Genomic DNA, 288,358 nt, shown 5'->3' on the forward strand with positions numbered 1-288,358 from the left:
AATAGCTGACTGTCGGTGGCTCATGCCTGTAATCCTAGCTACTCAGGAGACTCAGATCTGAGGATACTGGTTCAAAAGACAATCCAGGCAGGAAAGTCCTTGGGTCTCTAATCTCGAATTAAGCATACAATTAAGCACCACAAAAACTGAAAGTGGAGCTGTGGCTCAAATGGTAGTTCAAGTGAGTTCAAGTGCCAAGACCAGCACACGCACACACATACACACACACACACACCCCCACACACACACCAGAAAAAAAAATAAAATAAAAAAGAATTGCTAGTGGTCTGTATTTTTCCAGAGCCTAAAGAATGATTTCAAATTTGATCACAGAATAGAATCTATTTCCTATCTTTGCATGGAGCTGTAAAAAGGTAAGCTTCTGGGTCAACAAAGTGAAGACTAATGTCATCAGATCCAGGAAGCAGTTCAACACCTGGCCAGAAAGAGGAGACAAAGGCCAGATGCTACTAGCCAGTGAATCTGATTGAAGAGCCAGAGTGAAGCAAGCCTGGAGAGCATGGGGAACTATTCAGAAACAGGTTTGGAATTCCTTCCACTTATTTATTGGCTAGCAGCTGACAGCTCTTGGTTCAGAGTAGTTTGAAAACTCAAGACCTGTCATTGACGTATGCCTCTATTCCTAGTTACTCAGGAGGCTGAGATTGGAGGGTCTCAGTTCCAAGCCAGCCAAGGCAGGAGAGTCTGTGAGACTTAGCTCCACTTCTATTTTTTTTTTTTTTTTTTTTGCTGGTTAATTAAAGATCTTACAGATTTTTCCTGCCTAGGCTTTGAACTGCCTCAGTAGCTAGGATTACTGGTATGAACAACTAACACCTTGTCCTTTCATATATTTTTATAATTTCTACTTTCTACTTTTGTGTGGAAATGATTGATTTTTGGCCTATCTATTTCAGTAAGCTCCAAGCTTCCGTATGGAAACCCTCCCCAAATTCAAGATGAGGTTGAATTCCCCTATTATGTGGCCACACTTCCCTATACTTAAAAAAAAATGTTTATGTGTTTGATTAGTTTTGTAATAGAGTTAGCAATCACCACTCTCCAGTTCTACATAGCCCTTAGGGCTGAGGCTTTCTTTATACACCACTAAAAGTAATGTTTGAAAAAAAAAAACTATAATGTTGGTGGCTCTTCTAGCAAAAGCAATAGGTTATATTTGTTTTTATTTTATTTTATTTTTTTTTTATTTTTTATCTGTCGTGGGGCTTGAACTCTGGGCTTGGGCGCTGTCCCTCAGCTCTTCAGCTCAAGGCGAGCACTCTACCGCTTGAGCCACAGTGCCACCTCTAATAGGTTATATTTGTATAGAGTGCTAAAAGTAAAATAATTCTATACAACTTATATGAAAAAAGCAGTAGAGTTCCTCTTTTTCTATACCCAGCCCCACTACACAAAGACAATGCATTAGCTGTTTCTGCTGATCACTTGCCTCTGTTCCTAAAGAGCCTTCTTGTTTTGATGCTATTTGGAATTGTTCCATTTTTTATCTTTGACTTTGAATATTAAATTCTCTTTTCTGCCTGGGTTGGCTTTGAACGGCAGTCCTCAGATCTCAGCTTCCTGAATAGCTATGATACACATTCACATATATATTCTCTCTATTCCCTGTCTCTCCTTATATGTTTATCTTATCCCACAAGTCTTGATTAACTCAACAAAATGTGCAATGATTATTTTTTTTTTTTTTTTTTGGTCTGTTGTGGGGCCTGAACTCTGGGCCTGGGCACTCCCTCAGCTCTTCAGCTCAAGGCTAGCACTGTACCATTTGAGCTTTAGCGCCACTTCTGGCTTTTTCCGCTTATGTCATGTTGAGGAATCGAACCCAGGGCCTCATGCATGCAAGGCAAGCACTCTAACACTGAGCCACCTTCTCAGCTCTACATTTTCTTTCTTGTATAATGTTTAGTGTTTTTCTAGAATTAATAATTATCTCTATTATTTGCTTAAGTTGTCAAGGTACCTAAAACTAATTAATTCCCCAAATATTCCTCCAGAATTACTCATTTCTTTTCATAATATTCAAATACATCAGATTGTATATATGCTTATGTGTATATGCGCATGCAGATATATATACATGTACACATGTAAACACATACATATATTCTGTATTCATTCAAGAATGGAATGAAAGCATTTGTTCTATATTTGTGTGTATTCCAATCCTGGGGTTTGAACTCAGGGCCTGGGCACTATCCTTGAGTTCTTTTGCTCAAGGCTAGTGCTTTACCACTTGAGCCATAGCTACTCTTCCAACTTCTTTTTCTCTTTTTTTCCTTTTTTTTTTTTTGTCAGTTGTGGGGCTTGAGCTCAGGGCTTGGGTACTATCCCTGATCCGCTTTGTGTCAAAGCGCCACTTCCAGTTTTTGAGTAGTTTATAGGAGATAAGAGTCTCAAGGGGACTTTTCTGCCTGGGTTGGCTTTGAACTGCAGTCCTCAGATCTCAGCCTCCTGAGTAGCTAGGATTACATGCATGAGCCACCAACGCCTGGCCACTTCCTTATTTTGGGGGTTGGTGGTGGAAATCATTTATTGGAGAGAAGAGTCTCATGGACTTTCCTGTCCAGGCTGGCTTTGAACCATGATCCTCAGATCTCAGCCTCTTGAGTAGCTAGGATTACAGGCACAAGCCATTGGCTCCTGGCTTGCATATATTATTTCCTTCCTTCCTTCCTTCCTTCCTTCCTTCCTTCCTTCCTTCCTTCCTTCTTTCCTTCCTTTCTTTTCCTTTCCTTTTTCCCCCCGCTTCCCCTCTCTTTCTTGCCAGCCCTGCAGCTTGAACTCAGGGTCTGGGCACTGTCCCTGTGCTTCTTTTGCTCAAGGCTAGCACTCTACCACTTGAGCTCCCGCGCCACTTCCTGCTTTTTCTGTTTATGTGGTACTGAGGAATTGAACTCAGGGCTTCATGCATGGTAGGCAAGCACTCTACCACTAAGCCACATTCCCAGTCCTTGAATATATTCTTTAAAAATAAAATGGTGACATTGCATTTGTTAGCCGGTACTTACCATTAGAGTCACTTCTCCAAATTTTTTTAGTTATTGTTCACATAGGATCTCACTTTCTTCCCAGACAACCTAGACAATAACTCTCCTGTTTAGAATTTCTTCGTGGCTGAGATTTTAGTCATGTATCACCATGCCCTGCTTATTGGTTAAGATGAGATCTTGCTAACTTTTTACCTGATCTGGCCTGAAAACATCATACTTCTCATCTCTACTTCCAACTAGCTGGGATTCATGCCTGTCCAGATGTTTGTGTTCTTAAAACTGTACTGAACATATGCTTTCTCAGTAATGTGCTCCAGAAAGTAAGGGAACAAAATAAGACACAATGAATCAGGATCTAGAAAATAGAGGAACCAACCAGGGAGAAGAGGAAATCTGAATATAGATTTTTCTGAATACAGAATTCTAGGTTGAAACAATTGTCTTTGAAATTCTGAAGATAGTATTCTCTTGTTTTCTTTATGGAACATTTGTGCTACAGAATTAGCTCATTTTTCATTTTAGCTCTTAGTTGTGGCCTTGTTTTCTCTCTCTCTCTCTCTCTCTCTCTCTCTCCCTCTCTCTCTAGAAATGTGCACTCCTTTTTGTCACTAATAAAATTTCTCATGAGGTGTCTTAATGTGAGTCTCTGCAAATCTATTGAGTTAGGGGTCATGTGCATTCTCTCTAGGAAGTCATGCCCTTCACTTGTATAAAGTGTTCATAAATGTGATAATCACCCCTTCTCCTTTTCCTCCATTTGTTTTGTTCTAAAACTATTATTACTTAAATGCTGATCTAAGTCTTTAATTTTATATTATTTTCTTCAGTTATCCCTCTCCCTCTCCTTCTCCTGAGGCTTGAACTCAGGGTCCATGCTCTGTCCCTGAGCTTTGTTGCTTAGGGCTGGTACTCTACCTCTGGAGCCACGGCTCCACCTCCTAGTTATTTATTTCTTTCACTTTCATTTTAGGTTGCAGTTCTACTTTATAGACATCTCCTCCAGTTTTTTGTTTGTTTGTTTTTAATTATTTATTTTTTTGGGGTTCTGGTTGTAGAGCCTGAACTCTGGGCCTGGGCGCTGTCCCTCAGCTCTTCAGCTCAAGGCTAGCACTCTACCATTTGAGTCACAGCACCACTTCCGGCTTTTTTCTTTTTGCTTATGTGGTGCTGAGGAATCGAACCCAGGGCCTCAGACATGCAAGGCAAGTGCTCTACCACTGAGCCACCTTTCCAGCCCCATTTCCTTCAGTTTTATCTTCCTCCAGTCTCTGAGTTTTTTTTTTTTTTTTTTTTTTTTTGTCGGTCGTGGGGCTTGAACTCTGGGCCTGGGTGCTGTCCCTCAGCTCTTCAGCTCAAGGCGAGCGCTCTACCACTTGAGCTACAGCGCCACTTCCATCCCTGAGTTTTTTTTTAGGGGCAGGAAGGGATGCAGAATGAAGGATTTCACAATACAAATTAGCTTGTGATTTCCTTCTCTCTCTGAAATTTCAGATTTGAACATTCAACTTTGCAATATTTGTTCTCACTTACTCATCTGCTCTTATATTTCAAATCTTGTCATATTGTTTCCTTCCCCACTCCTTTGGTTTTTCTTAGTTTGTGTCTTTTGGGATTACTTTTCTTCTAAGATTTCAGGAAGAATGTGTAATGAATGCACATATTTAATCTGTATATAATCAGGACCTTTGTTTCTTGTCTTAGTATGTGTGTGTGTGTGTGTGTGTGTGTGTGTGTGAGAGAGAGAGAGAGAGAGAGAGAGAGAGAGAGAGAGAGGAGAGGGAGGGGATGTGGGGGAAGAATAGAAGAAAATCAGGACTTGAACTCAGAATTTCAAGCTCACAGTCACCTTTCTTATTCATGGCTGATGCTCTACCAGTTCATGCCTTTAGCTTGGCTTTTTGCTGGTTAGTTGAAGCTGGAGCTTCACAAACTTTTCTGCCTTGGCTGGCTTTGAATATAAAGCTTTCAGGTCTCAGCCACCTGAATAGCTAGGAAGAATTATATGTGTGAGCCATTTTCCCATGGCTCTGCCATACTTGCATTTACACAGCTTGGATACTTTTGGCTTACTGCAGAAGATCACAAATACAGAAAGAAAAAAAGCACAAATAATAATATTTTAAAATATTATTTTAAAACATTTCCAACAGTACTAGACCTAGGCCATACTGACTCAGAAGAATAGATTTTTTTAAAAAGGAATTTCATGAACCAGTTGTTAAAATGTATTAAAAATTAAAATTTTACAAAGTCCATTACATTTTATACGAAATAAATTACAATAAGATGATGTTAAACAACATGAACCCCAAGACAGGGACACAGTGGTTTTTTCTTTCTTGATATTGTTTTTAACGTATTAATAATGTACTATGTGATTTTTTTTTGTTTCTTTTGTATGTTCTTCCCCCACGTATAACCCCTGTTTTCACTGTATTTGATTCTGGTGCCTTGCATCTTGTATATACATTTTTCTAATTTGGGGAGGAGAAGGGAAATAACAAAATGCTTAAATAAGGATACAGGTTGACCCATTGTAACAATGAGATGTACAAGACACTATGTTGAAAGCAAACTTTACAACTTGGGTGGGGAGGAGTTGGGAAGGTGGAGAGAAAACGGATGGTAGGGGAAAAAAAGGAGGAGGTAACAATGCTGGATAGGAAATGTACTCATTACCTTACTCATGTAAATGTAACCCCTCTGTACAGTATTTTTACAACAAAAAACAAAAAATAAAATAAATTACATTAAACAAAGGTAATAAGTACTCAAAAGGTACTAAATAACACTTCCTAATTTAATTATTTTAGTGAGTTAACTATTATCTTTTTAATATTATTTATATCTATTGTCACTTTATATATATATATATATATATATATATATATGTTGTTTTTTAGTGCCAGATCTAGGGCTTTTTTGTTGTTGTTGTTGTTTTGTTGTTTTGTTGGTCGTGGGGCTTGAACTCGGCCTGAGCGCTGTCCCTGCGCTCTTCAGCTCAAGGCAAGCCCTCTACCGCTTGAGCCACAGTGCCACTTCCGGTTTTCTACTGGTTTATTGGAGATAAGAGTCTCTCGGGGTTACCTGCCCGTGCTGGCTTTGAACCGCGATCCTCAGATCTCAGCCTCTTGAGTAGCTAGGACTACAAGTGTGAGCCACCGGGACCCGGCTAGATCTAGGGCTTTAACTCAGGTCCTGGGCACTGTCCTTGAGCTTCTTTTTCCTTAAGGCTAGCGCTCTACGGCTTGAGCCTCAGTTCAACTTCTGGCTTTTTTTTTTGAGTTTCCTGCCCATGCTAGCTTCAAACCGAGATACTCAGATCACACCCTTCTGAGTAGTTAGGATTACAGGCATGAGCCACTGGCACCTAGCTAGATACAAATATTATACAATGGAGTGCCATAGATTTCCTCCAACTCTGTGTTGAGTGAAGTCAGATTAATAGCTTAAAAGTGGCAATAGCTCTGGGTGCTCACACCTGTAATCTTAGCTACTCAAGAGGCTGAGATCTGAGGATCATGGTTCAAAGCTAGCTTGGGTAGAAAAGTCCCCATGAGACTCTTATCTCCAATAAACTACTCCAAAAAACGATTCTACTTCTGTGGCTCAAATGGTAGAGCATTAGCCTTGAGCACAAAGAGGCTCAGAGACAGTGTCTAAGCCCTGAGTTCAAGTGCCAGGACCAGCAAAAACAAAGTAGCAATAGCTGGTGATTGGCAGCTGACTTCTAATCCTAGCTATTTAGGAGGTAGAGATCAGTAGGATCATGGTTTGAGGCCAGCTTGGACAAAAAAGTTTGCTAGATCCCCCCCAGCTCATAAAAAAGAAAAAGAAAAGCTGGTATATCCAGCTCGTTCACAAAGCATAAGTAGGGGATCTCAATCCAGGCTATTCTTAGAGGGCAGTGGGGGGAGAACATTTCTCAAAAATAACTACAGCAAAAAATGCTGGAGACATACCTGAAGTAATAAAGCACCTACCTTGTAAGTGCAAAGCCCCGAGGCTGAGCTCCAGTATTTCCAAAAGAAAGAAAAAGTGCTAATAGTCCTGTGCATGGTGGTTCATGTCTATAATGCCAGCTATGGAAGCTGAAGCAAGAAGGATCCAAATTTGAGGCCAGCATGAACAGCTTACCATATCTCAAAATAAAATTTTAAAACAAGTAAGGCTGAGGATGTGTCACTGTCATTCTGGATTCATTCCTAGTCCAACCATAAAACAAATAAAAACAAAAGTGAGAATGTTTATACCATAAAAACCAGAAAATCCTGAAACCAAGGTATTTCACTGTCTAGATTTAAAAGTAATGAAGAAAGTGTTAATAATGCAAATTGAAAGTGTGTATCTGTAGTTATTAGATGGCGAGTTTGCACAACAAACATACTAAGGAAATATTTTTCCTTTATTTAAAACCTATTATAGTGTTCAGTGAAGAAATTTCAGAGCATTGACAATCATGGGAAATTCTGCCAGTCTTGTTTCTTTCATTTTGCTCTTTAACTTAAATAAAAACATCAACCAACATTCAGATGAGAAGACCACTCATGTGTCAATTGTCACATATGTTGGCCATAGATGTGTGAGTTAAGTAAAAAAAAAAAAAAAAAAAAAAGCAATGAAATGTTCTATGGAATCAACTGGCTATCATCATTTTACAATAAATATAATATATAATACACAAATACACCTATGCATTTGTTTCTCATTTTTTATCTTTGAGAATTGATTGTTAAATAATGATTAAGCAACACTATCTTTAATCATCTCCCTACTACAAATAATAGTAATAACTTTGTTTGATTCCCCAAAATTCAGATCCTATTAGTAGGTCCTTCATAAATATTTATTGAATGACTGAATGATCATTCAGAAAATTTGCCTTCTTCATATTTATATTACATAGATATTTGTACCAGTAGGTACAAATTAAGTCCTGAAAAAAGTAGTGACCTGAGCTGAACTTGAATCATAACCTCCTAATTCCAGAAACACTCCCTTAACAATCAAATATGAATCAAGAAAGAGTGCAATGGTTTGGTTTGCCTTTTTTCTTCTTTTCTTTTTTTTCATAAGATAGTCACATGATTGTTTTTGTGTTTGCTTTGTAAATTAAGACTTGTTGCCCTGAGTTGAAGGAGAGAAAGACAGTTCTACTTCTAAAACAGAATCTTACTCATTAGATTTTTGGTCTCCCAGGCCCTAACATTTTCTGATGTTAGTGCTAGACAGAAAAGCTGGTTACTTACTTTATGACTACAAGAGTTTTATTTAAGTAAACAATGATAAATGATGTCAGGAAGAATCAGAGAATAATTAGACAGTGTCTGTCTTTTGATGAACATACACTATGCTCATTATATAACTCAGATTTTAATCTAGTAGTTTAGTTTCTCTCAACAACTCCATAAGGTAGGAGTTAACCTTAATTGCAAATGAAGATTCTGGAACTTAGGGGGGGCTTGTAGATCTGTCTAAAGAACACAATTCTAAGTGGTTAGCTTGAATTCAAATAGTTTTGTCTTAAGACAAATTTCAGGGGGTTTTATTTATTTGTTTTTTAGTACCAGTCTCAGAGCTTAAACTCAGGGCCTGGGCCCTGTAATTCTGAGCTTTTTTACTCAAGATTAGTGCTTTGCCACTTGACATTCCTGCATATCTGGCTTTTTGGTGGTCAGAGGTTAAGAGTTTCACAGACTTTCCTTCCTAGGATGGCTTAGAATTGTGATCCTCAGATATCAGCCTCCTGGCAAATTTCATTATGTTTTAATTGGACAATGTTTCAAAAAAAATTAGCTGTCTGAGGACCATTGTTTCAGGATTTCAGCATATCTGCATGTTAGTCATCACTTACTTCCTATCTTCCTTAGACCTTTTAAAATTATTATTTAGCCTAATCTTAAGCAATAGCATCCACAAATGTTGACATGCTATTATATTGTCCTAATCCATAACTATAAAATAAAAGTTTTGTTGCTTACCACCTAACATTGAATACTATTAGAGATACATGTATTTCCTAAGCTAAACACAGCAGCTTGTGATACTGTATATCTCGCCTGCATTAGAGTAGAGGCAAGCGTAATGATCGTATTTGTGGGCTTTCCTTTGGTTTAGAGGAAATAAAACAACCTGTTTTTCCTCTTAGAGCTAGAGAGGGAGCCTGACTCATGCTTCCTGAGCAAATTCCCTTTGTACCAAACAAGGAGGTTTACAAACTCTTCCTCCACAGATACTGAATTCTTCCAAGCAACTGAACTGGAATTAAATTTGGCAGACCACTAAATACCTCTAGCATTAGACAACTGAAGAGTTCTGCAGCAAGAACAGAATTCAAGAAAAATAAAGTCCAATTGTTGGAAAGTGCATGCCCTGAGAGGAAGGCAGGATTCAGAAAGCTAAGAAAAGCTGCTTGGCATTTGTGTTGCCCCAGCTAGAGCTGATAGAATTGTTTCTATTCTTTCCTGTAAGTATGTTGGGGAGGAAGTAGTTGGGGTATCTTTCTGTGCTTTTGAGAGGGAGGACTAGTACAGCATTATCAGAAGGAAAAAAGAAAAACAGGGCGGGAAAATTGTTGGAACTGCAATAAAAATAATTTCATATTTCTGTGAAAGAAATTGGGTTTAGTTTAGTAATTTGGAATGTCATTTGAGGCCATTTAAAAAGGGAGGGGGGAAGACCTCATGGCTAAGGCCATAGTGGTAAGCTGGATAAGTTATTTTTAAAAGCTTGTGAAGGAGAAATACCTACATTGAGCTTGGGGGTGTAGCTAGCTCAGTGGCAGACTATTTGCCTAACATGCCTAACATGCAAAAAATGAAATAAAAAATTTAAATGTCTACATTTGATTCTATTTTAATACATCTCCTTTCTGGTGTGTTCAAGCCACTGCACAAAACAGTTTCCAAAACATATCTAATTCTCTCTTTCCTTTAAACGTATTTGGGGTACTATACCCTGTACCCTAACTACCCAGACTCAGAGACACTGGCATAAGGATTTCACCTACGTATGGACTTAAAGTAGATAGCAATTTAGTGACTGTTCTTTTTTCTTTTAATGAAAAATCCCCTGTAGAATTAGAGCTAGAAGTTTTGTTTATCTTGAAAATGGAATCTTTCACAATCATTAGGACTTCATGACAGAGCATGGGTTTTTATCTTGTCTTGGCTGGCTGTGCAGCTACTAACCTAAGTGACAAATTAAATGGTTGCTACTTGCTGAGGAATCATTACAAAAGAATGAGAGTCCAGCTTTGCTCCCTTTCTTGAGATAAGATAGGTCAGAGTTCACATTCTCTTTGGTAAAATCTAGGCTTCCTTCATTTAATTAAAAGAACACTGTTTTCTGAAAACTGGCATCTGAAGACTTGCTGGATTGACCTAACAGTGAGAGTTTGAAGTTAAAAGAGAATGAGCTGGAGTAGAGAATGATTTCCAGAGTTAAGAGGAAGGAAGAGCTGGAATAGGGCTTCTGACTGAGGGGATCTAATCTCTGCTTTTTCATAGTGGTGTGGAAGTCATAGGCATTCTGATGGGCATTGTTTTGTGTGTATCTGGGGACTAACATTCTCTCTGCAGTGACAGTCTCAGCTGCCAAATCTGTCATGGATTCCTTGCATATTAACTTGAGCAGAGACAGTTACCTTTGAATAGAATATCTATATTTAGACAATATAATTTCACTAGCAAAAAAAGGTGTTTAAAAAAACTCTTCATACTCCTTTCACACATTGGTTTTCCCAGTTTTGTAAGTCTTAGGGTTCTTTCACGAGAAGTGAAGTAGGACCTTCTAAAAATAACATTCAATTACCAATGATGCAAATTATCAGACTCAATGGATTTAATAAAGGAAAACAATGAGATGTGACATTCCCTATGCTTTAGTTTCAATTGTCTACTACTGTACAATAATAGTGTTGTGAATTGAGCAACTTAAAACATCATTCACTTATTAAAGGCCTTAAATATTCATTTATTACCTCATAGTTTCTCTGAGACATGAATCTGGGAGTGACTTCACACAGTCCTCTGCTTCAGGGTGTCCCCCAAGCTTCAAACAGACATCAGCGTAGGGAGAGGCTTTCACTGAAGATTCCAGTGGAGATGCATCTTCTTTTGAGCTCCCACAGATAAGGCAGTATTCACTTCCTTACAGATTGTTCCACTGAGGTGCTCAAGTTCTTTTTTTTTTTACTTACTCTTTTTTTTTGCCAGTCCTGGGACTTGAACTCAGGGCCTGGGGACTGTCCCTGAGCTTCTTTTGTTCAAGGCTAGCACTCTATGACTTGAGCCACAGCACCACTTCCACCTTTTTCTGTTTATGTGGTGCTGAGGAATCAAACCCAAGGCTTTGTGCATGCTAGGCAAGCACTCTACCGCTAAACCACATTCCCAGCCCCAAGTCCCTATACACTTTTTTTTTTTTAAATTTTATTTTATTTTATTTGAGAACATACTGTACAGAGGGGTTACAATTACATGGGCAGGATAATGCATACATTTCTTACCAAGCATTGCAGCCTCCTCCTTTGTTTACCCTTCACCTCCCTTCCCAGCCTCCCCCCTCCCCCCCACCCAATCCTTCCCCCCTCCCCCCCCCCCACCGACATTGTAAAGCTCGTTTTTGACATGACATTTTGTACTTCTCATTGTTGCAACAGGTCCACCTGAATCCTTAAACGACTTGTTTGTCCCCATCTCCTCCACAAGTTATACTGACATCAAATATAGTGAAAGCGTGGGTTACACTGTGGGGGAGGGACATACAAAGCAACAAAGAAATAATCTTATAAATGCGTTAGAAACACATGCATGAAAGAAAAAAAAACATTAAAATACATATTTCAGGGTTCGTTTTCCTAACATCACATTATCTGACCTTTTCCGCTTGACTCATACATATACTAGATATTGCAAATAAGGGAAACCATGGGACCTATGTTTCTTTGGGCCTGGCTTACTTCACTTAATATAATTTTTTCCAAGCCTTTCCATTTCCTAACAAATGGGGAAATGTCATTCTTTCTGACGGAGGCATAGAATTCCATTGTGTATATATACCACATTTTCTTGATCCATTCATCTACTGAGGGGCATCTGGGTTGGTTCCATATCTTAGCTATGGTAAATAATGCTGCAATAAACATAGTTGTGCTGGTAGCTTTAGTGTGGTCTTGTTTGTAAACATTTGGGTAAATGCCCAAAAGTGGGATTGCCCCTATACTCTTAAGTGGAGGTTGCCTTCAATTCCTTGTCAGGTAGGCTTTTTCATTTGGCAATTTGTTTCATCACAACCATCCAGTGAGAGCCAACAGAGTTTACCAGCAAGACCAAAGTTGCAGCCCTATATTATCAGTTACACAGAGCATGGCATCACATCTGCCATGTTCTACTACTTAGGAGCAAGTCACAGATTCCATCCACATTCAAGGAGAGGGGCTTACACAGGGCATAACTACTAGGAACTGAGGATAATTTGGGACTATTTTTGGGTCTAAGTTACATAAAGATTTATTTGTATTCACTAATACTAGGAAGTTATACAAAACAATTTTATATCTGTTAATGCTAATAAGTCCATGGGAAAATTATACTTTAAATGCAATAATTTATATTTACCCCAATAGTTGCCATATTAGGTTTTTTTCTCAGTATTCATTTGTTTCATTTATCTATATTTTCCTACTTTATTATACATGCCTTTGAAATCTTTTCTGAAACCTGTTTTGGGGGGTAGGGGGTGGGGGGGGGAGGGGTGGGGGGCTTGAACTGAGGGCCTGAGTGCTGGTCCCTAAGCTCTTTTTGCTCAATGTTAGCACTCAACTACTTTGGGCCACAGCACCACTTCTGATTTTCTGGTGGTTAATTGGAGATAAGAATCTCACAGCCTTTCCTGCCTGGGCTGGCTTTTGAACTGCAATCCTTAGATCTCAGCCTCATGAGTAGTTAGAATTTCAGGCATGAGCCACCAGTGCTGAGCTTTTTCTCAAACCTTTTGTGGACACAAGATATAATAAGAATACTTGACATACTTACAAAAATAATCATTTTATTAAAGAGTGTGATAATTTTTAAAGTATGTAATAGGTAATATTATATGTAATAAAATCAAGATACAAGTTTCTACTAAACAGTTGTGCAAAGGTTTTCTGTGATGGTCCTGTTTCAATTATTGTAAGAGAAATGCAAATTCAAACTTACTGATATAAAGATATTATATGTAATAGTGACAAAAATTTGTGAATTCTGTTGTTGAAACTTGTGGAAAACACAGATAAGAAACTAACAAACCTAAATTACAAGGTTAAATATGATAAATGCTATAAAGAAAATTGAGGTTAAGAATGACATTGTTGCTATTTTTTTATATAGAATGGCTTCAATGGCCTTTTCTTTTCTTTTTGTGTAGGCCCTGAAGCTTGAACTCAGAGCCTGGGCCCCCATCTGTGAACTTTTTGGTGCAAGGCTAGTGCTTTGCCACTTTAGCCACAGCTCCTCTTATGGCTTTTCATGTTTAACTGGAGATAAAAGTCTCAAAAACTTTCCTGTACTGGCTACCTTCAAACCATGATTTTCAGATCTCAGCCTGAGTATCTAGGATTACAGATGTAAGCCACTGGCCCCTGGCTTTAATGGCCTTTTTAGATGAAGAGATATTTTTATAGAAATTGAAAGAAGTGGACTGGGAAGATGGCTCAGTGGTAGAGTGCTTGCCTTGCATGCATGAGGCTCTGGATTCGATTCCTCAGCACCACATAAGCAGAAAATGCTGGAAGTGGCCCTGTGGCTCAAGTGGTAGTGCACTAGCCTTGAGCTGAAGAGCTGAGGGACAGCGCCCAGGCCCAGAGTTCACACCCCATGACCAACAGAAAAAAAAAAATCTAAAGAAGTAGGACAGGGACTGGGAAGGTGGCTCAGCGGTAGAATGCTTGCCTTGCATGCATGAGGCCTTGTATTCAATTCCTTAGCACCACATAAAGGTATGGGAGACAACTTGGAGAGTGGTTGGTATCAATACTGAGATAGGAAAGAATGGTAGACATGGCTTAAGGGCAAAAGCAGTCCTGGAGATTGTGAGTTACATTTGACTGTTGGTAGGTATCCAAATTGTTTCATTATTTTTTCTTCTCTACTCTTGTCCAATCCCTCTCCTTACCCCCACTCTCCATAGCAACCATAGTGATTGTTTTGAAAATTAACCCCTATTATATCCTTTTTCTTGCTTTAAAACTACAAGTGCCCTTGGAACACAGAGTTTAAAAAAATAAATTTAAACTATAGTCTACAGTACATTACACAATCTGAATCCTGGCCACCTCTCCAGCTTCATTTCCCATTTTTCCTTTTTGCTCACTGTGCTGCAGGCTTTCTTCCTGTTCTCATTCCTGAGCTAGTTGTATTTAAGATTTTCTAAAACATCTTCTCTTTAGGTATTTGAAGGCCTATTTTCTAACTTCTTTAATTTTTTATTTTTTTTGGCTAGTCCCAGGGGTTGAACTCAGGGCCTGGCACAATCCCTGAGCTGCTTTTGCTCAAGACTAGCACTCTACCACTTGAGACACAGCACCACTTCTGGCTTTTTCTGTTTATGTGACACTGAGAATAGAATCCAAAGCTTCATGCATGCCTCCCATACCTTTCTCTAAAAATGCCAAAGTCCATCCTTCTTTTTTTTTTTTTTTTTTGGGTCCAGTTGTGGGGCCTGAACTCTGGGCACTGTCCCTCAGCTCTTCAGCTCAAGGCTAGCGCTCTACCACTTGGGCCACAGCGCCACTTCCGGCTTTTTTCTTTTCGCTTATGTGGTGCTGAGGAATCGAACCCAGGCCCTCATGCATGTAACAAGTGCAATACCATTGAGCCATCTTCCCAGCCCCCTTCTTTTTTATCTCCAAGATACTTTCATCTCACATCTGGACAGCAATATCCTCCCTGCCTCTACTTCCAACCTGTTATCCCTATAAAGCCTTATGTAGATTATCTGCTTCAAGTCTACTTCAAATTCATTTCCTGCATGTGGCAGGGAGAATTTTGGCCTCCATGATTTCCACTCCTCAGTGTTATTCCATGGTGGAGATAAGTTATATGGCACTGTACCTTCCCTTGAAAATGGAGGCAGAAAAAGAAGTCAGAGAAATTCAAAACATAAGGATGGTTTGACCTACTTTTTATTGCTTTGATAATGAAGGAAGAGAGCCATGAACCAAAGGATATATATAGGTAGCCTGTAAAAGCTGAAAACACCCCCAGCCAGCAGCCAGCAAGGTAATACGGACATCAGTCTTGTAGAAGCTAAGGATCGTATTTTGCTAATAGCCTTACAATCTCCTGTAAAAGCCCAACATCTAGATTTCAGCTGTAGGAGACCATGAGCAGAAAGTGAAGCCAAGCTCAGTTATACTTCTGATTACAAAAGTGAACCAGTGGGGCTGGGAAGGTGGCTCAGTGGTAGAACGCTTGCCTTGCATGCCTGAGGCCCTGGGTTCGATTCCTCAGCACCACATAAGCAAAAAAAAAAAAGCTGGAAGTGGCACTGTGGCTCAAGTGGTAAAGCGCTAGCCTTGAGTTGAAGAGCTGCAGGACAGTGCCCAGGCCCAGAGTTCAGGCCCCGTGACCGGACCCCCCCCCCAAAAAAAAAAAAAGTGAACCAGTGACGTTTTAAACTTCATTGTGATTTGTTATATAGCAGCAGATAACCAATAGAGTACAACTTTCCCTTCCTTACTGTTTCATTATTTAGGTTTTATCTCCTCTTCAAATAAGTCAAACTGAATGTGGTAGCTGATACTTTTTATTTAATCTTACAGTTACTCCATAAAGTTATAAAATGGATGCTGTTATCTGCATTTATAAAGAAATGGGAGCACAGAGATGGAGAAACTTGCAAAGATCACACAACTAATAAGTAGCAGAATTAAGGTTTGAACCCAGTCAGTCAAATTCCAGAGTCTTCACATTTAAAACTATATTTTCTCTGCAGTATTTATCACATTATTTTATTTTCATTTATTGCCTTTCCCTTTCTCCACACTCCCAACTAGTACGCAAGCTTCTTGCAGAGATGGATACTATTTTCCAATAGCTTCTTGCCAAATATTTTTGAATGAATGAATACCATTATCATTTTTTCAGACCAAAAAATGGTATCTGGTAAGTCAAGTAATTCATCTAAGGTGATGCAACTTTTATGGCCCTGCTAAATGACATGTTGATTTTATTGCATCTCATAATGTTTAGAGCCTCTTCCAGAGGAGGAAAAGGAAGAGGAGAAAGAGAGGGAGGGGAAAAAGAGAAGGAGAAGGAAGAGGAAAAAGAAAAAAAGGAGAAGGAGGAGAAGAGGAAGAAGATGATGACAATGATGACAAAAATAAGCTACATATTTCTTTTTTTTTTTTCCGGTCAGTCATGGGGCTTGAACCAGCCTTGGGCGCTGTCCCTGCACTCTTCAGCTCAAGGTGAGCGCTCTACCACTTAAGCTACAGCACTCAAGTGTTTTTCTAGTGGTTTATTGGAGATAAGAGTCTCACGGACTTTCCTGCCCAGGCTGGCTTTGCACCGTGATCCTCAAATCTCAATCTCCTGAATAGCTAGAATTACAGGCATGGGCCATCAGTGCCCCCCTAGGAGTTCATACTTCTAAGCATACAATAGAAGATTCTTCAGGAATCTAGCTTTTGACGACCAAGCTAAGAGTTTGTTCTACTTCCTCCCTTAAGAGATTATGTGTTCTAAGCCACACTAAATTGTAGAGCTAGATTTGTTCCCAGGTCTGTCTTATCTCAGTTTATATGTACCCCTAGCTCCTAGTACCTTCTTTATTTATGAATAATAATGAGTAGCTAACCTGGTTTAATATATAATTGTCCTAGAGAACAAATAAAATTTTCCCTTAATCAGCAAAGTGATGTATCCAAAATTGTTTACTGGAAGACTCTGACGTGGGAAAAAGCTCATTCTTTTCATCACACTTTCATTTTGTGCTTTTCTGTTTTCTCTTTGGGGGTTTCTTGGTACTTTCCTTTGTGGTCTATTCTGGGTCCAGGTGGTATTTCTCTCTCTCTCTCTTTCTTTTTTTTGCATGCCAGTCCTGGGGCTTGAACTCAGAGCCTTGGTACTCTCCCTGAGCTTTTGTGTTCAAGGCTAGTGCTCTACCACTTGAGCTACAGCTCCACTTCTGGTTTTTTGGGTAGATAAGTCTCACGGAGTTTCCTGCCCAGGCTGGCTTTGAACTGTGATCCTCAGAGCTCAGCTACTAGTATAGGCATGAGCCACAGGCTCCTGGCTAGGGTGGTCTTTCTTATGGCCTTTGGCTGCTTCTGTCTACTTGTAATTCTGGCCCTGTAGTCAACATACATCAACCTCTCTGCCTCTGAGGGTGAGTCTTTCCTGACCAAATGTAATAACTATTTCCATTTCCTTTTCTTCCCACTCTACTTTCTTTCTGGTGGACCTTCTCACTTTTGAATACTCAAATTACAATGCATTTTAGAGAATACTCTACCCTTCTGAAAACCACTCTTCCTGAGAGCAGACCACTGTCTGCCTCACTCCATTTAGCTATAGATGGGGTTCAAGATTTCACAGACAATTCTACTGACTCAAAACAAAATACAATAAAACCAAGATTCTGGCCTGCAAAACATTTCCTCAATAGCTTGACATAAAACTAAAACAATCACACCGAGGCATTTGACCCCAGCTGCACGAGTCCAGGAAAGTTATTGTTTGGTGATTTCCTGTACTTGAAGCACAAATGCTTCCTTTTCCAATAATAGACTAACTATGGTCTCCATCAATGCTATAAAATTAGGTCCTTCAAGGACAGCTTGTATTCAGGGTAATTTAAGCTCGCGAGGTTTGCAGGATTGGATTGAAAGGTGTTTCATAAAGGAACTACAGTTCCAACTTCCCAGTTGGAAGATTCTTGATTATAGCTCTGAGTATTTCTGGAGAAACTATAGCTGTTACTAATGACTCCTAGTTTTGTACCCCAGAGTTAAAAGAGCTTCTATAGGAGATAAAAGTAGGTGTGTATAGTATGCAAGTATAAGCTACCAAGGATAAGATAAAGATCCTTCATGAATTGGATTTTGACTACCAAGCCAGTATTTCCTTCTGCCTCCTCCCTTATAGTAATCCTGTGTCCTAATCGTGTAAGTCATTCTCCACTTCTGAGAACATTCTTTGTACATGAGCATATTATAACTATCCATACTCTTGTGTGGCTCTTTAATATATGCATACTTTACACAATGATCAAATTAGGATAATTAGCATATCCAATATTTCAAAAGTGTTTTGTCTTTTTGGATATAGGGATTTATTACTATTAAATTTGCTCTTACAACTGCTTTTACTAGGGGCTGGGAAGGTGGCTCAGTGGTAGAGCACTTGCCTTGCATGCATGAGGCCCTGGGTTCGATTCCTCAGCACCACATAAGCAGGAAAAAAAAAGTCGGAAGTGGTGCTATGGCTCAAGTGGTAGCATGCTAGCCTTGAGCTGAAGAGCTGAGGGACAGCACCCAAGCCCAAAGTTCAAGCCCTACGACCGGACCCAAACCCCCACCCCAAAACCTGCTTTTACTATATCCATTAAGTATTGCTAATGTGTTTCTATTTTCATTTGGGATCTCTGATGTCAGGTGTAGAAATTACTCACAAGTTATGTATATCTTGTTGGTAAATTGATACCTTTCTTATATAATGATCTTGTCTTCTTTTAGCTTCCTGTACTTTTTAACTTTGTTTTTTTCAGTTAATCCCACATCCTTTTTGTTCTTTTTTTTTGGGGGGGGGGTCTGGTCGTGGGCCTGAACTCTGGGCCTGGGCGCTGTCCCTCAGCTCTTCAGCTCAAGGCGCTACTTGAGCCACAGCTCCACTTCCGGCTTTTTTCTTTTTGCTTCTGTGGTGCTGAGGAATCGAACCCAGGGCCTCATGCATGCAAGGCAAGCGCTCTACCACTGAGCCACCTTCCCAGCCCCCTTTTTGTTCTTTTATTGGGAAAATACATCTGTTTCTTCATTTTCTTTGACTCCTTGTATTGGTTTCTACACATGAAATAAAGGAAATACCTCTCTAATTCTTAGGAGATTATGTCTTGTGCTGGAGATATACCTCCACATTCAGTGTTATTGGATTCTAGGAAGCTCCATATGCTTGTCCAACTGGCTGGCCTTGTTCTAAATGTCCATTCTCCCCCTAAGAATTAGAGAGATCAAGTTATGCTAGTGCCTTGAGAGGGGTAAATAACAGAATCTAACCCTTTGTTAGGCACTTCCAGAGGTTGCGAGTGTTAGATGGATGTACCAGTTGCTTCTTTCCTTACAATTAGAATAAAAGCCGGAAGTTATTTCACACACATTCTGCCTTTATGCTTGATAGACTCCTCTCTTTGAAACTGGGGAGATAATGGCTAAGTATTTGCAAGTTTAAAAGCCATCATTTTGTTTTTTGTGGTCTAAGAGACTCAGAGGAGTGAAGAGCTGGGTCAACTTTATGAGCTAGGGAAATACAGTTGTCCCTAACTATGTGGCAGTTCACTTATTGCAGCTTCACTATATTTCGGGTTTAAATATATATATCTGTATCATGGAGTTTTTGCTATATTGCAGGATTTTGTGGTATATAGGTAGTTATATAATACTTATCATTTTAGTTATTTTACCTAAAATTTTAAAACAATATAAAAATATAAAATGTTAATTCAAACATATTAAAAGAATATTCAATCAAAATAAAATGCAGTACGTATTTCATCAGTGGATGAATACCATACTGTACACAAATGGAAACCGTCTGTGTGCTTTCCCATACTGTGCCCATATGTTCAGCATCTCTCCTTGTCCACTTCACATTGATGTCTGATCACTGTGCATAGTATTGCTCTGCAGTGTTATGGTTCTGTGAAACTTTTCTAAAAGTTTGAATTTATTTCAAGCCCTACGATGCCACCCAAACATCTTGCACCTTTTAAGGCTTCTGGCAGTGAACCCAAGCACCAGAGGAAGATGCTTACCATCAAAGAAAAGGTAGAACTTCTTGACATGTTAAAGGAAGGAAAAGCTACATAACTCTAGATTCACATTATGGGATCGACAAACCTACTGTTCACTACATAAAGCAAGACAAGAAGAATATTAGTCCTACCCCAACAATGACTTTTTTTTTGCCAGTCCTGGGGCTTGAACTCAGGGCCTAGGCACTGTCCCTGAGCTTTTATGCTCAAGGCTTGCACTCTACCACTTGAGCCACAGCACCACTTCTGGCTTTTTCTGTTTATGTGGTACTGAAGAATCAAATCCAGGGCTTTGTGCATGCTAGGCAAGCACTCTACCAGTAAGCCACATTCCCAGCCCAATAATGACTTTTAACAAGACTGCAAAGAGGTTGGTCACTTCCTGCAATTAGGCCATTGTGAGGATGGAGTATGTATTGGCCCTCTTGATATATGACTGCAGGAAGAAGAATATCTTGCTAGATACCAACACCATCTGATGAAGGCCAAGAAACTGATAGTTTTGCAGAATGCATGGACATTCACAATAGTGATAAAGATAAAGATGAAGACCACCATGCAAAAGCAGGACTGTCGAATGCTTCTCTCACCACACCAACACCATGCGCTGCCAGCCAGGACTTGTTTGACAAATTTCAAAGATGCTTTGGACTCAAGATGGTTTCTCTGAATGGAGAAGCTGCCTCTGTGGGTAAAGCTGGAGCTGAGGAGTACATGAACGACATATTCAAATCCATCATTGAGGAAGGGGGCTATAAGCCTGAACAAGTTTTGTTTTGTTTTTATGTCGGTTGTGGGGCTTGAACTCTGGGCCTGTCTCTAAGCTCTTCAGCTCAAGGCTAGCACTCTACTACTTGAGCCACAGTACCACTTCTGGTTTTCTGGTGGTTAACTGGAGATAAGAGTCTCATGGACTTTTCCTGTCCAGGCTGGCTTTGAACCATGATCCTCAGATCTCAGCCTCCTGAGTAGTTAAGATTACAGATATGAGCCACAGGCACCCAGCTCTGAACAAGTTTTTAACATGGATGAGATGAAGTCAGCAAGTGAAGAAGAGGATGGGGAACAAGGCAAACTACAGGTTGGAGAAGAGGAACTGGTCGGCCTAACACCGGATCATCTTGCAATCATGGGGTCAGAATGGACAAAGAACTAAAGTGAGTGGCTGAAGAATGGGACCCCCAGATGCTTTGTTCATTGCACTTCATAAATACAATAGAGAGTGGCGTGTCAGTTTATAAAAACTTTCTCACTTGGAAGAAAACGCAGCGCCAGTAACTCCCCATAACTATGTTCATCACTCGGATGAAGAGATCAGTTATACCTATATCTTTGGCAGAATTATTAGTTACAGCCAGGGAGAAGATACTGTACCACCTGATGAAACAGTGCCTTTAGAAGAGCTGTAATGCTTTTCTTGGCTGTGTAGTACATTCATCTCATCGTCATTGCCTTTCACCGCCATCAGTACTGCAGAGCTACACAATTCATGATCTCCATCATTCAAGTTCTAGTATACTCCACTGGTGAGTACCCATATAGAATTGTTTATTTTGTTAAAATTATTTTGGTTTAAGAATATAGAAAGTGCCGGGCGCTGGTGGCTCACGCCTGTAATCCTAGCTACTCAGGAGGCTGAGATCTGAGGATCGCGGTTCAAAGCCAGCCCGGGCAAGAAAGACCGTGAGACTCCTATCTCCAATAAACCACCAGAAAACCGGAAGTGGCGCTGTAGCTCAAGTGGTAGAGCGCTCGCCTTGAGCTGAAGAGCTGAGGGACAGCGCCCAGGCCTAGAGTTCAAGCCCCACGACCGACAAAAAAAAAAAAAAAGAATATAGAAAGTGTTTAAGAGCATATGAAGTGTTTATAAAAGTGTGGGAAAGGTTAATAAGAGAGTGGGAAAGCCGGGAGCTGGTGGCTCACGCCTGTAATTCTACCTACTCAGGAGGCTGAGATCTGAGGATCGAGGTTCAAAACCAGCCCGGGCAGGAAAGTCCATGAGACTCTTATCTCCAATAAACCACTTGAAAACCGGAAGTGCCATTGTGGCTCTAGAGATAGAACACTCACCTTAAGCTGAAGAGCACAGGAGCAGCACCCAGGCCCAGAGTTCAAGCCCCACGACGGACCAAAAAAAGAGAGAGACAGGGAGGGGGGGAGGTTTATAGGAGAGTGAGGATATATAGTAGCATCACTACACAGACACACTACACACACAGAGACACACAGACACAGACACAGACACACAGATTTTTCACCTATCACAGGGGTCTCTGGAATATAACTCCTGCAATAGGTGAATAGGTGAAGGCTCACTGTATCCTATACTTAAAAAAAACCCTGATACTGTTGATACTAACATGGAAATGAGAAGAAATATGTACTTTATACATTGTGCTTTAGGGAAGACAGCCAGAAAAAAGGTGAAGAACAGTTTGTTTGATTTTTGAGACAGAGTCTCACTATGTTTCCAGATTGGCATGGAATACACTGTATAGACAAGGCTGGCATTGAACTTGGAATCTCTTGGGTTTTTTTTTCTTTTTGTGCTGGTCCTGGGTCTTGAACTCAGGGCCTGGGTGCTGTTTCTGAGCTTTAGTGCTCAAGGCTAGTGCTCTACCACTTGAACCACAGCTCCCCTTCTGGCTCCTTGCTTGTTAATTGAAGATAAGAGTTTCGTAGACTTTCTGCCCAAGCTGGCTTTGAACCACAGTCCTCAGATCTCAGCCTCCTGAGTAGCTAGGATTACAGGCCTGAGTCACCAGTACCTGGTTACCTCAGACTTCTTCTTTTTTTTTTTTTTTTGGGGGTTGTGGGGCCTGAACTCTGGGCCTGGGTGCTGTCCCTCAGCTCTTCAGCTCAAGGCTAGCGCTCTACCACTTGAGCCACAGCGCCACTTCTGGCTTTTTTCTTTTTGCTTATGTGGTGCTGAGGAATTGAACCCAGGGCCTCAGGCATGCAAGGCAAGTGCTCTACCACTGAGCCACCTTCTCAGCCCCTAGATGAAGAGACTGTTTTTTGGGGGTGGGGGGTTCCGGTCATGGGCCTGAACTCTGGGCCTGGGTGCTGTCCCTCAGCTCTTCAGCTCAAGGCTAGCACTCTACCACTTGAGCCATAGTGCCACTTCCGGCTTTTTTTTTCTGGTTATGTGGTGCTGAGGAATCGAACTCAGGGCCTCATGCATGCAAGGCAAGCGCTCTACCACTGAGCCACCTTCCCAGCCCCTACCTCAGACTTCTGAGTGTTGGAATTAAAGGCCTTCACCACTACACTCAGCTAGGATTGAGGACTCTGAAAGGAGAATATCAATTTTTGTGTGTATGTGTAAATTTTTTATTGTTATTATAAAGGTGATATACGAAGGAGTTACAATTATATAAGTTAGATAATGAGTGCATTTCTTTTTGGACAATATCATACTTGCTCTCCAGTTTTTCCTTGCGTCCCCACCACAAGCTGTATAGTACATTTTCAACATAGTGTCTAATAAGTACCACTCTGATGCATTTGTTCACCCTTTGTCCCTCCATTTCTGTGCCCCCTTAACCCTCCCAAGGACAGATTAATGAACAATCAAGACAAAAATACAAGAAAAGAAAAACAATAACCAAGAAAAAAAACTCTTGTTACCATTTCTTGGAGTTTATTTCAATAAATATAATTTCTGATGCACATAGGAACTGTTCCTTTGTGTTCCTCCTCTACGAGTATCCTCCTGCATTTCACTGTGTGTGTGAATGCCTGCCTAGAGTTCCACATAAGAAAACACAAATATGAATCCTTGGAGAAGTAGCAGTGAAGAGGTGACATGATAGCAAATGGGAGTCTCCAAACTTTGCCTGTGGTTCTTGCAAAAGTCTTGTTGGAACAAACACAATTTTATATTTGTCTATGTTTTAATTGTCTATGGTTTAATTCTTTCCTGTATAACATCTGTCCTACTTTTGATGAGGAAAAAAAGGACAGGAACTGGATGGGAGTGCCTATAATCCTAGTTATTCAGAAGGTTAAGATCTGAGAATCGAGACTGAAGCCAGCTGAGGCAGATAAATTCTAGAAACTCTTATCCCTATTTAACCAGCAAAAAGCTGAAAGTGGAGGTATAGTTCAAGTAGTAGAGTGCCAGCAGTGAGCGAAAAACCCAAGCCAGAGCGAGAGGTCCTGAATTCAAGCCCTAGTACTGGCACATATGAAAAAGAAGAAAAACCTCAGATAATAAAAAAAGAAAAGAAGGATGAGGTGGAAACTGTAATTTATAAAGTGCTGAAGTTTTGGGCTTTTTTCCCATTTGGAAAGACTTCTAGAACATATTTCTCTGCAAATAAAAACCTCAAATACATATATATATATATATATATATATATATAGTAATTTAGATATAGATCACCAAAATAAAGGTGGAATTTGGACAAAGTCTGTTAGTTCAGTCCTTTATCCAACAAAATACTTATTGAGACCTTTTATATACCAGACACTAACCTTAGGAGGAGTGCTAAATAAGACAGATATGGCCTGTGGGTGCTTTCATTAACATTGAGCTCATCTATACACTCATGCTTCATAATCTATTAAAATGAATGTCCTCTCTTGAAATCATACCAGAGGTACAATGACAGATTAAAGTATCCCAAGGTTACATATAGTTAGGTGCTTAATATAATTGCTTTGTAATGGTAAAATGATGATATTATTAAAACTCTGAGTACAGTCAGGGTAATTTCTTGAACTTTATAAGGCAATGGAAAAAATAAATTTTCTATCAGGAATATTAGAGCTATCCATCAATCAGTTGAGACCTTCTAGTAAGAAAAAAAAAGATGTATTTAACCTGTGAGTATGCTATTAGTGTTACTGATGACACTTCTTTCCTGTTCTTGATGTTTCTTCTACTTGGCAGGATCCCATTAGTGTGTATATTAGTATAATGCTCTTGATTTTATGCTAATATTGTACTCATTCCACCCTGGAGGCAATCAGTGGTTTTGAGAAAAGAAATTGGACATGAGGAACTCACCGCTTCCTCTTGAGGTATGGCTGAATTAAGAAAGCACATGAGTTCTGCCTAGTTCCAGCACTGACTGAAACTGGATAAGTAATCTCAGAATTACAAAGCTAACTTGCCTAACATCAGCCCTCCAAGCTAAACTTTATAACAAAGGTTATTCTGGCTCCCATCGGCTTTACTCATATATTGTTTTACCACTGATGCAGAAATCATGGGAGTAAAGTGTTATTTACTGGTCCTTATGTTAGCCAGTTTTTCATCAAAAACCTGAGAGGAACAATTTAATTAAGGAAGGATCTATTTTGGCTCATGGTTCCAGAGGTTTCAGTGGATGATTAGCTGACGCTGTTGCCTCTGATTTGTTGGGAGGCAGAACAGCATGGTGGAGAGGCATGTGGAGCAGAGTTGCTCTCCTCCTGGTGGCCAGGGTATAGACAGACAGACAGATAGGAAGAAGCCAGGGCAAGATTTAACCTCAAAGGACATGCTTCCCAGCTCTCCTACTAGCCTCTGCCTAAATTTTCCAGAACCTTCCAAAAAAGCACTAGTTGATAGAGACCAAGTGTTCAACACATAAGCCAATGAAAGACATTTCATACCGAAGCCAGTCCTTTAAATCAAGTTAAGATTGCCCCAATAATTATGTAAATAAAAACAAAACTCAGTGGAAAGAGCCTAAGTTCTACCATGAGACATGGATTTGAACTTTGGCTATGTGGTCTTAGATAAACCACCTAGACTCTTAGAACCTTGTTGTTTATTTTTTGTTCCTTAGTAATAACAGGACTAGTAATGTTACAAAGATGAAAAGAACATGTATAAAGTAATATACACAATTCCTGACCCTTACTAAATAGTAATTGATTTTAACTGGTAATTTTTAATATCTAGCACTGGGATAGTTATAACTGTATTTATCTTTTAATAAACTTACCTCTTTATAGAGAACACTATACTTTCCCCCCCCCCCCCAGTTCTGGGGCTTGAATTCAGGGCCTGGGTACTATCCTTCAGCTCTTTTGCTCAAGGCTGATCCTCTATCACTTTGAGCCACAGCATCACTTCCAGTTTTTGAGTGGTTAATTGGAGATACAAGTCTCATGGGGACTTTTCTCCCTAGGCTGGCTTCAAACTGTGATTCTCAGATCTCAGCTTCCTGAATAGCTAGGATTACAAGTGTGAGCCACCAGCACCTGGCCACTATACTTTTAAATAACCTAACTTAACCACTAAAACATTTATCTCTCATATATAAAACATTCTTAAAACTCATTTATCTCTCATATATAAAACATGTCTTAAAATTCTGTTAGACAAATATTTCTTCAGAATTCAGAAGAGATAATAAGGACAAATAAAGTGAAAATAATTATTGCTAGTTTATTACTCCTTTGATTAACCAAGGGGGAAAAAGCCCTTGTTGATTATGAGGTCTTCCTTTAAGTCAGGCAAAGACAAGATATAGTGAGAAAAAGAAATCAGGCATTTACTTTGTTAGGTTCTTGTTATTCCCTCATTTAAAAAGTTAATGTTCCATGTATGGAACTGTCTGTGAGCCAACATAAGATAGCTGTTGATTTTCCCTCCACAGGCATCCTCCTCAATACAGTTTTATCATCCTTGCCCATCTCTGCTGATTTCAATTCATCACTGGCACAAGAGTGAAGTAGTTTGTGGCTAGATAGCAGATTTATGAAAAGAATCCAGATCTGCTTCTATTATTTTTGATACATGCTTGATACATGGGTTCACTGGGTTTCAACATTTTCATGTTAGCTCACATAAATGAGAAACACCTATATCAATTTGTAACCTATAGCTGTAACTAGAAAATAACATAAATTTATTTAATTTAGATTGTACTATTTGTTAGTAGAACATTCTTTTTACATTTTCCTTGCTGTCCTGGAAGTTGATATTTCCAATAATTTTCTCTGCAGATGTTTTTGGTATAAAATAGGTAAAGCTCTTCCTCTTGTTCAATTAATGCTTCCGTAGTTCATATCATTCTTCAACAAAATTATTTATCATTCACAACACAAATAAAACTAGAATTAAAAAATGAAAACTACGGAGCTGGGAAGGTGGCTCAGTGGTAGAGCGCTTGCCTTGCATGCATGAGGCCTTGGGTTCAATTCCTCAGTACCCCATAAGCAAAAAGAAAAAAGCCAGAAGTGGTGCTGTGGCTCAAGTGGTAGAGCGCTAGCCTTGAGCTGAAGAGCTGAGGGACAGCGCCCAGACCCAGATTTCAGGCCCCACGACTGGACCCTCCCCCCCCCAAAAAAAAAAAAGAAAAAGAAAACTACAATTCTTTTCTGACAACTGGAAACTGTTTTTGCAAAGTACTAATGAGCAATGTGTAGAGTATATGACCTTCATGTTTCAATAGTCTATTATGGAGGCTTAAAAGACCAAGCCTGGTCAGCGAGAGAAGTCTTTGGAGCAGAGTAAATACTTAAAATTGAAGCAATGTGTATATTACAAATATATCAAAGAAATGACTATAGGTATGTATAATTGGCCAACTCAAGTAACTTAGGGACATTGTAATACCAATTTAGTTCAATACATGATATTGAAATAATAAAATCAAGTGATCATTTTTCTACTCCTAAGCAATATCACCTAAATAAAATTCTCTCAATCTAATATTTTCTGTCTCATATCTCTTTTAGTTTCTGGGTTTTGGTGGTTTTTGTTTTTGGTTGTGGGGTATGAACTCAGGGCCTGGTTGATGTCCCTGAGCTCTTTCACTCAAGGCTAGTGCTCTACCAATTTAAGCTACAGCTTCACTTCCTAGTTTTCTTTTTTAAGTCCAGTTTCTCCCTGTATAGGGAAAATAATTTGTAGACAACACATATGTGGGGATAAAAATTTAGCTAATATATTGGGGCTGGGAAGGTGGCTCAGTAGTAGAGCGCATGCCTTGCATGCATGAGGCCCTGGGTTCAATTCCTCAGTACCACATAAGCAAAAAGAAAAAAGCCGGAAGTGGCACTGTGGCTCAAGTGGTAGAGCGCTAGCCTTGAGCTGAAGAGATGAGGGACAGCACCCAGGCCCAGAGTTCAAGCCCACAACCGGACCCAAAAAAAAAAAATTAGTTAATATATTAATTTTAACTCCAAGTGGCAAATATTAGCTTGATATAGCTTAAGCAAATTTTTAATTTGCATTAATCCAATTATTTAGTTTTAGATATCACTGAATTCAAGATGTTCAAAACAATGTTATTAAAAATAAATATAATACAAGCCACAGAAGTGAACCATATATGTAATTCTGAATATTTTCCTAGTCACATAAACAAGACAGGTAAAATTTATTAGTATGTTTTATTTAGCCAATTTATCTAAAATATCACTCTGATATTTAATCAATATAAAAAGTTACTAATAAGAAAAATTTACACTTTTACTCATAAAAGAACTTCAAAGCCAAGTGTAGTTTTATAGGTATAGTACGTGCAACTTAGACTAGCCATGTTTCAAGTGTTCAACAATCACAATTAGCTAGTGACTACCATATTGAAGAGTGAAGGTTAAGACAATGTATCAGGAAGACATTCTCCCCTTCATTCCTCTGTGTTTTCCTCTGTTACCTTCATTCACAGATAGCTAACAAGCTATCAATAGCTTTCTTTTATAGCTTATCAGCTTAACAAATATAGTGAGAATACAATTTTTCCCCAAAAGTTTCAAGAAGTATGTTGAGCTGGATAGATATTCATTGTTCTGGTTTGGGTCATGTGACCCTCTGTAAACTAATCATCAGTAACTGTGGCCATGGAATGAGGCAGTTAGGTTGGTCAAATTGTTTCACAAATAATATCTTAAGTTTAGATTAGGACAAATCCTGACATGCACAGAGATTAAAGGAAAACTTCTCCAAGCAAAATAAGTGTGATACTACCAAAAGGGATCTGTGCCAGGTAGTCCCAATTCTCTATGCTCACTATACCTATTCAAACTACTCACTTGCTATAGAAAAAAGTAAGATGCCTAGGTCTGAGTGGATTAACAAGCCTCACATAGACAAGGTTATCCTTAGAAGAACAGCCATTTGAAAAAAATCATAGAGATTCCTTCATACAATTTTCCTCCAATTCCTCTGAAAGGAAAAGAAAAATAAAAGTGAGGATAAATATCCATCAAGGGAGACTTTAAAAGGAAAAAATTCTTGCTAGGCACCAGCGGCTCACACCTGTAATCCTAGCTACTGAGATCTGAGGATCATGGTTCAAAGCCAGCCTGGGCAGGATCCTTGAAACTCCTATCTCCAATAAACCACTCAGAAAACCAGAAGTGGTGCTGTGGCTCAAGCGGTAGACCGCTCGCCTTGAGCTGAAGAGCTGAAGGACAGCGCCCAAGCCCAGAGTTCAAGCCCCATGACTGACAAAAAAAGAAAAGAAAAAAAAAGAGATGACAGTAACAATATATTCACTGGTAAGAATTAAAGAATTCTAAATCATATAAATATAGCAAATGTACAAGCTATAGCTAGGGCTGAGGGTGTGGGCCAAGAATAACTCCATTCTCATCCTAGAGGCCTGAGATCTTGACCTTCATAGAAAGGGCCTGTTTGTGGCTCACTGGATGGCAGATATCACTGTGGTGTTGTACTGGTCAAACAGAACTTGGTGAAAATTTGCCAGTGGGACTTGCCAGGAATTCACCCTTTAGGAGTGGTTGGGAAAACTATTCATCAGAAGCACTTTATGCAAAGGGAGTGATAGGAAGTTAGTGACCACTGGGTGCTGCTGGACCCCAGGCACTGCAGAGGATGAGAGGGCTGTGGGACCTGCCAAGGAAGTGCAGGGCGAAGAAAAAATACTCAATTCTTCCTGCAATGACTCATCATCATCACCCTTTTCTGACAAAACTCCAGGGTCTCCTGTTACAGGAAAAATATATTTAAAGGGCCCAGATCTATTTTGCAGAGAGCAATTTAGAAGACTGACTACAGGGATGGGAAGCAATAAAATGATAATCAGCCCACAGGTTCCTAGAGATTATTCCTAAGAAGGAGCCAGATGACATTTCATTAAGAGGCACATTGTCAGGTGTAACCTATAGCCCAAATTTTTTATTTCCATCCTTTCCTGCCCAATGAGAGGCTGCTGTCAGAATACAAATAAATAAGAGCGATGTTATTTTAGAGATCCCAAACCTCAAGTGACATACCAGAAGACATTTTTTAAACACTTCACAGTGAGCTATTTTGTTGGACATTTGGTATGTTTCAATTTTAATGCTGCAAAATAGAACCTGTTAGTGAGAATTCTGCAATTGTACCATACCTGAGCTAATAAACTTATAAAGAGGAAAGTTATTTTGGTGCTTAGTTCTCGACATTGAACCATGATTTGTTTGGCTCCATTGCAAAACCAGAATCATATGAAGTGGGAGCCATGACAGAGTAAACCACTTACTTCATGAGCAGGAAGCAAGAGAGGAAGAAGAAGGGGCAGAGGTCCTACAATCTCCTTTAGACACACTCACCCAGGGATCTCACACAAGATCCCTCCTCCTAAAGTCTACAATACCTTCAATAATATCCTAGTGACCTTGGCCACACATGAGATTTTGGGTTTTTTTTTTTTTTTTGCGGGGGGAAGGGGGTGTCATTCAAGGTCCAAACTGTGTCAGAAACTCTCTGCCTTCTATCCATAGCATTAATTTCTTGAGTTAGATTTAGAGATGTCAGCATTTCTAAAAATCTTTCCCAGCAGTCTGCTGGTAGCTCATGCCTGCAATCCTATTCAGGAGGTTGAGATCTGAGGATAAAGGTCTGAACCCAGCCTGGGAAGAAAAATCTGTGAGACTCTTAATCCAACTAATTACCAAAAAAGCTGGAAGTGGAGCTGTGACTCCAGTGGTAAAGTGCTAGCCTTGAGAAAAAAAAGTTCAGGGACAGTGCCCAGTTCCCAGTGCCCCAAGACCAGCCTGGCTAATCCATGGTGGGCCCAACCCAAAGCCCACACCTCCCTAGACCTAATGGCTTTTTCATTAGTTTCTGCCTCTTTGCTCAGACCCCATAAAAGCCCAACTCCAACCCCACCTCTCTGCACAACTTCCAATCCCACTGTAAGGCTGCTCCTCCTCAATAAACAGTTCTAGCCTGTTGAAGATTGAATCTGGCCTTTTTCCTTTCTCCTCCATTTTCCTAACACCATTTATATTATTGTAATTATCATTCTGTAGGTTAGCAATCTCAAGTTTTGTGACAGGTGACATAGTAAAACTGTCTCAATTTGATGCCCAAGTTCTTCACAACTGGGCTATAAAGTCCTTTCATGAAGTGTACTATCTTTAAAATATGTATGTTAAATGAAGACTCATATCAAGATGTCTGAAGGATATAACAGAGTAAAGGTTTTAAAATGGTTAGAGCCAGCTTGGCCAATCTGAATATGTAGTCATTTGATTGGATGAGTTTGTGTGGGAATCAGTTCCATTGACTTGACCATACTCAAAAGTGTTTCAAATCAAGCGTTTAGGTTTTTCACAGTATCTTTAATAAACCAAGTATTATTCATTACAATATGTTGGGTGAATAATAAAGAAAGGGCAGCAGGTAGAAGGGCTAAGGAATAGGAGGGGAAGAACGAGTATCAAATGGATTTTGAATTCTAATCATACAAGCAGCAAAATTTGCTAATCTTTATGTGAGCTTATTATGTTGCAGGTCCCTGAATGATCCCAACAATCTTTAAGGTTTCTGCCATGATTGCTCTCACATAAGTCTCCTTTCTCTAAAAAGTGGCTGTCCTAGAAGAAATCACAGGCTTTCTAATTTTTTATTTTTATTTTTCCCCTGCCAGTCCTGAGGCCTGAACTCAGGGTCTAGACACTGTGCCTGAGCTTCTTTTGCTCAAGGCTAGTACTCTACCACTTGAGCCACAGGCACCACTTCCAGCTTTTATGTGTATGTGGTACTGAGGAATTGAACCCAGGGCTTCATCCATGCTAGGCAAGCACTCTACCACCAAGCCACATTCCCAATCCACTCTAATTGTTTTCTTTGGGAATATCTTCCCCAGTACTGCTGACGCTTATTTTTTTCTTTTCTTTCCTTCTTTTGTTGGTCATAGGGCTTGAAATCAGGACCTGGGTGCCGTCCTTGAGCTTTTTTTGCTCAAGGCTAGTGATCTACCACTTTGAGCCACAATGCCACATCGTTTTCTGGTGGTTAATTGGAAATAAGAGTCTCATAGACTTTCCTGCTCCAGCTGGCTTTGACTCATGATCCTCAGCTCTCAGCCTCCTGAATAGCTAGGATTACAGGAGTAAGTCATCAGCATCTGGCCTCTTATTTTTCTCTTCAAAAGCTCTCTTTCCTTGACTTCCACGACATCATATTGCCTCCTTTTTCTCCTAAGTCCCAGTGTTGTTTCTTCCTAGCCTGCTAATCTTAACTCCATTTTTGCCTTTGCAAATTTAGTTTCTTTCCTCAGCCTGTTCTATTCTTTTTTTTTTTTTTTTTCCAGTTCACAGATTGTCTCTTCCCTCATACCTCAAATAACATCCCATATCTTACTTTGAAATTGCCTGTGCCGATGTTTCCAAACTTAGTCTACTGGACATTTCTGTCTGAATTTCCTACGCACACTTCAAATTTGACTTGCATAAAACTGAAATATATTCTTCACTTTCTCACCAAATCTCCTCTCCCTTTTACTTGCTTTTGCTTAGTGTAGTAGCTGTTGAATGAAATCATCCACACAGGCTATCTATGAAGGAATGAGGTTGACTTAGCTGACTGTTGTAGAGGGTCAGGCTCTGCTGAGAGGGCTGTCCTGTAGCCTTAAATACCTCATGGTTGATAGTAATGGTGAAAATATGATTACATCTCAAACCAGGAAGAAGAGAAAGGTGCCCCAGTCACACTTGTTCCTTTTATAAAAATCCCTCACTCCCATGTTTTTTTTTTGAGACAGGCCAACCTCAAACACATGATTGTCTTTTCTTTTTTTTTTTTAATATTTTATTTATTTTTTATTTTATTTTATTTTTGTCTGGTTGTGGGGCCTGAACTCTGGTCCTGGGCGCTGTCCCTCAGCTCTTTAGCTCAAGGCTAGCACTCTACCACTTGAGCCACAGTGCCACTTCTGGCTCTTTTTTTTCTTTTTGCATATGGGGTGCTGAGGAATTGAACCCAGAGCCTCATGTATGCAAGGCAAGTGCTCTACCACTGAGCCACCTTCCCAGCCCCACGATTGTCTTTTCTTAACCTTTAAAGTACTAAGATGACAGGCATGCACCATCACACCATGTTTTCATTTTTTGCAATACTGGAAACAAACCCAGAGCCTTGGGCATCCCTATAGTGTGTACTTTACATTCCTTAGCCTAGAAAACCAAACCCTTCACAGACTAGCCTTTGCTCTTGCTGTTCAGGATTGCTTGCTTGTCACTCCCTAAGTCATACATGTAAGCTCCAACCACACAGAACCATTTGTGGTTTCACAGAGTAAGCCAAGCCCACATATCTCAGTGCATCTGTATACGCTCTTTTAAACACTGCCCCGAAGGCCCAGTCTTCACCCTCAGTACTTTCCCTGTCCGCCTAGTTTCTAGTGGTCCTTTAGAACTAGTTTTCTTGACCACTCCAGGATCAGCTATAGTGCTGATCCGAAAGTACAACTCAAAGCATGGCCTGTTTACTTCCATCTTCTCCCATACTTCTTGGAGAGTAAGAAGTGTTTTTCTCATCCATAGGAATATCACTAGATCCTGGAATATAATAGCACCTAAAATATTAATTCAATTAGTCAGTGAATAAGTGGGTTTTATGAAGACACTTTTTTTTTGGGGGGGGGGTCTGGTCGTGGGGCCTGAACTCTGGGCCTGGCCACTGTCCCTCAGCTCTTCAGCTCAAGGCTAGCGCTCTACCACTTGAGCCACAGCACCACTTCCAGCTTTTTTTCTTTTTGCTTATGTGGTGCTGGGGAATCCAACCCAGGGCCTCATGCATGCAAGGCAAGCCCTCTACCACTGAGCCACCTTCCCAGCCCTGAAGACACTTTTAAATGGAGCATAAAGACAAAAGGAGTGGAGAAAGTGGGGAGGAGAGGAGAGGGGAGAGGAGAAAACCTGTACTCATTATCAGTCACTTCCCATTCCACCTTCCTCTTAGCTCTATGAATCTACTTTCTAATTCTGTAAACTTGTCTATTCTGGACAGCTTATATAAACAATATCATGAGCCATGTTTTCCTTTGTGACTGCATTATTTAACTCAGCATAAGGTTTTTTTTATTTCATCCATATCTTAGCATGTACCAGAACTTTCTTGCTTTCCATTGTAAATTATTATTAATCTATTGGCACTCATCATTTGATGAACATTTGGGTACATGTTTTCATGTAGATCTGTGTCTTTATTTCTTTTGGGTACACACTTAGGAGAGGTAATAATATGAAGGTTTCAATTTCTTCATATCCTCATCAACACTTCTTAATTCACTCGGTAGCCTAGGCTGGTCTGGAACTCACAGTCTTCAAGTGATGGAACTGCAAGGTGTGTGCCACTACACCTGTCATCCAACAGAACTTTCTATGATGATGAGACTGTTCTGCTTGTGCATTGTTCAATATGGCAGCTTTTAGCCAAATGTGGGAATTGAATATTTTGAGATCTGCTGAATACAAACTGAAATGTTAATTTTATTTCAGTGGTCATATGTGGCTACTGTATCCAAGTGTCAGGTTGAGGCTTATAATTTCCTCCAAATATACATTTCTCAGCTAGAATTTTCTTAATAGAATTTTTTCCTTTATCAAATATGACTATCAAAAAAACAAGCTATCTTGGGAAACATTATGGGCCTGTTTTGTAAGTAGGCATTGAATCTGACTGTGGCCATTTTGGCTGGGGTGGCCTGACCTTTTCACTATTCCCAGCTCTGTAAAGCAGAACCATGAAATTCTACATAGGAAGCATGTTCTATTCTGGCAGTATTGCTACTGAAACCTCTGCATTGCTTCCAGGGTAAATACAATGCTACCAGTGTCCCATACTTTATTTCTGGGGCTCCTCTTTGATTTTATCTACAATTGCAATATAGTATTCTTGCATGCTTAGAGTTTCCCACCTGATGCACCCACCACTCCTCTTAGCTTTTTGTAGAGTGTTATGGAGCAGTTGTTATAATTAAAGTCTGCTTGGTTGGCTTTAGAACAGTGATAAGTCTAATGGGAAAATTGTCCTGAGGCTTTCTTACCTGAAACTTAACTGTCTTGAGATTTCTCTGCCAAAATGGTCCTGATCCCGGGTAAGCTGTTTTGCAAATACTATTCTATTAGTGGAAAAGTAGGGTCCTGGATCCCTCTTACTGGGACGTCACTGATGTTGCCAGTTATAACTTGCAAAGTTAAAACAGGGCTAAACTCCACTTAGTTCTTATCACCTCATATGAAATAAACATCATAGTGATAAACTAGTCTTTACCAAATGTTGAGCTTGATGCTACCTAGAACTTTTTTTCTTTTTCTTTTTTGTCAGTCCTGGGGCTTGAACTCAGGACCTTATCACTGTCCCTGAGCTTCTTTTGTTCAAGGCTAGCACTCTACCACTTGAGCCATAGCGCCACTTCTGGCTTTTCTGTTTATAGGGTACTGAGGAATTGAACCCAGGGCTTCATGAATGCTAGGCAGGCACTCTACCACTGAGCTACATTCCTAGCCCTACCTAGAACTTAAATGTATTTAAGATCTATGTATTTAACCTTAAATGTACTTAAGGTTTACAGGTTCACCTGTGACCTTAATCCTTAATATATCTTAATATATCTCCTCACTTAGACTCTAAGCTCTTTGAGGAAATAATTATCATTGTATCACCAAGGCCTACTAGTATAGGTATTTAATAATAGTTGAATGCAGGTTTGTTTTAGGAAGAGACCTAATGCATGTTTGTTAATCACTGGCAGCCCAACTCAAGCTACCTTAAGAGGGAGAGAGAGAGAAAAAAAAAACCAGTCCAAGGCTCATGTCATGTTATAACAAGCTTATCTTTAAGTTTTTATTTTATCTGTGATACTTAGGATTGAAATAAGGGGTTTGTTCTTGCTAAGCCCGTGTTCTACCACTTGAGCCATACCCTAGTCCTTTTGTTTTCAGGTTATTTTCAGTTAGGGTCTAATGCTTTTGCCTGGCCTGGCCTTGGACCCAGCTCCTCCTACCTCTGCCTCCAGAGTAGCTGGGAAGACAGATCAAGTCCTCTTCAATTTTTTGTTTTCTTCTCTGCTGTGTGGTACTTCACTTTCAGGTAGGCTTTCTTTAGGAAGATTTCTCTGGTTTGGCTAATATTTTCATCTGATTGGGCCTGATGATCTTGATTTATGTGCCATCTTTAGACACAGAAGCCATAGGTATATGCTGGTCTGCTTGTTCAGGCCTACGTCACAACATCCTTGAAACTTGGGATGAGAAAACTAGCTCTTCAGAAGCACAGTGTAGGGTTGGGAATGTGGCTTAGTGGTAGAGTGCTTGCCTAGCATGCATGAAGCCCTCAGTTCAATTCCTCAGTACCACATAAACAGAAAAAGCCAGAAGTGGTGCTGTGGCTCAAGTGGTAGAAGTGCTAGTCTTGAGCAAAAGCAGCTCAGGGATGGTGATCAGGTCCTGAGTTTAAGCCCTAGGACTAGCAAAAAAAGAAAAAAAGAAGAAGAAAAACACAGTGTATGGAGGTGTGTGTGTGTGTGTGTGTGTGTAGAATATAAACACTTGTCAGTCAAAGCTATTCTACTTTCACTCCCTTTGTTAAGTTCCATATATATTTTTCCTTGAGACTGGACCCATGTGGAACATGAATACTGGCCCACCCTGGACTTGGTCAGTGACAGCCAGTTCTTCCTGAGAGGGGAGGGGGCTGAGTCTACTCCTGCTTGGAGTGCTCCTAAGACATTTTACTCAGTAGAACTTGGTCTTGCATGTCTTCATCTTACTCTAAATGTTTCCAGCAAGCTTCACAGTGCATGCAATGTCCTTTCAGACACTTTGGCAGCCAGTGAGTCATGTATACAAAGAACCATTCAAAGCGAAATGTGGTCGGTCTCTAAGAGAGTACAGAAAAGATGTTTGGCAAGCAGAGATAAAGGCCAACAACATCTGGCTTGGAGCATGAAAGCAGAAAGTGATTCAGGGGCTATCAAGCATCCAGGACTAGTTTAATGTCAGATGAATAACAGTGATAACAACAGCTATAAAAATAACAGCTAATCATTAGTACTTAGCGTGTGCCAGATCCTGTTCTAAGATGCTGACACAAATTAACAATGATTCTTCACAATATCCTTCAAATATGTATAACTAGTTTCTCCATTGTAGAGAGGAAGTTAAATAACTTGCTCAAGGTCACATAGTAAAAAATTGGCAGAACATGAGTAGGTACCTATCATGGTGTCAGCTATAGTGTAATCTCTGCATATCATTCTGAATAGCTACTTCATCTTTGTCAGTGGACTCAAGCTTGCTAAAGCAGTTCACAAAGGTGAACTAGATTAAAGTTAAATGGATTGTACACTTAGGCAGAAGCTAAGTATATGTCCTCACTGCACAGACCTATTTTGTGTCTCAAAGAAAGCAATGTGCTGCTGGAATAAGCACTGTTATACAAAGAAACCAAACCTCTCACTTGGGTTCAAGCACTAGACAGGAAGCTATAGACCTGAGTAATGACTGCTTTCCTCTCTGATTCAAGGTGTGACAGGACAAGTGATCTAATGTCTCTTCCAAACTGCAGATTTTCTAATAGCACAAGAGAGGAAAACCTATCTATAATGATCTACAAGGTCAAGTGGGAATGTAATAACAATAAATACACATACTTGCTAAAATCTTAAATTGCTACATTATTTAGGATGCTTTAAGGGACCACAATAAACTAATTTCATAAATTAGTAAATGTGTATGAAAAAGCAAACATTCTAAACATTCCAATGGAATTGTTAAAAGATTATAGGAAGTCAGTTCCATCAGTAAACACAGAGATTATTTAACAGAACACCAAAAGGTGAAGATCAGCCAGGCCTTCGTGGTTCATGCAAGTAATCCCAGCTACTCAGGAGGCTGAGATCTGAGAATCACAGTTTGAAGCTAACCTGGTTAATTGGGAATAATCAAAAAGCTGGAAGTGGAGTTGTGGCTCAAATGGTAGAGCATCAGCACTGGACAAATAGTTAAGCAAGAGTACCCTGGCTCTGAGTTCAACCCCAGTATCAAGAAGAAAAAAAAGGTGAAAAACAGAAGCTTACCCAGGGATCTGTAAGTATATGAAATGAGACCTCAAAAAGGAGTTCATAATGGACTAGTGAACTCATAAAGTATTGTCGGAAAAAAAAAATTGTCCTCAAAGAAAAGGCCTGGGCGCCAGTGGCTCAGCCTGTAATCCTAGCTACTGAGGAAGCTGAGATCTGAGGATCATAGTTCAAAGCAACCTGGGCAGAAAGGTCCGTGAAACGCATCTCCAATTGACTACTTGGAAAAAGCTGTGGCTCAAGTGGTAGAGTGCTAGTCTTGAGCACAAAGAGGCTCAGGGACAGCGCCCAGTCTGAGTTCAAGCCCCAGGACCAGCAAACAAAACAAAGCAAGGGCCTGGGCTCTGGATCTGAAACCTCAGTGGAAAAGTCTCCCAACGGTGTGACCTGGGGCCAGCCGTCTGGCGTCTTTAAGCCAATCTCCTTCCCTCTAAAATGGAGATAATAACAAAGTAATCCCAAACGCTATTGTGAAAATTACGTGAAACCGTGCGTGTAAAACTAATCCAGCGCCTCGCTCCGCGCCACGGATCCCCTACGACTATTGCTACCTCTGCAGGAGAAAGGTCTTTTCTGGTCCCATCTCTACAAGGCAAACCATTGTGTCTCCAATCAGACCCCACTCACGAGAGCCAGGCAGAAAGCCACAACAAGACACGGCTCGGAGATGGGCGCGGCCGCGGGTCCTGCCGTCCCGGGCGGCAAAGCCCAGCTTCCAATTTCCTCCTCTGCCCTTTCGGGAAAGCCAGGCTCTCCTACGCGTTCGACGGCCTGGCGCTCGTCGCCTTCCCCCGCCCCCCCCCGCGCCCTGGGCGTCCTCGGGATAGTGCCGACCCGTGGAGTTACGGGGGCCCCCGTAACCCCCTATTCTTCCTCGGGGTTCCCGCCGGCCGCTGCCGGTCGCTGCCGGCCGCCGGCGCCCGGCTCCCGCGGGGAGCGCCGCGCGGGGGGGAGGGGGAGCAGAGGGGCGGGCACGGAGCGGCGGTTTCTCTGTGCGCGCCTCTCAGGAGCTTTACGGCAGGACTCGTTCCCGGCGCCGGCCGCCGGCCCCAGCCTCGCGGGTCCGGAGCGAGGACAGGCGGAGGCCGTGAGGGAGGGAGCGCGAGCCGAGGCCCCGGCGAGCGGAGGCACGCGCCCGCCGGTCCGCACCCAGCCCCGCGTCGCCTACGCTTTCGCCTCCACCACAGCCGGAGCAGCCATGGCCGAGCGCCGCGCCTTCGCCCAGAAGATCAGCAGGTACCTCTCTCGCCGTGGGCCCGAGGAGGCGCGGGGAGCCCCGGCGGCCGGGCCTGGGAGGCGGGTGGGTGTGGCGGCGCCGGCGCCGCGGGGTTCTGAGGAGGTGGAGGGCGGCGGGCTGCGCGGGCGCCGCCGAGGCCTCGCGACGCCGGGCGGACGACCCCGGCCTTCGCGCGGGGGCCGCGGCCCGGGGCGCCGGGAGGGGCCAGGACGGCACGGGCCGAGACGACGCGCCGCTTCTGCGGGCGGCGGCTGGGCCTGGAGTTCGGCCGAGGCCCGAGGCAGGGCGGGCGGGCGGGTGGGGGAAGCTCGTCGTCCGACCGCTGGCGCTTCCCAAATTCTTTGTGTCCGCACCCCGGGGCGGCGGCGGCGGGGAAGGCTTGCCCCCTCCCTGCTGCCCGCCCACCGCTCCCCTCCCGCTCGCCCCCCACGCGGAGGGTGCACCCCAACAAAAGGAGCGGCGGGTGGGGGGGTGGGCGAAGAGGCCCCCTGTTCTTCCTCCCTTCCCCCCACCCCGCTTGCTCCGGAGTGGCTTTGCACCCAGGCTTCACATTGAGGCTAAAATGCAAAGTTGTGGGTTGTTGCTCTCCCCCCCCCCCCCCCCCAGGCTGGTCTGGTTTTTGTGTGTGAATTTAAACATGCGCCTCCCTTCCCTCCCCCGGTCTCTGCGTGTTGCTCCTCGGGAAGGTGGTTGCAGGGCAGCGGGCTTTCTTTCTACCTTGGCCTCGCTCTCGCGCTCAGGTCTTGTCCCGGGAACCTTCTATTGAAAAGGCGATCCAGGTTGAGATTTCTCAGTTTACCTGCCTGTAGCAGGTTGGTTGGACCCCACATGCACGCGCACACACACACACACACACACGGATTCTATTTGTAGAATTTCTTTATGGAATGAACTTACGTATTAGGCACTTGACATTTTTGGCTTTGATAAAACTATTTCTGTGAATTAATGGCATTCCAAGAATAGAAACATTCAAATGGAGTACCCTCTTTTGGGTCGGTTGGGTTTGTTTCCGAGGCTCTGAATCTTTAGTTTGCTGACATATCTTAGAGGTTTTTGGATCTACCAAAAAAGACCTGTCTTAACTACTAGACCTCGATATTGCTAACTCCCCCCCCCCCTTTTTTTTGAGGGACATGTTTTTCATTTAAAACTAACATCTCTTTGATAGTTTTTTTTTCCATTCCCGTTTAAAACTCACTTCTTTTTTTCTTGAGGCAAAATAGCAAGTTCTTAACAGCGTGGGCTCTGCTGTTTTCTTTGTTGGGATCTTGGCCAAATTGTTGAAACTCTTTTAACTTTTAGTTAGCTGGAAAGTAGAGATAGTACCTAGTTTATAGGATTATTTTGAGCATTAAAAGGCCTCATTTGTACAAAGTGCTTAGCATAGTACAAATGTTCATTTGTACTAAGTAGGATAACTTATACGAGGTATAGGAACTTACTGGTTTGATTTTTGAAAAAGAACCTAGTTTTATTTCTGAAGGTAATGCCATTAAGCAAAGATGTATTAATACATTTTGATATTTCCTTTTAATACAATCCAAAAATTTCTTTGAAAATTTGCCGATCGAGTGAATACATATTAGAAAGTAAGATATAAAATACTAACAAGGCTTATTTTCTATTAATGAACTTTTTGTCAGACAGGACAGGACTAGCTACAAGAAAAAGTACAATTAGCCGGGCGCTGGTGGCTCACGCCTGTAATCCTAGCTACTCAGGAGGCTGAGAGCTGAGGATCGCGGTTCAAAGCCAGCCCTGGCAGGAGAGACCGTGAGACTCCTATCTCCAATAAACCATCACAAAACCGGAAGTGGCGCTGTAGCTCAAGTGGTAGAGCGCTCGCCTTGAGCTGAAGAGCTGAGGGACAGCGCACAGGCCCAGAGTTCAAGTCCCACGACCGACAAAAAAAAAAGAAAAAGTACAATTAACAGCCCAAAATACAAATAAGAATAGTCTTGTAAAGTTATTAAATTAAGCCAATGGGAACAAAGAGATGTACTGGTTGGAGGCAGTCAGGCATGGCAGTGATACTGACATCCAGGTTTGTACCTGGACAGCCAGGTGGATGATGATGAGAGCAGTTATTAAAGGAGTATGAGAGGAAGGGTTTTGAGAGTGAGAAACTTGTGTGGAAATGACTTAGTTGTGGACAAGTTGAGTTTGAGGGCTCATGAATCATGTAACTAGAGAACATCTATTTAAATAGTTATTGGTGCAGGTTTAAGACACAAGAGAGATTGAGCCAAAGATGTAGGTCTGAGAATCATCAGCAAGTAGCTTGTGATGGAAGCCAGTGGAACTGATAAAACCATCCAGGGAAAATGTACAGACTAACTGGGAGAGAAAGCCAATGACATAACTGCACTAGATAATCATCTGCTAATTGTGAATGAAAGATGCTTTCCTTCTTGTTACAAAATATGTTTAAATAATACTTCTTAACTTCTTTTTCTGCTTCTAATTTTTCTAGAGGAGATGTGACACAAATTCTAGGGGTTTGACAGCCCGGTCCTGCCATTGGGCTAGTTCCTTGACTTGACTTCTGCCTCATTTTCCTTATATAAAGTTAGGGTAATCATCAGACTTTCCTCTATAAGGTTCTTGTGAGAATTAAGGAAATCAATGCTTCTAAATACTAAGTATCAATTATTTTATTATAATATTTATAATATGAATCTTAGAACCATTTCTTGGAAGTGGTAATCCTTTCTGTCATGTGCGTACACAATATTATTGTTCTGTGAAAAGCCTTACTGTTTTAAACCTTTTGTTCTTCTCTGCCCTTCCTCCTTCTCTCCCTCCCTCCCTCCCTTCATCCTTCCTACCTTCCTTCCTTCCATCCTTCCCCCCTCCCTTCCTTCCCTCGTTTTGTCTCCCTCTCTACTTTTCCTTTCCTCCCTTTTCCTTTTCCTCCTTCTCTTCCCTTCCCTTCCTTCTTCCCTTTCTTTGTTTTTCTTTAAAGCTTCATAATGGTCCAGAAAACCTTTACTTTAAAAAGAATTACTCTGATCTCTTTTCTGGCCCAGTTATTTTTTTAGCCCTTTGCATGTGGTACTGTTATTTTTAAGGCTGTGATTTGATAATTCCTTTTTTTTGGAGTCTGGTCGTGGGGCCTGAACTCTGGGCCTGGGTGTTGTCCCTCAGCTCTTCAGCTCAAGGCTAGCACTCTACCACTTGAGCCATAGTGCCACTTCCGGCTTTTTTCTTTTTGCTTAAGTGGTGCTGAGGAATCGAACCCAGAGCCTCATGCATGCAAGGCAAGTGCTCTACCACTGCGCCACCTTCTCAGCCCCTGATTTGATATTTTCTGAAAGCTCTTTTATTCATTTTTGACTGATTATACTGCTTAGCTCAGCTCAACATAGAAAAGCAGAATGGATTTTATCCATATCAAATAATTGCCTTTCCTCAGTAGTTGCTGCTTTTTGAGAACATGCCCATGCATTTATGGAATATTGACTGTTTGCAGATTAATGACCTGGGATTCTGATTGAATTATTTTGTCCTATCACTTGATGTAGGAGAATGAACATTTGTCAGCACTTATCTTCATAACTTGAAGAGGCAGAAAAACATAGTGAAGAATAACCAGGCACTGGGGTCAAGATTGCACAGATTGAAATTCTGCCTATACCACATAAGTGTGTATTTCTGAGTAGTTGATCAGATCTCTCAGCCTCTGATTCCTCATCAGAAAGAGATATAAAAGCTTTCATAAAATTGATGTACTGATTAAATGAGTCATACTAATTAAATGTGTCAATACATCTGAAACACTTAGAACTATGCTTAAAACAGGCATTCAAAATAAATCTTGGTTACTGTTATTCTTATTCCTATGTGATTTGCTATTATTACTACCAATTTCTTTTTTTTTTTTTTTTTGGGTCCGGTCGTGGGGCCTGAACTCTGGGCCTGGGCGCTGTCCCTCAGCTCTTCAGCTCAAGGCTAGCACTCTACCACTTGAGACACAGCGCCACTTCCGGCTTTTTTCTTTTTGCTTATGTGGTGCTGAGGAATCGAACCCAGGGCCTCGAGCATGCAAGGCAAGCGCTCTACCAATGAGCCAACTTCCCAGCCCATTACTACCAGTTTCTATATAGAGTTTGAGGCCTGCAAAGAGTGATACTATTTACCTAAATTGGGCACCTAGTCTTCTTATTTTTAGATATTATATTCCTTTTACTTGATTATTTTCTTTGGGCAAAGTATTTTCCATGTTGGCTTTACATTTTCTATTTAATGAAAGTATCTGGTGTTTTTTTTTTTTTTTTTGTCAGATCTCTTTCTTGGATACAACTTACTTAATCTTCGTTTATTTTAGTTTTTATCTGATAGTAACTCTGGCTGGATAGACCCATTCTTTTTTGGTGCCCATTCTGGGATTTGTACTTAAGGCTTGTTTGGGTGCTGTCCCTGAGCTGTTCTGCTTACAGGTAGTGCTCTACTACTACTTCTGGCATTTTTGGTGGTTAATTAGAGATAAAACTTTCCTGCCCTGGCTGATTTTGAAGATCCTTAGATCTCAGCCTTCTGAGTAGTTAGGATTACAGACATGAGCTACCAGCATCAAGGTTTAGACCAAATCTTTTCATCTGCAAAATCTACTTTGTTTAGTTTATAGTTCCATGTATTATTAGCTGTTTCAGTGCAACCTGTTTCAGCTCTTAGTTCAATATACTTTCCTTGGTCTTTTGATATACTTATCTAGCTAATATTTTTTTTTCCTCTATGAAGGAACTTAATGGAGGACTTCACTCATAATTAGGAGAGCACTGTATAAATGAGCTATACCAGACTTAATATTACTAATTTTCAATGCTGAATATGCACCCTATTTGTAGCTCCTAAGCTGCACAATAATGTTAGAAGGAGACTAGGACAGTTCTAGTTCCTTTTTTTTTAGTATATATTTTTTATTGTAAAGATACTGTTCAGAGGGGTTACAGTTACATGGGTAGGGTAATGAGTACATTTCCTATCAAGCATTGTTACCTCCTCCTTTGTTTTCCCCTACCATCCCTTCCTTCTCCACCTCCCCAACTCCTCCCCCCCAAAGTTGAAAAGTTCATTTTCAACTGCCCCTGAGCATCTTTGCTCAAGGCTAGTGTTCTACCGCTTGAGCCAGAGCTCCACCTCTGGCCTTCTTTTGGGGTTAATTTATTGGTGATAAGAGTCTCTCAGACTTTCTTGCCTGGGCTGGCTTCGAACTGCGTTCCTCAGCCTCAAAAGTAGTTAGTATTCCAGGCGTGAGTTACCATGTTGTTCTTTCATTAATGTTTTATTTTGATGAGGTTCATTTCATATTCTTTCCATTTCTCTTCATGCCCTGTCTTTCTGTCTCTGTCTCTCTGCCTGCCTGCTTGCCTTCTACCTTCCTCTTCTTTTCTTTGTGTCTCTCTGAGACAGGCTTTCCTTATGTAGCCAAACTAACCTGACCTTCATTTTACTTATCTACCTAGACATACTATTCTCTCATTATGTCATTTAATCATCTTTTCTTTGAGCCTGAAAGGTCTCTTGTCCCCAAAGCTTATTACCTATTTTATTGTACTTTAAATCCATTCCTCTCTACTTCCCTCAGAACTTTGATTTCATACTTTCCTCTTTCGTTTCTGATACCTTTTTTTTTTTTTTTAAAGATACAGTCTTAGCCTGGGATCAGTGGCTCCTGCCTGTAATCCTAGCTATTCAGGAGGTGTGAGATCTGAGGATTATTGTTCAGTCAGCCTGGATAGGAAAGTCCGTTAGACTCTTATCTACAATTAACTATCAGAAAGCTGGAATGTCACTATATAGCTCAAAGTGATACAGCATCAGCCTTGATTACAAAAGCTCAAGGACAGAGCCTAGGACTTGAGTTCAAGTCTCAGGACTGGTACCAAAAAAAAAAAAGTCTTGCTCTGTGGTTCAAGATGGCTTCAAGTTCTTCATCTTTCTTTTTCAGCTTCCTGAAAATGTATGTGTGTAATCCTAGTACTGTTTGGCTTTCTAACATCTTTATTCTTTTTTCCTCCATAAATTATGATTTTTTTCATTAAAAAGCAGAAAACTATTGAGTTTTCAAATGTTAGGAATTTTTAGCTGTCAATCCTTCCTTTTTCTGGTCACATTTTTTCCATGAATATTGTATAGTCATGACCACTTCCTGCTTATTCTCATGAATCCTTGGACCGTATGTATGTGCTTATCTTATGTATACTTGAATTATTGACGTTTTTCAGGAGTGGGGATTGGACCTAGGCCCTGCACATGTTAGGCGAGTGCTCTACCACTGTATATCCCAAGCTCTTGAGTAATAGACCCGTGCGCGCGTGCGCACACACACACACACACACACACACACACACACACACACACACTCACTCTCTCTCTCTCTCTCTCTCTCTCTCTCTCTCTCTCTCTCTCTCTCTCTCTCTCTCTCTCTCTCTGATGATGGGCTTGACTTCAAGGATTGGGTGATGTCCCTGAGCTTTTTTGCTCATTTAGTATTCTACCATTTGAATTACTACTCCCTGCTTTTTGGTGGTTAAATTGGACATAAGAATCTTACGGACTTTCCTGGTTGTACTGGCTTTGAACCATGATCCTCAGATTGCATCCTTTTGAGTAGCTAGGATTACAGGGGTGAACCACTAGCCCTCCAGCATAGAACTCCAACTCCTGATGGTTGGGAACTTTTGATATTCTTTCCTTCCCTCCCTCCCTCCCTCCCTCCCTCCCTCCTTCCCTCCTTCCCTTCCTTTCTTTTTTTTGGGGGGTCCGGTTGTGGGCCTGAACTCTGGGCCTGGGTGTTGTCCCTCAGCTCTTCAGCTCAAGGCTAGTGCTCTACCACTTGAGCCACAGTGCCACTTCCGGCTTTTTTCTTTTTGCTTATGTGGTGCTGAGGAATCAAACCCAGGGCCTCATGCATGCAAGGCAAGCGCTCTACCACTGAGCCACCTTCCCAGCCCCCTTCCTTTCTTTTTGCCACTCCTGGGGCTTGAAATCTGGGCCTGGGCACTGTCTCTGAGCTTCTTTTTGTTCAAGTCCTAGCGTTTTTCCACTTGAGCCACAGTACCACTTCCGGCTTTTTCTGTGTATGTGGTATTGAGGAATCGAACCCAAGACTTTATGCATGCAAGTCAAGCACTTTACCACTGAGCCACATTCCCAGCCCTGATACTTTTTATTTTTTTGTTGCTGATTTCATGAGGTTTTTTTTTTTCTTCTCTTAATTTTTAATTTCTACCTCCCCCAACACATGTTTTTATAGCACTCTTTGATGGTAGGTCAAGGTCTTGCTTTTATCTCTAGTGCTTAGAATTTATGGATACTGCCACACTGCCACCTTGGAGCACATTTGATTACTTCACTTTCACATAATCACATCACAGTTATAGCTGATCTAGTCTGCATCCTCTAGTTCAAATGTGTTGTTGAGTCTCCCCAAGATTAGCTTTCATCATAGCATTCTTTGTTCAAGAATGTAGTAGCATAGTTTCAGTTAAGTCCAAATGTTTGCTTTTTTTTTTTTTTTTTGGATCCGGTCGTGGGGCCTGAACTCTGGGCCTGGGCGCTGTCCCTCAGCTCTTCAGTTCAAGGCTAGCGCTCTACTACTGGAGCCACAGCGCCACTTCTGGCTTTTTCTGCTTAAGTGGTGCTGAGGAATCAAACCCAGGGCCTCAGGCATGCAAGGCAAGTGCTCTACCACTGAGCCACCTTCCCAGCCCGCTTGCTTGTATTTTAAGATGACCTGTAATCTGGTTTTCCTTTTGTTGTCCTCCTGAAGTCTGGTGCTATCACTGTATCCCCACAAATGCTATGCTTATTTTCATCTTTTTAACTGTTCTGCTATTTTTTTTTTTTTACATGTCCTTCCTCTTTTTAAAATCTTGTCCATTTTTCAGATTACTTCAATTTCCTATTCTAACTTTCAGGATAATCGTTTGCTTGTTTTTCTTTACTTTTACATCTATGTTTTTGAAGGTATTAAAAAATATACAAACATATGTTTTGCTTAAAATTATCTTAGTAAGGGTCAGTGCAGTACTTCAAACCTGTAATCCCAGCTACTCAGGAGATGGAGATCAAGAAAATTGACATTTGAGGCCAGTCCTGTCAAAAAGTAAATAAAACCCCATCTTACCACAAAAAGCTAGGTCTGGTAGTGCATTTTCCATCCCAACTATGCAGGAAATTTTGTTGTTGTAGTCTGAACTCTGGGCCTGGGCACTGTCCCTCACTCTTCAGCTCAGAGCTAGCGCTCTACCACTTGCACTACTTCTGGCTTTTTCTGCTTTTATGGTGCTGAGGAATCGAACATACAGCCTTGTGCATGCAAGGCAAGCACTCTACCACTGAGCCACCTTCCCAGCCCCAAGTTTTGTTTTGTTTGTTTTTGTTTTGTTTTGTCCATTGTGGTACTTGAATTCTGGGCCTAGGAGCTGTCCCTGCACTCATCAGCTCCAGGCGAGCGCGCTACCACTTGAGCTACAGAGCCATTTCCAAGCAGGAAATGTTAAGTAGGAAGGTTGTGGTCCAGGCTGTCTTGGGCATAAACTCAAGATCCTATCTCAAATAATCAAAGCAAAAAGGGGATAGGGCATGGCAAAGCAGAGCACCTTCCTAGCAAGTGTGAAACCCTGAGTTCAATTCCCAGAAGTTTGTATTATCAGAAGGGGATTCAGAAAGGTTTATCACCTTATCGGTTCAAAGGACATTGCATAAATACCTAAACACAACATAATGAAATCCTCCAAATATTGTCTGACAAAGGGAGGAGGAAGGAATGGGAATACAGAGGAAGTAAATTTGTTCAAAGTGCATGGTGTGTGTAGAAATAAAACAATGAAGACTGGGAATGTGGTTTAGTGGTAGAGTGATTGCCTAGCATGCATGAAACTTTGTGTTTGATTCCTCAGTACCACATAAACAGAAAAAGCCAGAAGTGGCTCTGTGGCTCTAGTGGCAGAGTGCTAACCTTGAGCAAAAGAAGCTTAGGGACTGTGCTCAGGCCCTGAGTTCAAGCCTCAGGAAATTTTTTTTGCCGGTGGGTTGTGGGGCTTGAACACTGGGCTTAGGCACTCTCCCTGGGCTCTTCTGCTCAAGGTTAGTGCTCTACCACTTTGAGCCACAATGCTACTTCTGGTTTTTTGGTGGTTAATTGGGTTTAAGATTCTCATGGAGGGGCTAGGAAGGTGGCTCAGTGGTAGAGCGCTTGCCTTGCATGCACGAGGCCCTGGGTTTGATTCCTCAGCACCACATAAGCAAAAAGAAAAAAACCGGAAGTGGCGCTGTGGCTCAAGTGGTAGAGCACTAGCCTTGAGTTGAAGAGCTGAGGGACAGTGCCCAGGCCCAGAGTTCAGGCCCCACGACTGGACCCCCCCCCCCAAAAAAAAAAAAAAAGATTCTCATGGACTTTCCTGACTGGGCTGGCTTTGAACCATCATCTTCAGATCTCAGCCTCCTGAGTAACTAGGATTACAGACATGAGCCACTGGTGCCTGGCTAGGACACAGAACTTTGTGACTCTGCCTCAAATTTTCCTATTTCTAGCTCTTTCTCATAATTCTTTTTTTTAAAATATGGTTTCTTCCTTATCTTTACAGAGTAGTTCCAACTGTACCCAGTCTCTTTGAAAAACAAAAACCCCCAAAACTCTGTCTTTATTGAAGTATATTTTACACACTATAAGATTTATTCATTTAGAGTACATAATTAAGTGATTTTGTTTAATTTATAATCATAAAACTATCGTGTGCAATACAACTTTAGAGTCTTTCTATCACTCCCCAAAAAACATTTTTGTGCCAGTTTTCAGTCACTTTTGTTTTTACCCTGAACTCTAGACAATTGCGAATCTTACTTATCTCTAGACTTTCCCTTTCTGAACATTTCACATTAGGACTATGTCTTAAGTGTTATATATATTATGTAAAAGGATGATTTTGTTGTGTTCTGTTGTTTCCACATCTATTTTAAGTATTTTAGTTTTTCTGAGCTTTTAGTACTTATTCTGGTTCAGTCTTCTTGTGTTCCCAAAGACTATAACCAGACTTAGAAGTGACTCTAAGATAATGCCTTATTGTTTTATTTAGCTACCCATGAAATACAGGAAACAGATCCCCAGAGTGGTGGCAGTGTCTTTATAGTTAATATATTTTATGTAATAAAAACAATATGCATATATTTAATATATATAACATTTTATAATAAATTATATTTAACATATAATATATAGTTAATATATTTTATTTAAGTTTCTCAGTTTAATAGCTGAAATAATATGATTAAGAGATGATTAATTGGCAAGGGTTTTCTTAGCTCTTTATGGAGTAATGTGATATTTTAACAATTGAATCATTTTTTAATTTGATGAAATGAACAGCAGTTTGCTATTCCAATTACTCATGGTTAAGCTCCAGAAATACTGAGGCAGTGATGAGATTGGTAGGTAGAGACTGCTTGTTTTCCATGTCTCTTTTTAAAGGCCTCTTCTGTTATCTCAATTTTGACAAATGGATCAGAAATGTAAAGACTTTAAACATGATGAATACTCACATTATGGGCTTTATTGAAAAGCCTAATGGAACCCACAGCTAACGTGAATGTTCCTATCTTTTCATACCAGTGCTTTAGAACTTGCCCTTTGTGCTCTATACAATCTGCTTTCCCTCTCAGATATTTCACTCTCTCTCCAATTTCAATTCTAAATTCTGATTGTTTATTGAAGCTCTTTTTTTCTTCCCATTCCTTCCTTGCCTCTGTTGCAAGCTATCCTTTTGTTTTGTTTTAATACTTTTAAATTAATAGCCTTTTTGGCTGAGCAGATTTAGGTTTACCCAAATGAGTGGAAAGTATGGAGCATATATATTACGTTCCTCCATGTGTCCCCTATTAACATCTTATATCAATGTGATACTGATACTCTGTATGTGTGTGTGTGTGTATGTGTTATGTAGGACTGAGTTTCCAGTTTGTTAGGTAGGCAGCTGCTCTAACTGCTTGAGCCACACTCACACTTTGCTCTGATTCTTTTATGTTTTTGTTTTGTTTTTGTTTTCGGCCAGTCCTTGAACTCAGAGCCTGGGCACTGTCCCTGAGCTTCTTTTTGCTCAAGGCTAGCACTCTACCACTTGAGCCACAGAGCCATTTCTGGCTTTTTCTGTTAATGTGGTACTGAGGAATTGAACCGAGGGCTTTATGTATGCTAGGCAAGCACTCTGTCACTAAGCCATATTCCAAACCCCTCTGATTCTTTTTGAGATAGGGTCTTCCTTTTTTTCTTATGCTGGCTCTTATTCTTGTTTCCTGTCCCAGCTGGGATGACAAGTTTAAGATATCGTATGCAGTTTCCTTCCAACCTTAGCCTGTGTATAACTGAAATAACAAATATGTAACCAACACACCCAGCTGGGATGACCTTGAACTAGATAGGATCCTCCCAATTTCTGCCTCCAAGTTGCTAGGATTACAGCATCTGGCACCTGACTCATTTGTTACTTGTAAGTAGTAAGCTAATAGTAATACTATTATGAAGTAGAGAAGTAGGTTACGTTAAGGTTCACATTTTGTGCTGCAAATTTTGTAGATTTTGGTAATGATTGATATATATATACATATATATATTCACCATTACAGTGTCAAACAGAATAAATTCCCTGCTCTAAGCATTCTTTGTATTCTACTTATTCATCACTCCTTTCTCCTTTTTAGCCCCTGAGAACCACTGATCTTCTTACTTTTCTGTTGTTTTGAGTTTCCACTGTCATATAGTTGGAATCATACAGTATATAGCCTATCCAGTCTGTTTTTGTCACTTAGTAATATTCTTTTCATGGTTTGATAGCTTATTTACTTTTATCTTTGAATAATATTCCATTGTACAGATGTACAGTGGTTCATTTATTCATTCACTCATCAAAGAGCAGCTTATTTGCTTATTTGTGAATAATGACTTTTAAAACATAAATATAAAGCACTTTAAGTCATTTGTAAAGAAGTTAGCCAAGGGCTGGGAAGGTGGCTTAGTGGTAGAACACTTTCCTTGCATGCATGAGGCCCTGGGTTTGATTCCTCAGCATCACATAAGCAAAAAGAAAAAAGCTGGAACTGGCGCTGTGGCTCAAGTGGTAGAGTGCTAGCCTTGAGCTGAAGAGCTGAGGGACAGTGCCCAGGCCCAGAGTTCAGGCCCCACGACCGGACCCTCCCCCCCCCCCCAAAAAAAAAAAAAAGTTAGCCAGCTAGGTGCCAGTGGCTCATTCCTGTAATCCTAGCCTACTCAGGAGGCTAGATCTGTGGATCGCAGTTTCAAGCTGGCCTGAGCAGGAAAGTCCATGAGACTCTTATCTCTAATCAACTACCAAAAGCCAGGACCAAAGCTGTGGCTCAAGTGGAAGAGCACTAGCCTTGAGCAAAAAAGCTTGGGGACAGCACCCAGGCTCTGAAGACTGGCCAGGAAAAGAAAAAGAAGTTGAGCTAATTCAGAATCTGGAGTCTTTTTAATTTTTAATTTGCCAGTCCTGGGGCTTGTACTCAGGGCTTGGGCACTGTCCCTGAACTTCTTTTGCTCAAGACTGGCACTCTACCACTTGAGCCACAGCGCCACTTCTGGCTTTTTCTATTTATGTGGTACTGGGGAATTGAACCCAGGCTTCATGCATGCTAAGCAAGCACTCTACCACTGAGCTACCTTCCCAGCCCAGTATCGGAGTCTTAAAGAATAACATCATTAAATCAAAGCTCCTCTTCTCCCCCAGTCCCCCAGGTCCTGGGGCTTGGACTCAGGGTCTGAGCGTCTTTGTGCTCAAGGCTAGTGGTCTACCTCTTGAACCACACAGCACCACTTCAGCCTTTTTCTGAGTAGTTTATTGGAGATAAGAGTCTGATGGACTTTCCTGTTCAGGCTGGCATTGAACTCTGATCCTCAGATCTCAACCTCCTGAGTTGCTAAGATTACAGGCATGAGCCACTGGCACCCAATGAGTCAAAACTTTTAAATTACATATTGCGTGCATAAGAATATGCACTAAATGGGTATAATGATTCCATGTGAAAGAAGGAAGAAAATATTGAAGAGTACTGGTGGCATGATTATATGTTAAATTTGGATAATATTTGGAAATAGGATTCTTGTGAGACTTAGCTGGAAATTCTAACTAGGACCAAGATATTCTGAATTCAACCATTGGTTTGAGATAATTCTAAAAACTGTCTTCAGGCTGACCCAGAAACCCGGCGGTCAGGTTTCTGTCATTTCATATGCATGGGATGAAAGGAAGAAAATAGGTTTCATTTTTGGAAGAGAGTTAAAGAATAAAAAGGCAAGATTTATAAAATACAGAAGAAACAGCTTGATGGTCTTGGTAGAGGTTAGACAAAATTTGTTTTGTATTTGTTACATTGTTTTCTTAATGAAAATATTTCTAATGGGGAAAATTACTTAGCTATATGATTTAGGATACACTGAATATTTTTATTTAGTTTGTGGAATCTAAAAAATACAGAGATTAGTGACCTGTAAATCCCATTTGCATATCTAAAGTATTCGTGTTTAGAAATACTATTTTCTTAAATAAATTTGAAATGCTAAGCCAAGGTCAGTGGCTCTTGCCTATAATTGATTATAGCTCTTCAGGAGACTGAGATCTGAGAATTGTGGTTCAGAGGTAAGCCCAAGCAGACAAATTTAAGGGCCTTTCCAGTTAACCAACAAAATGCCAGAAGTGAAAGTGTGATTAAAATGTTAGAGCACCAGCTCTGAGTGGAAAAAGTCAAATGAGAGTGCAAGGCCTGAAGTTCAAACTGTAGTATTGGCGTGCACATGATCATACAACTTGCTTGTGCACATACACGCATACACATTTGTGTGCCTCAAGAACCAACACATGGGGCTGGGAAGGTGGCTCAGTGGTACAGCACTTGCCTTGCATGCCTGATGCCTTGGGTTCGATTCCTCAGCACCACATAAGCAAAAAGAAAAAAAACAGAAATGGCGCTGTGGCTCAAGTAGTAGAGCGCTAGCCTTGAGCTGAAGAGCTGAGGGACAGCGCCTAGGCCCAGAGTTCAGGCCCCACGACTGGACCCCCCCCCCCAAAAAAAAAAAAAAAAAAAAAAGAAAAAGAACCAACATACACTTTGGAATCTTAGGGCTTTTAAATAATCCTGATTTTTTTTTTTCTGTCAGTTGTGGGGCTTGAACTCTGGTCTTGGGCACTTTCCCTGAGCTCTTCAGCTCAAGGCAAGCTACAGCGCCACTTCTGATTTTCTGGTGGTTTATTGTCAGTAAGCGTCTCACAGAAGCCCGGTGCCGGCTCATGCTTGTAATCCTAGCTACTCAAGAGGCTGAGATCTGAGGATCGTGGTTCAAAGCCAGCCCAGACAGCAAAGTCCGTGAGACTCTTATCTCCAATAAACCACTAGAAAACTGGAAGTGGCGCTGTGGCTCAAGTGGTAGAGTGCTCGCCTTGAGCTGAAGAGCGCAGGGACAGCATCCAAGCTCAGAGTTCAAGCCCCATGACCAACAACAACAACAAAAAGAGTCTCACAGACTTCCCTGTCTGTGCTGGCTTTGAACCGTGATCCTCAGATCTTAGCCTCCTGAGTATCTAGGATTACAGGTGTGAGCCACTGGTGCCCAGCTAATCCTGATTTTTCAAACATAAAGATTTTTATGTTGTTTTGGTAGTGTCTTTGTGTTTACTCCATTTGTCTGTAGGTTTGCAGCACTCCAGTTCATTCAGGCCTCAGCCCTCAGCCTCTAAAATAGCTAGGATTACAGGTGTTAGTCACCAGTGTCCTGATCTGTATATTTTAAGTGGCTTGGCTTGAACCCTGATCTTTTCAGAGTGGTGTATAGTAAACATTTTAGAGAAGAAAGATGAATACAACTAATTCTGTTTAGTAGAGCATGCATGAAATATGGAAAAATAACTAAGAAAGAAGAAAATAAAAGTTAGGGTTTGGTAAATGTTCTAAGACTTTTAGAGTGATGTGGTATTTTTAGGCAGTTTTGAGACAGTAAATTAGCATGAAAATCTTGGCATTTAAGTTCGACTCTAAAAACCCAAGTAATTTGGCTGGATTGCTGGTGATTCATGCCTGGATACCTACCTACTTAAGAGGTAGAGATCAGGAGGATCCTAGTTCAAGGGTAGCCCAGACGAAAAGTTCCACAGATGACATTTCCGCAAATTATGGCATAATGGAGCATATGTGTTATCCCAGCTGAGATCAGGAGGATTTGACGTTTGAAGCCAATTTGGGCAAAAAAGTTTATGAGATCAGAAAAAGTTGGGCTTTGTGGTATGCTCCTCCAATCCCAGCTACAGAAGGTGTGGTAAGATTATTTTTTTTGTTTCATTTTTTTTTTTTGGGGGGGTCCGGTCTTGAGGCCTGAACTCTGGGCCTGGGCACTGTCCCTCAGCTCTTCAGCTCAAGGCTAGTGCTCTACCACTTGAGCCACAATCCCACTTCCGGCTTTTTTCTTTTTGCTTATGTGGTGCTGAGGAATTGAACCCAGGGCCTCAGGCATGCAAGGCAAGCGCTCTACCACTGAGCCACCTTCCCAGCCCCTGTGGTAAGATTATTATCCAGGCTGGTTCAGGGTAAAAAATGAGACCCTGCCTCAAAAATAACTGGAACAAGCTTAGTGCTAGTGGCTTGCACCTGTAATACTAGCTACTCCAGAGGCAGAGATTGGGAGTATTGTGGTTTGAGGCTGGCATGAGCATATATCTAAGACCTCTTCTCAACCAGTAGCCGAGTACTATAGTGTATACCTTTCCCCTTAGCTACTTGGGAATCTGTGATCAGGATGATTTTAATTCCTGGCCAGCCTGGGCAGAAAAGTCTACAGACCATTTAAATAGAAGCTGGCTGTGGTGGCATATATATGTTATCCTTGCTATGGTGGGAAGCAAAACACAAGGATCTCAGTCCAGGCCTGCTCCTGGGTGCAGAAAGCAAGACTGTATATCAAACATAACTAGTTCAACAAAGGACTGAGGGCTTGTCTCAAGTGGTAGAACATCTGCATAGTAGATGTGAAGCCCTTATTACAAACCCACTACCACATCCTCCCCCAGAAAATCCTCAAACGAGCTCATAATTGGACTGATTAACATAGGAGGGAAGCATTTTAAGTTTGACAGGAATGTAGAAGGGGGGTTATGAAAGGTTGGGGAGGTAAATTAGGGTAATTATTATTACACTAATATTATTAGTTTGTTATTGATAGGGTGGAAAGACATTTATGTATTAAATAAAAATAAGGAGGCGTTTTCAGAGTCATAAATGAGAAGCAGTGGTATTAGAAAGAAAGCTTTTTTTCCTCCCTAATTGTTACTGTATGTTGATTTGTTTAGAAAGTATTTTAGAATTGATACATCTTTAAAGTATACTTGAGTGGTTCAAGTACCAGCCAAGCCAGCAAGGGAGCTGAGCAAGTTCAAGAGACTGAGTTCAAGCCCAGTACTGGTAGCCTCCCCTCCAACCCTTATGTCTATATTTGTAGAACTATATATTTATATAGAAGTATTTTTATAAATATGTATCTTTAAACTATACAACATTAGAAATCCATATATCTATATTTATATAAATATGTTTATATGCTTATATATAAACATTTCTATAAGTGTGCATTAAAATGTACACATATATGTATGTAAGTAAAAAAAGCCCTAAGTCTATATTTATACAACTATATACATACTTATATGTATATATTTATCAAAACTATGTATGTTAAAAGGCACACATATAATACATATTAAAATGTACATATATTTCTATAAATATATATTTAGAAAAATCTGTATTTACAAATTGTATTTACAATACATTTTTAAATTATACTTATAAAATTTATAAATATGTATTTATAGAAATCCATATGTATATTTTAATCCATTTTTTTATAGGTTCCATCTACCATAGATAACACTTATGGTTCTTAAAATGCCATGTTTTAGCTGGATATCAGTGTCTCAGGCCTGTAATCCAAGCTACTCAGGAAGCTAGACATGAAGATCATGGTTCAACTAGAGACTCTTATCGCCAGTTATTGACCAAAAAGCTGGAAGGTAACTGTGGCTCAAGTGGTAAAGTGCTAGCTTTGAGCAACAAAAACTTAGAGACAATGCCTAGCCCTGAGTTCAAACCCTAGGACTGGCAAAAAAAAAAAGAAGGCATATTTAATTTAATTAATTTATTTTGTTGGTCGGAGGGCTTTAATTCAAGGCTTGGGTGCTGTCCCTGAGCTCTTTCACTTAAGGCTAGTGCTCTGCCACTTTGAACCACAACTCTACTTCCAGTTTCCTGGTAATTAGTTGGAGATATGAGTCTCATGGATTTTTCTGCTCAGACTGGCTTGGAACCACAATCCTCAGATCTCAGTCTCCTGAGTAGCTAGGATTACAGATGTGAGCCAACAGCACATGGCAAGGGCTTATTTTGAAAAAATCCTCGTAGACATTGGCTATAACTCTTTTACTGTACATCAGCATTATAAATATGTTTTATTATATAAGCTAGAAAAGTATTTCCTGAAATTCTTTCATGAGTTTGTAGTCTTATTAATATGCTGAGACTTTGTTGTTCTTTAAATAAATCTTTAATATACTATGTCCATTGTAAATGAGCTTTTAAAAATAATGTATAATTAATTATACTGATTACTTTGTTGTTGTTGTTGCTGTCTTAGAACGGTGGCAGCTGAAGTTAGAAAGCAGATTTCTGGACAGTACAGTGGTTCTCCCCAGCTGCTTAAAAACCTCAACCTAGTCAGCAGTCTGTCTCATCATACCACAGTAAGTAACATCTTCAACATGCACCAGATATACTCCTGAGGAGGCCATTCAAAAGTAATGGCAAGACATGAGCCAATAAATTGGTTGTGTTACTAGTTGTATAACCTTATTTGTTTCCACTTCAGGAAATTTGATTGGGAAGAAGGTTTTAGGGAGTGTTATAGAAGGTTTCGTTTACTAGTCAACTCTGAAACTTTATAGTCAGGATTTAATTAAACTAGAATTTTATATTTAGAACTTTATATTAGAGTATTATATGAGATATAGGAATCTCTTTCAGTTGAGCATAGTGGTGCATTCCTGTAATCTTGGAAGGCAGAGATAGGAGGATTGTGAACTGAGACCAGCACACGAAATAGGCTATCTCAAAAATAAGCTGATATGGTGATTCACAACTATAATCTTAGCTACTCAGGAGACAAAGGAAGTATTGCAGTCCAAGGGTGGCCCTGACAAAAGTAGGAAAGCCTACCTGAAAATCTAAAAGCAAAAGGATGTGATATGACTTTAGTGATAAGAGTGTTCACCCATCAAGCATAAATTCTTGAGTTTAATCACCCTCAAGTAAAAAAGGGCTTTAGAATATCACCTGTAATCCTCCTGTCTCTGCTTTTCTGAGTAGCAGTGACTAGAAGCATGTACCACCACACCTGACTTTTAATTCATTTTCTTAACAGTATCTTAGATTTATCAAATTGTTTTTTGTGATTGTTCCTTTTTGTGTCATGTCTAATTTTCAAATTGTCTTAATTTTCACATTGGAAAAACATTCTGCTGTCTGCTTCAAATTGCTGTAGTTTTAGCATTTTTGTTTACCTCTATGATCTATGTCAATACATTGTTATGAAAGGATTTTATTTATTTATTTTTTAATATGGACATCCTGTTCTACCACAAAAGATTTCACTTTTCCTATTGAATTGCTTTCTTTTCTCTTTGTGAAGAAAACTGCCATACACCAAGTGTGGTGTACTCACCTATAAACCTGGCACTTAGGAGATAAAAGCAAGAAGACTGTGAGTTTGAGACCAGCCAGAGCTATAGGGAGTTGCTGGCCAACCTTTGCTATATAGTGAGACCTTAACTCAATAAGCAAACAAAAGAACATCATCATAGTATAATATGTACTTGATGTAATAGGCGGTTAAAATAGTTCAGAGAAAAGTAACCATATATTTTGTAGTTTCAAATTTCTACTCTACCATGTTTGGCTACTTTATTTTCAGAGGTTGCTTAACTTTTTTTTCTGAGATACTGGGCTTTGAACTTAGTGCTTCAGCTTGTTATACTGGTGCTCTACCACCTGAACCATATCTCCAATCCTGTTTTTCAGTGGTAAGTTTTGAAATAGAGTTTTGATTCCAACCTAGGTCTCATTTGAGTGTGATCTTTCTACTTTAGGCTTCTCTTTGTTGCTGGGATTACAGATATGTGCTATATCATGTTTTATAACATCTTTTTGTGGAGATAAATCTCATAGACTTTTTAAAATTTTTACTTTTATTGTAAGGATGATGTACAGAGAGGTTACTGTTACATAAGTCAGGTATTGAGTACATTTCTTTTTGAATAGTAGTCAGACTTTTGTCCCTGGACCAGCCTGAAACCACTATCCTCTTATTCTCAGCCTCCCATGTAATTTGGGATGACAGGCATGTATAACTGCCCAGTTGCAGATGGAGAAGGTATTTTATAAACTGCTGCCCAGGCTGGCCTTGAACAATGATCCTCAATTTCAGCTTCCCAAGCAGCTAGGATTACAGGCTTTAGCCCAGCCTATTTTCAGAAGTTGGTTAACTTCTTTGAGTGCAAATGCCTGCATTTGGTAACTGTCTTCATTTGTAAGTTTTTTCTAGCTTAAGGGGTTTAGGGGACTTTTAAATAAAATAACATAATGATAAAGATAATGATAGCTACTATCTTTTGAGTATTTACAACAGGCTAGTCATTAATTTTTTTGTTTTGGTTGTTTATCCTGGGGACTTGAACTCAGAACCTGGGTGCTGTCCTTTAGCTTCTTTAGCTCAAGACTAGTGCTTTACCACTTGAGCCACAGCTCCAATTCTGGCTTTTTAGGTTATTAAAGAGTCTCAGACTTGGCTGTCCAGGCTGGCTTTGAATCTTGATCCTCAGCCCTCAGCCTCTTGAGTAGCTAAGATTTTATATACTAGTCAATTAATTATTTTACTTGATATCTTTAAAATGTTACTCTACCTGTTGTTCAGATTAAAGCAAGATTAAGGCACCTTTTAAAAAAAATATTTATTTTCTGTTTATGTGGTACTAAGGAATTGAACCCAGTGCCTCAAGCATGCTAGGCAAAACACTCAACCACTAAGCCACATTCCCATCCCAAGGCACCTTCTTAATAACACATAGGCAGATCCTATGTTTCTATTTAATTTGAACATCTTGAGAAGTAACATGTTTTTATTTTATTATCTAAAACTGTACCCCTATTATATATGCTTCATAGTTTTCCTAAATATTTTTTTTCTTTCTTGAATTGATAAGAAGCAGGATACCTTATTAAAAGGTTACTTTCAGCCTGGTGCCTGTGGCTCACATCTGTAATCTTAGCTACTCAGGAGGTTGAGATCTGAGGATCACGGTTCTAAGCCAGCCCTAGCAAGAAAGTCTGTTGAGACTCTTACTGCCAGTAAACTACTTAGAAAAAGCCATAAGTGGTGCCATGTCTCAAGTGGCAGAGTGCTAGTCTTGAGCACAAAGAGGCTCAGGGGTAGCACCCAGGCCCTGAGTTCAAGCCCCAGGACTGGCCAAAAAAAAAAAAAAGAAAAGAAAAGAAAAAATAAATTATTAAAGCCTGGCTAAAAATGCAGTGAAATTTTTTCTTTTTGCTAGTACATTCTTTGAATAGGGGTTGTATATTACTTTTCTGTGGCTTAAAAGTACCACAGAGTAGGTGGCTTAGAACAATAGAAATTTATTCTCTTTTACACACAGAGGCTGAAATTTTGAAGTCAGTATCACTGGACTGAAATCAACTTTTTAGTAGAGCTATAATCCTTTCAGAAGTTGTAGAGGACAATCAGTTCTTTGCCTCCTCTAGATTCTGGTGGCTTCTGGCATTCCTCATCTGTGGCAGAACCACATATCATTAAGGCAAGAATCTTCTAATTTTTCTTTGCTCCATCTTTGTTTGACTCTTTTCTCCATTTATGTGGCCAGAATCTCACTATTTTCATATAAGAATATACATGATAATATGGGCAGACATTTAGAGCTCATCTTTGTAATCTAGGATAATGTCCCTATTCTAATGTGTAGGGTCCATGGATTAGGCTATGGGGAATTTTTGGATCATCATTGTTTGTCTATCAGTTTGGTTATACCTTTTAACTTTGAATAATCAACAATAATAAGTAAAAGTGCTATTTAGAAACTTAACAATGAAAATTCCAAAATTAGGAAAAGAATCATTTCAACAAGACCTTGATTACTATATTACTACAAAACTGTTAGGTTTTTTAGAATCTTTGTGCAAATATTACAGGATAAGAATAAAGGAATAAAAGGATGATGTATATTTTTCAAAAGTGCATTTGGCTACCTGTTGAAATTTCCTGTTTTAAAGTTAAAATCCTTCCATTTACCCCTCCCTTTCTGCCCACTTTCACTCCCACTTCTCTTTATAAAGGTGCCCCTTTCTGAAGCAGTGGATCCAGTGGATTTGGAAGATTACCTCATCACTCACCCTTTACCTGTGGATTCTGGGCCACTAAGAGATTTGATTGAATTTCCTCCTGATGATATTGAAGTTGTTTATAGTCCTAGGGACTGTAGAACCCTTGTTTCAGCTGTACCTGAAGAAAGGTAAGGAAGCCTTAGCCTTTTGTTCTTTGTGTTTACACATATGAGGACTTTAAACATTATTTTATTTAAATATTATTTATTGTGATGGTTTTGTTTCCTGTTATAAGAACAAAAGTTATAGCAGCCAAATTTATAACAATCATTGCTTTCTTCTGCATTATAAAAATAGTTTCTTTTTTGAAATAGTGAGATGGATCCACATGTTAGAGATTGTATAAGAAGTTATACAGAAGATTGGGCAATTGTGATCAGAAAGTAAGTTGGAGTTTTATTTTCACACTTAAAAATACTGAAAACTTCTAAATGGATTAGATAAAAAATGAGACTTAAATTCATTTAAGCAAAGTAGTCACAGAAGCACAAGGAGAACCTTATATATAGATGCTTTCTTTTGTATATAGATTCTTTTAGGGGTTTTGTGATTCTGCTTATTTTTCTTAAAATGTTAGATTTGTGGGAATTATATTTTTATATTATAAATGATTAAGAGTTTGTAATATATAATGGTTTTGAAGCCTCATTGTTTTAGGAAATTATGGGTCAATACTAGTGAATAATTTCTTTTTCTCAATAAAGTTGCTACTTGTGAAACTTGCATAGTTAGCTTATATTTAATAGCTAATTTTCCAAATCCAATTATTTGAAAAGTCTTTGCTTTTATGGGCAATACAGCCTTGTGGGGAACCAATGCAACAGCTATATTCACAAGACAAGATGTTGGAAATGATCTGTACAATTTGGAGAGGAGTAATGGGGGAGGGAAAGTAGGAGAAAAATGAGGGAAGGGATAACAAATTTGACAAGAAATGTACTCATAACCTTATGTGACTGTAAACCCTCTGTACAATAAAAAATAAAGAACTGACTAGAAGACAGGATGGGAAGAGTTTTGAATGTGGATAATGTGGATGAATGTGGATGGGAAGAGTTTTGAATGTGGATAATTCTTTTCAGCAATCTTGAGTTCAATATTGTTAAATTTTTAGGACAGAATGCATACTCTTGATTTGTCAGAATAGTTTACATATGCAACTATATAATTTAGGGCACTTGAAACATTTCATGTAAGATTAGGATATGTACTTCTGAATAAGATACTACTATATTGAATATCTTTTAGTTCTAGAGAAAAATCCCTTCATTTATTTTATAGCTGAGCTGTGATAATATCATGTAGTTGCTATTTTAATAGCTTTAGCAACAAGGTAGGATGTGAGTGATTTATATCAAATAAGATTTTTTAAAATCGTTTTATGAATTAGCTGATAGCCTGAACCATACCACCTTCTGGTAATGATATAATTGTGTGTTTTTTTTTCAATTGAAATATTTCTCCAGTTTTGTCCTTGTTTCTATGAGCTGTTGAATCATGAAATGTAATTATTTTTTGAACAGTTATTTGATATTTTTGGTTAATGAGTTTTCTTTTAAAATCTTTTATTCTCTCCCTCTTTCCCTTCCCCTTGCTCTCCCCCATTCTACTCAGGGCCTCACCCTTAGTAGGCAAGCACTCTATCACATAATCTATGCCCTCAGCCCTCTTTTACTTGAGTTATTTTTCAAATAGAGTCTCACATTTTGCCCAGGGCTAGCCTCAGAAAGTGATCCTGCCTATGGGTAGCGAGGATTACAGGTGTGCATCATCATGCCTGGTTTATTTGTTAAGATTGGAGGGGGGTCTGGGCTGGCTGTGAATTGTGATCCTTCTGATGTCTGCCTCCCAAACAGTTGAGATTACAGTTATTAGCCACCATGCCCACCCCTGGTTCTTCAGTTGTTATTAGCTTTTTAGGAAAGTATGTCAGTTTAAAAGTTCTTATCTACTTCAGGCCAGGTGCCGGTGGCTTATGCCTGTAATCTTAGCTAGTCAGGATGCTAAGATCTGAGGATTACAGTTGGAAGCAAGCCTGGGCAGAAAAGTCTATGAGACTCTTATCTCCAATTATCCTCAAGAAAAAAATGCAAGTGGCACTGTAGCTCAAAGTGGTAGAGTGCTAGCTCTGAGTGAAAAAGCTCAGGAATAGCAACTCAGTGAGTTGATGCCCCATGAACAACAACAAAACATTTCTTACCTACCTTTTCTACCTTTTTCTATTCTACCATTCTCTCACCTCACTTTCTCTGTCTCATTGTGTAAACATAAAATGATGTATAGATTTCATTGTTTTTCATTTCATAAGTTAGAGGCTTTAGATTAAGATTTTTTTTATACAAAATGAGTTAGAGGAATTTTTTTAACTTTTAGTGCTTTATGTATCTTGTTATCTTTAAGTTTTTATTACTAATGTAATACATATTTTCTGTCTCATTTTGATTATTAATTTTTTTGTCAATCATGGGGCTTGAACTTGGCACATGAGTACTGTCCTTGAGCTTTTGTGCTCAAGGCTAGCACTCTACAACTTTGAACCACAGCTCTATTTCTGGTTGCTAATAGGTCTTTTTTTTCGTTTTTTTTTTGGGGGGGGGTCCGGTCGTGGACCTGAACTCTGGGCCTGGGCACTGTCCCTCAGCTCTTCAGCTCAAGGCTAGCGCTCTACCACTTTTGCCACAGCGCCACTTCCGGTTTTTTTCTTTTTTGCTTATGTGGTGCTGGGCAATCGAACCCAGGGCCTCATGCATGCAAGGCAAGCACTCTACCACTGAGCCACCTTCCCAGCTCTCTGGTGGCTAATTGGAAATAAGAATCTCACAGACTTTCCTGCTGGGCTGGCTTTGAACTGTGATCCTCAGATCTCACTCAGCCTCCTGAGTAGCTAGAATTACAGGTGTGAGCCACAATTGCCTGGCCTCATTTTTTATTTATTTTTTATTTTTATTTTTATTTATTTATTTTTGGTTGGTCATGGGACTTGAACTCTGGGCCTGAGCACTGTCCCTGCACTCTTCAGCTCAAGGCGAGTGCTCTACCACTTGAGCCACAGTGCCACTTCCCAGCCTCATTTCAATGTTTTCTTTTCTCTGAATAGAAAATACAATTTTAATTATATATACTTTGAAGGCATTGAGGAAAATAGAAGGGAAATATGATTTACTTCTAGAAATTCATAATTTGGGGATGATTTTTGTGTGCCTGAACTCAGGGCCTCAATCTTTCAATCAACTTTTTCTCTTCTTAAGCCAGACTCCAGTTGTATCTTTTTGCTAATTAGAAATAAGAGTCTTGAGGATTTTTCTTTCTGGGATGACTTCAAACAGCAACACTCAGATCTCAGCCTTCTGAGTAGCTAAGATTATAGCCATAGCTGAGATTGGCTCTTGTCTTGAACAGAAATTTTTTAAACCTCTGGTTTAATCCACTCAAGACTGCTAAAATAAGTCCTTGTGATGTTAAGAAATAATGTGGAGAACAGTTGGCTTATTACATGATGATGTTGATAAAGAGAAGAATCTCCAAAAGTTGATGTTTATTTTACTATTTTATTTTGAATAGATATCATAAATTGGGAACAGGATTTAATCCCAATACATTGGATAAACAGAAAGAAAGGCAAAAAGGTTTGCCCAAACAAGTCTTTGAATCTGATGAAGCTCCAGATGGCAACAGCTATCAGGATGAACAAGTAATACTTTTATTCTTCAATGAATATAAGAAGATATTTTTCATAAGAAGCTATGTTCATAATCTAATGTTTTACATGACAGGATGATCTTAAAAGACGTTCAATGTCAATAGATGATACTCCAAGAGGTAGCTGGGCCTGCAGTATCTTTGACTTAAAGAATTCACTTCCTGATGCTTTGCTTCCTAATTTACTTGATCGTACTCCAAATGAAGAAATAGACCGTCAGAATGATGAGCAAAGGAAATCAAATCGTTACAAGGAGCTTTTTGCTTTGCACCCATCACCAGATGAGGTACTGATTTTACATATAAAAAATAAGTGATTATTAAGGTACATCTTTTAGGAGTATGATATATATATTTCAACAATATCAGAAACAATTTTACTGAAACTTACTTATAAGTTTGTACTTATATAAATGAAATACAGTTTTTGTGCTAGAACATGTAACTTCTGCTAGACACTGGTGGCTCACGCCTGTAATCCTAGATACTCAGAAGGCTGAGATCTGAGGATCACGGTTCAAAGCCAGCTTGGGCAGGAACATTTGTGAGACTCATATCTCCAATTAACCACCAGAAAAACAGAAGTGCCGCTGTGGCTCAAGAGGTAGAGCTTTTGCCTTGAGCTGAAGAGCTCAGGAACAGCGTCCAGGCCCTGAGTTCAAGCCATACAACCAAAAAAAAAAAAAAGGTAAAAAACATGTAACTTGTGTGAATTAAGCGTACATGATCAGTAGAAATTAAACCTTTGTTTTTGACAATTAGGTCATTTTTCCCATTTTTATAAACACAGAAGTAAAGGAAACTCTTAAATAAATTGTTAAAGGTTAAAATATGATTAGCAAAGTCATTTTGGTGTTGCTTGTCAATTATAGGAAGAACCAATAGAACGGCTTAGTGTTCCTGATGTACCCAAAGAGCATTTTGGTCAAAGACTTCTTGTAAAATGTCTGTCGCTCAAGTGAGTATTTCTTGAACTGTTATAACCTTTACTTTCTGGAGTAATATTTTGATTATTACTATAACAAAATCTTAGTCGATTTTATAATTATATGTATACTTATATGCTTATCTATACATACATATACTTAAATCTTCTTGAACTATTTTTTATGCTTCATTTTACATAGTATTCAGTATTCAAACATAATGTATAAATAATGTATGAAGCTAAGCTTTAGAGCATTTTTGGTTTACAAATAAAGATAATTCTTTGTTGAAGTTATATAGTCTTAAAATTTAGCAAAACATTTACTGAAATCTCTAGTATTTACTAACTGTTCTCTACTGAGAAATATCTTTGAAGAGTTTTGTCACATGAAAAGCTTTGTTGTTGGTGATTTTGAAGTGTATTATGGTTTCTTCTTTAAAAATGTTAAATGAGGCTTGGTGTGACAGCACATCTCTGTAATCCTGCTAATAGGGATATAGAGTGAGCACCAGAGTGAGCAAAGTTAGCACCAGAACCTGTCTGAAAAACACACTAAATACAAAGGCCTGGGCACATGCCTTTAAAAGTTAAGTGACTTCTAACATCATTGATGTGATTTATCTTACACTTATATTCTGCTTTACAAATTGCTTTATGTTTATTTCATGCTGTTTTCAGAGTAATTCTATAAGATAGATACTATTTTCTTCATTTTACATAATAGGAAAGTTGAATTAAAAAGGATTAGTAGAAATTAATTGACATGCTCAATATTAAGCAATCAATACCAGAAAAATCAGCTGTTCTTTTCATTTTCATTATAATTTGTTAATATCACACATTAATTATTAGCTCTGACAGAAGAAAAATGTTTTTAATGATTAGTATTGTTACTAAATGAGGCAACTCTCTATATAGAGACAGACTACTTTTCTGTATGATTGTGGCAATTTTCTTTCCTTGGAAACTAAGGTCTTATATACTTGGTTACTTTTATCCAAAAGCCTGTTAGGTATATTTAAGTGAAAATATTTAAGATATTTTTGTATGTCTGTCAGAAATACTTAAGGTAGTTTTGAATATCTGGTCAACAAATATAAAACTATTTATTTATTAATTTTTTTGTGCCTGTCCTGGGGCTTGAGCTCATCCTGAGCGCTGTCCCTGATCTTTTTGCTCAAGTCTAGCATTCTACCACTTGCACCACAGCTCCACTTCTGGCTTTTTGGTGGTTAATTGGCGATAAGATTCTTAGGGACTTTGCTGCCCAGCAGACTTTGAGCCTTGATCCTCAGATCTAAGCCTCCTGAGTAGCTAGGATTATAGTCGTGAGCCACTAGTGTGCCCTGCTATTGTACTTAGAATTTTAAAACATCTTTATTGTAATTTTCTTTATACATTACAACCTTCATCTTTTAAAAGTGAATAATGTAGAAGTACATGTTTATAATGTTATGTAATAACCACTACTGTCTAATTTTAGGTCACATTTATCCCCTCAGAAAGTAATACCTACTTCTATCCTATGATTTGTTGCCATATCACAATACAATAGATTGGCTAACTTGCATGACAGAAATTTAGGGTACTTCTTAAAAAAATTAACCACTTAGCTAGGTGCTGGTGGCTCATGCCTGGAAGCTGAGATTTGTGTTTCAAAGCCAGCGTGGGGCGGAAAGTCCATGAGATTCTTATCTCCAATTAACCATCAGAAAATTGGAAGTGGCACCGTGGCTCAAATGGTAGAGTGCTCTCCTTGAGCTGAAGAGCTCGGGGACAGCACCTAGAGCCAGAGTTCAAGACCTAGGACCGACCAAAATCAAAAACAAAACTTTATTAAGATGTCGTTTACAGGTTACTCATTTTTCTTGGATCCTACCCAGTATACTTAAAATTCACAAGTGGATTTACCTAGTATACAATCCAGTGGGTTTTGTTATATTCATGTCTGTCCACTTTTCAACATAATACATTTTAGAGCATGTTCATGTCTTTTTCTGTTTGCTTTTGTATGTTTACCAGTCTCTATATGTATGTATATTTGTCTGTGACAAAAGAAATCTTGAGGGGCCGGGAAGGTGGCTCAGTGGTAGAGCACTTGCCTTGCATGCATGAGGCCCTGGGTTCGATTCCTCAGCACCACATAAGCAAAAAAGAAAAAAGCCGGAAGTGGCGCTGTGGCTCAAGTGGTAGAGCGCTAGCCTTGAGCTGAAGAGCTGAGGGACAGCGCACAGGCCCAGAGTTCAGGCCCCACAACCAGACCCCCCCCCCCAAAAAAAAAAAAAAAAAGAAATCTTGACTACTACCTTGTACCATATGCAAAAAGTTATTTACAAATTAATAGTAGATGTATATCTGAAAGACAGATGGTAAAGTTTCTAGAAGATAATATAAGATATCTTGAGGCTGGGAAGATGTCTCGCATGAAGCTCTGGGTTTGATTTCTCAGCACCACATAAACAGAAAAAGTCAGAAGTGGCACTGTGGCTCAAGTGGTAGAACACTAGCCTTGAGCCAAAGAGCTGAGGGACAGTGTCAAGGCCCAGAGTTCAAGCCCCATGACTAACAAAAAAAGAATGTCCTTATGAATTTATAGGAAAATGATTTTAATATGTCACAAAAAGTACTATTCCTCAATACTTTTTCTTCCTTTTGTCCTTTTTTTCCTTGTGGAACTGGGATTGCCTGTTAGGCAAGTAGTCTTCCACTGACCTACACCCATAGGTCTAACCATACATTTTACTTCATTAAAATTGGCAAATTTTGTTTATCAATAGACATAAGAGGATGAAGACAAACTTTGGACTGGCAGGTATTTCCAGTGTATACATTTGACAATGTGGGGATATCCAGAATAGCAAAATAGGCCAAAAGGGGATCAATAACTATATGAAAAAATATATCTACTGCAAAACCACTTACTCATTATAATACCAACATCAAGGGTTGTAGAGTAGATTTTAAAGAAGCTGACAAGTAGTGACAGTCACTAAGATCCCTTTTCTTTTGGCTTCTGTCTGGGTTTTGGTAAGAAAAGCCTCAGCATGAAGCTAGAGGATAAAAAGGAATGAGATGAGGTGAGTATTCATTTTCTCTACTGAGTCACTTTGTTTTTTTCTTCCCAAAGCCATGGTTTCTATCAAGGAACCTCTATTCTTCTATCTTTTCTCTGGGTTCTCATTGCATGTTCTCTGTCAGTTAGGTTGGTGATGCTCTACTGTTGCTAACTCTGGGTAGCAGCATAGATTCTGTGCAACTCATTGTAAATGGTCTTTTATTTAAATTTTAGCCCAGTAGAAATATGGTCTTTTAATAAACCCTGTTAACATTTGCAAGTAAAAAACCAGTGCTACAGCAGTGTTGACAATTTCATCATTATAGTTTTTTTGTATAGTACAATGTAATATGTACATTCTAATCTACTTGTGAAATGCCAGCACTACTACTACTGATGTGATAACTAGAAAGGTCATGTTTCTAGCTATTGCCTGATGGTCCTTTGGGTGCAAAATCATTCTCGGTTGATAATCAGTTCTCAAGAGTTTTAGTTAACTTTACATTCAGCATTATTTCAGTCAATAAATATTTACTGTTTATTCCGTATAAGCTGTTGTTCTTGGGAGTAAAAGAAACATCTCCACTTAAGCATACAGCTACAAATTTTGACATTTTCATAAACTGGAAATTACTATGCCAACATTAAAAATTTTGAAATTTGCGGGGAGCTTGTGGCTCATATCACCTGTAATCCTAACTACACAGGAGGCTGAGATCTGAGGATCATAGTTCAAAGCCAGCCTGGGCAGGAAAATTTATGAGACTCTTATCTCCAATTAACCACCAGAAAACAAGTAGAGCTGTGGCTCAAAGTGGTCGAGCACTAGCTTTGTGCAAAAAGCTCAGAGACAGTGCCCAGGCCCCATGTTCAAGCCCCAGGACTGACTGAAAAAACAAAAAACAATAGAATGGGTTGACATTTGTCAAGATGCCTTGTATTCATAAACTGCTTTGTTAAATAGCAACTCCTTTGTATAACTACTTAAAGAAATAAAATAAAGCAGGTGACCAAATATTATGGATACTGTAAGACTTTTTCTTTTTCTTTTTTTTTGGGTCCAGTCGTGTGGCCTGAACTCTGGGCCTGGGTGCTGGGCGCTGTCCCTCAGCTCTTTAGCTCAAGGCTACGCTCTACCACTTGAGCCACAGCGCCACTTCCGGCTTTTTTCTTTTTGCTTATGTTGTGCTGAGGAATTGAACCCAGGGCCTCATGCATGCAAGGCAAGTGCTCTACCACTGAGCCACCTTCCCAGCCCCCTGTAAGACTTTTTCTAACGAAAATTCATTTTAAACATAGAGAGGGGATGGGAATGTGGCTTAGTGGTAGATTGCTTGCCTAGCATGCATGAAGCCCTGGGTCGATTCCTCAGTACCACATAAACAGAAAAAGCCAGAAGTGGTGCTGTGGCTCAAATGGTAGAGCACTAGCTGTAAGCAAAAGAAGCTCAGAGACAGTGCCCAGGCCCTGAGTTTAAGCCTCCGGACTGGCAAACCAAAACAAAACAAAAAACCATAGAGAAAAGTCTAGATGGATTAGTCACTAAATCATTAATTATAGTTATTTCCATATGGTAATATGGTGGAATTTTGAATGCTCCTGTTATCTGAATATTTTGTATGTATTTTTAAAGCTTTATGCATTGAATATTTGACTTACAATCTGAAAAAATTAGGGCTTTATTTTTTTTAATTTTTAAGGGCTTTATTTTTTTAACTTTATTGAAAAATGAACACATAAGCATATTTATATACATAAAAACCTGATTACCAGAAGGAAACTGATTAGTACTGCCAAATGGACATAAAATGCTGTGATATGAAAGATAGCCGGAGAAATGAAGGAAGGCTAAATCTCTGTGTTTGATTGAAATGAAAAAATCTGTATGAGGGCTAGGAAGGTGGCTCAGTGGTAGAGTGCTTGCCTTACATGCCTGAGGCCTGAGTTTGATTCCTCAGCACCACATAAGCAAAAAGAAAAAAGCTGGAAGTGGCACTGTGGCTCAAGTGGTAGAGCACTAGCCTTGAGCTGAAGAGCTGAGGGACAGTGCCCAGGCCCAGAGTTCAGGCCCACAACCGGACCCCCCCCCCCCCAAAAAAAAAAAAAAAAAAAAAAAAAGAAAGAAAAAATCTGTATGGAAAAGTATACTTTAGGAAAAAAGTATAATGCAGACAAAGGTATAATGAGAAAATTTAGTGTCTAATCAGAATTTCTCTCTAGCTATATCTTTATTATATATTTTAAAATTACTTTATCCTTGTTCTTTTTTATTTTTTAAATTTTTTTAAATTTTTATCCTTTTTCTTTATAAAGGTTTGAGATTGAAATTGAACCCATTTTTGCAAGTCTGGCTTTATATGATGTCAAGGAAAAGAAAAAGGTATGGGTATATAATTTGACTGTAATCATTTGTCATAATCAGTGGTTTCAAAACACTATTTTTGAGTTATTTTGTAATATGTAATGATGTAAGTATGTAATGATGTTTTAAAACAGCATTTGAAATGTAATTTATCAATATTACTTAATTTTTTTGCTATAAAATATTATAGTTGAGAAATAGTTTTAATTGAAAGAATTCCAAAATTAGGCGCTGTTAGCCTGATTCTAGCTATATGTGTCTTAAGTGGTAAAGCACCAACCTTGAGCAAAACAGCCAATGAGAGAATGAGGCCCTAAGTTCAAGCTCCAATACCGGTATAATAGAACAAAAAAAAAAAGTGGCAAAAATTACTTTTTCTTAATTTAAGGAACAGACAAAACAGTTGAAGAGCAAATCCTTATATAAAAGGTATGGGTGGTAATGACTGAATTTTGTTAATATAACTTCTCAACAGGTGGATGACAGTCTATATATATTTAAAATATCTTGGTAATAATCTTAGTTTTATTGTGGTATCTTATATTTATTTTTCAGGGGCTACCTTTGCATTTAAGTTGTTTTTCTAACCCTACTGTGTGATAGAATCTTGAAGTGCCTTTGTTGATTTATTCTATCTACGTGTAACATATTATGGGTTTCTTTAGCAGAATTCTGCTCCATCAGTTTGCATAACCTAGGTGAAATGAAAGGAAATTATGTATTTTTCCAAATTATTTTAGACATTCATTTCAATGATTATTTGATTCAATGATTACTTTATTAGAGGTTAAATTTTTAATGGAAATTTGGAGTATGACTCTTTAGGAAAAGTTTATTAAAGTCTAGATAGCTTACGTATTTCTTTTGCTTTGATTTAGACATAAAAAGGTTATTCCCAGTACAATATAAGATGAACTAAGAGGGCATAATGTCTTAAAATGTGACTGGGTATGTATGATTTATATAAGTTCAAAAGAAAAAAACTGTAGACTTAAAATTTAATATATAATTATATCTCTTAGATTTCAGAAAATTTTTATTTCGACCTTAATTCTGAGCAGATGAAGGGATTGTTACGTCCACATATACCACCAGCTGCCATTACGACCCTGGCACGATCAGCTATTTTTTCCATAACTTATCCTTCCCAAGATGTTTTTCTTGTAATAAAGGTAAGAATAATGTTAAATATATTTGTTTATTGTATAGTGTCAAATGGTCTTTTCCTACTAGTATGACCTTTAGTCTTTTAGTCTTGGTAGTCTGTAACACAAAAATATTAGCCCTATATTAAAATACTGCCTAATTTTTCTTGGAGAGTTACATGAGTCAGGATTCTGTGAGAAACAGACTGGATTTATTTTAGGACATTACTTCATGTGATCATGGAAAAGTCTGAAATTTGTGGGGCAGACAAGCAGACTACAAATTCAGGGAAGAGTTTTGATTTTGTAATGTTGAGTCTTAGGTCCACAGAATACCAAATTAGAAACCCTGTAGGATTTCCAAGCTATAGACTTAAGTAGTTAAAGAGAATTCCCTCTTCCAGAATAGAATACTCAGTCTTTGCTCTTAATCCCTATAAGACACTAGTGTGGCCCACCCAATAAAAGAGAATAATCAACTTTACACAAAGTCTACTGCTTTAAATGTAAACCATCTTTTAAAAAAGTACCAAGTCAGGTGCTGGTGGCTTATGCTGGTAATCCTATCTACTCTGGAGGCTGAGATCTGAGGATCATGGTTCAAAGCCAGCCCAGGCAAGAAAGCCTGTGAGACTCTTATCTCCAGTTAACCACCAGAAAACCAGAAGTGGTGCTATGGCTCAAAGAGTAGAGTGCCTTGAACTGAAGAGCTGAGGGGCAGTGCCCAGGCCCAGAGTTCAAGACCCCCCCCCCCCCAAAAAAAAAAAAAAAAAAAACCCTGGCAAAAATCAGGCATAGCTCAGCAAGCTGAAGGACCCAGGAGGCTGAGATCTGAGAATCTGAGACTCTTATCTCCAATAAAACTACTTAGAAAAGGCCAGAAGGGGCACTGTGGAAGAGTGCTAGAAAGAGGCTTAAGGACAGTACTCAGGCCCTGAGTTTAAGACCCAAGATTGGCAAAAAACAAACAAAAAAAGTACCATCATAGAAATATTAGACTGATACTTGACAAAATAACCTAGTAACCTAGCCAAGTTAACAAATAAAAATAACTGTCATAGCTGATGCCTGTAATACTAGCTACTCTGGAGGCTGAGATATGAGGATCAAGGTTTGAAACCAGCCTGGGAAGGAAAGTTATTGTGACCTTTATCTCTAGATCACCACCAAAAGGCTAGAAGTGGAACTGTGGCTCAGCTGGTAGAGCATCTTGAGTGAAAAAGCTCAGGGACAGCACCCAGATCCTAAGTTCAAGCTCCAGAAAACAAATAGGAGCTATACTACAATTGTGTTACCCCTTTTCTAAGTCATTTAATACTAAAAGCTAAGTCATTGAAGTTGCAACATATTATGATTTAAATGTCTGCCAATTAAGAATAAGAATTACAAGCCAAGAGTGATGGAACATGCCTATAATTCGAGCATTCATGATGCACAGTCTAGAGGATCTCAAGCTTGAAGGCACTGTAGACTACATAGTGTAGATCTTCTTGATAAAGTTCTAAAGTTCTAAAATCTAAAGATTACTAATCTATTTAGTGTAATCTAAAGAAATTTACCTTAAATTATCTTTGAAAGTAGCTTAAAATATATTCTTTAGTTGCTTTATTGATATAAAGTTAATATATGGATGTAATGAATTTTGTAATGAAGTTATCAAATGGATTGTTACCAATGAATCCTCTTTACCTACAGGAATATTGTTTTAATTCTGCATACATTCTTAGGAATTCAGCTTAATATACATCTGACCAGTTGTGCAAGCAGAGATTAAGCAGCAATTATCTTAAAAGCATTTACTTAAGAGTAAAGTCCTAAAAATGAATAAAAACAAACACAGTTTCATTACATAGAGAAAATGGTAGATTTTCATGATATAGAATGTGTTAAAGGGAATGAACTGGTAAAATAAAGGGGATGATTGGATATTGGTTACTTGAAAATAAGATTATTTAGTAAAAATATTTAGTTGGCTTCAGAGTAAAGAATAAAAGTTGAATATATATATATTCTTATAAGGTAATAGGGAGGTAAATAATGGTACATTCATATAATAAAACACTACATCTGTGAAAGCTATGACTTAGATTATTTAATGTTATAGAATCATATGTGTCAGTGTTTAATGAAGAATGAGTTTGGTTCAAAACTACATACCATGTGATCCCATTTGTAAAATACAAACAAACATATATGTATATATTTAAACACAGATAAATATGTATATATACATGTAGTGAAGTTCTCTAATTTTAAAAAGAATGGAGGAAGTTGGGTGTTTTCTGTTTGGTTTTTATTGGTCATGGGGCTTGAACTCTGGGCCTGGGCACTGTCCTTCAGCTCTTCAGCTCAAGGCAAGCCTGTACCACTAGAGCCACAGCGCCACTTCTGGTTTTCTGGTGGTTAATTGGAGATAAGAGTCTCTGGGACTTTCCTGCCTGGGCTGGCTTTGAACTGTGATCCTCAGATCTCAGCCTCCTGAGTACCTAGGATTACAGGCGCCAGCCACTGATGCATGGCTAGGGAACTTGTTTTAAGGAGTCTTTAACTCCCATTTCCTGCACAGGAAGCAGGAAATGTTTCTGTCTCTCGTTATTACTTGGCAGATAATTTTATCCTGTTCTGTATGTTGTCTTTTTTTCTGTTTATTTTTTCCTTCATTATGATAAAGGTAAGTTTTGATGTAGTCTAGTCTATCTATTTTTAGTTATATTGCCTGTGCTTCACATGTCATTCAAAAATCATATATAAATCCAGTATCATGAAGCTTTTTGCATTTTTTTTTTTCCTCTAGGAGTTCTGTAGTTTTAGGACATTTATCTTAGTTTTAGATCTTTGGTCCATTTTGGTTTGTGTAAAGGTCCAGCTTCATTATTTTGTATTTGGATACTCAGTTTTCTACAACAGTATTTGTTGAAATGGTTGTCCCTTTTCTATTGAGTGGTCTTGCATTCTTGTACAGAATCATCTTTCATCCTGTCCAATGTTGTTTGACCTTCTATGTGAGAATTTTCAATTCATTTTCATTCTAGTATCACACTATGTTGTTATTATTTTTATTATTATTAGCCAATCCTGGGGCTGGAACTCAGGGCCTAAGCACTGTCCTGAGCTTCTTTTGCTCAAGGTTAGCACTCTACCACTTGAGCCACAGGACCACTTCTGGCCTTTTCTGTTTATGTGGTACTGAGGAATCGAACCCAGGGCTTCATGCATGCTAGGCAAGCAATCTACCACTAAGCTACATTCCCAGCCCCACACTATTTTGATTATTATAGCTTTGTACTAAATTTCTTCTGGAAATATGAAACATCTAACTAGTTTACTTTTTTTATGTTTGTCTTGATTCAGATTTTTTTTTTAGATTTTGTATGAAATTTAAAATAGATTTTTTCTATTCCTGAAAAAAATCATTGGCATTTTAATAAGGATTTTTATTAATTATTAATATTGGATAGTATATTAAAATCATAATTTTATTCTATCAATCCAAAGCTTTAGCTTTGCATTTATTTATCTTTCATTTTTCTCAGAGACTTTTATGATTAGCAGTGTATAGAATTGTTGTGGGTTGTTTTTGTACTTGTCCTAGGTCTGGAACTCAAGGCCTGGCCACTGTCCTGAGCTTTCATTTTTGATCAAGCCTAGCATCCTACCACTTAAGCTATAGTTCCACTTCTGAATTTTGGTAGTTAATTGGAGATAAGAGCCTCACAGACTTCCCTGCCTAGATTAGCTTCAACTGCAATCCTCAAATCTCTGTTTCTTGAGTTGCTAGGATTACAGGAATGAGTGACTAGCATAGGGCTTAGAATTTCTTTTTCTTCCTTGGTTAAGCTTATTCATGGATATTTTATTTTATTGTGAATGGAGTTGTTTCCTTAACTTTCTTTTTAGAATCTTCAGCATAAGTATCTTCATAACTTTGTTGAATTCATTTATTACTTAGGATAATTGTTTTTTTGTTTTGTGTTTTGTCAGTCGTGGGTCTTGAACTCTGGGCCTGGGCGCTGCCCCTGAGCTCTTCAGCTCAAGGCAAGCACACTACCACTTGGGCCACAGCGCCACTTCCAGCTTTTTCTGTTTATATGGTGCTGAGGAATCGAACTCATGCATGTGAGACAGCACTGTACCACTGAGCCACCTTCCCAGCCTCTTGATAATTGTTTTTTAAGCAGAGTTTTGCAGTGTAGCCTAGTAGAGCCTTGAACTTAACTATCTTGCCCAGACAGACCTTGAACTCATGATCCTTCTGTCTAGCCTTCCACGTATTAGGATTACAGGTCTGTACCATCATTGAAAAAAAAATAGAGTACATAAAGAATTTGGTATCTACTGATATTTTTAATTCTTCCTTTCCAGTTCATATGACTTTTATTTCATTTTCTGGCCTATTTTTGACTTCTAGTACTTTTTTGAATAAGAGTAAGAGTGGGTTTTCATTTCTTATCCTGATTTTAGAGGAAAAGTTTTCAGCCTTTTGCTATTGAATATGATACTAGTGGTGGGATTTCATGTCCATGTCTTTATTACATTGAGATTGTTTCCTCATTTTCCTGTTCATTGAGTGTTTCTCTCAGTAAAGGAGATTGAATTTTGTTTAATGTTTTTCTGCATTATTTGAGATGATCATGTGATTTTGTTTTTCTGTCATTCTGTTCATGTGTGGTGTACTATATTGATTTTAGTATCTTGAACCATCCTTATATTTCAGGCTGGACTGCTTTTTTATTTAAAAGTTTTAATTTTTAAATAAAGCATTAATTTTTTTGCCTTGACAGCTAGAAAAAGTCCTGCAGCAAGGAGATATTGGAGAGTGTGCAGAACCATACATGATTTTCAAAGAAGCTGACGCCTCCAAGGTAGACTTATCATTCCTGTTAGAAATTGGGAGAAAACACATGAAGTATAGTAAACAATTTCACTACTAACTCAGTTTTTCTGTTAATCTACTTCCGTTTTCCCCTTTTGTTTTGTCAGTTAGCTATGTTAAAACCTCTTTCACCCCATCTTTTTTTCTTTTTTCTTTTTTTTTTTTCTTTTGTAGTATGGAATTGATCCCAGGGTCTTGCTCATGTTAGTTTACTTCTAAAGCCATACCTTTAACCCTAATTCTTTTTTGTGTGTATGCTGGTCCTGGGGCTTGAACCTGAGGGCCTGAGTGCTATCCTTGAGCTACTGTCCTCACATCTCAACATTCTGAGTAACTAGGATTAGACTCATGAGCCACCATCACCTGGCCCTAATCGATTCTTTAATGTTTTAATTTTTCTTGAAGAGAATTAAATTAATTTAGTTTAATTCCTAAATGATTAAAAAATCCTTTTATTCACAAACTAGTGAGTGATTGATCTTTTCCCAGCATTTGTGGCTTCCATCTGATTCTGAGTTATCAGAAATATAGTTAAAATAGGAATTTCAGTTTTTTTGCGAAAGTTAACTAATTTCCAGAATATAAATGAATCTGTAAAAGCAAAAAAAAGTTAAATATTTAACACCAAATTCCAATATTCTTAGTTAGCTATAAGAATCCAAATAATCCCTCGATCTTTGAATAGAAAGGGCTGGGAATGTGGCTTGCTTGGCATGCATGAAGCCCTGGGTTCGATTCCTCTGTACCATATAAACAGAAAAAACCAGAAGTGGTGCTGTGGCTCAAATGGTAGAATGCTAGCTTTAAGTAAAAGAAGCTCAGGGACAGTTGCCCAGGCTTTGAGTTCAAGTCTCAGGACTAGCAAAAAAAAAAAGGAATACTTTAGGAATATTGAACATACCACTGAAAACTACAAAATGTTTTGTTTTTTATTTTCTGAGATTGAGAACAAAAAGTGTCATGATCTTCTGTGATCTTTGGCTATTTGGCTAACACCATATTGAAGTTTTCTGGCTTCTTTCAGGTTGTCATTTTACGAGTCAAATTTGTTCTGTTATGTAGAGCTAATAAATATACCAGTAGCTTTTTTCATTTTCCTTTATGTAAACTGATAGAATTGAGCATACTTGCTATTTAGGCTCTTGAAACAAGAACTGCTTTTGGTGGTTCAGCACATAGTTTTAAATAATTAGTGCTACTTTATACTAGCCTTTTGATTTCTTTCAGCCCTGAGTCCTATGAAAAGAGTTTAGATTTTCAATCTTAGTCATTGTTTCACTCTTGCACCTTGCCACCTTATTATTTATTTTGGAATAAGCTAAAACTTGAGCTAGCCAAATCACTATTTGGACATTAGTCATCTTCTAGGATTTAGACCTCTTAAAGTACTTTTTTCTTTGCTTTTTTTGTTGTACTTTGGACTTGTTTATTTTTGGCCTATTTGTGCCCCCTATTTTCACTGCATGGTTGCTATTAGGGTTTACTTCAGTTTGGCTCAGCTGCTTCCATGTTTTATATAGTAGCAAAATTTTAACAAATTATAACTAGAATATTTTATAACTCTCAGTTACTGATAAGGCCATGGTTATGCTTCTTTTCCTAAAATAATACTGGCAATCCATAAACATGCCTGTCACTTTCTTTCCTTTTCTCCCAAGATGATGTAATTATAAACAGAAATTTTCAAGAATTACTGTATACATATATTTGGTTTTTTTTTTTTTTTTTTTATTGTAAAGCTACTATACAGAGGGTTACAGTTACATGAGTGAGGTAATGAGTACACTTCCTCTTGAACATTGTTACCCCCTCCATTGTTTTCCCCCTATGTATACATATATTTGTAGAATGAGTTAAGAGTGTTCTTTAGTAGGGCTGGGAAGATGGCTCAGTGGTAAAGCGCTTGCCTTGCATGCCTGAGGCCCTGGGTTTGATTCCTCAGTACCACATAAAGCAAAATGAAAAAAGCCGGAAGTGGCGCTGTGGCTCAAGTGGTAGAGTGTTAGCCTTGAGCTGAAGAGCTGAGGGACAGCACCCAGGCCCAGAGTTCAGGCACCACGACCGGACCCAAAAAAATAAAAAAAATAAAAAAAAAGAGTGTTCTTTAGTAAAGATAATGCATTGGTACTTGACCTCTGAAAGCTACACTATTTTTTGTTTGGTATTAGAGATCAACCATAATCCTGTAACACACTTATGCAGGTCACTATTCAAAGCTACATCTCCAGCCCCATCTCTGCTAATAACTGGGTATCTATTTCTTTATATAGTATGAAATAGCCTTTAATTGATTTCTTTCCAGTGTATTTATATATAAAGTTCTGTTCTGCAGAACAAGGAAAAATTGGAGAAATTGAAAAGTCAAGCTGATCAGTTTTGTCAAAGACTTGGGAAGTACCGCATGCCTTTTGCTTGGACTGCGATCCATTTAATGAATATTGTTAGCAGTGCTGGGAGTTTAGAAAGGGATTCTACAGAAGTAGAAATCAGTACTGGAGGTAAGAGTGTTTCAATGTAAAATTCTTTCTTTTCTCTTACTTGACTAGTTTTGCTTGTTGATTGTGTGGTATGTTATGGCATTTAAAAAGATCTTAGCATGGGCTGGGAAGGTGGCTCAGTGGTAAAGTGCTCGCCTTGCATGCATGAGGCCCTGGGTTCGATTCCTCAGCACCACATAAGCAAAAAGAAAAAAGCCGGAAGTGGTGCTGTGGCTCAAGTGGTAGAGCGCTAGCCTTGAGCTGAAGACTGAGGGACAGCGCCCAGGCCCAGAGTTCAGGCCCCACGACTGGACCCAAAAAAAATAAAAAAAAGATCTTAGCAGTATGTGGTGATGCATACTTGTAACCCTTGCATTCACAATCTTGATGCATTACACATTTTGAGTCTGGTTTGGGCTACATAATAAGACCAGTCTCAAGAAACCAGAGGGGACTTAATAACTGGGATTACATAAAAAATAAAAAGGTTTTGCACAGCTAAAGATATAGTTACTAAACTAGAAAGACAGCCAACAGACGGGGAGAGGATCTTTACCAGCAATACATCAGAGAAAGGCCTAATATCCAAAATATACATGAAATTCAAGAAACTAACCCTTCCCAAAGTTGATAAATCAATCACTAAATGGGCAAAGAAGCCAAGGAGAGATTTCTCAGAAAAAGAGGTAAGAATGGGAAAGAAACTACATGGGGAAATGCTCATTATCCCTGATCATAAAGGAAATGGGAATCAAAACAACTCTGAGATTACATCTCATCCTAGTTAGATTGGCCAATATTGTGAATTTGAACAACAACAAATGTTGGTGGGATGTTGGGGGGAAAAGGAGCCTATTTCACTGTTGGTGGGAATATAAACTAGTAAAGCTACTCTATACAGCAGTATAGAAGTTCCTCAAAAAAGATTTATCATAGATCTTCCCTACAACTCAGCATACCACTCCTGTGCTATACCCAGAACATCACAAGCTAGGTTACTTTAAAGACTCTTTCACATCTAGATTCATTGCTGCACTATTCACAATAGACAAGCTACGGAAACAGCCCAGATACCCTACAGTAGATGAATGGATCAAAAAAAATGTGGTATTGCCGGGCACCGGTGGCTCACGCCTGTAATCCTAGCTACTCAGGAGGCTGAGATCTGAGGATTGTGGTTCAAAGCCAGCTGGGGCAGGAAAGTCCATGAAACTCTTATCTCCAATAAACCACCAGAAAACCAGAAGTGCCGCTGAAGCTCAAGTGGTAGAGTGCTCACTTTGAGCTGAAGAGCTGAGGGACAGAGTTCAAGCCCCAGGACCGACCCAAAAAAAAAAAAATGTATCTATACACAATGAAATTTTATACAGCCATTGGAAAGAATAATGAATTATTTTCAGGGAAATGGATGGACCTAGAATAAATCATGTTGAGTGAGGCAAGCCAAGCTCAGAGAGACAATTGGCACATTTTTTCTCTCATATGCAGAAGCTAGACCTAAAATACCTGGGGATGTGATAAATTATCCAATACTCTAGGCATTCTCACACAGTGAGACCAAAGGAGGATACTCTTAGGAGAGAAACACAAAAGCACAATGCCTATGTGCATCTGATCATATTAAATGATATTTATTGAAATGAACTCCAAGAAATGGAAACAAGTGGTATTTTCTTTGTTACTGTTTTTTTTGGGGGGGGTCTTATTTGTTTGTTTATCTGTCATTGGGAGGGGAAGGGGAAGGCAAAGGCACATAAATGGAGGGACAAAGGGTGAACAAATGCAGCCATGGTACTCACTAGACATTATGTTGAAAATGAACTGTACAACTTGTGTGTGGAAATGGGATAAAAAAAAAAAACAGAGATACTGAGGGAAGGGGTGACATTGTTCAAAAAGAAATGTACTCTTTACCTGACTTATGTAACTGTAACTCCTTTGTACATCACCTTTAAAAAATAGCAATAAAAATTAAGTTGAAGAAAGAACAGTAATAAAATAAACCTCTTTGTATTTACCATCTAGCAAATGAAAAATACATGGAAAGAAAATAGATCTCATTTAATATAATTCACTTAGGATACAGTTTGTTTATTTAAAGTATACAGTACACCATTGTTTTGTTTACTTCACTGGGTCATGCTACCATTACTACAATCTATTTTTGGAACACTTTTGTACCTATTAGCAGCTAGCCTTCTTTACCTCAAACTTACAAACAGCCTTATACAACCATAATATACTTTCTGTCTGTGCGGATTTGCCTATGTCAGATATTATATACAAGCAGAATTATGTAGTAGTCATTTTTCTTTCACATAGCATATTTTCACAAGATTTATCCATGTAGGTATCTGTATTTGATTGTGTGTGTGTGTGTGTGTGTGTGTGTGTGTGTGTGTGTGTGTGTGTCTATACACCTGTCTGCCTGTCCTGAAGCTTAAACTAGGGGTCTGGTTCCTAGTCCTTAGTTTTTTGCCCAAGGCTACTGCTCTACCACTTGAGCCACAGCTCCAATAATGGCTTATTGGTATTTAATTGGAGATAAGAGTCTCACAGACGATATACTTGGGTTGGCTTTGAGTCACAATCTTCACATCTTATCCTTCTGAGTAGCTTGAGCCACTGGCACTTGGCTTGGATAGTCCATTGTATTGATTCAGTGTATTTTATGTAGGCTACTGATCAGTTGATGCTTTTTGCATTATTTATACATTTTGGTCATTATGAGGTAGTGATGCAGCAAATAATCAAGCTCATGTGGATCTATGTTTTTATTTTTCTTGAAATATGTAGTTTGGAGTCAAATTGCTATATCATATGGTAATTTGCTGTTTAACATTCTGAGTAATTGTCATATTCTAGACTAACAACTTTGGAAAATTCTATTAGTAATGTATGAAGGTTTCATTTTCAGTTGAGCATGGTAATGAATGCCTGTAATCCCAGGTAAAGGAGGATCTCATTTCAAGGGAAGCCTTGGCAAAGTTAGCAACATTTACCTTCAAAAAGTATATACTAAAGGGTTGTGGGTGCAATGGCTCATATAGCAGAGTGCTTGCCTAGCAAGTACAAAGCCCTGAGTTCAGTCTCCAGTACTCCAAAAACAAAGCAAAGTGAAAGAAGTCAAGACTACAAACTAGTTGCTTGATATTTCTGCTAATACTTACTAATTTTTTATTATAGTTTTCCTAGTTCAGGAGAAGTGGATTTTGTATGGTTTGCAGTTGCCTCTTTATGATGCTCAGCCTCATTTTGGGTATATTGTCTAGAAGTGTGTCTTTTAGGGGAATTGTGTTCATATCCTTTGCCTATTTACTTGTTTGTTTGTACTACTGGAATTTGAGCTCAGGGTCTTGCACTTGAGTCATGCCTCTAGATTGACCCTATCTCTGGAGAGATCCCTTTTTGCCAGGGCCACCTTGGATTCCAGTCCTTCTTATCTTTGCTTCCTGCCATAGCTGGTATGATAGATGCATGCCATCATACTCACCTTTTCCTGTTGTGATGGAGTCTCAAGGTTCTCCCCCCCCCCCCCCATGGTTGGCTTCAAACTATGATCCTCCTTTTCTCACTATTCTAAGCAGCCAGGGTTACAAGTGTGAGTCATTGTGTTGGGTACCTCACCTCCGCCCCCCATTTTTTTTTTTTTTTGCTTGTACTAGGTTTGATCCTAAGTTTTTGTGCTGAAGGCTAGCACTCTACCACTTGAGCCATAGCTCCACTTCTGGCTTTTTTTTGTGGGAAATTGGAGATTAGAATCTCATGGACTTTCCTGCCTGGGCTGGCTTCAAACTGCAATCCTCAGATCTCAGCTTCCTGAGTAGATAGGATTACAGGTGTGAGCCACCAGCACTTGGCTAACCTTTGCTCATTTTTAAATGGCCTTGGTGTTTTATTATTTAATTGATGCCAGAATTTTAAATGAGATTTTCATCTTGTCATTGAATTGTAAAAGTTTTCATATAATTTAGGTACAAAAACTTTATCTCCTATAAATTATGAATCTTTTTTCCTGATTTGGTCTGAGTTTTTTGCATGATGGCATTGTTTGTAGCACAAAACATTTAAATTAAAAGGATGTCTGATTTTTCTATTTTCTTTTGTTGCTATGCTTTTGGTGATGTATTTAAGAAATTTATATAACCCAATATCTAGAAATGTACTTGTCTATTTTATTCTAAGAGTTTTGAAGTTTTAGCTCTTATATTTATGATCCATTTCTTATTCATCTTTTGTACAAGGTATGCGGTAAGGGTCCTACTTCATTCTTCCCTCCCACTCTAGGCTTACTTGCTAAACTGGGTCTCAACCACTTGAGCTATGCCTCCAGCCTGGCTTTTTGCTAGTTATTTTAGAGATGGAGTCTCTCAGACTTTTCTGCTGTGGCTGGCCTCAAATCATGATCCTCTAGATTTCAGCCTCACCAATAGCTAGTATTAAAGGCCTGAACTAGCAGTGCCCAGCTTCTACTTCATTCTTTTTAAGTGAATATTCATGTACCTTGGCACCATTGTTGAAAAAGCTGTTCTTTACACATTGAATGGTTTTCAGACCCTTGATAAAAATCTGTTGGTCTTGGAATTAGGGATTTTATTTAGTGATTGCCTGATAAATATAAGGCCCTGAAGTTTGGTTCATAACATCAAAAAAGAAAGAGAAGAAAACTATTGACCATAAGCGTGTGTTTTGGGATTATTTCTAAACTCTAAAATCTGTTCCATTGATCGAATGTCTAACCTTTTTCCAGTACTGTACTGTATTACTTAGTTTTTAGTTTTTAGTAAGCTTGAAAGTTGAGAAGAATGGGGCATTAAAATTAGTCATATGAGCTGGGCGCTGGTGGCTCACGCCTGTAATCTGAGCTACTCAGGAGGCTGAGATCTGAGGATCATGGTTCAAAGCCAGCCCAGGCAGGAAAGTCTGGGAGACTCTTATCTCCAATAAACCACTAGAAAACCGGAAGTGGCACTGTGGCTCAAGCGGTAGCGTGCTTGCCTTGAGCTGAAGAGCTGAGGGTTAGTGCCTAGGCCCAGAGTTCAGGCCCCACAACTGGGGTGGGGGGGGGGGGGGAGTTAGTCATTTGTTTTAAGAACATTTTTGTTATTTCAGGTTCCTTCTATTTTCATCAAAATTTTCACTAGTTCTTAATTTCTGTGTAAAGGTTGCTGAGATTTTGATAGGATTTGCATAGAACCTGTAAATTAATAGGCATATTTTTCCATTAGTTTAGGGCTGCATAATTTTTAATACAATATTGTGTAATTCTTTAGTATTTTTTTGCTCTTTTGTTGAATTTATACTGAGGTACTTTATTGTATTTTGATGCTATTTTAAATACACTTCTTTTTTTCTTTGTGGTGCTAATACTGCGATTTGAACTCAGGCCTGTGCTCTTGCTTGGCTCTTTTTGCTCAAGACTGGCAGCTTGCCACTTTAGCCATACTTCTACTTGTGGCTTTTTGCTGGTTAGTTGAAGATATTTCACAGATTTGTCTTATGGGCTAGTTTTGAAGTGAGATCCTCAGAGTAGCCAGGATTATAGTCATGTGCCACTGGCTGATGTAGTTTCTTAATTGCATTTTCTAAGATGTGCCATTCCTATTATATAAAAATACAGTTACTAGATCTGGTGACTGAACTATAGTCACAGCTGCTCAGGAAGCTGAAAAGGGAATGACCATCACTTATATCCAGTAGTTTAGCCAGGCACTGGTGCCTCATGTATGTAATCCTAGCTGCTTAAGAGACTGAGATCTGAGGATCTCGATTCAAAGCCAGCCAGGGAGGAAAGTCTGAGAGACTCTTACAGCTCTGGAAGTGGTGCTGTGGCTCAAAGTGGTAGAGTACTACCCTCGAGCAAAAACTTCAGGGATAGTGCCCCCAGTTCAAGCCCCATAACTGACAAAGAAAATTTAAAAAACCCAGTAGTTTAAGCTGGGCACTGGTGACTCACATCTATAGTGCTAGCTACTCAAGAGGCTGAGATCTGAGGATCAGGGTTCAAAGTCAGCCCAGACAGGAAAGTCCAGGAGACTCTGATCTCCACTTAACCACCAGAAAACCAGAAGTGGCACTGTGGCTCAAAAGTGGTAGAGCACTAGCCCTGATGAAAGTGTTCAGGGACAGGGCTCAGGCTACAAGTTCCAAGCTCCATGATGACTCCTTCTCCCTTCCCCACCTCCCAAAAAGAAAATTCAGCAGTTTGACGGCAGCCCAGGCAAATAGCAAGTCTATTTCTCAACAAAACAACAACCCACCAACCAAAACCAAAAATCAAAACACAAAAAAAGACAAAGTGCCTAAACAAAAAGTTTCTATATTGATCTTATACTATAAAATCTTTTTTGAACTTTGTTTAAAATTTAGAATTATTGTCTAAATATTAGCCTATGGTTTGTTTTATTTCTATATAATCCTATTTATCTGTAAAGTTTAGTGTGTTATCTCTTGGTCAGTTTTGTCTTTGAATAAATAATGTATTTTGGGGCTGGGAAGGTGGCTCAGTGGTAGAGTGCTTGCCTTGCATGCATGAGGCCCTGGGTTCGATTCCTCAGCACCACAAAGCAGAAAAAGCCGGAAGTGGGGCTGTGGCTCAGGTGGTAGAGTGTTAGCCTTGAGCTGAAGAGCTGAGGGACAGCACCTAGGCCTAGAGTTTAGGCCACACAACTGACAAAAAAAAGAAAAAAGAATATACTACCATTTAAAAAAAAGTTAAAAAAATCTGTTTTGGATTTATTGACTTTCTCCATTTTTCAAATTTCTATTTCTACTTTGCTGTTGTCTTTTTTTTGTATCATTCTATTTTTCTTGGGATTTAGCTTCTTTTGCAGTTTCTTGAAATATAGATTGTTTTTTATTTTAATTTAGACAATTAAAGCTATAAATTCCTCCATCATTGCTTTAGCATTATCCTACATGTTTTGATACGTTTTTTTTTTTTTGGGTCCAGTCGTGGGGCCTGAACTCTGGGCCTGGGCTGTCCCTCAGCTCTTCAGCTCAAGGCTAGCGCTCTACCACTTAAGCCACAGTGCCATTTCCGGCTTTTTTCTTTTTGCTTATGTGGTGCTGAGGAATCGAACCCAGGGCCTCATGCATGCAAGGCAAGCGCTCTACCACTGAGCCACCTTCCCAGCCCTTATTTTTGGTTTTCATACATAGTGTTTTCAAATTTTTCCTCTTTATAGCTCCTTTTCCTAAAATCTATTTTGAAATGTGTTATTTTACATCTACATATTTGTAAATTCCCTCAGTTTTCTTTTATTATTAATCTATAGTTTAATCCTGTTTTTCTTAGAGAACATATATTATCTAAACTTTTTGGATTTATTATATTTTATTTTTTCTTTTCCACTTGATTTTAGCCAAAAGACCAAGAAACATTGCTTTATATATTAGTATGTAGTCTGTGATAAAAATGATCTATTATTTCTTGAGAAGAATGTGTAGTCTTTGAATACAAGTTGATTTTTGAATCTGTCAATTGCTATAATAGTGAATAAAGTTTCCATTGTGGTGAATATATCATACTAAATGTATTAGTCTTGTATTGCTGTGGTATGTATAATCAAAAATGTTTGGTCATACACAGAGATTTTTGAGTGTTAGAGATTCTTTACAGTGGTAAAGTTGTAAAAAAAAAAAGTCAGAAGTTGGGTATACTGTTTTCTTAGTAATCTCCCTAGAACTAAATATATAATTATATATATATATTTTTTATTGTAAAGATACTTTATAGAGGGATTACATTTACATGAGTAAGGTAATGAATATACTTCCTATCGTGCATTGTTACCCCCTCCTTTGTTTTTCCCCTGCCATCCCTTCCCTCCCCAATTCCTCCCTACCCCGCCCCCATATATAATTTTTAACTTTTGTAGATTGTTTTTTATATTTGTAAAGATGATGTAAGACAAATATTATTTTTTTAATATTGTCTTTGTTTCTCTTGGTAGAGCGGAAAGGATCTTGGTCAGAAAGGAGGAATTCTAGTATTGTTGGTAGGCGATCACTTGAAAGGACAACTAGTGGAGATGATGCTTGCAACTTGACTAGCTTTCGACCTGCTACTCTCACAGTGACAAATTTTTTTAAGCAGGTATTGTTCTGACATGTAGGAATTCTGGAGAAATGTTTGTACATAATAAGTCTAATTTCAAGAACTTTTTAAAAACAACTTCAAGAATAAAAATATAAGGAACAACAAAAGTAAAAACTAAGAGAATAGGAAATAATTTATATTGTATCTGTTGAGCTTCTTTTGCTCAAGGCTAGCCCTCTATCACTTGAGCCATATATATAGTATATAAAAAATACGTGTGTGTGTGTGTGTGTGTGTGTGTGTGTGTGTGTGTATACACATATATGGGCTTGGAGGTATTCTTTAGCATTAAGGATCCTTCTGACAATCACAAAATCTTAAATTCAAACCTCAGTAAGTTTCAAAATTTTTTTTTCTTAGCTATAAGCATGTAATATTTTATAAGCATTTTATAATAGGAAATTACATATCACACAAACACAAATTAAGTTAAAAGCAGAGATTATGATTTTTATCTGAGTAGAATTCAAGATACACCTTTCCTCAAATGAGACATAGAAAACAGCCCTCTAAGCCTGGCATGAGTGGTTTATACCTGTAATCCTATCTACTCAGGAGACTGAGATCTGAGGATCAAGGTTCAAAGTCAGCCCTGGCATGAAAGTCTATGAGACTCTCATCTCCAGTTAACTACCAGTTAACTAGACGTGGCATTCTGGCTTAAAGAACGCTAGTCTTGAGCGAAAAAGCTCAGGGACAGAGCCCAGTTCAAGCCCCATGACCTACCAAAAAAACAAAACAAACAAAAAAACACAGCCCTCTAGTTTATGAGATTACTATCCACAACTGGGATGATATAGTAATGCTGATGTAGGGATTTGTAATATGGATTTTTAAAACAAGAGCAAGCCTATACTGGCATCTTAAAGGTATTTGTTCTGTACAGTGATAAGTAGGTAAGTTATGTGTTGTCTCAGGAGTATTCAACAATAGACAAGCAGTGCAGTGGAGGGAGTGACAACTAGACCAATATAGTAAACTAGGCTCATTCATGTGTTCAGGGGTTGGCTAGAATAAACTGATCTAGAAGGCTTCTGGGAAATTTCTGCTAGTGGCAGAAATTTAAGAGTGAAGGTAGTCTAGACTGTGCAAATTCTTTCTAAATCTGTATTGTGTATGCTTATTGGTCAGTCAATAGACACATGACTTAGTTTAGGAGAGACAATTATATTCCATCCTGTCCAACAAAAGACATGGAAACAGATAGGACCTAAAGTATGGGAACCAGTAATACAATTTACAAAGTTAAGTAAATAGTAATTAAGTTGATAGGTAATCTGAATGTATTATGAATAAAGACTAAAGATCTCTATTCTATACTCAAGTGAATATACTTATTACAGTGGCTGTGCGTTTTAAATTGTAACAATATTAACATTAAGTAGAATGCACAGTGACTGCATTTTAAATTGTAACAATATTAACATTAAGTAGAATTTTAGCAACAGTATTTTTGTTATTTCTCCTTGTAAAAATATGTAGGTTTCACATTGAAAAAATTTGGTGATATAAAGTTGGAAAGACATGTATGAGTCAAAGAAAAACAAATTTATGGGGCTGGGAAGGTGGCTCAGTGGTAGAGTGCTTGCCTTGCATGCCTGAGGCCCTGGGTTCGATTCCGCAGCACCACATAAGCAAAAAGAAAAAAGCCGGAAGTGGCGCTGTGACTCAAGTGGTAGAGCGCTAGCCTTGAGCTGAAGAGCTGAGGGACAGCGCCCAGGCCGAGTTCAGGCCCCACGACCGGACCTCCCCCCCCTAAAAAAAAAAAAAGAAAAACAAATTTATAAAATTTGTTAAATATTTTTATGTTAGTTTGCTTTTTGGTTAGGTTTTATATTTTTTTCCTTTTCCTATTTCTCTCTAACTTATATTAGTTTTCTATATTTTATGGTGTTCTATAACATTTTATAGGCATAGGTAATAGACCATAAGTGACATAAGAAAAGTATCATAAATCTTAGTAAAATTTGAAAATACTAGAGAAATAAGTCAAGAAATAACTAAATTTATAGTTCTAGTTTTCATTTTGACTGCATTGTAGACAGAAATTCTTCCTTATTAGCAAACAATGTAAATTTATTTCCTATCTGCTACTTGTTTTTTTAAATACTTTTTTCTTGGCTATTGGATTTAGGAAGGAGATCGCTTAAGTGATGAAGATCTGTACAAATTCCTTGCTGATATGAGAAGACCATCATCTGTTTTAAGGCGTCTAAGACCTATTACAGGTATTTTAAATATTTGTGGTTTGACAGTTTGGACTTAGGATCTCTGATAATTTGAGTTCTTTTTTTTTTTGGGGGGGGGGGGGCGTCCAGTTGTGGGGCCTGAACTCTGGGCCTTGGGCGCTGTCCCTCAGCTCTTCAGCTCAAAGTTAATGCTCTACCACTTGAACCACATCACCACTTCCGGCTTTTTTCTTTTTGCTTATGTGGTGCTGAGAAATCGAACCCAGGGCCTCATGCATGCAAGGCAAGCGCTCTACCACTGAGCCACCTTCCCAGCCCCTGATAATTTGAGTTCTAAAGTGAGAGTGATGATGGTATTACGATTTAAGATTATTTTTCATAGGAAAAAATGCGCACATGGAAGGTAAATATTCAGAAAGCTGATTCATACTGTAGTTGGAGCAAAATATTTAGAGTAAAATTGTTTTAAAGTGTTATAAATAAAAAATATAGTGTTTAAACTTGAACTGTTGGTTTGTTCCTATGCTTAATCCCTTTGGTTTTTTTTTTCCATTTAATTCTTTGATTGTCTTCATCCATTCATCCAGTCATTAATCCATTTAGAAGGCACTTATTATTTTACATGAACTTGTGGATGTAAAAGTAAGTTTTAAGATTGAGACTTGGTCTTGTAATTTAGAAGTCTAAGATGAGGAAGTAGAGCTGTGGCTCAAGTGGTACAGTTTTGAGCAAAAAAGCTAAGCAAGAGCTTAAGGCCTAGAGTTCAAGGAGTTCAAATCCTAGTACCAACAGGAAAGAAGAAAAAGGGCGAGGAAGAGGGAAAAGAGGGAAGAAGAGGGTAAAGAAAAGAAGAATGGGGGCCTGGGAAGGTGGCTCAGTGGTAGAGCGCATGCCTTGCATGCATGAGGCCCTGGGTCCGATTCCTCAGCACCACATAAGCAAAAAGAAAAAAGCCAGAAGTGGTGCTGTGGCTCAAGTGGTAGAGCGCTAGCCTTGAGCTGAAGAGCTGAGGGACAGTGCCCAGGCCCAGAGTTCAGGCCCCACGACCAGACCCAAAAAAAAAAAAAAAGAAAAAGAAAAGAAGAATGGATAGAGGAGCAGAAGTCTGACATGATAATATAAGATGATAATAATTTTGTTTCTACAGTTTCTAGATTTGCAAAATAGATTCTCAATCTTTCTAAAAATATATTTTATATTATTTTAGATAACTTTCTCTTACTGTGACAAACTACCTAAGAAACATGCACTGAAAAGGCAGAAAGATTTGTTTGGGTTCATAGTTTCAGAGGCTTCAGTGTATGATTGGTTGGCTTCATTGCTTTTGGGTTAGTGGTGATGCAGAATATCATGGCATGTGGAACAAAGCTGCTTACCTCATGGTTCTCAGTGAGCAAAACTGTGAAAAAGGGGGCCGTGTTTATAGTGTCCCTCGTTGAAGGACATGTCTTAATGACCTAACTTCCTCTCACTAGGTCCTGTTGCCTAACAGGTGTGGGAAACATCCACCCTGAGGACTGTATAAAGGGCCCATGAAACAATTCGATATATGACAAGATAGACATATAATGCTTCTGTTTAACTGCCTGCATTGATCAGTTTTTAGGACTGTGATGATGTTATAAATATCCAAATGGCCCTTGACAGCAAAAATTTTCCTCACTTCTGTAAGGTTTTACCACCTTCCAGTGTGGCCATAGGCTTTAATACATGAATCTTGGGCCATTTCACATCCAAGCTATAGTAATCTTTGGGTTTCTATTTATTATGCTTACATTGATTCTGTAATATATTTTAATATGCAGCACAGCTGAAGATAGATATTTCGCCTGCACCTGAAAATCCCCATTATTGCCTAACACCGGAGCTGCTTCAAGTGAAGCTTTACCCTGACAGCAGAGTCAGACCTACCAGAGAAATTTTAGAATTTCCTGCCAAGGATGTTTATGTTCCAAACACTACTTACAGGTAAGAGATTGTAATTTTGGAGAATTTTGAGATAAAATGTGGTATATTCTAATTTTAAGGCAGGGCTAAAATGAAACTTCAAAAGTCTTTATATTCTTTATTATTCCATCTCAGTGTACAATTTTATGAATAGCTCTATGTAATAAGATTTTACAATGAGCCAGGTATAATGTTAATTACATACATTTAAAAAAATTAATATGGTAGCTAGCATTTAACTACTAAGCTGTATGGTTAAAATGTCTGAATCAATACTTATCCTCAAATGTTTTCTCTTAGCACAATCATAGCTTACATATGAATCAAATTTATGTGCTTATTCTAACAATATCTGTTGAGTATATAATACCTAGAGAATGCTCGGCATTAAACTGTTGGTTAGAACTTTTCAGACAAAATAAACAGTATACACATAATGGATGATGTATTAGTCATCTCTTATGAATGATCTCCCTTCAGTTGTGAATGCTGAGACCATGACTTGAAGTGTTTTATGGGTTACCTAGCTGGGAAGCTCAGAGGTAATGTTCTAAAACGGAATTTTGAGTTTCCTCCCATATCCTTCATCCTAATAAACTTCATTACCATTTACCAAGTTATGAGGTAAACCTTTTCAGAATCATAATTGTATTTTTAACCCTATTTTATTTGGCCAACAAGTTTTAGAAGCTCTACTTTCAAAATGTATCTCAAAAACCTATGCTAACTTTAAAAAATTCTAGTATAAGTTATTCTATAGAGAAGAACAGTGAAACTAAAACATAATAGAAACACATTTGTCATTTAAAATTTAATAGTTGCTACAGTGGTTCCTTATTTGCTTAAATACCACTTCCTAGAAAGATTTTCCCTCATTGTTCTACTGCTTCTCTCCTTCAGCTCTTTATAGTTCTTTGTATTTATCAATGTATAGGGTTATAACATTATTATATGATAATTTTCTCTTCTATAGGGTTATGACATATTATTATATGATAATTTTCTCTTTCTTGAATGTCAACATAATGTAGAGGAAGGACTTCTTTATTTGCTATTTTTATGCCAGTATCTTGAATATTGTCCAGAAACATAGAAAATGCTTCAGACATTTTTATTCAGTGAGTTAAGAAATAGAAAATATACAAGAAGTTTTTATTCAGTGAGTTAGGAAATAGAAAACTGGGAGAAAATGAGTCTGATCAAGATACAGATTATTCATAAATCGACATTAAAAATGAACCCCTCTTGTATAACTAATTTGTGCTATTTAAAAACACGGGAAAAACAAATAAGAAGCATAGAGATGTAAGAGAATGAGGCTTCCAGTCACATAAATATGGCTTTGATTTCTGTTGTCACTGTTTACTGTTCAGATAACTTAAGGAAAATTACTTTATTGGCTGTTTAGTGTTCGTATTAATAAAATGTGAGGAGCTGAGGCACTGGTGGCTCATATTTGTAATCCTAGCTAGTCAGAAGGCTGAGATATGAGGAATGTAGTGCAAAGTCAAGAGTGGACAGGAAAATTCATGGGACTCTTTATTTCCACTTAACCACTAGAAAACCGGAAGTTGTGCTCAAAGAGGGAGAGTGCTAGCCTCGAACAGAAGAGCTTAGGGGCAGTGCCCAGGTTCTGAGTTCAAGCCCCACGACCAACATACATACATACATACATACATACATACATACATACATACATACATACATAAAATGTGAGGTAATAGTCCAGGGTTCTCTTGGAAGGGTACCAAGTACAAAACCATCTTATGTAATTACTATATAATGTGAATAAATTACTGGAGTTTTCAATGCAAACAAGAAGATAATAGTGAACAAAAATATGTATGTCGCTTTTTTTTTTTTTTTGGGTCCTGTCATGGGGCCTGAACTCTGGGTCTGGGCGCTATCCCTCAGCTCTTCAGCTCAAGGCTAGCGCTCTACCACTTGAGCCACAGCACCACTTCTGGCTTTTTTCTTTTTGCTTATGTGGTGCTGGGGAATCGAACCCAGGGCCTCAGGCATGCAAGGCAAGCACTCTACCACTGAGCCACCTTCCCAGCCCCTCTTGCCTTTTTAAAGAGGCAGCAAAAGTATAAATTGAAAGCTTTGAGTTCTCTTTTCTTTCATTTTTTCTAGTTATCATTGTTATTTACATTTTTATATTTTTGAAAGAATTACATAAGTAACTTAAAGTTGGTGGAGTGAATAAGGCTTAAAATTAAGAATCTTAGCTGGGCACTGGTGGCTCACACCTGTAATTCTAGCTACTGAGGAAGCTGAGGATCACAGTTTGAAGCTAGACTGCAGGAATGTCCATGAGACTCCTATCTCCAATTAACTAGCAGAAATCCAAAAGTGGCGCTGTGGTTCAAAATGGTAGATCTAGTACTATCCTTGCTTGAAAAAGCTCAGGGACAGCACCCAGGCCTGGAGTTCAAGCACCACAACTGACCGAAAAAAAAAAAGAAAGAAAGAATCTTTCTCTGCTGCCATCCTTTCCCTACTACTGTACCTGATTTTCAGCATTATTCAGCACTAAGTTTTTGCTTTTCATTTCTAAGCAGTTTTCTTATACTATGTCTCAATCCCTTTTCAATTTTAAATATTATCTGTTGATTATTATAGAAGATACAGCTCCTATATCCTTCTTTACAAATAACATACATATTTATCATACTTTCATCTTCCAAATAAAGTGGTATCCCAATTGGAATGAAACATAGCATGTTAACTCCAGTATTAGAGAGATTTAGAGTATCTTAGTGCCTCTAGTGGACTGTGCCTAAACTTCTGATTACAAAGTTGATACTCATTCTAGATATTATCATCAAAAATAATAATCTAGGTAAGAATATTTTTGAAAATTCTCTAAATATATAAGTAGAAACCTTCTTCTCTTATGTGTCAACAATTTTTCCCCAGAGAAAGTAGAAACTGGCTAAGCTCTTTGAGAAAGTCTTAGTTAACACTTTTTAAATATAAGTACTCCTTTATGCCCTAATACTTTTCATCAAGATGAATTGGCTTCAGATTAGAGTTTTGTGTAGCTTATTATTTCTCTTCATAAAGAACTGATAGAAAGTTATTTAATTTATTCATAGACATGATAAATTGTGATGTAGAATGTCAAAACCATAAAATTTCTTTCAACAAGATGATTATAGTTATATGCAGTAATATGTATCATTGAATGCTATTGAACCAAGAAATATTTATTATATTAAGAAAAGAATAAATAACTTTTTAGTATAAGGATATCCTTAGTGAATTAAACAAAGTTAAATATATGGTAGAGTGCTTGCCTACCATGCATGAAGCCCTGGGTTTGATTCCTCAGTACCACATAAACAGAAAAAGCCAGAAGTGGTGCTACAGCTTAAATGGTAGAGTGCTAGCCTTGAGTAAGAAAAAGCTCAAGGACAGTGCCCAGGCCCTGAGTTCAAGCCCCAGGACTGGCAAAAAAAAAATAGAAGAAGAAAGGAAAATACAGAAATTGAATTGTACCTATTCTTTTTTTTTTTTGTCCGTTGTGGGTCTTGAACTCAGGACGTGGGTGCTCTTCAGTTCAAGGCTAGTGCTCTATCACTTGAGCCACAGTGCCACTTCCAGTTTTCTGGTGGCTTATTGGAGATAAGATTCTCTTGGACTTTCCTGCCTGGGCCGGCTTTGAACTGTGATCCTCAAATCTCAGCCTCCTGAGTAGCTAGGATTATAGGCATGAGACACTGGCTCCCTGCTCTGTTATTCTTTATTAGCTTTATTCCACTTATTGCTTTAAAAGTTTCTTTTTTAAATAAGATAAACTGATTATAGAGTTATTTGTACTCCTAAAGATCAGTCACTGAATTATATAAAGAAATTTTTGTTTCATGAAATAGTGTGAATAGATGTATAGTCTATGAAAAATTGGGAGATAGTCTCTTATAACTGGGATTTTTTTTTTGTTTTTTTTTGGGGGGGGGGGGTCTAGTCGTGGGGCCTGAACTCTAGGCCTGGGCACTGTCCCTCAGCTCTTCAGCTCAAGGCTAACGCTCTACCACTTGAGCCACAGTGCCACTTCCAGCTTTTTTCTTTATGTGGTGCTGAGGAATCGAACCCATGGCCTCATGCATGCAAGGCAAGTGCTCTACCACTGAGCCACCTTCCCAGCCCCTTATAACTGGTTTTTTATAACCATGTAAGAAATTATTTAAAACTGAAACTGACAGATTTTCCTTGTTTTAACATGGTGATAATAAAATTAGCTCTGTCTTTAAAATTTGTGAGGATTGAAAGTGCACGACAGAGATTAAAGATCCTGGTCTGTATTAAAATGTTCCATAGAAATTAGTGATTGTTGCTATTATTCGTGTTCCTAGCTAGATTACATTGAGCCCTGATTATAAAATTGAGAGAGCTTGGTTTGAAAATCATGAGGGTAGTGTTCTTTTGAAGTGTAAAGAGATCTTAAGAATAATTTTAGAAGGGAAACTAGCCTCCCTAGCTACTTGGGAGGCTGAGATCTGAGGATCTCAGTTCAAAGCCAACCTGGGCAGAAATTAACTACTGGAAAACTGGAAGTAGCGCTGTAGCTCAAAGTGGTAGAGCACTAGCCTTGAGCAAAAAGAGCTCAAGGATAGCGCCAAGGCCCAGAGTTGCCCCATGACCACGAAAAAAAAAAAAGGAAGGGAAGTTGTCAGACTGGGCCACAGCTAGATCGAGTGCTTCTCTGGCTGTACTACATAAGAGAAAGTTATTTTAAAATGTCGAAGTTGCTAGACACTATTGGATCACACCCATAATCCTAGCTTCTCTCCAGAGACTGAGATCTGAGGATTGTGATTTGAAGCCAGCCTGGGTAGAAAAGTACATGAGGCAGAAATGGAGTTGTGCCTTAAGTGGTAAAGTACCAGTTTTAAGAAGAAGAAGAAGGAAAAAAAAAAGCCAAGTGAGATTGTGAAGTTCTGGGTTCAAGCCCAGTAACAGCACACAAAGAAAGTCTGTCAAAGTTAGTTTAGCCCATTTTGCATTATTTCATGGACCTTCAATGTCCATAGGACTTGAAAAGCAATCATGATATTGCTCATTCTACTGAATACCGTCAAAAAATTGTGGCCTTATAGATAGCTAGTATGTTAAAGAATTTGTAGTTTGGGCTGGGAAGGTGGCTCAGTGGTAGAGCGCTTGCCTTGCATGCCTGATGCCCTGAGTTCGATTCCTCAGCACCACATAAGCAAAAAGAAAAAAGCCGGAAGTGGCACTGTGTCTCAAGTGGTAGAGCGCTAGCCATGAGTTGAAGAGCTGAGGGAAAGCACCCAGGGCCAGAGTTCAAGTCCCATGACTGGACCCCCCCCCCAAAAAAAAAAGAATTTGTAGTTTATTAAAAACCATTTAGCATATCTTTAGAAAATCTTGCTTAGAATAATTTTTTATAGAAATAATTTTGAAATGACATAGGATTTGTATGATGACTTGAACAATTAGCAGATAGCACCCAAATATCAATGTTTTCAGACTATTCCATAAATGTAGCTAACTGAATTGTTACACTGGATCATGATGATAATCTTGTAGCTCATTTGGATTTGTTTGCCTTTTTCTGGGATGTTTGAGAATCTTAATTTAGACTTATTCTCATAAGTGATGATTATGTTAGTCTACTGTGTGCATTTTTTCCAGTGAATAAACTTGAAAATAGAAAATAAAGTTGACTGTGATTACTTTTATGATATATATGCCATTATCTCAGTAACTCTTCAGAGCAGCATGCTATTCATCCTTGTTTTATTGATGACAAGTTCCAGAGAATTTAAAGTTGTATATAAAGAAAAAAATACCCTAACCCAAGGAATTTAAGCATTTCCGTCCCAAATGACAAATGATACCTTCATTTTATTTTATATATATATATATTTTTTTTTTATTCAAAAAATTTTTTTTGTCAGTCGTGGGGCTTGAACTCTGGGCCTGAGCGCTGTCCCTCAGCTCTTCAGCTCAAGGCGAGCGCTCTACTACTTGAGCTACAGTGCCACTTGCAGTTTTCCTAGTGGTTTATTGGAGATAAGAGTTTCACAGACTTTCCTGCTCGGGCAGGCTTTGAACCATGATCCTCAGATCTCAGCCTCCTGAGTAGCTAGGATTACAGGCGTGAGCCACCGGCACCCAGCTTTTAGTTTTTTTGTTTTTTTTTTTTTTGAGTCCGGTCGTGGGGCCTGAACTCTGGGTCTGGGCACTGTCCCTCAGCTCTTCAGCTCAAGGCTAGCGCTCTACCACTTGAGCCACAGCGCCACTTCCGGCTTTTTTCTTTTTGCTTATGTGGTGCTGAGGAATGGAACCCAGGGCCTCAGGCATGCAAGGCAAGCACTCTACCACTGAGCCACCTTCCCAGCTCCCCCCCACCCCCCCACTTTTAGTTTATATTTTTGTTGGTACTAATGTTTAAACTTTGCTTGGCTTGTTTGCTCAACTTTTTAGTACTGAGGTTTAAACCCAGGCCTTGTCTTTGCTTGGCTTGTGCGCTTAGCTGTTACTTGCGCACTTGAACCACTCTCCAACACTGCTTTTTAGCTGGTTATTTGGGATGTGGAATCTAAAGGATTCTGCCACAACTAACATTGAGCTACAATCCTCCAGATCTCAGTTTCTTGAGATCACTTTCCTGAGCTAGTATACAGGGAACCAGTGGTGTCCTACTGATGTTAGGCTTTTAACATTTTGGCACAAATTCTTTTGCATTTCAATAAAGTAATTTTATATAAAACTAGTCTCAATTTCAAAATTGGTTTAGTATATATTTCCTTGGAAAATAATGTGTTTACATATAATCGAGAAATTCAAGTATTTTTGATTTAGGTTTGTAGAAAATACTCTTTGTATTTGGTTTTAATATGATGCTTTTGGTTATGTTTTGCTATCTAATAGAACTCATGATTCTCCTGTCTCTCCCTTATAATCTCATATAGTCACTTTTTTTTTTTTTTTTTGCCAGCCCTGGGGCTTGAACTCAGGGACTGGGTGCTGACCCTAAGCCTCTCTGTGCTCAAGGCTGGTGCTCTACCACAACTTGCAACTTCTTCTGAGTAGTTTATTGGAGATAAGATTCTTACAGACTTCTGCCTGGGCTGGTCTTGAACCATGATCCCCAGATCTCAGCCTCTTGAGTAGCTAGGATAATAGGTGTGAGCCACTAGCGTCCATCTTCAGTCACATTTTTAAATACAGCTAATCCAGAAGTGATCTGATTGTTTCAAATTCCTCATAGGTATAATTCAGGATACACAGGTAAGTGGTTGTTTCTAGCAGTCAGGAAAAGAATGACCTATTTCTTATTAAGCCAGACAAAGTTTCTGTCAAATGATTGTTTTATTAAGGAAATACTTACGCTATTACAGATTCATAGAAAAAGTTCCATTACACTTGTTTCATTATCATAAGCAAACAATGAATCTCTTTTTAAACCAGTGTAAAACCCTTTATTCATCTGAAATCATTTGAAAGATATTAGATCTTGTGCAATGTGAATTGTATTCCAAATTGTCACTTATAATAGATCAAGGTACATTTACTTGAGCAAATGCTTGCGCTTTATTGACATCTATTTTTTAATTTTTTTGACATGTGTTTTTTAAAAACAGGTATGTCCACACAGCACATGATATTCTTGGCAGGAATTTTAGTTAGATTTGCTCTTTCTCAACAATAGTCTTAGTTGTAATCACCTGTTGAACTTTTGTATGTTTGTTTTTCTATCCTGTGTTTGTTAGAAAGACTATAGTTTGCAGATACAGTTTTATAAAGAATGTAGGGATGAAGAGTGATCCTCAGATCTCAGCCTTCTGAGTAGCTAGGATTACAGGCATGAGCCATAGGCACATGGCTCCTAAACTATTTTCCTTGAGGTTAGCTCTCTACCACTTGAGCTGCAGCTCTACTTTTGGCTTTTTGCTGGTTAATTGGAGATGAGAGTCTCATGGACTTTCTTGCCTGGTCTGGCTTTAAACTTTAATTCTCAGATCTTAATCTCCTGAGTAGCTAGGATTATAGGCATGAACCATCAACACTTGGCCCCAAATGTGCTTTAATACAAAGCTTAGTTGGCATTATCACTTAATTTGTACATCTTTTAGTATGGAGCTCTAATATATAAGGATAAGGACCTTAGGAGAATTAATCAGTAACAAATGTATTGTTTCATCTGATTACTAATTTTACCTGCCTTGCAGTATATCATTTCAGTTTTCTTCTATCATTTCAGTTTTTTTCCTGAATACCTAAGATTACAGGTATGAGCCATTGGCTCCTGGCTTATGATTTCTATTAATGAAAAAGTCTTATTTTCTGATATTGCTGTTATGATTTGTTTCTTACAGTTTTTTTGTTTGTTTGTTTTTATTGGTTATGGGGCTTGAACTCTGGGCCTGGACAGTGTCCCTCAGCTCTTCAGCTCAAGGCTAGCGCTCTACCACTTGAGCCATAGCACCACTTCGGCTTTTTCTGCTTATGTGGTGCTGAGGAATTGAATCCAGGGCCTCATGCATGCAAGGCAAGCACTCTACCACTGAGCCACCTTCCCAGCCCTATTTCTTACAGTTTTAATTTATTAAAAATGAAGCACCATATTTTTCCACTCAAGTTTATGATTCCTTCCTTTAAGAGAGTATTGATCTTTGTTTATTTTAGTGTTCATAGGTGGTTTGTGCTACTTGCTATATACTTCACTATTTTGTTATTCTACCACCCTGACTTTGTTCTATCTAATTGGTCCTAGTTGATTTTAACTATAAAAATTCTGTAGCTGAGATCCTATTTTCTAGCATTTTAACCACCCAGGAATTTTTTTTTAATATAAGCTTGTATCTGATGTCTATCTATGGCTTCCAGGAGAAGGAGTAAAGTTCCAGAAACAGGAGCAGACTTTTTGGCTGGTAGTGTTTGGTGGTGGTCAGGGTTCTGTCCCTGTCCCTTTGCTCAAGGCTAGCACTATACCACTTTGAGTCACAGTGCCACTTCCAATTTTCTAATGGTTAATTGGAGATAAGAATCTCATGGACTTTCCTTGGCCTGGCTTGGCCTGGCTTCAAACTATTATCTTCAGATTTCAACCTCCTGAGTAGCTAGGATTACATGTGAGAGCCACCAATGCCCAGTTCAGGAGCAGACTTTTAACAGAGTACGTTTGTTCACCAATCATGAAAATTAAAATATTTTCAGTTAGGAAACATTTTTAAAGATTATTTAGTTAAATATGAAGAGTGATACCCTAGATCCAGGTTTTAGAAGTTACATACCTGTATTTAAAACATTATAGTTCATAAACCATTGGTAGAGAGTCTCACTTGATAATTACATATGTTATGAAGTAGATTTGGCAGGTTATTATCATTATTAGTAATAGTATTACTATTGTATTTTAAATGTGTAAACTTAGTTTTAGTTCCTTATTTGTAAATAGCAATAACTTTACATTTTAAAGGTATAGTTTATTGATCTTTCAAATAAACCTAATCATTTTAAACTCTAGAAAACCAGCTTTTATGTTTTAGATGGAATCCCTTATTATGTTTTATATTTTTTGAAATTCCATTGAAACCTCACCTAATGAAGGCTTTTGATGAGAGATTGTTAATCCTTATATAACCTTGAACTGCATGTTTCACACCAATTGAGTAACTTTGCCCTCATTGATTGGCACTGAAAATACTTTGGACTTTGCCAAGAGTCGCTTGTTTGATAACTTTCTTTTCAGTTTTCAAAATTCAGTGGTAAATAATCACTCAATAGCACATACACAAATACAATGCTTGTGATGGGGAAAAACACAAGAAAATATGGATGCCCTATAATAGGAAGTAGAATATATGATAATATAATACAGATTTGGAGTAATTTTCATAAAGTATGAAATTAATAAATGTTGGTTAATAAAAACATACTTGATTAATTAATGAGTAATTGATTTCTTTGAATTGCATTATTAGAAAGGAACTATATAGGCATGAAAATATGTTGATTGTAGGAAGAAAATGCATAAATAATTATACTGTAATAAGTGATCCTGAAATGAGAAAGAAATGTAAATACTTGCTCTCAGTAATATTGGTGCTGGTTTAGAGTAAACTGTTCATATAGAAATATTCTGTTTACTAAAAACAATTTAATTGACCACCTTTAATGCTTTGGAGTTTTCATAACTTTTCAGAATTGTTATTATGCTATCTATGCCAGTTTACTTTTCTTTCTTTACTAAGTGATTTGAAGGTTGCAGACACCAAGGTTACAACATTTCAGAAGAAGGAGCCTCTATTTCCTAAGATATTTGTTGAAGTAGTAAAACTACCTTCACCTTGAAGTATAAATAGCACATAGCCAGTGAGAAAATGGATAAGCATTGTAGACAATCTATCAACTAGAAAAGAACAGAGGGGATATTTAAAAGTTGATCATTCTGCCTATAAAGGGGGAAAACGGTTAAGGGATTACTTGGGATAAGATCGTGAACATCCTTGAATGACTGAAAGGGCTTTAGAGTTTGTTCTCTGGGCCTATGCTGTTGTAATTGGGGTCCACATTTTGTTGACATGATTCATCACTTTTTAGAAAATAAGTTTTTATATGAAGATAAAAGATTTATGGAGAATAAGACAATTCACATACAAATTGAAGATAAATAGAACCCATGAGAGTAAATAGAATGTATAAGTGTCACAGAAGGAAAAAGATAAATAAAGATTGTATTAGATCTATGATATTCTTAATAGGGGATCACAATAGCCCTATTGCTAAATGCATAGGACCATATATAATGAAGCATATCAATATGAACTCCAAGAATTGGAAAGAAGAGGTTCTTATTATGTCCTGTTTGCAGTTATTTCTATTTTTTTTCTGTTTTAGTTTTCTGTACCCTTTGTCTTTATCTAAGTTTATCCATGGAAGGAAAAGGGAATCATAGAAACAGGACAATGGATGAACTAATGCAACAATGATACTCACTAGACACTATGTTGGAAAATGAACTTTATAACTTGGTAGGGAAGGGACTAGGGAGGAGTAAGCAGGAGAAAATGAGGGAGGGGGTAACTGGTAACAGTGTTTAAAAGGAAATGTATTCATTACCTTAGTTATGTAATTGTAATCCCCCTGTTCATACCCTCTACAATAAAGTTATATATGTGTGTGTGTATATGTGTGTATATGTATATGTACTATATATAGTATATATGAATACACATGCTATATATAGCATATATACACATATAGTCCATATACTATATAGTATATGTGTATACATACCTATATACACACATATATACATATGTGTATATATCTACATATATATATATAATATTGGTTCACAAATACTAAATTTGAGGGAGAAATGGTATTATGAAGGTAGACTAGTCTAATCCAGGAGACTCTAATGATATTATGGAAGTGAAATCAAAGTTTCCTAAGAGGACATTGTTATTAATAAGTACTAGAGAGATAAAAGTATATTGAGGGGCTGGGAAAGTGGCTCAGTGGTAGAGTGCTTGCCTCGAATGCATGAGGTCCTGGGTTCAATTCCTCACTACCACATAAGCAGAAAAAGCCAGAAGAAGTGCTGTGGCTCAAGTAGTAGAGTGCTAGCCTTGAGCTGAAGAGCTGAGGGACAGTGCCCAGGCCGAGTTCAGGCCCCACAACTGACAAAAAAAAAAAAAAAAAAAATTGAAAAAATACCAGTAGGTTAGACAAATAAGAATTACCAGTGAAACTAAAACACTTCCAGTAAAGTAGTGAGAACAGAGAATGTTATTATGTGAACCATGAATAAAGTATGTCAGGAGCCAGTGGCTTATGGCTGTAATCCTAGCTACTCAAGAGGCTGAGATCTGAGGATTATGTTTTGATGCCAGCCTGGACAGGAAAGTCTATGAGATTTTTATCTCCAATTAACCACTAGAAAACCAGAAGTGGCACTATGGCTCAAAATGGTAGGGCACTAGCCTTCAGTGAAAGAGCTCAGGGACAGCGCCCAGGCTCTGAGTTCAAGCCCCTTGACCTACCAAAAAAAGAAAAAAAAAAAAAAGAATAAAGTTTGTATCAGAATTAACTCTTAACCTGAGCTTTATGTGGAGAAAAAAAATAATTAAGTACTACTGAAAGGAACAAAATGAATCATACCCTATGAGAAATTGAAAAAATACAAAATGAAGGGCCATGGGTATAGCTCAAGTGTTAGAACCTATCCTAGCTGACCAGAGACTCTGATTTCAAACTAGAGAGGGAAGGGATGCAAATGATCAAATGTTTTCTTTTTTTTTATTTTGAGGAGCAAGAAAGGCCATCTTGGCATTTGGCTATAAAAACTCAACATAAAATTGTACAGAACAGGTTATGGTTCTGAAAATTACAGCCTGTATACTTGCCAGTCTGTTGGTTTTTTTCCTTGCAAAAAGTATTTATGTAGGACCTCATAGATCAAACCCCAGTACTGCCAACCCCCCCATAAACACACAAACAACACACACACACACACACACACACACACACACACGCGCGTGCACGTGTGCAAAAAATCCCCAAAGAACCCAAAGCGATAGTGTGTTCTGTTTCTTTTCCTTTCTTTTCTTTCTTATGTGTATGTGGGGGGGGGGGCGCTTATTCACACATACACACACATACTGGTACGGGAACTCAGATTTCCCACTCAGTGCTGGCACTATGCCTCTTGAGCCACACCTCTACTTCCAGCTTTTTGTTGAGTAAGTAGAGATAACATTCTCACAGATCTGCCTGCCTAGGCTGGCTTCAAATGGCAATTCCCAAATCTCAGCCTCCTGAGTAGCTATGATTATAGATACAAATCACTAGCAGCAAAAGTATTAGACTTACAACATGCCCAGGGAAAAGAAATTACTATTAACTTATTTAATTAAACTTTAACTTAATCCTGCAAAGGCCTTCCTTCTTATTGTGACCAATGGCTTAAAATTATTCATTTTCACGAATTAAGTGATATATATATATATATATATATATATATATGTATATAGATATGGTTTTCTGGTAATTTATTGGAGATAAGAGTCTCACAAACTTTTCTGCCTGGGCTGAGTTTGAACCATGATCCTCAGGTCTCACCCTCTTAAGTAGGCTAGGTTTACAGGTATGAACCAGTGCAACTTTGCAAGTCATGACATACTGCATTTGTAAAAGACAATAAGCCTATTTTAATGTACCATTACATCTTGCTTCATTTTGGGTATATAAAAAAATCAAACATTTATTTCAAATTATAAATGAAGCATTAGTTTAAAATTCATATTACAGATTTTTGTATATACTCTGAGCTGATTGAACTTTAGATTTGGCATTAAGAATGATACAGCAAATGCAGTATTCAGTATACATTATGCTAGAAAAATGAACTGTGTAACTTGTGGGTAGGGATGGATGGAGGAATATGGGGGAAAGTGAAGGAAAGGGGTGAAAATGCCCAAGAATCATCGTGTTTATAACCTGACATGAAATTGTAACCATTTTGTGGGTTTTTTTTTGTTGTTGTTCTTTTTTGTTGTTGTTGTTTTGTTGGTTGTGGGACTTGAACTCTGGGCCTAGGCACTGCCCCTTAGCTCTTCAGCTCAAGGCGAGCACTCTACCACTTGAGCCACAGTGCCACTTCTGGCTGTTTCTACTTATGTGGTGCTGAGGAATTAAACCCAGGGCCTCATGCATGCAAGGCAAGCACTCTACCATTGAGCCCTGTTATGTGTATAGGGTTTTTTTTGTTTGTTTGTTTTTGTTTTTGTTTTCTTTGTCGGCCCTGGGGCCTGAACTCTGGGCTTGGGCGCTGTCCCTCAGCTCTTCAGCTCAAGGCTAGCACTCCACCACTTGAGCCCCACAGTACCACTTCTGGCTTTTTCTGCTTATGTGGTGCTGAGGAATCGAACCTAGAGCCTCATGAACCCCTTTGTATAATTCCTTAAAAATAACAAGGAAAAGTATTTTTTTTTTTTTGCTTGGTTTAGTTTGGGGTTTTTTTTTTTTTTTTTTGGTTGCTTGTGGGTGCTGTCCCTGAGCTCTTTAGCTCAAGCTGAGTGCTCTACCACTTAAGCCACAGCACCATTTCCAATTTTCTGGTGATTAATTGGAGATAAGAGCCTCATGGAGTTTCCTCCCCCAGCTGGCTTTGAACCACAATCCTCAGATCTCAGCTTCTTGAGTAGCTAGGATTACAGATGTGAGCTACCAGCACCTGGCTAATTAAGTTTTTTTTTTAATGTCAATATTTATTCAGTCTTGGAATTTTAATTAGGTAAGTTGTGAAACTAGCTTATATGCCTTTCAAACTAAACTAATTTTTAAATTTAATTTTTATTATTGTTATTATAAAGGTGATATACAAAAGGGTGACAATTACATATGTCAGGTAAAGAGTATATTTCTTTTTGGACAGCACCACCTCTTCCCTAGCTCTCTCCCAGTTAAACTCATTTTTTTTAAACTTAAAAAAGTTACAAGATTCACCCATTAGTTATGACTTAAATTGTTACCATCTAAAACTGATGCTTACATCAGAAAATATATGAAAAAATATTGAATTTTGATTAAGAAAAGTAAATGATGTTCCTTGAGGTAATGGGATAATATTTAATCTTAAATTGATAGTGGCTATAATATTAATTTATTTTTCCCAAGTCTTCAGTAAAGGATTTAATACCAGGTTATGAAACCATAATAATTTGGTATGAGTTTAGTATTTAGTGGCTTTTAAATTTGCCTCTGTTCATTCAAAACTTTCTAAATCTGCTGGCTGAATCAACATTTTGGTTGATTTGATAGCGTATAACCTTCCATTTTGAGCCCTCCAACATATTCCTCTTCTCTTCTCTGGCTTCGATTTTGCTCTTGGTTTGTTATATTTGCCATTTAGGTGATTTTCTTCACATACATCTTGCCACCACCAGCCACCTAAGGACATATAATACAGTTTAATGGGAATAAAAGCTCATGTATGGGTGTTGTTATATTTGTTCACATATATATTTTGTATAGACATTGTAGTGTTGTAGGTGTATATATATATATATATATATGTATATATAATTTCCAATAAGGATAATTCTCATGTATATCATCAAAAGTACAATATCTGAGGAGGATCATAGGTAAAATGCCTAGTTGAACTGGAATTACTAGTTTTTTAATGATGGTTAAGAGATTTTTTTTCCTGTGAAGAAAGTGCTTGAGATTAGGATTTTGAAGTCCTGGCATGGAAAATAGCTAAGACATAGGGGAAGTGATTAGAAGATAAGAAAGTATTGACATTAGACAAAAAGATACCTGAATAACTTTCTGGACAGCTGAGATATCCTTTTGCTTTGTGATCCCATGTAGAAAACACCAAATCTTTCTGTTCTGGTAATGCCTTGGGGATATTGCTGGCAATCTCAACTAGATGTAACTTGTAGTTGGTTTCATGATTTCCCAAGTGAAAAGAATATTCAGTAAAATACATGTTGTTCTTCCAGTCTTCTAGCTCAATTCGTAAACTATAATTAGATTGTTTCACTATGGAATATATCTTCTCTAGGCCCAACCAAAATTCTCCTGAAAAGAAAAAATTTTTATAGTCTACATCTTGTTAAATACAGATTGGACCCTGACTGCTTGAATATTTTGAATTGGTGTAACTAGATGAGTTGTTTTAGTCTTTAATCCTTGCTTATTTTAGTACTTTAAAAATAATTCTATTGAAAATAAAGTATGAAAACAAAGAGTAGATTTGCCTTAAGTCTGGTTATTTTTCCTGAAATGTATGAGTTGTTACACAGGGGATACATTACACTGTTATAGATAATTTTAGGTTTGGTCATTTAAAGAATAATACTTCAATTGTAAGCTTATTTATCAGCTACTTAATCCTTTGTCAGCTTGTTAAGTAATCTTAGTCTTGGGTAATGCTCATAAAATTTTTTGTCAAATAGAAAGTTCTAATGTCTACTTGGTAAAATGTTTTCTATTTTTATAATTAATTTACTTTATTGTTATTATAAAGGTGAGGTACATAAAATGGGAAGCTTTTTTTTTTTTTTTTTTTTTTGGGTCCGGTTGTGGGGCCTGAACTCTGGGCCTGGGCGCTGTCCATCAGCTCTTCAGCTCAAGGCTAGCACTCTACCACTTGAGCCACAGTACCACTTCCAGCTTTTTCTGCTTATGTGGTGCTGAGGAATCGAACCCAGGGCCTCATGCATTCAAGGCAAGCTCTCTATCACTGAGCCACCTTCCCAGCCCATGTGAAGCTGTTGGTTATACATTTACAACTCACGTAGATGTCTTGCATATGTCTGTACAATTGCTCATTATTGAAAAAGAATGGTACACATTTTTTCAATCAACTTTGAGACTTGAAATTTACATTTTATTTTTTGTGGAATAATTTTTAAATTCACATGTAACAATAATAGAATAAACAGGCCATTTTTATCATCGTTAGGTATTCTATTTCTAATGACCATCTGGCATAGTAACCACTAATTAGGTCATTTTCTTGAATTTAATAAGATCTGTGGATATTTGGGTCATTGAGTATGTGATTAATAAAAAAGGCCTATGGAGGTTCAGTAATTAAAATTTAAACTTCAGGGCTGGGATGGTAGCTCAGTGGTAGAGTGCTTGCCTTGCATGCATGAGGCCCTGGGTTCAATTCCTCAGCACCACATAAACAGAAAAAGCTAGAAGTGGGCTGTGGTGTGGTAGAGCTCTAGCCTTGAGCCTTTTATAACAATCCTTATTAAAATATTTAATGGCAAAAAGACAGTATTTTTTTGCTATTAAGTTAGTAGGATCCTTGAGTTAAGGATAAGTGTAAGTATACACGGCTTTCTTTCTCATTAGAAATAGTAATAAAAGTCTCACAGTCTTTTATTTGAGGGTTAACTCTTAAGAGAAGAGTTGGAAATGTAAAATATTGCAGAGTATAACTTCAGCTTAGAAATATAACTAATAATTTGAATATGAAATATTTTTAGTCTGATAGCATTGAGAGTTAAAAAGTTTGGTATAATAAGCCAGACACAGTGGCTCAATCCTATAATCCTAGCTACTTAAAAGAGGGAAATCTAGCCTGCGCCAGTGGCTCACACCGTTAATTCTAGCTACTCAGGAGGCTGAGATCTGACGATCACAGTTCAAAGCCAGCCTGGGCAGGAAAGTCTGTAAGAGTCTTATCTCCAATAAACCACCAGAAAACCAGAAGTGGTGCTGTGGGGGAGAGGGGGGGTCAAGTAGTAGAGTGCTCACCTTGAGCTGAATAGCTGAGTCAACAGAGCCCAGGCCCAGAGTTCAAGCCCCACAACCAACCAACAAAAAAAAAAAAAAAAAAAAAAAGGAAATCAAAGCTGGGTGCTGGTGGCTCACACTTGAAATCCTAACTACTCAGAAGGCTGTGGTCTGAGGATCCCAGTTTGAAGCCAGCCTGGGAAGGAAAGATGGCAAGTCTCTTATTGCCAATCAACTATCCAGAAGAAGCCGAAACGAGCTCTGTAGAGTGCTTGCCTTAAAATAAGCTCAGGGACAATGTCCAGGCGCTGAATTTAAGCCCAGGATCAGCAGAGGAGGGAGAGGAGGGGAAGAAATCAGAGTAAAGGATTGTGGTTTGTGGCAAGCCTGGGCAAAAAAGTTTAGGAGACTCCATCTCAACCAATGACTGGATATGGTAACAGACACCTGTTAGATTTCTATAATATGCTTTTTGGATTGTGAGCATTTATTTTGCTTCTTTTGTATTTGTTTTCATTATTAAAATATAATTTACATTGAATTAAATCTTGTTAAATCTATATTTTGTAGTATACATTCATAATATGTAAATACAACTTCTTTGTCTCGTCTAACTTTTGTTTCATTTTATTAATTTTTTTCCCTGGGTTTCAGGGCTCAATTCTAGGGCCATAATAGACAAGCATTGCCACTGAAGTATAACTGTAACCCCTTCTAACTTTTAGTTAATTGTACTTAAAATGTTAACAAGAGGATATAGAAACTAGTGCCAGGAATAGTTATCTTTGGAGCATAAGTGTTGTCCATTTATGAAAGTACATTACATGAAATTTTTTAAAATTATAATTGAAATAAGTATATGCCATACAATTAAATTGTAGTAAATGTAGATAATAGATGTAATTACTAACATATGTAATTATTTGGTAACCTGTTTTGTGAAGGTAGGTCTTATTGTTACATTCTTAGTCTAAATATTTTTCAATAGTTAAATGAATGATTGAATGAAAGCACCTTACCATCAAGCCTACCAAAACCATATTTATAGTTCTCCCACGTTTCATTGAAGTTTAGAGATCCATTTATTCGGTGTTGAATCATTGTCCATGGATTACCTGGATAAGTGTATAATTTTAGTAGATTGATGTTGATAATTGGGGAAAAAAAAACCCTTTCATACAAAAGAAACAAAACTTCCCCCATGGTATAACCCCTGTTTTCACTGTATTTGATTCTGGTGCCCTGCATCTTGTATATACAGTCTTCTAATTTGGAGAAGGGAAGGAAAAAAACAAAATGGTTAAATACGGGTACAGGTTGACCCATTATAACAATAAGATGTACAAGATACTGTGTTGAAAACAAACTTTACAACTTGTAGGGGGGAGGGAGGGAGGGAGGAGTTGGGGAGGTGGGGAGGGAAGGAAGGGATGGTAGGGGAAAAAACAAAGGAGGAGGTAACAATGCTCAATAGGAAATGTACTCATTACCTTATTTATGTAACTGTAACCCCTCTGTACACTACTTTTACAATAAAAAAGTATTAAAAAAGAATTAAAAAACCTTTCAAAATTCTTTAAATTAGGGTAAGTTAATTGTATGATGGGATTTCATTGTGATATTTACATCTATGCATATAATATACTTTGATCAAATTCACATACCCTATATTACTCTTTGTGGTCTTTCTTCAATTGGTGGGTTAATATGGTAATTTATCTGTGTGATACTATATTTTAAGTGTCTGGCAATATATGTTGTTATTTATTCTAGTCCCAAACAAGAGCAACCAAAATTTTCTTGGTAAACATACTGACAGTAGTCACTACTATTTATTCTACAAAGGAAATGGTGGCTGTTGAATAAATAAGACAAATGTAAGCCCTAGATCTATATAAATGTTCATGTTATATATTTATTTCCTTTTGTAACATAAATTAATAACAAGATTAGCCTTATAGTAGGTAATGAATAACTTGAATTATTTTTTTTCTTCTTAAGCTGGTTTTACCTGAATTAATAACACAGTAGACATTAAAAACGTGAGAGTTTCTGGGTCTAATGGTATATGTGCCACTTGTATGTTCACCTCTATTGTAAATGGTGGAGCAATCAGCAGGAATGCCTAGAATCAACAAAATGTTATTATATGAGTAATAGAAATAACCTTTGAATTTAAGAATTTTTTTACCTGATACCCGTGGAATTCTGATGGATGGTTTCGGTAATGTTTAGGCTAAGCCATTTTTATTAGATGATACTATACAATGAATATAAAATTTTTATTTTTTTAAGAAAAGGAGTCAATTAAATAGAAGCCAATTAAAATGGATATATTTAGGGATAAGTGTGTTTTAAAAAAAAATTTAATTTTGGGCTGGGAAGGTGGCTCAGTGGTAGAGCGCTTGCCTTGCATGCCTGAGGCCCTGGGTTCTATTCCTCAGCACCACATAAGCAAAAAGAAAAAAGCTGGAAGTGGCGCTGTGGCTCAAGTGGTAGAGCACTAGCCTTGAGCTGAAGAGCTGAGGGACAGCACCCAGGCCCAGAGTTCAGGCCCCATGACCAGACCCAAAAAAACAAACAACAACAACAAAAATTTTAGTTTAAATCATGATGAAAATAGGGAATTTGATGATAATGGCTTAAAAATTAAACTCACCAAATTATCTTACCATTTTGTTCTGTATTTTTTGTTTCATTCAGCTTAAAAGGGGGAGTAGTTCTTGGTGCTCTTGGTTTGGATGAAAGAGAATTTTCTATGAGTTCTTGAGTACCAGTCCTTCTGAGCTGATGAGAGAGTAAACATCTATTTTTAAGAAATAGTAATAACTATATAATTGGAGAAATCTGAGTAAGAGTATCCAAGGTACAATGTATATGCATCTTGTCTTTTACATTAGAATGTTACTCTTTTTGATGTTAAGAATAGACAATGCAGATTGTACAGATCTTTTCTTGAAAATATATAATCAAGCATTTTTTTAATTTTTAAAATTGTCTTTAAGTAGGGGCTGGGAAGGTAGCTCAGTGGTAGAGTGCATGCCTTGCAAGCATGAGGCCCTGGGTTCGATTCCTCAGTACCACATAAATAGAAAAAGCCGGAAGTAGTGCTGTGGCTCCAGTGGTAGAGCGCTAGCCTTGAGCTGAAGAGCTGAGGGACAGCACCCAGACCCAGAGTTCAGGCCCCATGACTGGCAAAAAAAATAATAATAAAAATTGTCTTTAAGTAGTTGCACAAAGGAGTTGTCATTTAACAAAGTTTATGAATACAGTATATCTTGAGCAAAGCACATTGTTTAGTTAAAAAAAAAAAAAAAAGATTGGGAGTAAGGCAGATATACAAAATGAAACACATTGGCTAGAAAGGTAAAACCCCAAGATCGATAAGGTCCAAAGCTTTGCCTAAGGTATTTTGATGTATTCTTTATCTAGTGTGAATCTTACCAAGTCTTATTATACTTCTTTGTGAATATTATCATTGTCATTTTAACAATATTGTTGAGAGAGTACCTGTTATGTGCCACACAGTATTCTATTCTGGGACTACAGCAACAAAAATAATGGGGGAAAAAACTTCCATTCCCAGACCTTACTTTCTAGCTTAGGAGGTGGAGAGAAGGTAGATGTTAATATGAAAAAGTAAAGAGGTAGAAACTTTGGGAGTTGGGCCTAGAGTAACTAAAGTAACTTTTGGTTAAATGGCCTAGAAAGCCTTCTGTGAGAGTTTTGTATTTAATAAAAGCCAAAGGAACTGAAAGAGTAGGCTGTGCGGACAACCAGGGAGAAGAGCTTTCCAGATAGAAGGAACAGCTAGGGCAAAGGCCCTGAGGGGAAGTGTGTTTGATGTGTTTGAGCAACAGTGACAAGGCCAGTGTGAGTAGATTTCTTAGTGAGATAATGAAGAGCTAAGTCATCTGGGTCTTAAGACTATTAAGATTGAAGTGGGCAGCCATTGTTGGAGTTTAGAGCAAAACAAAAATACACAATCTGATTTAGTACTTAATAGGATCATTGAAAGCTATGAATTCTTTTTTTTTTCCCCCTCACTATTCTTAATTGAGGTTCAATTGATAGCTTTGTAGGACATATGAGACTAAGGGTTAAATTACTCCCAAGTCCTACAAAAAGTTTGGAGATGTAATTCAAACATAAGTAGTTTATTAGGTATAGAGCCAGCGATATTAGTGGGCATGTTGCTGTGATTATTTTATTCACAAAACATTAAAAATAATTTTAAATAATTGTTTTTTTAATCAGCCACTGTAAAAGATTGTTCATAGCATTAACATATTGTCTTACCTGGTTTTCTATTTCTTTTATTTGACTGCGCTGTTGATTTAATTGTTTATACTGCTCTTCCACCGTCTGCAATAGGTCTTTGATGTTGTTGTCCTGCTGTTCTACAAAAGTCTGGTCATGGATCATTGTTTGATTAGAAATTTCTTCTTTTTTTTAAATTTATAACTATAAATCTAATTTTTAAAGCCATTAGTGGGTTAGAAAAATGAACATTGGCTATCATTTTCCCTTGGAGGTTCTTTCAAATAACACATACTTTTGTTACATTTTAAAAGGGTATCATTTCTAAAATTAATTACTTTGGAAAGCTATATAAAAATTAATTGGAAAAAAATCACCATTTATTGCATTACATTTATACATTTTTAACATGAAAGAATACTTTAAAACTTAAATTCTTTGAACTTTTTACTTAACCTTCAGTAATTATGAATGATATAATATTTTTGTTACAAAATTGCATTACTTCACGTAGTTTCCATATAAATTTTTTTATCTATATTAAGAAAATAACAACTTGAAATTACAACAAAATTTTACTTTCTAGAGGTTACTTTTCTTTAGAAAAAGTATTTCAGTAATGTAACAGTACTTTAAATAGTGTGTTTCAGAAATACATTTCTAAAAATTCACATCAAAAACAAACATCACTCCTCTGGTTTCTACTTACTTTAAGTGAAATTACTTCTGGATGTTCCTGAATTTCAGGTTGACTTTGAATTAAATTAGTTAATTGCTCCTCCAAATATCCCACTTTTTGTTGAAGTAGAATTTTTTCTTCCAGGAGACCTTCAAGTTTTGAGTTGAGTTCAAGTGACATATTCTTTACTTCTTCATTTTTGACTTGTAGTTTGGATGTAGTTCTTCTCAGTTCTTTTTCTTCTTTCTTGATTTCATTGGTTTGTAGTGTTAGATCATAAAAAGACTGATCAAATATGTTAAGTTTTTGAAATATGTCATTAATTTGGCCCTTAGTCTTATGAACAAAATCTTTAAGACCATGTCCCAATTGAAGCAGGCCATTGGCTAAAATTTTTACATCATCTAACATAGCAAATCTTGATTTGGGTTCTGAAGGTACAGAATCAAATGATGAATTGTCTTGATGAATTGTGGAAGCAGTAACTAGAGGAATAAGCAAAACAAAGAGCTTAATTAAGTACATTTTCATTCAAATTATTAAATTTCAAGCAATTTGGAGCTGTTATTCTCCCATAAAGAGACCTAGACTTCTTTACATATACTTATATATGCCACTATTTGTTACATAGAAGGTGAGGTTGACAAGTGAATATAGTTAATCATTAAGTGTGTTAACCTGCACTTATGTAACCTTCCTCCACATTGAGTTAGATCAATGCTAGTTGAAATCAAGGAAATGAGCAACTAACGTAAGTTGTTTTACTGTACTATAAACCAAACTTTCAATGTTGAGATCTACTTGTTTTTAAAAGCTCATTTTACTAGTTTAGGATCTTTAAAGAGATTTATAAATTAAAACAAAATTCTTTTAATGGAAAAGTACATCCCTAAAGTTGAAAAAAACTTAATGAGTTAAGTACTCGTTTCCCAAATCGTATCTTAGTTCATTAGAAAGTTACTCATCCCAAGTTTTTCTGTTTTTTCTCTTAAATCTTTCTTCATTTCATAGGTGGTGCTGTGGCTTTCAGTGCTATTACAGGTATTTCTGTAGTATGTTTAATTATCTGTAGAATTATCTGTCTCTGTAATTATTTGTTAGTATGTCATTTGGTTGTAACTATCCTTGTATATTACCACAAAATCCCAAACATGTCAATAAAAACATCTCTCAACCAAATGCTGGTAGCTCATACCTGCAATCCTAGTTACTCAGGAGGCTGAGATCTGAAGATCAACTTTGCAAGGTAGCCCAGGCAGGAAAGTCTGTGAGACTCTTATTTCCACTAAACTACCAAAAAGACAGGCAGTCACTTTACTGCTTGAGCCTCCAGCTCTTTTTTTTTTTTTTACTCTGGATATGTGTGTGTGTGTGTGTGTGTGTGTGTGTGTGTGTGTGTGTGTGTGTGTGTATACACATATTTTTTTATTGAATTTATTAATGCTACAGAGTTCTTACACTGCCAAATCATGACTGAGAATCCAAAGAAAGAGAGAAATGGCACAATAAACAGCCTCATCCACCATCATACAATAGATTCAAATTTACTCATGCATTTTGATAATTTCACAGTCTTTTAAAAAATTATAACAAGAGTTGGAATTTAAATCTGCCTGAACTCTTCAGGCTTCCAGTACAATATGCCATAAAACCAACCTCTGTGTTTGTCTCAGTTCATTTTTCAATGACATAATCTCCAGCAGAATTTTATAAGAAAGATGAATACTTTTCAAGAAAAGTATGTATGTGGCTTACGGTTCAAAAGATTACTTTGAGGTTTTTGGTTCCCAAATTATGCCTTCAGTTTTATCAAGAATCTTTAATGCAGTCATTCAACTCTCCCTTTCCCCAATAAGCTGCCTTTTGTTACATCTTAAACAATGACAGCATTATTGCCCAGAAGTGGCTGGCAGGTAATCTGGAGAAACTGGCTTCCTGGTCTCCCTGATAGTCTGATCACTACACTGACACACTCATCACACTGAGCTCTTATAGGAAAATATTTCCACACTAGAAAAATTTTATTGGCTCAATTTGCTTTACTTTTGCCAGTAGCAAGTCTGCGTCTCTGCATCTGGCAAGGAGATTTATTACAAAGAAGCACAGACTCTATCAAGTGGTTACATACCACTATGGAATATTACTCCAGAAACAAAGATATGATTCCTGGTAATTACCCAACTATATTGTTAGATGGAAAGAGTCTTCAGTGATGGTGGAGTTACACTAATTATTTTTGGGATAAGGTCTTGTTTTTTGCTTTGGTGTCTCAGGTGATGATCCTTCTGTTTATGCTTTCCACCCTGATATGATAGGTGTGTACCACTATATTCATCTCAAATCATGAGATGAGGTCTCATGAACTTTCTTGCAGAATGGCCTGAAACCAGCCCTTCCAATCTCAGCCTTACGTGTGCTGGGATGGCAGATGAGAACCACAATGCTTAGTTATTGGTTGGGACGAACTCTCACAAACTTTTTTTCTGGACTGGCCTCAAATCTCAATCCTTCTAATATCTGTTTCCCAAGTAACTAAGGATACAAACATGAGCCAACTGGTGCCCAACTAAAGTTAAATTTTAATCCTTTCAATGTCAGAAAATCATCTGTCCATTATAAGTTTGAAGTTTGTGAGCTTGCTAATAATTTTGTTAATATTAATTGAAATAAAAATAAAAATTACTAATAAAACACTAATTATCCTAAGTTAGGTTAAAAGGAAAATCATTAAGTGCTTCAATTATGTGATTATACCTCATAGAGTACTCATATTAAAAACTTTTTGATTAAATTAATATGGTAAAATTGCTAAGAGTCTGGGTGGTAGGGTCTAAAAGCAATCTCTAGCTGTTTAGCCTTGGACTAATTTTATTTTATCACTTTTTTGTGCAGGGAGGGGGGGAAGGCTAGTTGTAGAGCTTGAACTCAGGGCCTAGGTGTTGTCCCTGAGCTCTTTTGCTCAAGGCTAACATTCTACCACTTTGAGCCACAGTGCTACTTCCAGTTTTCTGGTGGTTAATTGGAAATAAATGTCTCATTGACTTTCCTGCCCAAGCTGGCTTTGAACTGCAATCCTCAAATCTCAGCCTCCTGAGTAGCTAGGATTACAGGAATGAGCCACCAGTGCTCAGCTACTTGACTGAATTTTTAAATCTTATATGTTAGTTTCCTTGTCTGTAAAGCTAAAGGAATCATAGTTTATAATTCATATGCATTTAATTTGTTTAATTTTACTGCAGTAAATCTAGAGAAATGAAAATGAAAATCAACATGTTATTGGTTGAAAAGAAAAATAATTGCTTTGAGGAGCCAGGGATATCAAAATAACTAAGCAGTACTCTTCAAAGGATCAAAGGACAGGAAAGGAATTAGGAAAAGAAAAAAGAAAGAAATGGTGTCTGGATAATATGAAGAACTTAAAATGTTTTTATATCACATGAAAGTGGTTTTTTGGCCACTGGGGCTTGAGCTCAGGTCCTGAGTGTTGTCCCTTAGCTTTTTTGCTCAAAGCTGGCACTCTATCACTTGGTTAGCCATACTTCCACCTGCAGCTTTTTCTGTTGATTGGAGATAAGAGTTTTGAGGATTTTTTTTTTCAATTGGCTTTGAACTTCCATTCTCAGATCTCAGCTTCCTAAGTAGTAAGGATTGCAGATGTGAGCTACCAATAGCCAGCATGTCTCCCCCCCCGCCCCCCCTGCTCTTTTTTTAAAGGAAAAAGTTGAAATTGTGACCATTGATCATGGAGGGCATATTTCGAAACTTTAACTAAGCTGCCAACTTTTGTGGCTTAAAACTAATACTTTTCTCAATATTACTTCCATCTGTTAGTTTAAGAATTGAGATGAGCCAATTGCTTCCCTTAATATACTATATGCTGTGTATTGGACAAATCCATATCTAGTAATTGATATTCCTTATAGCTTTTTACTATAGTACCTTCTACATTAGTGAGATAGTACTTCTGGAATGGGTAAGAATATAATAAAGACATAAAATAATGAGAGTTTTCCAAGTGCAAAACTTACACGTAGTAGATGCCAACCCCCTTTTATATACATCAGGTTTTTAGGGAAGAAAATTTGAAAAGTAGCTCTTTGTTGCTAATACCAGACAGACTGTTTGAACACATTTACTTCTATTTCCACATACTAACAGGTTTTGTACAATTTATAAAGTCTCTCACCTGTAACACTTTTGGATGAGAAGAGTGGTCATATATTCTTGGTTTGTATAAATGGCCAGATAGGCCCATTATGAAATGATCTTTGTGAAAAAAAATTCTAAAGCAAAGACTTTAGAGCCAACTCTCAATTTAATATACCATTTTTTTCTTTCCTTCCCTTCCCCCCATAATTTTCTATAAGTACAGTAATGCATCCTACTCTGGATCTGTTCCCCGGACACAACCCTCTATTTTTATTTGTCTGTGTGTATGTGTTATTTTCTTATTCATGTCCATAAATATTGCTACACATTGTCATTTTGGGTACTCCATAGTATCCCTCCTTATTAATACCTTTTAAGTATAGATTGAGTATCTTTATTTGAGAACTTGGGACTAAAATTGTTTCATTGCAAATTTTGATTCTGGAATAGGAAATATTTGCATATTCATAATATTTTGGGGATATGGAACCTAAGCTTAAATGTGAAATTAATGTTTCATATGTGCCTTTTATCTATAGCTTGAAAGTTATTTTATATATTATTTTAAATAATTTTTTGAACATGAAAGAAATTTTGTGTACATTGACCATCATCAGACTCATAGTGTAATATCAGCACTCATAGTTTTGTTTTAGAGTTTGAAGCATTTCAGAATTTCCATTTTCAGATTAAAGATTTTTAACATCCTAGTTAATGCTATTTCCTTATAATTACTTGATTTTAAAAATTCTTGATTTTTGAAGCATTTCAGAATTTCCATTTTCAGATTAAAGATTTTTAACATCCTAGTTAATGCTATTTCCTTATAATTACTTGATTTTAAAAATTCTTGATTCTTGATTTTAAAAATGTTGTAATACTTTATTTTTAACACACTCAGTTATTCCTAGTTATGCATAGTTCCTCTCCAGGCTAGAAGTGAATTGATTGGGTCAAAGGTTATGTGATCATTTAAAATTTATATATAAATTTATATACTGTCCACATTTTCTAAAATTTTAGACAGGTCTTTCTGAATTGTTTCTCTCCTTTGATAGTAGGATCTGTTAAAGTTTGCATAAGATATTTAATCATGAAGTGGACAGCAAGTTAAGCAAATGTGGCCTAGAATGTAGTGGTCTCATTTGTAGTTACTACCTAGTAGTTATACCCAGCGCATTGTAATATATTTTTTAACAATATTAGGAATAGTATATATCTCTTAAATCCTTGGTCACATTCAAATAAAAACCACATTTATAAATTCCATCTTATTTTTACCTGCTTGGAGAGCTAAGGTAATAGAACTATCTTTTAAATTTTTAATATGTTTCCATCCATACTCATTTCTTTCCTGGAAGGCTCTCAAGGAGTATCAATAATTAGTTTTTAAATCAGACTGATTTGAACTCTGATTTTAGCTTTACCATTTAGCTAGTAGGGTGTAAAAATCAGTTTACTTTCTGCAACTTTATTTACAAAATTTGGTTATGTGATTGTACTGTTTTAATGATTGCTCTAAAGACTATCTACATGAAAATACTTAGCACAAGAGATAACCACGTAAAAATCCAGTATTTTCTTTGTTTCTTTTGTGATTGTTTATTGTGATAGTTAATGATTTTAGGTAATATATTCATAATCCTTTGTGATTTTTGATTTTGTAGAAATCTTCTGTACATATACCCTCAAAGTCTTAATTTTGCCAATCGACAAGGTTCTGCCAGAAATATAACAGTGAAAGTCCAGTTTATGTATGGGGAAGATCCGAGTAATGCTATGCCGGTAAGAAGTGTTCTTTATGATTTCTGATTTTTGTATATAATCCAAATAGACAGGATCTTTTTGTGTCACTCAGTTGGAAGCTCCAAAATGGAAATTGAGTTTTAACCCAAATTTCTAATTACATCATTTACTATATAAACAGTAGTGCCTCTAAGTTTAACTTACTAAGGACTTGATATATGCTAGATACTCCCAGAGATACAAAGATGAATAAGACTAGTAACTTAGATAATACAATACACATTGGCACACACAGACACAAACACACACACACACATACACACATACACACATATAATATGAGAAGCAGCTTTCAGAAGAAAATCACATCAGTGTCAACTAAGGATCTCTTATAAAAGTGCAAATCACTTTACTTTTAATATTTGTGATTCTGATTTTTCTTAATCCCCTTTAGAATAAAAGGCCAAAGGAAGATAGGAGATGATAAGATGATATATGAGGTTGTGTTACAGTTTGAAAATGCTGTGCAGTGATTCTCATATGTATGGCTCTTTCCATCTTGATTGAGAAGACACTGGCAATATTGCCATATATTAGATTCACTTGGGGAGCTTTAAAAATTCCCAGAACTCAGGCTGCATCACATATAATCTCTGAAGCGCTGAACCTGGTATAGTATTTTTAAATCTCATCAAGGAATATCTTGCAGCCAATGTTCAGATTCTATGTTAATTATGAAAAGATTGCTATAAAGATTCAAAGGAATGGGTATTCAGAGGTAAGAGAGAATGCTTTACTAAAGCAACAAAGAGAAAAGGTCCTCTGTCCCAGAATTAAATGTTAATGGCAGTGAGCCTGGAGTGTAGGGGAAGGAAAGCAGTTCAACTCCAGGAATGTCCCTTGAAGTTATAAATACAGTGGTGAGTTTCCTTGCCAAAAAGAGCAATCGAAGACTAATCAGAAATAGTAGATTGACTGTCTTTTATCATTTGTAGGACACAAATGCACATTCAGTGACAATAGATTTTTTGTCCCAACTAAAGTTGGAAACAGGGAATAGGAGGAATATGCTATACTTAAGATATTTGAGTCCTTTGAGAGTCCTTTGAGAGTGAAAATCCTTATTTAAGAACGGATGTTCTGTTACCAGAGCCTTATTTAATCCTTCTATGTCTGTCTTTTAGTCAAGGTCTTTTGCTTTATCTACTTCTAGGAAAGGTATATTTTCTCCCTTATTCCCTCAGTTTTGTCAGAATTTATAGATCTGACAAAAGTGAACACAAATTATTCATCTTTGTATTCTCCTATGGTAGCTATTTGAAACCATTGCATATAATATATATGCTAAATAAATATTTGTTGGATGAATAATTTATTTTTAAACTTAGCATTTCATATTTTTTTTTTAACCAAGCTCTTCATTTCTGCTGAAGGGATGAATGTTCTACTATAGTTTACAAAAAAAATACTAGGCTGTATGTAAATAGGTTCCTTTCCAGTTTATATATAAATTGCCATGAAATTTCAAGCTTACTATAGATATGTATATAAAAACCATTTTTTCATTGTTTGCCTAACAAATTCTCCTTATTGTAGCATATTTATTGCTCCTACAGAGTGCCAGCTGCAACTCACCTTCATCTCTGGTGTTGTCATCACATCTTCTCACTTTCTTTCATGGGTTTTAGCACTCATATGATTGTATGTGTATTTGTTCTCTTACCATTAGACTGTGAGCTCCTTGAGGGCAAGGATCATGTCTTACTCATATCTGTATTATAATGCCTTTCACAAGGCTTGGAATATAATTGATGGTGAAATGATTAAAATGGTTGAATGATTAAAAATGCATGCTAAAGGTCAAACAAATACTTTCCACTATACTTAATCCATGTTACAAAAATGTAGAAAGAAGTTATTTTGTGAAAAGTGATAGCTTCTCAAAGGGGAAAAAGGTACTACATTCCTTTCACTTGTAAAATATATGTTTATGTGAGTAGTTGCTTTGAAAGAGTATACTTTTTAAGAAAATGAAGGCTATTCAAATGGGTCTTCAGGATAAGCTTTTATTATATACTATCAATTTAAGATTATAAATGTCATGATTTTAGCACTGAAATAAAGTTTTATAAAAATGTACTGAAGTAGCTAGGCATGATGGTGCATGTCTGTAATCCCAGCACTGGGAAATCTGAAATAAAAAGAACATGGGATCAAGTTCAGCCTGGGCTACACAGTGAAACCCTATGTCAACAACAACAAAAACAAACAACAAAAGTATACTAAAGTATTAGAAAACAGATGCAATAAGGCTTATCTAAGAGAGTCATAATTGTTATGCTTCTGTATACCCTTAAAATAAAAAGACTAGCTTGAATTATTAAAAGAAGAAACAAATAACAGTCCCTTTATTTAAGCAATGAACTTTCTGTTGTTTTACTAGTTGTGTTGATGGAAGTATGCTGGCATTTCTACATACTTATTTTTGCACATGTAAAGATGACTAGCCAGATTAAAGAGTTAATCTATGACTACATAACATTGTAAATCTTAACTCTTTAGCTATCTCCCATAGTAGTCATACTGTGACTTTGACATCTATAAGCCATTTATGTAACTGGCTGCCCTAATCAGCCACAGTATATCTGTAAGAATTCAAGAGACACATAATAATACTGAATTACTTTACCTCTTAAGCTTTCAGCAGAAGCACCATTATATTTTCTTAATCTGGTGGATTTTTTTAAGTACAAATAAATATAAGATTATAAGAATGGAGTTCTTCCACTGTGAAGTAACTTGCAGCAAGTATTAGAAGCAAAGAATACATCAATTTACCTAAAAATCATATTTTTATCATTTATAAATTACAGTTCACTTTCAGAATGATTACTGTTTTAGTGATGCCTCCAATTTGTATGGTAGGTTTATGCTACCAATCTAGCTTGATTTTTCTTATGTAAGTTCAAAATGATATGCTGTATCCAGTTTAAAATGAATTTTTTACTTTCTCTAAGAAAAGGAAAGAAATGTAATTTATTTTTCAGTAAATAGAATATAATTAATAGAACATTTTTGAATGTTTGAATATCAGATGGATCTATCATTGAAAAAAATAGAGTTAACTGAGCTTTTAAAGAACTTCAGTAGGCACATTGTTCTTCATTGGGCTGATTTTGCCCATTTCTTAAGTTATTAAATCAGACAAATTCTTACATAGATATGAAACATCCAGCATTTATTATAACAAAGTTTCAACATGCTGTTATTTGTTACAGGTAATCTTTGGTAAATCTAGCTGTTCAGAATTTTCAAAGGAAGCCTATACAGCCGTAGTATATCATAACAGGTACTGAATTAAAATATTTCTTTCAAAGTTACTCACTTCTTAGTGGCATTATTAGCACTCACGTTAGTATGTTTACCAAATGCTTTGCTGCACTAAATGTGCCAAATTCAAGGCCTACATCAGAGTTTCAGTGCAAAAACATCTCAAATATACAACTTGATACCAAAAAAGTCTTTTCTATCAAATTCTCTGATCCTTTCATTTTTATTATATTGTTAATTATTTTCATTGTGGCTTCTGGTCCTATGATCTTTCTCTATTATTTTCCCTTGAAACTTTTTAGTTTTGTTTACATCTTTATTAAACTTAAACCTAGTAGTTGAGTTGGCCATATTCTTAACATCCAATAATATATTTTGATTCAGTGACTTTCTGTTTTACTTCTATGGGAAATTACAAGCTTTGGATAACCTTTAATTTATGCTTTTGGGGGAGGGGTTATTGTAAACAGTTGAAGAAAAGTTAGAAAAATCACACCAATCAGAGCTATTGCAAATTGAATTTTTGGTATATGATGGGGCTACAGTAGTTAATTTTATCTTATCTTCTTTTGGCCCCATAACTCTTTTGTAGTCTTGTGATCACTTTTGCTTGCACTACCCCTTCTCCTCTCCTCTTTCTCTCTTTCTTTCCCATTTCCCATATCCCCCACTTCCTCTGTCTCTTAAGTAACAATAGCTCCAGGAATTTCCTCTATTTTCTACTTTTTTTTCTGAGTGTATTACTTTCTTCACTCCTATTTTATTAAATTGATTATGGTCATTGAACTTGAGAGTCATAGTGTCTCTTCATCTCAGATTATCTTCATACTCATCTACCTTCCCTTCTATTTGAAAATTAACAGTGAACCTCTCTGTGTCAATGTGAGTCTTTTCACCTCAGCTCTTTAGCCATCCTGTTCAGGCTCTTCCAGGATATTGGACAGTTACTCTTTTCTTGTATATTCATAGTCTAGTTTTATTAGCTCTGTCTGTTATTCCCAAAAAGTTTATATTTTCCATACTTAAAAAAATACAGCAGGAAGTATGGCTCAACTGGTTGAGCCCTTGCTTAGGAAGTTTGGAGCCCTAATTATTGCTAAGAGAAAACACAAAAACTTCCTTCCGTATTTTTTATAGTATGTATTTTCTCAACTTTGTTTTGTGGCCATGTCTACTTCTTTAAACATTTTTTTAATATTAATTCTTATCCTCTAAGTATAGGCAATTCCAAACAAAATACAAAGAGCTTTACTTTCAATTTTCTCAACTCTGTATGTAATCTTTGTAAATTATCAGTCTCTTGGCATTACATTCAATGAAAATCTTCTACCCTAATATTCATAGTTTCTAACCCTTTATTTTCAATCCTAACCCTCCTTCTGAGGTATGTACATGTGTTTTCATAGACCTACTGGACATACTTATTTTGGTGTCCTGCTATTCTCAATTTCCATGTATGTCTGGCTTTTCCTGACGTGACCCTGACTGATTTTTTTTTTTTTTTTTTTTTTAGTTTTGTTAATGCTTGCCACCATTTTTCCAGTTATTCTGGCTCAAAAATTAAGAAATCTTTATCTTCTTTTTATTCTTCAACATCTAATTAGCTTTTGAATCTTGATGGTTTCTTTCTGCCTCATTAGCAAACATATACTCTGCTATATGTTTCTGGGCCTTTCTTAAATCTTATTCTACTATAGTAATGATTCCCTGTGTTACTGAACTCCCACTCATTGTTTAAAGTCTATTTTAGATATAGCTTCTGAATAATGAATTCCTAATTTCAAATTTGAGTAATCTGTTCAATTCTGTTCTTGAAATATTTAGTCCTGTCTGTTTCACATTAGGGATAAGAAACACTTTCTACAAAAGATTAAGTAGTGTACGCTTTAAACCTGTGGCTACATGCCCACTGAAGTCTGCTATTGTAACATCAAAGCAGATATTATAATAAATAGAGTTATAAGTAAGTAAGTAGATGGGCTTTGTTCAAATGAAACTATTATGGAAACTGAAGTTTGAATTGCATGTAATTATGTAATTTAATGTATATCTTTAACCATTTAAAAATTTTAAAAACAAACCAAAAACCTTTAATTTGCAGGTAGTAGACTGGATTTGGCCCAGTTTGAACCAGTTTGCCAACCCTTGTTTCTATAACATAGCTAGCAATACCTGTGCTCCTTATTTATAGTCTTAATAAATTATATGCTTTTGAAGATAATTATTTGTATTTATCTTTAAGATCACCACAAAAATAGGAAGACAAGGTTTAGCCTAAAGTTGAACAATTAAACCTACCTGTTGAAGCAATAATTTCCATAGATATTCAATTTTCCACAAATACTTTCACATAATGTGATTGCAGGAGGAAATGAACCAAAATACTCAATAACCAGGAAAGATACCAAGTTTCTCAGTTTGTAGCTAAGTTGTTATTTTTCTTTCTGTCAGCATTAGTGGAATTAAAATGACGATACCATCTGATATCGCCAGTAAAATCAACTTTTTTATAAGTTAGTCATGATTTGGTGAGATTAATAATAATATGCATAATATCTTTTGAGAAAAAAACCAACAAAGTCATCAAGTTCTCAAGTGTCTAGCATTAGCTTGCTTTCTTGCTCTTTAAGGCCTAGTTCTACTTAATATTTTTGTGATCAAATACATACCCGTTGATATGTTTTGAGGTTTACTTGAAAGAGAAGAATATTAAGATAAATAATCTTAATTGGTAGGACAAAATACATTTCTGAAAAATACTGAGATTGGAAAGTTGAGATGCTATAGTTCTATCCCTTTTAAGTATATATCATGAATATCAGCCATGCTTTCCTATAATAATGCTCCTTGGAGACATTAGGATTCCCAGTGAACATTTAGATGGATACTGAGATGAAGGCTCGTGCTTCTTCAGACATACTACCTGTATCCTAATAAGTCTAAGAATACTTATAAACTGGGACAAATGCAATTTGTGGATGTTTCCCCATGTTGTGTTTTTTTTCCCCTTTGAGTCAATCAGTAGTCCATATTTTGCTAACATTGTTTATTTCATTAGTCCTGGAATAAATGATATATGACATTTTATAGGGAACCTAACAGTATTAAGGTATCTTTAGAGATATCATTCTTTTTTCAAAAAGATGTAGAAATTAACCTTTCTAGGAAAACATTTTTCTAACTGCAGTATTTACTAAAACATGCTTATAAAACTTGCATTTTTTTTCTATGTAATGCTTGTCAGAATTAGCTCATGAATGTAGAAAATCCTATCTTACATAGATTCCAATGTAATGAAGATCTCAATATCATGGTGGTAATTATTAATGAATTTTCAAATGGTAGAATTACTATTTGAATTTAATAGAAGCAAGATGAGAAATTTTAGAAACAATGGCAGCTTCCTCATCTTGAAGTAGGATTTAATTAGAGATGAAGAATAAAGAAAAACATTTTGGAATAGAGAAAAACGAAGCATGAATCAAGAAATTAATTTTAAAAACACTCATATACAAATGTGATACTTATTTTGAGTAAATTACTATTGGTTTTTATTTTTATTCTATTTTATTTTTTGTATGAAGGTCTCCTGATTTCCATGAAGAAATCAAGGTTAAACTCCCTGCTACTTTAACTGACCATCATCACTTGCTTTTTACTTTTTATCATGTTAGTTGTCAACAAAAACAAAATACTCCTCTTGAAACACCTGTTGGATACACAGTAAGTCCTTTTTTGTTGTCCTAAATGTTTACCTATTTGATACTAAAAATATTTATGATGTGTAAGATATAGTTGATGTTTCTTATTTATTTCTATACTGTTTGATTCTATAGTTATAAACTTGCACTGATAAGGAAGAATCATCCTAAGAAGAAAATACTCATTAATGTAGTTAGATAATTTATTCAGTCAATGTTTATCTCACAGTGAAATATAAATACAACAGTTCTAAGGAGAGCTTGATTTGAATGTAAAATAAATTACAGTTTTAAAAAAATAAATGACAATCTTGAGGAAAGAGATTTACAAACACTTGAGTATTTTCAAAAATTATTGTGATTATAGTGTAGAGATAAACCTTAACATGAAGGACATCATAATGTGTTAGGGTATAAATTATTAGAAAAATTATGCTTCTACCCAAAAAAGAATAGTCATCATTTGATTCATTATTTTTGTCTTTTGCATTTATAGCATGAATTTTGCCAATTGTAGGAAAGTAAATGATATTCATACTTTTAGTTTGTCTTTAGTATTCCTAGCTAATTAAAAATTTCACTATTATACTGAAACTGTTAGCTGTTCTTAAATTGATTTACTTTGTGCCCTTTTCTAGGACTGACACTTCTTTAGGTAATAAGGGTCTCCATATCAAATATTTCATGTTTAGAATAATAATATTTTAAGGATTTTTAGTAAAGTATCAGGGAAATAATCACTTTAGAGGAATACAAAGGCCTATGTTACTACTTATATAATTTTCACAGTATTTGTTGATATGAGATGATTTTGGCTTGTACCAAGTTCTTAAAATAGATTTCCTTAAATTATTTTTATAGCAAATACGTTTAAGTTAAAATTGTTTCCTTTTCATTTAAAAGTGGATACCAATGCTTCAGAATGGAAGGTTGAAGACTGGCCAGTTTTGCCTACCAGTCTCACTGGAAAAACCACCACAGGCTTATTCTGTATTGTCTCCTGAGGTCAGTATCTCTTTTATTATAGTTCTTTTAGATAGAAGGATAATCCTTTTCTTTCCATTTACATTACACGTATTATTTTGGTTTTAGGATGAATACAGTTCTTTTATTTTTTTAAGACTGAATAGAACCAGGCACCTATAATCCTAGCTACTCAGGAGGCTGAGATCTAAGGATCATGGTTCAAAGTCAGCCCAGGCAGGAAAGTCCTTGAGACTCTTATCTCCAATTAACCACTAGAAAACCAGAAGTGGCGCTGTGGCTTAAGTGGTAGAGCGCTTGCCTTGAGCTGAAGATCTCAGGGACAGCACCCAGGCCCAGAGTTCAAGCCCCATGACTGACCAAAAAAAAAGACTGAAGGAAATGAGTTTTTATTATAAAAATATTTTTACCAATAGATAACTATGGGCTGAGAAGGTGGCTCAGGGGTAGAGCGCTTGCCTTGCATGCATGAGGCCCTGGGTTCGATTCCTCAGCACCACATAAGCAAAAAGAAAAAAGCCGCAAGTGGCACTGTGGCTCAAGTGGTAGAGCGCTAGCCTTGAGCTGAAGAGCTGAGGGACAGCGCCTGGGCCCAGAGTTCAGGCCCCACGACTGGACCCAAAAAATAAATAAATAAATAAATAAATAAAAACTATTACTGTTCCCTTGATAATCTTATTTCACTTAGTAACTAAAGAATTTTGATGTTTTTATGTTTCACTGGCTTCCATTAATCATGCTTAAGTGTATAGTTCTGTAATATTAAGTACATTCTCATAGTTGTAAAAACTAACATTTAAAACTTTTTAAAATGTGGCTTATGTATATCTAAAGACTTCATTGTGTACTTTATTTTATAAATTTGACAAAAAAGTTATTATACTCTGTGTAATCCTCTGAGAGTTGGTTAGGGCTGTTACTTGCTTGTTTTCTTTTTTTCTTTTTTTTTTTTTTCGGTGCTACTGAGGGTTGAATCTAGGCCCTCATACATAACAGACAATTATTCCACCACTGAATTATATCCTTTGCCTCTAGAATTTTTTTCCTGTTAGCAGTATATTAACACTATGTATAGTTCTTAACTTCAAATACTTTCATTGCTTTATTATGTCATTCAGTTCTTGCTCCTTCAAAATAAATTCTCACAAAATAAAGCAATTTAAAAAATAAAAATAAGCCAAATATTGTGGCTCATGCCTGTAACTTAGCTACTTGGGAGCTCACACAAAAACTTCACAAAAGCCCATGTCATAACAAGCTGGCTGTGGTGGTGTACATCTGTCATCCTAGCTGTGCAGAAAGTATAAATAGGAATATAGGGGCCCAGGCTAGGCTGGGCAAAAAATGAGACCCTATTTGAAAAATAACAAATGGGGGAGAATGATGAAAGGGGTCAAGGTCCATTGTACTTATAAGCTGACATGTTGAATGTTAACCCCTTTGTACAGCTACTTAAAGACAATAAAGATATAATTTAAAGAAAAACAACAAATTCAAAAGTAGCACCAAAACAAAGAATTAAAAGTTGATATAGTTCTATTCTGTTACTTATGATGAAAACAATATAGTCCATTGACATTTCATTATAAAAATTTTCCCTTCCCAACCTATAAATCTCTGAATGATCTAAGTCTTTCACTTCTCCAACATCAACTTTTGCCATCATCATCACATCATCATCTCTCTTCCATCCAACCTCTATGCTTTTTCTTCTCTTCAGCCCTTTACTCTTTCCTTTCCTCATCCTAATTTTGACATGGCAGGTCTTTTTATTCTCCTTGCAAATACAATAGCACCTGCTCAGAGGATTATTTTCCACCTTTTCTTATTTCATGCTTTTGCTTCACTCTGTTAGTTTTAAATCTTAATTTATTTACTCAGCATTTATCACTGTCTGAAATTACCTTTTGCTTTTCTTCTTTGCATTGGTAAGTTTAGAGGACAAGACCTTATGTTTCTTGTTTACCATGTAACTATAGTACCTAGAAAAGTATGTGGAGGCTTCAACAGATACGTTAAATATAAAAACTGAAAACTTTGCTGTGCTGTAGTAGCTTATGCTGTAATCCTAGTTACTCAGGAGGATGAGATCTGAGGATCACAGTTCGAAGCCAATCCAGACAGGAAAGTCCATGAAACTCATATCCCTAATCAACCAACAAAAAGTCTGAAGTGGCCAGGTGCCAGTGGTTTATGCCTATAATCCTAGCTACTCAGGAGGTTGATCTGAGGATCATGGTTTGAAGCCAGCCTGGGCAGAAAAGTTTGTGAAACTCTTATCTCTAGTAAACTATTCAGAAAAAGCTGGAAGTGGCACAGTTACTCAAATGGTAGAACACTAGCCTTGAGCACAAAGAGAGCTCAGGTCCAGTACCCAGACCCTGAGCTCAAGCCCCAGGATTGCCAAAAAGCTACAGCTCCACTGTAGCACAAAGAGAGCTCAGGTCCAGTACCCAGACCCTGAGCTCAAGCCCCAGGATTGCCAAAAAGCTACAGCTCCACTGTAGCTAGCCTTGATTAAAAAAAGGTTCAGAGACAATTTCCAGACCCTGAGTTCAATCCCCAAGACACACACACACACACACACACACACACACACACACACACACACACACACACACACACACACACACACACACACACACACACACACACACACACACACACACACACACACACACACACACACACACACACACACACACACACACACACACACACACACACACACACACACACCCAGGATTGCCAAAAAGCTACAGTTCCACTGAAGCTAGCCTAAGCTACAGTTCCACTGAAGCTAGCCTTGATTAAAAAAAGGTTCAGAGACAATTTCCAGACCCTGAGTTCAATCCCCAAGACATACACACACACACACACACACACTGAGTTCAATCCCCAAGACACACACACACACACCTGAAAACTTTACAGGATTATTGATAATAGCAAAAAATGAAAATTACCTGGATATGATCCAACAAGGGAATGTTGAGTTAAATTTTACTATATTAGTCCACTGCCTATGTGTTAAAGCCTCCCTATTAATTTTTTATTTTTATTTATTTTTTTTTGTCGGTCATGGTGCTTGAACTCGGCCTGAGATCTGTCCCTCAGTTCTTCTGCTCAAGGCTAATACTCTACCACTTGAGCCACAGCACCACTTCCGGCTTTTTCTGCTTATGTGCTGATGAGGAATCAATCCTAGGGCCTCATGCATGCAAGGCAAGCACTCTGCCACTGAGCCACATTCCCAGCCCCCCTATTAATTTTTAAAAGTAAAAGAATATTTAAAATAAAGACTGGAATACTATGAGATTTACAATGTTTATATGCAAAATTGGATTTCAAAAATAATATATTTGATATATATATAAATAATATATTTGATATATATATAAATCTAAGGATTTATGTAAAAATATATGTGTGTATACGAACATTGGGAATTCTATAAGGGAGTATTTCTCTGGAAAGATAAAAATTTAGGGCATTAGTTTCTGACATTTTATGCTATAAATCTTTAAATTCTCTTGTAAAAATAATTTATTGATTTTATAATAGAAATTACATGTAAGTTTTTAATTTATACTGATCTGAAGTATTTCCACAGTGTCTTTTCGCATGGAGGTATTGTAATGCTTTGTTTTCTGAGTTAATAATCTTCTTAAGCTGTTATGACCATTACATTTGCTATCTTACAGGTTCCTCTACCTGGCATGAAATGGGTAGACAATCACAAAGGTGTGTTCAATGTTGAAGTTATTGCTGTTTCATCTATCCATACGCAGGTGAGTTTCAGTACTTTGTATGATCAAATTCACTTGAATGAATTAAATATGATATATTTATGTCAGATTTCTTTTTTTTTTTTTTTTGATTTTTGGGTTTTTTTTGGTCCGGTTATGGGGCCTGAACTCTGGGCCTGGATGCTGTCCCTCAGCTCTTCAGCTCAAGGCTAGCGCTCTACCACTTGAGCCACAGCACCACTTCCGGTTTTTTCTTTTTTGCTTATGTGGTGCTGAGTAATCGAACCCACGGCCTCATGCATGCAAGGCAAGCGCTCTACTACTAAGCCACCTTCCCAGCCCTATGTCAGATTTCTTATTTGCTGTTGGACTTATACAAAAATGTATCACCTAAAACATAAATTTACAAGTTGGAAAGAAGCCAGGTGCCAATGATTTATGCCTATAATCCTAGCTACTCAGGAGGCTGAGGTCTGAGGATTGCAATTCAATCCAACCTGGGAAGAAAACTCTATGAGACTCTTATCTCCAATTAATTACCAAAAATCTGGAAGTAGTAGAGCTTTCTCAAGTGGTAGAGCACTAGCTTTGAGCATTAAAACTCAGGGGCAACATCTAGGCCATGAGTTAAAGCCCCAGGACTAGTACCAAAAAGGGGGGGGGGTGTAAACAATAAACAGCAAAAGTAATTTTTGGGGGGTGGGGCTTGAACTCAGGGCCTGGACACTGTCCCTTAGCTTTCCCTCCCCTCCAACCCCACACCCTTCAAGGCTAGTGCCCTACCACTTTGAGCCACAGTTCCATTTCCACCTTTCTGGTAGTTAATTGGAATCTCACAGACTTTTGAAAGTCTCACAGACTTTTCTGCCTGGGCTGGGATCTGCAATCCTCAGATCACAGCCTCCTGAGTTAGGATTACAGATGTGAGCCACCACCACAGGCTAATACTTGTTTTTTAAGTGTCATTAAATTATTTTGAACAATGAAATGATTTGTTTCCAAGTTTCTAACGCATAACAGAATGGAGTTGAAAAACTGTCATCTAATTCATTTTATTTCTCATAGACTCAAGTATGTCAAAAGTAAAATGGGTAATTTTAGTTTACTTTTGTTTTTTGAGGTACTGGTATTTGAACTTAGGGTCATACACTTGCTAGGCAGTCACTCTGCCACTTAACCACTCTGCCAGTCACCTTTTGCATTTGTTTTGTTTTGTTTTTGCATTTTTTTGCCAGTTCTAGTGCTTAAACTGTGGGCTTGGATGTTGTCCCTGAACTTTTGTGCTGAAGGCTGACACTACCACTTGAGCCACAGCTTTTTGTGATTAATTGAAGATAAGATGCTCACAAACTTTCCTGTCCTGCCTGGCTTCAAACTGCTGTCCTCAACTCTCAGCCTCCAGAGTAGCTAGATTACAGGCATGAGCCCCAGTCACCCTGCACTGAAATTTTTTTTTTTTGTCGGTCATGGGGCTTGAATTCTGGGCTTGGGTGCTGTCCCTGTGCTGTTTAGCTCAAGGTGAGCGTTCTACCACTTAAGCCACCGCACCACTTCCGATTTTCTAGTGGTTTATTGGAGATAAGAGTCTCACAGACTTTCTTGCCCAGCCTGGCTTTGAACTGTGATCCTCAGATCTCTGCCTTCTGAGTAGCTAGGATTACAGGCGTGAGCCACCAGTGCCCAGCTTCTGCATTGAATATTCTTAGGATAAGGTCTCACTTTATATCTGGGCTCACATGGACAGTTGTTCTTCCCAGTGTTGCTGGTTGACAGGTACATTCTGCCCTTGCCCAGCCATTGGTCGAGATGGAATCTTGTGAATTTTTTTTGCATGGTTTGGTCTGAACTGGGATCCCTCAACCTCTCTTCCCAACTAAGATTACAAGCTTGAGCTACCATGCCTAGATCAAAGGAGGAAGAATTATTAGAATCATTTGCTTAAGATTTTTCACCCTAGTTCTAGAATATGTCACATTTTTCTTCTAAGATTTTGTGTTTAGACTTTTGGGCTGGAATGTTTGTCTTTCTGATCTCACTTGAATTTCCCCTCAGAAGATGACCATTTATACATAGCAGCTCCCTCTATTTCAGCTAACTCTGCACTTATAACAAGTATGTACATAAGTGTGCATCTCTCTGTGTTGCACTTTGTTATACAGTGTGTTTGTGTGTGCATACATGCACATGTGTTTGTTATTGTTTTTCCCTCTTTAGACTTTAAGCTCCATGATGTCAGAGAAGTTAACTGTCATGGAATGGAACTTCCCTTCAAGGACTTTACAATGTAACAGGAGAAAGTATAAATTAATTGCAATGCAGTAATATTAGTACTATGTTAAATATATTAATTAAATCCTTTTAAGTACAGAAGAAAGCATTGTCTGTTCTGCTAAGAACAGAGAAGTTGTATTAGTAATCAAAGAAAGGAAAGTAGGCAGCACAGATAATCAGACAGCAAATGCAAAATGATAGCTATAATTAGTTTGGAAGTAACTGAATAAATGTGATTGCTGAAACTAAATTGGTGGATGTGATTTTTCCAAGGAGAACATACAGGGTGAGAAGAGACTAGGGTTTAAATAGAATCTAGGGTTTTTCCACCCATGAAGGGAAGGGTAATGCGGGGGGCTTCCCAAACCCATTAAGCTTCAGTGCTGTGCTAGGAAGACTTACAAGGTAAGTCATTTAGTAATGCTCAGAGTTATGGTTTGGTTTACTGAAAGGATGAAAAGTAGAATCGACAAAGGAAAAGGTGCATGTGAAGTCTGCAGGAAATAAGGCACAATCGTCCATCAATCCTTTCCTAGTGAAGTCATACAACATACATGAACTGCTGTCTGCAAGGGAAGCTAGGAGAGACTCATTTCCTGGGCTTTTTACTAAGAGATTGTCATGTACCCTCACTTCCTAACATGTATCTGGTAGACCTTCTCTGCCTTACATATACCTAAGTGCTAGAATCCTAGGAGGAAGGCAGATGTTCAGCATAAACCTTACTGTTTAGACACATAAGCTATCCCCTATACATTGGACCCAGCCTGAAATTTAAGTTCCTATACAAGGCCCACCTTGCAGCAGGCCTTTCAAAGGATGGCAGTCTTCAACCTGCTTTATTAACTCTTCACTGCACAATGATTTAGAAGAAAATAAGACATAGCGCCTCTGTACTATGTTAAGGAAAACACATCATATATAGATTTTATTTAGTAAAACATAGGTAGACTCTACTAACAGAATAACTCCAGTGGAGTTTTTCATTTTTTCATGTTACTGGATGTGTCCTGTGCTTCCTGTTGATGAAAAGATTGTCATAATATAGATAGACACATATTCTTTCCTTTAGTGTATTATCACTTTATGTCTTCTGAAATATATAAGGTCAGCAGATCCTTATATCAATGGGCATATGGTTCTAAGCAGAAATCTTTGAGGAAAAACCCCAAATGGAGGATGCATAGAGTTCTGTCTGTGCTGTGCTATGGATGCTTACTTCATTTTCCCGTAACACCATTTAACTTCTACTAAATATATGCTGTCTTTCAACAAACCTAAGACTTTCATTGATAATTATCACTTTAATTCAGCATGTTCACTTTTACCTTTCTTTTATTTCCATTAAAAATAAAATTGTTACTATTAATATGTTGTACAGAGGGGCTACCATTTCATAAGTCAGGTAATGAGTACATTTCTTTTTTGGGATAGGGTCACCCCTCCTTTACTTTCCTCAGTTTCCCCTCACCTGTCCCTGCCTACAAGTTACATAAGTCATTTGCCACATAGTATATGCTGAATAGCATGATTGCATTTATTTTACCTTGCTTTTGTGGGGAGGCTATTTTCACAAAGTTAAGGGTAGGAAAACACTGAGCAGATTACACAGAAATTTAAACACAGCTGACTGTAACGGGACTGAGAGCTCTACATCAACTGAGCTGCTTTAATTAAATTCTGTGAGCAGGAATTTACTACTGTATAGTACATATCAGCTTTTTTCCTTTGGGAAAAAAGTTCCTATAATCATTGTTAGCTTTTTTAGAGTTGTCAGTAATTTTTTAATCTTTTACTCCTAAATTTATATTTATGGAGCAGTCATGTGATATCATCATCATAAAAAAGTTTTGAGGAAAAATGTTATGTAGTTGATTCAGAAGTTATGTAATGTAATCACAGCTATTTGGGAGGCAGAGATGGTAAAGATTTTGGTTTAAGGCCCGCTGAGCAAAAAGGTAGTGAAACTCCATCTCAACCAACAAGCTTTGCATGCTGGTCTGTATTCTTGATCCAAATACTGGGAGGCTGTAGGATTGTGATCTGAGGCCAACCCAGGCAAAATGTGAGATCCTACCTAAAAAAATGACTAAAGCAAATAAGATCTGGGGACATGGCACTAGTGGAAAGTATCTGCCTGGCAAGTTGAATCTCCTGAGTTCATTTTTTTTTTTAAAGTACAAGTATCTACTGAATAGCATCTTGACATTTAAGATCCTGATGACACACACACACACACATATACACATAAATTTTGCAACTGTGTGAAACAAATTGATCAAATATTCTTTGAAATATAATGGCTATCTTACGATGTAAAGTTGATCATATAGTGGAAGATCTCTAGCCTTGAGTGAAGAGCTCAGGCCAAGCCCTGAGTTCAAGTCCCATGGCCTACCAAAATTTTTTTTGATTATATATTTTAATCTTAAAGAATTGGTTGCTGGGCTGGGAAGGTGGCTCAGTGGTAGAGTGTTTGCCTTGCATGCATGAGGCCCTGGATTCGATTCCTCAGCACGACATAAGCAGAAAAAGCCAGAAGTGGCACTGTGGCTCAAGTGGAAGAGTGCTTGCCTTGAGCTGAAGAGCTGAGGGACAGTGCCCAGGCCCAGAGTTCAAGCCCCACGACCAACACACACACACACACACACACACACAAAGAATTGGTTGAAGACTACTTTTTTTTTTTTTCTTCTTGGTGCAGATCCTGCAGCTTGAACTCAGGGCGCCAGGGAGCTGTGTCTGAGCTTCTTTATGCTCAAGGCTAGTGCTCTACCGCTTGAGCCATAACTCCACTTCCAGCTGTTTTGGGTAGTTTACTGGAAATAAGAGTATCGTGGACTTTCTTGCCCAGGCTGGCTTGAAACCTTGATCCTCAGACCTCAGCCTTCTGAGTAGCTAGTGTCACTAGTGCCCAGTGAAGACTGCTTATTCGCCTGTTTTATACTTTGCTTGTTACTCTTGGAGATAGATAGCTGTAGCTCAATCTTTTCATTATTTATTTAAATACATATAGAATATTTGGTTTTTACATGTGAAGCTATAATTATTCTTTTTTTTTTGGTTGTGCAGCTCTAACTCTGGGATTGGGCACTATCCCTGAGCTCTTCAGCTCAAGGCTAGCACTCTACCACTTGAGCCACAGTGCCACTTCTGGTTTTCTGAGTGGTTTATTTGAGATAAGAGTCTCCCTGGCTGGCTTTGAACCTCGATCCTCAGATCTCAGCCTCTATAGTAGCTAGGATTACAGGCATGAGCCACTGGCGCCCAACTTACTCTTTTTTCTTAAAGATCATTTTCATTGCTAAGTAAATAGAAATTTTCTTCTAGCTCCAACCAACTTTTACTCACATCTCATTGCTCAGAACTGTATAGTATATAGACATCGTATAAAGGAACCTGAAAGAGCCAACTTTTATCCTAGAACCTGTTACATTATTGCTTTAGATAAGACTGATTCTGTTAGAAAGGAGGTAGGCTAAATATTAACAGTCAGTATTTAGTCAGGAGACAAATCCATAGAAACTTGAATGGGGGGTAAATTTTAAGATAAATTTGTTAAACAGATTAAAGATGATTCATTACTAAGTGTTATGATGATAGCAGAGATAACAGTTACAGAAAGTATCAAGAAGGGACTTAGAAACCTAAATAAAGATAGCAGAGATACATAAGAACATGTCACTTGCTATGCTATGATTTCAAAAAACTTGGTGGATAACCCCTGCCATGGAAGACTGAGAAACCCATAGCTGTGAATATTGTTGCTAGTATCCTTCACCTTTAATTTGCAGCATTCACATCTGCTTTCCATCTCTTGGAAAACAAACAAAACAAATGAAAATCTCTTTTAACTCATCAAACCTTTCAGACTACCTTCTATACTGCTTACTTTTTGAGTCTGCTGCAGTCCAGCTGATGGTGGCAGCTGTAGTTTGAAGACCTGAGCCAGCTCTCTGCTGCACAGTATGATAAAGATGATGGGTTTGGAGCTAAGAGATAGCAAATTAATGGGTGCACACAGGTGGGTTACTAAGATAACTGCCACAATAATTGAGTGCCAGATGAGTCAAACTCTAACTGAAAAAGGTAAATCCTTCTTTATTAACACTTTATTTCTTGAGTAAATGAGAATGGACATGTTTAATTGGAAACAAGATTTATACTTTTTTATATTTTCAGGTAATATATTTGTAGTCTACAGTTCTTTATGATTAAAAAATTTACATAGCTTTAATTATTTAATTTTTTATTCTTTGTTTTAGGATCCTTATCTTGACAAATTCTTTGCTCTGGTCAATGCTCTGGATGAACACATGTTCCCAGTCAGAATTGGGGATATGCGAATCATGGAAAATAACTTAGAAAATGAATTGAAAAGCAGTATTTCAGCACTGAATTCATCTCAGTTGGAACCAGTAGTTCGATTTCTTCATCTTCTGCTTGATAAACTGATACTTTTAGTTGTTAGACCACCTATCATTGCTGGCCAAATAGGTAATTTACTTTGTTTGAGATGAATCATAAATTATATAACTTGGAATTTCTGACTTTCATTATAAAAGAAACATTTGCTGTCTACAAGGACTATTCTCAATGTGTGTGGGGGTGTTATTTTCTTGTTTATTTGCTTACAATCAAAAGATACCTTTTTGTTTGTTGTTACAAAATGTGACATATATACTTCTCAAATTAGTGAAGTAATTTATTCATTGACCAAATACTTTTTTTTTGTTGTTTGTTTGTTTGTTTTTGGGTCCAGTCATGGGCCTGAACTCTGGGCCTGGGCGCTGTCCCTCAGCTCTTTAGCTCAAGACTAGCGCTCTACCACTTGAGCCACAGCGCCACTTCCGGCTTTTTTCTTTTTGCTTACGTGGTGCTGAGGAATCGAACCCAGGGCCTCTGGCATGCAAGGCATGCACTCTACCACTGAGCCACCTTCCCAGCCCCTCATTGACCAAATACTTATAAAGCACTTACTACACAATGCATCAGACACTAATAAGCACTGTCTAGAGATGGTTACTGACTTCAAAATTTCAGATTACAGGCCAATAAACCTCATGTTATGTTTTACTGGATATATAATAATCTATATTTTTATTCATCTGCTGTTCATTTAATATAGCTTTTCTTTCTTTTTTCTTTCTTTCTTTCTTTCTTTCTTTCTTTCTTTCTTTCTTTCTTTCTTTCTTTCTTTCTTTCTTTCTTTCTTTCTTTCTCCCTTCCTTTCTTTCTTTCTTTCTCCCTTCCTTCCTTCCTTCCTTCCTTTCTTCCTTCCTTCCTTCCTTCCTTCCTTCCTTCCTTCCTTCCTTCCTTCCTTCCTTCCTTCCTTCCTTCCTTCCTTCCTTCCTTCCTTCCTTCCTTCCTTCCTTCCTTCCTTTCTTTTCTTTCTTTCTTTTCTTTCTTGCCAGTCCTGGTGTTCAAACTCTGGGCTTGGGTGCTATTCCTGAGCTCCTTTTGGCTCAAGGCTATCACTCTACCATTTGAGCCACAGTGCCAATTCTGGATTTTTCTATGATTGATTGGAGATAAGATTTGTCTGGACTTATCTGCCCCAGCTGGCTTCAAACTGAACAGCAGATATCAGCCTCCTGAAGTAGTGAGATTACAGGCTTGAGCCACCCCAACCTGGCCTGAATATAGTTTGTCTTTCTTTCATTTGTTCAAAACTACTGTATTTTCTTTTTCTTCAGTATTCTAGGGAGAGGTACTTCTATTCCTACCCTTTCCAAGATTTACTCTAACCTATTTCCAAGATGCTTTTCCCAAAGTACCTGTGCAAATCTTGTAAAGAAATTTAAGATAAAAGAATTTTAAGCTAACTAATTACAGAAATTTTGTGTTAAATGGTGGCACAGGGTTTTGAGAAATATTCTGATTATTTGAAAAATAAACATTTTTAAAGAAAAAGGATTGTCAAACCTCACTTAGATAGATAGATAGATCTTCCTAAATGACCCATTTTATTTGATTATTCCACTTTTAGGAAAACTAAATTGGCCTCATTATCTGTTCATAATCTTCTGTCTTGGTTATATAAATCATAAAACTGAAGCTCTGTTGCTCAAAATGACTAATGGATTTACTTAGCTTTTCACTGTGCTGTCTACCAGGATTCTACAATTTTTGCAAAGTTCTTGTGATACATTGACTTGAATGGCTGTGTAGGTAGTACTTACCTTGGCATTTAAAATGTTTTATAGTTTTTTTTCCCCTTATAATCCTTTTACAAATTCACTTTTGTCCGTTAAGTTGCTTATTCACTATTTTTCATACCTTTTGTATTTTTAATAACCCATATTCATTGATACTAGTTATTTAAAAACAAAAGTAATATTTATTCCTTGCATATGTATGTGTTTTGGTTTTTTTGAGTCCGGTCATAGGGCCTGAACTCTGGGGCTGGGCACTGTCCCTCAGCTCTTCAGCTCAAGGCTAGCGCTCTACCACTTGAGCCACAGCGCCACTTCCGGCTTTTTTCTTTTTGCTTATGTGGTGCTGAGGAATCGAACCCAGGGCCTCTGGCATGGAAGGCATGCGCTCTTCCACTGAGCCACCTTCCCAGCCCCTCCTTGCATATGAAGATTTATCAATCATCTATAAAATTAATTGTTTCTAAAGATGATTATTTTATAAAATAATTTATATCTGTTTGGTTATATTTTGTTTTTTGAGTAATCCAACCTGTATCATTTTCATGTTAAATTAGTAAAATGAGTTTTTTTTCTCCTTTACAATAGTATATTTGGTTCAAATAATTCAAAACTTTGAAATTAGCATAAAATACTATCTCTTTATACTTTATATAGGTACTTATATAGAAGTGACAAAAACATTGATCTTTGTGGAACTTAGAAACTAAAAATGTTGGGGCGGGGGAGGATGGGAATGGATAGGAAGGGGAAACAAAGGAGGAGGCTACAATGCTTGATAAGAAATGTAATCGTTATCTTGCCCATGTAAGTGTAACCCCTCTGTACAGTATTTTCACAATAAAATAAAAAAAAAGAAACTAAAAATGTTAAAACCCAAAATATTTTCTTCTTTTCTGAAAGTTAACCTAGGTCAAGCTTCTTTTGAAGCCATGGCATCAATTATAAATCGACTTCACAAAAACTTGGAAGGAAATCATGACCAGCATGGCAGAAACAGCCTTCTTGCATCTTATATCTATTATGTTTTTCGCCTGCCAAATACTTACCCTAATTCACCATCACCAGGTATTTTATTCTTTTTGCTGTGAAACTTTCTTTCATAAATGTTGCTGACAATATTGAGTTAAGCTTTTAGTCTGTGATGTGATGCATCGTTCAATAATAAACATTTATTAAATATCTCTTATGTAATATTTACTATGTTAGATGCTAATGTTAAAGTGATTACTTATGTTTTTATACATTATTTATACAACTTCCTTTAATTTGAAGTTCACAAATTAATTCTTGGAAATAAACCTTGAAAATAACTACTGGTAAGTGGAGGCATGGTAGAATGTTAACCTTGAACAAAAAAAAACAAGCAAGTACACAAGACCCCAAGTCCAAGCCTCCATTAATTGATTAGTTAATTGATTCCTATATCTGAAGAAATTTATCATTCCTTATTAGGATAAATAGAATAATATGTTTATCATTCAAAATGTTGTGGGTATCAAAGAAGAAATATGGTAGACCTGTAGTTCTTGATAAAACTGTGAAACATGCAATAATGAAAAATTGGAGCTGGGAAAGTGGCTCAGTGGTAGAGTGCTTGCCTCGCATGCATGAGGCCCTGGGTTCGATTCCTTAGCGCCACATAAGCAGAAAATGCCGGAAGTGGTGCTATGGCTCAAGTAGTAGAGCGCTCGCCTTGAGCTGAAGAGCTGAGGGACAATGCCTAGTCCCAGAGTTCAGGCCCCACAACCAGCAAAAAAAAAAGAAAGAAAAATTGTTGTCTAGAAAGAGTCTCTTTATAGTCAGTAAAATAGCATAATATTTCAGAGTTTTGAGCCCCAAGTCTTTGTGTGACACTGGTAATAGTGGTGTTAACTTGTTTGTTTGAATGTCTTACTTTGAAAAAGCATGCAATTGTTCAGTTAGTTAATGATTATGGTATACACACTGTTCAACTTGTTGGCATGTTTGTGTGCATGTCATCATTCATCACTAAGTACGTGCCCTTTTGCAGCTGTGGCAGTTTTAATGCTCAGTATTGAAAGATGATGTAAGACTCAATGTAGGTCAGACAAAAAGAAATTCTTTGCTTTTTTATATAATCTGGAATCGTAGAATTATCTTTTTATGTATATAATCAAGATTGCATTTTGTTATTGGTAAAGTCCCATTTTAGAAGTGTTGGGATAAATTGGCTCTCTCTCTAGTGACTACTATCAAGGGATAGAACAGAGTCGGGTGGAAAAAAAATGAGACATCAGCTAAAACATTTTGGATTTGAGATTCAACTATATCTGAGTGAAGATAGTATTTATATTTGTTTCATAGTAGTTTTATTGTGCATAAAATAAAATTTGGTGGTAGTTATTTTATTTAAAGTTCATTATTTTTATTTATTTATTTATGTTTGGTCAGTTGTGGGGCTTGAACTCAGGGTCTGGGTCCTGTCCCTGAACTTTTGCACTCCAGACTATTGTAGCATTCTCCCACTTTGAGCCACAGTGCCACATCCAGTTTTCTGGTGATTAACTGGAGATAAGAATCTCACAGACTTTTCTGCCTAGGCTGGCTTTGACGTGGAATCCTCAGATCTCAGCTTCCTGAGTAAGTAAGATTATAGGCAGGAGCCACCAGACCTGGCTAGTTCATGATTTTTGTCAGCTGATATAAAATAGAATATTTTTGTGTAGCCCTCATTAGGCCTTAAGTGTTTTTACTCTTGGTGATTTTTTTTAACTCAGTAGATTTCATTGAGAAACAAAAAGAAATCATAATCTTTATGAAATGTTATGAAGTGGCAGAGTTTTTTACCCTAGTTAATTTTGTTTACTTACGTGCAATTGTTTTATGCATTTTTAGGTCCTGGAGGTCTGGGAGGATCAGTGCATTATGCTACAATGGCTAGATCTGCTGTGAGACCTGCAAGCCTTAATCTAAGTCGTTCTCGTAGCCTTAGTAATAGTAATCCAGACATATCTGGGACACCTACATCACCTGATGATGAAGTTCGGTCAATCATTGGCAGCAAGGTAAATGAAGGGATGATTTTAAGTTTATGAACAAATGTGAAATGTCTAATTCCAATTTGTTCTTAACTTTGAGTCATAGATGAGTTGAGAATAAACAAGAATATTATATATATATATATATATATATATATGTATGTATGTATGTCTAAGTTAGGAATAAACAAGAAATTGTAAATTCCTGTTTTATCAGCATTAAATATTACATGTTTATATTAATTATATAGCTTGCTATTATAAACTGGTTTGTGCACTCTATGAAAAATACCTCTCAAGTTCTAAAATTTGTCCAGGAAAGCTAGTAACATATTACTTACTGTTGTCTGATAGTCCATGTGAAAAATGACCAGATTAACTTTCTGTAGAATAAGTGGGACCTAAGTAAATAAAATATAGGTCATCATCATTGACTTAAAATATGAGCACCCCTTCCTTAAAAAGTATCTAGAACAGCTTTGATTGTTAATAGAGTTATATTTCATAAGAAACTTTGCAGTTCACTAAGATTAGAAAAATAAGACTAATTCAATGATTTATCTCAGATGAGAAAAAGACTACCTACCATAAGACTCAGCTGTACTTTAATAATTGTTACCACACCAAAATACCTATAGAAAAATAATCATTCCTTTCTACATGTAAAGTACAAAAATAATTCCAGAGTTTAAGAAAGATGGGCAAAACCACAGTATGAGTGAAGCCAAGAAATCATATTAGGTTGTGTTTTTGTTATTGGAAAAGAAAATGCTATGATTTGTATAGAACAATAGCCATTTTTTTATTATTGTGAAAATACTGTACAGAGGGGTTACAATTACATGGGCAAGATATTGAGTACATTTCTTATCAAGCATTGTAGCCTCCTCCTTTGTTTCCCATCCCATCCTTCCCCCACCCCCCCAAATTCTCCCCCCCCACCCCAACAAAGTTGTAAAGTTCGTTTTCCACATAGTGACTTATATGTCTCATTGTTGCAATGGGTCCACCTGTATCCCTATTTAAACGATTTTTTTTTTATTATACCAACATCAAATACAGTGAAAGCAGGGGTTATATTGTGGGGACTTTTACTCTATTTATTCAGATATAGGGAAGAATTATAAACATGTTCTAGAATTCATGTTTATGTGAACTGTAGTAAAGTTCTCTGTTTCTTTAAGCGATAGTGATCAAAATATCACAACTACTCTTACGTATGTGTTATATATAATATATAGCATATAGGTACAGAAATTTTATATTTGGAATCCTGTAATCTACATTAATGTATATTAACTCATTCTAATATTCATAAATATTTTTAATTATCTTAAGTAATATACCTTTGCAGCTTTATAAATTTAAATCATAAATTTATAGACATTTTAGTAACTTAAAATTTATGTAGTTGTTTTTATAATTTAAACATGCTATTTTTATGAATGATGTGTGTGGAGAGGTATGTAGATTACTGCAGAGTAACCAAGCAATATGAAAATGTAAAAGAGAAAATTCCAGCTGAGCGCTGGTGGCTCACACCTATAATCCTAGCTATTTGGAAGGCTGAGATCTGAGAATCACCATTTGAAGCCAGCTTGGGCAGGAAAATCCAAGAGACTTATCTCTAATTAATCACACATAAAAAGGCTGAAAGTGAATCTATGGCTCATGACAGCATTGAGCAAAAAAAGTTTAGTGACAGTACCTAGGCCCTGAGTTCAAGCCTGAGGACCATCACCAAAAAAAGAAAAGAAGAGAAAAAGCCATTAAATGAGACAGTAAAGATTTTTACATATATAAAGTGAACAATTTGGGGCTGGGAAGGTGGGTCAGTGGTGGTGTGCTTGCCTTGCATGCATGAAGCCCTGGGTTCGATTCCTCAGTACCACATAAGCAGAAAAAGCCGGAAGTGTCTCTGTGACTCAAATGGTTGAGCCTTGAGCAAAAGGAGCTCAAGGACAGTGCCCCCACCCTGAGTTCAAACCCCAAGACTGGCAAAAAAAAAAAAAAGTGAACAATTTTTTTCTGATCTAATATTAATTGAAAATAGGCATTCCTTCTTGTTAGGCAAAAGCTCTACCACTAGAAGTACACCTCAGACCCAGTTGCTATTAGTTTGTTTTTCACATATGGTTCTTTGACCCTTGGCTAACCTTGGACTATAATCTTCCTGCCTCTAACTCCCAAGTACCTGGGACCACAACCTGGTACCAACATGCCAGGTTTGGGTTTGAGATAGGAGTCTTCAAGCTTTAGACTGACCTGTACTCAAACCAGTATTTTCCTGCTTGTCTCCCAAGTAGCTGAGATTATAGGTGTGTAGTAACACATATAGCCCAATTTTGAAGAAAACCATCACAAAATGAGAACTTGTCTTATGCTAACCCAGCCTTGTTCAGTTAATTTTTATTTTGTTTCGTTTTTTTGAGACAGTCTTGATAAGTAGCCCAGGTTGTACTCAACTGGTTATGTATTAAATACTGGCCTCGAACTTGATCCTCCTACCTCTTCTTCCTGAGTGTTAGGATTATAGGCATATGCCCCAACACAGGCTCCAATAAAGCTTCATTTAAATTATTTTATGAAAAACAATTTTATTGAAAAATTTTCAATAAAAAGGTACTTCCGGTGGCTGGGAAGGTGTCTCAGTGGTAGAGTGCTTGCCTTGCATGCCTGAGGCCCTGGGTTCGATTCCTCAGCACCACATAAGCAAAAAGGAAAAAGCCGGAAGTGGCGCTGTGGCTCAAGTTTCTTCCTGTGTATTGAATCATTTCCACTCACATAGAAGCTTATTATTTCTTCTCCATAAAGTAAATTTCTCTCTAGTATTTCTGCTGCTACTGGCTTTGCCATTTCTCTTGCTACCTTTTACGGGAGAGTTCCTTAAAAATTTGTCCACTCTCATTGTCTTAAATATTTCTATCATCTTCCACACAAAATGCACTTGCTAAAGCTATTAGTGTTTTGCATGTTTCTAAATCCAAAGGTTTATTGTCAGTACTCACCTTATTTTACCTGCTAGTATCTTGTGACATGAATTTTCTGTTTACTTAGCTTAAAGGGGTCTTGACTTTCCTCTTAGTTTATTGGTTATATCTCTTCATTTTCCTTTATCTTCTTTATCTGATCTCTTAATCTGGAAATGCCACCAATTTTTGTACTTATTTTTCTTCTCCTATATAAGTTGAATAGCTTATTAAATACCATTATAAAGGTTATACTAATTACTCCCCAAATTACTTTCTCAATACAATTCTCTCAACAATTCCAAAATTGGCAGCTATTCTAAATTCTTTTTGTCCAGATTGCATATTTGTTAAAAATGTAGCTATGTTATTTTTCTCTTTCTTTCTATGCTGTTGATTGAACCCAGGACCTTGATGTGGCAATAGCCATTTCTTCCCATCTCTACAACTACCACCTTGGTCTGAGTTGCCAGTGTCTCCCCCTGAATCAATGTAATTAGCCTTAAGATGTTTCTCTGCAGTTTGTCTACTCACTCTTCACAACACAATAGCCAGAATGTTGCTTTAAAAATGAAACATGCAGGGGCTGGGAAGGTGGCTCAGTGGTAGAGTGCTTGCCTTGCATGCATGAGGCCCTGGGTTCAATTCCTCAGCACCACATAAGCAGAAAAAGCTGAAAGTGGTGCTGTGGCTCAAGTGGTAGAGCACTAGCCTTGAGCTGAAGAGCTGAGGGACAGCGCCCAGGCCCAGAGTTCAGGCCTCATGACGACAAAAAAAATAAAATAAAAAATGAATCATGCTGCCAGGAGCTAGTGGCTCAAGCCTGTAATCCTAGCTACTAAGGAGGCTGAGATCTGAGGATCACAGTTAAAACCAGCCTGGCAGGAAAATCCGTGAGACTCTTATCTCCAATAAACCACCAGAAAACCGGAAGTGGCACTGTGGCTCAAGTGGTAGAGCGTTAGCCTTATGCTGAAGAGCTCAGGGACAGTGCCCAGGCCCAGAGTTCAAGCCCCATAACCAACAAAATAATAAAATAAAATGAAAATGAAACACAAGCCAGGTACTGGTGGCTCACAGCTGTAATCCTAGCTATCAATCAGGAAGCTGAGATCTGAGGATCGTGGTTGAAAACCAGCTTGGGCAGTAAAGTCCATGAGACTCTAGCTCCAATTAATCACAGAAAAAAGCCACAAGTAGTGCTGTAGCTCAAGTAGTAGAGTGCTAGCCTTGAGCAAAAGGAGCATAAGGATAGTGCCCAGGCTCAGCATTCAAGGCCCAGAACCAACAAAAATAAAAAATAAAAAAATCAGGGGCAATGCCAAGGCACTGAGTTCAATCCCCATTACAGGCACCAAAGGTGTATGTGTAGTGGGGAGTGGGGGCGGGACACAGAGAAATTAAATTAGATGATCTTATTCCCTCAGTTTCTTTAAGACTTAACTTAGAAGACCACTCTCCCAAAGAGCATCTTATTTCAATTTGTAATCAGTTCTTTCTATTCCCCCTATCCCTGAGGACTTTTAATCTCCTTGTTTTATTTTTTTTCTAAAATTTTTCTATCTTTTAATACGTCCATTAATTTGTTTGTGTGTGTGTGTGTGTCTGTGCACGCGCGTGCCCACCAGATCTGGGGCTTGAACACAGTGCCTAGGCACTGGCCCTGAACTTTTTGCTCAAGGCTAACACTCTACCACTTGAGCCACAGTTCCACTTTTGGTTTTTTTGGTGGTTAATTGGAGATAAAAAAAAAAGTCTCAAAAACTTTTTCTGCCCAGGCTAGCTTGGAACCATGATTCTCAGATCTCAGCCTCCTGAGTAGCTAGGATTATAGGCATGAGATGCTAGCAGCTGGCTTGTAAACCTTCTTATGTGATACTGGCAATCTCTTAGGTGTAGGAAATAGAAGTAAAGCGCTAGATCCCTTCACAAGGAATCACAGTAACTCCTTTTAGAAGAAGAAATAATTCACAGCTAGTCAAACACATTCATAGCATATTAAAGAAACTAATTTCATGAAGTTAATGAAGATAGTTTTAATACACAGCCCCTGCATAGTGTTTTCCTTGTTTCATATGTATGTATATTTATATATAGCACTCCATTGTACTTATTACAAGTCCAATAAAAAGAAATAAAACTTCATTTCCACTGTTCTTATTAGGCAGGAGGTATAGAATTATCAAGTATCACTGTATAGTTTTCTTTTTCTTCTTCTTCTTTTTTTTTTTTTTTTGGTCGGTCGTGGGTCTTGAACTCTGGGCCTGGGCGCTGTCCCTGCGCTCTTCAGCTCAAGGCCAGTGCTCTACCCTTGAGCCACAGTGCCACTTCCGGTATTGTAGTGGTTTTTATTGGAGATAAGAGTCTCATGGACTTTCCTGCCTGGGTTGGCTTTGAACCGTGGTCCTCAGATCTCAGCCTCCTGAGTAGCTCGGATTACAGTGTGAGCCACCGGCGCCCAGCTCACTGTATAGTTTTCAACTGATGAAAGATGAAATTTTTGTTTCCAACAAAGAATTGAATATATTTCTTCCACTCTTTTCTTTTAAATCCCAGTTCAATTCAAAAGAAATTATCAGAATTACTGATTTAGACTGTTTAATTAGCACTTGGAAGGATGATGATGTAAGAACTTTAGCTGTTGGTGCTTCAAGGTGATCTTTTTACAAATAGAGAAATTATATTTAAATGCTCAACTTAATGTTCTTGGTTATTTTTATAAATTGTTATTATGTATCGTAAGATGATTTGGGTGAACTAATATTTCATAAGTACCTAAAATTTTTGGTTGCTTTAACAGTACTAATTAAAAACGTGTTTGCATTAGAAGGTCTGGGTTTCTTTAGAATAATTTATAGCATGCAACATGTAATATTTCTTTCCTTTCCAACTGCTTTCTATTATATGCTTAGGGTTTAGATCGCTCCAATTCCTGGGTTAACACTGGTGGTCCAAAAGCTGCCCCATGGGGATCCAACCCCAGTCCAAGTGCAGAATCAACACAGGTGGTGTTTATAATTAGAGGTTTCTTTGTTGGCTGCTGATGTTTCCCTTTAGAACATTACTTTTTAGTACATACTATGATTTCAGTGGCTTGCATTTTTTAATCATTAAAAAGTGTATATTTTTGTTTACTTAGCACATTTTCCAACTACTATGCATGAATGAGACCAGTTCACCAGTAACACTCTCCTTTCCTGTTTTCTCCCACTTCCTTTTTTTCCTCCCTTCTTAAACACCTTACCAGTATTTCAATGCCTGCTGCTTATGCATTTGATGCCTTTTGTAACAGTTTCTGCTTTAGGGCTTGCACATCTTTAGTAGGATTTAAAATTTTTATGTGGAATAAAAGCAACATTTTTCCATTTTGTTTTTTGCTTTAATGTGTAGTTATTATATCATTTTAATTTATCTTTTGCTATCTTATCTTTTTGTTCTGTTCATAATCATTCTGTAGAAAAATAGTAAGTTGAAATTAAATACAAATTGTGTGTAAGATTAAATGCCAGAAGCAAAATCCACTTTTATTTGTACTGTGTTGCAAAGTATGAAATTATAAAACTTGAGTTGGGTTTTGTTTATTGAAGACTAGTTGCTTGGTAGCTGATATTGCATGATGACTTAAATATGCTTCTCACCTGTGTATTGACTCTGAAGGAAAATTCTCTTGTTCTTAAAGAAAATTTTAATTCTCTGTTTACAATTATAAATGATTTATATTTGATATAGTATATAGTATATAACAAACTTGAATGGTAGTTTTTGGTAATAGTAAAAAAGTAAAAGATGTCATTCTAATCTTTTTACCTTCTTTGAATATAAATTTTGTTTCCTTTTTGGTCAGGTATCAGTTGAGAAGTATGTTTTTAAATTTGAATGTTCTTACTAGTTATATGCATGCGTGTGGAACACGTAGATAAAAGTTTCATTCTTTGCAGCACTCTTAAATATTACAATCATTGAAATACTCATCTTCTTAAAGACTAAAAATACATAGAAGCCATTTGATTTCTAAGTCACTGGTATTAAAGCAGCTTGAAATAGTGTAAATGAGATGAGCAGTAAAATAGATGGTTGTTGAAACCACAGTAAAACTTTTAAATTTGTACATAATCCTGGAGCTGCAAAGTCATCCACAACTATGTTAATGTTATCTCGTCATTTCATTCATCTTCACTCCATAGGCTATGGATCGAAGTTGTAATCGTATGTCTTCGCACACAGAGACGTCAAGTTTCTTACAAACATTAACGGGACGCTTACCAACTAAAAAGGTAGATTCATGTTAAGACAATTCATATAAGAAGAAAATAATTCCAACAATTAAACAGATATAAGGCTTTTTTCATAACCAATATGCGATTTTAAAATACATTGTGTTTTGAAACACACGTAAGCAAACACTGCTTATTTGGTGTTTTTTGGGTATACCTTTCCAGTGTAGGCCTTTTAACCTGAAGATAGTGTTTGTAGCTGTGGGGTTGACTGTAGAGTTTAATAAATCAAATTTGATCATCAAATTTTAGTATCAACTCTTAATTATGTTTCTGTAACTGCTTCTTGTTTTGTGTTTTAAATCTCCAGGGAAAGGAAGATGAGTTAGAAAAATTATCACTCTTAGTAAGATATGTTGATTTGCTTCCCTTATGCACAGTTTTGTTAGTCCTTTTTCATATTAATATGCACTACTTTGCAAATGCTTTGTATACATAACCATTATTAAGGCAAGAATTTATTGCTATTTTTTAAAAAGATTTTAAATATTTGAAAGTTTGAAAATCAAACTTGGCTTATAGCAAAGTTTACATTTGTAAAGGTGTTTCCTAAATTGTACCAACAAAGTTCATGAGTGTATTTGTGTCTGTTAAAATATGTATTTAAAGTACAAACAAGATCTTATTTGTACTTGTGAGTTTTTGGTCTAATTTCTGTTTGTAGGTATAATTTAGGAAGCTACTTCTACCTGTACTTTTAAAATTACATTTTACCTTTAGATAACATGTAATTTTTTCAGCTCTTCAACATACCAGTGTCTTACATGCATAAGTCGTTTCGTTAATGGGTGTCTTCACTGCATCATTGAATAGTTCACATGCCTTATTTTCATTGTTTCTTCATTTGTACTTTCCATTATTATTACTTGGTTTGTGTTGCCAACAGATTTGACATGCAGTAACTTTGAATTTATTTCTGGATAGCTGTTTCATGAGGAGCTGGCTTTGCAGTGGGTTGTTTGCAGTGGTAGTGTTCGGGAATCAGCTTTGCAACAAGCCTGGTTCTTCTTTGAGTTAATGGTAAGCAAACTAAACATATCTTTAATACTTTTTTATTTGGTAAACTATTTTAGGTTAGTCATTTTTATTCTAGAAATATTTTTTCTGTTTCATATTTTATGATTTTATGTGTACCTCCATGACAAAATTACATGTAACACTTAACACAGTTTAGGTGGAATTGTAAATCGTGATGTTCATATTAATCCACCTCACCCATGAGATAGTTGCAGAGGTTAAATTGTTTTTCACAAGAGAACTTGTGACTCAGTCTTTCCTAATCTAAACATGCAAATGAACAGAAGCAATACTATAGATTGCATTGCAAATATTTAAAAAAGCTTTGTAAGGAGTGACATTGTCCAAAAAGAACTGTACTCTTTACCTGACTTGTGTAACTATAACCCTTCTGTACATCATCTTTATAATAACAATATTTTTTAAAAAACATTATAGATATTACTGTTATTATGGGTAGAAAGCTTATAGGAAAATGTCAGTTATAGCCAATCAAAAAAACAAAAATAGTTTTTTTGCTTAATTCAGCAAATTCTATTTAAAAGCAATGAATGAACTAATCTGTTTTACATAGGAACATGTATACATATATACATGCACATGTGCATAAAAACATCATATATGTATACATTTGCATGAAAAAAGGCAGTAAGTGCATAGCAAGAATATTCTAGACTATTAACCAAGTCACAGGCTTGGTAATATACACAGCAGGTAGTGTATACTTAGTAGTATACATAGCGGGTAGTAGCAGAATCTGGGGTTCTGGCACTAAAGACCTGTCTCTTTAATTCTCTCCTTAGCTCTCGATAGTCGAAATCAAGAAAAATTTTTTTTCTAAATAAGTAGTATGTAAAAACTAAGTAAAAAAACATAGAAAGAGAGAGAGAGAGAGAGATACACAAAGAAAAGAGGGAGGCAGAGTAGGAGATAAAGGTAAGTTTGAGAATATGCCACCCTGGGCCCCTTTTGATCAAGGCTAGTGCTCTACCACTTAAGCCATAGCACTTCCAGGTTTTTCTATGATTAATTGGAAATTGGAAAGAGCCTTGTGGACTTTCCTGTCTGGGCTGCTTTGACCCTTAGTCCTCAGATCTCAGCCTCCTGAGTAGCAAGAATTACAGGTGTGAACCACCAGCACCCTGTTAAAAAAAAAATTCTTCTGTATAAAAAAAGTAAGCCAGCCAAGCTCACACCTGTTATCTTAGCTACTTAGGAGGCTGAGTTCAAAGCCAGCCCAGGCAGGGAAGTCCATGAGACTCTTTATCTCCAGTAAACCACCAGAAAATTGGAAGTAGCGCTGTGGCTCAAGTGGTAGAGCGCTAGCCTTGAGCTGAAGAGCTGAGGAACAGCACCCAGGCCCAGAGTTCAAGCCCCATGACCGACAAAAAAAAAGGGGGGGTCTGGGAATATGGCTTAGTGGTAGAGTGCTTGCCTAGCATGCATCAAGCCCTGGTTTCCATTCCTCAGTACCACATAAACAGAAAAGTCCAGAAGTGGTACTGGGGCTCAAGTGGTAGAGTGCTGGCCTTGAGCAAAAGAAGCTCAGGGACAGTGCCCAGGCCCTGAGTTCAAGCCCCAGACCTGGCTATAAAAAGAAAAAGAAAAAGTAAGCCAGTCGCAATATAGAAACCTCTTTTTTTCCTAAAATGTAAATAACACATTTGTAATTCATATGCTTTTATTGTAAGGTGAAGTTGCAATTTTGGCTGTTGGTGTTGGTTTTTTTTTTTTTGGGGGGGGGGGTCTGGTCGTGGGGCCTGAACTCTAGGCCTGGGTGCTGTCCCTCAGCTCTTCAGCTCAAGGCTAGCGCTCTACCACTTGAGCCACAGCGCCACTTCCGGCTTTTTTTCTTTTTGCTTATATGGTGCTGAGGAATTGAACACAGGGCCTCATGCATATAAGACAAGCACTTTACCACTGAGCCACCTTTCCAGCCCCTGTTGGTGTTGTTTTTATTTTGAGTTTCACACGTATGTTTAGAGGTCCTAATTATAAATTTAAAAATTGCAGCTTAATCACTGGACATTGATTAAAATGAACTAAGCAACTCAGCGATGGGAGGGAGGGAACAAGTGGGAAAGAGGGAACAGCTGCTGTTATGCAAAACAAAACAAATGTACATATCACCCAATGTGGAAGAAATAACTGTATTGCAAAGCTCATAGAACTCATAAATGTTATAGACCACAATAGACAATTTGGTCCATGAAAGTTAGAATGTTTGTGACTTTAACTAAGCATCACTATCCCACAATACTGTGAAATTTGGGAAATTATGTAATCACTTAATCACAATAAAGAATTTGAAAAAAAAATTGCAGCTTAAGACTTAGCTACAATATCCTGTCTGCCCCTCTGGAATTCTGGGATAATAGACATGTACCACTGTGCCTAGCATATTAAACTGTTTTATTCCTGTACAGATAAGGAGTTGTTAGATTTCTTTGCTTTAGCCTAAAATGTCTTATATTTCCTGTCACCTCTATTCAATTGCTTGTTAAGTGTTTTCATTTATTTTAATACTTAAGTAATAGATGTATGCTGTCATCAAGAAGTTGTTTTATTCATTTAAAAACCATGTTTAATTTTATACATATATGGATATAAATCAATTTCTTTTCTCATATAACATAAGAAACGTAATTTTCATTATATCTTCTACAAACAATATTTTATTAAAAATTCAAAGTATTAAATGCTCTATGACTTTTTTTTTTCTGGTCATGGGGCTTGAAATCAGGGCCTGATTTCTGCTCAAAGCTGGTGTTCTACCACTTTGAACCTCAGTGCCACTTTCAGTTTTCTGGTGGTTAATTGGAGATAAGAATCTCACGGACTTTCCTGACCTGAGTAGCTTTGAATTGAGATCCTCAGATCTCGGCCTCTCAAGTAACTAGGATTACAGGTATACACCTGTGCCTGGCTGCTCTATGGATTTTAATTAAAAATGTGTTGGCTTGGGAGGGGGGAGGCTGGGAAGGGAGGTGAAGGGTAAACAAAGGAGGAGGCTGCAATGCTTGGTAAGAAATGTATGCATTATCCTGCCCATGTAATTGTAACCCCTCTGTACAGTATGTTCTCAAATAAAATAAAATTAAATTAAAAAAAAAATTAAAATTAAAAAAAAAATGTGTTGGCTTATACATATAATCTCAGCTATTTGGAAGGCTAAAGACTGGAGGGTTCTAAGTGATAATAGAGTTTAGCTGTGTTTCATATTCTACTACAAAATATTTTAAGGAGCCAGGCACAATAACTCACACTTGTAATCTCAGCTATTCCGGAAATGTAGATTGAGAGGATTACAGTTTGAGGCCAGCTCTGTCCCCTCCCCTTCCCCCCCCCCCCAAAAAAAAAAAACTTAACAAAACGCTATCTTAAAATAGCTGGAAGTGGTAGAACATGCTTGTCATCCCAGTTGTATGGGATGCATAAGTAGCAAGATTATGAGCCAGACCATCCAGGGCATTAACTTGAGACACTATCCTAAAACTAACTAAAGCAAAAAGATTTTGAGCTGGGCTCTGGTGGTTCATGTCTGTAATCCTAGCTACTTGGGAAGCTGAGATCTGATGATTGGAGCTCAAAGCCAGCAGGGCAGGAAAGGCAGTGAGACTCTCATTTCCAGTTAACTACCAGAAAAAGCTGGAAGTGGCACTGTAGCTCAAGTGGGAGAGTGCTAGCTCTGAACAAAAAGATGCCGGGCCCAGAGTTCAAGCCCCAGGACTGGCAAAAAAAAAAAAAAAGACTTTTGAGATATGACCGAAGTATTAGCACACCTGCCTAGCTAGCAAGAAGCCTGGAGTTGAGCCTCAAGTATCCCCCATTAAATAAATAAATATATACATGTATATACATAGATATATGTGTGTGTGTATATATATGTATATATATATTATGGGTTTCTAAGGTAATGTATCAAGTTCAAGACTGTCTCAAAAAAAAAAAGAAAAATTAATGGTTTATATCTTTATTCAGGTAAAGAGCATGGTGCACCATTTATACTTTAATGATAAACTTGATGCTCCAAGGAAAAGTCGTTTTCCAGAACGTTTCATGGATGACATTGCTGCTCTTGTTAGCACAATTGCCAGTGATGTAGTCTCACGATTTCAGAAGGTATTGGTAACTCTTTTTCTTACTTCTTCTTTTGAGCTGAAATTAAACTATCATTTTAATTTTGTTTTATATTATCTCCTAGGACACAGAAATGGTTGAGAGACTCAATACAAGCCTTGCATTCTTTCTTAATGATTTGTTGTCTGTTATGGACAGAGGATTTGTCTTTAACCTTATAAAGTCCTACTATAAACAGGTAATACATAATTAGTAACTGTACTCAAATAATTTAAAATCCAGGTTAACATTTTTCAGGGCTAGAGCTTTTAAGAGCACATTCATATACTCATGCTCACACAAGAAATTAACACAAGATAGTGTATTGATATTAGTAAGACAAAAAAAATTCATTTCAGGGGCTGGGGAGGTAGCTCAGTGGTAGAGAGCTTGCCTTGCATGCCTGAGGCCCTGGGTTCGATTCCTCAGCACCACATAAGCAAAAAGAAAAAAGCCAGAAGTGGTGCTGTGGCTCAAGTGGTGGAGCACTAGCCTTGAGCTGAAGAGCTGAGGGACAGGGCCCAGGCCCAGAGTTCAGGCCCCACAACCGGACCCAAAAACAAAAAACAACAAAAAAAAAACTTCATTTCATTTGTTGTATCTGGACACAGGACTATGGCAAGCTGATACCTATTGGTTATATTTAACCAGGTCTTCTTGAGGTAATAGTATCAAACTCATGACTCTTTCATTTCCATTCTGGAGCAGAAAGTCATAGTAGTAATATAAAGCAGCCTCAAGGTACCATGCAAATGTGGCACCTAAATGAATAGGTCACTGAATTTTGTGTATCTTGGGTAGTTTAACTGCCTTTTGTTGTATATTTCTCCTAATGTAACACAGATATTGCAGTTCGAAATAATGGTCAGATGTTTACTGAAGTCCAATATGTCATTCATTTTCTTGCCTTTACTAAAGTAGAAGCATTCTAGATCTTTTCCACAAGCAGCTGATTTTGTTTTAATTTTTTATTCACTGATGAATAAGCCTTACTGTTGGAAAACATTAGTTATTGGCTCTCCTGGAATACTTGAGTAGTATGTAATAAAATTATTCCAGAATTGCCCTTTAAAGAGCTTTAAATATATATACAAATATTCTAGGTTCCATTCTAGAATTATTGAGTAGTTTGAATCATGTCTGAGGATGGGGTGAGATTGGGCAAGGTACTTTAGGAATTACTTCTTAAGGAAATCTTCCCAGCTGGTCTACAGATTTCATTTTTGAAAACAACTGGTCAAGAATTCTGTTTGATAGTGTAATAGTTAAAAATTTAAAATATTGTTCTATTGGGTGCCTTTATTGTTTGTCTTAATAAGTTAACTATTCAGAGTCATATGTAAATACATTGTAAATATATTTTTCTCTACAAATTTATGGCCTATTGTTACCAAAACATGCCCTGTCTCATTTTTAGAAGTATTGATATCCCGTACTTGCCAAACAGTGATGTTTACATTAAGAACATTGTAGATCTTAAATCAAAGTTTATAGTATGTCTCCTCAGTCAAGTAGCATATGATGTAGCTGGGAAAAAATGGACAATTATAAATACAGGCAAATATAATATGCTATAGAAAAGGATGGAGAATTTCTTTTAAGAAATGATAGGAGAGGGGTTGGGAAGATGGCTCAGTGGTATAGAGCTTGCCTTGCATGCCTGAGGCCCTGGGTTCAATGCCTCAGCACCACATAAGCAGAAAAGGCCAGAAGTGGTGTTGTGGCTCAAGTGGTAGAGCACTAGCCTTGAGCTACAGAGCTGAGGGACAGTGCCCAGGCCCAGAGTTCAGGCCCACGACTGGACCCAAAGAAATGGTAGGAGGGCTGGGAAGGTGGCTCAGTGGTAGAGTGCTTGCCTTGCATGCCTGAGGCCCTGAGTTCGATTCCTCAGCACCACATAAGCAAAAAGAAAAAAGCCGGAACTGGCACTGTGCCTCAAGTGGTAGAGTGCTAGCCTTGAGTTGAAGAGCTGAGGGACAGTGCCCAGGCCCAGAGTTCAGGCCCCACAATCGGACCCAAAAAAAAAGAAAAAAAAAACGAAATGATTGGAAAAATTTTGGTGGTGTACTTTTCCCATTGCAATTTTTTTGGTCAGTCATGGGTCCTAAACTCTGGGCCTGTGCACTGTCCCTTAGCTCTTCAGCTCAAGACTAGCACTCTACCACCTGAGACATAGTGCCACTTCCGGCTTTTTCTGCTTATGTGGTGCTGAGGAATCAAACCCAGGACTTCATGCATGTAAGGCAAGCACTCTACCACTAAGCCACCTTCCCAGCCCCCCATTGCATTTTTTTTTTTTTTTGTCGGTCGTGGGGCTTGAACTCTGGGCCTGGGCGTTGTCCCTCAGCTCTTCAGCTCAAGGCGAGCGCTCTGCCACTTGAGCTACAGCGCCACTTCCGGTTTTCTGGTGGTTTATTGGAGATAGGAGTCTCACGGTCTCTCCTGCCCGGGCTGGCTTTGAACCGCGATCCTCAGATCTCAGCCTCCTGAGTAGCTAGGATTACAGGCGTGAGCCACCAGCGCCCAGCCCCATTGCATTTTTAAGAAATAAAAATATGCTATACTGGAAATGTAAAAATGCATCTTTATGTTAGTCAGATGTATTTATACAGTAAATCTTAGAGTTTCCAATTTTATTTTTCTAGGAAAAGGATACTGTTATTCAAATTCAAATCCCAAAACTACCCACTGAATATTAATCTTTAATTCTTTACTTTTACTCTGATATCAGCATTAGAATAATAGTATATTCAATTAATATCTTCTCTTATTTATGCAATACTTGCAAGGTATCTGCAAAGCTTTATTCACTGCCAAATCCAAGTGTTCTGGTATCCTTGAGGTTGGATTTTCTGCGAATAATTTGCAGCCATGAGCACTATGTTACACTGAATTTACCCTGCAGTTTGCTTACTCCACCTGCATCTCCATCACCTTCTGTTTCTTCTGCAACATCTCAGGTACGTAAAGTATATGAATATGTGAATTTTTAAAGATTCTGAACAGTGAATGGAAAAGTGATAACTCAGGTTTATTGAAAAGTAGTTATAAGTTCAACTCCAAGTTCTTGATAGGTTCATTTAGACATTAGAACAACTCTCTAGAAGGTAAGTTCAGTCGTTATCCACACTGTACAATCAAAACAACAGAAAGAAAGATTACTAAGTAGCAAACCTAAGATCTGACCCAATGCTTTTTTTGTTCTTTTTTGTTTTTTCCGGTCCTGGGGCTTGAACTAAGGGCCGGGGCACTGTCCTTGAGCCTCTCTGTGCTCAAGGCAAGTGCTCTACTACTTGAGCCTCAGTGCCACTTCTGGATTTTTCTAATTATGTGGTGGTACTGAGGAATTAAACCCACGGCTTGATGATGCTAGGCAAGCACTCTACCACTGAGCCACATTCCCAGCCGCCTCACCCACTGCTTTTTTTAAAGCCCAAATTCTTAGCTACTGTGTTTTACTCCTTTCACAGAGTAAATGTATGTGTCAGTGAATTCACCCAAATATATTTAATTATTTAGATGTTCCCACAATTTGAGTTCTCTTGAAACAGACACTAAGACTAAATTTGGATTATATGATGATTATTAGGGATTGATAGCTAAGAAAAGGAGAATGCAGGATATTTGAGTAGAGAAAGATGTCAAAGTGCCGGCCTGCCAAGCTCTGTATAATTCTTTTGTCCAGTAAACCGAAGCAAAGTAGATGAACAATTACAGTTTTGTTTTGTTTTTTTTTTTTTTTTTGTAAAGCTACTATACAGAGGGTTACAGTTACATGAGTGAGGTTATGAGTACACTTCCTCTTGAACATTGTTACCCTCTCCATTGTTTTCCCCCTACCATCCCCTCCTTCCCTCCCTTTCCCGAGGTTCTTTTTTTTTTTTTTTTTTTTGATTGTGATTAAATGATTACATAATTTCAAAGTCACAAGTTCATTCTAACTTCCCTGGAGCAAATTGTCTACCACAGTCTGTAATATATAACAGTGTTCACATGTTATATACCATATTTGTGATCAACAGCATGAGGATATTTAGTAGTGGTTCAACCAGATGAGCGGGAGTTCTTTGTTTCTTAAGTCCTGTTAGTTTTGTCGTATCACCTAACCTTTTGGATTTAGCATCCACTTATGAGGGAGACCATGTACCGTTTGTCTCTTCGTTCTTGGCTTACCTCGCTCAACATGATTCCTTCTAGCTCCATCCATTTCCCTGCAAATGCCATTATTTTGTCATTTCTAATGGCTGCATAATATTCCATTGTGTATAGATACCACAATTTTTGGATCCATTCATCTGTGCTGGGGCACCTAGGTTGTTTCCATATCCTAGCTATTGCGAACAGTGCTGCAATAAACATGGAGGTGCACGTGTCCTTGTATATCGGTTCCTGTTGTTCAGGGTAGATGCCTAGAAGTGGTATGACTGGGTCGTAAGGGAGGTCAATCTTTAGCTTTCTAAGGACCCTCCAGACTGCTTTCCAAAGTGGTTGTATAAGTGTACATTCCCACCAGCAGTGTAATAGGGTTCCTCTTTCTCCACATCCCCTCCAGCATTTGTCGTTGGCTGATTTGTGGATGTGGGACATTCTGACTGGGGTAAGGTGGTATCTCAGGGTTGTCTTTATTTGCATTTCCTTCACCACCAGGGATGATGAACATTTCCTCATGTGTTTCTTTGCCATTTTTATTTCTTCATTTGAGAAGTCCCTCTTTAGTTCCCTTGCCCATTTAGTAATTGGTTTGTTAGGTTTGGGAGGGATTAGTTTCTTGAGTTCCCTGTATATACAGGATGTTAACCCCTTGTCTGATATATTGCTGGTAAATATTTTTTCCCAATTAGTTGGTTGTCTTTCTAGCTTAGTTGCGATAGATTTAGCTGTGCAGAAGCTTTTTATTTTAAGGTAGTCCCATTTGTCGAGTCTCTCTCCAACTTGTTGTGACCCTGGGACTCTGTTCAGGAAGTTCCTTCCTGTGCCTATTAGTTCAAGTGTCTCTCCTACTCTGTCCTGCAGTAGTTTCAGAGATTCAGGTTTAATGTTAAGGTCTTTAATCCATTTTGAGTTGATGTTGGTGCATGGTGATAGGCTGGGGTCCACTTTTAGTTTTCTGCATGTGGCTGCCCAGTTTTCCCAGCACCAGCGGTTGAAGAGGCTGTGTTTCTTCCATTGTATGTCTTTGGCTCCTTTGTCGAATATCAGCTGGCTGTAGGCCTGTGGATTTATATCTGGATCTTCTATTCTGTTCCATTGGTCTTCGGGTCTGTTTTTGTGCCAGTACCATGCTGTCTTTGTGATTATAGCTCTGTAGTAGAGTTTGAAGTTCGGCATGGATAGCCCTCCCATATTGTCTTTATCCCCTAGAATTGTTTTGGCTATTCTAGGTCTTTTGTTGTTCCATATAAATTTTTGGACTGTTTTCTGTATTTCAGTGATGTACGTCATTGGGATTTTAATAGGAATTGCATTGAATTTGTATATTAGTTTTGGAAGTATCACCATCTTTACTATATTAAGTCGGCCTATCCAGGAGCATGGGAGGTCTTTCCATTTCCTAGTGTCTTCTGCAATTTCTTTCTTTAACTTTTTATAGTTCTCATTAAATAGTTCTTTTACATCTTTGGTTAGGTTAATTCCTAAATATTTTATTTTTTGGGAGGTTATTGTGAATGGGGTTGCTCCCTTTATTTCCCTCTCTTCCTGTGCGTTATCAGTGTATAGGAAGGCAACTGATTTTTGTGGGTTTATTTTGTATCCTGCTATTTTGCCGAAGTGACTTATGATTTCTAAAAGTTTGGGGATGGAGTTTTTGGGATCGTGGAGGTATAGTATCATGTCGTCTGCAAAAAGGGATAGTTTCACTTCTTCTTTCCCTATGCGGATCCCTTTAATGTCTTTTTCTTGCCTTATTGCCCTGGCTAAGGGTTCTAGGACTATGTTGAAGAGGAGTGGAGACAGTGGACATCCTTGCCTTGTTCCTGTTTTTAGGAGGATTGGTTGTAGCTTTTCCCCATTAAGTATAATATTGGCTATTGGTCTGTCATAAATGGCTTTTATTGTTTTTAGAAATGTTCCTTCTATTCCTATTTTCTCCAGAGCTTTTAGCATGAATGAATGTTGAATTTTATCAAAGGCCTTTTCTGCATCTGTGGCGATAATCATGTGATTCTTGACCTTGGCTCTGTTGATATGCTGGATTACATTTATTGACTTACGTATGTTAAACCATCCCTGTGTCTCTGGGATGAAGCCTACCTGATCATAGTGTATTATTTTTTTAATGTGTTTCTGGATTCTGTTAGCTAGAATCTTGTTAAGGATCTTTGCATCTGTGTTCATCAAGGAGATTGGCCTGTAATTCTCCTTTTTGGTTGGGTCTTTGCCTGGTTTGGGGATGAGTGTGATATTGGCTTCGTAGAATGAGTTTGGGATAGCTCCCTCCTTCTCTGTTTCTCTGAAGAGCTTGAGGAGTATGGGTATTAGTTCTTCTTTAAAGGTCTTATAGAATTCTGCTGTGAATCCATCTGGTCCTGGGCTTTTTTTTGTTGGAAGACTTTTGATAGCTTCCTGTATCTCATTATAGGATATTGGCTTATTTAATTGGTTAACTTCTTCTTTGCTCAGTTTGGGTAACTTGTATTTCTCTAAAAATGCATCCATTTCCGCCAGATTTTCTTCCTTTAGAGAGTATAGCTTTTGAAAGTAGTCTGTTAGAATTGTTTGGATATCTTGGGTACGTGTTGTGATGTTTCCCTTGGCATCCCTAATCCTATTAATATGGGTTTCCTCTCTTCTTTTTTTAATTAATCTTGCCAACGGGCCATCAGTTTTGTTTATTTTTTCAAAGAACCAGCTTTTTGTTTGGTTTATTTTGGTTATGGTTTTCTGATTTTCTAATTGGTTAATCTCTGCTCTCAATTTGGTTATCTGGCTTCGTCTAGTAGCTTTAGGTCCCATTTTTTCTTGTTTTTCTAGCTGTTTTAGTTGCAACATGAGATTATTTACTTGGTCTGTCTCCATTCTCTTGATGTGGGCACTGAGGGCAATAAATTTGCCCCTCAGGACTGCTTTTGCTGTGTCCCACAAGTTTCTTTGTGAGGTGTTTTCATTTTCATTGAGTTGTAGGAAATGCTTTATTTCTTCTCTGATCTCTTCTGTTACCCAGGCCTTGTTAAGGAGTGTGCTGTTCAATTTCCATGTATTAGAGAAATTTCTGCGGTATGCTTTGTTGTTGAGAGCTAGCTTGATTCCACTGTGGTCAGATAGGATACAGGGGATTATGTCGATCCCTTTGTATTTGCTTAAGTTCCTTGAATGAACTATGATATGGTCTATTTTGGAGAAAGTTCCATGAGCTGCTGAGAAGAATGTGTACTGTGTTGTTTTATGGTGAAATACTCGGTAGATGTCAGTTAATTCCGCTTGAAGTATGGCCTCACTTAATTCGGTAGCTTCTTTGCCAATCCTCTGGTTGGTAGACCTGTCCTTTGGTGAGAGTGGCGTGTTAAAGTCTCCTAGTATTATCGTATTGGGATCTATTTTATTCTGTAAGTTTGAGAGCATTTGTTTAACATATCTGGGTGCACCGATATTTGGGGCATATAAGTTGATGATGGTTATATCCTCCTCTTGGATTGTTCCCTTTATTAATATGTAGTGTCCGTCCTTGTCTTTCTGTACTGATTTTAATGAAAAGTTTATTTTGTCAGATATCAGGATAGCTACACCTGCTTTCTTATTGGGGGAATTTGATTGGTAGATCCTTTTCCACCCCTTCACTCTGAGTTTGTTTGTATGTTTGGCTGAGAGGTGGGTCTCCTGAAGGCAACAGATGGATGGGTCTTGTTTTCTGATCCAGTCCTCAGTTTGTTTTCTTTTAATTGGCGAATTCAGCCCATTTATATTAAGAGAAAGTATAGAGAGATGCATTGTTGTCCCTGCCATTCCGTTTTCCTAAGTTTTTCTTCTTTCCTTTCCTCCTGTGCTTGCTCAGTTAGACTTTGAGTAATGCCTGTTTGGGGCAGGTCCCAGTTCCTGGTTGCTTTCTTCAGGTTGTGTCCCCCCTCTTAGAATTCTTTGTAATGCTGGCTTAATGTTTATGTATTCATTTAGTTTTTCTTTGCTATTAAAAGTTTTCAGTTCTCCATCGAATGTGAATGCTAGCTTTGCCGGGTATATCAGTCTGGGTTGGCAGTTATTGGCTCTCAGGGCTCGTATGGTGCTTTCCCAGGCTTTTCTTGCATTCATTGTTTGTGTGGAGAGATCTGCAGTGATTCTAATTTTTTTCCCGTTGTAGTATAGCTCCTTCTTCATTTTTGCTGCATGCAGGATTGTTTCCTTATTATTCAGATCCATCATTTTTACTATTATGTGCCTAGAAGTGTTTCTCCTGGGATCTTGCTTGTTGGGTGTTCGATAAGCTTTTGTGATGTAGTTAAGATGGTCGTTTTTGAGGTGGGGAAAATTTTCATTGACTATCTTGTTAAATAGGTGTTGCATTCCCTTGCTCTGGAATTCCTCACCTTCGTCCACTCCGATTATGCGAAGGTTAAATTTTTTAGCATTATCTGCTTGCTCTTGAATTTCCCTTTGGTTTAATTTGAGTGATTTTTCCATATCTGTCACTTTTTGGTCCAGTTGGTGTATTCTGTCTTCTGTATCTGACACTCTACCTTCCATTTCATTCACTCTGTTGACCGTGGCTTCTATTGTGGTTTGCATGGTGGAAATGGATCCCTTTATGGATTCAATGTTGGTTCTCAGAGTACTGATCTCACCTCTCAATGAGGTGAGATCAGTATGCATTACCTCTAATTTGGCGTTTATCTCACTTCTTACTGAGGTTTGTGCAGCTTCTATTTTTGCATCCAATTTTTGTTTGATATCCTGTATATCTTTTGATAGTTCATCCTTGTGCTCTTTCAATTTCTGATCCATTTCTCGCTTTATTTCTTGAGTCATTGCCTCCAGCAACCCTTGGATGTAGTTTTTGTCTTCCATTCCTGCTTTGCTCCCACTGGGGCTCTCCCCTGCGTGGCTGCTGGCTTTTGAGGTGAGCTTGCTGTCCTGGGTAGTGGTAAACCTTGTGATTTTTCTCTGTGATTTTCGCATGGGGGTTCAGGAGACTGCTCTTCAATCTTGTTTTGGTGTGTCTGTCTTTGCTTGGTTGCTGATTCTGTATTGGTAGAGAGAGTCTGTGCCTGATCTGGATTCTGTTGGGAGCCTATTTCCAGCTGCTATTCTGACTTTCTTAGGATTCTCAGCTCTCTGCTGTAGCAATTCCCGCCTTTGGAAGGGTTGAGCAGCCTAGACTGCTTGTGTTTGCTCCTGCGGGTGCTCTTGGGAAGATCAGATGCTCTGGATGCACTCTCCCAAATACTGGAGTCTGCTATGGGCTCCTGATGTGTTTTTGTTTGTTTGTTTTGGGCTGGTTGTGGGCTTGAACTCTAGGTTTGGGTGCTGTCCCTCAGCTCTTCAGCTCAGGGCTGGCACCCTACCATTTGAGCCACAGCCCCACTTCTGACCCTTTTTGCTTTGTTCAGGCGCCGGTCCCCTGGCCTGGTTCCGGCCCCAGCCTGGAGCGCGCTTGTTAGGACTGTGCTAATGTGTATACCACCTAGGTTATGCAGCCTGGAGGACACAGTTCAAATTTCTTCTACTGTTGGTAGTCTTGACCCAGGGGCGCTGTTCCTGGCTTGAGCATTTAAGCTCCCTTCCAGGGGCGCTCTTGCTCTGGCCTGGCCAGCAGAGTGTGCTCCACCGGCTGGTGGAGCTCTCGAACAGTTCCCAGTTTTAGTGAGTCCTGTGGTCCGGGTGTTGCGGTAGGGAGTCTAGGTCAGGGTCTGGGGATTCCCTCCAGCTCTGGTCTCCCTTGATGGATTCCCTGTCCCCTGATGGGTACTCACCCTGTAGGTCGTCAGTTGTTGTTGCAGTCCGTCAGTTGTTGTTGCAGTCCGAGTTCAGTTGGGGTGGTTGCGGGCTGGGTTGGGCAGCCCCCTGCCGGGTCGTTGCGATGGCGATTGGGCGGGTGGTCTGCGGACAGGTCCCTTTGTCGCTCTGCTGGTGCCGGGGCGGCTTTGGCGGGATGGAGCCTCTCCGCTCCGGTGGAGAGTGAGGGGTGGGGGTGGGATCCTCGTGGAGACTCCCGGCTGGTAGGTTTCTCTGTTCCTGGCGATCCGCTGTTCTGCAATCCGGTACCTGGTGATCTGCAAGCAGCCCCCTGTGTCTCTGTGGCTCCGGCAGCCCCCGCCGGGCCGGCTGGCAGGCGGCTTGGCGCACTGCCATGCGGCCAGTAAAGGTTGGGGGAGGGGTCTTCGCTCTTCTCTGTTCTGAAATTCTTCTTTTCCTCTCTTTCTTTTTTTTTGTTATTTTCCACCTCTGGTTTTTCTCTGAGTGTTCGTCTTTTTGTTGTTGTCGGTCTCTTGGGGAGATTAAACGTTGGAACTCGAACTCTCTTTTTGGTTGGAGAGAGCTGTGGCGTTTCCCTACTGCCCCGTCGCCATCTTGGTCCCCCCTGACCAATTACAGTTTTCAGGGGAATAACCACTTGACTCAAACAGCTAGTAGATTTTCTAAATATGAAAAAGAGTTACTCTAATAATTAATATATACATCTGTTCTCATTGATTGAGATGAAAGAGTTTTGTAGTTTTAGTAGCAAAGAAGCAATAGTTTTACTCTTCTAGTGCAATAGTCTGTGTGCTATATATTATTTCTGTTAAACATACTTTCATAAATTCTTAGTGTCTAAAATCTTAAACACTTTAGCCAGGCACCAGTGGCTCATGCTTGAAATCCCTAGGGATTAGGAGGCTGAGATCTGAGGATCGTTGTTGAAAGCTATCCCAGCCAAGAAAGTCTATAAAGCTCTTATCTCTAATTTACTACCAGAAAATTGAAAGTGGTGCTATGGCTCAAGAAGTAGAGTGAGGGCTGAGAAGGTGGCTCAGTGGTAGAGCGCTTGCCTTGCATGCATGAGGCCCTGGGTTCGATTCCTCAGCACCACATAAGCAAAAAAAAAAGCCGGAAGTGCCGCTGTGGCTCAAGTGGTAGAGCACTGACCTTGAGCTGAAGAGCTGAGGGACAGTGCCCAGGCCCAGAGTTCAGACCCCACGACCAGACCCAAAAAGAAGAAGTAGAGTGATGGCCTTGAGCAGAAGTGCTGAGGAACAACACTCAAGTCCCCAGTTCAAGCCCATGACTGACACATAAATAAAATGATAAGCACTTTTTTTTTTTTTTTGGTCAGTCATGGGGCTTGAACTCTGGGCCTGGGCACTGTCCCTCAGCTCTTCAGCTCAAGGCTAGCGCTCTACCACTTAAGCCTCAGTGCTACTTCTGTTTTTCTGGTGGTTTATTGGAGATAAAGGTCTCACAGACTTTCCTGCCTGGGCTGACTTTGACTTTGAACTGTGATCCTCAGATCTCAGCCTCCTTAGTAGCTAGGATTACAGGTGTGAGCCACCAGCATCCATCTAATAAGCACTTCTTAATTCTGTTTTTAAGGTTTTTAATTCCAAATAGGATTTCCTAGGCTAAGATCTCTTACATGGTTGACAAAAGAAAAGAGTAAACTTTACTTGAAAGATATTAGATAACATCAGAGAATACCTATACACTTTTTGTTTTATCTTTGCAGGATATCTTCTGGATCAGCCTATTTCCAATATTTCCAAGCTGGCTAGTACTCACTTCCTATAACTAAACTATACTAGTATTTTGCTTTCTTTATCTTACCAAAGATGTAGCTATACCGAGACAAATTAATTATAGATACTGTTTCTAGAGCTTTAATGGGACATACTTGTTTACATCTAACTCCACACTGAAAAATCTCCTTCATCCAGGAAATTTTCATGGAATCTCTTCTATTGTTCACTGTCTCATCTAACTACATACTTTTCATATTTTAATAGCTAACAGAGGGGCTGGGAAAGTACTCAGTGATAGAGCAGTTGCCTCGCATGAGGCCCTGGGTTCAATTCCTCAGCACTACATAAGCAGAAAAAGCTGGAAATGGTGCTGTCGCTCAAGTGGTAGAATGCTAGCCTTTAGCTGAAGAGCTGAGGGACAGTGCCCAGGCCCAGAGTTCAGGCCCCACAACCAACAACAACAACAATAATAATAATAATTTTAAAAATAGATAACAGAAACATCTTCTTTTGAGAGGAACAGAAAAAATTTATATACTGACTAGTCAGAGTTTTTCCATACAAGTTGAGATCTATTTTTCCTCTTTGAATTCCACATGGGTAGTTCCAAACATGACTATCTGGGGGGATGCTGTTTTGCAGAGAAAAACTTAAAAAAAAGAAATCCAGCCAAACACTACTATTGCACACCTGTAATCCTACCTACTCAGGAATCTGAAATTAGAGGATTGTGGCCCAAAGCCAGCCTGATCAGGAGAGTCTGTAAGATGCTGATCTTCAATTAACAACCAAAAAGTTGAAGAAGAGCTGTGGTTCAAGTACTAGAGCACTAGCCTTGAGCATAAAATCTAAGACACTGCTTAGACTGAGTTCAAGCCCCAGAAAAAAATTTAAAAATCAAAAAAAATCCAGTGATTAGACCACAAAATGATAGTACTTCAGAGAGTAGGTTCTCTGAAAAATAATTTAACCAAATCTGGAAACCAATAACTTTGACTATAATTTTTTGTGTGTGGTTTCAGGTGACTGAATATTATAACATTTGGATTTAGCTACCTTTTACCCTTAAAGAATGCTGTTGAAATGCTAGATGGTAAGAAAATAGAAGAGAAAAAGAAAGGAAGTGTCCCAAATGAAGAAAATGAAATTAAACTTTTATTAATTTCAATGAAAAATAATTAAATTGACAATAATAATTTTACCCTAGTTTCCTATACCAAAAGTAAGAGTTTGCTTCCTGTAATGGTAATATAAAATAAACTACAGTAGGTAATGTTTCTTTTACTTTTAATAATGCTCACATTTCATTTGTTGTAATGCCCTGCCTGTAGGCTGCTTTGTTGCATAGCTATTGTAAGCTGTTGTAACTTATTCTCTAACAGAGTTCTGGATTTTCCACAAATGTGCAAGACCAGAAGACTGCAAATATGTTTGAATTGTCCTTGCCTTTCCGCCAGCAGCATTATTTAGCAGGCCTTGTGTTAACAGAGCTGGCTGTCATTTTAGACCCTGATGCTGAAGGGTGAGTAGATCAGTTTTCACCTTGTAAATTATCAATTTGATTTCGGACAATGGGACAGAAGTATGCCACTTAGACTTCTTAAAAATCAAAATAAGGGCTGGGAAGGTGGCTCAGTGGTAGAGCGTTTGCCTTGCATGCATGAGGCCCTGGGTTCGATTCCTCAGCAACACATAAGCAAAAAGAAAAAAGCCAGAAGTGGCTCTGTGGCTCAAGTGGTAGAGCGCTAGCCTTGAGCTGAAGAGCTGAGGGATAGCGCCCAGGCCCAGAGTTCAGGCCCCATGACCAGAACCAAAATAAATAAATAAATAATATTTCCCACTCTTTCTGCTTCTTAATTTGCTGTGTTCCATATATGATATTTATTTCATCAATATTAATAACTTTTGCATATTTTATTATCTATGTAATTACAATTTATTTTGAAACCTTTGTACAGTGGCTTAATTGGTAGCATTTTTCTTAATGCATATAATCAGTTGTAATTATAATATAAATTCATATTAGTCTAAAGTGGACTTTTAGACTTATTGAACTATTGGAGATGCTAAAAATTGGCTTGTTTTTTATTTCAATCATTATATAGAAAATTTATCTTTTGCCATCCAACTATGTAACATTTTATTTAAAAGACTGCCCTTTAACAAATAAATATTCTTGAACCTGGTGCTGGTGGCTCATGCTTGGAATCCCAACTACTCAGGGGGTTGAGATCTGAGGATCATGGTTTGAAGCTAGCCTGGGCAAGAAAGTCCATAAGACTCTTACCTGCAATTAAGCACAGAAAAAGGCAGAAGTGGCATACTGGCTCAAATGGTAGAGTACTAGCCTTGAGCAAAAGGAGCTCGGAGATAGTGCCCAGGCCCAGAGTTCAAGCCCCACTACTAAAAATAAATAAATAAATTTAAATACATACATACATACATACATATATATGTATGTATATATTCCCCCTTAGGTTAAAAAAACCTTTCAATGGGTCTGGGAATGTGGCTTAGTGGTAGAGTGCTTACCTAGCATGCATGAATCCCTGGGTTCAAATTCCTCAGTACCACACAAACAAAAAATGCTGAAAGCCAGGTGCTGGTGGCTGTAATCCTAGCTACTCAGGAGGCTGAGATCTGAGGATCATGATTCAAAGCCAGCCTGGGCAGGAAAGTCTTATCTCCAATAAATACTCAGAAAACTGGAAGTGGCGCTGTAGCTCAAGTGGTAGAGTGCTCGCCTTGTGCTGAAGAGCTGAAGGACAGCACTCAGGCCCAGAGTTCAAGCCCCATAACCGACAAAAAAAAAAAAAAGCTGAAAGTGCACTGTTGCTCAAGTGGTAGAGTGCTAGCCTTGAGCACAGTGCCTAGGTCCTGAGTTCAAGCCCCAGGACTGGCAAAAAACAAAACAACAGCAACCAAAAACAACCTTGCAGTGGCCGGGCACCGGTAGCTCATGCCTGTAATCCTAGCTACTCAGGAGGCTGAGATGTGAGGATCGTGGTTCAAAGCCAGTCTCGGCAGAAAAATCTGTAAGACTCTTATCTCCAATAAACCACCAGAAAACCGGAAGTGGTGCTGTAGCTGGAACGGTAGAGTGTTCACCTTGAGCTGAAGAGCTGAGGGACAGCACCCAAGCCCCACAACTGACAGGAAAAAAAAAATCCTTGCAGTGTTATATACAAAAAAGTATTTCAGTTTGATGATTTCAATTTGTAGAAACAGCTTTGTGTGTTGTAATGTAGCACTCCTTAATGTCCACAGTAATTGTTACTTTGAAAATTCTGTTTGGGTATCTGGGTCCCAGTGGCTCATACCTATAATCCTAGCTACTTTGGAGACTGAGATCAAGTGGTCCACTGCTAGCCTTGAGCAAAAAAAGCTTTAGGGACAGTACCCAGATCCTGATTTGAAGCCCCAGAACTGAGACCAAAAAACCAAAATGAACAAACAGAAAAAAAACCCTGAAGCTGTAGGGAGCCTACCTGGCACTGTGTTCATCTAGACATGGCTATTTGGGAGACTGAGATAGGAGGATCATGGATTTAAAAAAAGGAAGAAAGAACTTAGTAAATGAAGCCACTGTTGAAAAAAGACAGGGTTCTGTGACCATTTGGAGAAGGTACAAAAAGAAAAGATGCTTCAGCAGTTATGAAGCTAAACATACGCTAAAAGATCTTCCATAGCAAACTCAAATTGGCCTTTCTTAAGACAGAGGTGGCAGAGGCTGGGGTAGTAGAGTGCTTGCCTTGCATGTATGAGGCCCTGGGATTCGATTCCTCAGCATCACATAAACAGAAAAAGCCAGAAGTGGCACTGTGGCTCAAGTGGTAGAGCATTAGCCTTGCGCTAAAGAGCTGAAGGGACAGTTCTGAGGCCCGAAGTTCAAACACCACGACTGACCAAAAAAACAAAAACAATAAAAGATGGAGGTGGCAGTCAAGGTCTTCCCTTGAGATCAAGGATTGAGGCTTAAGGAGAGACCATGAGATCTGAAACTACTATTGAAATTGCTACTGGATGCAGTATTAAGGGCTAAGTTGAAGTGAATTTTTAACTTTACTGATTTGCATGGTTAAAATGCCTTCAGTCTAAAAAGAGAAAGAAGAATATGTGAGGTTGTCTCGGGGGAGGGAGTAACACTGTGGAAAAAGAAATGTACTCATTACTTACCTATAACCCCTCTGAACATAATCTTTACAATAAAATTTTAAAAAAAAGAATATGTGAGGTGAAAGTATGCCTTACTGGAGTATTAGCCTAATCTCTTGAAACCAAGGAAAAACTATAAGGAACTAAATGAGCTCTGTGAGAAAGGAAGTTCATTTAGAGATAGATGTCAAAAGGGAACCCAAGCCAGTAGACTGCATAATCCTATGGATAAATTTTTCTTTCAGAAAAAGGTAACAATTCATTTTTAGAAATACGAAATGAGCCAGGCACTAGTGGCTCATGCTGTAATCCTAGCTTCTCAGGAGGCTGAGATCTGAGGATCACAGAAGCTAGCCTGGGCAGAAAAGTCTGTGAGACTCTTATCTCCAATAAACTACCCAGAAAAGGCCAGAAGTGGTGCTGTGGCTCAAGTGGTAAGCACAAAGAGGCTCAGAGACAGTGCCCAGACCTGACTTCAAGCCCAGGACCAGCAAAAACAACAACCAAAAACACACACACACACACACACACACACACATAAATAGAAAATTCCATATTGTGGGGCTGGGAAGGTGGCTCAGTAGTAGAGCGCTAGCCTTGAGCTGAAGAGCTGAGGGACAGCGCCCAGGCCCAGAGTTCAGACCCCACGACCAGACCCAAAAGGAAAAAAAATTTAAAAAATTACCTAATGTTATAAAAATAAAATATAAAATGCCTGAAATTTACCTTTTTTTTATGCCAGTCCTGAAACTTGAACTCAAGACTTGGGTGCTTTCCCTGAGCTTTTTCATTCAAGACTATCACTCTACACTTTTCTGGGCTTTTTTTTTGGTGGTTAAAGAGTCTCACAGACTTTCCTGCCTAGGCTGGCTTTGAACTGTGATCCTCAGACTTAGCCCGAGTATGACTAGGATGTAGTAGCTCGGATGACAGGATAAGCCTTTGGTGCCAGCTGTAAAATTACATTTAAAAATTATTAGCCTAGGCTAGGAAGTGGCTCAGTGGTAGAGCACTTGCCTTGCATGCATGAGGCCCTGGGTTCGATTCCTCAGCATCACATAAGCAAAAAGAAAAAAGCTGGAAGTGACGCTGTGGCTCAAGTGGTAGAGTGCTAGCCTTGAGCTGAAGAGCTGAGGGACAGCGCCCAGGCCCAGAGTTCAGGCCCACGACCGGACCAAAAAAAAAAAAAAAAAAAAAAAAAGTCTAATTCCTATTAAGTTTTTTAAATTCAAAAGCATAATTAAGAAGTTAATGTCAAAATGATGTTTTATTCACAAGTTATTTTATATCTTTCCTTTTGGCTCAGTTCTTACTTTATAAATTTTATACTTTAATGTATTTTACTTACTTTCAGATTACTAGTGTTTTATAGAAATACATGCAAATATAAATTCTAAAGTTAAGAAATTAAACCACATTGGTTGATCAACCTGATGTGCTGTTTGTTTTAAAGATATTAACTAATCACTGTGACCTTACTACTTCTTCACGTCTTCTTTTTAAATAGACTGTTTGGATTGCATAAGAAAGTCATCAATATGGTACACAATTTACTATCCAGTCATGACTCTGACCCACGGTACTCTGACCCTCAGATAAAGGCTCGGGTGGCCATGCTGTATCTTCCTCTGATTGGTATTATCATGGAAACTGTACCTCAGCTGTATGATTTTACAGGTACTTTGTATAATTAAGAGAAGTCTTAAAACTTGGTATCTAAAAAAATTAGAAAATATCTCCATGATAAAGATCTTCAGAAAATAAGTAAATGGAAATTATGCTAACTAAATATTTAGCCATATTGATTAAAATTTTTGACTACGTGAGAAAATTCAGGACAAAATTCTATGTACTGGAGTTTTTGTTTTGTTTTATGTCAGTCCTGGAGCTTGAACTCAGAACCTGGGCACTGCCCCTGACCTTTTGTGCTCAAAGTTTATGCTCTGCCATGAGTTCCATTTCCCAATCTTTTCTGCCCATGCTGACTTTGAACCGCAATCCTCAGAGGTCAGTCTCCTAAGTAGCTAGGATTGCAGGTGTGAACCACCGGCACCAAGCAGATATAGTATTTTTATTGTTGTTTTTTATTTTTGGCATGTTTGAGATCATAATTAGGACTTCATAATTGTTAGGTAGATGCTATACAACTTGACGCATACCTCCAGGTCCTTTTTGTTTTAGGTATTTTTAATATAGAGTCTCAAATTATGCCTGGCTCAACCTAGGCTGTGATCCTCCTTATACTTTCCTAGTAGCTGGGATGATAGGCATGAACCACCACACCCAGCTTTTGTTGAAGTGAGGCTCTATGAACTTATTTTTCTCTATGATCATCTCATCCCTAGGATTATAGGCATCAGCCATCATACTCAGCTTCAGATAATTCTTATGATGAATTTTTAAACAGTTTCAAGTGCTAGGTGCTGGTGGCTCACACCTGTAATCTTAGCCACTCAGGAGGCTGAGATCTGAGGATCATGGTTCGAAGCCAGCCTAGGCATGAAAATCTATGAGATTTATCGCCAATAAACTATGTGGAAAAAGCCAGAAGTGGCACTGTCTGTATCTCAAGTGGTAGAGCACTCGCCTTTAGCAAAAGCAGCTCAGGAATAATGCCCAGGCTCAGAGTTCAAGCCCCAGGACTGGCAAAAATAAAAGTTTTCAAATTATGAGTTTATAACAATTTAATGACCACCTTTTAGAAAATACGTGTGTGGTATGTGTGTGTGCGCGTGTGCGCACGTGCATGCGCCCATCTTAAATGACTACAGTAAAACATTACAGCTGACTAGTACTTTAGTATCAACTTTGTACATAGTTTATTCGTAAATGTATATAATTAATATTTACCCAAATAAGAATTATGTTTCTATTTTTCTCTAACATTTGGTTAGTAAGTTGAAATTATATTGCTTCCTAAAAACTAGAACTCTCTGGATGCTGGTGTTTTACACCTGTAATCCTAGCTACTCAGGAGGATTACAGTTCATAGCCAGCCCAGGCAGGAAAGTCTGCAAGACCATTATCTACAATTAGCTGCCCAAAAGAAAATTAACTGGAAGTAGAGCTGTGACTCAAGTATAGAGTGCTAGCCTTGAGCAAAAAGCTTAGGAACAACACCCAGGCCCTGAGTTCAAGCCCCAGGATTAGCACACATGCACACATACACAAATCTGCATTCCACAAGGTTTTATTCCTCTTGCTCTTAATATTTAAAGTTAACTTAGATGTTATATTTAGACTCTGTTTTTGTTCAGATACGTGCAATTTAAGGTAGCAATTGATTTTATTAGAATATTTCCAGCTTAAGAAAGATAAAAACATTTCTGGAATGTTGATATATATTAGGAGCTTTAATAGTACTGGTAATTCAATGATAACCAACTTTTTGTGTGTGAGTGATGGGGGTTTTCTTCTCAGTATTTTGTCTACTAAAACAAAATTCCTCCCTTGAAAGCAGAAATATATTATTAACTATTAGGTTAAAGTTCTCTGCAAACTACAAATTACTATTGTAGAAATGAGTTAATGTTTAAAATACTTGGAAGAAGTAACTAATGACAGATAATCCTTGTACAACATGGGTTTGAACTGTGTGGGTCTATTTATAGGCCTTTTGGCAGAGGAGAAATGAAATTACAAGCATTTTTTTAAAATTCACAAATTATATAGCCTAGGAGTGCCAAAATAATTAAAATAAAGTCAGATATGTCATGAATATGTAAAGACTACATAGGTAATTAATCTCTTTTTTCAAAAATTTACCATCTAGTGCTGGAAATGTGGCTTAGTGATAGAATGTTTACCTAGGATGCATGAAGCCCTGGGTTCAATTCCTCAGTACCACATAAACAGAAAAGCTCCGGAAGTGGCACTGTGGCTCAAGTGGGAAAGGGCTACTCTTGAGCAAAAGAAGCTCAGAGACAGTGCCCAGGCCCTGAGTTCAAGCCTCAGGTCGGGCAAAAAAAAAATAAAAAATAAAAATATAAAAATTACTAAGTGAATACCAAATGTATTATAAAAAGTTAAAAACTATTAAGATATTCTGAAATTCAGACTAGTACAGCTTAGAGAAGTAGAAGCAACATAAAAATACACTTAAGAGGGGCTGGGAAGGTGGCTCAGTAGTAGAGTGCTTGCCTTGTATGCATGAAGCCCTGGGTTTAATTCCTCAGCACCACACAAGCAGAAAAAGCCAGAAGTGGCTCTGAGCTCAAGTTGTAGAGTATGTAGTGTGTACTGTCCTCTCTAATAATTTTGTGCCCACCTCCTGTTGCTATTCTGGATTTAAGTTTTGCTTAAAATGCTGTGTGACCCTAATCATCTCTATATGATCAGTTCATCCAGCCAGTAAATTGTGTATCACAATAAAAAGTGAACAATCGTTGGTTCTTACCTATTTTTCACAGCATTTAATACAGAAAACTTAAAAAGTAGGTATTCATCAACTTTATGGTAATGTTAAGGCTTAATCAACAAGCTGTAGTTGGTTAAGTTTTTGAAGAGTTAAAAGTTACACATAGGGTTTTTTTGTCGTTGTTACTGATTTTGTTTGTGTTTGCTGTTTCTAGAGCTTGAACTCAGGGAATAGGTGCTGTCCCTAAGCTTTTTCCTTTTTTTTCTTTTTTTTTCCTCCCCGATTGTGGGGCCTGAACTCTGGGCCTGGGCGCTGTCCGTGCCCTTTTCAGCTCAAGGCAAGCGCTCTACCGCTTGAGCCACAGCGCCCCTTCAGGTTTTGAAGTGGTTTATTGGAGATAAGAGTCTCACAGGCTTTCCTGACCAGGCTGACTGGAATCGTGATCCTCAGATCTCAGCCTCCTGAATAGCTAGGATTACAGACGTGAGCCATCGGTGTCTGGCTTCCTTAAGCATTTTTGTTCAAGGCTAGTTCTCTGCCATTTGAGCTACAGCTCAACTTCTGGCTTTTTAGTAGCTAATTGTAGATGGGAGTCTGATGGACTTTCCTGCCTGAGCTGGCTTTGAACTTCAGTGCTCAGATCTAAACCTCCTGAATAGCCAACATGACAGTTGTAAGCTTTTAGCTACCACCTGGCTTTACATTTGTTTTTTTAACTAAGTACTTCTAGATTCTACATTGTTCACACTGTCTATTAGATGTTTATAGGGTTTTCTTCTGAAGAATAATGGGGAAAAGAGGAAAATAATTGTGTGCTTTATTAACTGTTGGTTGAGCTAACTGATTTTGGTTTTCTGTCAGAAACTCACAATCAGCGAGGAAGACCAATTTATATGGCTCCTGATGATTATGAAAGTGAAAATGGAAGTATGATAAGCCAGACTGTTGCCATGGCAATTGCAGGAACATCAGTCCCTCAACTAACTAGACCTGGCAGTTTCCTACTCACATCAACGGTAAAACATTCCTCTTGCAGAAATGAAAGACACATACTTAAATAACTGAGACTATTGTATTAGCTGAAGCAAGAGTACTCTTAAATTGTATTTATTACATGAAAACATTAAAGTTTTTAGAATATTGTCTGCTTTGTACCAAATTGTTTTAAAACTATTATGTCATAGTTGATGAGATAAAAACCCTATGTTATGGCATTCAGAATTTTGAAAATTTCCACCATGGCGCGCGCCGTGTGTGTGTGTGTGTGTGTGTGTGTGTGTGTGTGTGTGTGTGTGTGTGTGTGTGTGTGTGTGTGTGTGTGTGTGTGTGTGTGTGTGTGTGTGTGTGTGTGTGTGTGTGTGTGTGTGTGTGTGTGCGCGCGCGCGCGATGCGTGTGTGTTGATACTGGGTCTTGGACTCAGAACCTGTACACTATACCTAAACTTTTGTGTTAAAGGCCAGTCAGTGTTCTACCACTTGAGTTACAGCTCCACTCCCAGCTTTTGATGGTTAATTGGAGATAAAAGTCTCACAGGCTGGGCTGGGAAGGTGGTTCAGTGGTAGAGCATTTGCCTTGCATGCCTGAGGCCTTGGGTTCGATTCCTCAGCACCACATAAGCAAAAAGAAAAAAGCCGGAAGTGGTGCTGTGGCTCAAGTGGTAGAGCGCTAGCCTTGAGCTGAAGAGCTGAGGGACAGCGCCCAGGCCCAGAGTTCAGGCCCCACAACCGGACCCAAAAAAAAAAAAGTCTCACAGACTTTTGTGCACCAGGCTGGTTTCAAACTGTGATCCTCAGATTTCAGCCTCCTGAGTAGTTAGGATTACAGGCCTAAACCTCTGTCACCTGTCTCTACACAGCTTTTTTTAGTTTTAGGAGACCTGATCTCTGTGTAGCCCAGGTTAGACTTTATCTTGCAGTCTTTTTGCCTCAGCCATTTTAATGCTGGCATTATAGAAATGCCAGTTCTGCTTTGTATTCAAAATGTCCTGCTATAGACCAAAACAGACTTCTGTTACTAAGAAAATATTAAACTTCAGGCATTAATTGTAAGGCTTTATACTACTGTTTTATACAAGTGTTATCTAAATCAAGTGATGTGTGTGTGTGTGCGTACACGTGTGTGCACATGTGTGCACTTGCCCTAGCCCTAGAGCTTGAACTCAGGGCTTGCTGTCCCTGAGCCTTTTTGTTCAAGGCTAGCACTCCAGCACTTGAGCCACAGCTCCTTTTCTACCTTTTTCTGATGGTTAATTGGAGATAAGAGTCTCACAGACATTCCTGCCTGGGCTGGCTTGAACCTCCATCCACAATTCTCAGCCTCCTCAGTTGCTAGGATTACAGCAACTGGTGCTGGGCTTTGTTTTTGTTTTTTGGTGAGAGTCCTGGGGATTGAACTAAATGCCAAGGCGCTGTTCATGAGCTTTTTTACACAAGGCTAGCACTCTACCACTTGAGCCACAGCTCTTCTTCTGGCTTTTTGGAGATAAGAGTCTCACAAACTTCCTGCTTAAGCTGGCTTTAAGCCACAGTTCTCAGATCTCAGCCTCCTGAGTAGCTAGAATTATAGGCATGAGCTACCAGTACCTGGTCTAAATGGTTCTTTTAATTATCTAATTTTTAAACAACTTTCATTTTATTTTTCTTTTATGTATCAATTTAATATTTATTTTCTGATTTTTGAGACACTATGTACTCCAGGTTGGCACCATATTTGTTAATGTGGCTCAGGCTGGCATTAAACTCATGATCCTTCTACCTTAGCTTTCATGTGCTGGAATTATAGACATGCACCAGTATGCCTAGTTTGTTACTTTTAGAGAGAAAACATCCAATCTATCTTGTCTATTGGCAACCAATAAATAAGAACCAATCACTGATTAGTAGGTCTCATTCTATTGCTCTTTCTTTTCAGAGTGGCAGGCAGCATACAACATTTTCAGCAGAATCAAGTCGGAGTCTTTTGATCTGTCTACTTTGGGTTCTCAAGAATGCAGATGAAACAGTTCTACAAAAATGGTTTACAGATCTCTCAGTTCTACAACTAAATCGTCTGTTAGACCTACTTTATCTTTGTGTATCTTGCTTTGAGTACAAAGTAAGTAGCCATTGTAACAAGAAAGGAAAAATAATGTTGAAAAGCAGGAAGAAGATTTTCTCAATGCCTGTTTGTTTGTTTTTTAATCTGTAAATTTTAGGGAAAAAAAGTATTTGAAAGAATGAATAGTTTGACCTTTAAGAAATCAAAAGACATGAGAGCAAAGCTTGAAGAAGCTATTCTTGGAAGCATAGGTGCTAGGCAAGAAATGGTGCGCCGAAGCCGAGGACAGCTCGGTATGTACACAATATCTTCTCCTGGTGAGGATTCTTTTCATTTTCTTGAATTATATATTATAGATATCATTGTTACAGGTTTTCAGTGGCAGTCTGTTTTTTTAATTGTTTTCTGAGTTAACTTTAGTAATTATTTCTCTGCAGCATGCAAGTTAGAATTCTGACTTTAAAAGGGTGAAAGTACGTCCCAGTTTGCTTTGGATAGTCTCATTTAGTAAGTGGTACCCTGTGTAATTTTTTTTTTGGTCGGTCATGGGGCTTGAACTCTGGGCCTGGGCTCTGTCCCTGAGCTCTTCAGCTCAAGGCTAGCACTCTACCACTTGAGCCACTTCTGGTTTTCTGTTGGTTAATTGGAGATAAGAGCCTCACGGACTTTCCTGTCCGGGCTAACTTTGAATCAAGATCCTTAGATCTCAGCCTCCTGAGTAGCTAGGATTACAGGCATGAGCCACCAGCACCCGGCTTCCCTGTGTAATTAGTAATAGCCTGATTTGCCATTCCCATTTATTGCATTACTGAGGTTTGAAATCTTGGCCTTGTACTTACTAGGCAAGTACTCTTGCATGTACACTACACTTGAAGCTCCCCAGTCATGTTTGTTTGTTTTCTGGTACTAGGGTTTGAACTCAAGGCCTTAAACTCTCACTCACTTTTTTGGGGGGGCGGGGGCGCTGTTGTGGTGCTTGAATTCACTGCCTGGGCACTGTCCCTGAGCTCTTTTGCTCAAGGCTAGTCCTCTTATCACTTTGAGCCACAGCACTACTTTCAGTTTGCTGGTGATTAATGGAGATAAGTGTCACCCACTTTCCTGCCTGTGCTGGCTTTGGACCACGATCCTCAGATCTCAGCTTCCTGAGTAGCTAGGATTGTAAGTATGAGCCATCAGTGGCCCAACACGTTTTTTTTTTTTTTCTATCACTGTTGGTACTGTACCTCTTAAAGGTATGCCCAGTTCCAGATGGTTAATTGGAAATAAGGATCTTGAAGACATATACCTAGGTTGGTTTTGATCCAGATCCTTGCCTCCTGAATAGCTGTCATGATAGGTCTGAGTCACAGGAAGCTGGCTTTTCCCTCTTTTAAAGCAGATTTCAGATTTTTCCTTCTAACAGATTTAGTCTGACACTAAAACTGAGTATAAGATCCAGAGATTTACCTGCCCAGACATATGTGTATCTTCTTCCATTGTCAACTCCCTATAGAGTGGCATATTTATTATAGTTGTCTCCATCAACACATAGAGGACATAGTTTCCATAGTGTTCATTCTATTGAGCAGGCTTTTTACTACTAAAAGTATTTTTCTTTGTTTTGTTTTGTTTTGGGGGGGGGGGTCCAGTTGTAGGGCCTGAACTCTGGGCCCGGGCGCTGTCCCTCAGCTCTTCAGCTCAAGGCTAGCACTCTACCACTTGAGCCACAGCGCCACTTCCGGCTTTTTTCTTTTTGCTTATGTGGTGCTGAGGAATCGAGCCCAGGGCCTCATGCATGCAAGGCAAGTGCTCTACCACTGAGCCACCTTCCCAGCCCCAAGTATTTTTCTTTGTATAATAAATTAATATGCCCTTTATCAAAAATTTTGGCCACCAAACACAAATATTAGGAAAAATAGCAGTAGCACTTGAACTCTATTTCTTTTTTTTTTTTTTTTTTTTGGGGGGGGGTCCAGTCGTGGATCCTGAACTCAGGATCCTGAACTCAGGGCCTGGGCGCTGTCCCTCAGCTCTTCAGTTCAAGGCTAGCACTCTACCACTTGAGCCACAGTGCCACTTCCGGCTTTTTTTCTTTTTGCCTATATGGTGTTGAGGAATCAAACTCAGGGCCTCATGCATGCAAGGCAAGCACTCTACCACTGAGCCACATTCCCAGCCCCTGAACTCTGTTTCTAATCCCAGGTCTGACATATTGGTTGGCCTTGTCCCTTAATCCTCCCACCTTCCTTTCCATCATCTACTTGTGACTGTTCAAGAACTTCGAAGATATGGTGCCAGTGGCTTCAAACTATTCAAGAGGCTGAGATCTGAGGATTGCAATTCATAGCCTGCCTGAGCAGGAAAGTCCATGAGACTCTTATCTTGACTTCACTACCAAATAGCGAGAGTAGAGTTCAACTAATAAAGTGCTAGCATTGAACTGAAAAACTCAGGGAAGCCTGTAATCCTAGCTACTCAGGAGGCTGAGACCTGAGGATTGCAGTTCAAAGCCAGCCCAGGCAGAAAAGTCCATGAGACTCTTACCTCCAATAAACCACCAGAAAACAGGAAGTAGCACTGTGGCTCAAGTTGTAGAGTACTATCCTTGAGCACAGAGAGGCTTGGGAATAGAGCTTAGGCCCTGAGTTCAAGCCCCAGGACCAGCAAAAAGAAGATAGTGTAACAACTGATCTTATTGCCTTTGTAAACATTGGGAATTTCCAAAGTTATATACAAATAATATTATTGATGAGTTTTTGTTTCGTTTTGTTTTGTTTGGTCAGTCATGGGGTTTGAACTCTAGGTCTGGGCGCTGCCCCTGAGCTCTTCAGCTCAAGGCTAGTGCTCTACCACTTTTGAGCCACAGTACCACTTCAGGTTTTCTGGTGGGCTGGCTTTGAACCACAATCCTCATATCTCAGCCTCCTGAGTAGCTAGAATTACAGGCGTGAGCCACCAGTGCTTGGCTATTGATGAGTTTTTAAATCATCTGAACATATAGTACGTGCTAACAGCACTGTATATTTATTAACAAAAATATGTGTTAATGTGATTTAGTATTTTCTCATTATAGTTTTCTGATAGTTCATTAACATAGTGGTCATTTACTTAAGTAGCTTTTTATATGCTATATATGTTTGGAATTTTATAATGAGTAAGAATTTGCCTGTGAAAGAATTAATTTGGCACTATTTTTAACTTTAGTTACCTATCATTTACAGTGTAATTTTTTGTGTTCTTTTAACTTACTATGGCACTATTTTTAACTTTAGTTATATGTAGTTTACAATGTAATTTTTTGTTAACTATGTACAACTGTCTGTGAAATATAAAAATATATTTTTACTTAGAATATTCAATTATTTTCATAGCCTAAAGAATAATTATGTTTTACATAAGAAATTAAAAGATAAAGAACTTGCCAAAGATCATAAGCTAAGTGATAGGAACAAAATTTTTGTATTTCCAATTTAATATTCTTTGTATTCTACATTTCTTTCAAAGGCTTATATTTAGAATGAATCTATTAACAGTTATAAGCTATTATATGTTTGTTCTATTTTAAACTTGTTAAATGTTTTTGTTTGTTTGTTAAATGTTTTTACATTTTAAACTTGTAGACCTTAGGAACATTTATGGCCATTTGAATATAACACTTAAACTTGTCTTTGCAAAGTTAAGCCTCTATAATAATTATTTACATTTAGACATTTAAGCTAGGTCACATAATCATAGATATTCTTTACTAAAACAAAATAGATGTTAATATTGAAATGAAATAGATTAAAGATACCCTGCTAAGTATCTTAATATGTACATTTTTCTTACTTTCATAAAATTAATCAACACTAAGATTTAAAAGTAAAAAAGGGAGTGAGGGAAGGAAAGAGACAAAGGAAAGTAGAAAAAACACAAATCTGGCTGTTACTGTGGCTCAAGTGGGGAGAAGCTAGCCTTGAGCAAAAGAAGCTCAGGGACAGTGTCCAGGCTCTGAGTTCAAGCCCCAGAACTGGCATGGGGGAAAAAAAGAGGGGGGAGGTAATATACAGAGGGGTTAGTCATTATTTTAATTCTTAGTTGAACTTTCATTTTTTTTTTGCTCCCAATCAATTTAAAATCTCATCTTTTTCAAAAAGGACTATTCGTTTTTTTTTTGGTTGAGTGCTTGAAATCTGATTGATTTCTGTTGTTGGCTTATACATTTCTCCACAATGCTTAGTGCCTTCTTCCCTTATAATGTATTTGTATGAATCATTTCTTGCCCCTTAAAAGACCCATGGCACTGGGCAAAGTGGTTCATGCCTATAATCATAGCTACTCAGAAAACTGAGATCTGAGGATCATGGTTGTAAGCCAGCCCTGTAGGAAAGTCTGTGAGGCACTTGTCTACAGTTAACCACCAAGAAGCTGGAAATAGAACTGTGGCTCAAGTAATAGAGTACTAGTCTTGAGTAAAAAAGAAAAACTAAGGGATAGTACCCAGGCCCTGAACTCAAGCCTCAGAACTAGCCCAATAAAAAGACCCTTAACATTCAAATCTAGACTAGACCACCTGAGAGAAATCCTACCTTCCTCTTTCCTTGCCCCATATAGAATAGATCAAAGCAAGCAGTTATTGTCATTATTATTATTTTGTGGTAGTGGAGTTTTGAATATAAGACTTCATACTTGCTACTCAGGTTCTCTACCCCATGAGCCCCATATCTCCAGTTCTTTTTGTTGTTTTGTTTGTTTTGCTAGTACTGGGAGTTGAACCCAGAACATACTTGCTTAACTTGCTTGCTCAGCTGGTACTCTGTCACTTGAGCTATGCTTCCAGTCAGGCTTCTTGCTTATTTTGTTTGTTTGGTTTTTTTTCTTTTTTTGGGGGGGGGGGGGGGAGTCCGGTCGTGGGGCTGAACTCTGGGCCTGGGCGCTGTCCTTCAGCTCTTCAGCTCAAGGCTAGCGCTCTACCACTTGAGCCACAGAGCCACTTCCAGCTTTTTTTCTTTTTGCTTATGTGGTACTGAGGAATCGAACCTAGGGCCTCATGCATGCAAGGCAAGTGCTCTACCACTGAGCCACCTTCCCAGCCCCTTCTTGCTTATTTTGAAGATGGAGATTTGTGGACTTCTATGCCAGGGCTGCCTTTATAGAGTCTTGCTTTTTATCCTGGCTCGCCTGGGCTGCAATCCTTTATTTATGCTTCCTGTGATAGCTGGAATGATAGAAGTACACCATAATACCCAGCTATTGATTAAATGAGTTGTCTCACGAGATTTGAGATCCATACTCTGAAACCATGATCTTCCCAATCTTCACCTCCAAAATAGCTAGGAATACAAGCATGAACCATTGACACCTAGCAAGAAGCAATTACTTGCAGAATTCATTCCATTTTGTTTACTTGTTGAACAGAAGCTTATTGATCTCTTGACATGTGCCAGACACTTTAGCAGCCTGGACATAAAATTCTGGACAAAACACACCATTTCTCTCCCAAAGTAACTTGTGTTCTTGTGGCCCCAAGTGCTGTTGACAGGAAAAAACAAACTCAGAGGAGAGGCATTTTTGGAAAGTTGGAAAAGGCTTTCTAATGAAGTGATAAAAGGTTAATCAGTGGAAATTAGTACCAGAACTATGAAGTAAAAGGAACATAGCAATTGTACATGTCCTAAATCAGTAGCATATACAGAAAGTCTTTAGGCTCATAGGTAATATCAAGGAGAGTGTCATGGCTAATGAAATAAGCAAGAAAGTAGTAGAAAAAAAAATGATCATATCCTTCAGACCCTGAAAAGAAAATCAGTATTAGAACCTATGCTTCTTTAAATCCTCTATACTCTGAATCTTTTTTTAAAATAAGAAGCACCATTGCCATGTTCTTCCACTTGTACTGACAGTAGAATGATTGTATGCAAAATTAATGATATGGAGTATTTCTTGTATATTTGCAAATATAAACATACATGGTCCAACTGAAATAACATTTTAAAAATCATTTGAAATTTACTTGACAGAGAGAAGCCCATCTGGAAGTGCTTTTGGAAGTCAAGAAAACCTGAGGTGGAGAAAGGATATGACCCACTGGCGTCAGAATACAGAGAAGCTTGACAAGTAAGATAACCTTATATTTGATATTTCTATTTTTTTTGGGGGGGGGGGGTCTGGTCGTGGGGCCTGAACTCTATCTGGGCTCTGTACTTCAGCTCAAGGCTAGCACTCTACCATTTGAGCCACAGCGCCACTTCCAGCTTTTTTCTTTTTGCTTATGTGGTGCTGAGGAATCGAACCCAGGGCCTCAGGCATGCAAGGCAAGCGCTCTACCACTTAGCCACCTTCCCAGCCCCTCCATGAGATTCTTATCTCCATTAAACCACCAGAAAACCAGAAGGGGTGCTGTGGCTCAAGTGTTAGAGCACTAGCCTTGAGCTGAAGAGCTAAGGGACAGTGACCATCCCCACGACCGACAAAAAAAAAAAGAATATATGGGGAAAGAATTTTTCATGTGTTATAGGGAAGAAAAATGTTTTATATATGTAAAAGCCCAGTTTCTTCAATAAATCTTCTTGGAAAATGCTTTCAACAACTGTTTCCTATATCAGATTGTTTTGTTTTCTTTGTCACCCCACCCTTCTTATTAAGTTATAATTGACAAAAAAGGTGAATATTTACAATAGTCATGTGATTTTTATGTTTGTAGTTGTGAAATGGTTACTGCTATCAACCTAGTTAACATAACTCTCACCTCAGTTTTTTCCCCAACATTTTTTCTAATATGTGATTTCATCTCTTCTTGCTGTAGTTATATGATGAGCATATCAAAAAATGAAAGGGAAATGAGGTGAAATCTCAGAAATATTAAGTGCTTTTATCCTGGATAAAAACATTGAAGTGAGGTGCCAGTAATTCACACCTGTACTGCTAGCTACTCATGAGGCTGAGATCTGAGAATTGCAATTCAAAGCCAGCCCAGGCAGGAAGTCTGTGAGACTCTTACCTCCAATTAATTACAGAAAAGGCCAGAAGTGGAATCATGACTCAAGTGATAGAGCTTAAGGTGCTCAGGGATGGCCCTCAGGCCCAGAATTCAAACCCCAGGATTGGCAAAACAAACTTTGAAAGTTTGAAATATTTAGATGAATTTGGAACATTTTGAATGTTCCTTTATATGAAATTGTCCTAAATGTAAGCCTACATAGCACCACCTAGTGTCTGTGCCATTCAGAATAAAGCAGTATGTTTGCTGAATGTCTGAAAGCTAAAGCATAAACTTTTACACTATTATGTTCCTTCTATAGTCAGGTGAGAAAATGTGCTATGTCAAAGACAACAAAATACAGTGTGAAACAATGCACACGCACTGTGTGTGTGTGTGTGTGTGTGTGTGTGTGTGTGCACACGCACTGTGTGTGTGTGTGTGTGTGCACACGCACTGTGTGTGTGTGTGTGTGTTCATACGCTATTTCTAGGGCTTGAACCCAGGGCCTGACTCTTATGAGTCTCAGCTTTTTTGTTTTTTTTGTTTTTGTTTTTTTTGGTCCAGTCGTGGGGCCTGAACCCTGGGCCTGGGTGCTGTCCCTCAGCTATTCAGCTTAAGGCTAGAACTCTACCACTTGAGCCACAGTGCCACTTCCAGCTTTTTTCTTTTTGCTTATGTGGTGCTGAGGAATCAAACTCAGAGCCTCATGCACGCAAGACAAGCACTCTACCACTGAGCCACCTTCCCAGCCCGAGTCTCAGCTCTTTTGCTCAAAGCTGGTATCCTACCACTTGAGCCACAGCCCCACTTCTGACTTTTTGCTGTTAACTGCAAATAAACGTCTCATGACTTTTATTTTTTCTACTCAGGCTGTCTTTGAACTGGTATCCTCAGATCCCATTCTCCTGAGTAGCTAGGATTATTGGTGTGAGCCACCAGTAGCCAGCTCAAAACATTTTTAATATATGAAGTACTTTCTTATTCTCTTGCAGTTGTTTAGTCAAATATTGAAATAGATTCAGGATCTTCATTTCTATGCATTTTTAAGTTGTAGTTTTCCTTATGGCTTTAAAAAATATAAATACAGTTTCTTACAATATATTTTATTAGGTCAAGAGCCGAAATTGAACATGAAGCACTAATTGATGGAAACCTTGCTACTGAAGCGAATTTGATCATTTTAGATACATTAGAGGTTGTTGTCCAGGTAAGAACACAAAGCAGAGAAATTTAAAGTACAGATTTGGTGAACTCGGATGGGGAGGAAATTATTTATTGAAGCAAATAATTACATTTAAAAATCAGTAGTTTCGCCGGGCGCTGGTGGCTCACGCCTGTAATCCTAGCTACTCAGGAGGCTAAGATCTGAGGATCGTGGTTCAAAGCCAGCCCGGGCAGGAGAGACTCCTATCTCCAATAAACCACCAGAAAACCAGAAGTGGCGCTGTAGCTCAAGTGGTAGAGCGCTCGCCTTGAGCTGAAGAGCTGAGGGACAGCACCCAGGCCCAGAGTTCAAGCCCCATGACCGACAAAAAAAAAAAAAATCAGTAGTTTCTAAAAGTTTAGTTCTCAGCAGTCTCTAATTATAAACAGTTGTCTAATTATAAAATGTTTCTTTTCCTATTGCTTCAACTGTTTTTTTCTTTGAGGATACTTATAAACTGTATGACTCACTACCATTCCCTTTTAAGCTATAGACTTGCATTTCCAGTGGCCACTATTTATAATATTTTCAGTATACATGGACATGTCTATCAGTACATAGAGATGTGATGGGTTTATTCTACTTTTGCAGTGCTTTAGGCTTGTTTATAATTTTCTTATTATTAGCCTCTAAATTGTCTTACTTTTTTAGTAATAATAGTAATATTTAGTATTATTTTTGTTTAGTTTTTACTGTTTCAGGGCACTATACTTAGAACTTTACAAATCATAATTCCTTTTGTCCCCTTTTGTCCTGAAAATCTGTTGGCCTCAGAGATGTTATTAATTGCCTATGATGAAAATTGAAGAACTGGAATTTAAGCCCAATAACTAAATCTCTCAGTTGTTTGAATAAATGTATCTCTTATTAATTCATCCCATTTCCTTTTCTACTACCATTACTGTTAGGTTCTTATTTCAAATCTATTACAATGGCTGCTTGCTTCATGATACTCTTCCTTTTTCAGTGCATCCCCTACAGTTCCATGAGCTTTTTTTTTTTTTCAACTTTTCACTACCCTAACTGAAAATTTCAAAACATAAATATCTGAATTTCTTGACTGCTTAAGTGAAAAAAAGTAGGAAACTTAGAAAACTCTTTATGATTTTGTACTCTATTAGTTGAAGTAGGTCTAAATCCATGAGAAGAAAAAGGATTAAATAACTTAAACCACCTAATCTGAGATGCTTGCTCAAAGCTCCAGCCCTGACATTTGCATTTCAGACAGCAGAAAGGAGCAGAAGCCCAGTGCACTTGCCTTTCTATGGACATATGTCAGAGGAATAAAATAATCTTTTGCTCACGTATGTCTATTGCTAGGTTCAAAGTCTCCAGCTAAAATCTAAGATTTCTGTTACAGAAAGAAGAAAAGAATTGTTATTGATATGCTAACATTCTCTGTAAGGCATCACTCTAGTTTTTCAACCTTATCTCTAGTTGCTTTCTATATGACTCTCAAGTTACTTCTGTTTATTTACCATTTTTACTAGAACATACCTTATGCTTTCTTTTTTTTTTTTTTTGGGTCCGGTCGTGGGGCCTGAACTCTGGGCCTGGGCGCTGTCCCTCAGCTCTTCAGCTCAAGGCTAGTGCTCTACCACCTAAGCCACAGCACCACTTCTGGCTTTTTCTTTTTTTGCTTATATGGTGCTGAGGAATCGAACCCAGGGCCTCAGGCATGCAAGGCAAGCGCCCTACCACTGAGCCACCTTCCCAGCCCTACCTTATGCTTTCTTGCATCTCTATTTTCTCTTAAATTCTATCCACTTTTTTCTCCTCCTCCTCCCCCTCCTCCTCTTCTTTCTCTTCATCCCCTTCCCCCTCCCTCCTCCTCTTCCTCCCCTTCCCCCTCCCTTCTCCTCTTCCTCCCTTTCCCCCTCCCTCCTCCTCCTCCTCCCCTTCCCCCTCCCCCCTTCTTCTCCTCCTTCTCCTCCTCCTCCTCCTCCTCCTCCTTCACTTAAGCCACAGTGCTACTTCCGAGTTTTTCTGTTTATGTGGTACTGAAGAATCAAACCCAGGGCTCCATGCATGCTAGGCAAACACTCTACCACTAAGCCACATTCCCAACCCACTTTTTTCCTCTTTTATCCAAATCCTGTTCAGCCTGTTCTTAAAGTCTTCTTAGTTCTAGTGTTATTTTTCCATACCTATTAAAATTCGCTTTTTTATACATATTTTATACTTTCCCAGCCAACTTACAGGTATATGTCTGTTTTATGTATTTATTTTTCAATTTTAGACTGTTTCTGTAACAGAATCCAAAGAGAGCATTCTTGGTGGGGTGCTCAAAGTGCTACTCCACAGTATGGCCTGTAATCAAAGTGCTGTTTATCTACAACACTGTTTTGCCACACAGAGAGCCCTGGTTTCAAAGGTAGGTCCTTTTGTAACTAATCTTGTCTTGCTATGCTTTCCTTTTAACATTGTCTAAGTTCATTTGACACATTCATTAGTTACCATATATGTATTTAAAATTCTAACAATGACCTTAAGACCCTTGATTCCCCACTGCCTTCTGCCTCCCTCCAGGGATTTCCCAATTTTAAGAATCATTTTAAACTAGTTTCTGGTCGGAGAAAAATTAATCATTTTGACATGGAAAAGGACTGGAAATTAATAGCTGAGCTTAATAGTGTGTAGGATTTTTAATCTTGTCCTGTCTGTTTCCTTTGTTTCCTGACTGTTGAGATCATAGGTATTATGAGTTTAGAGGCTAAACCCAGTTTGTCTATTCCTTGTTAACTCAATTAATTATTAATTTAGTATGTAACCAGGTGCTGGTAGCTCACACCTATAATCCTACCTACTCAGGAGGCTGAAGGCTGAGGGTCTTGGTTCAGAGCCAGCCTAGACAGGAAAGTCTGTGAGACTCTCATTTTCAATTAACTCCCAAAAAGCTAGAAGTGGAGCTGTGGCTTGAGAGGTAGAACACTATCCTTGAGCATAAAAGCTCAGGGACAGCACCCAGGCCCTGAGTCTAAGTCCCAGGATTGGCACCAAAAAAAAAAAATTCAACTCACTGAAATTAACTTACTCTATGGTGAACAAAATAAAGGTATTTGTTTGTTCAACTACTTAAGTATTTTAATTCCTATGTTTGTGTTCTTATGGATATTTTAGTTTTGAATTTTGGGGTAACTAGTTTATCTTAGTCATTCTACAAGATGGATCGCAGAAATGGTGATGAAATTTAACCAGTGAAAATACTTCCTTTTTTTTTTGTCAGTCCTGCGGCTTGAACTCTGGGCCTGGGCACTATCCCTGAGCTCTTCATCAGCTCAGGGTAAGCACTCTACCACTTGAGCCACAGTGCTACTTCCAGTTTTCTAGTGGTTAATTGGAGATAAAGAATGTCATGGACTTTCTTTGCCGCGGCTGTGTATGAACAGTGATCCTCAGATCTCAGCCTCCTGAGTAGCTAAGATTACAGGCGTGGGCCACCTGTGTCCAGCTTTACTATTCTTTAATAAAAATATTGATTAAAAAAAAATTTTGTGGCTGGGCACTGGTGGCTCTGAGCCACCTTCCTAATCCTTCATGAGACTCTTCTCTCCAATTAATCACCAGAAACCCCAAAGTGGCACAGTGGCTCAAGAGGTAGAGAGATTGCCTTGAGCTGAAGAGCTCATGGACAGCAACCAAGTCCAGAGTTCAAGCCCTACGATCGACCAAAAAAAAAAAAAAGTGTGTTAGGCTGGGAAGGTTGCTCAGTGGTAGAGAGCTTGCCTCTCATGTATGAGGCCCTGGGTTCGATTCCTCAGAACCACATAAACAGAAACAGCCAGACGTAGTGGTAGAGCGCTAGCCTTGAGCTGAAGAGCCCAGGCCCAGAATCCAAGCCCCACAACCGACAAAAAAATATAAAAAAATAAAATTGTGTGTGCACTATTATTGGAGTTTGAGTTTGGTGCCTTACACTCTTGGTTTTTTTTTTTCTCTCTCACACTGCTGGCACTTTACCACTTGAATCCTGTCTCCAGATAGGCTTTTGCTGACTTATTACAGACGTAGTCTCTCAGACTTTTCTGGTGGGCTAGTTTCAAACCTCATTTCACAGGTCTCCTGAATAGCTAGGATTACAGGCGTAAGCCGCCAGTACCGTGCTACAATTCTTTTTTTTGTCAGTTGTGGGGCTTGAACTCTGGGCCTGGGCGCTGTCCCTCAGCTCTTCAGCTCTAGGCAAGCACTCTACTACTTGACCACAGTGCCACTTCCCGTGCTAGAATTCTTATATGTTAGTTACTGTCTTGTGGTTTTATACATTATCTGATGGAAGCCATATAATTATCCCATGTGTATAATATTATCAAGCCTATTTTATAGATAAGAAAATGCGTCCAAGATCACATTGTTAACATTTAAATGATGTCTTCAGTATTTGAACCCACAAGTATTTGAATCTGTCTTTTAACCATTAGTTAACATTATTTCTTAGCCATTTTAATTTCTGGACTAACCTACCAGATTTTAAATTCAGGTTATTAGCATATCTCTGAAACTTTTATCATGTAAATTCAGTTTTGTTTTGTTTTTATAGTTCCCTGAACTCTTGTTTGAAGAAGAGACAGAGCAATGTGCTGATTTATGTCTCCGGCTTCTCCGACACTGTAGCAGCAGCATTAGTACAATAAGGTCTCATGCTAGTGCCTCCCTGTACCTACTTATGAGACAAAACTTTGAGATTGGGAATGTAAGTATAACACTTAGGACTGAAAATGTGGCTTAGTGGTAGAGCACTTGCCTAGGATGCATGAACCCCTGGGTTTGATTCCTTAGTACCACATAAGCAGAAAAAAACAAAAAGATCTCTGTGGCTCAAGTGATAAGAGTGCTAGCCTTGAGCAAAGAAGCTCACGGATAGTGCCCAGGCCTGAGTTCAAACTCCAGGACCATACATATATGGAGCAATATATATGTATTTGGAGCAATATGTAGGCTTTTTTATATTTAAATCTAGTCTTAAATTTTTTTTTCCAGTGTTGGGGATAGAACCCAGGGCTCTTGCACAAGTATTCTGCTTCTGAACTCCATCCCTTTTTAGACTGTCTTGATATTTCGTTCAAAAAGTCCTTATTGGGACTGGGACCATGGCTTAGTGGTAGAGTACTTACCTTGCAGACATGAGGCCCTGGATTCGATTCCTCAGCACCACATAAGCAGAAAAAGCCGCAAGCGGGCTATGGCTCAAGTGGTAGAGCCTTGAGCTGAAGAGCTGATGGACAGTGCCCAGAGTTCAGGCCTCACACTGACAAAAAAAAAAGTAGTGATGTCAACTCCTTTACCTCATCTATAAAATGATATATCATTATTTATAATACTATACCCTAAATAAGCGTAATGATCTAGGCACAGTTTCTGGTTCAGCTTCAACACATAGTATTTATTCAATCCCTGAGTAGCATATTACTCAGCAAAATTGTTGTTTTATTTCCTTCCTAAGATAAGATTTACATTTATATTTCATTACGTTCAAAAGTACATGTTAAGCTGGGTACCAGTGGCTCATGCCTAATAATGCTAGCTACTCAAGAGACTCATATCTGAGGATTGCAGTTTGAAGTCAGCTTGGGCAGGAAAGTCCCTGAGACTCTTATCTCCAATAAATTACTCAGAAAAAGCTTGAAAGTGGCACTGTGGCTAAGTGGTAGAGCTCTCGGCAGCCTTGAGCACAGAGAGGCTCAGAGATAGCGCCCAAGCCCTAAGTTCAGGCCCTAAGACTAGCAAAAAGAAAAAAAAAAACAAAAAGTATGTTTTAGCAGTATACCAATGAGCCACAAATTCCCCACCCCCATCCTAGTTGACTTTTGCTTTAAATTTTCCTGTGTTAAAAATTGACATGTTATTTTCTCTGTTGCAGAACTTTGCCAGGGTTAAGATGCAGGTAACAATGTCACTCTCCTCTTTGGTGGGCACCTCTCAGAATTTTAATGAAGAATTTTTAAGACGTTCTCTAAAGACTATATTGACATATGCTGAAGAAGATCTGGAATTGAGGGAAACAACATTTCCTGATCAGGTCAGAAATGGTACTTTCTTTTTTTTTTTTTTTTTTTTGGGTCCGGTCGTGGGCCTGAACTCTGGGCCTGGGTGCTGTCCTTCAGCTCAAGGCTCAAGGCTCAAGGCTAGCACTCTACCACTTGAGCCACAGCGCCACTTCCGGCTTTTTTTTCTGTTTATGTGGTGCTGAGGAATCGAACCCAGGGCCTCATGCATGCAAGGCAAGCACTCTACCACTGAGCCACCTTCCCAGCCCAGAAATGGTACTTTCTTAATTGCTACTTTCTAATGCTACTTTCAAAATTCTATTTTGTTAAATAGGCACTTTACAGATAATGATGATGATGATGATGATGATGATTATTGTTGAATTTGCTGGAGTATTTCTTTTCTTTTTCTTTTTCTTTTTTTTTGTCAGTTAAGAGGCTTGAACTGGGATGCTGGGAGCTATCCCTGAGCGCTTTCACTCAAGACTAGCACTCTTACCACTTTGAGCCTTTGAGCCACAGCACCCCTTCTGGTGATTAATTGGAGATGAGAAGCTCACTGACCTTCCTCCCCAGGCTGGTTTTGAACCATAATCCTCTGATCTCAGCCGCCTTAATTACCTAGGATTATAGGCAGGAGCTACCAGTGTCTGGCTTAATTCCTTGTATTTTTTTGAATCCACATGTCATATGCCTCAAAGAAGACTGTTTCCTTTTTTTTAAATTATTACTGTTATTAAACTACTCTTTTTATTGTTGTTGGCCATTAGGCTTGAACTCAGGGCCTGGGAGCTGACCCTGAGCACTTTTGTGCTCAAGGCTAGTGCTCTAACATTTTGAGCCACAGCACCACTTCCTTGTTTTCTGGTGGTTAATTAGAGATGAGAGTCTCTAAGACTTGCTTGCCCATGCTGGCTTTGAACCATAATTTCTCAGATCTCAGCTTCCTAGGATTACTGGCATTGAGCCACCAGCACCTGCCTTACTCTTTCTTTTTAAAATTATAGCTTCGGTACTTTTTTTCTGTACATTCTGCTAAATAAAACAATAGACAGTACACAGTTTTATTATGAAACATTCCCACTTATTACTCAAGCAATTTACCTTTGTGTGTGTGTGTGCGCGCGCGCGTGTGCGCACACACACGCACGCGTGCTCACGTCACTCGTGGGGCTTGAACTCTGGGCCTGGGCACTGTCTCTCAGCTCTTCAGCAAGGCATATGCTCTACCACCTGAGCCAGAGCGCCACTTCCAGTTTTCTGTTGGCTTATTGGAGATAAGAGTCTTACGGACTTTCCTGCCTGGGCTGGTTTGAACTGCAATCCTCAGATCTCAGCCTCCTGAGTAGCTAGGATTACAGGTGTGAGCCACTGGCACCCAGCTAAGCAATTTACCTTAACAAACTAAAGTTTCTGGGACTGGGAAGGTGGGTGGTAGAGTGCTTGCCTTGCATGCATGAGGCCCTGGGTTCGATTCCTCAGCACCACATAAGCAGAAAAAGCCAGAAGTGGCATTGTAGCTCAAGTGGTAGGGCTGTAGCCTTGAGCTGAAGAGCTGAGGAACAGCATCCAGGCCCAGAGTTCAAGGCCCATGACTGACAAAAAACAAAAACTAAAACTAAAGTTTCTATTAGCTACCTTTTATTTTATTTTTTATGTTATTGCGGGCTTGAGCTCTGGGCTTGGCCACTGTCCCTGAGCTTTTCAGCTCAAGGCAAGCCCTCTAACACTTGAGCCACAGTACCACTTCCGGTTTTCTGATCTTTAATTGGAGATAAGACTCTAATGGACTTTCCTGCCCAGGCTGGCTTTGAACCACAATCCTCAGATCTCAGCCTCCTGAGTAGCTAGGATTATAGACGTTAGCCACCAGCGCCCAGCACTATAAGCTACCTTTTAGTAAAGAATGTTAGGAGGAAATTTTCTACTTGTGTTCTTATATTTCCTCCATTCCTATAGTTTCTTTCTACTTATAGCTCTACTTGTTTCCAGACAAAAGAAATGGAATAAGACAGGCGTAGGTGGCTCACTCCTGTAATCCTAGCTGAGATCTGAGGATGGCAGTTCAGAGTTCAATCTGGCAGGAAAGTACATGAGACACATCTTCAGTAAACCATTAAGAACCTGGAAATGGTGCGGTTCAAGGAGTAGAGCACTAGCCTTGAGCTGAAGAGCTGAGGGTCAGCACCCAGACTCAGAGATAAAGCCCCATGACGACAAAAAAAAAGAAAAAGAAATGTACAGTGTAGTCTACTGAGGAAGTAATTTATTTTATGACTCTTACCATGCCTTAACATACCCCTTTAGAATTATATCGGTATTATATAGTTTTGAAATCTTTTGGTGTTTATCTGAATATCTCCCAAACTAATTTAGTTCTTTTTTGTTTTTTTTGTTTTTTGGGTCCGGTCGTGGGGCCTGAACTCTGGGCCTGGGCGCTGTCCCTCAGCTCTTCAGCTCAAGGCTAGCACTCTACCACTTGAACCCCAGCACCACTTCCGGCTTTTTTCTTCTTGCTTATGTGGTGCTGAGGAATCGAACCCAGGGCCTCTGGCATGCAAGGCAAGCGCTCTACCACTGAGCCACCTTCCCAGCCCCTAATTTAGTTCTTATGATGAATGAAATATAAAATTTTTTATATAATTTTCTTCTACAGGTTCAAGATCTGGTTTTCAATCTGCATATGATTCTTTCTGATACTGTTAAAATGAAAGAACACCAGGAGGATCCTGAAATGTTAATTGATCTAATGTACAGGTATTGTTTGATCCACCATTATTTTGTATAATGGCTTAATAAGTCACATAGCTGGCATTAGATGAAAAAAATTATACAGATTAATTAAGCTATTTTTTAAATGGTAAGTTGAAAGGAAAAATGCACTTTTTGTTGTTGTTGCTGATAACAGGATTTTGAGTCAGGACCTCCTGGTTGCTCAGTTTGCTTGTCAGCTGGCTCTCTACTGCTTGAGCTACTTCTCTAGCCCTGTTTCCTGTGGGGAGGGGGCGGGTTATTTGGGAGATGGAATTTCACAAGCTCTTTTGAACAGGTTCATATCAAACTTGAACATCCAAATCTCAACCTCCTTAGTAGCTAGAATTATGGGCACGAGTCTCCAGTGCCTAGCTGAAAATGTGCCTTTCTTAGGTACATTATTTAGATCCTCTTTGTCACCTCTTTAGGAATCATGAATAACTTTTTCATACTTTTTTTTTTTTCCTGCGATACTAGGAATTGAATCTAGTACCTCAAGTATGCAGTATATTTAAATAACAAAAGCAAGAAAATTTCTTTAAAAACCCTAACACATATTTAACATCTTGGTGGTCTGGGTCCTGAACTTCTATGAAGGCCTCAAACATATAATTTAAATGTAAAAAGCAGTTATTTAAGAAGAAAATATAAGCAGGGTTCCAGTGGCTCATGCCTGTAATCCTAGCTACTCAGGAGGCTGAGATCGGAGAGTCAAGAGCCAGCCCAGGCAGGAAAGTCTGTGAGACTCTTATCTCCAATAAACCACTCAGGAAACTGGGAGTAGCACAGTGGCCCAAGTGGTAGAGCACTAGCCTTGAGCTGAAGAGCTGAGGTACAGCATTCAGGCCCAGAATTCAAGCCCCATGACTGACAAAAAAAAAAAAAGAAAAAGGAAGAGAAGGAGGAGGAGGAGAAAGAAGGAGAAAAAGGAGGAGGAGGAGAAAGAAGTATAGTCAGTCAACAGTGGCTGATGCCTGTAATCCTAGCTCAAAAGTTTGAAGTAGAGGCATGGCTTAGAGCACCAGCCATGAACAAAAAAGCTGAACTGGGTTCAAGCCCTAGTGCTTGCACACACACACACACACACACACACACACACAAACAAAAACAAAAAAAAAAAGAGGAGGAGGAGGAAAAAATATAGTATGTGATTATTTTACCATTATTCTGATATCAAATACAGTTAATGATTAAAGATAGTATTTCTAGGAACAAATTTTGAGAAATGTGTATTCCTATTGAATCTTGATAAATACAATAGTAAGACTTCATAATTTTTGTCATATATGTTAAAGACAGACAAAAAAACTTCATTCTCTTTAAAAGGAAGGTGCTATAATGAAACTTTTATATGTCTTTTCTTCTTTGAGTATAAAACCTCTCTGTTTTCATAAATTCTCATATCTTTTTCCTTTACTAGTAGTTTCCTTAGTGACAATATTTTAATACAGCATGTCTCTTTTTTCCCTCACTCAACAAAAAAATGGTATTATCCATTTCATGGGCCACAATTACTTTTCAAACATATACAATGACTCTTCTTTTTTTCCTTTTTATTTTTGGTCGGTCTTAGAGCTTGAACTCTGGGCCTGAGCGCTGTCTCTCAGTTCTTCAGCTCAAAGTGAGCACTCTACTACTTGAGCCATAGTGCCACTTCTGGTTTTCTGGTGGCTAATTGGAGATAAGAGTCTCAGGGAGGGGCTGGGAAGGTGGCTCAGTGGTAGAGTGCTTGCCTTGCATGCCTGAGGCCCTGGGTTCGGTTCCTCAGCACCACATAAACAGAAAAAGCCGGAAGTGGTGCTGTGGCTCAAGCGGTAGAGTGCTAGCCTTGAGCTGAAGAGCTGAGGGACAGCGCCCAGGCCCAGAGTTCAGGTCCATGACTGGCAAAAAAAAAAAAAAAAAAGAGTCTCAAGGACTTTTCTGCCCAGGCTGGCTTTGAACTTGATCCTCAAATATCAGTCTCCTGAGTAGCTAGGATTACAGGTGTGAGCCACCAATACCGGCTCACAGTAACACTCATGCCCCTCAAAAACTTGTCATAATAGCTTGTATGCAATAGCAGAAACTTGCCTAGATAACCTTTGAACAAGCTTAAAAAATATATGCTAATTGCAACAATTTGTGTTCCAATTAGAATTGCCAAAGGATACCAGACCTCTCCAGATCTACGATTAACGTGGTTGCAGAACATGGCTGGCAAGCACTCAGAGCGAAGCAATCATGCTGAAGCTGCTCAGTGCCTTGTCCACTCAGCAGCACTTGTTGCGGAGTATTTGAGCATGCTGGAGGACCGAAAATACCTTCCTGTGGGATGTGTAACATTTCAGGTAGGAATCTGCCAGATGCTACATAAAATCAAGATATGTCCATTTTTGATTTTAACTTTTATCCACTGGTGTTTAGAGTTCTGTTTTTATAAAGAAAGTATAGAAACTTAGGCCAATGTTTTTCTTTTTCTTTGATTGGTCATGGGGCCTGACCTCTGGGCCTGGGCACTGTCCCTTAGCACTGCAGCTCAAGGCTTGCATTCTACCACTTGAGCCACGGCACCACTCCGGCTTTTTCTGCTTATGTGGTGCTGAGGAATCAAACCCAAGACCTCATGCATTCAAGGCAAGCACTCTACCACCTTCCCAGCCAGGCCAGTATTTTTTGAGGTAAATTAACAATATTTATATTGTCTTAATCATTAAAGTTTTTTTTTTAATCCATCAGTGCAATTTGAGGTGTGGTACTAAGGTTTGTACTCAAGGTCTTATTGCTTGCTCAGCAGGTGTTCCACCTTTGAGCCATGTCCCAGCCCTTTTTGCTTTGGGTATTTTTGAGATAAAGTCACTTATTTATGTGTGGACTACAGTTCTCCTACATAGCTAGAATGACAGGTACACACCTCCATGTTCAGCTTTTTATTGTTTGAATTGAGAATGTGCCAAACTTTTCCTCAGATTGTTCTCAAACTGTGATCCTTCCAACCTTCACCATGCTTGGGTCATCAGTACATTTTTTTTTAATTTCAATATTTTATTTTTATTTTTTTTATTTATCATTCCCATGGGATTCTGCTTTTAGCTTGCAAATCTATTAGCCGATATGTATAGGAAACCACTTTAAGGTTGCTTTCTTTCTGGGTATTTATCTTACCCACTCTGACTTAAGCCTTCCTCACTGACAAAGCTAGAGAGCCTTCCAGCCTAGCTTTCCTGATAACAGTTGAATGAACTCTTCTTAGAATACCAGTTTCTTCATCAATACATTTTTTAAGTTATTTCTTCTTGATTTTCTCTCCATAGTTATTTACCTCTGTGTTATCTATCAATGCTATGTGTAATTTTTCTATTTACCTTTTTATTACTTTGTAATCAGTCATAGACTTAAAAACTACAGGACACACAAAGTAGAATTTATAGTCAAAACTTTTGTTTTGTTTTGTTTTTTGCCAATCCTGGGGTTTGAACTCAGGGCCTGGACACTGTCCCTGAGCTTTTATGCTCAAGACTAACACTCTACCCCTTGAGCCAAGGCTCCACTTCTGGCTTTCTTGGTGGTTAACTGGAGATAAGAATCTCACAGTTAGCCGGGCGCTGGTGGCTCACGCCTGTAATCCTAGCTACTCAGGAGGCTGAGATCTGAGGATTGCGTTCAAAGCCAGCCCGGGCAGGAAAGACCATGAGACTCCTATCTCCAATAAACCACTAGAAAACCGGAAGTGGCGCTGTAGCTCAAGTGGTAGAGCGCTCGCCTTGAGCTGAAGAGCTGAGGGACAGCGCCCAGGCCCAGAGTTCAAGGCCCACAACCGACCAAAAAAAAAAAAAAAGAATCTCACAGTTTCCCATCTAAGATGCCATTGAACCAAGATCCTCACATCTCAGCCTCCTTAGTAGCTAATATTACAGTCACCAGCACCCAGCATTTAAAACTATTTTTTATTAATTTTCTTGTGTATATTTAAGTATACAACATAAGGTACGTGTATAGTAAAATGAATAGCATACTTCAACAAATTAACATATGTACCAATTCTCCCTTCCTGCCCATAGCTACATGTTAATAAAAATTCCACGTAAAACTCTTAATTTGCTTTTATTTAACATTCTTTTATATAAACTATATTAATACCATGACTAAGATGATAGTTTACTATCTGGTAGGAATATATATCTTTGGCTTGCTAGTTAAATTCTTTGTTTCTCTCCAAACTTTTTCATGGAAGTTTGAGGTATTACAAATTTGGATGAATGTAATATATTCTGATTATATCAATGTAGAAAGCAAGTTATCAGTTATCTAAAAACTAAATGTTTTTTATAGACTCAGCTAATACAAATTCCTAATTAATACTGATTAGTTTTGGACAAAACTAAAAACAAAAATTGAAGGGTAAATCTAGAATAATTTGGTTATTTTCTAAGTTCAAGTTTTTATTTACTTTTTTGTTTTGCTTTCTTTTTTTTTTTTTAATAGGGTCTTACTAAGTAGCTTAGATTGGCCTGGGACTTGCTATCTCACCCAGGCTGGCCTCAAACTCCTGGTTCTTGAGCCTCTTCCCCCTGAGTACTAGAATTACAAGTGTGTGCCACTATGCCCACTTGTGTTCTCCTTTAAAGAAATTAAAACTTAAAGTCTGAAAACAGGTTGCATCATGGGTAATTACTCAAAAGAAAATACTTACAACTCTGATCTAGATACCAATACACACACACAAAAATGTTAGACCTACTTCTGAAGTTGGTAAATGAGAGCTGGGATGTAGCTCAGTGCAAAAGCACTTTCCCAGCAAGCACAAGATCCTGGATTTAATTATCAATACCAAAACAGAAAAGACAATCAATCAATCCATTTAATAGATGGGTGTGCAGTCAGGAACTGGGCAGGAAAGTCGGTGCAACTTGTTCCTGCAATTAGCCACCAAAAGCCAGAAGTGGAGCTGTGGTTCAAGTGGTAGAATGCCACTTGAACAAAAAAGATAAGGGACACAGCAACCAGACCTTAACTTCACGCCTGACTACCAGCACAAGGAAAAATGGTTTTGGAGTTTTATCTGTTACAGTAGTGATCAAATTTAGGAGCTCACACATAAATAAGCATGCATTCTACTGCAGAGCTACTTCCCTTGCTTAAGGTCATCTAATAGGTTTTTTTTGGGGGGGGGGGGTGTTGTTTGTTTGTTTGTTGTTTTGTTGGTGGTGGTGGTCTGTGGGCTTGAACTCTGCGCCTGGGCGCTATCCCTCAGCTCTTCAGCTCAAGGTTAGTGCTCTCCCACTTGAGCCACAGTGCCACTTCCGGTTTTCTGGTGGTTAATTGGAGATAGGAGTCTCACGGACTTTCCTGTGGGAACTGACTTTGAACCACAATCCTCAGAGCTCAGCCACCTTAATAGCTAGGATTAAAGGCATGAGCCACCAGCACCCAGCGTTTGTTTTTTTAGTGTGTGGTATGAGGGTCTTTTTATTATTGATGTTTTGGTGATTGTTTTTGACAGGATCTTCTCATGTTGTCAAAGCTGGCCCAGAAGTTACTTTATAGCCTAGGCTGCCCTGAAAATTATGATCTCCCTGTTACCACCTTCCAAATGCTAGGATTGCAGCTATACCCTACCATGCCAGGCTAAGCTAAGAGCTATATTTGATTTTCAGTTAACTTTTCCTATACATTTTTCATGATTGGAAATTCTACTTCACAAGCCTTTTCAATTTGTTTTCCCTAGAATATTTCATCTAATGTTTTAGAAGAATCTGCAGTCTCAGATGATGTGGTATCTCCAGATGAAGAAGGTATCTGCTCTGGAAAGTACTTTACTGAATCAGGACTTGTGGGATTACTGGAGCAAGCAGCTGCTTCTTTCTCAATGGTAGATGACTTTTTTTCATTCTCTTCCTTAAGTTTTATACCTCTGAATTATCATTAGCATGTATATCTGTGTTTTCTGCCTTATGACCATGCTTTTCCTTTAAATATTTCTAGAGCTACCTAGGAAAATATTTTTCTCTATATATGCATGTCTGCTCACTCTTTTATGTTAATAATTCATTACTTCCCCTTGTTTATGTAGATTTTTTTTGGTTCACAAAACGTACCACAAAAAGGTCAATCTCTGATGGCTCATACCTATAATCCTAGCTTCTCAGGAGGTTGAGATCTATGGATCCCAGTCAAAGCCAGCCAAGCAGAAAAGTCCAGAGACTATTCCTAGCTAGACAGCCAAAAAAAAGTGGGAGGGAAGTGGCTGTGGGGCTCAAATGGTAGAGTGCTAACCTTGAGTTGAAGAACTCAGGAACAGCGCCTAGGCCCAGCGTTTAAGACCCACAACCGACCAAAAAAATGTGGGGGTATGGCTCAAGTGGTAGAGTGCCAGCCTTGAGTTGTAAAAACCAATTAAAAGCGTAAAGCCCTGTACATATGTCCCGGTACATACATATAAACACAGATACATATTTTGTTTTTTTGTTTCGTTTTGTTTTGGTCGGCCATGGGGCTTGAACTCTGGGCCTGGGCGCTGTCCTTCAGCTCTTCAGCTCAAGGCGAGCGCTCTACCACTTGAGCTACAGCGCCACTTCTGGTTTTCTGGTGGTTTATTGGAGATAGGAGTCTCACGGTCTCTCCTGCCCGGGCTGGCTTTGAACCGCGATCCTCAGATCTCAGCCTCCTGAGTAGCTAGGATTACAGGCATGAGCTACCAGCGCCCGGCGTCATATTTTGTTTGTTTGTTGTTTTCCTGGTGCTTCTTTGTTTTTGTGCCAGTTTGGGTTTGAACTCAGGGCCTGGGTGCTGTTCTGAGCTTTTTGCTCCAGGCTATATCTCTACCACTTGAGCTGAAGTTCCCCTTCCAGCTTTTTGGTAGTTAATTAGAGATGAGGATATTCCAGACATCCTTGCCAGGGCTGGCTTCAAACCTCAGATCTGAGCCTACTGATTAACTAGGATTATAGGCAGGAGCCTTGTATTTTAAATTTTAAAAAGAACAAAATAAGGCTGAGTTGTAGCTTAGTGGCAAAGTGCTTAACTAGCAAGTGCAACTTCCTGGGTTCAATTCCCAGTACCAAAAAAGGAAAGACAAAAAAATACAGTTAATAAAAATAAATAAATAAATAAAATTAATCAATTTAAGTTGTGTTTGAGGAGAATGACTTGGCCCCCATAAGCATAGCTTTTTTCTACTGGATGAAATGGAAATTCTTCTTTCCAGTAGGGTAGATGCATTGTTCTGAGGCCCACAAAGTGATGGCCACCACATCTTAATATCCTGGATCTTTTTTTTTTCTTCTTCTTCTTCTCCTCATGATTTTTTTTTTTATTGTGAAAATACCTACAGAGGGGTTACAATTACATGAGCAAGGTAATGAGTACATTTCTTATCAAGCATTGTTGCTTCCTCCTTTGTTTTCCCTTACCATCCTTTCCCATCCCCCTCCCACTGCCGCCCACGCCAAAGTTGTAAAGTTCGTTTTTCAACATAAGGATTTGTACATCTCATTGTTGCAATGAGTCCACCTGTATCCCTATTTAAAAATTTTATTTTTTCCCTTCCCCTCCACAAATTATACCAACATCAAATACAGTGAAAACAGGAGTTATACCATGGGGGAGGGACATACAAAGCAACAAAGAAATCATCTTATAAATATGTTAGAAACAATAGCAAGAAGAAAAAAACATTTGAGTCTTTATTTGGGGGTTCATTTCACCTAACATCAACTCATCTGACTGTTTCTGCTTGTCTCAGACATATACTAGTTATTGCAAATAATGGAAAACATAGGACCTATGTTTCTTTGGGCCTGATTTACTTCACTTAATATAATTTTTTCCAAGTCTTTCCATTTCCTAGCAAACAGGGCAATGTCATTCTTTCTGATGGAGGTATAGAATTCCATTGTGTATATATACCACATTTTCTTGATCCATTCATCTACTGAGGGTCATCTGGGTTGGTTCCATATCTTAGCTATGGTAAATAATGCTGTAATAAACATAATTGTGCTGGTAGCTTTAGTATGGTCTTGTTTGTGATCATTCGGGTAAATGCCCAGCACAGCCAGCATTATACTTAATGGTGAAAAACTAAAGCTATTTCCTCTTAACTCAGGAACAAGACAAGGATGTCCACTCTCTCCACTTCTCTTCAATTTAGTATTAGAATACCTAGCTATAACAGTAAGATAAGATGCAAACATAAAAGGGATCCAAATAGGGAAAGATGAAGTAAAACTCTCCCTCTTTGCAGATGACATGATCTTGTATTTAAAGCATCCCACACGCTCCACTCCCAAGTTACTCGAGCTGATTCAAAACTTTGGCAAAGTAGCAGGGTATAAAATTAACCCTCCAAAATCAATGGCTGCCAGGCACCGGTGGCTCACACCTGTAATCCTAGCTACTCAAGAGGCTGAGATCTGAGGATCTCGGTTCAAAGCCAGCCTGGGCAGGAAAGTTTGTGAGACTCTTATCTCCAATAAACCACTAGAAAACCGGAAGTGCCGCTGTGACTCAAGCGGTAGAGTGCTTGCTTTGAGCTAAGAGCTGAAGGACAGCGCCCAGGCTCAGAGTTCAAGCCCCATGACTGACAAAAAAAAAAGTCAATGGCTTTTCTGTATGCTAACAATGAGAAAAGCGTGACTGAAATCAGGAAAGCAACTCCATTTGTAATAGCTCCACAAAAAAATAAAATACCTAGGAATTAAGGTAACCAAAGAAGTGAAGGACCTCTATGATGAAAACTTTAAAAACCTGAAAAAGGAAATCAAAACAAACCTTAGAAAGTGGAAAAACCTCCCATGCTCCTGGATTGGAAGGATCAACATCGTGAAAATGGCAATACTTCCCAAGGCTATCTACAAATTCAATGTAATACCTATCAATATTCTAACCTCATTCTTCAAGGAAGTAGAAGAGGCAATCCACAAATTCATATGGAACAATAAAAGACCCAAAATAGGGTCCGGGAAGGTGACTCGGTGGTAGAGGGCTTGCTTTGCATACATGAGGCCCTGGGTTCGATTCCTCAGCACCACATAAGCAGAAAAAGCCGGCAGTGGCACTGTGGCTCAAGGGGTAGAGCGCTAGTCTGGAGTTGAAGAGCTAAGGGACAGCGCCCAGGCCCAGAGTTCAGGCCCCACGACTGACCAAAACAAAAAAAAAAAAGCAAGTCCCCAAATAGCAAAAACAATCCTTAGCAGAAAGAACAGTGCTGGAGGAATATCAATACCAAATTTCAAACTCTACTACAAAGCCATAGTAATCAAAACAGCTTGGTACTGGCACAAGAACAGACCTCAGGACCAATGGAATAGAATTGAAAACCCAGAAATGAACCCACAGACATATAGCCATCTAATCTTCGATAAGGGAGCTAAAAAAAATAGAATGGAAGAAAGACAGCCTCTTCAGTAAATGGTGCTGGAAAAATTGGTTAATCATTTGTAGAAAACTAAAGCTAGATCCTTATATATCACCCTGCACCAGAATCAACTCCAAATGGATCAAAGACCTCGGAGTCAAAGCAGACACACTGAAAACATTTCAAGACAGAATAGGAGAAACCCTAGGACTCGACTTGGCACAGGCTGAAATTTTCTTAATAGAGACCCAGAAACACAACAAATCAAAGAAAGGTTGGACAACTGGGATTGCTGGCAAAGGACATAGCTAGCAAGATCAATAGAAAGTCCACGGATTGGGAGAAGATCTTCACTAGCCATACAATGGACAAGGATCTCATATCTAAAATATACCTGGAACTCAAAAAATCAAATCTCCCAACAACAAATCCTCAAAGAAACAACTGCCCAATATATAAGTGGGCTAAAGACTTACAGAGAAACTTCTCTGAAGAGGAAAGGATGGCCAATAGACACATGAAGAAGTGCTGAACCTTCCTAGCCATAAAAGAAATGCAAATCAAAACAACACTGAGATACCACCTCACCCCAGTTAGAATGGCTATAATCAAGACCCTAATAACAACAGATGCTGGAGGGGATGTGGCAGAAGGGAACCCTACTGCATTGTTGGTGGGAACGTAAACTTGTTCAACCACTTTGGAAAGTAGTATGGAGGTTCCTCAAAAGACTCCACATAGAGCTCCCCTATATCCTGGGTCTTATCTGTCAGGAACTTTATGAACTTGTCCTAGGAGCTGTCCCTGAGCTCTTCAGCTCAAAGCTAGTGCTCTACCACTTGAACACAGAGCCACTATTGGAGATAGAGTCTCAGGGACTTTTCTGGATCCCTTGTCTGACTGCCCTACCATTATATAACCCTAATCTTTATTCCTTCCCACCTGTCTGTGAGACAATCAAGTAGAATAGACGAGGATGTTTATTTTAGAAGGAAAAGATAGCTGAAATTCTGTGGATTATGTGGATAGCTTCACCAACATTCTCTGATTTTTCTACTTACTGTTTAGTATTCCAGTATCAAGATTTAAGAGACACATGGGGCTGGGAAGGTGGCTCAGTGGTAGAGCGTTTGCCTTGCATGCATGAGGCCCTGGGTTCGATCCCTCAGCACCACATAAGCAAAATGAAAAAAAAAGCCGGAAGTGGCGCTGTGGCTCAAGTGGTAGAGCGCTAGCCTTGAGCTGAAGAGCTGAGGGACAGCACCCAGGCCCAGAGTTCAACCCCACAATCATCAAAAGGAAAGAAGCAGAATATCCTCTTCCCATTATATATAAATATATATTTCTGTGTATTCTATAGAAATAGACATATATGTATATGTATTTATATATATATGTGTATGTAATATTACATACTACTTGCATATATACAAAGCTAGAGATGATACATTATCTAAAAATTTTTTGTTAAAAGACATAACAGTTGAAAATTTTATTTTATTTATTTATTTATTTATTATTTTTTTTGTCGGTCGTGGGGCTTGAACTCTGGGCCTGGGCGCTGTCCCTCAGCTCTTCAGCTCAAGGCCAGCGCTGTACCACTTGAGCTACAGCGCCATTTCCGGTTTTCTGGTGGTTTATTGGAGATAGGAGTCTCACGGTCTCTCCTGCCCGAGCTGGCTTTGAACCGCGATCCTCAGATCTCAGCCTCCTGAATAGCTAGGATTACAGGCGTGAGCCACCAGCGCCTGGCAACAGTTGAAAATTTATACTGCTATTTTTATGTCCTATTGGAAAACCTCCAATTGTCACATTTTGGTGGGGTTTTTTTGTGTTTTTTTCTTGTTGTTGGTCATGGGACTTGAACTCTGGGCCTGGGTGCTGTCCTTCAGCTCTTCAGCTCAAGACTAGCACTGTACCACATGAGCCACAACTCCACTTCTGGTTTTCTGAGTGGTTTGTTGGAAATAAGAGTCTCACAGACTTCCTGCTCAGGCTGGCTTGGAACCATGATCCTCAGATCTCAGCCTCCTTAGTAGCTAGGATTACAGGCAGCATGAGCCACCAGTGCCCAGCTTCAATTGTGGTATTGTCTTAATAGAAATATTGTGAATTTATCAATTATGTATACAATTTATTGTATATAAATTGTTGTACTTTCTTATTGATATAAAAGAAAGCAATGCTTTAAATGTTATTTTTATAGGCTGGCATGTATGAAGCAGTCAATGAGGTTTATAAAGTACTTATTCCTATTCATGAAGCTAATCGGGATGCAAAAAAACTATCCACCATTCATGGAAAACTTCAAGAAGCATTCAGCAAAATTGTTCATCAGGTAATAATTCCAATTTCTCATTTTTATAAGTGGAAGAAACTTTGTGTTGCTTTGTACTAATGTCAAACTAAATTCCGTAATTGACCATTTTAAATAGGTTGCAAATTTTTGAATAGTCAAAATGATGGTGTTTTGTGGCTAAAACAGGACTCATTAAATAACAGATTCACTTAAAATAGATGATGATCACTATAAACTTTCCACATGGCTTTACTTTTTATTCGTATGTTTTACATTGTTATTATTTAGCCACATTATGAGTTATTTTGTTTTCATCATAGTTTATAATTATGAATTTGATTTTTAAGTTAGTATCAGGTCATTTACTGTTAAAGTTTTTATATTTAAGTAAATTTCCTATTAAATGATGTGCAACTTTAGTAATATCTTTGTATTTTTAATTAATACAACTGAACTTTATTTTTTCTACATCTTACACTCAGTTTTTATATTTCTTTTTATTTTATATTTCATTTCTTTAATGAATAAAATAAGTACATTACTTTTAATAATATGATTTTAGTACTTTATAGGTTATGAGACTCTTATCTCCAGTTCACCACCAAAAAGCCAAAAATAGAGTTGAGGCTCAAGTCTTAACTTTGACCAAAAAGGCTAAGGGACAGAGCCCAGGCTTTGAGTTCAACTCCCAGGACAGGCAAACTCAGAAGAAGAAGAAAAAAAAAAGTCAATTGAACTACTAGCAATTGACGTCCTTGAAACTAAATTCTTGGCTCCATTGAAACACTCTGAAATGTTCTGTTGACTCTCTTCCTTCACTTTTCTGTTCCCTTTCCTGTACCCTCTACCCATTTACTCCTGCTATCTCTAAAAAGGAGTTAGTGATTATGCTTTTGTATTTATTAGGAGTCCTACTTTTTGTCTTATCAGCTTGACCTCTTTCTTGCCATCAGCTAAGCTGTTTATAAATGAATTAATACATTCTATAAATAAGCTAGGGTTGTTCCTGCTTCTGTTATGCAAGGAATCTTTTGTCATCTACTAAAATATTGAAGCTTCCAAAGATGGATTAGATTTTATGATTAGAACAGGTGGGTCTTTGTATAATCAGTTTGTCCATATTCTGTGAAAATAATCTCATGCTCACTGCTAAAGCTCTGAATTACAAATTATACATGCCAGGTATGGAATATCTAAAGCTGGTAGTTTCCAAAACTCTGCATGCATTTACATCAGTGTTATTAGAGCAAAATTGCTATTTTCATTCCATCTTAACCAGAATATTTCATTGAACTGCAGCTCACCTTAGAAACTTAATTAGGATGCACATATGGAGCAAACAGCTGGTTTTCTTTCCCCAGTGATTTGTACTTTTATTTTAAAAGTACTTCATGTTTGTATTTTAAAAACTTAGCTTTTAAAAGGCAAATGGTTAGGTATAGATTCTGAAAAGCAGTTTATAAACCTATTGTAGTTCTTAAGTGACAAATATGCTGTTTAAAAATACATTGTTAAATTCATGGAGAAAAATTTAGAGTATATGTGCCTTATACTATTGCACTACCTTTGGCCTTTTTTGTTCCCTTTAAACAGTTTTTTTTTATGACTTGCCCTTTTTTTACTTTTTATTATACAGAGTACTGGCTGGGAGGTAGGTAATGTTTTAGTTAGTTAAAGACACTAATAGATTGATTTGATCAGATTTCTTATGCCAATGCTTTGCCCACATGTGCTAGCTGTGGGCATTCTGTTGCTATCTGCTACCAACTGAATTCATTAACCAAAGAAATTTTGTTATAATACTGCAGTATATTTTATGAAATTCATTATCAAGAGGTTGTAGGTAGTGCATGTAAATCCAGTGTTAACACTAATGAGATTCTTTGGTAAATGAGCCACTTTGTCATCACTTTAGTTTGTTTGAAACATTTCTCTCATCAACATTTACACACAGATTTCTTTTTTTTAACCATGTTGTTTCACCTCATTTTACAGAGGTCGATTTATGTGTTATTGCTCAGAGGTATTAATAGAAAATACTATATTTCACCCAATCTAAGATGTCATCAATCTTAGGTATACTAATGTTTCATCTGATTTTAAGAAAGAAAATTACTTTTGTATTAAGCCATGGCATCCTGTCAGTTGAAAGCTACAGAGATACTAAAGTGTGGGCAGAATGTAAGCATCCTATAGTTGATGAAATACTATATTAATTTGATTGTTAGTTACTTCACGTTGAGTATAAGTCCTATAAAGGGAAAGAAATTCAGTTTTGTTCAATTTTGTTGGGAAGGACAAATAAAGACATTGAGAGAATTTTAAATTGAATTTCACCTGATACTCTATGTGCTTGATTTATCAGTATTTAATGAAGACTGTATAGGCCTCTGTTTAGCACTTAGGCTTGTGAAAAATATAAATCAAATATGACCCAAAAATACCAGAATTGTTTTCTAGTCTTTCTGTAAAGGAAAGAATTCTAGCCGGGCACGGATGGCTCACACCTGTAATCCTAGTTACTCAGGAGGCTGAGATCTAAGGTTTGCAGTTCAAAACCAGCCTGGACAGGAAAGTCCATGAGACTCTTATCTCCAATAATCCACTAGAAAACCAGAAGTGGCGCTGTGGATCAAGCGATAGAGCGCTCACCTTGAGCTGAAGAGCGAAAGGACAGCACCCAAGCCCAGAGTTCAAGCCCCACAACCAAAAAAAAAAAAAAGAGGGCCGGGTGCTGGTGGCTCACGCCTGTAATCCTAGCTACTCAGGAGGCTGAGATCTGAGGATCGCGGTTCAAAGCCAGCCCGGGCAGGAGAGACCGTGAGACTCCTATCTCCAATAAACCACCAGAAAACCGGAAGTGGCGCTGTAGCTCAAGTGGTAGAGCGCTCACCTTGAGCTGAAGAGCTGAGGGACAGCGCCCAGGCCCAGAGTTCAAGCCCCACTACCGACAAAAAATAAAAAGAATTCTATAAATTATGTCCTAACTCACATTGATGATATAAAGCTAGGTAGTAATATATCACATTTATTTTGAGTTAGGTATTTAACATCTCTTTTCCTATTACTTTGTAATCAGATTTATGTTGATTAGTCTACACTCTCTGGCTTTGCATTAAAATCTTGGTTTTAGGACCCAAATAGGAATAAACAACTGAGTTTATTGCTTTTCTTTAGATGAAGGCAGCACTTTTGCTTTGCACCTATCTTAATTCTTCAGAATAAATGTGTCATCTTATTAATACCAAAAATACAATCCTTCACTTCTGCAGCTCAAGTAAAACATCTCTAAAGAGACTTGCTGTCATAATCTTTGAAAGATAAGTTCCTTATGAATGTTCTAATAGGAAATAGAATTATATGAAAATTAAGAATAGAGTGAAACCTCTGAGCAGTTTGCTACTAGTCTGCTTGATGCTAAATCGACCCCTGAAAGGTATAATTTTCACTGGTTATGACATTAATACCATTCGTTCATCATGTTTATTGCATGGTAAAAGTTGCACAAAACCTTATTTCCTTGTTAATATTCTTGTCACTTCCTTTTACTGGATCTTTAGCTTTGTAGCTTCTAAATTTATTGCACGTTTGTTTTTTGCTGTTCCCTGTAAAACTTAAATGGATGCTTGCATTTTATAAAATGTGTTTGCTGCCATTTGCTGCTTAATTGTTTTTGAAATTTTCTTAATTAAAATGCTTTCTGTTTTCTCTTCTCTCTTGCCCCTGGTTGCTGACCCTCCTCCCTACTTTTACTATTGTCTATTGTGGTAAGTTCCTATCTTGTGAATATTTTTCTTTTTGACTCTGAAAACTCCAGTAATTTCATTTTTTCTTAAAACTGTTTCCTATAGCTAATTTCTTGATATTCTTATAGAACTTTTCATTGGCTTGATATCCAGTAAGGGTAATTTAGACATTGTAGAAAGGCTCTTTAAATTGATAGTTCACCCTTTTGTTTACAGGAAAGTCCTTCTGGGTTTATGTATTAACAATGTGTTTCATTTTTGCATTTTGCTTTTGCTTTAGTACAAATATTTCACTTGGTAATGTTTGTATGTGTGCAAAAGATAATTGCATCTTGGTATTTAGTAATTTGCTATAGTATTTACCATGCAAATAATAAATTACAGACCTTACAGAATCAGTAGCTGTTATCTACTGTGCCATTTGCTGTTCCTTCCCAGGTGTTTTCTGTTTATTTCTATTTTTTCTTTTTCCCAAAGTGAAAATTATATATATATAATTTTTTTTTTTTTTTTTTTTGGCCGGTCGTGGGGCTTGGACTCTGGGCTTGGGCGCTGTCCAAGCTCAAGGCGAGCGCTCTACCACTTGAGCCACAGCGCCACTTCTGGTTTTTTTCTAGTGGTTTACTGGAGATAAGAGTCTCATGGACTTTCCTGCCTGGGCTGGCTTCCAACCGAACCAAGATCCTCAGATCTCAACATCCTGAGTAGCTAGGATTACAGGCGTGAGCCACCGGCACCCAGCTGAAAATTGTATTTTTTATCATGCATTTTAGTTTATTTTTAGATAAAAGAAAATTGTGTAATTTCTATGTGAAAAACTGTCATTTCGTATTTTTGTACATTTAGTAATGATTTGTATTCAAAATACATCAGAACAAGTTATCATTTAAAAAAATCAGTCCCAGCCTGACACTAGTGACTAACGTCTGTAATCCTAGCTACTCAGGAAGCTGAGATCTGAGGATCCTGGTTCAAAGCCAGCCTGGGCAGGAAAGTTCATGAGACTCTTATCTCCAATTAACCACCAGAAAACTGGAAGTGGCGCTGTGGCTCAAGTGGTAAAGCACTCACCTTGAGCTTAGGGACAGCACCCAGACCCAGAGTTCAAGCCCCATGACTGACAACAAAAAAAAAGTGAAAGAAGGAAGTAAAAAAAATTAAAGAAAGTAAAACATAAAACAAGTACTTTTAGATAGCTGATTAGGAAAACGACACTCCATAAGAAGAATTTAGATAGTTATTTTAAAAGTCCATGAATCAGGAACATAAAGAGAGTTAAGGAAAACACAGTACATGGAAGAATCTTGTTATTACTGTGAGAAATTGATTACCTTCCTGGTGATTGGCATAGACTGAAACTGAGCACCAGATGAGATATGCCACTGATTTCTGTTCTGTCCCTTATGCTACTTTGAGGAGCAAAAGAAAGATGAGGTCAGCAAATTAAAGCATAAATGATATTAAGTAAGCCTTCTTTTTTTTTTTTTTTTTTTGGGGGGGGGCGGTCCGGTTGTGGGGCCTGAACTCTGGGCCTGGACGCTGTCCTTCAGCTCTTCAGCTCAAGGCTAGCACTCTAGCACTTGAGCCACAGCGCCACTTCCGGCTTTTTTCTTTTTGCTTATGTGGTGCTGAGGAATCGAACCCAGGGCCTCTTGCATGCAAGGCAAGTGCTCTACCACTGAGCCACCTTCCCAGCCCAAGTAAGCCTTCTTTTTCCTGGAGTAGAACATATTATGGTTCAGATTGAGATTCTGATTGGCATGGGGTATATCTTATAGTATGTTTGCTACATAAACCATCAACTTTGTGTGTGTGTGTGTGTGTGTGTGTGTGTGTGTGTGTGTGTGTGTGTGTGTGTGTGTGTGTGTGTGTGTCTGTGTCTATGTCTATGTCTATGTCTATGTCTGTCTGTGTCTGTCTGTGTCTGTCGGTCGAGGGGGTTGAACTCTGGGCCTTGGTGCTGACCCTCAGCTTTTCAGCTCAAGGTGAGCACTCTACACTTGAGCCACAGCCCCACTTCTGGTTTTCTAGTGGTTTATTGGAGATCAGAGTCTCACGGATTTTTCTGCCAAGGATGGCTTTGAACCATGATCCTCAGATCTCAGCCTCCTGAGTAGCTAGGATTACAGGCGTGAGCCACAGGCACCAGGCCAACTTCATTTTTTATATGGAGAATACAAAGAAAGCATGCAGGCATGTACAATTATAGTGGAGGATGGTGCTATAATGTAGAGAAAAATACAGATTTCTAAAATGAATTACTCAGGGAAAAATCACAAGATTCTCAAGAAAATTATTAAAGATGTGGAAGAGAGGTCAAGGGTCACACTTATGACCAATTAAGAGCTTCAAATTCAGGTGTCAAATACACTAGTGTTTAACTTCAGCTCTTACATTATTTACTGGTCATGAGCAAGTTATTTTTTTCATATTTATATGACAAAATAGTGGTACAGTCTTACTAAATTGTTCTAAGAATTCGTGTAGTATTAAGTGGTTAGCTAGTGTTTAGAAATTTTTACTGTTGGAGATCATTTTTGTTGCTACTATGATTTTTCAAATCATCATTACCACTACTATTATTTGAAATCTCTGGGGGTAAAGAGGTTTGTAGGGATCAAACTCAGGGATTCATGCATGCTAGGCAAGTACTGTACCACTCAGTATACCCCCAAACCCTATTATCTTAACAGAAGATATACATTAACAGGCCAGATGTATTGATGCTTGCCTATAATCCATGCTACTGTGGAAGAGGAGATGGGAGGTTTCCTACTTCAAGGCCAGACTCCATAATTTAGTGAGACACTAACCCAGAATGAAATTATCTATTTATTTTTGTGGGTCCTAGGGCTTAAACTCAAAGCTTTTTTTTTTTTTTTCCCTCAAGGCCAATTCCACTTCTGGCTTTTTGGTGGTTAATTGGAGATAATTGTCTCACAGACTCTTTCCTATCCAAGCTGGCTTCCATCTGGGACCCTCAAATCTTATCCTGTTAAGTAGCTGGGATTACAGACATGAGCTACCAACTCCTGGTCCCAATATGAAATTTAAAAGGGCTGGGATATAGCTGATAAAGCACTTACCTAAGTGTGTATAAGGCCCTAGGTTCAATCCATAGTACACACACACACACACAAAAAAAAAAGAAAATAAGTTGGGGCAGGGGGAGGGGATAGGAGGAAGAGAGAATGAAAGGAGATTTGGGTTAATAGAATCCACGATAGGTTACAAACAGGTAAGAGCTGCTTTTTTTTTTTTTTTTTTTTCTGGTGCAATTCCTCAGGCTTGAACTCAGGGTCCAGGTGCTGTCTCAGACCTTTTTTGATCAAGGCTAACGTTCTACCACTTGAGTCACAGCTCCACTTCTGTGACTTTGGTGGTTAATTTGTTGGTTAATTGGAGATAAGAGTCTCATGGGCTTCCTGCAAGGACTGGTGTTGAGCCTTGATTCCTCAGATCTCAGTCTCCTAAGTAGCTAGACTCCCAGCTTTGAAAAGCAATATATACTTTTGAAGAGGCATATATCTCATAGAAGGGAGAGAGATTACCACTATTTGGAAATTTATTAACTTAAAGGAAATATAGTAGAAAACAAATTTATGAGGATAGTAGACACTAGAAAGTGATGTTATTGTGGAAATATACAATTATCCCCACAGAATGTTTCTTCATAAACAGAGAAAACAAGAACAGATTTAAAATATGCTTATCATAAAGAGACTTCAGCCATTTAGAGACAAGGAAGATGGACTTCTTTGAGACACAGTTTCTACATCCAGTCTGAAGAAAAAGTGGTCAGTAGAAGGGCTAAGCTTTGAGAGTAAGTTGCAATATGGGAGAAAAAGATTTTTTTTATTTTTTTTTTTGGGTCCCGTCATAGAGCCTGAACTCTGGGCTGGGTGCTGTCCTTCAGCTCTTCACTTCAAGGCTAGCGCTCTACCACTTGAGCCACAGCTCCACTTCTGGCTTTTTTTTTCTGCTTATGTGGTGCTGAGGAATTGAACCCAGGGCCTCATGCATGCAAGGCAAGCGCTCTACCACTGAGCCACCTTCCCAGCCCAAGAATTTTTTTTTTTTTTTGGTTGGTCATGGGACTTTGAAGTTCAGTCCTGGACACTGTCCCTGAGCTCTTTTGCTCAAGGCTAGACTTCTACCACTTGAGCTACAGGGCCACTTCCAGTTTTCCAGTTAATTGGAGATATTAAAACTGTGATCTCATATTTCAGCCTCCTGAGTAGCTAGGATTTCAGGTGTGAGCCCTGTTGAGAAAGAATTGTCAATAGTAAAAGAAGACAATGTTAGAAGAATTCTAAGAAAAAAACATAAACCATGTTGTCCAAAGCTCTGAAGAGAAAGTAAAGATTGAGTAATGATTTTCCTCACCATGAAACTATGTGATTATGGGCTCAGTAATAGACTAGGGCCAGTGGCTTGATAACAGAATCCTTTCTACACTAGAAATAAAATTGCTCAAACTCGGCATTCTTCTTCTCTACCTTCATCCCTCTCTGGTGCAGGCATACACACACTCACTTGAAATTTCAGTAATTCCTTATAGTTACTTTTCTGACCTCTTGCTCTCCCCGTTCTTTCTCCCTTTCTTTCTTTCTTTCTTTCTTTTTTTTTTTTTTTGCGGTTGTGGGGCCTGACCTCTGGGCCTGGGCACTGTCCCTCAGCTCTTCAGCTCAAGGCTAGCGCTCTAGCACTTGAGCCACAGAACCACTTTGGCTTTTTCTGCTTATGTGGTGTTGAGGAATGGAACCCAGGGCCTCATGCATGCAAGGCAAGCACCCTACCACTGAGCCACCTTCCCAGCTCTCTCCCCCTAATTTCTTCTGCTGCAGCCACACTCTGCAATTTCCTGTTCCTTAGACTCTAAGTGGGCTTTTGCCATGGGCCCCTTGTACTGGACTTTCCTCTGGCTGGAATGTGCTTCTTCCAGAAATCCAAGTGATCAACTCTCGTGTCTTCTTCACATCTTTATTCAGATATCACTTTATTGATGAGATCTGATCTGCGTCCTTTGTCTTCTGACTCTTCTGCTAATTAGCTTAGATTATTCGTGAAAGGGGGAGGGTCGTTGTATTTTCCACACACAGTACAGTATATCTCAATCAGCCTCACTCCTCATCGCTCTCCCTTATCCTACTCCCACTTCTTAAAATAATTTCCAGCCGGGCGTCAGTGGTTCACGCCTGTAATCCTAGGTACTCAGGAGGCTGAGATCTGAGGATTGCGGTTCAAAGCCAGCCTGGGCAAAAGTCTGTGAGACTCTTATCTGCAAAAAAACAGTAGAAAGCCTGAAGTGGCACTGTAGCTCAAGCAGTAGAGCACTCACCTTGAGCTGAAGAGCGCAGGGACAGCGCCCAAGCCCAGAGTTCAAGCCCCACGATGGACCAAAAAATAATAATTAAAAATAATAATTTCCAGTAGGTTTCACTGTTCTGTTTTCATACATGCAAATAAGCAGCTTCAGCCTTGTTCATCCCCTTCATTAGCCCTGCCCCCACTTCCCTCTGATACCTCAATAAAAGAGGCTATTCTTTGTTCACTGATTTATCGTAAATAGAACATTTTACTGGTACCTAGTATGTACTCTAAATGTTTAAATGGAAGAATAATTTCCTTCATATATTTTATGACTTTATTTTTTTTTCAGTCCCCACTGGGGCTGAACTCTGCCTGGGCACTGTCCCTCAGCTCTTCAGTTCAAGGCTAGCACTCTACCACTTGAGCCACTTCTGGTTTACTAATGGTTTATTGGAGATAAGAGTCTCATGGACTTTCTTGCCTGGGCTGGCTTTGAATTGCGATCCTAAGATCTCAGCCTCCTGAGTAGCTAGGATTACAGGCATGAGCCACCAGCGCCCAGCTATTTTATAACTTTCTATCTTCCTTTCCCCTACCTCTTTGCTGGAATATCCCTCTACTTCCCTCCCTCCATCTACTTGACCATTTCTTTTCACTGATGAATCTTATCTATGACCAGCATCTCAATTGTGATTTGTGTCCAACAAGATTAATCTTTGCTTTCTTGATAATTTTTACAATACCATATATTGCTTTGTATTGTAGTTATTTGAATACATTTTTATTCTCATGAGAACTAGTCTATTTATATAGTTAATAAGGATGAGCAGTAGCTAACACAAGAAAGGCTCAATACTTTTTTCCCCCTTCAACTGAATGTTAGTATAATGAAGTATATAAAAATTAGTTTGCTAGGGCTGGGAAGGTAGCTCAGTGGTAGAGCGCTTGCCTTGCATGCTCGAGGCCCTGGGTTCGATTCCTCAGCACCACATAAACAAAAAGTAAAAAGCCGGAAGTGGCGCTGTGGCTCAAGTGGTAGAGTGCTAGCCTTGAGCTGAAAAGCTGAGGGACAGCGCCCAGGCCCAGAGTTCAGGCCCCACGACCGGACAAAAAAAAAAAAAATTAGTTTGCTAGGCACCAGTAGCTCATTCCTATAATTCTAGCTACTCAGGCTAAGACCTGAACATTATGGTTCAAAGGAAGCCCAGGCAGGAACATCCACAAGACTCCATCCTCAATTAACTAGCAAATGGCTAGACTGAAGGGATAGCTTGTGGAGGCATAAAGCACCAGCCAGAAGCAAAGAAACCAAGCAAGAGCTCACAGCCCTGAGTCCAAGCCCCAGTATTTACACACACACACACACACACACACACACACACACACACACACACACACACACACACACATATCAGTTTTAAGCTTTATTAATAAAAATTCAATGTCTAGATTCAAGGAGAGGCAGTTGTGCACTGTTAACTCACTGACAGTAGATCACACAGACATAGTATTGTGTCTATTTCTGTGGCTTCACATATTAAAGAAAAGCACTGAAAACGAATAGACGCAAGCAGGACAGTACTTCTTGCCATAGGAAAATCTGACTGAGAGCTGAAAATTTTAGCTAAGGGAAACAAGTCCTAATTACTATTGTCAAATATTTGACAAATCAGTCTTGAAGTTTAAAATAAGTTTTAAATCTTATAAGCCAGAACTTCTAAATAGTTCTTTTAGAGAAAAAAGGTTTTGATACTTAAAGTTTTTTATGAATGTGTATGTTACATGCCTTAAAAAATATCAGTCGCCATTTTTAAATTATGTTGGTACTGAGGTTTGAACTCAGGACCTCATGCCCTTGCTCATCTTTTTTTGTGTACCACTGGTGCTCTACCACTTAAGCCATGCCTCCAATTCAACAGTTACAATTTTTAAAGTAATTTTCATAAGTGCATTTTTCATTTTCTGTGCAGTACCTTCTTTTCTTGATTATGTCAAGATTTACTGTTGATGTATTCTTCTATTGGCTTAATCTACCTAGACATCTCATTTGCTATAAAAGTTAATATATATATAATATATATATAATTTTGAAATGAAGTACTGAAGAAATGTTTTCAAATTGGAAATGTCAGGTGGTTTTTAATACCAAAACATTTTTCTTTTTTTTTCTTTTTTTTTTTTTTGTTGGTTCTGGGGCCTGAACTCTGGTCCTGGGTGCTGTCCCTCAGCTCTTCAGCTCAAGGCTAGCACTCTACTACTTGAGCCACAGCGCCACTTCTGGCTTTTTCTGCTTATGTGGTGCTGAGGAATCGAACCCAGGGCCTCATGCATGCAAGGCAAGCACTCTACCATTGAGCCACCTTCCCAGCCCCAAAACATTTTTCTTTAAAGATTTACTTACATTGGACGAAAATAAGAATATATTTTCAGTCATTGTATTTTTTCTCCCTTTGGTATTAAAACACTAATCATTAAGGATCAGCATCTCATTTTGCTTAATTACCAGTAACATTTAATATATATGTTCATATACCTTCTAGTCTTTCTTGTATAGGAAAAGACTTAAATATAAAGCAAATAATCCTTAAAGAGTTTCACAGAATGAGGTAACAATATTCAACAAGAAATGTACTCATTAGTTATGTAACTGGAACCCCTCTGTACATCACCTTTACAATTAAATTTTCTTAAAAAGAGTTTTGGGCTGGGATGTAGCTCAGTGGCAAAGAGCTTGCCTAGCAAGTGCAGTGTCCTGGGTTTGATTCCCGGGACATCAAAAAAGAAAAGATTAAAAAAATACCATTAAAAAAAAAAGTTTCACGGGAATTGAAAAACTTATGTGTGATTATGTATATAGGAGCCACTCAGAGCCCTCTGAAACAGCTTGTGTCCCAATTGTAAATATTTCATGAAAAAGTTCTCAGTTACCTTCATTGAAAGAATTTGTTTTCACCTGTCTGTGTGAGAGTTATGATCAACTTGGTGTACTTTGTACGTGATGCTAATGTGTGGTTAATGTGTGGCAACGAGTGTGTTCGCTAGGGGCCCATCACAAACATATGCATGTATAAGTATATTTTTTCCTTGAATTTACCAAGTTTTTTCCTTCCATTCCATATTTAATCATTCCTCCATATACAATTTTTACCAAAAGAGAGACACTAATTACGTATTTTTTGCACTAGTATTTCTTCAGGGTCTTGTCATTTTACTGATTATCTGATCTATACCAGATGCTATCTTGGTTCCTAAGTTTTATTATCTCATTTTCAAATTTAATTTTAATATGCTTCATGTTAGGATAGGTAGGACACAATTCATGTATAGCAAGCATCTTTCCTTACAAAAAGGAAAATAAGTCAATATATCTCAATTGTATTGATTTAAAAAACAAAGACAGGGGCTGGGGAGGGGGAGAGGCAGATGGGAAGGAATGGGAAGGGGAAACAAAGGAGGAGACAACAATGCTTGATAAGAAATGCACTCATTACTTTGGCCCATGTAATTGTAACCCCTCTGTACGGTGTTTTCACAATTTAAAAAAAAAAAAAAAAAGACAGTTGTGATACTTGGTACTAACTCTAAAAAAATACATGTGATTTAGTCCCTTACTAAAAGCTATAATTGGATATTTGTTAGAAATAATGAAAAAGACTTGTTTTTAATAAAAGGTCACTTGAAAATTCATAAAAATATTATATTGAAATTAAATTTTTGCCATATTTTAGAATTGTGCACTATTGCAATGTAAGCATAATATAAGACACAAAACATCTTTATATTAAAGTTTCTCATTTTCCTAAACCTAGGATGGTAAGCGGATGTTTGGCACCTATTTCCGTGTCGGTTTTTATGGAACCAAGTTCGGGGATTTGGATGAACAAGAGTTTGTTTACAAGGAGCCTGCCATAACCAAACTTGCAGAGATATCTCACAGATTGGAGGTGAATCCTGTGGTGCTTTATAAAATATCATCTGTAGTTTATATCTTTGGTAATGAATAAACTTTCAGATCCAGATCTAGTCATTTAATCAGCCAGATTCCCAAAGTAAACTACTATTTTTTTTTAACTACTCTTTTGTTTTTGTTTTGTTTTTTCCTTTTTTCTTGGTGGTACTGGGATTTGAACTTGGAACCCCATGCTTTTAAGGTGGTGTATGCTTTGCTTTTATTATTCAAATAGAGGCCCCTCTACCAGCCCTGGAACATGATCTTCCTATATATACTTATTATTTTGCTGGGATAACAAACATCCACCCTAGCCCTTCATCCCCCAGCTTTAATTGATTTTATGAATTTTTTTCTGCAGCTGGCTTCAAACCAGTGCCTCTTGAATACCTGAGGTTACGTATGTGAATCACCTCACCCACATAGGGATTTTTTTAATTTTTATTTTTATTTTATTTTATTTTTTTTGGCCAGTCCTGGGGCTTGAACTCAAGGCCTGGGCACTGCCCTGAACTTCTTTTGCTCAAGGCTAGCACTCTACCACTTGAGACACAGCACCACTTCCGGCTTTTTCTGTGTATGTGGTTGGAGAAATCAAACCCAGGGCTTCATGCATGCTAGGCAAGCGCTCTACCACTAAACCACATTCCCAGCCCAACACATAGGGATTTTTGATAGGTACTCTTGCAAACCCTTCATATATCTTATGGAATAGTAAGATAATATTACCAATGGATTTTTTCCACACATATTTTAGAATCCTATATCCTTCAGAATTTCTTTGATTTGCAGAAATTATCCACATTTTGTAGGTTTAAAAGACATAAGCGATTAAGTAGGAGCAAATAATGAAACTGAAAGTAGACTCCTAGGAAATTGCTGAACCAAGTTCTTTGGTTTAACTGGTTCCCTGTGAAGATAACTTTAGAACTTAAATGCCTGACATCACTGCTTACAAACATTTCTTAGAGTCTGTTCACATTTATGACTGGACTACTTGTTACTATAATAATTGGCTTGCCTGCCTGCCTGCCTTCCTTCTTTCCTTTCTTCCTCCCTCCCTCCTTTCTTTCTCTCTTTTTTCTTTCTTTCCCTTTCTCTTTCTCTTTCCAGCAGTTTGTACTTAGGGCTTTAGTGCCGACCCCCAGCACATTTCTCTTTAGTTATTCTTCAGGTACAGTCTTGTGGAGGTTTTTGTTGTTGTTTTGTTTTGTCTGGAACAAGCTCAGCACTCCTCTCATCTACTGCCTCCCAAGTACTTGAGACTACAGGCATGTACTGCCACTCCAGGTTTATTGTTTGTCATGAGGTCTTGCTGGCTTCAAATCTGGGTTCCCATGAGATGGCATCAGTAATTAACTTTCATATTTATTGAGTTAGCCAGTCTTTTCTGTTAGTTATTCATTGTCTCTATTATTATTCAAAGTCTGGCACTAGGACTAGATTCATTGGCATCAGTTGAGAGGACACCAGTGGTTCACACCTGTAATTTTATCTACTCAAGAATCAGATTTGAGGATCATGGTTCAAAGCTAGCCTGAGCAGGAAAGTCTGTGAGATTTTTAACTATAGTTAACTACCAAAAAGGCTGGAAGTGGTGCTGTGGCTTAACTGGTAGTCTTGAGCACAAAAGCTCAAGAACAGTGCCTAGGCCTTGAGTTTAAACCCCAGGATCGGCATGTACACACACACACACACACACACACACACACACGCACGCACGCACGCACGCACGCACGCACGCACGCATTATCTTTAAGTGTAAGAGTTTGTCCTTTGGCAATTAAGATTTAGTTTTTTTGTTGTTGTTGTTGTTTTTTTTTTGTTAGTGACAGGGTCTCAATTTGTACTCCAGGCTGTACTCCCGGCTGGCCTCATTTCTCACTCTCCTGTGTGCTCTTCCAGATTGCTGGGGTTAAAAACGTTAAAGATGTATGCTACTACACCCAGTTTAGTTTTTTTCCCCATTGTATAGTTTTAACCTTGCCCATGCTGCTATTCAAAGTCTAATGCTGGACAGAACTTCAACATGTCCGTTTTTATTTGGGAATGTTTCTTTAAATTAGTCATAAAAATGAACACTTATTCATGACCCGTGGTCTGTAAGAAATCAGGCCACATCAGAACTGAGAAGAGGATCCTATAAAATAATGCCTTCCTTTGGTTGCTACATTCCTCCCCTTTTGGTTTCTCTTGACCCATTGTGGAATCCTGTATTTTTACTGGAGAAAATTATTTTCTTTTATTTTGTGTTTTTTAACTGCATGGACGGAAATTATACTCAACAAAGACTTAGGGAATTATTATTTTATACTAACTGATGTAATTGAAACAGACCTACTACATCGTTTATCTTGCTCAGCATACTCCCTCAGAGGCCACTGTGCTCATTAATCCTGTTAACTTTATGTGCAAGATTTCCTTTTCTTCATTGTAGGGATTTTATGGAGAAAGATTTGGAGAGGATGTGGTTGAAGTAATCAAGGACTCTAATCCTGTAGACAAGTGTAAATTAGATCCTAACAAGGTAAGCCAATTAGACTGTAATGACACAGTCATATCTCAGAGACCCTCTCTGTAATTATGTTTGACTAACATTGATGACTTAACAATGAAGAAATGAAGGATTTTTCCTTTTCCAGGCATACATTCAGATTACCTACGTGGAGCCATACTTTGATACATACGAGATGAAGGACAGAATCACATATTTTGACAAAAATTATAATCTTCGCCGTTTTATGTACTGTACACCCTTTACTTTAGATGGACGTGCCCATGGTGAACTTCATGAACAGTTCAAACGGAAGACCATTCTGACTACTTCTCATGCCTTTCCTTACATTAAAACAAGGGTCAATGTCACCCACAAAGAAGAGGTGAGTCCCTAAGAGGAGAAAACAGTTCATGGAGCAAACACATTCAAGCCATCTAACTACAATCTGGATTAATAGAAGATATGTATAATACTTCACATCGTAACATACTAGAATGTCACCCATTTCCTTCAGCCAATCAGTTATTGCTTTATTTCTAAGTCTCTGACTCATTCTTAGCTTCTGCTTTCTTTTGTGACAGTCTTGGAACTTGAATTGAGAACGTGGGTGTTGTCCCTGAGGGTTTTTTTTTTTGTTCAAGGCTAGTGTTATAACACTTGAGCCACAGCTCTACTTCTGGCTTTTGGTGGTCTAATTGGAGATAAAAGTCTCACAGACTTTGCTGCCTCAACTGGTTTGCACCAAGATTCTCAGATCTCAGCCTCCCTGAGCAGTTAGGATTACAGGTGTGAACCACCAGTATCCAGCAGCATCTGCTTTCTTTTTTGGAGATGGTTGTTTTACCTGTACTAGGACTTGAACTCAGGACCTTGGCACTGTCCCTTAATTTTTTCACTCAAGGCTGGCATTTTTTTTGGGGGGGTCCAGTCATGGGGCCTGAACTTTGGGCCTGGGCACTGTCCCTCGCTCTCCAATCCAAGGCTAGCGCTCTACTACTTGAGCCACAGAGCCACTTCCGGCTTTTTTTTTTTCTGCTTATGTGGTGCTGAGGAATTGAACCCAGGGCCTCATGCATGCAAGGCAAGCACTCTACCACTGAGCTACCTTCCCAGCCCCAAGGCTAGCATTTTACTACTTGAGCCCCACCTTCACATCTGGCTTTCATAATAGTTAATTAGAAATAAGAGTCTCATGGACTTTCCTACCTGGGCTCAGCTTGAACCATGACCCTCAGATCTCAGTCTCCTGAGTAGCTAATACTATAAGTGTGAGCCACTGATAGCTGGCTTATTTTCTTTTTTGTTGTTGGTTATTTTGTTGTTGTCCTTATTGTTTTTGCTGGACCCAGATTTTAACTCAGAACCTCTCATTTGCCTAGATGGCTTGTTTGCCTGGCTTACTACCACTTGAGCCATGCCTCCAGCATGACATTTTGCTGGTTAATTGGACAAGAGTTCACAGACTTTTCTTTCTGGGCTGGCTTTGAACCTGGAACCTCTGAATCCTGAGTAGCCAAGGCTTATAAGCATGTGCCACTGGCACACAATTTCAGTTCATGCTTTAAAAGGTGTTTATTGGTTTTTGTTTTTTATTAATTCAGGGATAGAGTTTGGAATTTTATTGTTGTATTAAAGCTTTCAGTTTGCTGGTTTTATTATTTAAAGTTCATTAAATAGGTTTCAAACAGTATACTGACCTAATAGTTGATGTTTTACTCAGATAATCTTAACACCAATTGAAGTTGCTATTGAGGATATGCAGAAAAAGACACAGGAGTTGGCATTCGCAACACATCAGGATCCAGCTGACCCCAAGATGCTTCAGATGGTACTTCAGGGATCTGTTGGTACCACTGTAAACCAGGTTAGTACTTTTGTTAGCATTGTGTAGTTTTAATTACAAATTGTACTTGGAATAATTTTAATACTGTTTTTTACAAAATGACAGATTCTTGCTATATCAAGTGTAAAGGGCATGTATTAGAAGTGGTAACAGGGCTGGGAATGTGGCTTAGGGATAGAGTGCTTGCCTAGCATTCATGAAGCCCTGGGTTCGAATCCTCAGTACCACATGCACAGAAAAGGCCAGAAGTGGTGCTGTGGCTCAAGTAGTAGAGTGCTACCTTTGAACAAAAGAAGCTGAGGGACAGTGCCCAGACCTAGAGTTCAAGCCCCACGACCAACAAAAAAAAAAGTTAAAAATTTTTGTGAGGTGGAAAGGGATGGTTGGGGAAAACTAAAGGAGGAGGTAACAATGCTCCATAGGAAATGGACTCATTTCCTTGCTCATGTAACCATAACCCCTCTATACAGTATCTTTATAATTTAAAAATATATTTTAAAAAAAAATGGTAACAAAGAGCCGGGTGCCAGTGGCTCACGCCTGTAATCCTAGCTACTCAGGAAGCTGAGATCTGAGGATCACAGTTCAAAGCCAGCCCAGGCAGGAAAGTCCATGAGACTCTGATCTCCAATAAACTACTAGAAAACCAGAAGTGGCGCTGTGGCTCAAGTGGTAGAGTGCTTGCCTTAAGATGAAGAGCGCAGGGACAGTGCCCAAGCCCAGAGTTGAAGCCCCACAACAGATTTTAAAAAAAAAAAAAAAGTAACAAAGACACTGAATTTGTTTTTAATTGTTATCATAAAGGTGATGTACAAAGAGGTTACAATTACATAAATCAGGTAAAGAGTACATTTCTTTTTGGGCAGTGTCATCCTTTCCCTTCCTCTCTCCCAGTTTTTCTACTCCAGTCCTTATTCACAAGTTGTACATTTCATTTTCAACATTGAATCTAGTGGACATTGAAGCTTAAAACAGGGAAAATTAAAAATGATTTCGTATAATCTCAGTTAAGATTTTCACATCTGCTTCTCTGTTGTCTGTATTTTTCTACCTATCTACCTATTCTTAGATGAAGAATTATGTAATTTAAAATGGCCATGTGTATGTGTGTGTGTTTGTGTGTGTGTGTATACATGTGTGTGTATGTGTGCATGCACACAAGCATAAAGGAGGTTGTTAGTACTGGGACTTAACTGAGAGTCAAGGCTCTCTTCCTTATCTAGTGGTAGATTAGCATTCCACTACTTAGCCACTTCCAGTTTTTTGCTGGAAAAAGCCAGGTGTTGGTGGTTCACACCTGTAATCCTAGCTACTCAGGAAGCTGAGATCTGGGGATTGCAGTGTGAAGCTAGTTTGGGCAGGAAAATCTGTGAGACTTTCATCTCCAATTAACCATCTAAAAACCAGAAGTGGAGCTGTGGCTCAGAAAGTGGTAGAGGACTAACTTTGAGCACAGAAGCTTCAGGGACAATACCCAAGCCCTCAGCTAGCACCCCACAACTTAAAAAAAAAAAAAATAGGAAGATTGATTTTCAGAGCTGTGGGTTTATTACATGTGAACCTATTACTTCCTTCGCTCTTTCTTCCTTTCTCTTTCTCCTTTTTCTTTTTTCTCTTTCTCTCTTTTTCTTCTTTCTTCCTTTTTTTTCTTTTGCAATATTGGGGTTTAAACTCAGGGCCTCATAGTCTACTACTGAGCCATACCTCCAGCCCCCCTATTCACTAGTTATTTTTGAGATAGGGTCCTGCCTCCTTACATGTCTGAACTATGATCTTACTGTTTTTTTAGGTTTGGGGACTTTTTTTTTTTTTTGTGCTGATACTAGGGCTTGAACTCAGGGCTTGGGTGCTATCCTTAGTGTTTTTCCTCAAGGCTAGTGCTGTACCACTAGCTGTACCACATAAGAGTCTCATGGACTTTCCTGCCCAGGCTGTCTTTGAACTGCAGTCCTCAGAGCTCAGCCTCCTCAATAACTTGGATTGCAGAAATGAACCACCAGCTTCTGGTAGCTTATTATACTTTAATCTTCACAAAATGTACATGGTTTTGTAGTTTTACTTCCCAATAATATAACTCATAAAAGATTTCTGGGGCTAGGAATGTGGCTTAGTGGTAGAGTGCTTGTCTAGCATGCATGAAGCCCTGGATTCTATTCCTTAGTACCACATAAACAAAAGGCTGGCAATGGTGCTGTGGCTCAAGTGGTAGAGTGCTAGCTTTGAGCAAAAGAAGCTGAGTTCAAGCCTCAGGACTAGCAAAAAAAAAAAAAAAAAAAGATTATCATCTTGCTGGTTGTCAGTTGCTCATGCTTGTAATCCTAGCTCTAAGGATCATGGTTCAATGCCAGCTCATACAGGAAAGTCTATGAGACTTCAATTAACCATTAAAAAGCTGGAAGTAAAGCTATGGCTCAAAGTGGTGGATCATCAGCTTTGAACAAAAAGAGCCCGGGAACAACACCCAGTCCCTGAGTTCAAGACTCATGACCTACAAAAAAAAAAAAAAAAAAGGCAAGCCTAGGGCTGGGAATGTGGCTTAGTGGCAGAGTGCTTACCTAGCATGCATGAAGCCCTAGGTTTAATTCCTCAGTACCACATAAACAGAAAAGCCAGAAGTGGTACTGTGGCTCAAGTGGTAGAGTGCTAGCCTTGAGCAAAAGAAGCTCAGGGATAGTGCCCAGGCACTGAGTTCAAGCCCCAGAAATGGCAAAAAAAAAAAAAAAAAAAAAAAAAAGCAAGTCTAATTGTAGCAGGCAAAAATGTAGCTGTATGATTGGGAAAACCTGAAACAGAGTCTTATCTCTGAAGAGATGTTGGCATAGACATATAGGCAGCTTAAATGAGGGCATCTTAGTACTACAATCACTGGATAAATTGTCTGTGTGACTTTACAGAAGCAAAAATACACTTGTTTTTATTATGTTTTTAGGGACCTCTGGAAGTTGCCCAAGTTTTCCTCTCGGAAATACCCAGTGACCCGAAGCTCTTCAGACACCATAATAAGCTGAGACTCTGTTTTAAAGACTTCACTAAAAGGTAATCAAGATCTCCTGAATAGAGCTCATCAAATTTAGAACAACTACTACCACTGTATAAGGGTTTTAAGGAACTATTGAATAGAGAAAATATAAGAACATGAGTCGTCAGGCTGGGAAGGTGGCTCAGTGGTAGAGCACTTGCCTTGCATACATGAGGCCCTAGGTTCGATTCCTCAGCACCACATAAGCAGGAAAAAAAAAGCTGGAAGTGGTGCTGTGGCTCAAGTGGTAGAGAGCTAGCCTTGAGCTGAAAAGCTGAGGGACAGCGCCTAGGCCCAGAGTTCGGGCCCATGACCGGACCCAAAAAAAAAAAAAAAAAAGAACGTGAGTGGTGAATCACGAGAAATGAGCTATGTGTAATTGACAGTTCTTGCCGGACACCAGTAGCTCACACCTGTTTCCTGTAATCCTAATTGCTCAACAGGCTGAGGTCTGAAGACAAAGATTCATAGCCACCTGGGCAAAAAGTGTGAGACTTTTCTCCACTTTTCTCCACTGAATGGAGGTATGGCTCAGGTGGAAGAGTGAGCTATTATCAAAAAAATAAGCAAGGCACCAGTGGCTCACCCCTGTAATCCTTGCTACTCAGGAAGCTATGAACTGAGGATTAAGGTTCAAAGCCATCCCGGGAAATCCATAAGACTCTTCTCTCCAGTTAACCACCAAAAGCCCAAAGTAGACCTGTGGCTCATGTGGTGGTAGAGCACTAACCTTCAGCAAAAAGCTCAGAGACAATGGCCAGGCCCTGAGTTCAAGCCCAAGGGCTGGCACGCAGAAACAAAAGGGGGGAAAAAATAAGGAAAAACAAAGCAAAAGCATGAGGCCCTGAGTTCAAGTTCTACTACTGACACTTAAACTCACATTTTTGAGCTTACTCTGTTTGCTTGCTCAGCTGGTGCCTACCAATTAGCCCTCATTTTTGCTGGTTATTTGGAGATGGAGTCTAATGAAATTTTCTGCCTGGGTGACTTCAAACCATGATCCTCTAGACCGCAGCGTCCTAAGATGCTAAGACTACAAACGTATAAGCTACTAGTCCTCCGCTTGGGAAAGCTTTTTTATTTTTTATTTTTTTTTACTTGAAACTACTATTAGACTTTAATATAAAAGCTACTACTTTTAAAGAATTTTCAAAATGTGAATTTCTGATTCCCTTCCCTTAAAAAACTTATAAGCAGGAACTTGGAAGCGAGAAATGTTAGATCCTGACCTTATTCATATATGTCACTTCAGTGACCTTCAGTTGTTTGGGTTTTTTTGTTTGTTTTATTTTTTAATGTTTTTTACTATGAAAATACTGTACAGAGGGATTACAGTTACATGAGCATGGTAATGAGTACATTTCTTATCAAGCATTGTTGCCTCCTCCTTTGTTTTTCCCCTACCATCCCTTCCTTCCCACCTCCACTACACTCCCCCGCCGCCCCCCCCACACCCCCCTCCCCCCGCCACAGTTGTTTTTTAAACTATAACATAACTTCTCATAGATAGGTTATGCAAGTTGGTTTTGGGGGGGAGGTTTGTTTGGTTTTGGTTTTGCAAAGAAAGTCCATGAGACTCTTACCTCCAATTAATCACCAGAAAAATGGAAGTGGCACTGTAGCTCAAAGTGGTAGTGCTAGCCTTGAGAAAAAAAAGGTCAGGGACAACAACTAGGCCCAGAGTTCAAGCCCCAGAACCAGGGGAAAAAAAAAAAAAAGCAGGAACCAGGTAATAAACAGTGGATTAATCTATTGATGAGATTATTAGCACCTTTAAAATCAGTCACCTTTCAGCAGAGACACTTGCTGGGGAGCAGGCTTTCAACACCTAAGTTTTTTGTTTTTTGTTTTTCCAGTCGTGGGGGTCTGAACTCTGGGCCTGGGCGCTGTCTCTCAGCTCTTCAGCTCAAGGCTAGTGCTCTACCACTTAAGCATAGTGCCACTTCTGGCTTTTTCTTGAGAGCTTGTTTGGAGGTTCTAGCAGGGGAGCACAGCTACTCGTATACCCTTGACTGAAGACTGGTCCTCCTCTATCGGGGATGGTCGTCCTCTTCGACCGAGCGCGCAGCTTCGGGAGGGACGCACATGGAGCGACGCACATGGAGCGGTGCAGGAGGAAGGGGACACCCGCCTAGCCAGCCAGATCAGCCGAATCAACCCTGGCGATCAATGGGATGACATGTTGCAGCCAGATCGCCCTCACATCCACTTCCAGCTTTTTCTGCCCATGTGGTGCTGAGGAAATCAAACCCAGGGCCTCATGCATTCGAGGCAAGCACTCTACCACTGAGCCACCTTCCCAGCCCCTCAACACCTAAGTTTTTGGGACCATTTTTATGTCCAAACCATAATACTGTGTAAACCTAAGACAAATGAATATTATATGTAACTTCCAGCTCGAAGACTGAATGTGCTCATCTTTGCATGTTTGTATATGTGTATTTGTGTGTACACGTGCCATCCACTAAGTCACAAACTTATGCCAGAAAAAAAACTTGAACATACTTTTTCCCCCTAGGTGTGAGGATGCCTTAAGGAAAAATAAGAGCTTAATTGGACAAGATCAAAAGGAGTATCAAAGGGAACTAGAGAGAAACTATCATCGCCTCAAAGAGGCTCTACAGCCATTGATAAACAGAAAGATCCCTCAGTTGTACAAGGCAGTCTTGCCTGTCACTTGTCACAGGTATGCTTGTTTTCTTACTTTGGGGTTCTTCAGAAAAGTGAAATCTGGGCAGGGTGATGTGACACATGCTTTTTATCTGAGCCATTCAAGGCAAAGACAGTTTGAGGTCAGCCCAGGCAAAAAGTTATTCATATGATCCTATCTCAATAAACAAGCTGAGTGTGGTGGGGCATGTCTGCTGTGATCGAGTTACTCAGGAGGCAGAAATAGGATGATTGAAGTCCAAGGCAAGCTCAGAAAGTGTGAAACCCTATCTGAAAAACAAACTAAAAGCTAAAGGATTTAAGTTCTGCCAAAATAGAAAAAGGAAAAGAAAATCGGTATTTTCTTTTTTTTTTAATTAATTAATTTATTTTTTAATTGTGAAAATACTGTACAGAGGAGTTACAATTACATGGGCAAGATAATGAGTACATTTCTTTTTTTTTTTTTTTTTTTTTGGGTCCGGTCATGGAGTCTGAACTCTGGGCCTGGGCGCTGTCCCTCAGCTCAAGGCTCAAGGCTAGCGCTCTACCACTTGAGCCACAGTGCCACTTCCGGCTTTTTTCTTATGTGGTGCTGAGGAATCGAACCCAGGGCCTCAGGCATGCAAGGCAAACGCTCTACCACTGAGCCACCTTCCCAGCCCATGAGTACATTTCTTATCAAGCATTGTAGCCTCCTCCTTTGTTTCCCCTTCCCATCCCAGAAAATCAGTATTTTCTTATATAGTTTCATATTTTTTGTGCCTCTTGAAAACCTAGTAAGTTCAATTACATTAATCCTTTTATCACCTACATATTTAATTAGAGGTATTTCAAGATTATTACCCCTTCAGTTTTTACTTCAGAAGTTTTGTTTTGTTTTTTGGGGGGATCCGGTCGTGGGCCTGAACTCTGGGCCTGGGCACTGTCCCTCAGCTCTTCAGCTCAAGACTAGCGCTCTACCACTTCAGCCACAGCACCACTTCCAGCTTTTTTCTTTTTGCATATGTGGTGCTGAGGAATCGAACCCAGGGCCTTAGGCATGCAAGGCAAGCGCTCTACCACTGAGCCACCTTCCCAGCCCCTTTTGTTTTGTTTTTTGGTCAGTGTGGGGCTTGAAAATTCAGGGCCTGGGTGCTGTCTCCTAAGCCCTTTTGCTCAAGGCTAATGCTCTACCACTTTGAGCCACAGTTTTCTGATGGTTCATTTGGAAATGAGTCTCATAGACTTTCTCGCCCAGACTGGCTTTGAACCCAATCCTTAGATCTCAGTCTCCTAAATAGCTAGGATTACCAGCTCCCAGCTTTGCTTCAGCATTTTGAAAATAAAAATTTCTTATATTTGAATTTTTGAGGATTTACAAAATCTGGAATATTACTTTGTAGTAGACTTAAGTGCTTATACTGCCTGGCATAAGTGATCCTGTAATCATAGCTGCTCAAGAGACTGAGATCTGAGGATATCAGTCCTAAGCCAGGAAAGTATGAGAGACTCTTGGGTCCTGTTAACCACAAAAAGACAGAAGTAGAACTATGGCTTAAGTGGTAGAATGCCAACCTTGAACAAAAAAGCTCAGGGATAGCACTCAGGCCCTGAATTCAAGCCCAAGGATTGGCAAGGGGGGTGGGAGGGGGAAGAAAGTGCTTAATAATATGTCACTGGTTATTTTCTAAAATAGTAACTTAAAATTTTCCATTTTGGAAGTGGCGCTGTAGCTCAAGTGGTAGAGCGCTCGCCTTGAGTTGAAGAGCTGAGGGACAACGCCCAGGCCCAGAGTTCAAGCCCCACAACCGACAAAAAAAAAACAAACAAAAAAAAAAAATTTTCCATTTTAATTTCTAATATGGTAAATGCCAGTGTATAACCCACATAAAAGATACTGGAGTCGGGCTGGGAAGGTGGCTCAGTGGTAGAGCGCTTGCCTTGCATGCATGAGGCCCTGGGTTCCATTCCTCAGCACCACATAAGCAGAAAAACGCTGGAAGTGGTACTATGGCTCAAGTGGTAGAGCACTAGCATTGAGCTGAAGAGCTGAGGGACAGCACCCAAGCCCATAGTTCAGGCCCCGGGGCCAACAAAAAAACAAAAAACAAAAAAAAAACCTATACACATAATAGGTCTGGGAAGGTGGCTCAATGGTAGAGTGCTTACCTCGCATGCATGAGGCCCTGGGTTCGATTCCGTAGCACCACATAAGCAAAAAAAGCCAGAAGTGGCACTGTGGCTCAAGTGGTAGAGTGCTAGCCTTGAGCTGAAGAGCTGAGGGACAGCGCCCAGGCCCAGAGTTCAGGCCCACGACTGACAAAAAAAAAAAAAAAAAGATACTGGAGTCCTTAGTAATTTCTTTTTTCTTTACTTTTTTCTTTTTTTTTTTTTTTTTTTATGTCAGTAGTAGGGCTTGAACTCTGGGCCTAGGTGCTCTTCAGCTCAAGGTGAACGCTCTACCACTTGAGCCACAGTGCCACTTCTGGTTTTCTGGGGGTTAGAGCTAAGAGTCTCATGGACTTTCTTTTTTTTTGTCTTTTCTTTTTTGGTACTGGGGATCGAACCCAGGACGTTGCACTTGCTAGGCAAGCGCTTTGCCACTGAGCTACATCCCAGCCCTCATGGACTTTCTGGCTGAGCTGGCTTTAAACTACAATCCTCAGATCTCAACCTCCTGAGTAGCTAGTATTATAAGCATGAGCCACCAGTGCCCAGCTGTCCTCAGTAATTTTTTTTTTGGGGGGTCCAGTCGTGGGGCCTGAACTCTGGGCCTGGGCACTGTACCTCAGCTCTTCAGCTCAAGGCTAGCACTCTACCACTTGAGCCACAGTGCCACTTCTGGCTTTTTTTTTTCTTTTTGCTTATGTGGTGCTGAGGAACCGAACCCAGGGCCTCATGCATGCAAGGCAAGTGCTCTACCACTGAGCTACCTTCCCAGCCCGTCCTCAGTAATTTCTAAGAATATAAAAAAAGATCAGAGATAAAGTCTGAGACTCACTAGTTTAAGACTTAAAAGTTTATTATTTTTTTTAATACTAGTTCTGGGGCTTGAACTCAGGACCTGGGTGCTGTGTCTGAGCATTCTTGCTCAAGTCTAGCACTCTACCACTTGAGCCACAGCTCCACTTCTGGCTTTTTTTTGTTGTTGTCAGTCCTGGGGCCTGAATTCTGGGCCTGGGTGCTGTCCCTCAGCTCTTCAGCTCAAGGCTAGAACTCTACCACTTGAGCCACAGTGCCACTTCCGACTTTTTCTGCTTATGTGGTGCTGAGGAATCAAACCCAGGGCTTCATGCATGCAAGGCAAGCACACCACCACTGACCCACCTTCCAGGCCCCACTTCTGGCTTTTTGGTGATTAATTGGCAATGTCTTAGAAATTTCCTGTCCAAGCTGGCTTTGAATTTGAATCCTCAAACATCTGCCTTTTAATGCCCCAGATCTCCCCTTTATTATACCTTAAGTCCTTATCTTTTCTTATATCTGCAGCACCTCTAGAGCAAATGAAGGATTTTGGCAAAACGTTGCTATTATATTCTTATGTGTACATACATATATAGAGATATATATGTATATATACATATATATACACACACAAAGTAGTTACTACAATATATTATATATAAAGAAAGAAATTTATGGGCTGGGAAGGCGGCTCAGTGGCAGAGTGCTTGCCTTGCATGCATGAGGCCCTGGGTTCGATTCCTCAGCACCATATAAACAGAAAAAGCTGGAAGTGGTGCTGTGGTTCAAGTGGTAGAGTGCTTGCCTTGAGCTTAAGAGTTGAGGGGAGGGGCTGGGAAGGTGGCTCAGTGGTAGAGCGCTTGCCTTGCATGCCTGAGGCCCTGGGTTCGATTCCCCAGCACCACATAAGCAAAAAGAAAAAAGCCGGAAGTGGCGCTATGGCTCAAGTGGTAGAGCGCTAGCCTTGAGCTGAAGAGCTGAGGGACATCGCCCAGGCCCAGATTTCAGGCCCCACGACTGGACCCAAAAAAAAAAAAATTAAAAAAAAAAAAAAGTTGAGGGGAAGCTCCCAGGCCCAGAGTTCAGGCCTCACAACCGGCAAAAAAAAAAAGGGGGGGGGGGCTGGGAAGGTAGCTCAGTGGTAGAGCGCTTGCCTTGCATGCCTAAGGCCCTGGGTTCGATTCCCCAGCACCACATAAGCAAAAAGAAAAAAGCTGGAAGTGGCGCTATGGCTCAAGTGGTAGAGCGCTAGCCTTGAGCTGAAGAGCTGAGGGACAGCACCCAGGCCCAGATTTCAGGCCCCACGACTGGACCCAAAAAAAAAAAAAAAAGAAAAGAAAAGAAATTTATGTTAGGAGTATGTAAGGCTGAGTATTGTGATGAACAGCCAACTTGAAAGTTAAAAACTGGTAACAAGTTAGAGATGTATCTGGTAGAAAAAAATATATAAAGCAAAACAAGGTGTATGTAAAAAAATTGTTTTTCACATTTTAAAAATTGTTTTCTCACTGGGCGCCGGTGGCTCACGTCTGTAATCCTAGCTACTCAGGAGGCTGAAATCTGAGGATCTCGGTTCAAAGCCAGCCCGGGCAGGAGAGACCGTGAGACTCTTATCTCCAATAAACCACTAGAAAACTGGAAGTGGCGCTGTGGGTCAAATGGTAGAGCGCTTGCCTTGAGCTGAAGAGCTGAGGGACAGTGCCCAGGCCCAGAGTTCAAGCCCCACGACCGACAAAAAAAAAAATGTTTTCTCATAACTATCTCTTATTTTTCCTCAGAGACTCCTTCAGCCGAATGAGCCTTCGAAAAATGGATCTCTAAATGCACTTGTTTTATCCATTTGAAAAGAGCCATGTATTCAACATTTGAGTATAAAAATAAGATCTATTGAAACATCGGACTTGGATCTCAATTCTGGAAATAGCATTAATTTCTCATTGAAAAATGCCAAAATAATTTCAAATGTAGATTGTTAAAGTTTGAGAACCATGGCTATGGTTTTTAACATTCTGGTAACATGCTATGTTTTTTAAAGACATTTTAATGACTCAAAGGTACACTATACATTTACCATTATTTATACCACAGCTAATGTTAAATTTATTTACTTTTACGTTCATATTTCTTAATTTATATTATCATTTATAGATTCATTTTGGAACCATTTTAAATGTAGTTATGTTTATTTTAAAGGTACTATTAAATGTGAATGTTTACACTAATTATGAGTGGTACTTTAATATTTTTTATTGTAAAAGATAGAGAATAAGAATGTTTCAAAACTAGTAAAATGACCAAGTCATCTTATAGATCCTAAAGAAGTGTCTCAGATGTTAATGGCCAGACAGATAACTAAAATATTAAAGCTGATTTGCTATTTATATGCCAAAAAATTTATAATTGTATAAATAACTGATAAAATATTTGCCTATAAAATAGCCAATACTAGTGACAGAAGTTGATTTTTATGAACTGGCCTTAATGTGAACTTCGTGCTCTCAGCATGACTAGTTCTCATTTCACTAGTATAATCCTAGCTACTCAGTGGGCTGAGCTCTGAGGATCATGCTAAGTCAGTCCAGGCAGAAAAGCCCATGTGATTCTTTATCTCCAGTTAACCAAGAAAAAGCCAGAAGTGGAACTGTCTCTCAAAGGATAGAACACTAGCTTTGAGCAAAAAAATTAAAGAGTACAAAGTCCTGAGTTCAAACCCCAGTATAGCCCTCCCCTCCCCAAAAATATACAACCACAACAAAAAAAAAAGTACATTAGCAATCTGTTAAAAAGTTCAGTGGTGGGGCTGGAAAGGTGGTTCAGTGGTAGAGTGCTCGCCTTGCATGCATGAGGCCCTGGGTTCAATTCCTTAGCACCACATAAGCAAAAAGAAAAAAAAAAAGCCAGAAGTGGCGCTGTGGCTCAAGTGGTGGAGTGCTAGCCTTGAGCTGAAGAGCTGAGGGACAGTGCCCAGGCCTAGAGTTCAGGCCCCATGACCAGACCCAAAAAAAAGTTCAGTGACTCACATGTGTAACCTTAGCTACTCAGGAGGCTAAGATCTAAGGATCGCAGTTCAAAGCCAGCCCTGACAAGAAAGTCTGAGACCTTTCATCTCCAGGTAACCACCAGAAAACCAGAAGTGGCACTGTGGCTCAGAGTGGTAGAATGCTAGCTTTGAGTGAAAAAGCTCACAGACAGTGCCCAGGCCCTGAGTTCAAGCCCCATGACCAAAAGGTGTCAGGGAAGGGAGAGCTATTTTACAGTGAAGGTAACACAGAACTAAAGTTTATTGATTTTAGTCTCAATTCAATGAAAAAGTCACTTTTGACACTTGTACAGATTTTACAGAATAAAGAATAAGAGTAAAATTAACATTAGCTTTGCATTGTAACTATGGATTTTTAATCTTTTGTACAAAATGACTTTGTTTATAAATACAATGCATCCTAATCCATTGTTCTCCCCTATTTCTTTCAACCTCAGCCACACTTACAACTGTGTGTAAAAAGAGTAACATCTTACTTGGTACATTTTTCCAAAACAGTACACTTATTTTTCCCCCATGTACTGTGGGGGTTTTATTTGCTGGTCGTGGGGCCTGAAATCAGGGCCTAGGTGCTGTCCCTTAGCTCAAGACTAGTGCTCTACCACTTGAGCCACAGCACCACTTCCAGTTTTTTGGTGGTTAATTGGAGATGTCTCATGACTTTCCTGCCCAGGCTGGCTTTGAACTGTGTTCCTCAGATCTCAGCCTCCTGAGTAGCTAGGATTACAGATGTGAGCCACCAGTGCCCACCTCCTGAGGTTTTTAACTTAGGGTTTCAAGCTTGCTCAGCTGGTGTTCTACCACCTGAGCCACTCCTCCAGTGTTGCCTTTTGCTGGTTATTTTAGAAATGGGAGTCTGAGGATTTTTATGCCAGAGCTTGCTTCAAACTAGTTTCTCAGCTCGCAGCCTCCTGAGTGCTAAGAGCTTTTGTTGCCAATTTCTGGAAGTGTTTTGAACAATTTTTAATGTACAATAGCATTTAATACCATGCTTTTGTTCTACAGTTGATGTAGAAAACAAGAGTTTAAAAATGTCTACTTCTCAAGAGCACAGATGACGGTTGACAATTTCCCCTTCAAGCTTACTTCAGTGATGGGCAAGTATCTCAAATTCCTGCTATCTCATCAATTCAAATACCAAATGAGCCTATATTGTTTAAATAGGAGCTATCTGAGCTCAGGATAGCTGTTTAAGAGTTCAGTAGCACAAGGCCCTGGATTTAATACCTAGCATTGAAAACTTCCTTGGAGAGTAAGGAAAGGGGTCAAGAATGGCAACTTGCCAGGCACAGTGGCTCATGCTTGTAATCCTAGCTACTCAGGAAGCTGAGATCTGAGGATTGTGGTTTGAAGCCAGCTGGGACAGGAAAGTTCTTGTGACTATCTCCAATGTACAACTCAAAAAAAAGCAAAAGTGGGGCTGTGGTAGAATGCTAGCCTTGAGCAGAGGCTCAGGAACAGCGTTCAGGCCGAGTGTAAGCCCCAGGATTGGGGGGGGGGGGGGGGGAGGGAGGGGGAGAAGAAGGGGGAAAGCAGGTTGCCAAGTGCTGGTGTTTCAAACCTGTAATCCTACTCAGGAGGCTGAGATCTGAGGATCATGGATTCTAGCCTAGAAAGAAGCCCATGAGACTCTCATTTCCAATTAACCCCCAGAAAACTGGAAGTAGAACCCTGACTCAAAAGTGGTAGAGTGCTAGCCTTTAGCAAAAGGAGCTCAGAGACAGTGCCCAGGCCAAGCTGAAGTCCCAATACCAACAACACAGGAAAGTGGTATATTTTTCCCTTTTAGGGGATTAAAGGCAGACATAAAATACTAATTCCTTCTAGTTCACTTCTCAGATTACACTTGTGTTGAACTTCATAGAAATGTGTGGTATCAGGAACTTTAAAATTTCAGAAAATTAGAACTTAAGTATCATGCAGTACCCACTATTTCCTGGTAAATTTGATGTTTCACTTTTTCAGTCTATACTTTTTGATATGACATATACTGTTTCCTTCTTAGTTTTATAGGTTTGTGTGTGCATTGGTCATAGGCCTTCAACTGAGGGCCTGGGTACTGTCTTGAGCTTTTGTGATCAAGGGTAGTATTCTACCACTTGAGCCACAATTCCACTTGCTTTTTTTTTTTTTGCCCGCCATGAGGCTTGAACTGTGGGCATGGGCGCTGTCCCTCAGCTCTTCAGCTCAAGGCTAGCGCTCTACCACTGGAGCCACAGCGCCACTTCCGGCTTTTTCTGTTTATGTGGTGCTGAGAATCGAACCCAGGGCATCATGCTTGCAAGGCATGCACTCTACCGCTGAGCTATCTTCCCAGCCCCTCCACTTCCATCTTTTTGGTGGTTTTTTGGAGGCAAGTCTCAGGTTTTTTCTTCCCAGGCTGGCTTTAAGCCACAATCCTTAGATCTCAGCCTCTGAGTAGCTAAGAATTACGGTATAAGCCACCTATACCCACTTTCTATTTTTTGTTTATCGTGGCCCTTATCCCTAAGCTCTTCAGCTCAAGGCTAGCGCTCTACCACTTGAACCAGTCACTTCCAGCTTTTTCTGCTTATGTGGTACTGAGGAATCGAACCCAGGGCCTCATACATGCAAGGCAAGCATTCTACCACTGAGCCACCTTCCCAGCCCTAAACTAGTTCTTAATACAAGCTTTTAGTGAGACCAGGCATTATCCTCAACCTATCCCATCAAAATCACGAACGCAGTGAAACAAAATTTTCATTAGCAATTCTGAATGTAGGTGAGGAGGTAAACTATAACTTTATTTCCATTATTACCACTGTGGAAAAAAACCTATTTAACCAGGTATTCTTTTAATTGAAATGAATTCCTTAAAATCAAATTTTACAGAAAACCTTTAATGCCAAGAATGTTCAATCAGTAAGACAGCTGGCTACTTACCATCTTAATATTAAAACTCAAGTCTTTATGCCGTAGCATCTCCAGCTTTCAGTTCCATTATGTCTACTTTAAAGAATAATTGGAATGTGAAATTGCAACTTCTTTCAATTATGTCAGCTTGGGATGGACAGTCAGAAATAATCAAGTATTACTAAATGCAATTACTGTATGTCTAACTCTTCCTGTATATTCACATGGATTTTATTCCTTGAGGACTTTATAAAATCAAGCATTGTACACATAGTTGTTAGCAGTTTAAATTTTATTGACCTCCCAGTTTTTAAAAAAAAGTTAAATTTAAGGTCACACCTCTAAGTTTGATGTACTATATACAGATCGTGCAGAGTTATGAGTATGAAGAGATACAAATTAGTCCATGCCCAAAAAAGTTTATTAGAGTACAGAATCATCTTCATAAATACATATATAAATTCTTATGAAGATAGAGGGACTGTCCAGGTTTTCCAAGACACTTTCCAAAATTTTGATTCAAGGCACAAAATGTACATTATGGGGAATATACATGTTCTAGACTTTGTGCCTCTGATACAGCCCATCAAAGATCTGGCTTCATGACTTATAAAACTAAATGTACTGAATGAGATTCTGTTTGAGTGAAAAACCACAGACCTATAAACATCATGTAGGTAACTGCTCCAAAATATGGAGAATACAAATACAGCACTTTTAAAAAGCAAACACAAAAGAACGGTGTAAATCCCAAAGTGTTCAAATGCTTCCATTTTGGATAATTAAGAATCTATACAAGTCTGTTCCCTGAAGCTAATGCATCACTAGTCTCTACTAAGGAAAATGAATTCTAAAAATTAACATGGTTTTCAGTATTTCAAATTTCACTATATAAAAACCTAGAGAGACCAACAATATTCAATAGCTTCAAAAGATAGCTAAAGACTTTGATGTAATCAACTTTACCAATGTTTGTCCAGGTCTGTTTTATACACAAGGAAAATACACTCTATAATTTCTTATAAAATAGCAAGTAAGGAGTAGATGTAGGAGATGTAGATGGAGAAAGAGAATTCAGGAAGTCCTTCTCTTCTGTAACTTTCACTTCAGAATCATCAAAAAGCAACCACTTCCCCTCATACTCCTTCAAGCTTTGCACTATATACGAAATTTTGTTCTCAAATCCACTAATATTAACATCTGTTTGGTCATTGGATTCCTTGTTTCTATCAGATTCATGGGTCCCATTAGTATTAGTATTGTTAGTCTCAGAATTTTTATTTTCAGCAAATGCTGCACCAGCAACCTTATCAGGATTAGATGCTTTGTTGTATAGCTCATAATCTGTTTTGCTCTTTTGTCCTCCAAGAAGTCCAACAGCTTCCACATTTTTTTTGTTCAAAACTTTACTTGGCTGTGTATTTCCACCGACTCTAATCGACACTTCATCATCATAATTTTCAGCCATACCCCTTGCTTCCTCCTCATTCAGTGGTTCTGGCTTACCTATTTCACACATCTGGTCAACCACAAAATTCCCCTTATCTAGTTCTAGACTGTTAAGGTCAGTGACTTTAACAGAAGCAGTGTAATGCCCACTACTAATTGTAATGCCACTATGCATCACCACCGCAAATAATCCATAGCTGTCATTAGTTGGCTTTGTGCTCCATTCTTCCAGTGACAATTTCAGAGGTGTCAATAAAGGAGTGTTGATCTTGGAAAGTCCACCACCATAACAGTCAAACCTTTGGAAGAAAAAGAATTCAAAACTTAGTACCCAGTGTGAAACCAAGTCCTATATTTAGTGCTCATTTGAAGTAAAAACCATGCTATGTTAAAAATAACTGCTAGGGCTGGGAAGGTGGCTCAGTGGTAGAGCGCTTGCCTTACATTCATGAGGCCCTGGATTTGATTCCTCAGCACCACATAAGCAAAAAGAAAAAAGCCAGAAGTGGCGCTGTGGCTCAAGTGGTAGAGCACTAGCCTTGAGCTGAAGAGCTGAGGGACAGTGCCCAGGCCCAGAATTCAGGCCCCACAACCGGACCCAAAAAAAAAAAAAAACTGCTAATGTTCAGGCGTTTCTCTGGATTAAATTCTATTTTTCCTCATACCGAAGCTTCCCATGTAGCTTGAATTACAGGTGCAGACTCCTCCCCATACCTAGCTTGTTTGTTCAAATGAAGAGCTGTTTTTGCTCAGGCTAGCTTCAAACTGCCATCTTCCCAAACATCTTCCAAAGTAGCAGGGATTACAGGTTAAGGCACTGTACCCAGCAACTGTTGATGGTGGCATTATTAAAAGACTCAACTTTTGCTGAGGCACCAGTGGCTCACACCTGTAATCCTAGCTACTCAGAAGGTTGAAAATCTAAGGGTGGAGGTTCAAAGTCAACCCAGGTAGGAAAGTCTGTAAGACTCTTTATTCTCTCAACTACTCAGAAGAAGCCCAAGTAGTGCTGTGGCTCAAGTAGTAGAGCATTAGACTTGAGCAGGCTCAGCAGAACAAAACAAAAAAAGATTCAACTTTTGGAGCCAGGTGCTGGTGGCTCCCACATCTAAACCTAACTACTCATAGGAAAATGAGATTGGAGGATTACAGTTGGAAGCCAGCCTGGGCAGAAAAGTCTATCAGATTCCCACCTCTAGTTAAGTACCAAGAAGCCAAATTAGAGCTGTGACTCAAGCAGTAGAGCACTGGCCTTGAGCAAAACACTCAAGAGACAGTACTCAGGCCCCTGAATTTAAGCCCATACACGCACAACAAAAGACTCAACTTTTGAAAGCAAAATCCTTTTCATTTTATATTTACAGTACTCACAAAGAACTGTAAATCATATTTCTGGCACCATGTCATGTCTGAGAGCTACTGGGAAGCTCTCATTGTAATTTCAAGTCATTAATGTGGAAAGCAATGAAATCTATAAGGACTCTGTATCAGAAAAGGTCAAGACTATCCAAAATAGATAAACCTACACCTCTTAAGAAACCATATTTAATAATGTATTCATACCAAAAGAATCAAGTAGATGTATTTTGTAAGAACCTTAACAGGAGAATAAGACTCTTTCTTAGGAGATTATTTGCTTCATTTCAGTCAGTACTAATATTCATAGTTTTTCAATATTTTGAATAAACTTCTATAGCATATAATTTTATTCACATAACTTTTATTTACAATACTCACTCTAAGCCACTAGCAGCAAAGCACTTCAGATGAATAGTTATAACTTCAGGCATTTTATCAAACAGAAGACTTCGCTCTGCTTCAGTATAATGATGGCAATTTTCACAGAAATATTTATCTTCTCCTACAATCCTCTCCACTGAAGCAAATTGTGAAATTGCCCATCTCAAGGTCTTCATTTCTGTTTTTGGCTCTGGAGAAACTATAAAAGAGAATCCTTTCACTCACAAACAACAAGTCTCATCAAAAATTAAACCTCAAGTTCCATATACAAGATTAGCATTCAATTTCAGTTGGCTAACTCATTTACGAGTCACTTAAGAGATTTCTTTTCCCTATACAAGTTGTTTAGCAGCACATACCATTCATTCATTCTTGATACTGGGATGTGAATTCAAGGTTCTGCATCTGCTAAAGTACTCTACCACTTGAACCACATCCCCAGCCCAGCAGCATTATAGATCTTTAAAATACTTAAAATTAATCAAACCCAAAATACTTACATGACAGGAAAAGCAAAACCAAAATTAGCCTAGTCTACTTCAGTTTAAGATGGGCCATTTTAATAGTCAATTTTCAACATCTAACAAGTAAAAATTTTATAGTTTTGAGTTAATGGCTCAATAATTGTGTTAAATATAACCTCATTAGCTCTGAGAGATTAACTTACTAAACCATTTTTTCAATTCTAACACACTATATAGAGATGGTAACAAGTTTCCAAATGTTATTAACAAATGACGTTAAATAAGCAGGAAGGCTCTTTATTAGATCATCAGACATGGTGATATTGTGAATTGCTGAAGAAACCTTCCTTATTCCACACAAGACTCCATTTTGCTTACTTTCAGAACTCTCCTCTACTTTGGAAAGTTCATCTTCTTGTACTGGCACACTGATGTCCTGGAAATCTTCTCTTCTTTCTGTTAAACTTTCACATTCCAAACAGCGAGTCCTTAATACCAACTGACCTTGAAATAATTTCTCCACAAGCTCAAAGCCAATTTGTTCTGTACCTGAAAACAGGAAAATCTAAGTCAATATACAGATTAGTTTTCCAGCATTATCACAAATAACCAACTTTCAATTAAAATAAAGTGTATCCTCAATAAAAGGCTCATTTTTTTTGTTTTAGCTTACTGGCATTAAGAGGTAGTCTTTGTAAAGACAGTTGTGAATTAGTAATTATTTTAAAGTTGCTGGAGCCACTCTCAGGAGGCTGAGATACAAGGATCACAGTTCAAAGCCAGAGTAGGCAAGAGTCATCAAAAAGAAGTGAGTGTGGCTCAAGTGGTAGAGTGCTAGCATTAAGCACTAAAGCTCAGGGATAGTGCTCTGGACCAGTACAAAAAAAAGTCATGGGATGGGTAAGTGGCTCAAGTGATAGAGCCACTTGAAGTACTTAGGTCAAACGTCAGTCTCTCTCCTCTCTCTGTCTCTCTCTCACACACACACACACACAAAGTGAGTTATCTTCACAACTTTGGTCAGTCATGGGGCATGAACTCGGCCTGGGTGCTGTCCCTCAGCTCTTCAGCTCAAGGCTAGCGCTCTACCACTTGAGCCACAGCACCACTTCCGGCTTTTTCTGCTTATGTGGTGCTGAGGAATTGAGCCCAGGGCCTCTTGAAGCATTCTACCAGTCTCCAGTTCTGGTTTTTGAGTGGTTAATTAGAGGTAAGAGTCTCACAGGGCTGTCTGGCTGGCTTCGAACCACAATCTCAGATCTCAGCCTCCTCAGTAACCAGACAGGCGTGAGCCAGTGTCCAAAGATGGCACCGTCCTACAAAAATATTAACATCAATTCTATAATATTCTCAGAGATACGTAGAAATAGACAAATCAAGACATAAGTTTAAAAACTTCACTAAATCCAATTTCCCTGATGAGCCTATGTCTACTGCTGCAGATTAAAAAGTCTTCATTAAAATAACTGATGGTTTATAGACACTACCTACCATAGGACACAAATGTAGGCATGCACACAATACTTAAAATGCTACTGTTCCCATTTGGTGTTAGATTCTTCTCTAAATAAAACCAGTTGTAAAGATTATATTGCATACATATCTAAGAGAAAAATTCTATTTTGCAAGTGTTAATACTGTCAGTCTTAACAATTATTATACTGACCTTTGTTTATGGGCTTAACTTCATTGACATTTACAGATGTAACATTTCCAGAAGGTTCAGGTCCATAACCATGAGTTGTGTTATCACTTTCATACTTTCCCAAGTCCTCTTCAAGATCATACTCATTTTCTTTAGATTGTACTTTTGGTCCTTGGTTTGTTATTTTTCCCAGACTACAGAATTTAGAAAGAATGCTGGGTTGCTTAGTTTCAGACTTTAACCAATTTATTTTAACTCTTGATTTCTTTTGTGAGGGTCTTGTACTCTCATTTTCAGAAACGCACTTGGGGATTATTTTAGGAGGAATCTCTAATGTATCACCAGTAGCTTTTCTCTTTGATCTAGTTTGTCTCTGGTTCTCTTCCAATGACTGGCATTCCTTGGATATTTTGACTTTTTTCTTCATGTTACCAAATTCACTGTCACTTTTTCTTTTCCCATTTCCTTTTGGGATTTTTTCATTATAGTCCTCAGAATTCCTCATGCTGTCAGTCTCTATGTTGTTAATTCCACACATTTCCTCTTTCTGATGAGAATTTTCTTCTACCTTAGTAGACTCTGACACATTGTTTACTTCTTCTTTTTTTAGAAATTGGCATGTTTCTTGAATGTTTCCCAAAATACACTGTAACACTTCCTGAGCATCATGCTGTAGATATCCTTCATACATAGGGTTGAGTTCCCTATAAATAAAACATGAAAGAAAAATCTCCCTAAAAATTACTTTAGCTTAAAAACCCACTTTTGGGGGCTGGGAATGTGACTTAGTGGTAGACTGCTTGTCTAGCATGCATGAAGCCCTGGGTTTGATTCCCCAGTACCACATAAACAGAAAAATCCAGAAATGGCACTGTGGCTCAAGTGGTTGAGTGCTAACCTTGAGCCAAAAGAAGCTCAGGGACAGTGCCCAGGCCCTGAGTTCAAGCTCCAGGACTGGCAAAAAATTAAAATTAAAAAATAAAAATAAAGATCCATTATTCTTACCTCTTAGATACAAACATCATAAGACTTTGATCCTTTTCTAAATGTAAGAATAACTAATGCTGACATGCCACATTTTATGCAAAATGCCTTTTGTATTATATGTATACATAATCCTCACAATAACCAAGAGGCAGGAACCATTATTCTCATTATTAAGACACTGAAACTAAGGTACCAAGAAGTTAAACTTGCCTGTGGTAACAGAGCTATTTAAGATGCAAAGCCTGGATTTAGGTCTGACTTAACTGGTAGAGCACCTGTGAGCAAATGCAATGTCCTGAGTTCAAATCCTAGTACCAAAAGAAGATGCAAATCTAGGATCTGAAACTAGCTCTTGGCCACCATGCTGTCACTTCACAAAGGAAAGCTGTATACTGTACTTAAGTCTATTTCAAACTGGATGATTATATGATTTTTTTTTCTTTTTTTCTTGGGGAGGTCTGTTTGTGAGGCCTGAACTCTGGGCGCTGTCCCTCAGCTCTTCAGCTCAAGGCTAGCACTCTACCACTTGAGCCACAGCACCACTTCCGGCTTTTTTCTTTTTGCTTATGTGGTGCTGAGGAATCAAACCCAGGGCCTCAGGCATGCAAGGCAAGTGCTCTACCACTGAGCCACCTTCCCAGCCCATGATTTTTTTTAAATAAGAGACATAGTTTAATTTTTTTTTTTTTTTTTGGGTCCGGTCATGGGGCCTGAACTCTGGGCCTGGGCACTGTCCCTCAGCTCTTCAGCTCAAGGCTAGCACTCTACCACTTGAGCCACAGCGCCACTTCCGGCTTTTTTTTTCTTTTTGCTTATGTGGTGCTGAGGAATCAAACCCAGGGCCTTGAGCATGCAAGGCAAGCGCTCTGCCACCTTCCCAGCCCAACATAGTTTAATTTTTTTAATGATGCTAATTATGTATAGAGTAAATTTCATTTATTAAAACAATATTCCAAAACAATCTAATCTAGTTAATAGGTTCCTTCTCAACACATAAAAAAGCATTTAGAACTTACAGTTTCTAATCTGAAATCCTTAAGATCACATGTACTTGAGAATTCAGAATTTTTCAGATTTTTTTTTTCCAGTTATGGGGCTTGAATTCAGGGCCTGGACATTGTCCCTGAGCCGCTTTGTGTTCAAGGCTGGTGCTCTAACACTTGAGCCACAGCACCACTTCCAGAGATAAAGAGTCTCTTGGACTTTCCTGCCTGGACTGGCTTTGAACCACAATCCTCAGATTTCTATAAACAAGACAATATGATGTTGGACATGTGGTAGAACACTTACTTGGTAGAATGGGACAGGGCTTAGGATGGATCCTAGTACTGCCAAAGGAAGTTTTTTTAACACTAGGTGGTGGTGGCTAATGCCTGTAAATCCTAGCTACTCAGGAGGCTGAGATCTGAGGATCGCGGTTCAAAGCCAGCCCAGGCAGGAAAGTCCATGAGACTCAGAAAACCAGAAGTGGCGCTGTGGCTCAAGTGGTAGAGCGCTAGCCTTGAGCTGAAGAGCTGAGGGACAGCACCTAGGCCCAGAGTTCAAGTTCCATGACCAACAAAAAAAAAAAAAAAAAAAAAAGTTTTTTAAGAGTCGATGATATGTGTGTAAGCCCAGATGGAGAAATTGTATTCTAGAGCAAGCTTCAAGTAAAAACCCAAGATCCATTCAAAGAAAATTATTTCGAAGGCAAAAGAGCTAGAGGTGTGGCCCAAGTAGTAGAGCATTTGCCTAGCAAGTGTAACACTTTGAATTCAAACCCCAGTACTACTTAAAAAAAAAAATACTATAGGGTATTGTTGTTTTTTTTAAATGGAGAATACTGAGCTCCACACAACACAAAACCAAGATTTGGTCATATGTGAGACTGATTTATACTTTCACAGACAGACTACATGATATGAGGTAGCTGTACCCTTAATTAAGTATATTAATTCTTCTACAGAATATTGGTAGTAAATATAAATAGACTATAAACAGCCTCTTGCAAGTCCAAACCTAATGAATACCAAATATACCCAAAAAAATCCAGTTTGCAGAGATTCTGGGAAATCAAAGACAATGGACCAGGAGGCGTTTTAATGTTCTTTGCCCTTTATTCCTAATTTATATTACCAATCTCCTCTAAACACAAAGAATAATTACATAAGAGCTGGGCACTGGTGGCTCACACATGTAATCCTAGCTATTCAAGAGGCTGAAATCTAAGGATCACAGTTCAATGGCAGCCTGTGAGACTCTGACTTCCAATTAACCACTCAAAAACTGGAAGTGGTGCTATGGCTCAAAGTAGTAGAGTGGTACCCTTGAGCAGAAGAGCTCAGGGACATTGACATTGAAGCCCCACAACCAACAACAACCAAAAAAATAACTACGGGCTGGGAAGGTGGCTCAGTGGTAGAGCGCTAGCCTTGTATGCCTGAGGCCCTGGGTTCGATTCCTCAGCACCACATAAGCAAAAAGAAAAAAAAGCCAGAAGTGGTGCTGTGGCTCAAGTGGTAGAGCGCTAGCCTTGAGCTGAAGAGCTGAGGGACAGCACCCAGGCCCAGAGTTCAGGCCCCAGGACCAGACCCAAAAAAAAAAACACAAAAAAACACTACATAAGAATGACAAAATTAGCTGGGCACCAGTGGCTCACACCCGTAATCCTAACTACTCAGGAGGCTAAGATCTGAGGATCGTGGTTTGAAGACAACCTGAGCAGGAAAGTCTATGAGACTCTTATCTCTAATTAACCATCAGAAAACCAGACGTGGTACTGTGGCTCAAAGTGGTAATGTGCTAACCTTGAAAAAAGAGCTCAGGGGCAGCATTCAGGCTCTGAGTTCAAGTTGGCCCTATGACCCGAAAAGAAAAAGAATGATAAAATTACATTATATGATATACCTGAGTGTGTTAAGCAGTCGCCTTGGCTGAGTGGCAAGTTCATCAGTATATTTGTCTGGATTTAAGAGAAAACTAGCTTGAAGCTGTTCAACAGAAATGATTAAAGACTGTAAACTACATATAAGTTCGTAACTCGCCAAAGGATCTTCTTTGCAATTTTCCTGTCAACAAAGAAAAAAAGCACATTAATTTGTGAACAAATTAAGTATCTTCACCCTTGATTCGTCTCACTAAACAACCTACTTTTTCTCAATCTAATTTCATTATCCCACAATTTTATAAGATACAGGAATAAACAAGATTTTTTTCTCATTATTTTCTATGTGGCTATTAACACTTTCCTAATTATGGGAGACAGAGGTTTCTAGGAATATAGTTCAGTGGTAGAATATGTGCTTACTTATAAAAGGTGTTAGGTTTGAACTCTAGCACCAAAAAAGGTATCAATTTGAAAACAAAATGGAAAATAACTGGTACATGAATATGACAAATTATGATTGTGGTATACAAATAAATTTGACAACACGAAACAGAAAAAAATGCTATATTCAACGTTATTGATAATGTAAGTAAGTTGCCTTACAGGTGTTAAAAACTGCCTTCCTTACAATTCTGAGAAATTCTACCTCATTAATAGGAATGATCTGTCACCTTCCCCTTAAATTTTTTTGAGTATCTATTACGTATTTTTACATACAAGCAAGTGAATTTCAACTGATTTGATATTTTAAGTTCTTTTTTTTACCTTATCTTTCTGATTGGACTCATCCTTTAGAGCTTCTTTCTTCCTTGAAATAATATTAAATAAGTGCTTTACTCCAGATTTAAAACCAGGACAAAAATATAATACCTATAAAAAGTGAGATTGTTTATTTAACCATACTACAACAGAAATCATTAAAATACTATCATGCTTTCTGTAGAGCAGTTTTGATGTATATTACCTAGACTCTGAGATTAAGCTTCCTGTGAAAACTTGTGTCTGCTTCTTCAGTAGTAAACACTTCCCTCACAAATACTGTGCCCAGGCCAATACTGCTAAGATTTAAGGTTCCAAGGCATAAAACCTAACGCCATTAGTTTCAGGGGTAAATATACAAGGAATCAGGAGAAGTTAAAGGTTTGCCCTGTCTACCAAGGTCTCAATTTTGTTACCTCCCCTTTATTTAATGTATCGTTTTCTCTTATTCCAATGAACTTGAGTAGCATGCAAAAAGAATTATCTTTTTGTCAGTTGTGGGACTTGAACTCAAGGCCTGAATGCCATCCCTGAGCTCTTTCGCTCAAGGCTAGTGCTCTACTAGTTTGAGCCACAGCTCTATTTCTGGTTTTTGAGTGGTTAATTGGAAATAAAGTCTCACAGGGCCTTTTATGCCAGGGCAGGCTTCAAACAGCAATCCTCAGATCTTAGCTTCCTGAGTAGCAAGGATTACAGGTGTGAGCCACCAGTGCCCAACTTAAAATCATTATTTTAACCTGGGTTATTTACAATCAAATGCAAAGATAGTATGGACAATTAAAGTCATCCAATAGCCTAAACTTTTCAGCAACATTAAACATTATATAATTCTTTGCCTCCTAACACTTCACTACATAGCAGAATTCAAAATTGTCAATTTACCTGAAGTATACTATTAAGATAACAAGTATTTCCAAGATTATTCAGTCCCACAAATGGTAACAAGTTTTCTCTCTTCTCACAGTTTATAGGTGAGGACTGTGCTGCAGGAACAACTTGATCACTGGTAAATATAAAGGAGAAATGGGCATGATGAAGTAGCATCTTAAATAAAAGTGGAAATATTACTTCCCTAGATTTAATCTTTTCCTAAAAGTGGTGATTATAATCCAAAAAAATGTAATAATTTCACTCAGATGACATTTTAAAAGATCTCTTTATAGGCTCAAAATTGGTATATACCCAGGATAGAGATTTTAAAGCATTATTGTACTCGGCAAGCCTCAAAATAATTCTGTTAAGCCAGGCTCCAGTAGTTCACACCTATAATCCTAGCTACTTAGGAAGCTGAACTCAGCTTTGCAGTTTGAGGCCAACCAGGGGACACACTCTGAGATCCTTTTCAACCAATGGCTGGATGAAGTGATGCAAGCCCCTCATCCTAGCTATGTAGGAGACAGATTATCAATCAGGAAGACTATGAATCCAGACCAGCCCAGGATAAAAAGATGCATAGTCTCCATCTCAACAGAAATTGGGTGTAGTGGCTGTGATTCCAACTATTGCAAATGAAAAAAGAAGAGGATTGAGGTTCCAAATACATGTTTGCAAGACTGAGACCCTATCTCACAATCAGTGCAAAACAGGACAGGAGGTGGCTCAGCAGCAGAGAACCTAAGTTAGGACCCTAAATTCAAATCCCAGTATTGCCAAAGTAATTCTGTTAACAGAATGTTAATCCCACTTTAGATTAAAAAAAAAAAAAAAAAAAAAGATAATCTAGTACTATAATTTCTTAGCTTCTGCTGCAATATTTTAATCAAGTAGTCCAGTTCTGACTTTAAAAACCGGCAATTAACCTGTTTATAATAATATGACAAGCTGGACTAAATCAGATTGTTTACAAAGATTAAGAAAAAAGTCTATGAATATACAGCTATCCTTCAAAAATAAACTGTCCAAGTCAGGTGCTGCCTGGTGCCAGTGGTTCAGGTCTATAATCCTAGCTACTCATGAGGCTGTTATCTGAGGATCACAGTTCAAAGCCAGAAGTGGGGCTGGTGCTCAAGTGGTAGAGCACTAGCCCTGAGCTGAAGAGCTGAGGGACAGCGCTCAGGCCTAGAGTTCAAGCCCCATGACCGACCAAAAAAAAAAAAAAGAATTTAAGTTCACTTTAAATTTTCAGCAGGTATGAGTAATTATAACTACAAAGTTTGAACAGATCAGATAACAACATGTCAAGTCTTCTGAACAAAAAAGAAAAATCTTTACCATTACACAACATGCTGCACTAGAAATAATCAAATGTAAAACAAACCTTGAAAGATGAATAACCATTCCTCTCAGCTAATGTAAAGGCCTATGGTCCACATTAATTTTTTGGGGTTTTTTTTTTTTTGGGGGGGGTCCAGTCATGGGGCCTGAACTCTGGGCCTGGGCGCTGTCCCTCAGCTCTTCAGCTCAAGGCTAGCACTCTACCACTTGAGCCACAGTGCCACTTCCGGCTTTTTTCTTATATGTGCTGAGGAATCGAACCCAGGGCCTTGAGCATGCAAGACAAGTGCTCTACCACTGAGCCACCTTCCCAGCCCCACATTAATGTTAAATCAACTAACATATCAATATGATTTCTGTGGGGAACCTTTATACTGCTGGATTTGTCATGCAGAAAGTATGACAATACTTGCTTTCTTCTTTTCTAACTCTGGATTATCAAGTCAGTCTGGAGATAACAAAACCCAAGGTTCAATATTTATTCATCAATACATAGTTTAAAAACCACAGATAAACTAAAAAATAAGATACATACATTTCAGATCCTCTATATTCAGAAGCTTTTTCTTCATTTTCTTGAGAATCTGTGAAATCTAAGGCTCTCTTAGTTTCCTTTTTCTGAAAAAACTTCAGAGAAAGTCTGTTTTTCTTGGATGGACTACCTCTGGAAAGCCCACTGCTTTCATTAGGTATGACACCAGGCATTTTCTTTTCAAATCCCAAGGAGTTGACAAGAATTAACTTATAGAGGGCAGCTGTAATCACCAATTATATCTGTTAATCGCAAAGAAAAGGTTTTATTAATCCTCAATTATCAAGTGTAGGCAACAAAATCATCAAATGTAAAAATAAATTAACCAAGGGAATGGTATAAACTCTAACTTAAAATCTGTAAAGTACTAATAGCTATCTGGCTTTTTTTTTTTTTCCCCCGGTCATGGGGCTTGAACTCTGGGCTTAGGCGTTGTCCAAGGGCTCTTCAGCTCAAGGCGAGCTCTCTACCTCTTGAGCCACAGCGCCACTTCCGGTTTTCTAGTGGTTTTTATTGGAGACAAGAGTCTCACGGACTTTCCTGCCTGGGCTGGCTTTGAACCAAGATCCTCAGAATTCTGCCTCCTAAGTAGCTAGGATTACAGGTGTGAGCCACCAGCACCCAGCTAATTTTTTAAAATTTAAGCTGCATTGTCATTAGCTTTTTAAAAAATGACACTAAGCTTTTATTACACTGTTGTAAATTTAAGGGCCACATTACAAAATACCACACTTAGCAGACCTATAAAGTTTGTAGTATTAAAAAGACTAAAAACCCAAGTAGTCATTATAATGTATTAGTCCATTCAAAAAGTATTGAATAATTCTAAAAGAGGTTGTAGGAACCATAAGAATGAATAGAAAAGCAAACTAGGCTGGACATTAAGGAGTACTCCTTCCAAAGTCCTTTCTAATGAATCTGGACATATAAAGTCTCTATAAAGCTAGAAGTATAATTCACATACAAACACAGGCATAGATCTGCAATTGTTATACTTAAAAACACATGCAAAGCTAGGAGAGTGTAAAACCTTGTTTGCTGCACTGTGTATCAAACTCTGATGAACTACTTTTTAAAAAACGATGTATTTTTTTAAACTGCATTTGAATAGGTCAATATGATATGGTTTGCCTTTTTCAGCCTTTACCATGCTTGAAGATAAAAGTTTGAGATGAAAACATGGTAATATCTGTGGCAGTTGTTTTACCTATCAGTCCTATTTTTCATGAAAAATTATCTGACAGGAATATTCCACAGTTATTGAAAATCCAAGAATCTGAGTAAATTTCAGATATAGGTAGAGTAATAAAATGAACTATCCAAAATTCGCTCAAATTCCATCCTTAAGCATATCACTCTGGTATGATCTAGGAATGACAGTGAAGTCATTTTTGATATGCAACTGCGGAAGAAGTGTTAAGCTGACAACTATTCCCCCCTTCCTGTCTCCTACTCAATTTACTCTCCTGGCCTCCTAATGTCTGACGAAACACTGTTACAATAAATAATAAACTGGCCTGTGCTAAGTTGTCAAGAGATCACTCAGCATTAATGACTGTTGGAAAAGGTTTCTCTTGAGTGACAAAATCTAATAAATAAGACTAAATTTTCTAAGTGACAGATTAACCGGAAGGAACAAATGATCAAGCAGCTACATCGCAAGCTGTCTAAAAATCAAACCTTTCTGACCTCCTCAAAAGTAACCATCAAAAGCCAGAAGCTGATGTCCCACACTTGTAAGCCTAGCTTTTACTTCAGCTTACAGTTCAAGAGATATGAGGATTGTGGTTCAAAGCCAGCCAGTTCATGAAACTATCTCCAATTAACCACCAAAAAGCTGGAAGTGGAGCTCTAACTTAAGTGAAAGAGCGCTAGACTTGAGGGGGGGGGGGGGGGGGGGGCCGCGGGTCAAAAGCTCAGGAACAGCACTCAAGCCCTGAGACCAAGTCGAGGAACCGACACACGCACACGAGTGCACGAGCCAATATTTAACTTTACCAAGAGTACACATCTATAAGCGGGGGATTGGTAGGTCCACAATATTCCTCCTCTAACTTATCAATCAAGCTTCGCACCAGACACAGTAGTGACTCCCGCATTTAAGTTCTTGACCAAATGACAGCGTCAACTCTCAGTCCCCATTAGTTTTCAGTTATTTCCTTTAAAGATAACAGGACTCATTCCCTATTTCTTCGAGACGAGAAGAGAAAAAAGTAAGGCAACTCAGGACCCCATCTTCGCCGGGGGGCTGAGACACGTGGCGTGCAGCCTACTTCTAGGGCATCTAAGTGGGAGAAAATGCGCGGTAAAATTTCGCAATGAGCGACGGCGCCCGGCGAGCGCAAACATCCCTCCTCCTCCTCCCCGAGCCGGCACCGCTGCCCGGGATGGCGGGGGGACTGCAGACGGCAGGCACGGCGCACGGCGGGAGCTGCCCCGGGGGGCGACCCGGGCACCCCCGGCCCGTCACTGGGTCTATTTACGCCCAGCCCGCACCTGCCTCCCAGTCCCCGGGGCGGCGCCCCCGCCCGCACCCCGGGCCGCAGAGCGCCCGCCAGTCAGCCCAGCGCCGGCCCGGACGCCCGACCCAAACGGCCCGGGGGCCCCGCTGGCAGCCGCACTCGGGGCGCCGTCCCACCAAGCGCTGGGCACGACGGCCGGGCACGGGCCCCTCCTCCCCAGGCCCTCCTTACCCGGCCATGGCCCTCAAGCGAGGTCCGCGGCGGCGACGCCGGCGAGGGCAGCCGGGGAAGCGTGTGGCAGCGACAGGTGAGTCCCGGCCCGAGCCGTCGGGCCCCGACTCCAGGAAAAGCTGCAGGGCTCGTCCACCCCGCGGGGGAGTGACCATCCGTTCGCTCGCGGAGCGGGAACCGGGCCGCCGCCGCTCGGTCCTGCCGGGGCCGGCGCCCACTACATCCCCGCGGCGGCGCCCGCCCGCCCGGGAAGGCCAGGAGCGCCACACGCCGCGGTCGCGCTCACGGGGCGCCGGAGCCGCTAGGGTCTCCCCGCTCCTCCACCGAGGGGAACTTGGCGCGTTTTCCTCAGCCTCAGGACCCCCGTGTGTTAGCCTCCGCCCGCGCCAGCGCCGCGAGAGAAGGGGGCGTCCTTCGAAAACGCCGGTTCCCGTCTCCACCGTGAAGAGGGTCGAGAGGCCAGAGCCGCCGCGCGAACGCGCCTTGCAGCCGGCCGCACGGGCTCCGGAACCCGCTGGAACGGTAGTTCCTCCCAAGATCCTAACGGGTTCTGCACTTTCAAACAGCACAGGCACAGTCACGGGCAGCTCGCGCGGGTCCTCGCAGGCGGCGCGCGCGACGCGCCGGAGGCCTGGCGGGCGCGCTCGAGCCTCACGCCCTCTTTTTTCCTTTCTCTTTAACCATTCGTGCTCTCCCGTCGAGGGGAAAGCGGGCGAGTCGGGAGGCCACTCAGAGAGAATATGGGACCTACTCCCCCGCCCTTCCTCAAAAAAGGAGCCCCCAGGTGCTCAAACGCGCCAATCCCAGATACACAATCCACGGCCCCGCCCTCTCCTGCCGCCCAGTATGAGCCAATCAGAAGTATCTAGACAAAAAATACCAATTGGATGGGCGGAGAAAGAAGTCGCAGCCAATAGAAAAAAATAGAGAGGGGGGGGAAGGAGAGTCTAGCCAATCACGGTGGAACATACAGAGTGTTTCTCCAGAGCGGCGCTTCTCCTTTCATTCTCATTGGCGCCCGAGAGCGCGCTTTAGCTTCGGACAGTTAAATAAGTCCGGCTTTGCGTCCTGGAGGGCGGGACGTCGCGGAGGGTGCGGCTTCCGGAGTGAGGTCCCCACTGCAGGTCCCGCCTCCCTTTCTTGCGTGCGCACTCGGGCGGGGCGGGGTTACCAGGGAGACGAGTTTCGAAAAGTGACCGGCTTGCTAACGCGCATGCGCCTTCCGTTTGGAATGGAATGGGAAACCCGATTTCCAGTGCTAGGGCTGTCGGAGAAAACCGAGCGCTCCCTTAGATAACACTGGCTCCCGACCCCCAAACGGGTAGCTGAGGCTTCTTGCTCGGCGCCGCCCGTTTATTCTCCCCATCTCCGACTGTATGGAGCCCCTGAATCAAAGCACTCGAAGCGCCGGAGCGCCTTCGCGGCTTGTTTTGTGTTTACGCCGCCTGTGAGCCTGCGCGGCGGCGGGGCTGCAGTTAGCAGGATCTTAGTCCAGGCCGGGCGCCGGCCGCTCACGCCCGGCCTACGAGCCACTCAGGAGGCTGGGATCTGAGAAGCGTGGTTCGAAGCCAGCCCAGGCAGAAAAGTCCGTGGGACTCTCATCTCCAACAAAAAGCTGAAAGTGGAACTGTGGCTCAAGTGGTAGAGGACTAGCGTTGAGTAAAACCAGTGAAGGAACAGTGAGTGCCCAGGCCCTGAGTGCAAGCCCTAGGATCAGCACCGATATACATACACATTAACCCAAATACATTTGGAAGGTATTTGGGGGCGCCTGTGCCACGGCATTTTCAAATGCACTCGGTGCTGTAAAGGAGTTACAGGTTCCAGAGGGAGGCAGATGGGATGTGAAATAATATAAATGATGCAGAAAGGAAATAACGGCATGGCATGGTGTTTTAGATACAATAAGGTGATATTTGACCAAAGAGCTCGATGGAACAAGCCTTAGGAAGAATGTCCCAAGTCTTAGAAGAATAGAAAGTTACAAAAGTGCTAAAGCAAGTTATAATGCAAGTGCTAGAGCTTGGAAAGGATAGGACACTTAAGGGCAGAGTGAGCCTGGATGAGAAGCTTGCAAGGCTCTGATAGAGACCAGTCTTTGGATGGTTCTGAGCTAGGTGAATAGTAGGATTTGGGTAATGGCTAGCTGTGACCCTCAAGAGTTGAAGAAGAGGGGCTGGGGAAGGTGGCTCAGTGGTAGAGCGCTTGCCTTGCATGCCTGAGGCCCTGGGTTCGATTCCTCAGCACCACATAAGCAAAAAGAAAAAAGCCGGAAGTGGCGCTGTGGCTCAAGTGGTAGAGCGCTAGCCTTGAGCTGAAGAGCTGAGGGACAGCGCCCAGGCCCAGAGTTCAAGCCCCATGACGTGGGGGGCGGGGGGGGGGGGGGCGGATAAAAAGAGTTGAAGAGGAAGGTTCACTAGTCTGGTTCATAGGCTAGAGAATAAGTTTGGAATTAGTTGCCCAATTTACAAAATCAAAGTTCAGCTGGCAACTTTAGGCTGGGGGGGGGGGGGAGGAGGAGCATATGCTGAACTAAAATCCCAAAGCCATAATAATAAGAAAGAGGAACCAGGCACTGGTGGCTCACACCTGTAATCTTAGCTACTCAGGAGGCTGAGATCTGAGGATCATGATTCAAAGCCTGGGCAAGAAAGTCTGTGAGACTTATCTCCAATTAACCACCAGGAAACCACAAGGGGCACTGTGGTAGAGCTCAAGCCTTAAGCAAAAAGAGTTCAGCAACAGCTTCCAGACCCTGAGTTCAAGCCCCATGACTGACAAAAAAAAAGAAGGGAGGGGGCGGGGGAATAGAATGGATATTAAAAGACAAATAACCTTCCTTTTCTTGGATTGGAGGAGGGAAGGGTGGGAATTCCTCAGCTGGTAAAATTGTCCTCAAAAAGTCAAAAATGGAGACATGGATAAGGTATGCTAATGCCTATTTGCTGCAATGGCAGATGTAGAGATGACTCTTTGAGGAAGAACTTTTAACTCCCTATCTACAGGGAAGAGTTCCTCTGGTCAGTTTCATCAGGTTGATTTCATCAGCAGCCAAGATTAAACCTCTCTAAGGCCGCTGCACTGGCTAAGAATGTAGGGCTTAGCCATTACAGCCCACCATGGGACACTGTAGGTATTATTCACTCCAGAGTTCCTAGCCACATTAACCAAAATCTTTGGATCTGTATTTAAATTTGACTTCTTCCTCTTGTTAGTTTTGCTTCCTCTGAATCTTGTACCTAAGTTGTGTCTTAACATCTGTTTACCAAGATCTCTGCTTGCAAGAGTTAGTACTAAAATAGGATGTGGAAAGAGGCCTAAAAGATGGAGTTGGGAAGCAGAATTATGGGGACCTGAAGCACAGCAAGCTCCTGACACAAGTTGATTTCTAATCAGGGTAATGTAGAAGGGAATGTGCTACCAGATGTTGAAGTGAGGAGGCTGAGTAACTTCTCATGGCCATCCTGTTGCCTTGCTGGGTAGAAGGGGCTTTCTACCCAACTCTGAAAAGCCTAGAGGTGAGAAAGCCATTCATTACATTGCAGATGTCATGCTAAGAGAGCTTTTGCTATGCTGACCTTCAGTTTCCCCAAAATGGTCTGATTTGCTTGCCTCTGATCATCAGCCTAGATGGAAAGTTCTGTGGTACCTGGGCTACTTCCCAGATAAGGTCTGCTTTTGTTGAACCTAGTTGCACCACCCCACCATATGGTTTTTGTCTTTAAAGCTTTGTGCCAGCTCTGTTCTGTGTTGCAGGTCTTTGAGACAGGAGTTCACCTACAGACACCAGCTCTCCAATAAAAACTCCCAATTCAACTTCTCAAAATGTGGCTTCTCTGTTTTCTCGTGACTGATTTACAACAATATGATGATGCCTTCTCTAACAGCACATACACTAGAAAAAGTGAGGTATCTGACTTTGAGACCTGTATAGAAGTAAGAGCTGTAACAAAAGGCTATCCCAGAAGAGACAAAAGAAAATAATGAGCAGCTGAGAGTGGGTAATGGGAACTGAAAATCAAGTGAGAAAGCCACAGTGTGTTTTTTAATGCACACAACATTGCTGGCATCTGCAAGGAGAAAGCTGAGCACCAGACTAGAATTTGAGTGGCTGAGCTGTACTATGTAGGAGGCTGAAATCTAAGGATCACAGTTTGAAGCCAGCCAGGGTAAGAAAGTTTGTAAGACTCTTATCTCCAAATAATTACCTCCAATAACTAATCTCCAATTAACTAGCCTGAAATGGATGTGTGGCTCAACTGGTAGTGCACTATCCTTGAGCAAAAAGCACAAGTACAGCACTTGGGCCCTGAGTTCAAGCACCAGGATTGGCAAACAATAAATAACAAGTGGCTATATACCCCAAATATCAGGTCTCCTGTACCAAAGTCAGGACCCTTGTTGAAAAACCTATTACAATGATCTTTGGAGATGATGCTGTTGAAATTGTTAATTCTCCAGGCTCTAAGTGCCTGAACTGCAGCTCACTCTTCCCTACTAAAAGCTATCACTTTGCCATGCCAGAAGATATTGGACAAGTTTCTTCTTGCCTCAGTACCTCTTCCCTCATACCTAGCAGCCTTTTCCCAAGTAAGCCTTCAATTACCACCTACTTTGCAAAGGTGCTGTACCTAGTGATTGAGATGATGGTGAGTATGCATGCATAGAACTGAATTCAGAGGACATTTCAGGGGGCCAGAAAATTATATTGCATTGGGAGCATTTCCCTGAAATATAGGACTTAACATCCAGCGAGGATTCCCAGCAACTGGCGTAAGCTGCTTAAAACGTGTCAAAAAGGAGGGCTGGGAAGGTGGCTTAGTGCTAGAGCGCTTGCCTTGCATGCATGAGGCCCTGGGTTCAATTCCTCAGCACCACATAAGCAAAAAGAAAAAAGCCGGAAGTGGCGCTGTGGCTCAAGTGGTAGAGCTCTAGCCTTCAGCGGAAGATCTGAGGGACAGCACCCAGGCCCAGAGTTCAGGCCCCACGACCGGACCCAAAAAAAAAAAAAGTGTCAAAAAGGCAATGAATAAAACAAATACCCAAAGGGGTAGACGGTAAGAACTCACCTCTCCCTAGGACTATGGACAGAAATTGTTATATCACTGTGTTATAAGTACTGTCTGGTGCTGGTGGCTCATGCCTTTAGTCCTAGGACTATCTCCAATTAACCACCAGAAAGCCAGAAGTGGCAGAGTACTAGCCTTGAGCAAAAATACTAAGGACAGCACCTAACCAACCCCTGAGTTCAAGCCCCAGGACTTGCACACACATATACAAAGTATTGTTATTGATTAGCTTTTGGTAAACATCCTTTTGAAAGAGGCTTTGGCTCAACAGAAGATCAACTGCCACAAACTGCCACTTACACCTAAGCCAGAAAGAGGAAGTATTACAGCCTAACTACTGATTGGTGCAAACACAATCCTTTATTTGCATAATGGAGTATATCATGATTAGTGCAACCTGAGAAGACTGTTGTGATTGGTGCAGACACCCTTGTCCCTCCACTCCTTCTTGCTATATAAGCAGACTGCTGGACACATTTTTTTTTTCTGCTTTGCTGAGCTGCTACTTTGCTGCTTCACTGGTGTTACAGCATCAGCTCTCAACAAAGGCGTTTTTCTGCTGTGGTTTTGCCTATCTTTACTGAGCTTGCAAGGCAAACAAAAAGGAGCAGTAGCAGTGGCAGAAAGTTGCCCTAGCAGCCGGGCAACAGTAAGACTAGCAAGCTGAGCATCCTGAGCAAAACTTACAGAAGTGTTGGGGGCAAGGAGTGGCTGAAAGCAAAGAGTATCTGTAGGCAACAGACAGCTGTAACATCTAAGGCTTCAAGTCACCTGTGGTATAAAGAGCGATAACTTGGGGCCTTGAACCCATGCTGCTATCCTCGTCTGCAGCCTCAGCTGGAACCCTGAGACCCAAACCATGGTGTATCACTACCCTAACTGTAAAAGTCCAGGCTGACTGCTATTGCCCAGTGTCATCTACAATGCTTCCTGCAAATGCCACAACAGATCAGAGTTTCTGAAGAGTTTTTTCTCACCTATTTATGATTTCCATCTGAGTTGAGCAGAAGGGTCACAGTCAGCTGGTTGGTGAAAATAGAGCAGGTAGGTGGGACAGAAAAGAGAGGCTCAGAGAAGTGGGCATGATAGAGGGAGTATATTATGTACTGTGTTTTGAGGGCAGGCACAGAGGTTACATATTTACCAAGGCCATAAGAGCTCTGGTACAAATATGAGATTACAAAAAAAAAATCCAGACATTTTCCTTAGTAAGCACAGCAATGGACATCCCTTGATTAAGTGATAGCAATGAGAATAATAGCCCCAAAACAATAGAGGCCAGATGACAGTGCTTAATTACCAGAAGCCAGGGAGTAACAATTATAATCTACTAAGGAGGCCTGGCCCCCAGGGGATTACTGAAAAGGCTTCTAGAACGTGGTGTCCTTAGGTCTGAAATGACAACCAGCAAATTCTGAGCCCCAAAATAAAAAGAGAGAGAGAGAAGGGAGTTGGGCAGGGGGAGATGCTAAGGACTGTTACTTAATCCCCATGATTCTTTAGTTTTGGCACCTGAGTCAGTTTTGTAAACCTGGAATATACTTGCTGAACATATCCCCAGAAGAAAGACCCTTGCCTATATCTCAACATTTATAAATGGTAATGATGTCCCCAGTCCTTACCCAAAGGCATAGTTTGCCATTTATATACATCGCTATCTTGAGGAAATAAACCTACTTAGACTTTATGTATGTACGTATGTGTTTATTTTGACACTGCTACTGATAAAACTTGGGGCTATGTGCTTGCTAAACAGGTTCTCTACCACTTGAGCCATGTCCCCCAGCCCTACCCAGACATTTCCAACAGTGGAAGATGCAGAGTCTGACTTGACATCCAGATTCTGCTAGAATGAGTTGTGGAGGCCCATTACAAAATGGAATTGGGGAAACCCAGATCTGTACACCATCCAGTTGTGATTTTCCTACTCTCTAAGTGTATGATGGAGTTAAGACAGATGGTGCACACCCATCTGGTCCTCTGCTTGTGGAGGAAAACTCTATCATAGTGGAGTAGACTAAGAGGAAATCTTTGAAATTACTTCTCTACCCAAGCCAAACAGTATAGTGTTTTAGCTCAGGTTATTGTAGGTAGCTGGTGTACTTAGGCAAGAAGAGAAGTTTATTCTACCACCAAACTGCTGCTCCAACGAGCATGGTGGAACTGCACAAGGCTGAAAAAGGGGCAAGCTGAACTCCCACCTGGGTTTAAGCAGAGAAGAGGGTGGGGAGAAGGTGTGGCCAGGTGGAGGAAGGTGTGGCCACACTGGATGCTGGTATGACTTCAGGTCTTGGGACCTGATGGGAGTTGTGACAGGAAGCTGACAATGTGACCTTGGAGGAAGGGGAGGTGACTGCCTCCAGGTGTGCAGGTTACCTAGGTGACACAGGTACTGGGCGGAGACAGAGACAAGAAGATGGAGGAGTCTGGCCCGCCTTCCCAGAGTGGACCTCACAATATATAATCTTGTTGAGTATTAGGGTTACAACATATGAACAGAACCAAAGACAACCATTCAGTTCCTACCACACAATAAATCACATAATGTATTTCAGAAGGGAATGATAGTGACTAGCAACATCTTTATGAAGGTAAAGAAAAAGAAAATAAGCAGGACACTGGTGACTCACACCTGTGATCCTAGCTACTCAGGAGGCTGAGATCTGAGGATCACAGTTCAAAGCCAGCCTGGGCAGGAAAGTCTGGGAGACTCTTATCTCCAATTAACCAACAGAAAACCAGAAGTGGTTCTGTGGCTCAAGTGGTAGAGCACTAGCCTCAAGCTGAAGAGCTCAGGGACAACTCCCAGGCCTGGAGTTCAAGCCCCATGACTGACATTAAAAAAGAAGCCGGGAGCCGGGCGCTGGTGGCTCACGCCTGTAATCCTAGCTACTCAGGAGGCTGAGATCTGAGGATCGCGGTTCAAAGCCAGCCCGGGCAGGAGAGACCCATGAGACTCCTATCTCCAATAAAAACCACCAGAAAACCGTAAGTGGCGCTGTAGCTCAAGTGGTAGAGCGCTCGCCTTGAGCTGAAGAGCTGAGGGACAGCGCCCAGGCCCAGAGTTCAAGCCCCACGACTGACAAAAAAAAAAAGAAGCCGGGTACTGGTGGCTCCCACCTGTAATCCTAGCTACTCAGGAGGCTGAGATCTGAGGATACTGGTTCAAATCAAGCCTAGGCAGGAAAGTCCATAACACTCTGATCTCCAATAAACCACTCAAAAAAACTGGAAGTGGCACTGTAGCTCAAGGGCTAGAGTGCTAGCCTTAGGCTGAAAAGCTGAGGGACAGCGCCCAGGCCCAGAGTTCAAGCCCCACAACTGACAAAAAAAAAAAAAAGAAGACTCAGTATCTGAGCCTTTAACCTTCATCTGATATTTTAGTAAAGCCAGCAACAATAAAACAGCAGATCAAACTATCACACCATAATTAAATCTAAAAGAAATAACTTTCAACAATTAAGTTGTTTAAAATGTAAATACCCCCTGGCTTCAGAATTCTAGCTCTCGGGCTGGGAAGGTGGTTCAGTGGGGCTTTCCTCACATGCATGAGGCCCTGGGTTTGATTCCTCAGCACCACATAAGCAGAAAAAGCCAGAAGTGGCGCTGTGGCTCCAGTGGTAGAGCCCTAGCCTTGAGCTGAAGAGCTGAGGGACTCCGCCCAGGCCCAGAGTTCAGGCCCCATGACCAGCAAAAAAAAAAAAAAAAAAAAAAGAATTCTAGTTCTCTTTTAGTGTCAAGTGGGAGGACCTATCATGCCTAAGAAAGGAATGCCCTACCCCATTTTAATGTTTGATAAGTTTAGTAGATGAATGTCCGGTAAGTGGGTGAGTACAGGGAGAGGCTATTTATATATTTCATGGGGAAAGAGTTTTGTGTTTCAAATGCCATAGAATTGTTTAATCCTTTGTATATTTAACCCATCCTGAAAAGAGACTACAATTAAACTGCAACCACAGTATTTTTTTTTCTGAATAAAATTTACTCCTGGTGCCAGTGACTCACACCTGTAATCCTAGCTACCCAGGAGGCTGAGATCTGAGGATCACAGTTCAAAGCCAGCTCGGGCAGGAAAGTCTATGAGACTCATCTCCAAGTAACCACCAAAAAACCTGAAGTGGTACTATGACTCAAAGTGGAAGAGTGCTAACCTTGAGCTGAAGAGCTCAGAAACAGCTCCCAGGCCCCAGAGTTCAACACACACACACACACACACACACACACACACACACACACACAAATAATTTTATAAAAGTATGTGGTAAGCTGGGCACCCGGGACTTAGGTGTGTAAGCTACTCAAGAGGCTAAAATCTGAGGATCATTATTCCAAGGCAGCCCAGGCAGAAAAGTTCTCCTGAGACTCTATCTCCATTTTGTAAGGTCCATTCCTGGATGGCAAGCAGACCCTGCCCAGTACCTGCGTTACCTAGGCAACTGGGACACCTGGAAGAGGTCACATCTGAATCTGATGTGGCCACACCTTTCTCCCACCTGGTCCCAGCTCTTACCTGGTCCCACTTCCCTTTACCTGGACACTTTCCCCGCCCCCCCTGCCCCCCCCCTCCCCCCCCCCCCCCCCCCCCCCGCCCTTACCCTATATAAGGCCTAACCCAGGGCCAGACACTCTTTTGTCAGCAGCGTAGGTCTACTAAATAAACCTACCCCTTACCTGAATACCGGGTAGGTGGTGCTGTTCTTACTTGGCTACCTCTTTATATTTTTTATTTTTTTATTTATTTTTGGGTCCGGTCATGGGGCCTGAACTCTGGGCCTGGGCGCTGTCCCGCAGCTCTTCAGCTCAAGGCTAGCGCTCTACCACTTGAGCCACAGCGCTACTTCCGGCTTTTTTTCTTTTTGCTTATGTGGTGCTGAGGAATTGAACCCAGGGCCTCATGCTTGCAAGGTAAGCGCTCTACCACTGAGCCACCTTCCCAGCCCTCAGCTACCTCTTTTTAAAAACCTAACACATTTAACCTCTAAAAAACTGCAAGTGGTGCTGTGGCTTAAGTGGTAGAGCACTAGCCTTGAGCACAAAAAGGCTCAGGGACAGTGCCCTGGCCCTAAGTTCAAACCCCACAACTGACCGGAAAAAAAAAAAAAAAAGTACTAGGTGTTTGAAGATAAATTAGATTTTTTTTGATAAATTAGATTTTTATTTTCATTAGAATATCCTTATAGACTGAAGTGGACCCTGAGATGGGGCCCAAACTGGTATGATTCCATTTTGAGCTTTGCCTTTGTTTTAGGGATTTTTAGACTTGATGGGCCTAGTTCCCAGAATGAAAAAAATGCATCTGGTCCCCCTCCCCTAAACAACCTAAGCCACCCTAGAGTGCTGAGTTAAAGACTGACCCATAAAACAGATAGGTTGTAATCTGGCTCCAACTGGCGACACCACTTGCTTATGGTAAACCCTGCCTTTTGCACAGGCTTACAGTAAACTCCACCTTTTGCCCACCAAAAAAGGTAGACCTTACCTTACTAAATTTGCGTGCCATTTAAACCTGGGTGATAGGCTGGTTTAAACAGCCATTACAAACTGTAACCTCATTGGCCACCTGTGTGTGGTCTGGTATGACTGTACAATCCTTTGTGTGTGTCACGATCCCATTGGTCACCTGCGTGTGACCGGGATCAACCTCATGAATTTTGCCTTTAAAAACCAAAGTATGTGGGCCACTCGGGTTCCCAGTATCAGCTCCGGAGCCTATGCTGCAGCCCTGCCCGGTCAGTGTAGGAACCTTCTCAGTAAAGTTGCTTCTTTGTTAACAACTTCGTTGTGGTGGGTTCTGTCACTCCGGACGACTAGGTGAGCTTGCCTGTCTGAGTAGGGGTCTTCCTACTACAAGACATAATTTTTTTTTTTTTTTGGTCCGGTCGTGGGGCCTGAACTCTGGGCCTGGGCGCTGTCCCTCAGCTCTTCAGCTCAAGGCTAGCGCTCTACCACTTGAGCCACAGCGCCACTTCTGGCTTTTTTCTTTTTGCTTATGTGGTGCTGAGGAATCGAACCCAGGGCCTCATGCATGCAAGGCAAGCGCTCTACCACTGAGCCACCTTCCCAGCCCAAGACATAATTTTTTTAAGACAATTTTTTACAATCTTGTTTTAATTAAATTTTATAAGGTGGGCTGGGATTGCAGTTCAAAGCTAACTTGGGCAGGAAAGTCTGAGAGATTCTCATCTTGAATTAACCACCAGAAAACCAGAAGTGGAACTATAGTTCAAAGTGGTAGAACACTAGTCTTGATCCGAAAAGTTCTGGGACAGTGCCAGGCCCTGAGTTCAAGCCCTATGACAGAAAACAAAAAATTTGTTTTCTTTCTTTTTTTTTTCTTCTTTTTCTAAAGAGCAGCAAGTATAGGTTGACCGGCCATACAACATTGCCTGGGACATACTACATTGCTGATTTTTTTTTTTTTTTTTTGGTCATGGGGCCTGAACTCTGGGCCTGGGCGCTGTCCCTCAGCTCTTCATCTCAAGGCTAGCGCTCTACCACTTGAACCACAGTGCCACTTCTGGCTTTTTCTGCTTATGTGGTACCGCGGAATTGAACCCAGAGCCTCATGCATGCGGGGCAAACACTCTATCACTGAGGCACCTTCCCAGCCCCAATTTTTTTTTCTTGTACTTGACTTGCATTCTGGAGAATGTCTTCCAGTTTATATTGCATTTTTTAAAACCAATTCCATACACATCTCTCTCTCTCTTTGAAACCAATTCCATACACATCTCTCTCTCTCTTTGAAACAGAGTCTTCTTTGGTGGCTGAGGCTGGTCTGGAATTCACTATACAGCCTATCCTGCTCTAAAACTCATAATCCTCCTGTCTCAACCTCCAAAGTACTAATTATAGGCATGTACTACCATGCCCAACCTTTTCCTGTTTAAATTGTAAGCTTTTATTTAATTGTAAGCTTGCATTTCATTTAATTTTGCTTAATTTAAAATTTTATTTATTTATTTTTGTCAGTCATGGGACCTGGGCACTGTCCCTCAGCTCTTCAGCTCAAAGCTGGCACTCTACCACTTGAGCCACAGTGCCACTTCTGGTTTTCTGGTGGTTAATTGGAGATCAGAGTCTCAAGGACTTCCCTGCCCAGGTTGGCTTTGACCAGGAATCCTCAGATCTCAGCCTCTGAACGCTAGGATTACAGGTGTGAGCCATCGGCACCCAGCTGTAAAATTTTAAACAAGGATTGAAGGACCTTTTGGTAGGAGAATGACCTCTGTGTTGTAACACCTGGAGCCTAGAAGTATGTAGCCTCATAAACTGAAAGCAACTTTGAAGGTATGACTAGGTTGAAGATCCTGAGATGAGATTATTTTGCAGTGAGCCCAGTGTAATCTATCATATTAAGTCCTTAAAAAATGGAAAACCTCGCCGGGCACTGGTGGCTCACACTTGTAATCCTAGCTACTCAGGAGGCTGAGATCTGAGGGTCGAGGTTCAAAGCCAGCCTAGGCAGGAAAGTCCCTGAGACTCTTATCTCCAATAAACTACTAGAAAACCGGAAGTGGTGCTGTGGCTTAAGCAGTAGAGCTCTCGCCTTGAGCTGGAGAGCTGAGCGACAGTGCCCAGGCCCAGAGTTCAAGCCCCACGACTGACAAAACAAAAAAGAAAACCTCAGTGGGAGCTAGCGGCTCACACCTGAAATCCTAACTACTCAGGAGACTGAGCTCTGAGGATTGTTGTTCAAAGCCAGCCCAGAGAGGAAAGTCCGTGAGGCTCTTAATTTCAATTAACCATCAAAAAAACAAAACTGGCCTTGTGGCTTTATGTGGTAGAGCATTAGCCTTGAGCAAAAGAGCTCAGAGAGTGCCCAGGCCCTGAGTTCAAGCCTCACAATCGACAGAGAGAGAAAGAAGACAGGGAGAGGGAGATCCTGTGAATATTTTTTAGCTGACATCCAGCAAAATAATTTCAGAATCTCTAGTGTTTTATGTTAGAAAACTGACATCCAAATATTTACTTTTTGTGTATGTGTGTATCGGTCAGAGGACTTGAACTCAAAGGCTGAGTGTTGTCACTGAGCTTTAACACTGAAGGCTAGAGCTCTGCCTCTTTGAGCCACAGAGCCACTTCTGGTTTTCTGATAGCTAATTGTAGATGAGTATCATGGACTTTCCTGCCCAGGCTGGCTTCAAACCACAATCCTCAGATCTCAGCTAAGATTACAGGCATGAGGCAATAGTGCCCAATGTCTGTAATAATATTTGAATCTCTCTGTTCCCATCCTCCTCCAGGCCTTTAGCTCAGTCTCAGCTCTCTATTTGCACCTTCCTGCCAGGTTTCTTTCTTTCTTTCTTCTTTTTTTCTTTTTGTTGATTGTGGGGCCTGAACTCTGAGCCTGGGAGCTGCCCCTCAGCTCTTCAGCTCAAGGCTAGCGCCCTACCACTTGAGCCACAGCGCCACTTCTGGCTTTTTTCTGCTTATGTGGTGCTGAGGAATCGAACCCAGGGCCTCATGCATGCAAGGCAAGCGCTCTACCACTGAGCCACCTTCCCAGCCCTTCCTGCCAGGTTTGTATCTAGCTTTTCCCACTCTGCTCCAGCCTTTTGATTGCCATGCCTGTGGTTTTTGTAAGATACACATCCCCGCCACTTAACATCCTCACTCTCATGTAAACCTTGGAGGTTTGCTCCTATTTCCCCAGTTTACACTTCAAATCTACGAAACCATGTAATTTCCCTAATGACCTGTATTGTTTCACACACTTGTGAAGCTTTTCCATACTCATTCCTTTGCTCAGAAAATTCTTTTTTTTAAAAAAAGAACTTTATTTGGGAACCTTAGGAATTACAATTAGGGAAACACTGGGTGAGTGACTTGAAGAGACAGAGAGAGTGGGATCTTTTTATTTTTGGTTCTGGGACCTGAACTCTGGGCCTGGGCGCTGTCCCTCAGCTCTTCAGCTCAAGGCAAGCCCTCTACCATTTGAGCCACAGAGCCACTTCCAGATTTTTCTGCTTATGTGGTGCTGAGGAATAGAACCCAGGGCCTCATGCATGCAAGGCAAGCACTCTACCACTGAGCCAGCTTCCCAACCCCAGAATATTCTTTTCTGGCCTCTTTTCTCCCAGTCTATCTCCAATGTTAACCTTAAAAACTCTGTAATTTAAATACCTAGCTCAAGCTTTGTGATGAAGTGTCATTGTCTTGTTTCCTCCTGTGACTTTACTGGGCTGTTATTAGCCCCTTGTTGGAGCCCCTGTGCTATCTAGGAACTGAAAAATTAGTAAGTGTGATTTCATCCTGAAGAAACTAATATTCTTAGTAGATGACTTCACTGAGAATATGGTTAATCATGCCATGTTCTGCAACCAGTTCACATGTTACTTACTCTTATTATAAAGTTCTACACCAGGGTTGGGAAAGTGGCTCAGTGGTAGTGCTTGCCCTGCATGCATGAGGCCCTGGGTTCAATTCCTCAGCACCACATAAACAGAAAAAGCCAGAAGTGGTGCTTGGCTCAACTGGTAGAGCACTAGCCTTGAGCAAAAGCAGCTCAGGGACAGTGCCCAGGCCCAGAGCTCAGGCCCCACAACCAACCAAAAAAAAAAAAAAAGTTCTACACCAGATGTTGAGTTCTTTGTGTAGATGGTTTTTGTTTTTTTGTTTTTTTGTTAACAATGCCTGGACATTGTCCCTCAGCTCTTCAGCTCAAGGCTAGCTCTCTACCACTTGAGCCACAGCTCTACTTCCAGTTTTCTGGTGGTTTATTGGAGATAAGAGTCTCACGGACTTTCCTGCCTGGGCTGGCTTTGAACCATCATCCTCAGATCTCAGCTTCCTGAGTAGCTAGGATTACAAGCATGAGCCACTGGTGCCCGCTAATTATTTTTACATTGTCTGCTCCATTATGAGATAATTTTTAAACTGCCTAATATGGAGTTCTTTGCACCAGGAAAGTGATCAATGAAAGTCTAACAGAAGCTTTCTGTTCCAGCTCATGAATGTGTCAGCCCAAAAAACACATCTAAGATATATTAAGATTCTATAAGTTACATGTTAAATAATTTGTAAGAGTAAAAACAAGGCGCTAAAGACCATGTTTTCTAGCCCAAAGAATATGCACTGATATTTGGCTAATTAAGCAAAAATATAAAGTTTAAAGGGAAAAATTAAGGAAATGATTTGAGTTTTGGCCTTTTAATTAGCTGAGAGTAAATATCTAACTTTTATCTGTTGGGAAGACTTTTGGAAAAGTGATGCATTAATAGCATTGGGACTATGAAATATGCTTTTAAGATTCTCATCAATAGGTGGCGCTCACACCATATCATTGACTACTCTTCAACAGATTTATAAGAGGACTTGAAGAAAAGCTCCTTGAATTCATGAAATAGACTGAACCTAGAGTGTGAAACATTATGAGACGGGAAGGGAAGGGAGGGGAGGGGAAGAGAGAGGATAAAAGAGGAGGGGAGGGAAGTTAAAAAGTGTTTTTGCACCCAGCGCTGGTGGCTCATGCCTGAAATCCTAGCTACTCTGGAGGCTGAGATCTGAGGACTGTGGTTCAAAGCCAACCCAGGCAGGAAAGTCTGAGAGACTCTTCTCTCCAACTGACCATCAAAAGTCAGAGGTGAAGTTGTGGCTCAAATAGTAGAGCACTCTCTAGCCTTGAGAAAAATACCTCAGAGAAAAAAAAAGCTCAGAGACAGCACCTTTAGCCCTGAGTTCAAGCTTTAGGACTGAAAAAAAAAAAAAAAATTATCCAGTTCTGTTGTTTTATACCCAAAGCACTTGGTTATATATCTTGGTGTATATATACTTCTAGCTAAGCAGGAAGTGAGAACTTGGCAGAATGTGAAGACTTTTGGTTGATTAGTTTTGTGCCAGTACAGGAGCTTGAACTCAGGGCCTAGGCACTGGTCCTTAGTTTTATCACTTAAGGCTGGCACTCTACCAGTTGAGTCACAGATTGACTTCTGATTTTTTGGTGGTTAATTAAAGATAAGAGTCTTATGAGCTGGGTGCCAGTGGCTCATGCCTGTAATCCTAGCTGCTCAAGGAATATGAGATATGAAGATCATGGTTCAAAGCCAGCTTGGGCAGGAAATTTCATGAGAATCTTATCTCCAATTAACCAGCAAACAGCCAGGAAAGGAGAGATGGTTCAAGTTGTAGAGTATTAGCCTTGTGCAAAAAAGCTCAGGGACAGCACCCTCGCCCTGACTTCAGGTTACAGGACTATTACACACACACACACACATACACACACACACATATGCACACACACAGTTTCTGCCTGGGCCAGTTCAAATTGCAATACTCAGATCTCAGTCTCCTATGTAACTAGAATTACAGGCATGAGGCAACATCTTACATAAATGTGAAGGTCCTTGGTAGGGTGTTGGTAGTAAACATATAGACTTTGGAACTAGTTATATAAAATAAAGTGGGATATGAATAATCTCTTTGCTTCATTTTTTATTATTTATTTATTGTCAGTCGTGGGGCTTGATTCTGGGCCTGGGTGCTGTCCCTCAGCATTTTAGCTCAAGGCTAGCGCTCTACCACTTGCCACAGCGCCACTTCCAGCTTTCTGATGGTTAATTGGAGATAAGAGTCTCACGGCTGGGGCTGGGAAGGTGGCTCAGTGGTAGAGCACTTGCTTTGCATGCTGGAGGCCCTGGGATCGATTCCTCAGCACCACATAAGAAAAAAGCCGGAAGTGGCGCTGTGGCTCAAGTGGTAGAGTGCTAGCCTTGAGCTGAAGAGCTGAGGGACAGCGCCCAGGCCCAGAGTTCAGTCCCACGACCGGACCCAAAAAAAAAAAAAGAGTCTCACGGCTTTTCCTTCCTGGGCTGGCTTTGAACTGTGATCCTCAGCTCTCAGCCTTCTGAGTAGCTAGGATTACAAGCATGAGCCACCGGCAATGGACTTTTTATTGTTATTTTTAAAAGTGATATTCAGAGCGGTTACAGTTACATATGTCAGATAATGAGTACATTTCTTTTTGGACAATGTCCTCTTTGGCTTCATTTTTAAAGCCTCTGTTTGTTGAACATGTACTGAAGAACTGACAATTATATTCACCATGTTGCAGTCACTAACTGCTGACTTCGCTTCTGTAACTTGTTTTTGCAAGCTCTAAAGATAAAGATAAGTCTGGGTCAACAAACTCTAAAGAAAAAAGTGATATTCAGAGGGGTTACAGTTACATATGTCAGATAATGAGTACATTTCTTTTTGAACAATGTCCTCTTTGGCTTCATTTTTAAAGCATATGTTTGTTGAGCATATACTATGTGGCAGGCACTGGGCGAGCCATGTGTGTGGATTTCCTGATGTATCAATCATAACCATGCTGTGAGGCAGGAGCTGGCCAATGAAGTCTCCCTCAAAGCCCTACATCCTCCTCTAGAAGATGTCCTTCCTTGCCAGTATATGCGGTACTTATCTTCCTCACCTTCCATCCACGTTTCTACTCTTCACAGCAGCCTCTACCCCGAGTATTCCATCAAAATAGTCTCCATGGTGAGACTATTGCTTTTTTTTTTTTTTTTGGGGGGGGGGGGGTCCGGTCATGGGACCTGAACTCTGGGCCTGGGCGCTGTCCCTCAGCTCTTCAGCTCAAGGCTAGCGCTCTACCACTTGAGCCACAGCGCCACTTCTGGCTTTTTTCTCTTTGCTTATGTGGTGCTGAGGAATCGAACCCAGGGCCTCAGGAATGCAAGGCAAGCGCTCTACCACTGAGCCACCTTCCCAGCCCATGTTTTCTTTATTATAATCTTGCTCTTACCTGATATGCCTTGCTTGCTGGACAAGAGGTACTGGGCAGCATTTCTTCAATTTTTGGTTTCATTGTTATAATTTGTTTGCTTTTCTTCTTGGCTAACATGGGCTTTTCGAAGTTTAGTCATAAACTCTGTGCTGGGGATTGAACCCCGGACCTTGTAGGTGCACATGCCTGTAAACTCAGCCCTCAGAAAGATCTCAAGTTCAAGGCCAGTTGATCCTACCCAGTGAGACTCCATCTAAGAAATAAAGGGAGGGGGCTGAGGAGGTGGCTCAGTGGTAGAATGCTTGCCTAGCATGTATGAGGCCCTGGGTTCGATTCCTCAGTACCACATAAGCAGAAAAAGCCGGAAGTGGTGCTGTGGCTCAAGTGGTAGAGTACTAGCCTTGAGCTAAAGAGCTGAGAGACAGTGCCCAGGCCCAGAGTTCAGGCACCACAACTGACAAAAAAAGAAAAGAAAAGAAATAAAGGGAGGGAGGGAGGGAGGGAGGAAGGAAGGAAGGAAGGAAGGAAGAGGAAAGAAAAGAAGCCAGGTACTTGTGGCTCACACCTGTAATCCTAGCTACTCAGGAGGAGAGTCCACATGATTTTTTTTTTGTCAGTCAGGTCTTAAACTCAGGACCTGAGCACTGTCCCTAAGTTTTTTGGCTCAATGCTACTGCCCTACCACTTTGAGCCCCAGTGCCAATTTGGTTTTCTGGTGATTCGTTGGAGATAAGAGTCTCAAAGGCTGGCTTTGAACCATGATCCTTAGATCTCAGTCTCTTCTGAGTAGCTAGGACAACAAGCATAAGCCACCAGCACCCAGCTAACACATCATTTCTATGAACACTCTTCTAAAACATCCCAATTTATGCCTGTTGGGCAATGTACTAGAAGCCTAATTCAAGTGACCTCCCTTTCAAAAAACATTGCTCTCCATCCCAGCCACTTGATGAGTTTGATAATGGGAGAGACAAGAAGTAGAACTGCAGTAGAAAGGATCCTTGGGAAACAGTTGGCCAGTGTGGGGCCCCAGTGGTTGGACTCAGCACAGAGGCAGCTTTCTTCCAAGAGAATGCGGAGCGCACAGAGGCCCTGACTCGCTGCTCTACTTCCTGTGACATCCTATTCCTATAGTAGGAGCTGCAGGTCAGCCCTGTTCTGTGGCTAGACATCAGTGTCTGTGTCCCTGGGCACATTTGTCTCTGCAGACTGGAACTGACATTCTTCCCCCTCTGTCCACCTGAGTGACTGACAGAGGATCTGGAAGGTTCCTGAGAACAGGAGGACAGAGCTGGATAGTGTGTATCATTCTGCCAGCACTCCTGGGTACCAGGCACTGTGCTGGCTGCTTTCCCACTCCTGTGATCTCACTTTTCTCAACTATCCTGGGAGGTGAGTGTTACTATCTCCCTTTTGTTGGTGGTGGTGGTAGTGGTCAAGGCCCGAGGGCTTGAACTCAGGGCCCGAGGGCTGTTCCTGGGCTCTTTTGCTCAAGGCTAGTGCTCTGCCACTTTGAACCCCAAGCACCACTTCCAGTTTTCTGGTGTTTAATTTGCAGATGAGCATCTCATAGACTTTCCTGCCCTGGGCTGGCCTTGAACCTCAGATTTTAGCCTTCCGAGTAGCTAGGATTACAGGCGTGAGCCACCGGCGCCTGGTGAGTAGGAGCTGCTTTATAATAAAGACTCCTGATTCAACCTCTCAAAATGTGGCTTTTATGTATCTTGCGATCAAATTCCCATGTAACAAGACTCTTTATCTCCAATTAACCACCAGAAAACCAGAAGTGGAGCTATGGCTCTAAGTGGTGGAGTGCTAACCTTGAGCAAAAGAGCTCAAGAACAGTGCCCAGTGCCCAGTCCCTGAATTCAAGCCCCATGGTGCGCATATATATACATATATATTTCACCAAAAGAGACTGCCATGCAGTTCTTCAGGCCAAAGAGTTTATTTGGGGTAACCGAACTAGCAACCCAGCCACTTGAGATGGGGGCATGTAAAAGGAAGGGAAGGAGGGGGAGAGGAGAGAGAAATCGAACTGTACAGAGAAGGGAATAGGAGAAACTAATCATGAAGATTGCTTAGGGGAGAGGGCAGGGCGAGGATGTGACCTCAGAGGAAGAGGAAGTGACCTCAGAGCCTGGGGACCTCCCACTGCCTCCAGGTGCACCAGTTCTAAGTTAGCAGTTGTAGATGCTGGATGGGGGCTTCTGGGGAAGGGGCCACAAGTGCTTGGAGGGCAAACCAAGAGAAGGAGCCATTTTTCCTGGGGGGACCTAACCATAGTAGCCATGGAGGTGGAATTAACCCAGCAGAATTGCCTGTTCCGGGTTCCCTGGCCACCATAGCTACTTAATCAAGGTCCACAGTCACAGGAGCTCCTTGAAAGGTCTAAGCCTACACCTGGGAGGTGGCCCAGAAGCCAGTGCTCAGCACAGCTCCAAGGATGCTATTCCCAGAAGCTGTAGAATGAGCTGCCCTCTCTGGGCTGAGTAGTACAATGCGTGCACAAACACACACAGCCTTTTTTGCATATTAGGCTGCCTGGCCTCAGTGCCAGTAAGTTGTTCTAATTGTAATGTATAGAGCATCTTCCTGAGCCTCCAATCGTAGTAGGGAGCTTTAATCACAGCTTCTTCATCTCTTAAGAAATGGGGGTGGGGAAGAGCAGCCTCCAGGCTATTAGATAAAGTAGGGGGAAACAGGAGAGCATGTTTTACATAATCCTTTGTGCCTGCTGTTAACTTATTTGTGTTTGAAACAGACTTCCCAAGCTAGGCTCCAACACTGAAAGTTTGTTTTTGTTTTTATTTTTATGGAAAAGATAAGAACACAATTCCCGGGCTGGGAAGGTGGCTCAGTGGTAGAGCACTTGCCTTGCATGCTCGAGGCCCTGGGTTCGATTCCTCCGCACCACATAAGAAAAAGAGCCGGAAGTGGTGCTGTGGCTCAAGTGGTAGAGCACTAGCCTTGAGCTGAAGAGCTGAGGGACTCCGCCCAGGCCCCAAGACCGGACCCCTCCCCCCCCCCAAAAAAGTACAATTCCCTTCAAATCCACTAACAAATTAATGAAAAAAAGGTGCCCTTGGGAATCAAGATCCATTTACTAAACAAAGATAAGCACCTCAACTAGCAAGAAAACTGTTTAGGTAGCTTTGTTTGGGTCTGCTATGCTTCCTGTCCAGATAAATGCTTATTTTACCCCCAAGTTTCTTTCTTTTTTTTTCAAGTTTTTCGTGACTTAAAACAAAACAAAACAAAACAAAAAACTCATTATATGTGAGGAATTCCAGGGCTGTGTAGTGATGGGAACACCTTCTGAGATGTGGGATATAATCCTGGAATTCCATGGTGAGGCGGGCATGGGGAATTAAAGGCTGGGGACCCAAGGGATCCAGTACATATACAATTAGTTACACTGTGTCCTGTTTTCTCCCAGTTGTGCTGGGCTGGGCATCTCACAGATTTCCCCTCCTATTTTTTTTTTTTTTTACATGAAAGCAAAATGAGTGTTTGGCTACAGTTCCTGTAGGAAATCAACACAGCATGTTTGTATTTTATTTCTGTCAAAGGTATATAATGTTTTCCAGGTTCCCCCCTCCCCCTCCCCCCTTCTCTGGATGCTTTAAAGAAACAGGAAGAAAGAGGCCTATCCCCCACCAAGAGGGAGGTGCTGGCCAAGAGCTGAGAATCTACTGATTCCAGATACAAATATGAAGACGATCTGAGGTTTAGAAGGAAACAAGAAGGAAAGCCTCTGTAGTCTGGAGTCTGACTTCTTGATCTCTGTCCCCCATCCCCATCCTGCCAAACCTCAAACAGTAACCTGACAATGGCAGACATTGTTTATGACCTTTATTTAGCTTCCTTGGTTTTGGGATGTTTTGTTTTTTGTTTGGTTTGTCCTTGGGATTGAACTCTGCACCTAGGTGCTATCCCTGAGCTGCTCTTGCTCAAGGTTACTGCTCTACAACTTGAGCCAGCACTCCACTTCTAGCTATTTTGAGTAGTTGATTGGAAATAAGAATCTCAAGGACTTTCCTGACCAGGCTGTGTTTGAACCGTGATCCTCAGATCTCAGCCTTCTGAATAGTTAGGATTACAGGCGTGAGACGTTCGCGGGCACCTGGCTTGGCTTGTTTTGAAGAGTTCAGTATGTGTGGGTGAGGAGCAGCGTGGCTTCTGCCTGCCAGCTCCATGCCTGGCCGGCTGCACCCCACAGAAACGGGAACAAGGGGGGATTCTTTGGATTCTTCTTGAGAATGTGTAAGGGTAGTTGGGCATTAGTGGAGCATGCCTGTAAACCTAGCTACTCAGAAGGCTGAGATCTGAGGACCATGGTTCTAAGCCAGCCTAGGCAGGAAAGTCCATGAGACTCTAATATCCTGCTAACCAGAGAAAAGCTGGAAGTATAGGTGTGGCTCAAGGGACATATTATGAGCCATGAGTGGAAATGGTGAGAGTGTGGGGCCCTGAGTTCAAGCCCAGAGGAGGAGGGGGAGGAATGTTAGCAAAATGAGCTCCCTTCCCATAGCTTAGTCCCTAAACTTAGCAGGCTCCCTTCCTAGGCAACACTAGGTCCAAGTAGTAAAGGCAGTGAAGAATCAACTTCCAACCCCCTTTACCTTGGTATAGCCCTATAAGGCAACAAGAGCCCCTTAGAGGGACCTTCAGGTCTGGGCAGTTGCAGGACCCTTATCTACCATTTGGATAGCAGCCATAAATCCTAATCCGACATGATGAAACCCCTAGCCAGCAAGTTCACACCAGGGTCTCCACCTCCTAGCCCCTCCGAAACCCCTTAGGTTATATAGGTCACCCCAGACAATAGCAGGTGCTTCTTCTCATTCCTCTCTTGTGAGAAGAAGTCTTGCCGGCCCCCTTTCCCTGGCAATAAACCTTTCTTTGGTCTCTGAACCTGGATGTCTGAGTGTTTCTCTGGAAATGTCTAATAATCTTTCAAAGAGGAAGGTGAGTCTTCAAGAGAAGGAATGATTGATCCTACTTTACAAAATGTTTTATAGAAATTCTTTACTATATACAATAATAGAATAGGGGTTGGAGGTGTGGTTCAGTTGGTAGACTGCTAACCAATGAGCAAAAATGACAGGTACTGAGTTCAAGTTCCTGTCTTGGTCCTAAAAAAAAAAAGAAAAAGAAAGAAAAGACTAGAATACAACAGCATAGTGAACATCCACATAACCATCTTCTAACAATGACCAACTCAAGGTGCTCTCCCTGCCTCTGTGCCTTCCCTTCTCCTTCCCACTAAATGATTTTGAAGCAAATCCCAGGCACTGTATCATCTCCCCATGTATATGTATAAATCTTTCAAATACATGTACTCTTTTTAACCCAGTAGTGACTTAAACAGGCTTCATCTGGTCAAATCACTACTAAATAACCCCATGCTGCTGATCACATGTATAGTATATATGTGTACACCAGAGGGAAACCAGGAGGACAAGACAGTACTAAAGGGAATCAGGGAAAAATATACAACAGCGGGACCCATCAGCTGTACCGAACATTGATCAAAATGAACTAAGCAACTCAATGGCAGCGATGGGAGGGAGGGAACAAGTGGGAAAGAGGGAACAGCTGATGCTATGCAAAACAAAAGAAATGTGCATATCACCCAACATGGAAGAAATAACTGCATTGCAAAGCTCATAGAACTCATACATGTTATAGATCATGATAGACAATTTGCTCCAGGAAAGTTAGAATGTGTGACTTGAACTAAGCATTATTATCCCACACTACTGTGAAATTGGGGAAATTATGTAACCACTTAATCACAATAAAGAATTTGAAAAAAAACAAAAAACAGTAGGCTAGGTGTGCTAATACATTCTTGTAATCCCAGCACTCAGGAGGCACAGGGAAGATGGAATGTTCTAGGCCAGCCTGAGTTACACAGGAAAACCCTGTGTCATCATCACTCAGCCCCCAAAATGAAACCAACCATCCTTCGCATTGTTATATACTAAAATTTTCCAGTAATCTCATAATTGTGTCATTATTTGTAGTCAGAATCAGAATCCAAACAAAATATATGTATTTTATAGTTCATATGATTAAGTCTGTTTTGATTTGTCTCCTTTTACTTTTTGCCAGTCCTGGGGCTTGAACTCTGGATCTGGGCACTGTCTCTGAGCCCTTTTGCTCTCAGGGCTAGCACTCTACAACTTGAGCCACAGATTCACTTCTGATTTCTCCTGTGATTAACTGTAGATAAGAAAGTTTGTGATGCCTTTATCTCCAATTAACTACCAAAAAGCTGGAAGTAGAGCTGTGGCTCAAATGGAAGAGTGCTAACCTTGAGGGGGGGGGGGGGGACATGATATTAAGGTCCTGAGTTCAAGCTCCAGGACAGGCAGAAAGAGATAAAGGAAGGGAGGAAGGAAGGAAGCAAGGAAGGAAGGAAGGAAGGAAGGAAGGAAGGGTTAGGTTTTTAAAAAGAGGTAGCCAAGTAAGACCAGCACCAAGCATGTGGTATTCAGGTAAGGGGTAGGTTTATTCGTCGTTCTGGCTGGCACCGGGCCATCTTGGCCTCCACGCAGTTGGGAAAGGCCTGGGAAAAACTGGGTCTGGGTTAGGCCTTATCTAGGGTATGGGCGGAGAAAGGTGTGGTCACATCAAATTCAGATGTGGCCTCAGCAGATGCAGATGTGATCTCTTCCAGGTGTCCCAGTTGCCTAGGTAACGGATACTGGGTGGAAACTTAGCCAAAAGGGAGGTGTCCCTGGCAGACCTTACATTCCAGCCTTTTGATAATTATGAAAAAGGGTGAAGATTCTCTCTGGCTACTTCCTGCTGTCAAGGGGTGTCAACAGTAGGGGTAACAGGCTGAGTTGTGGTCCCCTCTGGGAGAAGGCAGCAGGCAGCAGCAGTCATTTGGTAGGCGTGAATCCTTAGGTGAAGTCAGGAAGAGGCAAGTCTCTTGGCCGAAGTCTGGAGAAGTCTGATGAGGCATTGACGGTTACCAGGGCCTGTGAAAAGAGCAACTTGTTAGCAAGGCACCTTAGAATAGATGGATGGAATAGTAAGCTTAGTGGAAGGTTAAGAGTCAAATGAGACCCAATCCTTAACCCACCATATAGCCAAGATGGTGAATTCAAGATGGTGAATTTCTGAAAAAATGCAAAGAAAACCTAAATAAATGGCAACTCTGACAATTTTCAAACCTAGAATGGCTAGCTTTTGAGAGGGAACCTAAAGGGGGGTCCCTGGGACCCAGCCAGCACTCTTCAGGGCACAATCCAAAATGTTGTAGAAAAGAGAAAGGGAGAGATAGGGAAAGTTAGATATGATTGGCAGAGAGAGAGAGCAAAGAGAGCCTGAAAGTAAACAGACTTCCGACCATTTACCGTTGAAGAGGCAAAAACTGTCTACATCTGAGAATGGCATAAAAATGAGGCGCTCTGGCTTTCCAGGGAGCGCAGAAGGCATTTAAATGTGTAGGAGAGTCAGTCTGGTGAGTGAAAGAGAGCTGACCAGGCAGAAGCAGCATCCCGACTTCCCCCAGAGCCCTCTAGAGAGAAATGGCCAAGCCCCCAAAGCCAAGCGTCCTCGGCTTCAGAGGTGACCAGCCTTTCAGCTAAAGACCGTAGGAGCTCTCTAGCCTGGCGCCACAGCTGGACAGAGACTGAGCTACAGAGAACAGTCGAGAGTAGTTTCACTCACCAGAGTAGAGAAGTGGTGTGGACGTGGATGTGAAGGCAGCAATGGTATCGATGCGCTGTGTCCACAGCAGACAGATAGGTTCACAAAAGGCCGTCAGAACTGTGGGTATTCCTCAGAGCAAAAAAGGGCAAAACAAACAAACAAAAAAGAAAAAGAAAAGAAAAGAAAAAAATGTAGAGGAATCCATCCCACCTATCCTGACTTTAAGCCCTTCCCAGGTTGTGGCACCATTTATGTTAGGTTTTAAAAAAGAGGTAGCGGAGTAAGAACAGCACCAAGCACGTGGTATTCAGGTAAGGGGTAGGTTTATTCATCGTTCTGGCTGGCACCAGGCCATCTTGGCCTCCACGCAGTTGGGAAAGGCCTGGGAAAAACTGGGCCTGGGTTAGGCCTTATCTAGGGTATGGGCGGAGAAAGGTGTGGCCACATCAAATTCAGATGTATCATCAGTAGATGCAGATGAGATCTCTTCCAGGTGTGCCAGTTGTCTAGGTAACGGATACTGGGCAGAAACTTAGCCAAAAGGGAGGGAGGTATCCCTGTGCAGACCAGGAAGGAAGGAAGGAAGGAAGAAGAAAAGAAAAAAGAAATGCAGACTAGCAGTGAAATTAGGCCATTAGTCTAGAGTGGAGCTGAGGTACTTTATAAACTTTTTATCAACTATTTGTCAGAAACGCAAATATAAAGGTAAGAGGCTGAGTGCTTGATTCTCTTCTTTTATTTAACAGGATCCAAAATAACAAGGTGGTTTCTCATAAACCTCCAGATATGAATGGTACATTTTTAGCCAGTGAAATTATTAATATAGCAAAGTAAATAGATTCTTTAAAACACATTTGATGGTTCAATATACTAAAGTACTTATTCTTAGTGAAGTTCGAATTTCTCCATCTTTGTCTAGTGAGAACCCCTTTAAGTATCTACTCCATTCTGACATCCCTAGTGACCTCTGTAGCTTGCTTGTGTTCTGTAGGACAGCACGATCCTGGTTCTTTTACAATTATCTGCCTGAGATAATGGAATACCCATTTATCCATGGAGCCTGGCCCCCAGTGGAAAGCAGGCTATAGTGATCCCAATGTCAGTATAGTCTTCCCTCTGTCTGTGGGGCACTGACCCTAACCTCTCCCTCTCCCGTAGATACCCAAATGTGCAGGTGCTCAAGTTGCTTATATAAAGTGATCCAATATTTGCATTAATATATATATATCCTCTAATATAGTCACTTCTGCACTATGCTTTTTTCTTTTTTTTCTTTTTGATCAATCGTGGGGCTTGAACTCTCTGCCTGGGCGCTGTCCCTGAGCTCTTCAGCTCAAGGCAAGCACTCTACCACTTGAGCCACAGTGCCACTTCTGGTTTTCTGGTCATTTATTGGAGGTGAGTATCATGAACTTTTCCTGCCCTGGCTGGCTTTGAACTATGATCCTCAGATCTCAGCCTCCTGAGTAGCTAGAATTACAGTCATGAGCCACCAGCACCTGGCAACCCTACTCTTAATATCTAATATAATATAAATGCTATGTGTATTATTTAGGGATTCTGACAGAAAAAGTCCAGCCAGGTGCCAATGGCTCAAGTATGTATTCCCAGCTATGAAGGAGGCTGAGATCTGAGGATCATGGTTTGAAGGCAGTCCAGGTAAAAAAAGTCTGTGAGACTCTTATCTGCAGTTAATCACCAGAAAACCAGAAGTGATGTTATGGCTCAAAGTGGTAGAGCACTACTAGCCTTGGGCAAAAGAGCTCAGGGGCAGTGCCCAGGCCCTGAGTTCAAGCCTCATGACAGACCAAAAAAATAGTCTGTACATGTTCAGTACAGGAGCATTTTCTTTTCTGTCCAAATTTGATTTAATCCAATGATGTGAGCACATGACTCACTGCTAACTGCTAGTTGTATTCTTTGTGCTGAGTTGGATATTTGCTTATAGGCCTATTCAGTACACAGAGTTAAAAAACTACTTTTCCTTTAAGATAAAATGTTGTATGTTTATATAGATACTTCCATTTCAAATTCAGGATTTCAGAGATTTTTTTTTCCCTCCCTCCCTCCTTCCCTTCCTTCCTTCCTTCCTTCCTTCCTTCCTGCCTGCCTGCCTGCCTTCCTGCCTTCCTGCCTTCCTTCTTTGTTTTTGTGCTGATCCTAAGGCTTGAACTCAGGGGCTAGCATTGTTCATGAGCTTTTGTTTTTCTTTCCTTCTTCTTGTTCTTTTTTTTTTCTTTCTTGGAGCTTGAATGCAAGGCCTGGGCACTGAGCCTCTTTATGCTCAAGGATAGTGCTCTACCAATTAAGCCACAGAACCACAGCACCACTTCCAGCTTTTTCTGAGTAGTTTATTAGAGAAAAGATTCTCATAGACTTTCTTGCCTGGGCTGTCTTTGAACCATGATCCTTAGATCTCAGCCTCCTGAATAGCTAGGATTATAGGCATGAGCCACTAGTGCCTAGCAAAAGAGGCTTTCTTTCTTTCTTCCTTTTTTTCTTTTTCTTTTTTTTGGGGGGGTCCAGTTGTGGGGCCTGAACTCTGGGCCTGGGTGCTGTCCCTCAGCTCTTCAGCTCAAGGCTAGCCCTCTACCACTTGAGCCACAGCGCCACTTCCGGCTTTTTTCTTTTTGTTATGTGGTGCTGAGGAATCGAACCCAGGGCCTCATGCATGCAAGGCAAGTGCTCTACCACTGAGCCACCTTCCCAGCCCCTCCTTTTTTTCTTTCTTTCTTCCTTCCTTCCTCTTTCTTTCTTTCCTCCTGGGCTCAAATTCTGGGCTTGGGCATTGTCCCTGAGCTCCTTTTTGCTCAAAGCTAATGATCTACCTCTTGAGTCATGGGTCCACAAGCTTTTTTGCTTAATAGTGCTCTACCACTTGAGCCACAGCTCTACTTCTGACTTTTTTGCTGTTGTTTTGGTACTTAAGTGGAGATAAGCCTACCAGGGCTTGCTTCAAATGTCAGATTTCAACTTCCTGAATAGGTACAATTACATGCATGAGCCAGGGATACTCTGCTAAGGATTTTTTTTTTTTTTTTTTTGGGGGGGGGGTCCGGTTGTGGGGCCTGAACTCTGGGCCTGAGCGCTGTCCCTCAGCTCTTCAGCTCAAGGCTAGTGCTCTACCACTTGAGCCACAGCGCCACTTCCGGCTTTTTTTCTTTTTGCTTATGTGGTGCTAAGGAATCAAACCCAGGGCTTCAGGCATGCAAGGCAAGCACTCTACCACTGAGCCAACTTCCCAGCCCCTGCTAAGGATTTTTCTTAATCTCATCTATTTTATATGCACATTTCCTTCCTCCAGGGTCAGCTCTTTTATGTGTGTGTGTGTGTGTGTGTGTGTGTGTGTGTGTGTGTGTGTGTGTGTGTGTGTGTGTGTTTGCAGATTGTGGGGCCTGAACTCTGGGCCTGGGCGCTGTCCCTCAGCTTCAGCTGTAGACTAACACTCTACCACTTGAGCCTCAGCCCTACTTCTGGCTTTTTCTGCTTATGTGGTGCTGGAATTTAACCCAGGGCCTCATGCATACAAGGCAAGCACTCTACCACTGAGCCACCTTCCCAGCCCATGCTTATATATTCTTTTTTTTTTTTTGGGGGGGGGGGGGTCCAGTCGTGGGGCCTGAACTCTGGGCCTGGGTGCTGTCCCTCAGCTCTTCAGCTCAAGGCTAGCGCTCTACCACTTGAGCCACAGCGCCACTTCCGGCTTTTTTCTTTTTGCTTATGTGGTGCTGAGGAATCGAACCCAGGGCCTCATGCATGCAAGGCAAGCGCTCTACCACTGAGCCACCTTCCCAGCCCTGCTTATATATTCTTAAAGATGGTCCTAGAGGAAGATTCCAAAGTCTTCAGTGAGCAGGATACTATGCTATTTGTCTCATTAATCATAGATGTGGGGAAGTACATTCAATATAAAATTCTTAAAACAGTGAAACTGAATACCTGTGTTTGAGCTTGTCCTCTTGGTTTTGTCTGAGAGGTGCTTAACTCACAAGGACACGTAGTCCTGTCTTCGGATTCTCTCAAAAGACTGGCTGGAAAACCAGCCTTCAGCCTTCTTCCAACTAGCTCCTAGCAATGAGTGATCAATCTCAGAGGAACCACTGGCTTTCAAAGGAAGGAGCAGAGGTGACCAGCTTTGATGCTTAAAGCAGTTTAAGGTTCGCCCACAACCCTTGTGGTACCATTACTAGTCTCTAAAACTACTTTTAGGTATTGAAAGTTGTAAGTCTGAGATTTGACAAGTAAGTGGGTCACTGAGATCCTGAGAGGGAATCCTATCTAGGACTTATTGTAAGAGCTAAGGAAGAGGAGGTTCATAGTTCTAACCAACACAGCATAACCAGGTCAGTTGGTTCTCTCAAAGGTGATTGTGCTATTGACCTATGTGAAGATGTCTTTTCCAAACTTGTCTAGATGCTATCCCAGCATGGGGAGAACCTACAAGAGAACTTTCTCAAGTTCCTAACTATGTAGTAGCTTCTAGCCAGGGGTCCAGTGAAATAACAATCCAGAGAAACAAGGTATAGGACTTTCCAGAAGGAAGAAAGGCTCTTCAGTCCTCTAAGTTTTATCCACTTTTTTCCTAAGGACAAGGAAAGAGAGCTCTGATTAAAACAAAACAAAAAACAACAAAACAAAACAAAAACTAGGAGGAATAGCTGAGCACCAATGGTTCTTGCCTGTAATCCTAGCTACTCAGGAAGCTGAGATCTGAGGATTGTGGTTCAAAGCCAGCCCAGGCAGGAAAGTCTATGAGATTCTTTTTTTTTTTTTTTGGTCGGCCGTGGGGCTTGAACTCTGGGCCTGGGCGCTGTCCCTCAGCTCTTCAGCTCAAGGCGAGCGCTCTACCACTTGAGCTACAGCGCCACTTCCGGTTTTCTGGTGGTTTATTGGAGATAGGAGTCTCACGGTCTCTCCTGCCCAGGCTGGCTTTGAACTGCGATCCTCAGATCTCAGCCTCCTGAGTAGCTAGGATTACAGGCATGAGCCACCAGCGCCCGGCAGTGTTTGTTTTTTTTTTTAATTGGTCTTGGTGCTTGAACTCAGGGACTGGGTGCTGTCCCTGCATTTCTTCTGCTCAAGGCTAGTGCTTTACCAGCTTTTTCTGTTATTTAATTGGAGATAAGAGTCTCACGGACTTTTCTGCCCAGACTGGCTTCAAATCATGATCTTCAGATCTCAGTCTCCAGAGTAGTTAGGATTACAGGCATGAGTCACCAGCGTCTAGCTTCTCTGAGCTTTTTTTTTCCCTCTCAAGGCTTGTAGTCTACCAATTGAGCCACAACTCCATTTCTGGCTTTTTTGGTTGTTAATTGCAGTTAAGAGTCTAATAGACGGGGCTGGGAAGTTGGCTCAGTGGTAAAGCACTTGCCTTGCATGCCTGAGGCCCTGGGTTCGATTCCTCAGCACCACATAAGCAAAAAGAAAAAAGCCGGAAGTGGTGCTGTGGCTCAAGTGGTAGAGCACTAGCCTTGAGCTGAAGAGCTGAGAGACAGCGCCCAGGCCCAGAGTTCAGGCCCTGCGACTGGACGCAAAAAAAAAAAAAAGAAAAAAAAGAGTCTAATAGACTTTCCTGTCCAGGCTGCTTTGAGCCCCAATTCTCATAACTCATCCTCCTGAGTAACTAGGATTACAGGGATGAGCCAACAGCACCCAGCTCTCAAGTTGTCTTTTGAAAGATAGAAAAGTACCTGTAGATGTTTCTGTATTTTCATGATGAATAAATGAGTAGGAGCTTGCCAGGGTCTGGGTGAAGGATGGAGAATCAAAGTTTCTTTTCTTTTCTTTTTTTGGTCGGTCATGGGGCTTGAACTCTGGGCCTGAGTGCTGTCCCTCAGCTCTTGGCTTAGGGAGAACACTCTACCACTTGAGCTACAATGCCACTTCTGGTTTTCTGGTGGTTTATTGGAGATAAGTTTCACAGACTTTCCTGCCCGGGCTGGCTTTGAACTACAATCCTCAGATCTCAGCCTCCTGAGTAGCTAGGATTACAGGGTGAGCCACCGGCGCCCAGCTTCAAAGTTTCTTTTTAAGCTCAGATATCATACACACAACACAATGTGTTTTCCGTTCTGTGTTGGTTGCTGGGAGGCTTTTCTCAAAATAAATGCTTAATGCAATAAGTATTTTATCCCAGGTTCCAATCTCAACTATTGGCCTTCTTCCTGAAGGCTTCACTTGCTCATTTTGAATGGTCTGTTGTACATGCATTTTCATTAGCAATAGCTCTGGACTATGGTAAAAGGTAGAATGGAGGAATTCTAAGATCTCTGGAGCAAGACACATGGTAAGTTAGGCTGGCTATTCCTGGAGTAAGTATCCATCTGTTGTGTCTTTTCAGGAGGGATGTCACAAGAGCCTGGATAGTAGTCAATTATACATACCTAACAGCAGTAAATATGAGGCAGTAACTGGCGCTGGTGGCTCACACCTGTAATCTACTAGTTACTCAGGAGGCTGAGATTTGAGACTCAAAATTCAAAGCCAGCCTAGGTAGAAAAGTCTATGAACAAAGCCAGCCTAGGCAGAAAAGTCTATGAAACCTTTATCTCTAATTAATCACCCAAAGTGGAAGTGGGGAAGTGGAGCTGTGCTCAAGTGGTAGAGCATTTTGCCTTGAGCAAAAAAGCTACCAGATGGTGCCCAGGCCCTGAGTTCAAGTCCCAGCACAGCACCCCTCCCCCAAATGAGGCAGTGCATGAGACATGTTGCAAAAAATTGTGATCAATTTTTTTTTTTTTTGTCAGCTGTGGGGCTTGAACTCAAGGCCTGGGCACTGTCCCTGAGCTCTTTTTGCTCAAGGCTAGCACTCTACCACTTTAAGCCACAGCAACACTTCTGGTTTCCTGGTAGTTAACTGGAGTTAAGAGTCTTAGGGACTTTCCTGCCTGAGCTGACTTTGAACCTCAATTCTAGCATTACAGGCTTGAACTACCATGCCTCGTGTGATAAATTCATTTTATCATTTCAATCTATTATTCCAGAATTGTTCCTAAGCATAAATTTAATATTTAAATGATGCTTACTTAGTATCTTTTAAAAACATTGTTTCATGCCAGTCTTGGGGCTTGGACTCAGGGACTGGACACTGGCCTTAAGTTTTTTTTGCTCCAGGCTAGCATTCTACCTACTTAAGCCAGAGCTCTACTTGCAGCTTTTTGGTGGTTATTTGGAGATAAGAATCTCATGGACTTTTCTGCTTAGGCTAGCTTTGAACCTCAATTCTCAGCTTAGCAACACCAGCTTTAGTAGGGTTTTGAGTATCTCAGCCCTCACTTTTATGCTTTTTTTTTTTTTTTTTTTTTTGGGTCCAGTCATGGGGCCTGAACTCTGGGCCTGGGCGCTGTCCCTCAGCTCTTCAGCTCAAGGCTAGTGCTCTACCACTTGAGCCACAGCGCCACTTCCGGCTTTTTTCTTTTTGCTTTTGTGGCGCTGAGGAATCGAACCCAGGGCCTCTGGCATACAAGGCAAGCACTCTACCATTGAGCCACCTTCCCAGCCCCAGCCCTCACTTTTATAAACACATGCTCTTTGATGGAAAGTCCTAGACTTTGTGCCCTCAGAGTTGGACTCTGTCTCACAGAGGAGACCTGAGGTGCACAGAGGTCATGTGACTGGTCCCAAGTCAGGAAGATGGGGTGTGGGAGATAGGGATTTGCCCTTTGCAGTCACCCTCCAGATTAGCTCATCATTATGTTCCCTGCTTCCTTATCCTAGACACAGTTCTGAACACTTAGGGCCAGGCTGGAAGACAAGGCCACTAATTGCCCCCAATCATGCAAGTTGGCGCCTTTTTTTCCCAGTGAGCCATGGGGCTAGTTTATGTTCCCAAGTTCACATAGCTACTAAATGGCAAAGGAGGCAGTAGCCTAGGTTTGTGTACCTACCAAAGCCCTCAGGTGTCATGGTAAGCGCTCACTAAACTCATTTGTCTTTCTGTAAATCCTGTAGCATTGTCTATTCACATCATCACAGACTCGAGAAACAAAGGACTGCCACTCATCTTCTTGTATCATTACTAAATGAGCCCATGCTACTGACCACATATATGGTATATATGCACAAATCTGAGGGAAGCTAGGAGGAGTACACAGAAACAGAGGGATATGGGAAAACATACAACAGCGGGACCCATCAGCTGCACTGGACATGGAAGAAAACAAACTAAGCAACTCAAGGGCAGCGATGGGAGGGAGAGAATGAGAGAGAAAGCAGGAACAGCTAACACTAAGCAAAAGGAAAGAAATGTACATGTCACCCGATGTGGAAGAAATTACTGTATTGTCAAAGTTCATAGGATTCACAAACTTTATTGACCATGATAATGACAATTTGCTTCATGAAGGTTAGAATGTGTTTATGACTTTAACTAAGTATCACTATCTCACAATACTATGAAAAATTTTTTAAAGCTGGGTACAGTGTCATCTGTCATCCTAATAACATAGAAAGCATAACTAGGGGGATCATTGTCTCAGCCTTCCTGGGGGGCAGGGGGT

At 39.4% G+C, this 288,358-nt stretch overlaps 3 protein-coding genes across 8 annotated transcripts; 1 reads left to right on the forward strand and 2 right to left on the reverse strand.

The window, feature by feature from the left end:
- Window positions 1-39,362: 39,362 nt before the first annotated feature.
- Window positions 39,363-235,350, forward strand: Dock7 (dedicator of cytokinesis 7). 5 transcript variants are annotated; one of them, XM_042676205.1, is made up of 49 exons: window positions 39,363-39,523; window positions 57,217-57,322; window positions 60,981-61,156; window positions 61,343-61,411; window positions 64,590-64,719; window positions 64,802-65,014; window positions 65,600-65,685; window positions 71,024-71,090; window positions 72,095-72,244; window positions 76,999-77,079; window positions 79,423-79,588; window positions 87,523-87,665; window positions 89,803-89,896; window positions 91,663-91,825; window positions 119,801-119,918; window positions 123,158-123,228; window positions 126,794-126,932; window positions 127,814-127,915; window positions 131,599-131,685; window positions 138,180-138,411; window positions 140,973-141,137; window positions 142,929-143,098; window positions 150,225-150,314; window positions 151,239-151,334; window positions 155,313-155,453; window positions 155,536-155,649; window positions 158,240-158,410; window positions 168,481-168,620; window positions 172,761-172,930; window positions 176,472-176,626; window positions 178,522-178,704; window positions 178,805-178,964; window positions 184,629-184,725; window positions 186,701-186,797; window positions 189,034-189,168; window positions 191,332-191,484; window positions 192,652-192,810; window positions 195,435-195,535; window positions 197,667-197,859; window positions 201,237-201,380; window positions 207,073-207,204; window positions 208,802-208,816; window positions 220,043-220,168; window positions 222,611-222,700; window positions 222,816-223,052; window positions 224,391-224,534; window positions 227,443-227,549; window positions 230,051-230,218; window positions 234,906-235,350. In XM_042676205.1, the coding sequence occupies exons 1-49, from the start codon at window positions 39,486-39,488 to the stop codon at window positions 234,946-234,948; spliced, it is 6,327 nt and encodes a 2,108-aa protein (XP_042532139.1). In that variant the 5' UTR covers window positions 39,363-39,485; the 3' UTR covers window positions 234,949-235,350. The 5 variants fall into 5 exon arrangements, with proteins under 5 accessions (XP_042532139.1, XP_042532162.1, XP_042532147.1 ...); XM_042676228.1 differs by having other exon boundaries at window positions 178,805-178,940; XM_042676213.1 differs by lacking the exon at window positions 208,802-208,816 and having other exon boundaries at window positions 220,034-220,168.
- Window positions 106,551-114,549, reverse strand: Angptl3 (angiopoietin like 3). 2 transcript variants are annotated; one of them, XM_042676257.1, is made up of 7 exons: window positions 114,015-114,549; window positions 113,345-113,455; window positions 111,718-111,832; window positions 111,057-111,170; window positions 110,077-110,160; window positions 107,108-107,374; window positions 106,551-106,735 (listed from the first exon to the last, which is right to left on the reverse strand). In XM_042676257.1, exons 1-7 carry the CDS (start codon window positions 114,513-114,515, stop codon window positions 106,551-106,553), a joined length of 1,377 nt encoding a protein of 458 aa, XP_042532191.1. In that variant the 5' UTR covers window positions 114,516-114,549. The 2 variants fall into 2 exon arrangements, with proteins under 2 accessions (XP_042532191.1, XP_042532183.1); XM_042676249.1 differs by having other exon boundaries at window positions 110,065-110,160.
- A 3,970-nt stretch (window positions 235,351-239,320) lies between the features above and the next one.
- Usp1 (ubiquitin specific peptidase 1) lies at window positions 239,321-254,888 on the reverse strand. Its single transcript, XM_042677479.1, has 9 exons — window positions 254,391-254,888; window positions 251,701-251,939; window positions 249,834-249,954; window positions 248,958-249,062; window positions 248,213-248,373; window positions 244,361-245,043; window positions 243,073-243,243; window positions 242,228-242,429; window positions 239,321-240,789 (listed from the first exon to the last, which is right to left on the reverse strand). Exons 2-9 carry the CDS (start codon window positions 251,868-251,870, stop codon window positions 240,051-240,053), a joined length of 2,352 nt encoding a protein of 783 aa, XP_042533413.1. The 5' UTR covers window positions 251,871-251,939; window positions 254,391-254,888; the 3' UTR covers window positions 239,321-240,050.
- Window positions 254,889-288,358: the final 33,470 nt, after the last annotated feature.

This window comes from Dipodomys spectabilis, unplaced genomic scaffold (assembly GCF_019054845.1).
Source record: "Dipodomys spectabilis isolate Male_0828 unplaced genomic scaffold, ASM1905484v1 ptg000002l, whole genome shotgun sequence".
Taxonomy (NCBI): Eukaryota; Metazoa; Chordata; class Mammalia; order Rodentia; family Heteromyidae; genus Dipodomys; species Dipodomys spectabilis.

Coding starts and splice junctions, on each gene's coding strand:
- Dock7 (XM_042676205.1), top strand. CDS start 39,486: ATGGCCGAGCGCCGCGCCTTCGCCCAGAAGATCAGCAG. Junction 131,686..138,179: donor TTTCATCTATCCATACGCAG/GTGAGTTTCAGT, acceptor TCTTTGTTTTAG/GATCCTTATCTTGACAAATT. Junction 197,860..201,236: donor TGGGATGTGTAACATTTCAG/GTAGGAATCTGC, acceptor TGTTTTCCCTAG/AATATTTCATCTAATGTTTT.
- Angptl3 (XM_042676249.1), bottom strand. CDS start 114,515: ATGAAAATGTACTTAATTAAGCTCTTTGTTTTGCTTATTCCTCTAGTT. Junction 111,833..113,344: donor TAAAAGAAATAGAAAACCAG/GTAAGACAATAT, acceptor CTCTCTCATCAG/CTCAGAAGGACTGGTACTCA. Junction 110,161..111,056: donor CTACTGTGTTATTAATTCAG/GTAAAACCAGCT, acceptor ACACTTATCCAG/GTAATCCATGGACAATGATT.
- Usp1 (XM_042677479.1), bottom strand. CDS start 251,870: ATGCCTGGTGTCATACCTAATGAAAGCAGTGGGCTTTCCAGAGGTAGT. Junction 242,430..243,072: donor AGTAGAGGAGAGTTCTGAAA/GTAAGCAAAATG, acceptor TCTCTTTTATAG/TTTCTCCAGAGCCAAAAACA. Junction 240,790..242,227: donor TTTGCTGCTAGTGGCTTAGA/GTGAGTATTGTA, acceptor TTTCTTCCAAAG/GTTTGACTGTTATGGTGGTG.